This window comes from Aedes albopictus, chromosome 2, assembly GCF_035046485.1.
Source record: "Aedes albopictus strain Foshan chromosome 2, AalbF5, whole genome shotgun sequence".
In the NCBI taxonomy this organism is placed as follows: Eukaryota; Metazoa; Arthropoda; class Insecta; order Diptera; family Culicidae; genus Aedes; species Aedes albopictus.
Window position 1 is genome coordinate 9,818,310 of NC_085137.1, and position 226,656 is coordinate 10,044,965.

At 39.2% G+C, this 226,656-nt stretch overlaps 5 protein-coding genes and 1 pseudogene across 6 annotated transcripts; 3 read left to right on the forward strand and 3 right to left on the reverse strand.

Annotated features, from left to right (window-relative positions):
* Positions 1 to 2,116: 2,116 nt before the first annotated feature.
* On the forward strand, positions 2,117 to 147,527 carry LOC109398302 (protein phosphatase 1 regulatory subunit 14B). 2 transcript variants are annotated; one of them, XM_029864299.2, is made up of 6 exons: positions 2,117 to 2,504; positions 46,329 to 46,987; positions 126,693 to 127,049; positions 127,993 to 128,067; positions 138,667 to 138,708; positions 147,048 to 147,527. In XM_029864299.2, the coding sequence occupies exons 3-6, from the start codon at positions 126,837 to 126,839 to the stop codon at positions 147,087 to 147,089; spliced, it is 372 nt and encodes a 123-aa protein (XP_029720159.1). In that variant the 5' UTR covers positions 2,117 to 2,504; positions 46,329 to 46,987; positions 126,693 to 126,836; the 3' UTR covers positions 147,090 to 147,527. The 2 variants fall into 2 exon arrangements, with proteins under 2 accessions (XP_029720159.1, XP_062705123.1); XM_062849139.1 differs by lacking the exons at positions 2,117 to 2,504; positions 46,329 to 46,987 and adding an exon at positions 94,473 to 94,545.
* A 16,360-nt stretch (positions 147,528 to 163,887) lies between these two features.
* LOC109425133 (uncharacterized) lies at positions 163,888 to 166,687 on the reverse strand. The gene is made up of 2 exons (XM_062847528.1): positions 166,193 to 166,687; positions 163,888 to 165,855 (listed from the first exon to the last, which is right to left on the reverse strand). Exon 2 carries the CDS (start codon positions 165,463 to 165,465, stop codon positions 163,888 to 163,890), a length of 1,578 nt encoding a protein of 525 aa, XP_062703512.1. The 5' UTR covers positions 165,466 to 165,855; positions 166,193 to 166,687.
* A 2,229-nt stretch (positions 166,688 to 168,916) lies between these two features.
* On the reverse strand, positions 168,917 to 170,246 carry LOC109429811 (ER membrane protein complex subunit 3). The gene is made up of 3 exons (XM_019705795.3): positions 169,970 to 170,246; positions 169,495 to 169,904; positions 168,917 to 169,429 (listed from the first exon to the last, which is right to left on the reverse strand). Exons 1-3 carry the CDS (start codon positions 170,116 to 170,118, stop codon positions 169,206 to 169,208), a joined length of 783 nt encoding a protein of 260 aa, XP_019561340.3. The 5' UTR covers positions 170,119 to 170,246; the 3' UTR covers positions 168,917 to 169,205.
* Positions 170,247 to 172,188: 1,942 nt separating this feature from the next.
* LOC109398306 (protein dpy-30 homolog) lies at positions 172,189 to 172,620 on the forward strand. The gene has a single exon (XM_029860357.2). It carries the CDS (start codon positions 172,243 to 172,245, stop codon positions 172,477 to 172,479), a length of 237 nt encoding a protein of 78 aa, XP_029716217.1. The 5' UTR covers positions 172,189 to 172,242; the 3' UTR covers positions 172,480 to 172,620.
* A 2,014-nt stretch (positions 172,621 to 174,634) lies between these two features.
* On the reverse strand, positions 174,635 to 175,707 carry LOC115258603 (small ribosomal subunit protein eS17-like; annotated as a pseudogene).
* Positions 175,708 to 178,608: 2,901 nt separating this feature from the next.
* Positions 178,609 to 214,423, forward strand: LOC109429860 (zinc finger protein 91-like). Its single transcript, XM_062847529.1, has 8 exons — positions 178,609 to 179,093; positions 179,153 to 180,367; positions 197,312 to 197,431; positions 197,504 to 198,022; positions 198,106 to 198,968; positions 212,668 to 212,821; positions 212,894 to 213,412; positions 213,504 to 214,423. Exons 1-8 carry the CDS (start codon positions 178,746 to 178,748, stop codon positions 214,404 to 214,406), a joined length of 4,641 nt encoding a protein of 1,546 aa, XP_062703513.1. The 5' UTR covers positions 178,609 to 178,745; the 3' UTR covers positions 214,407 to 214,423.
* Positions 214,424 to 226,656: the final 12,233 nt, after the last annotated feature.

Consider the following 226,656-nt stretch of genomic DNA (forward strand, 5'->3'; position numbering starts at 1 on the left):
CAGATTTATGTATTTATTTATATTTTCCATAAATTTTTAATATTCATGAACACAAAAAAATGTTGAATGAATACTAAAAAAAATATTGTAAAGAAATTTTTTTCGAACAGCTACCGGTAAAATAAGCCAGAGCATTGCTATTGGTTAATGCTTGTGGAAGTGGCGAAAATTAGGATCTATCTGAATTAGGCAAAATATCCGATAGAAAAACAAAAGCATGTAATTACTCATTTAGGACAAAAAAAAGTTTACCAGGAGTGTGTAATGCGAACAATTACAAAACCTTATATATTTAACATGGGTTAATAAGTTCAAGTATTTTGTTTTTGTTTTCATTCTAGATTTTTTCAATTTCGATAAAAACAACTTCCTTCTATTTATTGGCGTAACGTCCCAGCTGTAACAAAATCTGCTCATCAGCTTCAATTGAAGTTCTTTAAAGACTTCCGTAGTTATTTACTGAAAATTGTCTATGCCAATTTGCCTTTTTTTTTGGCGTTTGACACATTCCATGCGTTACGTTTTGCGCGAACATCAAACTTTTGCTTGTTGATAAATTCATGCCAACCAACTAATCAAAAGATCAGATTTGAATATTAGGGTCATTTCATGCTTTCTAATTAAAATTGGTCCTTTTAACTTCGAGAAAATCAAGAAACAGGGCCCAAAGGGACACCATCGCAATTAAAATTTAAAAAACGAAAATATTCTGGAACGGTCATAAATCGAACACAGACATCATCAACGTATTCTTGCTGAATACCTGCGCGCATAATAGCTATTTATGTCTTGTCTTAAAATACTTTTCACACATAAAAATGTTAACGTTCTACAACAAACATCGGCTCTGTTATGCGCTATGGTTGCTGAGCCGATACAAATGAATAGAAACTTCCTCAATGTAGAATTTGAGAAAGTGTTACAAGTAATTTAGATATAAAGATGTTTTCCCATTGACCTCTCGTCTATGTATGAGTTACTTGCCTGGCTCCGTAAAGCTTCATGACGTCTGAGCCTTGAATATAAAAAGTTGAATGATAAAAGATAAGAAATGGAAGCAATACAATCGTAACAATTTGAAGATATACATGTATCTCCTTTTATTCGCAAAATAAGTAAAGCAATACGCTAACTATAAGCAGAAGGTCAAATGTCATTTAACATAAGGGCTTTCTAGTTGTTTCTTTGCCGAAAACCATATGTTGCGCAAGTTTGCGCAAAATAACTCCTAGGTTTTCTGAAAGCTGACAAAAAATTCTTCAAAATGAATACAGCGTCAAATGTGTACAAATGTGTGCTCATATTTGAAAACTTAGAGGAAGTTTGTTTTTGTTTTTCTATACATTTTATATGGGAGCTTAAATTTCAAATATGATTTACACCAACTTTAAAGCTCTGGAAAAAAATCAACTTTCGGTCAATCAGCATCAAATTTTGAAAATAGACTATTCATATAACGAGAAAAAATGAAAAAATACATTTGAATCAAAATACGTAAGTTGATTTTTCGACTTTTTTCCGCCCTCGCATCACTGTGCGTTGTTGCGTTGTTGTTGGTGCGTTCCTCCCAAGTCGGCTCCAAACTTTTCTCTTTCGATTGAATCGCGAGAGTCCGAAGTAGGCGGCGGAGCAGAGTGAGCTCATCTCATGTTGGTAACCATTCGCCTTGACGGAGGCTCTCTGAGAGAATTGCGCTGTGCGTGAAAACAATTTTTTTTAACATGGGAAAGGATAGGAGCTGCATTTTCAAATGCTTCTAAAATATTTTAGGGACCTCAGATTGAAAAAAGTGTTAATGTTTTGCAATATACTTTCAATTAGCTACACTATAACTGGTTTTAGACAAAAAGTTTTTAAATCACAATGTTATGTCTATAATATAGCGCATCAAAATCTCATTCGATAACATTAAGAACGTTTTGCCTCAAAAAATTTCTATAAAGAATTAGAAGCATTTGAAAATGCAGCTCCTATCCTTTCCCATGTTAAAAAAATTTGTTTTCACGCACAGCGCAATTCTCTCAGAGAGCCTCCGTCAAGGCGAATAACAGCCATCAGCGAGCGATTGGTAGTCTCACTCGCAGCTTTTCCTCATCGCCGCACGGCACGACACACTTCGATTGGGGCTCGCTCGGCGGTCGGCTCAGTAACGTTTTGGTGCTCGCGAGAATCGTTTCGTCTGGTGGTGATTGCTTGCAAGCGTATTTGCCGTGTCGCATTTTTTCGGGGTCTGCGTGCCCTTCCTCTCTATATCTTCCAGTTTTTTGGTGCGTGGAAGCCCTAAATCCGGATTTTTTTTGTTACAAGAGGGCGGTTCGAATTGGACTGTTTTTCAGTGCTTTTTGAGATAACAGGTTGCTCATCGTAGTTGGTTTAGTGCAGTGAAAGATTCTCGATTTTATGCGATCGTTTATACAAGTGGTTCTGGATTTTCGGTGAAAGATTGCAGTGTTAATTGGCTGATTAGAGGTGGTGAAAATCCGGCGAGAACAAGGAAAAACAAGGTGAATGGGAATTCAATGTGCCATTTTTTGCCATAGTTTTCTTGTGGAGTGCAGTGACCCTATTTCTCCGACGACTTCTTCGTCTTTTTGAAACCGTGGCTCTTTCTACTGATACAGCTTCACAAATTCAAGTTTTGCAGTTCAGTCAGAGTGGTGTTGCTGTTGCTGTTGTTGGTGGTATTGTTGCTGTTGCTGCTGATATTGTTGATATCGTGTGTGCAAAGTTGAAAGAATCTCTCTCTCGAGTCGCTTACACGCAGCAGGAGAAAGAGTGGAGAAAGGGGACAAGCATGATGATCATCGTCGTCGCAGCGACTGGGTGGAAGTTGGTCATCGCGGCCATAAAAGGGGAGACAAGAGGGATTTTCTGATTCCGGTTCCTGAGGAGCCAGACCTTGCCGTCTGGTTTTGGGCTCCGGTCTCCGGTTGGTGGTTTGGGTCGGGTTTGGTCGTGTGCTGCTAGAGGTCACATCACGGTGCTCCCCAGACCGTTATTATAAAAGAAAAATCTTCATACTATTAGTGCCTGCCTTTCCTGGGTTTTGATAAATAGTGTGATTGAATTCAAATTGTGGGTTCGTACGCGTGAAAAACTGTGATAGTTCATGACCTCCAACAGTTTCTTCTGGTGCTCTTCCGGAATTTTCTTCTAAGATTAATCAGTTCTGGTATTTCTCCAGAGTTCCTCTAGAATTTTCTTCTGAAATTAATCCAGAGTTCCATCTGGGATTCCTCCAGGAATTCCATCTCAGCTTCCTACTTCTAAGGATTCCATCTGAAGTTCTAAGAATTCCTCTAGAAGTTCCTTTACGGGTTCCTCCTGTAGTTCCTTCAGGGCTTACTCTAGGGTTTTCTTCTAAGATTCTACTTGGAAGGACCCTCTTGGAATTTCAACCAGGATTTTTCCGCAATTCTTTCAGAAGATCCTTCAGGGATTCCTTCAGAACTTTCTTTTGGGATTCACTCAGGTACTCATTCTGAAATTCTTTCTGGGATTCTTTCAGTAATTCCTTCAGGGATTTTTCCAGGAATTACTTCCGATTTATGAAGAAATTTAATCAAAAAATCATTCAGTAGTTAAGTCTGGGATGTCTTCTGGAATTATTTCGAAGATTCGTCCAGGAGATTTCGCAGGATTCCTGTAGGAATGCTATCCGGGATCTCTGAGGAATTCCTACCTGCATTCCTTTGGTAATTCCTTTTGAAATTCCTCCAAAAATTTTATTCGAGACATCTCCATTGTGATTTCTCCAGGAAATCTTCTGGGGCTCCTTCGAAAAAGTATTGCGGTATTCCTCCAAAAAGTTCAGAAGTTTTATGGGAATTCTTCTGGCATCACTCCAGGAATTCCATATGAAATTCTGTCATGAGTGCTTTGCGAAACTCTTACAGTAGTTCCTTGAATCTCGCAAGGAATGCCTGAAGGATCTTCGTAAGGAATCTGTGAGAACTCCTTGAGGATTCCCAGAAAATCCCAGAGAAAACTTCTGAAGGAATCCTAAATATACATTTACAAATCAACTTAAACTATGCTAATCATAGGCCTTCGTTTAAAATAATTAAGTTCGGATTTTTCAGCTTTGAATTTCAATAGCGTTACTCAAAATAGGTTTTCTGTGACTATCTTCACAGAAAACAATTGGTGAGCACTGGTTGAATATAGATTTTTATTTCATAATAACGATCTGGAGAGCACCGTGCACACGAGGAGACATCACCAGGTGACATGAGTGAGAATCAGTGAATGGACGAAGGAGATTCAAAGAAAATCACGAACAAGTCGAGGAAGACGCGTTTTCTTTCTGCTTGATTCGTGATGACGACAACTGCGCTGATGGTGCCTACTTGGATTCGGATGCAAAAAAAAAATCAACTGATCGCAGATAACAAAAAAAAAAAACAACCAGCAGAAGAAAGCTCCATAAGATAGTAGCGAGGTGAAGGAAGAACTCATCAGTGAACGCAGAAAGACACAGCTGGTGAAACTGGTTGGTTGGTTGGTTTGGTGGTGTGGTTTGTGGTAGCGCGGAGAAAAGTGTGGGGAATACCGCTTGAAAATGCCGCTAAGTTGGACCGATTATAAGTCAAGCGCTCAAGTGGTGGTACCTACCTACTAAACGTAGGTATAAGCAAGGGAGGGCGAACAGAAAAAAAAACACAATCTCAAACGCGAATGAAAGCAGTCAGTGCGGTAAGAAACGGATCGGAAAAAAGTAACCATACTGGCTGAGCTAAGCTCTGCACTACTGCAGAAGGGGTGGGAAGCAAGCCTCTTATCGTGATGAAGCGAGAAAAGGGTTTTGCGCTCGATAGCGGAGAAAAGAAATTGTTGCTCTTGATAAGCGCCTGGAGGCATATATGTCTTGAAGCGTAGATATGGAATGCTTTGAGGTTATGTTTAAGTTTATTTTTTACATTCTTAATCGCTTAACCTAGACTGAAGCTGTTTTAATAGATTGTCCTCTGATGCTGCATGATACGTCTTCATTGACGGAAGAAAAATGGAGAGGGACTTATTAATCACGAAGTTGTTTCGTGAATTGACGTTAAGAAGCTTCCATAAAATAGAACTTATATATTCTAAACTTAGTATACTTTAGTAATTTCGGTTACAAATGCAATTTCAATACTCAGGCCCAGATTAAGGATTGTGGGGGCCCGGGGCCAGAGCGAATGTGGAGGCTCCTCGGAGGTACAAATGCCCTGAGCAAATAAGCTTTTCTTTGTTTTTGTTAATGTTTAGCCCCGGCCCCCCCTTAGATCCGGCCCTGTCAATACTGATGGCCACAGATATTTATATGTAATCGAAAGATAACAATAGAAGATTTTAAAACGAGCTCACCTATCAATGATCCAAGGATATCTATCAAATGTTGCATTATCATTGCTTCATCACCACAACCAAAATAATTGTAGGAATTTTTAAGACAAAGTGTCGAACTAGGTTTTAAATTGTGGATGATTATCATTAGTTGATTATGTAAATATGTATAAATCTCTGAGATGAACCAGCCTCGGGCTGAAAATCTCATAAATAAAGCCATAAAAAAAAATGTATATACCAAGGTATAAACCTGATCTTGAGTAATTGAGCGCAGTTTCCAAACTCCAACTGTAACATTTCAGTTGGGATTTCTAAATTATATTTCTGATTCTTATGTTTTCAATTTTAAGATGAATATTTATAAAATTTTCAATTCAAAGTAAAAAGTCAAAATGAAATTTGTAACCTACATTGCTGCCATATAGCGATTGCTGAAATTTGTAACATTTCTTGAAACTGTTTTGAAGTATTGAACTAGTTAGCATCCTTGAAAGCTTCATGGTACATTGATCCTAGTTAACTTTCAAAACTATTGTCAGGTTTCGTAGCCTTAAAATTCTTGAAGTTTTGCATCTGTTTTTTATTTTATAAAATTTTTACATGATGATCTATTTCTCGATACAGGTATATTGCTTGTCAAACTTTTGAAGTCTCTATCGGAAAATTTGGATGGCTTTGTAAATTAGCTTGTAATTGATTTACAATTTACAATATCTGCAAATTACTATACTCGGATGTTACATTTCCTAACATTTTAAATATGATACTGAATGTATGTTATGATATTGTTGAATAGAGATGATCAATTTTTGTTGTTGAAAAAAGGTGCTGTGACATTTTGATTTTTTTTTAAATGGTGCGATAGAAAATAGTTTGGTTACCACTTATTAGAATTCGAAGATTTGAAAGTACATAATTTCGAAATTTCAAGTTTTGTTTCAAAGATTCAAGTTTAGGGGATCAAAAACTTGTTTTGCAAGCCTCTAGGAAACGATGTGTCTGATTAGGATTTTCAATGAAAATTCTTACTGAAGCATTATCGTGAGTTCTGCAAAAAGTTCATTCTAGAGTTCCTCTAGAAATTCATCAAGAAGTTTCTTTAAGAATTCTTTAAGGAATTCCTCTTGGAGTTCTTCGGAGCTTTGCTCCAAAACTTCTTCCCAATGTTTCACCGTGAAAGTTCCTCGAAAAGTTCTTCCAGGAGATTTTAGATAAATTCTTCCAGAAGTGGTTCCCATAATTCTTCCAACAATTCGTCTTGTAATTTTTCAGAATCTTGGTCTGGAATATTTTTATAAAGTTTCTCTGAGGAAAATTTCCAGGTGTTCTTAAAAAAATCTACCGGAAGTTTCTCCAGATTTTTTTAGATGTTAATCCGGAAATTTGTATAGTTATTCCTCTGGATGGTTTACCAGGACTTTTGTAGGTGTTTTCCCAGATGCTTTCTCAGGAGCTCACCAGAAGTTCTTCCAGCAATATAATCAAGAATTTATGCTGTAGTTCCTTTGGATTTTTTCTAACTGTTTTCTAAGAGATTTTTCTAAGAGTTCTCTGAGGACAGCTTCAGGTATTCTTCCTAGAAACCTCTGAGGAAATCCTCCAATTAATCATCTAAAAATTCTTTGAAGGATTCTCCCAGGATATTCTCAAAGGACTTCTTCCAAGTTTTTTTCAGAAATTCTTCTAATCGATTCGATTCGATTGGTTTCAACAATTACTCCAAGGATTTTTCAGGAACTCTAGACATTTCTCCAGTGCCACCTTTATGCATTTTTGCATTTATTCATGATTTTGCCCATATGTCTTCTGACAGTTCTTAAGGTTTTTTTCTTAATGTTCATCTGAGAATTTTTTCCTCTTGAATTCTTCTAGAAGTCTCTCCGGGAATTTTTCGAAAAGTTTTCCCTGAGATTTTTACAAAGGTTCCTCAGTGTATCATTTGATAAGAGCTTCCAAGCATTCTTCTACGTATCATTCTGCAGATTCTTTTGAAATTTTCACTGAGAAATCTTACAGAAGTTCTTTTGTAAGTTTTTCAGAAAGTACATTCTAGAGCTTTTCAAAAAATTCTTCGGAAAATTACTGAAAAAGTTATTCTAGAAATTCCTCTAGCAAATCCTCTGGAAATTCTTGAGGGAGCATTATTCCGAGAATTCTTACAAGAATGGCGCAGGAATATCTTTGAAAAGTGCCTCGTAGGAATGTTTCCAGGTGTTCTTAAAAAAAATCCAGATTTTTTTCCGATTTTTTTTTAATGTTCTTCCGGAAATTCATATAGTAATGGTCTACCAGGACTTCCCCAGGATTTTTGTAGCTGTTTCCTTACAACATTTGTCTGGGGTTGAGTAGAAATTCTTCCAGTAACATGACCAGAAATTTATGCTGCAGTTCCTCTTGAAATTCTCTCAAGAGATTATCAAGCTTTTCTTCTAAAAGTTTATTTTTGAAATTTTTCTAGGAGAACTTTTTAGTAGTTATCTTAGGACTGCTCTCCAAATTTCACCGCAAACCCTTTAGCATTTTCTACAAATCATCTAGGAATTCCTCCAAGCAATCTTTTAAGATATTTTCAAAAGATTATATTCAGAAATACTTTAGATTCGATTCGACCATTTGAATTTTCTTAAGGATAATTTTCATAATTTCCTTGCGGAATTCTTGCAATAATTTCTTCGCACATTTTTTCAGGAGGGCTTTATTATCATTTTTTCACAGGGCTTTGTTATTTTGTTGCCAATAATAAAGCCCTGAAAATAAATAGCACTATTCGCTTCGCTACTTATTTTCTCTGCTTGGTGGAAGACCATATTTGTATAAACAATTATTCGGAAAAGCTGAATGCATATTTCCTCGTCAATCTAAATGCTGGACAACTTTGCAATGTAATACCTTTCTGTAACATTTTTTGCTGTGAATTTTCCATTTGAAATAGTATCAACTACTACAAATGATTCACATAGCTAGTATGAATTAAGTAGCTGTAAAAAATAGGAAATATGCCTCACTTTGCATTCAAACAAAAAAAAAATACAGTAGATTTTCGTTCAGATTGCATTAACTCTCTAATACCCAACCTTTAGACGGGGTATAGTTTCAGCCATAGGTTTCCAAACTTTCAGTTGCGCGACCCCCTTTTGCCAGCAGACTTATTTTTCGCGACCACCCATAGAAAACCCCTCATTTGTTGTCTGTTACAGTAAAATATTCGTCAGTCTCTCGCGACCTCCTGGATGAAGACCGCACACTGGAGCAGGACTGAAAATACACGGAAAAAACCTCTAGCTCGTCGAGAACCTCATTTGGTGTCTTTGGTAAATATTTCTATGAACAAGGTCGATATTCTGAGCGGTAGTCAATTTTTCGGTAGTTATTCGCATAAAAGCCCTATAAGTCAATTTGTTCAGCTATTTATGCTGAAAAAGTTTGCTGAAGACGTCAAATTTCCAAAGCCCACTATTCTTGAGATATCGGCCGGTTTGTAAAATACCTACCTTAAAACAATTTTTTTCAATAAAAAAAGATTTTAAACGAATTTAATGTCCGTTTTAGAGTTATAGTATTATTATTATTTCTTTATTAGTGAGGCTTTCAGCCACAGGCTGGTTCACCTCCTATAAGAGTTATAATAATGAAAATTACTAAAATAAAACAAATATCGAGGAAATAAGTTAAAAAAAAACAAAATATGCATTGATTTTATATAGAAAGTTCCCGAAAATCGAGCAAAATGGATATAGGACGCTCTTGCAGTTGGGCAAGTTTTTCATCGGCAATCTCCTAAAAAATACATTAGTTTTAATGTAATTTTCTTTTTACAGACATGATTGTTGATGATCTTTTTTAAACAGGGTTCAAAGTTTACTGTTTTTGGAAAATTAGTATAAAATTTATGCTGATAAATTACTACGTTGTAAGATGCCAAGTGAACCATGAAAAGTATAGATGCAATGTAAAAAAAAGCTGAGTAAATCATGAAAAGTATAGATGCAATATAGTCACATGTTTAGTTGTTTCAAAGCTCTAAACAAAATGCAAAACGCAAAAATGTCCGAAACGCCAATAAATGCATGTCTTGGTTTTATCATTCATCAATGCGTTATACAGTCACACATCATGAGTATTTTATGATTGTATGAGTATCATCTAATCTATATATGTGTAGAGTTTTAAACATAGATAAATGTATTCAATGATCTAAAAACTCAAAAGCATGTGAGAAAAGAACTTGTAAAAAATCTTCCCAATTATTTTAACCTAGTCGTAGATACTAAATATTTAAATATATTGCGTACTAAGCAAAATTTATAACATTTTATCAAAACTCAGTGAATATCTTTTTTTCGTTATTTGATTCCTCTATTGTCTAGCTGTCTTTAAAATTAGTGTTCATCACAAGAAGGAATCGTTTGTTCTACAATGTCTACAAAATCTGGATGGGTTGTAAGAGATTCGTTAAAGCATCATGTGAATACACCATTAAGTGTGCATAAATCATTAACGAGTGATTGTGAAGAATTAGCAATAAGTTAAAATTCACAAATACAAAGAAATTAAAAAAAAAAAAAAAATTAACGAGTGATAAAACCATGGCTTACTTTTATTGGCGTTTCGGACATTTCTGCGTTTTACAATTTGTTTGAAGCTTTAAAATAACTTAACATGTGTCTAGATTGCTTCTATACTTTTTATGGTTCACTTGGCATCTTACAACGTAGTAATTTATGAGCACAAATTTTGTACTAATTTACCAAAAACAGTAAACCTTGAATCCTATTTAAAAAAAAATCATCTAAAATCATGTCTGTGAAAAAAATTGCATTAAAGCTAATGTATTTTATAGTTGATTGCCGATGAAAGAACTTGTCCGAACTTGCCCGACTGCAAGAACGTCCTATATCCATTTTGCTTGATTTTCGGGAATTTTCTATATAAAATCAATGCATATTTTGATTTTTTCAACTAATTTTCTCGATATATGTTTTATTTTAGTGTTTTGTATTATTATAACTCGAAACGGACATTAAATTTGTTTAAAAACGTTTTTTATTGAAAAAAATTGATTTTAGGTAGGAATTTTACAAACCGGTCAATATCTCAAGAATAGTAGGCTTTGGAAATTTGACGTCTTCAGCAAACTTTTTCAACATAAATAGCTGAACAACTTTGCCGAAGACACCATATCGCTAAAATGTAATTTGGCCAAATTGACTTATAGGACTTTTATGCGAATAACGAAAGAAAAATTGACTACCGCTCAAAATATCTACCTTGTTTATAGAAATATTTTCTGTGAAGACACCCCCTGGGGGGGGTCGTGACCTACAGTTTGGGAAACCATGGTTAAAGCAATTTATGTTTTTTTTTGCATGTGCAATTAAAACTTTTATATTTTTAGCTGATATTTAGGACTGTTTTCTATATCTCAAAATTTTTTTTGGAATCTTTTGAAAAGTATGGACCTTTTTAAAAAATCATTGGTGTTTAACCACCCTTCAGATGTCAGTGTTTCTTTTGTATTTAATCGCAACAATTATTATTGTTTTCTCATTTTATTATAGTAAAGGAGTTTAAGAGATGAATACACTCTAAAATGATTTTCTCAAAAGTTACACGAAAAATAATATTGTTCATGAAAGAAATTTAAAATAAAAATACTGTAACAATAATCATAAAATCTTGAAATGTTTTCGTCAAAAACAGGGTATGCCAAATAGGCTTCCAGAAAAATATAAAAGTGTAGGGATGTTGAAAAATCAAAAACAAAAATTCACAAAAACGAAAAATTACAAAAAAAATATCCTCCGAAACACGTTTAAATCGATTTCAGATGACGAAAAATGATATTTAGATCAAGAGAAAAAAAATAGGTATTAGAGGGTTAAGTATAAAACTTTTTTGAAATTCAGTATGAAACTTATTTTTCGGCTATACAGTTCTCAGTGAGATCAATTGTGTCGGCAAAAAAAACTTGTTGAAGCTAGTCCTGTTCAATGACCTAGGTTGAACTTGCTCGAAGTTTCTGCATCCTGTTCTTACTCATTTGTCATCAAACGTGTTAGAGCAGGATACACCAGCTTCGAGCAAGTTCAACCTTCGTCGTTGAACAGGTCTATTGTTAAACAGCATTAATTGCACCATTGTTGCATCAACGCTGTTTTCTAACCCACTGAACGTGCCAACTCTCGGCGTACAACGCGTTCCATTTCAATGGCTGGAAAACAATTTCCGTCCGGCGTGCTGTGCTGACCTTCCACGCTGTTGTTTGAGTCCGTACGTACGTATGAACATTTCCACAGTTCCACCACATCATCGTCTCTCGGCCGTCCGTCCGTCGGCGGTCGGTTGGAAACTTCTTGGGAAACACCATCCATCGAAGGGTAAAGCGAAAATTTCTACTTTGCATGACTTCCATCAACACCGACTGCTGGGTACCTACCACAGCATCATGGACAGCAGCAGCAGCGGTGCGGACAGAGTCAGCAACGTCGTCGTCGTTCCGAATGGAATGGTAAGCTTCCGATCCGACGACCATGGAGTGATACCCAGTGTGTATGTTGCTGGGGGGATCAGTGCCAAAGGCGCATTTGTGTAAAATGACCTACTTATTATCACCATTATTTGGCTACGATTGAATTGTGAAGTGTGGAATTGCATCAAATCCTGCTCATATTGTAGTTCTTTTTGTAGAGAGGATTATCTTACCCCGATTTCCCCTTAATCGCACGAAAATGTTCCGGCTAGCCCTGTTGTACGCATGTAGAAATCGATTTCGTCCAAGAGATTTTTCCACCTTGGGCCGCCCAGTGAGCAACAGCAGCAGACATTACATGCAAAAGCATACACTACACACATCACATAGTATGTAGAATAAGCCGCCCCATGCTGCACACAAAACAAATTCGGTAGATGGGGTAGGGTATGCAGCACGCACTACTTAGTAGTGAGGAAGCTAGGAGGGGTGGTTTTTTGTTTTATTTTCCTTTGAGCTGCTGCAACTGAGTTGCTGTTGCTGCTGCTGCTTTGAAGGCCGTTCCTGAAGATTAACTCCGTAAAACGGTGCCATTGCCGCAAAATGTGCTTACATCGATCACCGCACATGCAATACGTTGGAACGCTTCGAGTAACAACGGTTTTGAAATTTGTTTCATTTGAACGTTGGAGTTTAGGAAACAAATAGGTCCCACGAAGCACTAAGAACTCAACCTGATATTGGTTTAATAGGGTCCTATTTAGACCCTGGATCTAATGCTGGAAGCACAAGACATGAGAAATGACACCCAAAATTTTCAAATTTCTAACATGAACTACAACTTATTTCGTTATAAGGGTGTTAGGTTCCTGAGTACAAACTTTTTAAAGGGTGATAGAGGACCATGATAGCCGAGGCGGTAAACGCACGGGTATTCAGCATGACCATGCTGAGGGTGACGGATTCGATTCCCGGTCGGTCCAGGATCTTTTCGTAAAGGAAATTTCCTTGACTTCCTTGGGCATAGAGTATCTTCGTGCCTGCCACACGATATACGCATGCAAAATGGTCTTTGGCAGAGGAAGCTCTCAGTTAAAAACTGTGGAAGTGCTCATTGAACACTAAGCTGAGAAGCAGGCTTTGTCCCAGTGAGGACGTTACGCCAAGAAGAGGAGAGGAGAGGACCATGAATGGTGAAAAAAATTGTTCTACGCATATGGTCAAATCTCAACCAAGCAAATTTGTACTTTGACATATACAGAGTACAATCATTTCAATTTTTCTTGCACTTCTTTCACTTGACAGTCTGTTACTTAAGAGGTATTAGAATCCGTCTTCATTTCGTCTTATTTCGATGCTTACCAGTCGAATACCTAGATACAGTACGAGAAATAAGTATAAAGACAGAGCCGTTTTCCATACAAATTAATCATGTTTAGGGATCAAGATCTCTTTTTCTAGCGATTAGATTATAATGAAATTTTGGCTACAACCTTAAAATAACTAGAATATTGGCTAGTAATATAAATCATCATCCATGCAAACGTTTACATCGACTTTTCAGATTCAAATAAATATAAAGACACGATTTCCATACAAAAAATTGTCTACACTTATTTCTCACGCGGTAGTTATTTTGTCGTAACATTTTCTTCCTTAATTTAACCATTGCCAATCATAATAACGTTCCTTTAAAAAAACAAATTTAACCTACATTTGAGTGTTTACAGTGCTTGCTTTCCTTACACAAGTTAACTTTTCATCTCTTCAACTTTTTTATTCTTCAATAATTTAACCTAATTTACAGCTCTTTTGTCCACTAGGGCACTGCGTGAGTGATTCCAATTGGAAGCTGTATTTACAATTTGTACAGCGCCCAATTAGCAACATTTCGTGCCTTCTAATTACAAGTTTTTTCAGTATGTTTCAGACATACCAGCTAACCTGGTAAAATGCCAGTAAAATGGGCAATATGTATCATTGTACCCTTGCTTGCGTCACTTGGCGCAGTTCGGTCGTCCGAGCGTCCGACCGTGCCGAGCTCTCGACGCATACTAATTAGACACCAGCAAAACAAACTGCCTGGTGGCTAGGTATGCGGAGTGCGAGAGTAAGTCTCGGCTTCATAGGGTATCGGGATGCTTCGTTGGTATAGTCCCCTCGTTCGGCCTATCTCAATGTAAACCAAAAACTCAAACAAACACGCATAACTGGATTTCGGAAAAGCTATGCGCCAAACAACTGTAACATTTCGTTTCAATTTTAGCAGTTTGGAACATTAAAATTGAATGAAAATGTCACTTTGTTTAGCTTTTGTAGACGCCACGATTCTTCGGCTTAGTGGGTAGTCTATACACATGATCATAAATGTCATGATTTTGGAACATTTCGAATTGACTTTTCAATAACTGAACATTTGATGCGACGGTCAAAGACGCTATTTTGAACTTGTGTATTTGTTTTCAACGAATAATAACTATTTTACAAATTGAATGTGGGCCGAATATTGAGGACATTTTTTTCACTATGTACCCTAATCTTGGCCCATCAGAAAAGTGACGTCAAAAACAGCGAAAAAAGACGTCAACAGCATTTCTTGCGTAAGAACCAGAAAGAACGAACAGGAAAAAAGATTTTGTGTGCGGTGACTGTAAAAAGATAACACATTAATAGGGTTGCGTTGTTTTCGTTACTAAATTAAGAAAGAACTTTAGTTAAAGTGATTTATTTTAAGCTTTTTGAAAATTTGGCTCCGAAAATGTAGTTCAAAAGTAAGATTGGTGAACAAACAGAGATAATACTTCAGCAGAAATATTGAAAAAAATAGATAATTAGTGGTTCTAGTGCATGGATAGCAATAGGTCAACGTTGTATCCACTAATAGGCCAATTTTTGTACCATAGACGAACGTTGCATACCATCGCATTGCATCTTTTCAACTGATTTAAGTAAATTCTTGAATATTTACGTTAGTTTACTTCCAATTGGTGAAACATGCATTGCCTAGAGTATGTAATAGGGTCGACATATTATTTCTAGTGCTATTAATTCATGAGTTATGGTCAAAATTGTCAAGGCGGCTTGCAAATTAGGCCAAGGAATGGTACATATATCCTATAAATAACTCGCTCGCACTTGTAGGTAGTGGGCACAAACAGGAGTGTGTTGTGGATTGGCATCTAAGCCGAAAAGAGAGATGAGTTTGTGAAATAGGAGTGTTCACGGTGCGGCTTCGGAGTCAGTTTGGCTTTCTATTCCGCAGAACCATTACCTGGTCTGTGGCTTAGTTGGTTAAAGCGCCGGTCTAGCGGATACGGAGTCGTGGGTTCGAATCCCACCAGAACGCGATTTTTTTCACAAATTTCATCTCTCAATTTGCCAATTAGCAATATTTCGTGCCTTCTAATTACAAGTTTTTCCAGTATGGGCATACCAACTTCAAACGAGGACTCTACAGAACTAAACATACGAATCATTGCATAAATGGGTTGGTTGTAGCCATAATTCGATTGATGAAATCGTGATTGCATCAAGTTACGATGCCTTAACATCCTAGTTGGTGTTCGGAAGTCTATCAGCGATAGGATATGAGGCTAGTCAATATCTCCGTTGAGAAGCTGGTCGATGAATTTGGCCTGCTGTATATTGCGCCTTCTGACAAGACTTTAAATTCCGAGCAAGCAAGGTACCTAAATGAGAGCAAGCTGAATAAACCGTTTTTGGACCCGATCGCTTCTCAGATTCCATGTTACATCGTGTGGAGCCTAAGCAAGCGAAGCGTTCTCCAAGATCGGTCGAATGAGGGAACAATATAGTGCTTTTAGGCAGAATGGTTCGGTGAAATCCTTGGCTATTGTAGAGACAAATCCAGATTGTCGATTAGCCGTGTAGATAGATGATCGACGCATCCAATATAACGACCAGATCTGTGACTTGATCCACTATGTCGAGGATAGTATTGTCGATGCGATACTCGAAAATAAGTGGCTCGTTTGAACGATGAAAGTTCATCACATGACATTTGGGTATGCTGATGACAAGTTTTTATTTCTTGCGGCACCAATGAATGAATTAACTACATCGACTGTTTTCCTACTCTCCGCATCGACCAATGTGGCGCTTGCTTCTATGCGCGAAAAATCGCTAAAAGTAAATCGCAAAAATATTGTATGGCGAATAGCATCTAAAGGCAAATTTATCGAAGTGGGATATATTATTCAAAAAAATATTTGATAGTGGTTATGCACAATGATGACTACTATTAAGCCTACCAAATATTTTTTCAGTAAAAGCTTTCTATTTCAAGTAATTCAAGTTTAGATGCTTTTCACCATACAAAATTAAATGGATTTACTCCTGCTGATCAACTGTGGGTGTGCGCCAAGCGGGTAGTCCATTGACGTGTCCAACTTGCAACTGAAGGCAATCCTCAAAGCAACGCACAAAGACGTAGATCATCGTATTGTCAGCGTAAATAAGTTTGCACCTGTAGCCTAATGATGACGCTACATCATTGAAGAAAATGACGAACAGTATCGGCCCCAAATTGCTTCCGTTGTGGTACGTCAGATGTGCTGGTGGAAGACTTGATCCGAGCTTGATGCAATACTGTCCAATTTGTCGATTCGATTTCGATTCGATTTCGATTTGATTTCGATTTCGATTCGATTTCGATTCGATTTCGATTCGATTTGATTTCGATTCGATTTCGATTCGATTTCGATTCGATTTCGATTCGATTTCGATTCGATTTCGATTCGATTTCGATTCGATTTCGATTCGATTTCGATTCGATTTCGATTCGATTTCGATTCGATTTCGATTCGATTTCGATTCGATTTCGATTCGATTTCGATTCGATTTCGATTCGATTTCGATTCGATTCCGATTCGATTTCGATTCGATTTCGATTCGATTTCGATTCGATTTCGATTCGATTTCGATTCGATTTCGATTCGATTTCGATTCGATTTCGATTCGATTTCGATTCGATTTCGATTCGATTTCGATTCGATTTCGATTCGATTTCGATTCGATTTCGATTCGATTTCGATTCGATTTCGATTCGATTTCGATTCGATTTCGATTCGATTTCGATTCGATTTCGATTCGATTTCGATTCGATTTCGATTCGATTTCGATTCGATTTCGATTCGATTTCGATTTCGATTCGATTTCGATTCGATTTCGATTCGATTTCGATTCGATTTCGATTCGATTTCGATTCGATTTCGATTCGATTTCGATTCGATTTCGATTCGATTTCGATTCGATTTCGATTCGATTTCGATTCGATTTCGATTCGATTTCGATTCGATTTCGATTCGATTTCGATTCGATTTCGATTCGATTTCGATTCGATTTCGATTCGATTTCGATTCGATTTCGATTCGATTTCGATTCGATTTCGATTCGATTTCGATTCGATTTCGATTCGATTTCGATTCGATTTCGATTCGATTTCGATTCGATTTCGATTCGATTTCGATTCGATTTCGATTCGATTTCGATTCGATTTCGATTCGATTTCGATTCGATTTCGATTCGATTTCGATTCGATTTCGATTCGATTTCGATTCGATTTCGATTCGATTTCGATTCGATTTCGATTCGATTTCGATTCGATTTCGATTCGATTTCGATTCGATTTCGATTCGATTTCGATTCGATTTCGATTCGATTTCGATTCGATTTCGATTCGATTTCGATTCGATTTCGATTCGATTTCGATTCGATTTCGATTCGATTTCGATTCGATTTCGATTCGATTTCGATTCGATTTCGATTCGATTTCGATTCGATTTCGATTCGATTTCGATTCGATTTCGATTCGATTTCGATTCGATTTCGATTCAATTTCGATTCGATTTCGATTCGATTTCGATTCGAGTTCGATTTCGATTCGATTTCGATTCGATTTCGATTCGATTTCGATTCGATTTCGATTCGATTTCGATTCGATTTCGATTCGATTTCGATTCAATTTCGATTCGATTTCGATTCGATTTCGATTCGAGTTCGATTTCGATTCGATTTCGATTCGATTTCGATTCGATTTCGATTCGATTTCGATTCGATTTCGATTCGATTTCGATTCGATTTCGATTCGATTTCGATTCGATTTCGATTCGATTTCGATTCGATTTCGATTCGATTTCGATTCGATTTCGATTCGATTTCGATTCGATTTCGATTCGATTTCGATTCGATTTCGATTCGATTTCGATTCGATTTCGATTCGATTTCGATTCGATTTCGATTCGATTTCGATTCGATTTCGATTCGATTTCGATTCGATTTCGATTCGATTTCGATTCGATTTCGATTCGATTTCGATTCGATTTCGATTCGATTTCGATTCGATTTCGATTCGATTTCGATTCGATTTCGATTCGATTTCGATTCGATTTCTATTCGATTTCGATTCGATTTCGATTCGATTTCGATTCGATTTCGATTCGATTTCGATTCGATTTCGATTCAATTTCGATTCGATTTCGATTCGATTTCGATTCAAGTTCGATTTCGATTCGATTTCGATTCGATTTCGATTCGATTTCGATTCGATTTCGATTCGATTTCGATTCGATTTCGATTCGATTTCGATTCGATTTCGATTCGATTTCGATTCGATTTCGATTCGATTTCGATTCGATTTCGATTCGATTTCGATTCGATTTCGATTCGATTTCGATTCGATTTCGATTCGATTTCGATTCGATTTCGATTCGATTTCGATTCGATTTCGATTCGATTTCGATTCGATTTCGATTCGATTTCGATTCGATTTCGATTCGATTTCGATTCGATTTCGATTCGATTTCGATTCGATTTCGATTCGATTTCGATTCGATTTCGATTCGATTTCGATTCGATTTCGATTCGATTTCGATTCGATTTCGATTCGATTTCGATTCGATTTCGATTCGATTTCGATTCGATTTCGATTCGATTTCGATTCGATTTCGATTCGATTTCGATTCGATTTCGATTCGATTTCGATTCGATTTCGATTCGATTTCGATTCGATTTCGATTCGATTTCGATTCGATTTCGATTCGATTTCGATTCGATTTCGATTCGATTTCGATTCGATTTCGATTCGATTTCGATTCGATTTCGATTCGATTTCGATTCGATTGCGATTCGATTTCGATTCGATTTCGATTCGATTTCGATTCGATTTCGATTCGATTTCGATTCGATTTCGATTCGATTTCGATTCGATTTCGATTCGATTTCGATTCGATTTCGATTCGATTTCGATTCGATTTCGATTCGATTTCGATTCGATTTCGATTCGATTTCGATTCGATTTCGATTCGATTTCGATTCGATTTCGATTCGATTTCGATTCGATTTCGATTCGATTTCGATTCGATTTCGATTCGATTTCGATTCGATTTCGAATCGATTTCGATTCGATTTCGATTCGATTTCGATTCGATTTCGATTCGATTTCGATTCGATTTCGATTCGATTTCGATTCGATTTCGATTCGATTTCGATTCGATTTCGATTCGATTTCGATTCGATTTCGATTCGATTTCGATTCGATTTCGATTCGATTTCGATTCGATTTCGATTCGATTTCGATTCGATTTCGATTCGATTTCGATTCGATTTCGATTCGAAATCGATTCGATTTCGATTCGATTTCGATTCGATTTCGATTCGATTTCGATTCGATTTCGATTCGATTTCGATTCGATTTCGATTCGATTTCGATTCGATTTCGATTCGATTTCGATTCGATTTCGATTCGATTTCGATTCGATTTCGATTCGATTTCGATTCGATTTCGATTCGATTTCAATTCGATTTCAATTCGATTTCGATTCGATTTCGATTCGATTCCGATTCGATTTCGATTCGATTTCGGTTTGATTTCGATTCGATTTCGAAATCCTACAAAGTAGGATGAAAGGGACGGGCCATGGATTGAACCCATTACCTTCTGCGTACGAATCAGAAGCGGTAGCCACTAGACCACCAAACCCACATACATATGGTCGGCGTTAAGTCAGAGAGGACCATGTGTCTTTTACTTAATTTCTTGAAAAACGACTTTAAAGTTTGCAACTCTATAAGTTTTGAGTTTTTTAACAAATGTTCTTGATTTTTTGCCATAAATCTTTATAACTATTCATCACAGCATCGCTCTGAATTGATCGCGAAAAACCGTGAAATAAAGCTTGAAACCGAGAAATTGCCAAGTAGTTGATTGTACTTAGTCCACTCTGACTGAACGGTTTTCGGAAAATCTTCAACCAACTACAGTTCACACTCAAGTTTTTACATATTTGATGAAAAAATAATGCACAAGTAGGACAACAGTTAAAAGAAGTAGTGTATAATGTGAGCAGGAAGTTTTAAATATCATATTTCTGTTATTACACTGTTTATTACCATTTTTAATTTTTATGTTCAGTCAGAGTGGACCAAGTACAACAGTTCAATATCACATGAAGGGTACTCAATTAATAAACTATTTAAAAACTCTTTACTTGAACGTTTAATAGCTAACAACTTTTGAATGTATTTTCATAGTTCGGCACGTTTTTGAAATATTGTAGTTACACAGTTCATAATAATTCATTCAGAGGACCGGCATTTTTCAAAAATTCGTTCAGACAGAGTGAACCAAGTACACAATTCTTAAATAACGGGGATGAACCAGCCTCGGGCTGAATTTCCCCATAATTAAAAAGTCAATAATAATAATAATAATTCTTAAATAATCGGTAAAATCAATTTCTTCATGAAACGGGTATTGATACATTTCAATATGATGCCCAACAGCTACTACACAAACATATTTTGAGTTGGAAAGGATTACGAAGAATAAGGTTATTTCAACTATTTTTCTTAGAGACACATGGTCCAGTCTGTCTGCACGCGAAATGCCACAATATGCTTCAACACGGTGATCTGTAAAATACAATATTGACCATAATAAAATGGAATTTCACGGGCTTTCTTGATCAATAATCATCAGAAAATGCTTTAGGAAGTCATACGATTTAGAAACGTATCACATTTTGATGATAAACTATTTAATTTATTGGATTTTAACCAATACACATTTTTTCAACTCTCTTGAAATCACGCATATGGTCCACTCTGACTGCACACTATCATCGATTTTTGCAGTTCAATCAAAAGAAAATTGTGCTATAACTTTCATTAATTGTAACATAAATAAAATTGGGTGAATGTTCTAAGTAGCTTAAGTAATTCTTAATCAAATGCCTTAAAAATCTGATTTTCGTCAATTTTGTTACTTGGTCCCCTCTGACTTAACGCCGACCATATGATAATTCTAAATTTTTCTAAGTTATGTTTTTATGTTTTAAATTTTCTGTGAAAGTTTCATGACTGAAAATTTCATTCGCAGAAGATTTCAAGTGATAGCCATTTTTTTTTAAGTTTTACATACAAAACGAATTTGAGAATTTCAGGCCTTCAGGGTCCATTTTCTCAATGCCTACTTTTACAGATGGGAATGACTTGCGAGTCACGGCGGAATTAAATAATAATAACGATTCATCGCGTGGCAATATCGTTAAAGTGCATTTTACTTCCTGTACCCCACAGTGAAACTGATTTATTTTATCATCGCATATAACCCTTAATCCGCTTTAGGCCCATCTATCGTAGCATCATAACACTATAGCTATAGCAGTATGTACCTAATTCTATTACAACCATCCGGGCATCAAGAAAGTTTGCTAAAGATATAGACAACATCTCGTAACCAGTGCTGGAAAACCGCGAGTAAAATCGGTTCAGAAGACACAAAAAAATGCCATCGCATCGCTATCCACTGCGGTGCGAACTGTTCGTGCTGCTGTGGTTCGCGATCGTCCGACAGCAACACGAGCGAGAGGTTCGCATCATTCTGTACTGCGATGCTTTTGTGTTTCAGTGGTTCACGGCAAATATTTCTCTAATGAAATCAAATTTTGGTAAACTTTTTCGTGGATATGATTCATAGGAATGGTAGTTGTCCAGTATAATCATAAAACACTAAATTAATTATCTTTAGCGGCAAAGAAGGGCGACAAACCAAGTGTGAGCGAATTGCGATCCTTCTGGCGAACCAACTGCGATCCGGCTCGTTTGACATTTGTTTTGTGTTGGTTCGTCGCTTCGGCAAACCGTGAACCGCTCTCGCTTTTTGGGTTCGCGAGCACGAGTACAAAGTTTGTGTTCGATGCGAACCAAAAATCACGTCAAGCGCATGATGCTTTCCACCACTGCTCGTAACACACAATTCCTATTTGCCTGAGAAAGGTCACTGTCAGGTCGTTACCTACTACTGCTGGATAGGGGAACCGAGGAGGAAAAAAGTATGTAGCAGCATGTGAGGTGGGCCAAACATAGCATAGGTACAAGACCGCGTAAACATCTTGGGGATTATCTTGGTGGGAAAGTTTCCCGAGAAAGCAAATCCATTAGCGGGGAATCGTTCATCTTTGGAATTGCCTCAAGGCGGCTAGTAGTTATGGTAATCAATACGATTCACACACAAAAGTCAATGGCTGCTGGCTGTCTATACTATATTATGGGATAAAGTTGATGGTTATCGTAACGTTGTTTATTTCACGATGATGTGGTATAAAACTATCTTAGATACCTACCTTGATGGTTACAGCTTAACATTACTTCAGCGCCGAGCGTATGGTAGAGTATCACTTTCGTTGGCCTTGGGTGATGCTCCTTTTCCAGAACATTTAGGGTTCCCAGTGCTCGCACGGGCTTTTTGCAGGAGTACTTCTTGTGATTTCTTCCAGAGATTCGCAGAGGGAAGAGCCTGAAAAAATCTTCCATAGCTCCTCCAGAAATTTATCTGAGTGTGTTTTGGGAAAGCTTTCTAACAGTTTCTCTCGGGGTTTTGGCGAGACTTCTGCAAATGTTCTTCCAGGGATTTCTCCCAAAGAATTTACGTGATTTATCTGTGGATTTGTTCCATAGATCGTATTGAAATTTAAGGCTGTCGGATCCAAACTTGGGAGCAGCCGACGAACACGTCTTCCATCCACGAAAATGGTACAAAATGCTCTGGTTTATTCCATACCCAAATAGTTATCGAAATTGTTTTTGAACATATGAATTCCGCAGCGTACTAAATACTGTAGGGGTTGAGAGAGATAGAGATAAAAAGGTCAATAGGGCATATAGCATCAGTTGCGGTTATGCACCACCGGAAAAACAAAGCAAACGATCAACATGAAATGAAACGTCAGTCTTGTAAAGCATTTTGTGCGATAAGGTCTTGCTCCTCCTCGTGAGCATGCGTTCAGCTGCAGGATTCGGCTGGTGTGCTCGGAAGTGTCCCTCCGGATGGCACAACCGGTAGGTAAGCTCCCGTGTTGTGGTTTTGTGGCCTCGAGGTAGAGAAGTAGCGGCGACTGGAAGCGGGACAAAGTATCCGTTTATATTGTGGACTCCATCCAATGTTTAACTTCCGTAGCTGCAAATATGTGCCGGCGGTGTGTGGAGCAGGTGCAGTCGGTGCAGTACGGGTGATTTTTGTTTTATTTTGAAGTGTTTGATTTTGTTTGTCGATTGACGGAGTTGGTCTGGTTGATGACACACTGACGGGTTGCAGTTCCGTCCTGCTATGGTTGTTTATTTGTCATTTGCTGCTTGATGGGCTGGTGAACGGTCTTCTTTTTTTTCATGCCGAATGCATTATTTCATGGCGTGATTTTGGTACCGGTCAGTCAACGAGACTCGCTGGATGTTTTCCGGATAGGAGATGTTGGCACTTATTTGGCCCACTGTAATTTGCATATGGATGGTGGATGGAGATGACAGGAGTTGCAGCTTCGGTCTCATTTTGGAGCGTTCTTTTAGTTTTCGGTGGTTTGTAGGTGTAAGATCGGATGGCTCGTTGGATGAAATGGGGTTGGTACATTCGATGTATAAGCAACACATTGAAAAGGTCCTCCATTGTTTTTTTTTGAACTTGTATATATGTGTTGTGTATGAAGTTTGATTCAAGGCGTTATTAGTTGTCATTACCGAAGAAGAATGGCAGAAATAAAATAATTGGCTAACAGCAAATTCCCCCGAGAGGGTAAGCTGCAACAGTAAAGCGATTTCCCCCGAGAGGGTAAGCTAACAGCGAATTCCCCCGAGAGGGTAAGCTGCAACAGTATAGCGAATTCCCCCGAGAGGGTAAGCTAACAGCGAATTCCCCCGAGAGGGAAAGCTGCAACAGTAAAGCGAATTCCCCCGAGAGGGTAAGCTAACACCGAATTCCCCCGAAAGGGTATGCTGCAACAGTAAAGCGAATTCCCCCGAGAGGGTAAGCTGCAACAGTAAAACGAATTCTCCCGAGAGGGTATGCTGCAACAGTAAAGCGAATTCCCCCGAGAGGATAAGCTGCAACAGTAAAGCGAATTCCCCCGAGAGGGTAAGCTAACAGTGAATTCCCCCGAGAGGGTAAGCTGCAACAATAAAGCAAATTCCCCCGAGAGGGTAAGCTGCAACAGTAAAGCGAATTCCCCCGAGAGGGTAAGCAAACAGTGCATTCCCCCGAAAAAGTAAGCTGCAACAGTATAGCGAATTCCCCCGAGAGGGTAAGCTGCAACAGTAAAGCGAATTCCCCCGAGAGGGTAAGCAAACAGTGAATTCCCCTGAAAAAGTAAGCTGCAACAGTATAGCGAATTCCCCCGATAGGGTAAGCTGCAACAGTGAAGCGAAGTCCCCCGAGAGGGTAAGCCAACAGCGAAATCCCTCGAGAGGGTAAGCTGCAACAGTCAAGTGAAACACTGAAAGTAATTGCAGAAAGAACTTTATGAGAAAAGTCCTGTAGAAATTTTAAAATCTGGTAAACTTTTGAGAGGAATTTAAGGTGGAATACTCAGAAATATGTCCTGAAAAAAATCGAAAGGTATCTTTTGAGAAATCCTGGAATGCATTTCAAAAAGTATCTTTAAAATATTTTCAAAATTTTTGTGAAATCCAAGATTTATCTACGTCCAGCTAGAAATCATAGCATCGTACATAATTTGAAGAATAGTATCAGAATTTTAGTTTATCTATTTATCAAACGTCTATATACCAGAATACCTTTCGTCTAAATACATAAAGGAAAACGGGAAGAAGAGCCACCCTAATGCGACTCAAATTCCTCGATGACTAATTGAAATCCCGTGCAGATCGCTCTGATACGTTATCATCGTTTTTATTTCTCCAGAGCAGCGATATCGAGCGTCCGGCGGCACTCGCCGCTCGTCGTCGTTGGTGTTAAAGTGGGCTAATTGGGAAAAGATTGCTGAATGACGACGATTTCGAAACCTGGAAACCAAATAAGAAGCAGGCACACTTTATCGATTGATAGCGCATCAGCCAGCGGCAAGTTTCCGTTCACTTGAAAGAATTTCTCACACATTCTTCGGGGTGGTGAATCTAACACAGCAATCTACACACGGCGTGGCGTGGCCATCAAGCACTCCACTTCAAGGTCATTCGCATTCGAGGTCTGCTGGAGATAAGCAGATGCAGCAGCAAGCAACCGTCTCCATGGGAACACCATCAAAGGAGCCTTGGATCCTTGGATTCAACCAGAAAAGAGTCGACAGAGAAAAAAATATCGTGCATGCAAATAAATTTAGCACGCCAACAAGTCGTTGCCATCGTCAGCCACTTCGCCATGCCACAGTCTTCAGCGACCATGGCGGGCGGCTTCGTGGATAGGCCTTATTTCACGGCATAACTGGAAAACATTCTTGCACTGGCCGGTTTCTTTTTTTTGCATGATCCGCGTCCGGATTGTGTGGAAAAGAAAGGCTCTCGTGGCGGGTTCCTCCTCCGAGTGGAGCAAAGTTTCCCGCCTGCTTCGTTCCGTTGATTGGCACGCTTGCTTGCTTGCGCTTGGTCGCGCGGTGAAGTTCATTTCCATAGTTTCGGTGGAATGCCCCTGGCTTACTGCGGGAACCGTGCATGGAAACCATCGTCGACTAACCGGTTCGGTTACGCTTGGGTAATTTTCTGCCGCAATTCTGCAAAGTGACGTAAGCGCCATTCAAAATGTCGATATTTCTTGGTACATTATATTTAATATCTGATGTAAAAATAACACTGTGGTATGCCTGCTATATTAGAATGCAAGATCTAGTCGTATTCCATCATCTATGGAAGGAAACTTAGAGAACGAGCTAGAGTTTTATGCAATATAACCAAAAAATGGGCAAACACTATCAATGTCGCTTACGTCACTTTGCAGAATTTCGGCAGTTTTGCAAGCACTGTTCTTCCACCTTTCCACACTAAATGGCGTAATGGAAGAACTTTATTCTTACCTGGGGTAAATGTAATTGGCACATAAAGGGGCAATAAGTTGAGTTGACTGAGTAAAACCAGGAGGCGAGCAACTGGAAGGGGTCGACACAATTAATTTGCTGTGCAATACTTAGCAGTTCAGGACTTTAATCGTAATTGCGAGACTACAATCAGGGTATCCTGGTATTTTAAATCTACGTTGAAAACTGACACGAGGAGACCGATTTCCCACACTGTTGTCAAACCACCGGGGTAACGTTTTGATTCGACAAACTGGTCACCTTACACTAGCTTGCGCACCTTGGGAACTCTGTTATTTTTTTGTTTTGATTGTCATCGAGCATCACTGAATTTAAAACAAAAGAGAACAATAAAACAAATTTTCCCTCTATATTTATTAAACTTCATTACATAAGAATTGAACTTAAAAAAATACATACAAAAAGTGCCAGCTAGCGGTGAAACCATCAACTACTTGGCAAATCAACAGAATGTTCTTATCCTTTTGAACAACTTTCTAGAAGACAACACTTTTCTATCTGTTTGGATCTCGAGAAAGAGAAGTCTAAAAATTTACTTGGTGATTAGCTTCACCTATCGTCAAAATCACCAACCAATTGATGAATCAACAGGATGTTCTTATCCTTCTAAACAACTTTTCAAAAGACGACACTTTTCCATCTACTTTCAATCTGGAGATAGAGACATATGAAACTTTACTTGACAATTGGCGCCACCTAGCGGCAAAATCACTAACTAATTGGTTAATTAACAGAATGTTCTTATGCTTCTCAGTAACTTTGCCAACACTTTTCCATCTGATTTGAATCCCGAGATATACAAGTCTAGAACTTTACTTGGTGACTTGCGACATCAAGCGTCAAAGTTACCAACTAATTGGCGGATCAACAGAATGCACTTGTTTTTCAGAACCACTTTGCCGAAGACTGCACATTTCTATGTGCTTTCAATTCGGAGATAGAGACGTCTGAAACTTTACTTGATAACTGGCGCCACCTATAGCGGAAAAATAACCAGCTAATTGTCGTATCAACAGAATGCTCTTGTCCATCTGAACAACTTTGCCGAAGACTACAAATTTCTATGTGCTTTCGATTCGGAGATAAAGCCGTCTAAAACTTTACTTGATAATTGGCGCCACCTAGCGGAAAAATCACCAGCTAATAGTCTGATCAACAGAATGCTCTTGTCCTTCTGAACAACTTTGCCGACACGAGCAGAAGACAATATCAAATGCATATTAAAATATGTTATTTTGACTTAATAACTGTATAATAAAACCAGTATTTTTTATGTTATTTGCATAACATATTATGTTATAAACTTGTCTGTCATAAGCCGCAAAATAAGAAATATCATAACAAAAAAATGTTCCTGGAAGACTAACTCAATAACATGTTTTGTTAGACCAATCACAACTTAATAACAGGTAATTATAACTTATTACTGTTGTATTATTGTTCATCACATATTTGTACATTCTCTATAGTAGAATAATAACTAAACTTGTTCTACAATAAAATATATTGTTTAAATGTTATCTTAAAGATATATCCCAATAACTTGAACATAACAAAATAAGATTGCCCAACAAAACATGATATTAAAAAGGAATATTTTGATAAGTTAACAATAACAAATTATGATATAAAAACAGGTTATGTGATTCTTTTGTTATCAATTTGCTATTCTCCTCTGCTCGGGGAAGACTACACATTTCTATCTGCTTTCTATTCGGAGATAGAGACTTCTGAAACTTTACTTAGTAACTGGCGCCACCTATAGCGGAAAAATCACCAGATAATTGTCGGACCAACAGAATGCTCCTGGTGGAATCATTCAAGACAATCTTCCTGGGATCCTTTCGGAAATTCCTCCGGTGATTCTTCCAGGAATTTCTTAGAGGTTTTATTCAGAGATTCTTTCAGAAATTTCTCATGGAATTCCTCCAGGAGCTTATATTGGTCTTCCTCTGGGAGTTGTGGCTAGGATTCCTCAAGCATCTCCTGCTACGATTCTTCCAGTAATTTCTCTTAGAACTCTTCCAAAAGGTCTCACTGTGGTACCTTCAGGAATTGGCTTCTTTAGCGGTGTTATTCTGAATCTGCATGCCAAACTGAGCCGAAATCCAAATTTTCATGAACTTTGGTGTCCGGGAACCTATTTAAAAATCAATTTGTATGGGAGCGATTTCATGAATCACCCCTCGTCGGATTTTGTACTGGGCGCAGCTGTCAAACAGTTGCTCAGCTGTCAAAAGGTGATTTTGGAAATTCTCTTTGAAATTGATTTTAGGTATCAAAATAAAGTTCTAAAAATCTGAAAAAAATCATAGTGGCTCAGAAAAAGGTGCTGTATTGTTTCAAATTATAAAATAATTGAATTTTTCTAAATTTAAAAACCCAATTCTACTACGGCAGTTCTTCCGGAAATATTACAGGAAAATTTCCCTGGGATTAAAAAAATCCATTCGGTAATTCTTCTAGATATTTCTTCAAGGATATATATAGGACTTACTCCAGAAGTTCTTCCAGAAATTCCAAAGGGGATGGAGAGGCTGTTTCGAGACGGATACAAGGAACGCGAGTGAGGTACTTTACTTCAACGGTTTATTTTCCAAACTGAATTCAAATACAATTCTGTGCCGTGTATATACCCGCTACCCTATTCATATTTCAAAATACATTATTGTTCCCCTGTCTACCTATATAAATTGCATACAATAAATCGAGAACAATACAACAATGCATACAATAATATGTATTCGGCTGATCTCTACACAATAGGATTGCTTTGTTGCCCTACATGAAATGCCAAGTCTGGTAAACTTGATTGTTTAAACCAGTGATTCCCAAAGTGGGCGAATTCGCCCCCTTGGGGACGAAAATAAGGCCCAGGGGGGCGAAAATTTGAGAAATCAAAATTGGGGGGCGAATATACCAAAAAGGGGGGCGATTTTTTCAATGATTGGAAAACATCAAAAGTGTTGAATTAAAAGTCGAGAATGTGAACTGAATCCTGAAAACTCCCTGACATTCAGGCTTACAGTTCAAGTTTTGACTAGGATAATAAAAATGCTGTGACTATTAAACATAAGCATTGACTAAATTTCACAGTATTATAGGTATTTATGTGGACTCTTTGACAAAATTGCTAGACAAGACTGCTACACTTTTTAATAAAATAAAAAAATAAAAAATAAATTATTGATTGAATTTCCAAACAAAAACATGAATATCAGACGAATTTCAGAACACTTTTCTGATGAAATTCGTATCACAGTGTTTGAAAATATTTCAGAGAAGCTTCTCGGAGGAATTCCAAACTTTACTGAAGTTTTTTTGAAAACATTTTAAAAATACTGCGTAAAATTCCATTTAGATATTCTATTTAAATCTAGTCATGAACGCTGCATATTTACTTATTTGATAATTTATTTAAAACACAGAAAGCATTCAAATTTATACGAAGCTCGTTGATTTGAATCTGGATGTGGATTTTGAGAAACGTTACTACATGTGAAAATACACCGATATTTATTATTATTATGTTTCTTTATTATCGAGATTTTCTGCCCTCGGCAACACACCGATATTTTTCTGAGTTGCACTTTTTCACATCACATATGTTTGTTATGCTTTTCAAACTCTCCACCAGTATTGTTTGACTACTTGTGACCAAACATTGACTCTCAGTTGTTGAAAAAATCCTTTTAAGAACAATGATAAAACATCTGGTTGGGAATATCGAGTGTTCATATGTGTTTACAGTTCGTTCTATTTCGATTAATAAATGTTGAATGGATCACTAAAATAACTTAAACGGCCGCTATGGATTGAACAGAGAGCGCCACCGTAGCCATAGCCTAACTCCACTGCTGTCGCAATGTTAATGGCCATATATACGGTGGCGCCTCTGTTTACATGCGGTGAACACTAGAAAAGTTAGCTTCATTGATCCATTAACAACGGTTTGAGAAGTAGGCATAAACACGATTTCAATATTTTTGCAAGTACGATTAAAATTCACTATATTTTTTTCAAATGCGGAAAATGAACGCATTTATAAAACAATTTAATGAAAATGAGAGTGACACAGATTTAGATACACTGAATGGCACTGCTAGATTTGCCACAGTAACACTTTTAAAGCCTTAGCTAAGCACAGTTTCAGCCTTCTACTATATAAAAAATAAAAATCTCACCTAGGGGGGGCGAAAATATTTTTTTGAAGCTCTAAGGGGGCGATACCTCCTAAAAGTTTGGGAAACATTGGTTTAAACCTTCAGTGCTTACGCTTAGTGATGGGGGAGATAGTTGTGGCTTGTGGGCAGTTTTTGAGCCCTCAGCTTGAGACATGCTTTTCTGCTGGTGCGGTGTCCTAAAACATCCCGGCTGGCGGCCGGAACAGGGGATTTCTCTAAGAATTTATATTCGGTTCGGTTTTTCCATGAATTGCAGCTAGAATTCTTCAAGAAATTACCATTAGGACTCCTTCAGAAATACTTCTAGGGATTTCTCCTGGCATACTTGTTTGCTGCAATACTTTCGGGAAATCTTCCTGAGATTCCTTCAGAAATTCCTCCTGCGATTCTATCATGGATTCCTCCAGTGTATTTCTACCGATTCTTTCAAGGAGAACTGTAGATATTCCTTCAGGCATTTGTTAGAGGAACTTTTCTTAGGATACCCTCGGCATTCCTGATTTTAGGATTTCTTTAGAAATTACTTCTATGATACGACCAGGATTCTAGGAATTCCTCCAGATATTCCAGCTGGGATTCCTTAAGCAATTACTGTGGTTCTTCCAGCTATTCTTCCTCAAGAAATTCAAACTGTGGTACTTCAGAAATTATGCTACGGATTCTTGTAGAGCTTTCTCCTGATTTTTTGCTGGGATATTTCCATAGACAATCTTCCTGAAATTCCTACAGAAATTCCTTTGGTTGTTCTACCACAGATTTCCCCAAAAACTCATCCAGGAATTCCTCCAGAGATTTTATCCAAAGATTCCTCCAGAAATTCCTTATGGAATTCCTGCAGAAGCTCTCCGGTGATTCCTCCAGGAAATGTTATCCAAGATTTTTTATCCATGGATTCTCTCATAAATTTCTCATGAGAATTCTCCTTCTTGGCATTCCTCCAGGAATTTCAGCTGGATTTCTCAAGCTATTCCTGCTGTGGTTCATCCAGCAATTCCTTCTAGGACTCCTACCGAAACTGTTACTGTAATACCTCCCGGAGTTCTTATAGGGATTCTTTCCTGGGTTTTCTCCAAATATTTATCATTGGATTCCTCTAGGAACTCATCTTGACTTTCATACAGGAACTCCTCCTGGGATTTTATATGCGATTACTGCTGCTTCGAATTTTTCAGGAATTCCTTCTAGGAATTCCTACAGAAATTCTTATTGTGATACCTACAGGAATCCCTCTAGGGATTTCTCCTGGCATTCTTGCTGGGATTCTTTTAGGCAGTTCTCCTACTATACTTCCAGAAATGCCTTTGATTCCTCCAGGGGTTTTTCAAAAGACTCATCCAGGAATTCCTCTAGATTTTTTATTCATGGATTACTGTAGAAATTAATCATGGTATTACTCATGGAACTTCTCTTGGCCTTCTTCAAAGAATTCCAGCTGAACGAATCCCAATAGAAACCTCAAGAGGGATCCCTAAACGAATTTCGAGAATAGTTGAAATTTCCAGAGAAATCCTAGGAGGTATTATTAGAGAAATCTTTAGTGAAATACAATAAGAATGTACGGAAATAACTTGTAATAAATTAGAAGGCGCAGAATGTTGCTAATTGACAAACTGAGAGATGAATTTGTGAAAAAAAAATCGCATTCTGATGGAATTCGAACCAGGGTTGTTAACGTTAATCAACGATTAACGCCGTTACGATTAACGTAACGATCTCGTAACGATCAACATTTTCGAACCCACGACTCCATATTCGCTAGACCGCAGTATGGCCATTTTTTTAATGTTCCTAAACACTAAACTTCCTGACTGACAACTCTCAGGTCATATTGACAAATGTAACATGAGCATGAAAAGGACGGCAACAAAATCGATGAAGTAGAATATATGATCCGTCTTATACGTGCATGTGTGGGGTCTGTTAAAATGACCTGAGAAGTGTCAAACATTTTCATGGCTAACTTTGTTAGTGTAATGAAAAATGACTCGATTTTCTACGAGTTCGCCGAATGCAACGATGGAAGCACCGATTTCAACTCCCAACGTGCGAAGCGGCAGAAGATTAAACTAAGCTGATAAATGTCATTCACCGCTGCCGTAATAGCTTACTATGCTGTTTCCGTAAGTTTTGTGCTCCGTGTTGCGGAGATCCGCTGCCATCGTTTTTGCTTTACTAATTTGTGGGGTACCGATGCGGATGGGGAACAACAGATTAAAATCCGGTAAAATTACGAAAACTGAGGAAGAAATGTAAATTTCGATCAGCCTTCCATGGAAGACTGATCGACATCGAATCGAAATCGAATCGAAATCGAATCGAAATCGAATCGAAATCGAATCGAAATCGAATCGAAATCGAATCGAAATCGAATCGAAATCGAATCGAAATCCAATCGAAATCGAATCGAAATCGAATCGAAATCGAATCGAAATCGAATCGAAATCGAATCGAAATCGAATCGAAATCGAATCGAAATCGAATCGAAATCGAATCGAAATCGAATCGAAATCGAATCGAAATCGAATCGAAATCGAATCGAAATCGAATCGAAATCGAATCGAAATCGAATCGAAATCGAATCGAAATCGAATCGAAATCGAATCGAAATCGAATCGAAATCGAATCGAAATCGAATCGAAATCGAATCGAAATCGAATCGAAATCGAATCGAAATCGAATCGAAATCGAATCGAAATCGAATCGAAATCGAATCGAAATCGAATCGAAATCGAATCGAAATCGAATCGAAATCGAATCGAAATCGAATCGAAATCGAATCGAAATCGAATCGAAATCGAATCGAAATCGAATCGAAATCGAATCGAAATCGAATCGAAATCGAATCGAAATCGAATCGAAATCGAATCGAAATCGAATCGAAATCGAATCGAAATCGAATCGAAATCGAATCGAAATCGAATCGAAATCGAATCGAAATCGAATCGAAATCGAATCGAAATCGAATCGAAATCGAATCGAAATCGAATCGAAATCGAATCGAAATCGAATCGAAATCGAATCGAAATCGAATCGAAATCGAATCGAAATCGAATCGAAATCGAATCGAAATCGAATCGAAATCGAATCGAAATCGAATCGAAATCGAATCGAAATCGAATCGAAATCGAATCGAAATCGAATCGAAATCGAATCGAAATCGAATCGAAATCGAATCGAAATCGAATCGAAATCGAATCGAAATCGAATCGAAATCGAATCGAAATCGAATCGAAATCGAATCGAAATCGAATCGAAATCGAATCGAAATCGAATCGAAATCGAATCGAAATCGAATCGAAATCGAATCGAAATCGAATCGAAATCGAATCGAAATCGAATCGAAATCGAATCGAAATCGAATCGAAATCGAATCGAAATCGAATCGAAATCGAATCGAAATCGAATCGAAATCGAATCGAAATCGAATCGAAATCGAATCGAAATCGAATCGAAATCGAATCGAAATCGAATCGAAATCGAATCGAAATCGAATCGAAATCGAATCGAAATCGAATCGAAATCGAATCGAAATCGAATCGAAATCCAATCGAAATCGAATCGAAATCCAATCGAAATCGAATCGAAATCGAATCGAAATCGAATCGAAATCGAATCGAAATCGAATCGAAATCGAATCGAAATCGAATCGAAATCGAATCGAAATCGAATCGAAATCGAATCGAAATCGAATCGAAATCGAATCGAAATCGAATCGAAATCGAATCGAAATCGAATCGAAATCGAATCGAAATCGAATCGAAATCGAATCGAAATCGAATCGAAATCGAATCGAAATCGAATCGAAATCGAATCGAAATCGAATCGAAATCGAATCGAAATCGAATCGAAATCGAATCGAAATCGAATCGAAATCGAATCGAAATCGAATCGAAATCGAATCGAAATCGAATCGAAATCGAATCGAAATCGAATCGAAATCGAATCGAAATCGAATCGAAATCGAATCGAAATCGAATCGAAATCGAATCGAAATCGAATCGAAATCGAATCGAAATCGAATCGAAATCGAATCGAAATCGAATCGAAATCGAATCGAAATCGAATCGAAATCGAATCGAAATCGAATCGAAATCGAATCGAAATCGAATCGAAATCGAATCGAAATCGAATCGAAATCGAATCGAAATCGAATCGAAATCGAATCGAAATCGAATCGAAATCGAATCGAAATCGAATCGAAATCGAATCGAAATCGAATCGAAATCGAATCGAAATCGAATCGAAATCGAATCGAAATCGAATCGAAATCGAATCGAAATCGAATCGAAATCGAATCGAAATCGAATCGAAATCGAATCGAAATCGAATCGAAATCGAATCGAAATCGAATCGAAATCGAATCGAAATCGAATCGAAATCGAATCGAAATCGAATCGAAATCGAATCGAAATCGAATCGAAATCGAATCGAAATCGAATCGAAATCGAATCGAAATCGAATCGAAATCGAATCGAAATCGAATCGAAATCGAATCGAAATCGAATCGAAATCGAATCGAAATCGAATCGAAATCGAATCGAAATCGAATCGAAATCGAATCGAAATCGAATCGAAATCCAATCGAAATCGAATCGAAATCCAATCGAAATCGAATCGAAATCGAATCGAAATCGAATCGAAATCGAATCGAAATCGAATCGAAATCGAATCGAAATCGAATCGAAATCGAATCGAAATCGAATCGAAATCGAATCGAAATCGAATCGAAATCGAATCGAAATCGAATCGAAATCGAATCGAAATCGAATCGAAATCGAATCGAAATCGAATCGAAATCGAATCGAAATCGAATCGAAATCGAATCGAAATCGAATCGAAATCGAATCGAAATCCAATCGAAATCGAATCGAAATCGAATCGAAATCGAATCGAAATCGAATCGAAATCGAATCGAAATCGAATCGAAATCGAATCGAAATCGAATCGAAATCGAATCGAAATCGAATCGAAATCGAATCGAAATCGAATCGAAATCGAATCGAAATCGAATCGAAATCGAATCGAAATCGAATCGAAATCGAATCGAAATCGAATCGAAATCGAATCGAAATCGAATCGAAATCGAATCGAAATCGAATCGAAATCGAATCGAATCGAAATCGAAATCTAATCGAAATCGAATCGAAATCGAATCGAAATCGAATCGAAATCGAATCGAAATCGAATCGAAATCGAATCGAAATCGAATCGAAATCGAAATCGAATCGAATCGAAATCGAATCGAAATCGAATCGAAATCGAATCGAAATCGAATCGAAATCGAATCGAAATCGAATCGAAATCGAATCGAAATCGAATCGAAATCGAATCGAAATCGAATCGAAATCGAATCGAAATCGAATCGAAATCGAATCGAAATCGAATCGAAATCGAATCGAAATCGAATCGAAATCGAATCGAAATCGAATCGAATCGAAATCGAAATCTAATCGAAATCGAATCGAAATCGAATCGAAATCGAATCGAAATCGAATCGAAATCGAATCGAAATCGAATCGAAATCGAATCGAAATCGAATCGAAATCGAATCGAAATCGAATCGAAATCAAATCGAATCGAAATCGAATCGAAATCAAATCGAAATCGAATCGAAATCGAATCGAAATCGAATCGAAATCGAATCGAAATCGAATCGAAATCGAATCGAAATCGAATCGAAATCGAATCGAAATCGAATCGAAATCGAATCGAAATCGAATCGAAATCGAATCGAAATCGAATCGAAATCGAATCGAAATCGAATCGAAATCGAATCGAAATCGAATCGAAATCGAATCGAAATCGAATCGAAATCGAATCGAAATCGAATCGAAATCGAATCGAAATCGAATCGAAATCGAATCGAAATCGAATCGAAATCGAATCGAAATCGAATCGAAATCGAATCGAAATCGAATCGAAATCGAATCGAAATCGAATCGAAATCGAATCGAAATCGAATCGAAATCGAATCGAAATCGAATCGAAATCGAATCGAAATCGAATCGAAATCGAATCGAAATCGAATCGAAATCGAATCGAAATCGAATCGAAATCGAATCGAAATCGAATCGAAATCGAATCGAAATCGAATCGAAATCGAATCGAAATCGAATCGAAATCGAATCGAAATCGAATCGAAATCGAATCGAAATCGAATCGAAATCGAATTGAAATCGAATCGAAATCGAATCGAAATCGAATCGAAATCGAATCGAAATCGAATCGAAATCGAATCGAAATCGAATCGAAATCGAATCGAAATCGAATCGAAATCGAATCGAAATCGAATCGAAATCGAATCGAAATCGAATCGAAATCGAATCGGAATCGAATCGAAATCGAATCGAAATCGAATCGAAATCGAATCGAAATCGAATCGAAATCGAATCGAAATCGAATCGAAATCGAATCGAAATCGAATCGAAATCGAATCGAAATCGAATCGAAATCGAATCGAAATCGAATCGAAATCGAAATCGAATCGAAATCGAATCGAAATCGAATCGAAATCGAATCGAAATCGAATCGAAATCGAGTCGAAATCGAATCGAAATCGAATCGAAATCGAATCGAAATCGAAATCGAATCGTAATAGAATCGAAATAGAATCGAAATCGAATCGAAATCAAATCGAAATCGAATCGAAATCGAATCGAAATCGAATCGAAATCGAATCGAAATCGAATCGAAATCGAATCGAAATCGAATCGAAATCGAATCGAAATCGAATCGAAATCGAATCGAAATCGAATCGAAATCGAATCGAAATCGAATCGAAATCGAATCGAAATCGAATCGAAATCGAATCGAAATCGAATCGAAATCGAATCGAAATCGAATCGAAATCGAATCGAAATCGAATCGAAATCGAATCGAAATCGAATCGAAATCGAATCGAAATCGAATCGAAATCGAATCGAAATCGAATCGAAATCGAATCGAAATCGAATCGAAATCGAATCGAAATCGAATCGAAATCGAATCGAAATCGAATCGAAATCGAATCGAAATCGAATCGAAATCGAATCGAAATCGAATCGAAATCGAATCGAAATCGAATCGAAATCGAATCGAAATCGAATCGAAATCGAATCGAAATCGAATCGAAATCGAATCGAAATCGAATCGAAATCGAATCGAAATCGAATCGAAATCGAATCGAAATCGAATCGAATCGAAATCGAATCGAATCGAAATCGAATCGAAATCGAATCGAAATCGAATCGAAATCGAATCGAAATCGAATCGAAATCGAATCGAAATCGAATCGAAATCGAATCGAAATCGAATCGAAATCGAATCGAAATCGAATCGAAATCGAATCGAAATCGAATCGAAATCGAATCGAAATCGAATCGAAATCGAATCGAAATCGAATCGAAATCGAATCGAAATCGAATCGAAATCGAATCGAAATCGAATCGAAATCGAATCGAAATCGAATCGAAATCGAATCGAATCGAAATCGAAATCTAATCGAAATCGAATCGAAATCGAATCGAAATCGAATCGAAATCGAATCGAAATCGAATCGAAATCGAATCGAAATCGAATCGAAATCGAATCGAAATCGAATCGAAATCGAATCGAAATCGAATCGAAATCGAATCGAAATCGAATCGAAATCGAATCGAAATCGAATCGAAATCAAATCGAAATCGAATCGAAATCGAATCGAAATAGAATCGAAATCGAATCGAAATCAAATCGAAATCGAATCGAAATCGAATCGAAATCGAATCGAAATCGAATCGAAATCGAATCGAAATCGAATCGAAATCGAATCGAAATCGAATCGAAATCGAATCGAAATCGAATCGAAATCGAATCGAAATCGAATCGAAATCGAATCGAAATCGAATCGAAATCGAATCGAAATCGAATCGAAATCGAATCGAAATCGAATCGAAATCGAATCGAAATCGAATCGAAATCGAATCGAAATCGAATCGAAATCGAATCGAAATCGAATCGAAATCGAATCGAAATCGAATCGAAATCGAATCGAAATCGAATCGAAATCGAATCGAAATCGAATCGAAATCGAATCGAAATCGAATCGAAATCGAATCGAAATCGAATCGAAATCGAATCGAAATCGAATCGAAATCGAATCGAAATCGAATCGAAATCGAATCGAAATCGAATCGAAATCGAAATCTAATCGAATCGAAATCGAATCGAAATCGAATCGAAATCGAATCGAAATCGAATCGAAATCGAATCGAAATCGAATCGAAATCGAATCGAAATCGAATCGAAATCGAATCGAAATCGAATCGAAATCGAATCGAAATCGAATCGAAATCGAATCGAAATCGAAATCTAATCGAATCGAAATCGAATCGAAATCGAATCGAAATCGAATCGAAATCGAATCGAAATCGAATCGAAATCGAATCGAAATCGAATCGAAATCGAATCGAAATCGAATCGAAATCGAATCGAAATCGAATCGAAATCGAATCGAAATCGAATCGAAATCGAATCGAAATCGAATCGAAATCGAATCGAAATCGAATCGAAATCGAATCGAAATCGAATCGAAATCGAATCGAAATCGAATCGAAATCGAATCGAAATCGAATCGAAATCGAATCGAAATCGAATCGAAATCGAATCGAAATCGAATCGAAATCGAATCGAAATCGAAATCGAATCGAAATAGAATCGAAATAGAATCGAAATCGAATCGAAATCGAATCGAAATCAAATCGAAATCGAATCGAAATCGAATCGAAATCGAATCGAAATCGAATCGAAATCGAATCGAAATCGAATCGAAATCGAATCGAAATCGAATCGAAATCGAATCGAAATCGAATCGAAATCGAATCGAAATCGAATCGAAATCGAATCGAAATCGAATCGAAATCGAATCGAAATCGAATCGAAATCGAATCGAAATCGAATCGAAATCGAATCGAAATCGAATCGAAATCGAATCGAAATCGAATCGAAATCGAATCGAAATCGAATCGAAATCGAATCGAAATCGAATCGAAATCGAATCGAAATCGAATCGAAATCGAATCGAAATCGAATCGAAATCGAATCGAAATCGAATCGAAATCGAATCGAAATCGAATCGAAATCGAATCGAAATCGAATCGAAATCGAATCGAAATCGAATCGAAATCGAATCGAAATCGAATCGAAATCGAATCGAAATCGAATCGAAATCGAATCGAAATCGAATCGAAATCGAATCGAAATCGAATCGAAATCGAATCGAAATCGAATCGAAATCGAATCGAAATCGAATCGAAATCGAATCGAAATCGAATCGAAATCGAATCGAAATCGAATCGAAATCGAATCGAAATCGAATCGAAATCGAATCGAAATCGAATCGAAATCGAATCGAAATCGAATCGAAATCGAATCGAAATCGAATCGAAATCGAATCGAAATCGAATCGAAATCGAATCGAAATCGAATCGAAATCGAATCGAAATCGAATCGAAATCGAATCGAAATCGAATCGAAATCGAATCGAAATCGAATCGAAATCGAATCGAAATCGAATCGAAATCGAATCGAAATCGAATCGAAATCGAATCGAAATCGAATCGAAATCGAATCGAAATCGAATCGAAATCGAATCGAAATCGAATCGAAATCGAATCGAAATCGAATCGAAATCGAATCGAAATCGAATCGAAATCGAATCGAAATCGAATCGAAATCGAATCGAAATCGAATCGAAATCGAATCGAAATCGAATCGAAATCGAATCGAAATCGAATCGAAATCGAATCGAAATCGAATCGAAATCGAATCGAAATCGAATCGAAATCGAATCGAAATCGAATCGAAATCGAATCGAAATCGAATCGAAATCGAATCGAAATCGAATCGAAATCGAATCGAAATCGAATCGAAATCGAATCGAAATCGAATCGAAATCGAATCGAAATCGAATCGAAATCGAATCGAAATCGAATCGAAATCGAATCGAAATCGAATCGAAATCGAATCGAAATCGAATCGAAATCGAATCGAAATCGAATCGAAATCGAATCGAAATCGAATCGAAATCGAATCGAAATCGAATCGAAATCGAATCGAAATCGAATCGAAATCGAATCGAAATCGAATCGAAATCGAATCGAAATCGAATCGAAATCGAATCGAAATCGAATCGAAATCGAAATCGAATCGAAATCGAATCGAAATCGAATCGAAATCGAATCGAAATCGAATCGAAATCGAGTCGAAATCGAATCGAAATCGAATCGAAATCGAATCGAAATCGAAATCGAATCGTAATAGAATCGAAATAGAATCGAAATCGAATCGAAATCAAATCGAAATCGAATCGAAATCGAATCGAAATCGAATCGAAATCGAATCGAAATCGAATCGAAATCGAATCGAAATCGAATCGAAATCGAATCGAAATCGAATCGAAATCGAATCGAAATCGAATCGAAATCGAATCGAAATCGAATCGAAATCGAATCGAAATCGAATCGAAATCGAATCGAAATCGAATCGAAATCGAATCGAAATCGAATCGAAATCGAATCGAAATCGAATCGAAATCGAATCGAAATCGAATCGAAATCGAATCGAAATCGAATCGAAATCGAATCGAAATCGAATCGAAATCGAATCGAAATCGAATCGAAATCGAATCGAAATCGAATCGAAATCGAATCGAAATCGAATCGAAATCGAATCGAAATCGAATCGAAATCGAATCGAAATCGAATCGAAATCGAATCGAAATCGAATCGAAATCGAATCGAAATCGAATCGAAATCGAATCGAAATCGAATCGAAATCGAATCGAAATCGAATCGAAATCGAATCGAAATCGAATCGAAATCGAATCGAAATCGAATCGAAATCGAATCGAAATCGAATCGAAATCGAATCGAAATCGAATCGAAATCGAATCGAAATCGAATCGAAATCGAATCGAAATCGAATTGAAATCGAATCGAAATCGAATCGAAATCGAATCGAAATCGAATCGAAATCGAATCGAAATCGAATCGAAATCGAATCGAAATCGAAATCGAATCGAAATAGAATCGAAATAGAATCGAAATCGAATCGAAATCGAATCGAAATCAAATCGAAATCGAATCGAAATCGAATCGAAATCGAATCGAAATCGAATCGGAATCGAATCGAAATCGAATCGAAATCGAATCGAAATCGAATCGAAATCGAATCGAAATCGAATCGAAATCGAATCGAAATCGAATCGAAATCGAATCGAAATCGAATCGAAATCGAATCGAAATCGAATCGAAATCGAATCGAAATCGAATCGAAATCGAATCGAAATCGAATCGAAATCGAATCGAAATCGAATCGAAATCGAATCGAAATCGAATCGAAATCGAATCGAAATCGAATCGAAATCGAATCGAAATCGAATCGAAATCGAATCGAAATCGAATCGAAATCGAATCGAAATCGAATCGAAATCGAATCGAAATCGAATCGAAATCGAATCGAAATCGAATCGAAATCGAATCGAAATCGAATCGAAATCGAATCGAAATCGAATCGAAATCGAATCGAAATCGAATCGAAATCGAATCGAAATCGAATCGAAATCGAATCGAAATCGAATCGAAATCGAATCGAAATCGAATCGAAATCGAATCGAAATCGAATCGAAATCGAATCGAAATCGAATCGAAATCGAATCGAAATCGAATCGAAATCGAATCGAAATCGAATCGAAATCGAATCGAAATCGAATCGAAATCGAATCGAAATCGAATCGAAATCGAATCGAAATCGAATCGAAATCGAATCGAAATCGAATCGAAATCGAATCGAAATCGAATCGAAATCGAATCGAAATCGAATCGAAATCGAATCGAAATCGAATCGGAATCGAATCGAAATCGAATCGAAATCGAATCGAAATCGAATCGAAATCGAATCTAAATCGAATCGAAATCGAATCGAAATCGAATCGAAATCGAATCGAAATCGAAATCGAATCGAAATCGAATCGAAATCGAATCGAAATCGAATCGAAATCGAATCGAAATCGAATCGAAATCGAATCGAAATCGAATCGAAATCGAATCGAAATCGAATCGAAATCGAATCGAAATCGAATCTAAATCGAATCGAAATCGAATCGAAATCGAATCGAAATCGAATCGAAATCGAATCGAAATCGAATCGAAATCGAATCGAAATCGAATCGAAATCGAATCGAAATCGAATCGAAATCGAATCGAAATCGAATCGAAATCGAATCGAAATCGAATCGAAATCGAATCGAAATCGAATCGAAATCGAATCGAAATCGAATCGAAATCGAATCGAAATCGAATCGAAATCGAATCGAAATCGAATCGAAATCGAATCGAAATCGAATCGAAATCGAATCGAAATCGAATCGAAATCGAATCGAAATCGAATCGAAATCGAATCGAAATCGAATCGAAATCGAATCGAAATCGAATCGAAATCGAATCGAAATCGAATCGAAATCGAATCGAAATCGAATCGAAATCGAATCGAAATCGAATCGAAATCGAATCGAAATCGAATCGAAATCGAATCGAAATCGAATCGAAATCGAATCGAAATCGAATCGAAATCGAATCGAAATCGAATCGAAATCGAATCGAAATCGAATCGAAATCGAATCGAAATCGAATCGAAATCGAATCGAAATCGAATCGAAATCGAATCGAAATCGAATCGAAATCGAATCGAAATCGAATCGAAATCGAATCGAAATCGAATCGAAATCGAATCGAAATCGAATCGAAATCGAATCGAAATCGAATCGAAATCGAATCGAAATCGAATCGAAATCGAATCGAAATCGAATCGAAATCGAATCGAAATCGAATCGAAATCGAATCGAAATCGAATCGAAATCGAATCGAAATCGAATCGAAATCGAATCGAAATCGAATCGAAATCGAATCGAAATCGAATCGAAATCGAATCGAAATCGAATCGAAATCGAATCGAAATCGAATCGAAATCGAATCGAAATCGAATCGAAATCGAATCGAAATCGAATCGAAATCGAATCGAAATCGAATCGAAATCGAATCGAAATCGAATCGAAATCGAATCGAAATCGAATCGAAATCGAATCGAAATCGAATCGAAATCGAATCGAAATCGAATCGAAATCGAATCGAAATCGAATCGAAATCGAATCGGAATCGAATCGAAATCGAATCGAAATCGAATCGAAATCGAATCGAAATCGAATCTAAATCGAATCGAAATCGAATCGAAATCGAATCGAAATCGAATCGAAATCGAAATCGAATCGAAATCGAATCGAAATCGAATCGAAATCGAATCGAAATCGAATCGAAATCGAATCGAAATCGAATCGAAATCGAATCGAAATCGAATCGAAATCGAATCGAAATCGAATCGAAATCGAATCGAAATCGAATCGAAATCGAATCGAAATCGAATCGAAATCGAATCGAAATCGAATCGAAATCGAATCGAAATCGAATCGAAATCGAATCGAAATCGAATCGAAATCGAATCGAAATCGAATCGAAATCGAATCGAAATCGAATCGAAATCGAATCGAAATCGAATCGAAATCGAATCGAAATCGAATCGAAATCGAATCGAAATCGAATTGAAATCGAATCGAAATCGAATCGAAATCGAATCGAAATCGAATCGAAATCGAATCGAAATCGAATCGAAATCGAATCGAAATCGAATCGAAATCGAATCGAAATCGAATCGAAATCGAATCGAAATCGAATCGAAATCGAATCGAAATCGAATCGAAATCGAATCGAAATCGAATCGAAATCGAATCGAAATCGAATCGAAATCGAATCGAAATCGAATCGAAATCGAATCGAAATCGAATCGAAATCGAATCGAAATCGAATCGGAATCGAATCGAAATCGAATCGAAATCGAATCGAAATCGAATCGAAATCGAATCGAAATCGAATCGAAATCGAATCGAAATCGAATCGAAATCGAATCGAAATCGAATCGAAATCGAATCGAAATCGAATCGAAATCGAATCGAAATCGAATCGAAATCGAATCGAAATCGAATCGAAATCGAATCGAAATCGAATCGAAATCGAATCGAAATCGAATCGAAATCGAATCGAAATCGAATCGAAATCGAATCGAAATCGAATCGAAATCGAATCGAAATCGAATCGAAATCGAATCGAAATCGAATCGAAATCGAATCGAAATCGAATCGAAATCGAATCGAAATCGAATCGAAATCGAATCGAAATCGAATCGAAATCGAATCGAAATCGAATCGAAATCGAATCGAAATCGAATCGAAATCGAATCGAAATCGAATCGAAATCGAATCGAAATCGAATCGAAATCGAATCGAAATCGAAATCGAATCGAAATCGAATCGAAATCGAATCGAAATCGAATCGAAATCGAATCGAAATCGAATCGAAATCGAATCGAAATCGAATCGAAATCGAATCGAAATCGAATCGAAATCGAATCGAAATCGAATCGAAATCGAATCGAAATCGAATCGAAATCGAATCGAAATCGAATCGAAATCGAATCGAAATCGAATCGAAATCGAATCGAAATCGAATCGAAATCGAATCGAAATCGAATCGAAATCGAATCGAAATCGAATCGAAATCGAATCGAAATCGAATCGAAATCGAATCGAAATCGAATCGAAATCGAATCGAAATCGAATCGAAATCGAATCGAAATCGAATCGAAATCGAATCGAAATCGAATCGAAATCGAATCGAAATCGAATCGAAATCGAATCGAAATCGAATCGAAATCGAATCGAAATCGAATCGAAATCGAATCGAAATCGAATCGAAATCGAATCGAAATCGAATCGAAATCGAATCGAAATCGAATCGAAATCGAATCGAAATCGAATCGAAATCGAATCGAAATCGAATCGAAATCGAATCGAAATCGAATCGAAATCGAATCGAAATCGAATCGAAATCGAATCGAAATCGAATCGAAATCGAATCGAAATCGAATCGAAATCGAATCGAAATCGAATCGAAATCGAATCGAAATCGAATCGAAATCGAATCGAAATCGAATCGAAATCGAATCGAAATCGAATCGAAATCGAATCGAAATCGAATCGAAATCGAATCGAAATCGAATCGAAATCGAATCGAAATCGAATCGAAATCGAATCGAAATCGAATCGAAATCGAATCGAAATCGAATCGAAATCGAATCGAAATCGAATCGAAATCGAATCGAAATCGAATCGAAATCGAATCGAAATCGAATCGAAATCGAATCGAAATCGAATCGAAATCGAATCGAAATCGAATCGAAATCGAATCGAAATCGAATCGAAATCGAATCGAAATCGAATCGAAATCGAATCGAAATCGAATCGAAATCGAATCGAAATCGAATCGAAATCGAATCGAAATCGAATCGAAATCGAATCGAAATCGAATCGAAATCGAATCGAAATCGAATCGAAATCGAATCGAAATCGAAATCGAATCGAAATCGAATCGAAATCGAATCGAAATCGAATCGAAATCGAATCGAAATCGAATCGAAATCGAATCGAAATCGAATCGAAATCGAATCGAAATCGAATCGAAATCGAATCGAAATCGAATCGAAATCGAATCGAAATCGAATCGAAATCGAATCGAAATCGAATCGAAATCGAATCGAAATCGAATCGAAATCGAATCGAAATCGAATCGAAATCGAATCGAAATCGAATCGAAATCGAATCGAAATCGAATCGAAATCGAATCGAAATCGAATCGAAATCGAATCGAAATCGAATCGAAATCGAATCGAAATCGAATCGAAATCGAATCGAAATCGAATCGAAATCGAATCGAAATCGAATCGAAATCGAACCGAAATCGAATCGAAATCGAATTGAAATCGAATCGAAGCTATTTTAAACTCGTCTGAATTTTTTATGGTTGATATAACTGTTAATTCAATTGAAATCTACCAACAACTCACTGTTCTCGAATAAAACTAATAGGTCTTATTTTAATCTCTTTTCAGAACTTTTTAAACACGTGCTGACAGTCTTTGGAAGTCTTCGTTTCTTATTCAGCGAAACCGCTCGGAAAGTAGCGGAAAAGTTTGCCCAACGCTCCGAATACAAATTGCACCTGTCCATAGTGTACCCATTAGTGTGAATGTGTGTAACCTGAGAAAAAGAAGAAAAGTATACTAAAAGTATCAAATTCTCTTGCCTTTGGATAACAAAAAAAAATAGTCACCGCCTAAGTGGTTCCCTCCGGTAGTGAGTGCGGCGTGCCGAATAGAAAAAGAAAATAGTTTCCCCATGTGAGAAGGTGGGAAGGTAGCGGAGGTGAAAGTAACACGACGACGTTCAACCAAAGCAACGTGAGCTAAATTTTTCAGCTTTTAGGTGAAAAGTGTGAACACAGAAAATTGGAAAAGTTTTAATTAAAACCCACGACCTACGTACGGTTTGGGAGCAGGAAAAAGGCGAACCCAGCCAAGCCCAGCAGTGCGGGATAGGTTTTCACTCTATTTGGGAGGTTTTCGTTTTTCTAACACGTGGTTTGTGTTTTTGGCGCTTCGGTGTTTGCTCGAGTGAGTGAAATACGGGCATCGACATCTGGCATTGATTGGACTTACATCATCAGGCAGGAAACGAAGCCGATTGTGTCGGTCTTACGAGGATTGATCAGGTAAGCTATTAGGGAATATAAAATACAATGTATTGATATATAAAAAAAAGTTATAAATAAATAACTTACCTTACCGGTCAGGCTCAGGCCGGGGTGGCCTCTGCTGTACATAGTAGCCGCCTCCATTCCACTCGGTCCATGGCTGTTTGTCTCCAGTTCCGCATTCTGCGTAGGGTCCGCAGATCGTCCTCCACTTGGTTGACCCACCTAGCTCGCTGCACTCCACGTCTTCTTGTACCGGCCGGATGACTCTCGAGAACCATTTTAGTCGGGTTGCTATCCGGCATCCTGATGACGTGACCCGCCCACCGTAGCCTCCCGATTTTCGCGGTATGGACGATGGTTGGTTCTCCCAGCAGCTGATGCAGCTCGTGGTTCATTCGCCTTCTCCAAGTCCCGTCTTCCATCTGCACTCCGCCGTAGATGGTACGCAACACCTTCCGTTCGAAAACTCCAAGGGCGTGTTGGTCCTCTGGACGTAGGGTCCATGTTTCGTGCCCATAGAGGACGACCGGTCTAATCAGCGTTTTGTAGATGGTTAACTTCGTGTTACGTCGAACTTTATTCGATCGTAGAGTTCTGCGGAGTCCAAAGTAAGAACGATTTCCTGCCACTATGCGCCTCTGAATTTCTCTGCTGGTGTCGTTGTCGGCGGTCACCAGTGAGCCCAAGTACACGAATTCTTCAACCGCCTCGATTTCATCACCGTGGATATAAATTCGGGGTGGCGGGCGCGGTGATTCCTCCCTGGAGCCCTTTGCCATCATGTATTTTGTCTTCGACACATTAATGACTAATCCGATTCGCCTGGCTTCACTCTTTAGCTGGATGTACGTTTCCGCCATCGTCTCAAATTTACGAGCAATAATATCAATATCATCGGCGAACCAAGCAGCTGAACGGACTTCGTGAAAATCGTCCCACTCGTGTTTATCCCCGCTCTTCTTATTACACCCTCCAAAGCAATGTTGAACAGTAAGCACGAAAGACCATCACCTTGCCGTAACCCTCTGCGAGATTCGAAGGAACTCGAGTGTCCCTGATACTCGGACTACGCACATCACTCGATCCATCGTCGCCTTGATCAACCGTATCAGTTTATCCGGGAATCCGTATTCGCGCATAATCTGCCATAGCTGTTCTCGATCGATTGTATCATACGTCGATTTGAAATCGATGAACAAGTGATGTGTGGGCACGTTGTATTCGCGGCATTTCTGCAACACCTGGCGGATGGCGAACATCTGGTCCGTTGTAGCGCGTTCACCCATAAATCCAGCCTGATATTGCCCCACGAACTCTCTTGCAATCGGCGATAGACGGCGGCATAAAATTTGAGAGAGTATCTTGTAGGCAGCGCTCAGTAGTGTGATCGCGCGGTAGTTCCCGCAATCCAACTTGTCGCCCTTTTTGTAGATGGGACACACGATACCTTCCATCAATTCCTCCGGTAATACTTCCTCCTCCCAAATCTTGGTAATGACCCAGTGTAGTGCTCTCACCAGTGCTTCTCCACCGTATTTTAGAAGCTCGCTTGGTAGTTGATCTGCTCCAGCGGCTTTGTTGTTTTTCAACCGGCCAACCGCCTCCTCAATCTCGGAAGTCTTTCGTCCTGTGCACATACTCCTAGATCTGTTACCACGCCACCTTCGGTACTTGCAACGTCGCCATTGAGGTGCTCATCGTAATGCTGCCGCCACCTCTCGACCACCTCACGCTCGCTCGTGAGAATATTTCCGTGATTATCTCGGCACATGTCGGCTTGTGGTACAAAGCCTCTGCGCGAGCGGTTCAGCTTCTCGTAGAATTTTTCGTGTGTCCTTAGCGCGGTACAGCTCTTCCATCGCTTCGCGATCTCGTTCTTCCTGCTGGCGCTTCTTCATCCGGAAGATTGAGTTCTGCCTGTTCCGCGCCTGTTTGTAACGTGCCTCATTCGCTCTCGTACAGTGTTGCAGCATTCTCGCCCATGCTGCATTCTTCTTGTTTTTCAACTGTTCACATTCGCCGTCGTACCAGTCGTTTCTGTGATTCGGAGTCGCGAAGCCTAGTGCTGTAACCGAGGTACTACCTATGGCGGATCGGATGTCCCTCCAGCCATCTTCAAGTGTAGCTGCGCCAAGCTGCTCTTCCGTTGGTAGGGCCACTGCTAACTGCTGCGCGTAGTCTTGAGCCACTTCTACGTTACGCAGCTGCTCGATGTTGAGTCGCCGCGTTCGACTTCGACGCGTGGTGATAACTGTCGAAAGTTTTGAGCGCATGCATACAGCGACTAAGTAGTGATCCGAATCTATATTCGCACTGCGGTATGTGCGGACGTTGGTTATATCCGAGAAGAATTTACCGTCGATTAGAACGTGGTCGATTTGGTTTTCTGTTTGATGGTCGGGTGATCTCCAGGTGGCTTTGTGGATATCTTTGCGGGAGAAGAAGGTGCTTCGGACTACCATACCACGGGAGGCTGCAAAGTTTACGCATCGCTGGCCGTTATCATTCGATACGGCGTGCAGGCTGTTTCGCCCGATTACCGGTCTGTACATTTCCTCCCTTCAGGGTGGCCAGTGAATTTCAGATTTTGATTTCCCGGTTTTCTCCCGGTTTTTTCCCGAAATTTTTCTATTTTTTCCCGGTTTTACTTGTTTGTTTACTTGTGTTGAATAAAATAATCCCTAGGGTAATTCATGTATTTTGGACAGGCTGAGGACAACGTTGGAAAAATCGTCCCCTAGCTTCCTTAGAAAGGAATTGATTATTTTGCAAAGTTACTATTACGCTTATAATATGATTGTACTTTACGTTCCTGGTGATAAAAAGCTTAACGAACGCATTTTAAGCTGAGAAAATCGCAATTTCCAATCGCCTGTTAGAATTGCATTTTGAACACCGAATATATGTTTTGGACACCCTCTGGTATATATAATTTGGACAGGGCAATTATCTCCATGTTTAGCCATGAATACTGCTTTATCATGAAAGTAGCATAAATTAACAAATATTTTCTTGTAAACAATCAAATTTCTCCGCTTAACATGCATTTATTTTGATAACCATTACAGTTATTGTTAAAATCGAGGAAATATCGCCAGAACCACATAATACGCCTCCAAGTATGCAATCGCACAGAATCCCCATGTAGTTCGTGAGATGACCAAAATATATTTACTGTAGAAAACTTGTAATGTATTTTGGACACCACCTATTTTAGGCATTCTAGATGAATGTTAAGAGATTGGCTGCTCAATGCTTCTTTATTTAACAGTTTTCATTGCTATAAGGCTTTTAAATTTCTTACAATTATCAATTCAACGATTTTGAGGTGAATATTGTATGTGACTGTGAAGTTTATGTCGTCTTGCATACCTGTGCATTTGAGGGGTTTTAGTGAAACATTTTACATTTTCGATAATTTTGAAGTAAATTCTTAATTGTTAAGCGTAATTTCAACGTAAGTCATCAGAATAGGGTCTGTTTGATCCAATAATCGATATTTAAAAGTATCTCCTTTTATTAGCTCTCCGGAACAAAACATACATCGCAGTGCATGTCCATATTATATACATGTCCAAATTATATTTTTTACCCTATCGGTTCAGGAGCTGTTCCAGGATAAATTTCAGAACTAACATATGTTTAAATTTTCAATTAAACTCCTGGGTGAACTTCTAGAGATTCTTTTGGGTAAAATTCAGAAATAATCTCTTAAGAATTTTAATTCCTGATGACATTTTTTTGCAATGCCAATGAAACATAGGTTTCTGTAAAAACTGTACATGTACATTTTTGCAACTGTAAAGTACTTTCACATTTCTTCTCATTTTTAGTTTGAACGTCAAAACATCATTTCCACTAGAATTGATACAGTATGCCTGATACTTGTGTTAAAATTTTGAAGATGTTTCATATCAACTTAATTTAAACAACATGTTCAGATTCAGCAATTTTTGGCACACAGGCTTCTTTGAAAAATATTTAAACTTTTGATGGATAGCAATTATATTACAGAAATTCTTGCATGAATCGCCCAAGAAACCGTTTTTCTTCGCAGTACGCAGTTGCGAAGGAATGACAGTTCAAATGGCTGTCACTGTGGAATTTTTATTCCAGGAATTGGTCTAAAACTTTCTTGAGCGATTCCTTTTGAACACGAAACTGGCCTTATTGCTGAATTCCTTTGAGCAATCGTTATTTCCTTTTAACAATTTTACATTTTTTTTTTTCAGAAAGCCTATAGGCTTTATTGTTTTGTGTTCGTCTCTCATGTTCCATATAATAACATTATTTGTTTTAGTAACACTTGCCAAAAAAACTGCTCAGAATTACGTTTGGCCAAGTAAAAATACTGATTCTAGGTTTCAGTTTAGTTGTACATAACTGTTGTTAAAATTTAGCCAACGACAACGTCTTATTTACTCCATTTAGTCTGTCTTTCATCAATTCCTTGTTGCTGTTGTTAAAATACATTTCCCAAAATTTCAATTTGATGTAGACAAGTGAAAAGAAACATGTGAGTGCCCTTGTTAGTTTTTGTAGCATTATTGTATTTTGGTGACATCGATACAAGACTAATTCAGAGGAAGATTGCCCTTTACTAAAGTTTACTGAAACTCTTTACATTATTACGCAGGAATTATAAATTATTGTTTCTTCTTGATTTGCTAAAAACTAAGAATAAAAACAGTTATAACTTTTAAAATGACTTAACAGATCGACTTCAGCAACCGATATTATGATTTTAAAATTCTCAACATCTAAATATAACGCAAGTCGTATTTTCAATAAAATATATCGAAATATTGCAACTTCTTTTAAACCAGCAACAAGCTTGGCATTACAGATTATTTTCATGGATGATAAAAAAGTGATTAGTAATTAGAAATAATAGAGCAGTATGTAATAATTCCTGGAAATGCAAAATTTTCCCGGTGGCAATCTGAATTCCCGAATATTTCCCGGTTTTTTCCCGGTGATTCCGAATTCCCGGCTTTTTCCCGGTTCTCCCGGTTTTCCCGGTTCGCTGGCCACCCTGTCCCTTCCTACCTGCGCGTTCATGTCGCCGACAACGATTTTCACGTCACGCGGCGAGCAACCATCGTAAGTTTGCTCTAACTGCGCGTAGAACGCTTCTTTCTCGTCATCGGGTCTCCCTTCGTGTGGGCAGTGGACGTTGATGATGCTGTAGTTGAAGAAACGGCCCTTAACTCTTAACATGCACATCCTTGTGTCGATCGGCTGCCACCCGATCACACGTTGTCGCATCTTGCCCGACACTATTAATCCTGTTCCCAGTTCATTGGTGGTGCCACAGCTTTGGTAGAAGGTAGCCGCTCGATGCCTGCTTTTCCACACTTTCTGTCCAGTCCAACAAAGTTCCTGCAACGCCACGATGTCGAAGTTGCGGGGATGTAGTTCGTCGTAGATTATCCTGTCACATCCTGCGAAACCTAGTGACTTGCAATTCCATGTTCCAAGTTTCCAATCGTAGTCCTTATTTCGTCGCGTGGGTCTTTGCCCATTGTATCGAGTCGTATTTTCTCCTATGTTATTCGCAATGGGGATTTTTACGGGTGGCTTATTGGGCCTACGCCAACACTCCTGTCTCGCCGGAGGGCCATCACAAATACAAATACAACAACAACAACAGACACTCGGATCGTACCTCCTCAATCTAGCTGAAGTCAGAAGGACAACAGTGCCCAGGCTGCACTACCAGCTAAGCACACAACTCTTAGCTGGCGGTCTTTGTCATCGCTTGACCCGTGGAAGCATGAGGTAGGAACTTGTGAGGACCAGAGCTATATTGGACGCTCTCCTTATCGACTCACCGTTTTGCAGCCCGGAAGCACTCACACATCTTCAAAATTCTTACCTCAACTTCGCTACAACGAATAAAGTGTAGCAAATCCATCACTCCAACTTCCAAGTGCAGTTTTTGGCCGTGTTGGATAACGCGCAGGTACTCAAGACTGCATAAAAAAAAGTTGGTCGGTTTCGATTTTTTGACTTTTTTTATTCGTTCTCGCTTCCATCCGCTTGTCGAGTGTCTGAAAATAGATTTCCGAGCTGCCGCAGGAGCTGCCGTCACCAACACAATCATTTCCCGGCTTTGTTAGTGGCAAAAGTGCAGTCGTTTAAAACAATCTGTAATTTTATGTTGAAACAACCAAATCTCTGTTTGTTCTAACAAACTGTCAAAAATTTCGGCAAATGAAAATATTTGTATTATCAAACAATGGAACAGTTCAGTTTAAACTTGAAATCAGTTTGTTGCTATAACAAACTGAAAAAATCGGTTGATTTGAACTAGAATTCAGTAACAAATTTTGAAAACGACGTATAATCAATGCTACACCATTGATTATACGTCGTTTTCAAAATTTGTTACTGAATTTAACTGTGTTTACCAATTATTTTTCTGCGTGGAATTCGACTTATGTATTGTGCATTTAGTTCACCACTGGACTGCGCACTCAGTCGCCATAAGTGCGAAAATCTGCATAAAAGTGCGCGCGATCGCATCTAATCGAGTTGGTGTCTTCGGCGCACTATTTCTTTGGTTTATGTTGAATACACCGAGTTGATTTGATGCAATAGCAAACCAAAGCAAAGATAACCGTAACTCTCAATATGCCCAATTCTGTGGAAGGTACGGGCTACAATAATGGGCTGTAACTTTGGATCTAGTGATCCAATCTTCAAGAAATTTGGAATTTGTATTGTCTAGTTAGGCTGTTGAACCGTTTCGTTTAACTTTTAGTTAAAATTTGACACTTCGATAGTTAATTCGCGTTTGGTTATAAATAACCCTACGCCCGACCAGGGTTAGTTTTGACAGTTCGATAGTTATTTTTTGTTCGCAATGATTTGGCTGCGTACTGTATTTTGTTCCAAATAACTACTCATCTGTCAAATTTTAAATGGGCCGTCCTCGTTATTTTTAACCATCTGATGGAAAATAACAACCGAAGTGTCAAATTTTAACTAAAAGTTAAACGAATATGTGTAATGGTTCACAGCCTTAGGGTGTGAACCATTTCGCTTATTCGTTTAACTTTTAGTTAAAATTTGACACTTCGATAGTTATTTTGAAAATAACCCTACTCCCGAGCAGGGTTAGCCTTGACAGTTCGATAGTTAGTTTTTGTTCACAATGATTTGGCTGCGTACTGTATTTTGTTCCAAATAACTACTCGTCTGTCAAATTTCAAATGGACCGCCGTCGTGGTTATTTTTTAACTTTTCGATGGCAAATAACTGTCCAAGTGTCAAATTTTAACTAAAAGTTAAACGAATAAGCGAAATGGTTCACACCCTTAGTATACCTTCAGATTATGCAATAAAAACGTTCGATTTTTTTTATCCCTTCAAGGTATGTAACCCCTTAAAGTACAGCCCTTCAAACAAAATTTAAAAAAAATGTCGCCAGTCACGATTACTAAAAACGCAATATTTTTTTGTCAATTTTGAGTAGCCTGGTCACCCTCACAAATTGATGAACGAAGTCACAAAATTAAGCTGGATCAGTTGAAAGACATCTGAAAACAGCTATGGTGGGCGCAAAGTATGTAGGTGGTATCTTATTATTGGAGCTCCGACTGTGCCACATTTCAAGCCCTGCTCTTTGAAATTGATTAAAGGGCAGGGGTTTCTCATGTTCTCTCGAAAAAAAGAATATGACGACCGTTTGTTTTCATGTCACGGTCGCCATATTGTTTTCTGAATCGATTTGTTCCGATATAGAGGAACTTCGTTCTTTCGGCAGTTTTGTTCTCTTCGTCATGTTTTTTTAACCTATTGAACTCAAAGGTGGTCTCGATTTTTACGCAAGTTTCAGGAAATGTCGAGAATACCCAAAGTCACCCTATGCCGGATAGCATTCTCTTCTTTTTTATTTCTAAAATTTTACGAAACAAATAATTTTTAATAGGGTAATTTTCCAATTGTTGCACGGCTAAAAGCTCGCCTATTGTTGCACACTCCATGTTATTCTTATGAGGTGTGCAATAATTGGCGTGCAACAATTGCGTTGCGTTGCGTTGCGTTGCGTGGTAACGGAGTAATTCGTAGATTGCATACTGAAAGTTGTCATGTTAAAATTTTAATACTCCTATTCTAATTGCTTATGGAATGCTATTTGGGAAGGAATAGCTATCCAATTAGAGGTTGAAGAAAAAAGACATGAGAACTTCCATTGCCGGCCACGCCCATCTTCTCCGTTACGAGGATAGGAAAGGATGTGATGATATAACACCTACTTTATGAAAGGCCAGCGACTCACCGGCACCCCCATAGGTGTCAAGGAGTTGGATATTTGGAATGGGTTGATTTGGGGTTCACTACAATAATTGGCGTGCAACAATTGGAAAATTACCCTATGTATTTGGTTTTAACCTTCTTCTTCATCATATTGCATACCTTTGTCTAATCTCACCTTTTGTAAAGAGAATTCATCCTATTTCCTTTATGTTCTGGTATCCATATTTACCTACTAAGATACGAGTACACAGGATCAAACATTTGACCAAGCACAGATCTGGGATGACTAGATCAGATTTTCATCAGTGTCAAACAAGTTAATATGGAACTGTGACCCAAGTATAGATGACAATTCTCTTAGGTATGCTAGATCCTCTTTTGCATCAGAAGTGGTAAATAGTTTTGCACTGGGCTCAAATGAGATTTCATAACTATTTTTAAAGTATGGGTGGAAAAAATGGCGATCTAGCATACCTTAGAAGCTGTCATTCATAATTTGGAGCAAGCGGTCACACATAAAAAAATACAGAGCTGAGATGAAGGTGGACGGCATATCAGGCAGAAAAAAGAAGAAGAATATTGAAGAAGTGCAATCCTCGTTTCATGCTTTGCCGCTTGGCTGCCTCGATGACGGAACCTCAGCAACCGAAGAATTTAGTGCTCCACGACCAGAAACGAAAAAAAAAATGCAGATGACACCATGACGACGACGTCGTTGGTTACCAGTCGTCATGGGCAACAACCACGTTGCTTGCATGAATTTTAAACGTTGCGGTGGATAACAATGAACGAAACGCCATCGTGAGTGAAAAGTTGCATAATATTCATTACCTACATGCATACAGAAGATTCCGTATAGGTACGCACTTGCCGAGCTGTCGTCTCTGTCAGCTGAGCTCCGGAATGTGGTTTCTTCTGTTTTGGGATTTAGATATGCGCAATATGTGCTCGGAATTTTGAAACCATGCAATGTGTCAGTTGGTTTGTAGCTTCAATGTCGCTGTCAGGATCCATCACTCAGTCAGTACATAGTCAGGGAGTTTTCTAGTGTCGTCACGTGTTTTGAATGCCGACACTTAGGGTCTGGGATTATATGGGCTAACAACTAACAAGCTAACTCAGTCAATTTTTAACCACTTGAGTTGATTTTTCGGACACAGTGAGATACCTACAGTATCTAGCCATGTAAAAAATTTAAGTCAATTGGTTAAAAATTGACTGATTTATAGCAACAAGAGCCAAAATAAGTCCCCATGCTCAAATGGTCTAAGGCACTAACTGTGTAGTTTACATGTAACAAGGATTGCTTGACGATTTATAGAAGAGAAGTAGGTCAGTATGTCACTGAACTGTGCTATGTAAAACGTTAACTTTAAACGCAAAGCTGCAAAATAAGTGAATGATTGATTAGTTATTGCGTCTTAGAAACAGTTATTTAAATGAGTTCTTCGAAGAATATTGTATTTTTAAGAAATGGATTCGGAAATATCAAAACTCCAATATTCAACTACATTTTTTTCATAACATCGTCCAAGTAGCACTTGCTGTTTTCCAAGAATTCCAAACTGATAATCTTTTAGCATACACTTAGTAGTACTTTGAGGGTCTGATGAAGTCCATCAATTCCGAGAAGTGCGTCACTTCAATTCACGCTCCATACCGACTAATTATGACCGAAAGTAAAATTTGTTATGTCATTCGCAAAACCTTCAGTACATCTGGTTCCATTGTCAAAAGTATATGCCCTATTGTTTGTTACTACCGCTACCATCGTCATACCTTTTTGTTCATTCCACGAAGTTGGCTGAATACAGCCAATGCTTTAGAGGGGCTACTATGGATGGGTACACCTATGTAAATAAGTGACTTACTGCCTTTGCCGGAGTGTGTGAACTCACGACGACGGACGTGGTAATTCGTATCCACTTTCACGGTTGACGACGATGATGACGACGAATGGGTGAAGAAATCACATGCGAGCAAAACAAAGATTTATCTCATTTGCACGCCTTTTTTGGAGCGACGACCTATGGGCACGGGTTGCTGAGCTGAGCTCAGTTGGTATGTATAGGTATGAGTAATGCTGCAGCCTTGCAGGCTTGCTTGGATCACTTTGTTGCGGAATCAATCAAATACATTTTTTCGGGTTGCGTCATTTAGGTTCGTGACTGCAATGACTATTGAAAACAGTTTTTAATTGGGTGTTGCGATCGAATTTAAAAGAGTTATTAGCTTGCAAATTTTGCAAAGGGTTCCATTGATCTATTGGCATTGTGTTATTATCTATTCTATGCGTTTTTGTTGATTTGCATGGTTTTAAGAATTTGGGTAACAAGGGCCAGTACAACTTTATAAGTGTTGGTGTCTGCGAAAATGTTGTTCTTTGTAAATTGTCATTGGAAATTGACAATGACGAAGACTTTTTCAGAAGACTTTTAGATTCTGTTATGAATGCGGATGTAATTTGCCTATTCGTTTAAGAGATTGAATATGCTAACAATTGTACAAATAAATATAGTGAAACACGCAAAACTTCACAAATAATCCATAGAGAAATCAAAAAAGGCAGCAGTATAATCCCAAAATAGCAAACAAAGCTTCAACAACCGAACAGCAACATACCAGTGAAAACAACAACGTATATATCAATAAAATCATAATCTTGTCATAGCGATAAGCTGAACCGAAAAGCGATCCGACGAAATTATAATCAAAGCTTATTGTGGGCCTCCTCCTCCAATTCCAATCATCATCGTTCGCCCACAATCGGCCGTTGAATTTCGCGGAGGCTATTTCGAACCTCTATCGTTTCCCCTGTTCTTTGTCGTTCGTTTCCTCCGTTCGAACTCGATAACGACCGTCCTAACCAGCACAGGCCTCCGCATCACGCTGCTGCTGACGTGGAGCAGTTTACACTCGCCGTCGTCAGTTCCATCGCAAGCACTGGCTGCGCTGGCTGCACTTGCATGGATTCCCGATGACGTTTTGGCATTCTTTTTCGTCGAAAGTGGGATGCAGAAAAATAATTGATTTATTTTTGTGCTATTACGCATTTCAAGAAGACCGACAATACCTACCTACCCACAGACAATCGAAGTGTGCCACGAAACGGTGGATCGAATCCGAAGGTTGTTGGTAGGCTGTTGAAGAATGCTGTAGCCTGCTAGGATCGCTATGTTGCATAGTTAAAGATACAGATTAAGATAATCATATAGGGTATTGTACCATTTGGGCAGGTGTACCTATTTTGGGCACTTGCCGCTATAACTAAGTCAATTTCAAACCGATTGATTTGAATTTTTGTACAGAGATAGATACTGTACGTGCCTAACTTTATACAAAAAATCAATCAATCGGTTTGAAATTGACTTAGTTCTAGCGGCAAGTGTCCAAAATAGGTACACCTGCCCAAATGGTACAAGACCCTAAATGCCTTCGAAAACGAGATAACGGTTCGTGAAGCTACAGAGACAAATGGTAACAATATAAGGACAAAATCTGTGGAAAAGATATGCATTACCTCGCATTTAGAGAGTGAACCCAGCAAAATGTGAGATTATCCGGCTTTCGATGCTACTTCTCATCTTTGTTTTATCCTTGAGATTCAACCACGTTTCCACGTCGAAATTTTTGACATACAGCTACCATTTTCATCCTTATAAAAGCAATGGTTTTGTGTTTTTAGACCCGAGCATGCATGATATTTGAACGAACGGAAAAAAAATCGGTAAATAAATCGCCTGTTTTGAAACTCGATGAAATAGAGCATAGGATTAAGATGAGTGCTCATACCCTACCACACCACATGATACACTATCGATTCCAATTCGTTTGAAGCCTGTTTACCACCATAACGTATCCAAAGCTTCAGGAAAATCCTATTACTCGGCTCAGCTCCATCGGCCCAAACGTGTTGTGTTATGTGTGAGAAAGGATGAGAAAATTTCTTCTCAGTTATGTGTCTCCCACTCCTCCGCATTGTCATGGAGGTGGGGGAAGTCGGGGTAAAATAAGCGTTAGGGAAGGTATAGATTTTTAACAACAGATTATATATCGTAGTTATTGAATGTCTATTTTGATCGTTGATCGTTATTCTATTAGGATCATATTATCAAAGATTTTCAAGATTTTTGTTATATTTGATATTATCCTAGAATGAGTTTACAGTTTCTTTGAGTTTACAGCCTTACTTGTCATGTGTGAACTGCTCAAATACTTTTGAAGCGGAATCATTACTTGACCATTACTTGTCTTATATTTTTGCACAATACTCACGAAGTGGAAACAAGGGCGAGATCAAACCGTGCTGTGCTAGGAACCAACCAAGCCAAAAAAAAAAAATTCACATGTGACCAAATTTTGTTAATGGTTTATTGGGAATAAGAGTTAAAAGAACAAAGATAATATTACTAATTTAGAGAAAACTTTCCGTTTTACGGTAGAACGAAAAGCTACCGCAGCTGTCAGACTACTGATTTTCACTGAGGTATCATCGATCTACCCTAGCGATGCCTTGGATAGCCTTGGATACGACGCCGATGATCATTGTTTGTTGTTGGTTTTCAGTTCAATCCACCTTGCAAGCATGCTTTGATTTGGCCTTCAGTTTCAATGATATTATAAAATCAAACCAAGGACAAAACATTTCTAAACTTAAAATAGAGTTTTACACTTCAAGCCTAACTTTACCAAACACAGTATATAATATATGTAAACGAAAAAGAGATTTTCACATGAGGCGCTGAATTTCATTAAGAACAACTTGTATCACTCACCTTTGGGGATGATTTGTGAAAAAATACCCGGATTTTTCATGTTTCTGAAATGCCCAATGTATGAGTTGCTAAGGGAACAGCGAACTTCCATTTCGATTTTCTCCTTTCGTGGATTTTGTTAGATACGGTGTTTGCTAAAGTTAGGCTTGAGTTGTTTATAGCAATCTAGTTCACACATTTGCTCTTCGCGTCGAACAAAAAACTTCGTCTTGGTATCTTCTGAAAGGCTCTTTTATTTGACAGGTTTTTGTATGCATTTGTTTACATAACTCTTTTTTAATTTTCGCGTCGATTAATGTAATCCCGGTAAGGAAACTGCCAAATCTATCTGTACACACGAACAACAAACTCCCGGTATGGAATCTTCTGAATCTAGCCACTGACACTTACGCTGTTTACTTTTTGTGCCGAAGCACGTCAAGACAACCTCCGAATCAAGCTGCGCACACTCTCATTGTTTACATTTCGTATGTGGAGTGAGTCTTTTCTACTGTGATGACTTTGGCGCATTTCATACCGTGTCCCCATTTTTATCTTCATGTTCTTCTGAGCGTCAAGCCAGGCTATATAGGTAGGGTATCGGGATGCATCGTTGGCATAGCCCCCTCGTTCGGCCTATCTCAATGTAAACCAAAAACTCAAACAAACACGCATAACTGGATATCGGAAAAGCTATGCGCCAAATAACTGTAACATTTCGTTTCAATTTTAGCACTTTGGAGCATTAAAATTGAATGAAAATGTCACTTTGTTTAACTTTTGTAGACGCCATGATTCTTCGGCTTAGTGGGTAGTCTATACACATGATCATAAATGGCATGATTCTGGAACATTTCGAATTGACTTTTCAATAACTGAACATTTGATGCGACGGTTAAAGACGCTATTTTGAACTTATGTATTTGTTTTCAACGAATAAGAACTATTTTACAAATTGGATGTGGGCCGAATATTGAGGACATTTTTTGCACTATGTACCCAAATCTTGGCCCATCAGTAAAGTGACGTCAAAAACAACGATAAAAAGGTGTCAACAACATTTCTTGCGTAAGAACCAGAAAGAACGAACAGGAAGAATGATTTTGTGTACGGTGACTGTAAAAATATAACACAATAATAGGGTTGCGTTGTTTTCATTACTAGATTAAGAAAGAACTTTAGTTAAAGTGATTTATTTATAGTTTTTTGAAAATTTGGCTCCGAAAATGTAATTTAAAAGTAAGATTGGTGAACAAACAGAGAAAATACTTCAGCAGAAATATTGAAAAAATAAGATAATAAGTGGTTCTAGTGCATGGAAAGCAATAGGCCAACGTTGTATCCACTAATAGGCCAATTTTTGTACCATAGACCAACGTTGCATACCATCGTATCGTATCTTTTCAGCTTAATTCAGTAAATTCTTGAATATTTACGTAATTTTACTTCCAATTGGGGAAAAATGCATTGCCTAGAGTGTGTAATAGGGTAAACATAATATTTCTAGTGCTATTAATTCATGAGTTATGGTCAAAATTGTCAAGGCGGCTTGCAAATTAGGCCAAGGAATGGTACACATACCCTATATCAACGAAAATGTGAAACAATTTCGAGGAATTTCTAAACGGCGCCTCTGTTTGGCTAGGTATATCGTCTGCATAGTCTCAGGCAGGTAGACCACGGTCTGGATGCCTGAGTGGTCTACTACGTCGGGAAAATTTATCTTCCTCCCTCGTTCGCAGTGACAGCCTACTACGATTGGTAATGGGAGCGTGGGCTGGTGGGCATGTAGGTTTTGTTTGAGTTCGAATTCCACGTTTCGGTTTTCCACTTGCATGAATTTTGGGAAGTGAGGCGACGGAAGACGACGTTTAATGAAGATGCCAACAACGATGTCACACTCTTTTTCCATTTCAAATATCTCGAGCTGGCGAATTCTGGGAAAAATGAGTAGATTAAATTGTCCTGGATAGAAGAAATGGATGGAAAATTTGCTGCTGGGGTAAATTTCCCAGCAATTAAGCAACAGAGCATAGCATAAACCAGAATTTTTTTTTTACCATCAACATCTTTATTCAAAATAGGAACAACTTCCTGTTCAACTTGATTCAATAGTAGTGGACTACTTTTGGTTACTTTATAAATGACTCAACATTAGCCCGTCAGCAAACCACTAGTTTCTGAGACGAGCAATCATAACATCTGTAATTATTGCTGACGCCCCAGTACTTATCAAAGAAACCTGTTCCAAGATGCTCTGCTCTGAACAGGGTGCGCTCCCGGTTTTGCCTCCTGACCTTATTCTCGTGGAAGCATTGATGTGGTAGTTATTGTGCGCCAAGTTCCTGTCACTTAGCCCATTCATCAGAGAAGTAGGTAATACATCAACAGGAATAGTTACAACAACGGTTTCTGAACATGTTTGACTGGGAACAAGTTGAATCATAAGTTCAATGCGTAGGGTTTCTGCTCCTATTATGGCTTGGTACCGATTGCATTGTTCAACAGCGACTTAACATCTAACATATATGACGATATGAAGTGGTGCAGCATTTTCCCATACACTTCGATTGAAATATTTTGTGCCCAGTTTACACCTTTTTCATTGAGCAACTCTAGACCGTACAAAGATAACGGAAACATTCTTTTCATGAACACGTAATCGTGGCTTTTATAATCGCTACCCGGATCCGAAACTGACCTATCGGCTATCAGTTGCTTATGGACCGTTTCATAACTCAGAAAAAAAGTGTGACTCCATCGTCCACGAAATACAGTGAATAATTAATTTCCACTAGACTTTTATCTTGCTCACTTCCTTTCAACTTGTCTCTATAGCTTAGGTAGCTCCAATGACCACGTGCTACCGCAGTATGTCTTGCAGTGTAACCCGAGCATAAAAAGAATGCAAATTGGTTTATTTTCCTATAAATAACACAGAGCAACATTTTTTTGTCTCAAGAGCAAACTTATGTGTCTCCGAAGGATTTTGGGCCGCTGAATCCGAATCCGGGCTCAGATTTGCTCTAACACGTCACAATTTTGAGCTATACCTCAATTTATGGGGCAAAGTATGCGATTTTGGGCTTTTTTGACTGCAAGCCATTAAGCAAGGCAATACTTTTTTTTAAGTAATCAAAAGGTTAATTGGTCAAATAACATCTAAATTAACGACTCATGCAAAATATTTCGTTTTACCTAATCAAATTTGATAGATTTAAGTATTTTATGTTAGTATGGAAACTTGCATGCAACTTCTGGAGGGTGACTTGTATGGGAAATATCGTACCTAACATAAATCGCTTAAAACTATCAAATTCGATTTGGTAAAACGAAATATTTTGCATGAGTCGTTAATTTAGATGTTAATTGACCAATTAACCTTTTGATTGCTTAAAAAAAATATTTTCTTGATTAATGGCTTGCAGTCAAAAAACCCCAAAATCGCATATTTTGCTCTATAAATTGAGGTATAGTTCAAAATTGTGACGTGTTAGAGCAAATCTGAGCCCGGATTCGGATACAGCGGCCCAAAATCCTTCGGAGACACATAAGTTTGCTCTTGAGACAGACAAAAGGTTATTTTTTGTTACGCTAATTGGAAAGTTACTGTATTTTCAGAAATCTTATATCCAATGCTTTGAACCAGTATAATCATGTGGTTGTGACGAAATGAGTCCTTATTCAAGATAGTTTCGAAAATTTGACAGCGTACCCTTGATGATGTGTTCCTCTTAAGGACAAACATCTCGAAATCCCGCTTCAACAGTGCATCAGAAGTTCAAACGCACAAATCTCAAGTAGCAAGCTTCAAACAACAGTGCATTTTATTATTCTGTTCTTGCTCACTTGTAATAAGCTTAAAATAATTAGATCAGGTACGCTAGTTTTATTTACGAAGAGATTTGTGCGCTCGAAATCGTGAGTAGGTGCCAAAGTTAGCCATTGTGGCGACCATTTTGGGATTCTAACAAGTCTGTCCTTAATACATATAACGTTTTTCCGTTTGAGTGCATCAAACATATGCAGAGACTTATGAAGCTGATCTACGACTTCCGACTCCAGCCTACAACATGTTTAATACCGTCCCAATTACCTTCCTCCCATAAATACAAAGAAATACAAACGAAAAATAAATAGTAGTAGATGTAAAAGGAATAAGCTCACCAATTTTAAAAACAGCTTCGTCGTCTGACTGCCCCTGAAAGTATGGACGCACTCAGTCTTCAGTTGTCTGGGCCTGATCGATGGTTCTTGTTTCGGGCTCCGTTTTGTCTGTTTCTGCTTACTATAGGATCGAAAATTCAAACGTTCTTTGCCACGATGAACATTGAAATTCGAAATGGTAACTTTTTTGGTCATACCCCGCTCTGTGTTAGTTAGAATGTTTTTTGTTGTGCTCAAACACCTTCATTATTTGTTTATCCAAACGAGGGATAGCAGGATCTTTATTTTTACCCAATTTTTGCCTATGCTTTAACGTGTTATTCCCATCGTGGTTGCTAATTGCTGGTTGCACAATTTTCGAACTTACTCCTACCATATTTTGTTCTTTTCCTAAGTAACCTTTCAAACTCTGTATATCATTTGTGCACATATTTTCAATGATGTTCCGTTGAAAGTTCATGTATTTTGAAATACACTGTTGGAACCGCAAAAACCGTCATACAAATGCTGAGAAAATAGGTTGACCAACAGGATGTAGCTTTTAAAAAGAACTAGTCATCAATAGTTATGAAATGCCAGTATTTTCTTACTGCGTCCATACTTTCTGGACCGGTCTTAGTGGAAGACCTGGCATTAGTGACATGGACCATAAATCCATTCTTATTGAAAACTTACTCGTGGTTGTGAAAAACTTCATGGCGTAAAACAAACTTTTGAAATCAACTATAATTTTAAATTAACATAGTTCATGTTCTGTAAATGTTTTTTTTTGTTTTTAAAATATCATCAAAATATACATACAATTACCCTTCTTTTACGATTTTCGAAAATTTTATTTATATAACGTTAAAATACAGCAGGAGCATTGCAAAAATGGTGGATTAATCCAAATGGAAATACCAGGCAGTTCCAGCTGACTATTTCCGGCAGTAATGGAAGGAATTGCATTTCTTCATGCCGCTGTTTTATAGTTTTATGACTCAGCGACATAGTTCTATGACTCAGCTTCATAATGTTTCTTAAGCGGATGTTTGCAGTTCAGAAGAAATTTTTCAGCCTATCCAGGCTTGACAGAAACTCCCTCGCGAGAAAATGAGGAAGTGACTTCGGCGATTTTCTGAGGAGTGAAAATAAAACTCAGAAATCACAACGCAAATCCTCAACAGCAGCGAGCGAGAGATTGTTGCGTAGCGTGTAGTTCGTCAAACATTCATAATTGCTTGTTGTGATTCTCACGTCCACTCACACTCAAAATTCATTCGGGATTTCCAGTTGCTTCTTTTAGGATGCCAATCAAAATATGGGGGTGGACTTGAGAATCAGAAAAAATTTTTGAAAAGGTGGACAGGCCTAATTTTTAACACGAAAGGAGCACAAAACACGCAACTTTTTATCCCATCTGGAAACAGATAATGGCATGATTTCGAAACTTTATGTTGGGAATGAAACGGAAACTGATTTCGTTGCGTACTTTTCAATTCATGAACAATCGATTGTTACAAGCCCAAAATCGAAACTGTTTGATGATAAATCTTCAGCGGCGTTGCAGTGTTTACCGACTCCAAGTTACCGCTCGAAAATCGCACTGCAAGGCTTACAAATCTCTAAACTCGTGTTGTAGGTATGATCTTTATCCTATTCGGTTCAAGTTGGGACAAGCTTATGTCGCATTGGGAGGATTGTCGCAACAAATGCAGGTTGCGACATTGTCATCATTGTTGCACGATGGTTGAATTTTGATTTAGTGCTTCTTTGGCAACCATGACTTTGGAAATTGTAATAGTAGTTTACGCAACAAGGTGCAGAATGAAAATTTTTACAGCACGAGTCGTACATTTATCCAACGAGGCTTGCCGAGTTGGATAATTACGACGAGTGCTGTAAAAATCGAGTTCTGCACCGAGTTGCGTACAACGTTTTTTGCACCTTCATAAATTACCACTTGAGGATAGTTTTTAACTAAACTTTTTCATCAGACTACACACTGATGTTAATAGCCATGATTAAGGAAGTCTGATCATAGCAGGTTATACTGTGCAGTTGTCACAATTTTTCAAACCTGCGTCCAGAAAGCATCAATAAGTTGATCAAAACTGAAAACAGTGCTGTAATGGTTCATTACGCAACGCAAATCAGTGCTGTAATGAACCATTACAGCACTGTTAATTTGGTGTGGGAAAGTAGGCCTTTTCCTGTCAGATTTGCGTGAGGTAAAATGGCCTATTTCGACGAGAAGTTGCAAAAAGAATATTTATGATATTTATCGTTATCGTCATGATTGTAGTCATGATATCATTAAGCGGCATATTTTATGATTTTATGTTTTTTTTTTGGAAATGGTTTTGGTTCAGTCTACGGTAGTACAAAACAAATTCAGCTGTGATTTCCACGCAAAACCTGTGGAAAATCTAGTGGAATTCTAGGGATGAACTCCGGTTTGACTTTAAGGGGAAATTCGGCTGCATTGTCATAGCATTTTTGGTAAGGATTTCGAGGATCTGGAGGAAGTGGGTTTAATAATGAGAAATTTCGTCTAAAATACATTGAAATTATGATAGGAGACATTTCGGTGAGACTAATAAAGAAATAATAGGGGCACTCACTAAACAGATTAAATTGCTGCGGAAGCCATGGTTTTCAGCTTATTTGAAATGTTTCATGATTTTGCGAATGAAATAATCAATGATTGCCTTGGTGATCGCGACGTTTAATCAGTTTACGCTGTTTGGTGAATCCCCCTAATGAGATTCAATAAAAAAAAATGCTGAGATACTCTGGTATGATGCTCGGAATATTCTTGAAAGGATTATTTTCTTCTAAATTACTGCAGAAACCTAATGGAAACCGTTCGGAATATTCTCCCAGAAACTCTCAGGACAGTTGATTATATTTTTGGAATAATTTATGATTTTTCTGGAGGTTTATTTACAATTTCTGCGGTTTCTCTGGTATTCTTTCAGGAGTTTCTTCTGCATTTTTTTTTTGCTCTATTATAGAGATTTCTGCAATTCTTAAAGTGGATTTCATCCATGAGTTTTTACCGGGATTCCTCCAGAGAATTCCTCATAGATTCCTTCCGAAATTCTTCCAGGAATTCCTTCTGAGAGTTCCTGGTGAGATTCCTAGAAGTTCCTGAAAGAATACCTTTTCTTTAAAAATTCCTCTTTTTCGAAAGTCTTCAGACTTTTTTCTAGAATTCCGAATATAGTACTATTGGCACAACTAATGGGTGAAACCCAGAAGGAACTCATACGAGATACCTTTGTCTGCCTTCATGTAGTATACTGGTTTCTTTTTAAGTTCCGTTACAATCCTTGTCTCGTCTGAATTTACCTTACTGCGCTGTCCTGTTTTGATGGCGTCTGCTACGATGTTCCTGGCTGTATTTTGGTCTTTGATGTTAACGTTTTGTGTGATCGCTGTTTCCATGTCCACGATGATCTGTTCCACGTCTGGCTTCGAAGTAACCGCATATCCTAACCCCTTATTGAGGTGTGTCAATTGTTCCTCTGTGAACTGTTGCGTCGAACGGTTTACTACGAATCCTTCAATGGGTTGAACCATCGGAATTGGAGTGTGGGTGTCCTTTGCCGCTCTGGTCTCGTTTCGTAGATTCGTCAGCTTCTTTTTGTGTAGTCGTCTCTTCCTGTCTGCTTCACATTCCTCTGCTCGTTTTACCTTGGTGAGGAACAATGGGAAACCTTCCGGATATTCGTTGGCCAACTTTAAATGCAGTGAATAGCACTTAAGTGTCAGCTTGTCCAACTTGGCGTAGTGGCGTTTGATGGTGTCTGCGATGTACTCTGCTTCGGCCTTCCTGGTGACGCTGGGTGGGATGTGCTTCTTGACCTTAATCCTATGACTAACGGGTGTTAGTTTCTCCTTTTGACACTTCTTCAGAAATGCCACGTCCTTCTGAATGCTGTTTTTATTGTTTGACTAAGGTGAAATACTATTTAATTTTAAGCTTGTAAACATTAGTTTCAAAATAATTTAGTTTCTGTACTTTTTCCTCAAAACAGAGATGTTTCCCAATCCTCGAGTGCTTTTCTTGGCTTACCAATAAACATTTAAATATTTTTTCGGGAAAGGCCGACATGCTCAGCAATCATAATAATTGAATTTATTATAGGATTCGTAATACAGGCATACTTGTACTTGTGAACATGTATACGCAAAACCACGTTCTTGAAATAAATAATTAATACTTATTGAAAAGCTACATAATCGCAGTGTGTGTGTTTTCCTTTCATGTATTTGACTATGTATCTGTTCATCATTCGAAAAACAAGTTTTCACAGTATTGCCATCATAATGACTCAAGGTGCTTAGAATTAAATATTTTTCTTGTATTATTATATAAAAAATATATAGATATTTCGTTGGACTTTTGCTACTAAGCTTAGTATTTTAGAATGCGTTTGATAGTTTTGGTATTATTTGAAAACCATTCAACATATTTCAATGAAATTTTCACACAGTCGTCTACGCATACTACTTCGAAACGCCTGAATTTTTTATGGTTCTATCTTCAAAGACAAAAAAGTTGTGACTATTTATAGGAGATGCAAAAATTTACAATATGCGCTTTTAACAGTTTTTGCATAAAAAACCGTCAAAAAAAATTTTGTTCTAGACCCCCCGATGGATGATTTCCACCGACCCAGCAAATTGAAGGAAATGGCCCAAAGTATCATTGGGCAAAATTTCAGACTTACTTATTTTTTTATTATAAAGTTGTTCTACACAACACACCGTGCGAAAAGTCCGTAAACACGAATGAGCGAGATGGGAAGATTTCCTGGGTGGAGCACAGAAAGAATTTCTTGATGGAATCTCAGAAGAAAATACTGGAAAAAGCTTGGATAAAAAACTCATGAAGAGATTACAGAAAGAAGCTCCTCGAGGAATCTCAGAAGAAGAAAGAGCTCTTAAAGGAATCTCAGAAAGAACTCCTTGAGAAATTCTCAAACTGGGGAATGCCAAAAGAAACTTCTTCAGAAATCCCAGGTTTCCTCCAGAATTTTCAACTGATATTCCAGGAAGAGTTCTTTCTGTGAATCATTACGAGATTCTCCTAGGAATACCGGAATTCAACCATGAGTTGTTTCAGTGAATCCTCCAGGAGCTCCTTCGAAGATTCATCCAGCTTATCAATGATTACGTCATTCCACCAGCAGTTTCTTCTGAGATTTCCCACGGTGATTATTCAGGGATTCATACAAGATCTTTCTTCAGGAATTCCTCCGAGAAATTTTTGCAGGATTCTTCGTACAATTTCTTCTAGGGGTCCTTCAGGAATTGATTCCGGGATTCCTCCATGAGTTTTACCTTGGATTTTTTTTTATTCTTCAATCACTTAACCTAATTTACAGCTCTATTGTCCACTAGGGCACTGCGTGAGCGATTCCAATTGGAAGCTGTACATACACTTTGTGCAGTGCCTAAATGTATTCTATTATAATTGTACTACATCGAACTGGTTGCCGTTGCGCTGCCTTCACTTTCTACCCTATCATAGTAGAATGATGAGCACGAGGATGTTGATGTGTGGCTGTTGGTTGTTCCTGTTTCTAGTCCGAGTGGAGGTCCATTATGGGTTGCCGTTCGCCGGTGTCCAAGTATCCGGGTTCATTTGAGCCATGGGCTCAGAAGAGGGTCACTGTCAGCTGCTCTCAGGGGGAAAGAGCAACTGACTAAAGTGCCGGGGCTGGGATCGAACCCATGACCATCTGCTTATGAAGCAAACGGGTAGCCACTACGCCACGGGCCCCGGCCACCTTGGATTTATCAAGGAATTCCTTCTGGGATTTTCATCCAGCAAATCCTTCCGAGATTCATCTAAAAATGTTATTGGCTACCTCCAAAAAAAAAATAGTTCAAAGTATTCCTCCAGGAACGTGTTCGGGATTCCTCCACGAGTTACTTCTGTAATTTCTTTAGATTCTTCTACAATTCCTATGGAAGTTCGTTCTGGAATTCCTTCAACAGTTTCTTATCGAATTCGTTCAGAAGATATTTTCGAAATTTTTATATGAAATTCTAATCTTATTCCTACAGGGCTTCCTTGAGAAATTTCAGTTCATCACTATTTCATCTTAATCCTCCTAAGATGTAAGATTTTTTTTGCACCACGACGGCGTAGTGCACGTTGAGCGTAACTGTCTTGGTCATATTCACCCCAACATCCTACTATGGTTGAGGAATTTCTGAAGCAGTTTTGGAAGTAATTCCTCTGGGTTCCCTCCAATAGTCATGCCAACAAAATCCTTCTTATAATCCCAGAAAGAAACTCCTCTAGACATTCCAAAACGAGGACCCGCGCCGTTGTAAAAAGTACAACACTATCAAAAAACCTCGCTTGTCGTAAATTGTAGAATATATCGAAATTTTCGATTTTAAGTTGCAACAAATGTTTTGGTAACTGTCAATTTGGCTATCATAATAGGGCACTGCACTGTTTTGATTTTGTATGGGACTTTGACGTTTCGTGGCCTTGTTGTTTACAGAATTTCTGTAAGAGTGAAAGAGAAAGAGAGATTTTCATGCAGTGCCCTATAACAAACTGTTATAGATTTATTACTCTAAAAATATTTTGTTTTCCAGCTTACTGTGATATAAGTGTTGTTGTAGTAGTAATTGTATATGACAAAACTCAAGAAGCCCTTTTTTATAAATTTTCACAGAATTGCCGAATGATCCTTTGAATCTTTCAGACATGTAATGTTGAAAGCTGTACGTATTTTTTTCCTGTATCTTGAAATTTTCATTTATTGATCGTTTCTTAATGACTACATTAGTGACCCGATTTTGTCAGCCCCTTTTCAGAACACACTCTTTGCTCTCCTCAAAAAACCTGAACAGTTTTTCAAACATTTTATCCCTCTATGTTCTGCATTTAAGCTGTAGTTTGTCGATAAACAAGTATTAATTGGTTAAAGTTTGACCGTAAGATAACAAGAGCAAAAAGTTTGTCGGAAAATGGGGCTGACAAAATCGGGTCCTTACTGTACAACATAATCGAAATGCCGGAACACACATTATTTGACAATATTTGGAACGTGCTTCGACATTCACCTCTGCTCGAGATGGTTTCATGCGTAAATGGTATATGCGATAGCATAATTTTCTTCCAATGGTATTCTACAAGCGGCGATGAAACAGCCACTAATGGTCACGTTAGGGTTTTCATGAAAAAGTGCTCGCCACCTTATTGAAACGGAGCGGTCTTTGTTCACGGGTCATCAATTTTTAATCAAAAATCTCGCCACAGTTTTTATATATCCTGCAAAAGGTGACCGTTGCATTTCAAACAAGAAAGGTGACCAAGGTAAAGGTGATGTCGAGCGTGTTGTCGTTGGTATAAATATGAATCCTTTCAGGAACGATGTCTCTCATGTTAGGTATTTAATAAAACCGAGGTCATGAAGGTGCATTGTACATGTATCGATTTCGCCTGTATGATACTAGGAGCATGCAAAAGTTCCTGATCAGAAGTTTATACTTGGATATTTAGAGCTGTCATGAGCTAGGTAGCTATAAGAGGTAAAATAACGAACCTTAACACCAATGAATTGTATCTTCAAAAATTAGCTCCTAACAATTAAAGTTATTAGATTTACGAAAGGAAAACATTATGCTCAGCTCAGCGATGTTTAAGAAATTCCTTACAGAAACCAGATTTTGGACTAGACCGAGTATCGAACCCAGACATCCTCAGTATAGTCACAGACAAACAGACGTAACAATTGTGAAATTTCCATCGACCACGCTTTTAACGATCATTTCAAATTTTCATGGTTGTGGCTTTGACAACCAGAGGCGCGTGCATCGTTTTTCTATGCGTTTGACATTTCACACTAGCGCCTTCTGTTAACGATATTGCACAACACAGAGATTCGTGCAACTTTTCCACCAGGTGATGGTAGTGTGAACTGGGCGATGGATTTCCATGAAAATCGTTCAAGGTGTTACGTCTGTTTGTCTGTGGTATAGTCTTACATAATAGCTACGAGTTTACCGACTACTAATTGATCAAACCATTCTCTATCAATGAATGAATCAATGAAGCAAACTTTTCTGGCATTCGCCGCATGTAAACAGAGGCGCCACCGTATATGGATATAAGCATTGTGACAGCAGTCGAGTTATGTCAAACACACAAGGCTACGGTGGCGCTATCTGTTGATTCCATAGTGGCCGTTTTAATTATTTTAGTGATCCATTGAAGAAAGCCTTCCAAATATTTGGCATCACTTGGTCTACTAAATATCGGACAATACGGCTGTCTGACGTTATCGTGGCAATACTTGACAAGAGCTATCACAATCGTACCGGTTCCGGTTCCCTCACATAATTGATGAATAATTTGCTTTCGAAAGTCCCGTCAATTATACACTTGGCGAACGCCATTAATCATTACCATTACACGCCGCAGAGAGACCGTTAATGGCCGTTAGAACGCCATTATTCACACAATCGGCGGCGCTTCTAATGATAATGCAGGGCAGCTTGCTTACGACGAGGAAACGCGACGTGGCCGTCCACTCAACGAGGAGATAACAACCTAAAAGCAAAGCGTGGGCCGCTTGTTGATTGTGCAAATATTGACCGAGAGGTGGCTTTCTGGACTTGAACACAGATTGACTTCCATCGTAAAACTTTTGACGCAATTGTTGTGTTATTTGTATCAACAATGGACCACTATGTGAAACTTTCTTGGAATGATTTGTCTTTGGAACAAATTCTATGGAACTGGTTCATGAATCATTTAAGAATCCACCTAATTTCCGCTTAGAAATCAATTTACACAACTTTTAATCATTCCAAGCACTTTAAGAAGGTTAAATAAACCTATTGACCGTAGCTAAAGACTTACGTCGAAAGCTATTCCAATCAACGCAGTTGGCCTTAAAGCAAGAGCCCAAAGACAAAGAGACTTAAATGATTTTCTCACAGTAGGCTATGTGTGGCTACCACACGTAGGAGCTTGTGGTTCCCATAACGACGACAAATCGATGAACGGACACGATCGTCGTATTATTCATACTACTACTCTGAGCAGCAGTCGTCGCAGATTACAACTGATGAGGAAAAAGCGGCATTGTATGGGGTAATAATCCACAAATCAAAGTCGGCTGCTGCTACACCATGCTTCGATCAGCGGACGACGGTCGGTCAGTCAGTAGTGGCCTACTGAGATACAGTCTGGACTGGATGCGAAGCGTGAGACACGGCCCTCTGGACGTGATTTCAACGTTATGTAAATCTCATGGGATCGGATACCTACCTAACGGTTTACAGATTTATGTGTGGAAAATTGCCACATGTGTGATCACTTGAAAATGCAATCGACCAGACGCGATGCGGTATAACTACGACGATGGATTGACACTCGAGGTTCTAGTCAATCACTACATGTCGCGTTCTACCAGGCAACTACAATCTGTTTGCTTTTTCGGATGAACTACAGAGTAGGATCATTAGTAAGGTAATGATGCAACATTCTAATTGTTCCATATTATGGAGGCCACTCAATTTCAGAATATATCTCTTATTAAATCGTTTTCACTCAATTTGCTAGTTTTTGGAAGATCCTCGATGTTGTGTTGTGCGTTCCAGTCATCTCATGTCTTAAAATTACTAGAATTGTTAAGTTTCTACATCCTACTAGGGTTAAGAGATCTAAACCTAGTTCGCAAAAATGGGCGAATTTTTACTTGAGTGATGGGATCCCAAGTAACATTTTAAGTTTTGTTCGGCTCTACAAGACATCTTCATGACCAATTTTATAAAACTTGCAATAAAACTGAATCATACATCAAAACCTCTTGATAACCTCTTTAAGAGCATCTTCCGGCTAAGTGGACCACTCTCGGAGAGGTTTTACAAACCGCATTAAGAGTAGCAATAAACCCGTTTTAAAACCTAGTTGAAAAATTCTCAATTGTTGTTGTTTTTTTTTTCAACAAAAACTATGACAGCTCAAGATGCAGAGAAGCTTCTTCGATGGCACGTAAAGTTCAGGAGAATACATCATTCGTAAGTAGAAAGCGATTATTTCAAAGCAATATTTAAGTAGTTATTGTGCTGGTAGGCTGATGCGCATTCGAATTTACCGTGAATATTGGGGTTGCAGAATCATAAAATTAATGCGCTTCGAAAATAATGAATATTATCATCTTGGAATAAAATAAATCAATTTGTGAATTTAGTAAAACTATCTCGAATCACAAGGAAACTCAGCAGAGAGAGTTTATTTATGTGAGCAAGGTATGAACATGGTGGCAAACTATCAATTCATTGCTTATTTAAGCAAAATTAACTATTTTCCATTCACGTAAGCTAATTATTCAATATGGCGACGACCATAATCAGCGAAAATAAAACGAAAGCAAGTTTACTTTTATGATGACCGCAATAAACCTACACACTAAAAAAATCTCAATATTGATGGTGACATAATTGTAGAAATTGGCTTAATTATTTGTGACATAAACAATCATATGATATACTTTTAAGTCTTCCGAGACGCGAACGCAAAGAAAATCGTTTTTGAATTTGTATAAGTCACTTCAAACATGTTTTTGAACGTTTGCCTGTAACATTCACAAATAAGAGCTACTTTTCAGTTAAATGTGCCGAAATTTTACATGACCAATAACGCAATCCAACCACGCAATGTTTGTTGACGTTGAAACGTCAAACGCCGTCGGTGATTTATTAATTCTGTGCGGGCTGTGTTTTTAAGCTGTGATCACAAAATTTATTACTCTCTAATTGTGCAGTGTTACAAATGTATAGTCCTGGTTATAAAAAATGAGGAAGTGACCATGCATAATAATATGGTTCTGACGGATGCACTTGGAAATGGCAGAAAAGAAAACTGCGATGGGTCTACGCGGTGGAGGCTGCCTTCCGGATCATACGATTTGCAAGTGAAAAACAGTAAATTATTTAATCTATTGTATCTGATGCGATCAAAACTGAATAAATCATGCTCAAACAACGTATGTAGTTTCTATAATACTTTAATCGAAAGAATACCTGGGTAAAAGATTTCGGTGTCGGCACCGCTCAAACGTCAAATTTTCTGTGACAGTAAGCAGGCCAGCATCAATTCGTGCAGTGGACCATTGCCGAAGAGATTGAGGTTATGTTACCAACAAGAGACACTTGCTGTAAAATTACAAGCCCGCTACAGCCAGTGCAGAGTCGTGTAAAAATAAGACTATGTAAACTTAATTTTGTGTCATCTTGCTCGCTGTAATATATCGGAGTTAAATGACACAAATTTACACTAGTTTTTCATAGTATGTAGCAGTGTTGTAGTTTTTGCTTTTCCACAAACAGATGTCGTTACTAATCGAACGGATCGCCATCTGTTGAGAGTTTTAACAGTTTTATTGTGGTAATAATGATTGCCAGAAGGTTCACATATCGGAAAGTTTTGTTTACTCTAAGAATCTGTCTTTATTAATATCTTCAAGTGCACTATAAAACATTTTATCAATGGTTTTCATTAAAGCAGTCATAAAACTGTGAGTTTTAATAATTGCTGTAATAAAACCTTAATAAAAATCAAACAAAACTAATCAGCAATGGAATTGTTACTTGGGATGTTTGCAGAATCAACTACTGAATTCTAAAAGTGCTATTGTAATCATTGTATATAATTTATAACAAAGTTTGTATGTCCCGGCAAACTTTGTCTTGCCGTCTTGTGGTGGTTTGACAACTGTTGAGCTCAAAATAGCACCGCACTCTAGATTGGTTTCATTTCAATCGTGTTGATTTTCTTCCCAGCTCACGAAAATCAGTAGTTTATCAATTTTCTTACTTTTCTAGTTGATTTTCGTAACTTTTTGTACAGATAAACACAGCCAACACGAATACGAACCGAACCGTGCAAGAGTCAAGCTGATCGGTTCATCCGTTCTTGAGTTTTGTTGCCTCAAAGGGACTTCAAACTCATTTTTATATATATAGATTCCTTGATGGAGTGATACGTCAGGACACTGAAAACTTACGTCACTCCTTTATTCCACACACATTCCTAAAAGTAAAGGAAAACAGCAAATTGTTAAAGTTTCCTTTGTTTGGATTTGAAGAGATGTTCAAGCCATATCAACTCGTACAAGAGCCATAAAATAACGACAGCAAACAATAACCATATAATAATGTCTGTAGCTGACAATCTCGTGCATAAAATGCACTCCATCATATGATAATTACTTGTACAAGCAGATTGCGTGGCCACGCTCCTCGCTGTAAACGCCCGTATACGATGTGGATGATAGAAAAGGATAAACGCGGAGGGCCCACGGGGCGCCGCTATGTTCGTCCAGAGTCATAAGCCACAAATCACAGATGGCCATGGTCACCAACTACTACCCAGCCACCAACCATCCATCCCGCACTATAGCCTACTGCGTGCGCTGTGGTTTTCATGATAATATAAGCACAGCGATTTGTAACCTCGGATTCGCCGGGTGGTACACTGCTGCAGCCTCCCGTCGCCACTATCCATGACCATTGACCATGCCCGTGTACGTAGTGACGACGACAACCAGTCTGGCTGTGCGACCAGTCAGTGTCAGTAGTGGAGTGGAAGCAAAAAATGTAGGAGAGTCCACTACTCTCCGCCGCGGTCATCAAACCGGTCCCAGTCCCAGCTCAGCTCTCCGTGTGTGATGGGGATTGACCCGGTTTTTATTGTGGGAACGCGAGGAATGGATTTCTCACGCCACGCCGCTCCGCGTCAATCTGGGGGCCGATACGGTTTCGACGTATTTAATGATGGGTTTTTGATCTATCTGTTCGTAAAATATAGGGAAAATATAGCACTGCTTGAATGAGAAGTTAGCATTGGTTTTCTAACAGGCTTATTAATTACAACAGCCATCGGATGTCAAAGACCTGGGCTTCGAAAGGAAACAAATGATTTGATAATTACTTTCTTTTCCCAAAGCACAAGGCCATAATCATACAGAATCGGGAAAGCGCAGTAGGCGTTGCACCATGCAGACGTGTTTTGAACTACACTTGTCACATTTCCTTCGCGTTCGCCAGCTTTTTCGCGATTCCATTGAAGGTTTGGCGGTTTGACCGGTGCTACGCCATCCAGATAGGTTTTCTGTGTAAATTTTTATAGTGAGAAAGTGATTTATTGATTTTAGGAAGAAGTATGAACATCGTTAAATTTGATGCATATACGCATTATAAATACGTTTTTGTATTGTTTATTAAAAATGGGCCCAATCAAGTTTTTGGCTTTACGGAGCCGAAATTCATTATTTTTCAGTTTCGCTTACCAACTGATTTGTATATACTAATGTTAGTTTAGGCGGTCCACTGTAGTCAAAACTGCTCAAAAATAATAATGATGATGATGATTGTGTACCCACCATCAGCGCAAGGATTACCTATGGCTGTAGAGTAAGGTGGCCCACACTTATATGAAAAACAAAAATTTCGAAAAATGCCAAGTCTTACCTCTTAAATCAGTTGCTACCAGAAGCTACGTTCAAAAATTGACCAAAATCAATTAAGACTAAGGGGGCGCTCAAAACGCTTGAAGTTTGTATGGGAAAACTTGGCCAAATGTATGCGAAAATTTTAAGTTTTCAAATTTTGCCGCTAGGTGGCGCTGTAAGCGTTCAATAATCAAATCCTTTAGTATTATTGTAGGTGGCTATATGCCAAAAAACTTTGTCGAAGACCGCAAAGTGATCCAACGTTTGTGAAAAAAGTTATACTCTTGGTAAAGTGAGGATAAACTTTATTGTTGTTTTTCCAATACATGTAAAGGAATAATATCAATACTGAAATCTCAATACATACTTTACCTCACATTGCCTAGGGTATAACTTTTTTCACAGCCGTCGGATCACTTCACGGTTTTAGACAAAGTTATCTGGCATATAGTTCCTGGTTAATTTAAAACCAAACTAAAGCAAATCAAAATTTGTTACGGTAGATCTGACGCCGTAACGCACCATTATAAGGTGATCTACCCACGTTACGAGTTAGTCAAAACTGCTCAAAATAGTGAAATACACATAATGTGATGGATAGATAGGGTAAAAGTTTGGAAAAAGTTTTCCCTGCAATTAGGGATGTCGCAAATTAATCGATTATTCCAACTAATCGATAAATTGTTCCACTAATCGATTAAATTTTAACCGATAACCGCCTTCCTCGATTAATTGAATAATCGATTATTTGGTTCGATTATTTTATCGATTATGTAGTAAAAAAACTCATGGCATTTAAGACTATCCATTCATCTCATTTATCCGAGATCGTTAGGATAGATCGTTTGGTAACTTTTTTCCTTGGAAATAATTCATAATTTATCTAACGCAAGGTCATTTTCAAAGTTTTAAAAAATATTAAAATTCATAAAAGACTTTTAGATGACTCTACGAGAATCGCTCTCCAGCCCATAATCTTACCCAAAGATTTATTATTGAATATTAAATATGCTACACCCCGATTTTTTTTTTCAAATATTTCTCCCCGGAAATTCCGGAGTCTTCCGGAATTCAGACATCTCCCAGAAATATTCTTCTGATATATGGCAATTTTTTTCCAAAAAAAATTCTCTTTTTATAAATCTGGAGCAACATTTGAAAAGGGCCCAAGAGGTCTTGTGTCTTTTTTCGAAAACGCTCCGTAGGGCATAACAGCAGCCCACCCACGCAAATGAACACCGTTATCCGAAAGATCGATGTTCGCTCTATCTGATAACGGTCTTAGTTTGTGTGAATAAGCTCATGGGGGCTCAGGAGCGACGTGTGAAGTCATTGTTTACCAATGCTTGTATGCTCTTTTCAAATGTTGCTCCAGAAATAAGATAAAAATAAAAAAAATAAATCAATAAATAAATTAATAAATTAGTAAATCAATTAATAAATAAAAAAATAAATCAATAAATAAACAAATGAATGAATAAACAAATCATAATAATAGGAATGATTAAATAAATGAAGCAACAAAAAATCAAATGAATAAATAAATAAATTTAAAAAAAATAAGAAAATTCCCAATTTTAGCGTGACGTACTTAATGGATGCTCCCCTAGGGACATCTTCCGGAACTCAGACATCTCACTGAAATCTTCGTCTGATATCTGGCAATTTTTTCCAGAAAATTCAATTTTTACTTTATTGGCTTGGCTTTGTTCCTAAGCTCTCCGAGAGTCTCCACTTGAAAATTTCTTATTGATTCTTCTCGGAACTAGTTCAGGGTCTCCTTCTGAAATTCTCCCCAGAATTGCTCCCGGGACTTTTCCAGGAAAATTTTTCCAAGCATTGCACCTTGTATTTTTAACAATTTCCTTCCGTCTTCCATTAATTGTTCCCAGAATTACTCCGGATGAATATCCGAAAATCTCTCGAAATTCTTCAGGCAACTCCGAACGGAAGTATTACATGGCATTTACGGATTTTTTCTCAGAATTCCTCCCACAACTCAACCGGCAATTGTTCCAGGGAATTTATACAGGAATTCTTGCACGAAATCTTGGTGGAGCTATTTTAGTTCCATCTTCCAATAGGGTAATTCGCCAATTGTTGAACACTACCCAAATGTTGAACAATTTTTGAAAATGTTATTATAAATTTAACTTAAGAAGTTTTCCATCAACGTGCACGTATGATCTAGATGCGTATACATGTGTGTCACGATATTGCTCCAATAAAGTTACGAAATTATACATTAGCGTGGTTCAAAAAATCGTTTTTGCTCCACACCGCTTATTCGATTCCTAACCAGATTATATGCCTTCTCCCAAAATTTGAGCTCATTTGGTTGAAAATTGAGACTGCACAAGCCCGTCAAAGTTTGTATGGGAATTACTATGGAAAACGATGTTTTCCATTCAATCGACCGTAGCATTTCCCCAAGTGCCCTAGTGGGTTAGTCGACCCTTGGTAATCCTAGGCTACTCTATCAGCTACAACTTTGCCGAAGACCGCATTCAAATCGGACGCCTCATTAATTAGTTACCGATTTTTATCCAGAATCGAAATCTTTACTCATGATGGTTAAACTATTCGGTGGGCATCACTGCATTTTGCAGTGAAACATAGTAGCCATGATTTCAGTGTGCTATGTTGCAATGTTGCCTGCTGGGAAGCTGGAGGATCACTGTTAAAGTTTGACCAGTTGGATACAAATCGATAACTAATTAATGAGGCGTCCGATTTGAAAGCGGTCTTCGGCAAAGTTGTAGCTGATAGAGTAGCCTAGGACAGGGGTTCTCAAATTTTTTGAACTTGCGGCCGACTTTCGATTTTTATAGGATTTGGCGACCCACCAGCACGTATTTTCATAAAATACTGAGCTTTTAATTAAATACATTTCATCACTTTCTCTTGCACATGCCAGAAAAAAAGAAAAAAAAATCATACAATTTCTACAAAGTCTTTGAAAATTAGTGGCAATTTTATGCTGCTGCAGAACTTCAAAATTTACTTCAACATGGAAGATTGGGTTTTAATACAATACATATGTAAAGCGAGTGGGTAAACATCAAGTAGACCCAAGTAACCACGGTGCTGAAGCCTTATTGCATGCTGTGTTGATATACGGTGTATTTAGAGTAATCATTTCTTTATATGCAAACTTAAGATTGATTCAAAGTGGAAATGGGCAATTATAGAATCAAATTACGATTATACTGGTACAATCGTGAATCAGTCTCATAATTGCCATTTCCACTTTAAATCAACCTTAACTGTTTATGCAAAGTAATGATTGCTCTAAATACACCGTATATTTGAATCTAATAAGGCTTCAGCACCGTGGTTACTTGAGGAGATTTTAGAAATATAGTAATGCTGGATAGTCAGATGAGTCTTCTTGATATTTTTGATCATAGTCTCCATAATCACTTATTTTATTTCTATTTCTATTGATATCTCTCTTCAGTTGTTCTGTGTTCTGTAAAAGTTCAGATGGTCGGCATTCAGAAGAATTTAAGGTTGACCGAAGTTAAGCTTTACTGAAGTTCGGTAAAAGTAAGTATTCTTGTCGAAGTTTTTCTGATTTTTTTTTTGCTGATTTATGGTATTCAATTTTTATAATTTAACTGTTGCCCCTGATGTGTAAATATAACTCAAAATGCATACTGTTAGCAACAACTTAAACTCATTTTTCGGAAACACAAGGAAAATCCAAAATTTTACCATCATCTTAAACCTTCAGAATGAAAACTCATAGTTTCAGCATCGATTACAAAACGCAGACAGTAGTTGCAATCTATATACATAAAAATGAGTTTTAAATCCCTTTGAGGCAACAAAACTCACAAACGGCTGAACCGATTAGGATGGCTCTTGCACAGTTCGATTCGTTTTCATGGCGGCTGTGTTTATATGTACAAAAAGTTACGAAAATCAACTAGAAAAGTAACAAAATTGAAAAAGAACTTATTTTCTATGAGCTGGGAATGTCCGTGTAGCTGCCGGCTTAGAATAGCACTACGGACCACCTGTTCCGGGGGTAAAAGTCCACCAAACAGGTAACCCCAATCCAAGGTGTCAGGCGACCCGTGCTGAGGGATGAATGGTTGAGGGGGTTTAAAACATGCTCGATCTTTAACGGAGCCCGTAGCGTGGGTAGATCGCCTTTTTGGGTTGCGTTGCGGTGTTAGATCTACCAAACCGAAATCTAGTGTCGTCCTATTTTTCAATTTTGGAATATGTGTTCTGATAATTATAGGCATTATAGTATTTAGTCCTTGCTACTGGTGTTGTGATGACTTCCAGTCTTTGAATAAAACTAAGTTTACCAACTTTACTTTGCATATAGTTAAAAACCTCACCATCTGAGGCTAAACTCAATGCAAAGGAAATCAAATTGGGTTAGGGATCCATGTATGTACTAACTCTTCGAAGACTGGAAAGTGCTAGTACGCAAGGAACATACTAGAATCCTTATTACTGAACACATGTCCCATTATTGGAATGATATTGCTGCTAATGTTAAAACCCGGGTCCTAAACCTGGGAAGAATTTAGCAGTAAAACTAGGGTGATGCTAGGTTTCCGATGCATGGCCAATATCAGTACTCTTGTTTTGTTTTCTAAGAAAACAAAACAAAAACTGTATCAAAATCGATACTTTATTGCCCCTCAATGGCAATTGAGTAATGCGACATGCACTACACTAAGGATACGGGTAATGTCACAATAGATCTAAAAACTGGTCGCAGTGACAAACCCGAACAGGAATAAAAAAAAAAAAAAAAAAAATGAGCTGGGAAGGAAATCAACACGACCGAAATGAAATCAATCTAGAGTACCGTGCTATTTTGAGCTCAACAGTTGTCAAACCACCACAAGACGGCAAGACAAAGTTTGTCGGGACAGCTAGTATTCAATATATTCCAGGCTAAGACTTATAATGCAAAGTTTTGAATAAAATTAAGGAGAAACAGAATTTCTGGAAATAACTCTGCCGATTCTCCAAGGGAATATTTGTAAATTGGAAAATGGCAAGCAGTATCATTTATTGCCCTGGCCTTCGCGACCCACCAAAAATCAACCCGCGACCCACCAGTGGGTCGCGACCCATAGTTTGAGAAACGCTGGCCTAGGATTACCAAGGGTCTACTAACCCACTAGTGCACTTGGGGAAACGCTACGGTCGATTGAATGAAAAACATCGTTTTCCCATAGTAATTCCCATACAAACTTTGACAGGCTTGTGCAGTCTCAATTTTCAACCAAATGAGCTCAAATTTTTGGAGAAGTCATATAATCTGGTTTGGAATCGAATAAGCGGTGTGGAGCAAAAACGATTTTTTGAACCACGCTATTATACATATTTTACGTCAAAAATATCTATTGAAAATATCGTACCGCCGATGACACGAAAACTGCACAATTCTTTTGATTAATTTTAAGAAATTGCTGTTACGAAATAAGCTTTGCTGGCAAATCGACCACAAATATCAAAGTCACACCATAGTTACAATAAGTGGAAGGATGTCCTTAACAGTTTAACATTGTTTAAAATCACATTTTCATTGTAATTTCATTTGAAAAAAAAAATATTTCTCTTATCACACTATCATTATGCAGCTAAGATCCAATTGTTGAACACTAGCATAACCTACGATGTTAGCATGACTGCCAGATTTTTTTTTCACTTCACCTTTTTCAGGAGCGATCCACGGGTTTTCAAAGTATTTCAGGGTCGTTCCAGGGGTATTCTAGGGAGTTGACAGGGCCCCATGGGTTTCCAGGGGTATTTCAAGGGCTTTCGAAGGCGTTCTTCTGTCATTTTCGCTTCTAGTCATTTTTTTTTTAGATTGATATATTTTTTTAGATTGATATACAGATAAAAATAATGAGATTTACACGTCATGTAAACTTCAGTTTAGTCATTTAAACTTAGTGTTATGATGGTTTACATGATATATCATGTAAATTTGTGTTATATGTCATGTAAACACACAGAGTCATGCTGAATTACATGACATATAATGGAAGTTTACATGATATTTTATGACTTTTACATGATATGTCATGTAAACTTCTGTGATATCCCACGCTCCAATTATGTGCATAATATGTCACAGAATTTTACATTATTTTTTCGATCTGTGTATAAAAGGATGTAGAAATTCTGAAGTGTATGAGCGTCTCTATTACCCACCTTACGCATTTTTATTAAGTTATTAGGCGCCACTTTTTTTTGTTTTCTTTTCTTATTAGGGATGAGCACATACATGATCATAGGGACAAAGGATGAGAAAGGGTTCTTATACCCTATTTCTTATTTATTTATTATTTTAACCCAATCAAACAACAATCACTGTTTGACATATCACGTTTGTTACTCCGGATACAGTGTCAAGTTACAGGCAATCGTCAACGCCGCCAACTAGGATTGGATTGGACCACGCTTCCAGGCTGATTTTATTTTAATTAGCGGTGTCGCGTTGCACTTGTTCAGCTGTCCAGAAATAGGAAATGCCGACAGTTTCCATCAATGCTTTCCTGCGTTAGCACCTACCTAAATATATCGACCATATGTACCGACTTGTCGTCGTGTAAATCTGTAGGATATAAACAAGCAATGTGAAAAATAAACAATCGTATTATTAGAAATGGCTCTTGACTTTCGACCATGCGGCCGATTACTATTGGATTAGATTGTTTCTTTGTTTTATAATCTAATCTAATCTAATCTAACACAAACGCAGCCAGTACGAGAAAGCATCCTGGAAAATGTTTGGGTTAGATTACGCCCAAGTATTTTTCTTGTCAGTATTGATGCTTGCAGCATATCAGAAATATGATACAAGTATCAATGCGGCCAGGACTACTACGTTGTGTTTACCGCAAAGATGATGCCTGTCTAGATGTTAGCCAAAACACAACTTTATCATCGAAACAGTTCTAGTATCTACAGGGGGAAGGATGCGTGGACATACCATTAGATTAGATTGTTTCTTTGTTTTATAGAATTTCTGTATTATAAATATTCAGCTTTTCACACAAAATTGCTTAAAAGAAACTTATGATGATAGTTTTCCGTGTACTTTTCTCTAATTTGATCGATTCTACTAATGTATGCTTTCTCGGTATATGTTATGCTGGCAATAAGCAATAGGCACATTCATGGTCATCTTAGGTTTTTCGTAGCAACAACGAGAGCATCATAATACGCCAACATATTCGGTGTCATTATCCTGGGTTCATCTCGTAAAATGTCATTGTACCCACTCCACTGCAATAATGGCTTGAGGTTCACAGCGAAGGAAGACAGTAGGCTTATAGTGCTCTATCTTCACGGATGTGCCTAGCCTACTGAAGATGCTAGAGGCCTTATCATCCTGGGAGCAATAAATTATCGGGAATGAGTCTTATCTAGCGATTAGAAACGTGATTCGGCCTGCTGACTTTTCGTTGATAACCATTGTAAAAATATTGAGGTCGCAATGTATTACAGTTCGTATGTTGTGTGAAATTCTACTCGTAGGCTTGCCCGTAATTTTGATATTTTGTCAAATTTTAGGGTTAATCACTTTATTTTTCATCTCAGTGAAATTCCCTTTCGTCCGAACGGCCAACGACGAAAGCAATTACGTGAAAATTTATTAGGTTTAAATAGAAAAATCATCGCCCAATTATCGCTGATTAAAGCCGTCCGGTCGAATCAGAGCTGCTCCACATATCTGCTAGCGTTGTTGATCGAACTGCTGCGTGAACACGAACGTTACCTATACAGCAAGCAGCAAGTAAAGATCAAGACCAACCAACAACGTAAACAACTCCTCCGTGGAGAAAAAATGGAAATACCGACGACCGACGACGGCGAGAGAAGAAAGCAACGCGCAGGAAAATTGGTAACAACAACAAAACACGAAGAGAGAAGATGGATCAAAAAACTGTACTCTTCGCATGATCCAGCCACGCGATCACAGCAGCAATTAAATAAATTCGACGTGCGATCGACTGTTTGGGTTGTACCCCTACCTACGTCTGGCTTGCTTATTCGATTACGATCGTTTGAAAAATCTGGATGGTTCCGTAAACAATGGTTTCCAGCAGTTGATTCCGCCCAGTGAATTCCAATAAACTTTCTTCCTTTCTTTAAATTTACAGATTTGTGGATGTGCTGGTAGAACGATCGACGCATGCTCTTCGCTGTGAAGCATTGGAAGTTTACGCTTGTTGCTCTTTCTATTACCTATATCTATAGAGACGGTATCGTTACTTAAGTTTTTTATAAGTAGTTTTTGTTTATAGTTATTTTAGTTCAATACCTATTTAGATATCAGAGCTGGGGAATATCGGTCCTGTAAATTAAAAACAGATATTTCATTACCTTTGTTTTATTAGAAGTTAGATAAAGTTCAAGAATGGCGGTTTCTCCACAAGTTTTTTCCAAGTCTTCTTATGGAACTTCTTCTGGGATTCCCGGAGGATTCTTTATGAGTTTCTCTTAGTGATTTATTTTGGATTCTTTCAGGAGTTCTCTCTGGAGTTCCTTCAGAATTTTCTTCTGAAATTCCTAAAGAGGTTCCGTATGGGATTCCTTCAAAAGCTCTTGCCAGGGTTCCAGCAGCCCCGGGTCTCTCCCACAGATTCTATCTGGGATTTTTTTAAATATATTTTCAGGGATTACTTCAGGAGTTCTTGGATTTCTTCAAAACTCCTTTCGAAAAACTCTAGGAATTAGTTTCGAGATTCTTCCACGAATTCATCTCGTTATTTATCCGCATTCTAGGATCACTCTAGGAATCCCTAGGAATTCCTTAGGATGCTCCATCTGAGATTCTCTTTGGGGTTCTTTCAGAAGTTCCATCTGAGATTTAGGAACTCCTACCAGATTTTCTTCTAAGACTTCAAGTGATTTCTTTCGGGTTTTCTCAAGCAGTTCTGGCAATCATCCAGGAATTCCATCCGAGATTCCAGAAGTTTTATTGAACATCCTTGGAAAACATCCGGAAGGAACTGTTGGAGGAAAACAAGACGTAATTTATTGGAGGATTTTCTCAAGGAACTCATGTATGAACTTCACGAGGAATTCCATATAAAAAAAACTTCTGGAGGAATTCCCTAACTCCTGGAGGATGTCCATTGGCAAAAGATGAAAAAATTCCAAGAATGAACATCCGAAAGATTTACAGAAACAAGCTTGAAGATGAAGTCTGGCAAGAGTTCCTGGAGAAATTCCGGAAGCAGTATCTGAAAGAATTTCAGAATAAGTTCAATGAACAATCCCGGAATGAGTTCCCAAAGGAAGAAGTTCCCGGAGAGATCGACGAAGGAGTTCCTGAAATATTCCCAGAAGCAATTTCTGACAGAAGTCCAGAAGAATCCCTGAAGGATCGGCCAGAGTAATCCCTGAAGGTGTTCCTAGAGGAATCCCGGAATTAATTTTAGATGAAATTACTCTAGGAATCCCGGAAGAAATTCTTGAAGCAATCCCAAAAGTAATTCCTGACACAATCCCGGTAAAAGCTCCTGCAGGAATCCCGGAGAAGTTTTTGGAGGAATACTGAAACAAGTTCGTGAAGGATTCCTGGAAAGATCTTGGAAAGTACCCCAAGAAAAACTCCGAGAGGAATCTCGCATAGGAGGAATACCTGACGACATTTTGGAAAGAGTTCCTGAAGGAATTCCTGAAGCCATTTCCGTACTCCCGGAGATATCCGAAAAAAAATCCTTAAGGAACCACAAAAAATAAGTTCCTTCTGTAGTTCTTCCAACAGTTTCTTCCGGGATTATTTATTTTCCAAAATTACCTCCTTGAAGGAAAAAACATTCTAAAGACATTTTAAAAGAAACTATGAGGATTCCCAGATGGAATTCCTGGACTACTCCCGGAACTCCTCGAGAAATCCCCATGAAGTCACAGAAGGAATCTTGGAAGGAGATCTTGAAGGAATCTCGTATGAAACCTTTCAAGAATATCAGAAGAAAGTCCTGAAAAGATCCCAGTGGAAACTTTTGAAAAATGCTAAATGCCCCCGAAATAATCTAGTTAAAAATTCCCTTGAAATCCCAGAAGAAACTGTTGGAGTAGCCCTGAAAAAAACGGAGGAGAAACCGCAAAGGATATCTCGGAAGATTCCCGAACAGAATGCCTGTAGAATTCCAGAAGGACCCTTGTTGAAGTTAGAAAGCTGACGAATTTTCCGAACCGAAAAACATCAATGCCACGAAACGTCAGAGACTTAGACAAATTTACCTTAGCATGCAGTATGAACATAGTACCAGTCTATATCAAATGAGTAACCATGCGTCTCCATGACCCTATTTAAAAATTAGGATTTGTTCTACATATAAGAAATGCTACATCTGCATTGTTACTTACAGTTATTTTAAGATGATGACCAGCCATTGGGTTAGACAAACAAGAGGTTGGACATCCCAAGAAACAATTCAGAGCCATTAATCAGCTTGCCAGTTTAACAGAAGTTCTACGAAAGCGCCAGCAGTTTAACAAGAGTATGTGTGGAACGAAGTTGCGAATAAATTTTTCATACAGTGAAAACAGCACTTTTGTTCAACACATTACTTGACCTTGAACAACTAATCGAACTAAAGTTGAAAGAAAGTTGTTTAAAACCTTCCATCAGTCGCTTTATAGTGTTTTAATAATGGTAGAACCTAAGCTTTTTCAAGCATATTAGATGCCATTATTCCACTTATAATGCACAGTGGTACAAGTAGTTGAAACAAAGTTTAGCAACACTTGCTTAGAAATGTTTTTTTCAGCTGAACCGTACAATGTTGATCAGCAGTTTAATAGTATCACTTAATCGCCACTGTTCAACATGTTTACTTTTGTGAACATGATAGCTGATTAACAATAGCACCCACAGTTGCATAGGCTTGAATATCAAATAAATGCCCTGCAGCAGTTCTTTATAATTATATTTCACTTGTAAAAACATTCAAACTCACCTTCAACAGCAGCAAAATTGCAGACCAGAACACATGAACAGGCCGATAAGGAAGCTGCTCATTCTCACCTCGAATTCTTCCACAGGAAACTTCCCTGATTTTGGACATTTTGGTGGCACCGGTCCAACTAGCTTCAGTATTATCCGAGCTCAGGATCGATCAGGCTGCTCCCGCAGAAGTAGCCAAAAATCTTGCCAAGAGTGTAAGTTGTTTCCTATGTTGTTCATTAAAATGTGATTGAAATGTGTAGTTACAGGTTTAAAAAGTGATTTCAGTTAAAAGTTGAACAAAATAAATTAATTTTGCTAATTTATTGGAACAGTGATGTTTAGGAAACTTTTTTGGCAACCTTTGTTCAATCAAATCTATTATTAAAAATGAAATCCATACAATGTTACGGGAAGTATATTGTTCAACATGTTTTGAATGCAAAAAGGTGGAATAATTGTCGAAGAACGCTTGTTATTATGAGCCTAATTTCTATACCGCAACAATGATTTTAATGACTTTTTTAAGCGATTAGACAACAAAGCATCATAGAACCTTGTTTAAGAAACGTTGAAGAAGAGTTTATAATGTGATGATAAATTGCTGATGGTTTATTTAATTACAGCTGCACATAGGGCAGTTCAGACTTTAAACATGTCAAAAATTCAAAGCTCCCATTTGTTCATTACAATCCTTGGTGCAAAACTAGAGTCCTGCCAAATTTTGAGCCATTTCGGTGGTGATTTAATGGTGGCCCAAAAGCAAAATAGGTTTATATGGGAAATACTATGGAGAATTTTCGAAAAAGGTTCTCCTCATTGTAGAGCATTACCACATGGATGAAGTTGTAGGGTCAAAGCCGAATTGAATTCTTCAGATTTCAATGATGAATGTTGCCGAAGATCGGAACTCATTTCGACAATCGGGTAAAAAGTTATTTAACAAATTCTCACTCGCATGCGCATCTTCATACACGAATCCCTTCAAGGTGTGCAAGAAGGTAACACGCATACTATGATTGCGTGTCAAGCAGGTCGATCGAGCTGTGGCCTTCTGTTCATGCATGCGTGGACGAATATCGATTAGTAACTTATGTCTCGTGAGTCGAAACGAGTTGCGATCTTCGGCAACATTCATCATTGAGGCCTGAAGAATTCAATTCGGCTTCGACCCTATGACTTCATCCATGTCCATCGTTCTACAACGAGGAGAACCTTTTTCAAAAATTCTCCATAGTAATTCCTATATAAACCTATTTTGCTTTTGGGCCACCATTAAATCACCATCGAAATGGCTGAAAATTTGACAGGACTTTAGTTTTGCACTAAGGAATGTAATGAACATATGGGAGCTTTAAATTTTTGACATGTTTAAAGTTTGAACTGCCCTACTGCACAACCTTGGTATGATCGATGAATAAACATGAATGTCATGACCGATTTTAGTTAAACAGATTCTCATTTTTAAGCGAACTAGAGTTAAAGTGCAGTTTTATTCTAACTAAATCAAATATAATTCAACTTATAGCTTAACAACGCTGCTTTGAGAAACATTTCTTAAAGCAATAATTGTTTCTTGGGATGTCAGTTTTCTAGGTTTTGACCAACATATTTTCATATCCAGTAATTTTGGGTTAAGATTTTTCTTATACAAATTCCCCAACTAACAAGTCACAAACAAGCAAGTCACAAACAAGCAAGCTTGCTGAATTGTTGCTTTATAATGGCAATGATAGCTGAACTAAAATTATGCTCTACACATTACTGTTTAAATGATTTTTCAATTGAGAAAGTAGTCAATGTTCGACTTTCCTCATCGGTATCAACAATGATAAATTTAAATACTTTTCAAAAGTTTAACAAGAAATTTATTCGACAAGCATTGATTCCTTAACAAAAGAGTTTAACAAAACATTTGTTTGCATCTTATTAAGCTGATGTATCGATAAGCATATGCTCCTGAACAATACACTTTTCACTTGTCGAAAAAACGCCTTCAGCCCGTCATAGTTTGACTAGGAACTTTGTTCGGATTATGGGATAAATCATGGCTAAAACTCTTTAGACAACCAAGTTATTATTGAACCAATATTTTAAACGAATCACATAAAATAAAACAGAATAGAATTGTGTAGTTTAACATTGAGTGCCAAGAGACGTAATCAACGTAAAAATGAGGCATTTATTTATTATTATTAGTCTGTAACAAGATATCTTGTACCTTGATTATTATATTTTTTATCTTCCGTAGCAATTCGCTTGTACGAGACGCTTGGATCGATGCATATGACATTTCAGTGCTGTCGTGTTTACTGAATATTGTTCCCACAGTCACCTAGATAACCAAACAGCATTTAGAAATCGACACATTTTAAGTATCCCTAAACATACTTATGCACTATTTATTGAACATAATATCAAGATTTCAAGACAAAAGCATAAATAAAAAATTGCTTAACGGATCTTCGACTGAGCATGAGTAGATTACCTGAACAGATGCTGTGAATGCGCCATTTTTAAAGATCAATATTTAATAATAAAAATAAAAACATATTCATATCGCAATTAGTACGTCTGGAAACAAAATCTTCAATAAGGACCAACACTTTTTGGCCGAATTCGATACAAATTTGCTCACCGTGCGATAAAAATACTGACAGCAAAATCAGAATGGAAAACACGTGTTTTGGGCTGAACAGCTGTTGAAGTTGAGCCGTTGTTTAGTTGATTACCGCGTGCTGTGTTAATTCACCACTGCTGAACACAAGTTCAGCAGTGATCATTATTGAGTCATGAGAAGTTTATGTTTTGCTTTGGGTGCTGCATTTTACCATCTCTACGATGGCGCAGACAGGAAGGCATGCGGCTGGCAATCGACAGGTCTCGAGCTCTAATACGGATTTAGGTAATTTTATATGTAATTCTTATTTCATATTAGGTGTTCTCAACATGAGAGCAAATAATTACTCTCGTGAGAGTTCAAAATTTTTGCATTTTATTTATTTTCAGTAATTCTTGCCAAAGCTGAATAACAGCTTTCCTGAACATTTTTTAAACGCTTTAAACAACAAAAATTAAGTTATTGCACAACATGGTGCTTTATAACTTCTCCAAATTGGTGTGAACAAAACCCGAACATAGGTTGTACGTAAAAATAATTCAAATTTTATTCAACATTATGCTGAATTGATTCGTCATAATGGTGCCTGTTAAATGAGTGATTGTTAGTTGGGTCTTTTCAAATACAAATCATTTAACCTAACTTTTAAACTAATATTAACGGGCCACATGATCGAAAGGCAAAAGCCATTTCTAATAATACGATTGTTTATTTTTCACATCGCTTGTTTATATATACAATGATTTACACGACGACAAGTCGATACATATGGCCATGCTTACTCCCTTTCGTTTAATCTGCTGCAGCAGTCACTATAGGCATGTAGGTGATGCCAAGCGCGAATGACGCATGAAGGCATTGATGGAAATGGCGGCATTTCCTATTTCTGGACAGCTGAACAAGTGCAACGCGACAGCGCTAATTAAAATAAAATCAGCCTGCAGGCGTAGGTACTCCACAATCCTAGTTGGCGGCGGCGTTGCCTGTAACATGTCATTGTATCCGTAGTAACGATAACGTGATATGTCAAACAGTGATTGTTGTTTTATTTCGTAATAATTAATCAATCAATGGCCTGAAATAACCAAAAGTTAATTTGCGTAAGCACTTTTTATTCTATTCCGTACTGTATGTCATAACAAGAACCAGTACCCCATTCCATGAATGTTGCCTTCTACCCGTCAATTAAACAGCACGCAAACACACTGCACCAATGTTCCAACTGACTGGTTTGGATTCCTGCCAGTAATTCTAGCAGAAACCTTTCAGCAAAAGTCACGATTTTCCGAAACTTCTGATATAGGACAGAGAGACGGGAAAAACGTGCCTGACCTAACCCGCAGGCAGGTCAGCGAACCGTGCTGAACATTGCAACAGGGCCCATCTGCGATTTCTCGGTTTCCTTGTTTGAGTTTCTTCTTGCTGAAGATAAAATAAGAACTTGAGATTTAGCTTCAGCGTAACAGCAGGCTGAACAGGCTGAAGCCAAAACTCCTTTTGCAGATAGGACCTTTCACAAGATACATCTACAAAAATTGCATTGAGTATGTTGGGGTTCAGCCAGTTCATCCATGGTATCATCCAACCAACGGTCAAATTATTTGCTAGCAGCTGTTTTACCCACTAGAAATAAAAAGGAACGGCTAGAAGGTAGTCACATGTATGTAGGTGATAGGTAAATAAAAGCCCGTGGTTTTGCTATAATCCCGTCAGAAAAGGGCGAGTATCCGATTTCACAGCATAATGGACAGTGTAAATAAATAATAATCAAATCAGTGAGCAATAAAAATGGCACTCATCGGGTACGATGATCGATGTCAACAGTCGTTAGCTACTGTGACACAGTGATTCGCATTGGACTGCATCAAGGTAGGCGTGGAATGCCTCAGGTGGAACAGAATATCCAAGTAAACTATGACTTACGCAAAGAGGTTTATAGTTATTGTTCCTTTTAGATTAAGATAATTGTTGACGAAACAATAGTAGGCCATGCTAAAATGCAATCATCAGCATACTAGAAGGATAAGGCCTACTATTCCCATTCACTTGCTATTATTCCATGTAATAATAAGGGGGGGTCGGCCAATGACCATTTTGTATGGACGAATAAAAAATATTGTAAGGACTAATGACTACGCGGTGGGGGGGGGAGTTGGGGTGGGGTTTGAGAAGTCCAAAAAAAATGACCACGTGGTTTATGGACAGCCCCTAACTGTCAATCTGCTATCTGTTGCTGCATTTTTATTATGTTTTCGCCAGACCAATAATGACATACCCATATGCATATGCTTACTTGACACGTGGAGCGGAGTATCACACCAGATATTGCCATTTTATTTACCTCTTCAGCATGTCGTTTGCCACTTTGCCAGTCAGAATAAACCAGTACGCCAAGGACGGTGGAGTGGATGTATGTAGGCAGCTATAGTGGAAAACAGATCAGATTGCGGAAGCGAATGATGAACTATTATGAAAAACCCATATTCCACTCGGTTAGCTACCCGATCGGGTGTACCGTAATGTGGGCCATATTAACCTACCACCACCATGCATAGATATGGGGCGAACGAGACATGGGACCCGGGATATGACACTCTCTAATGGGTAATTTCCCCCTTCACCTAACATATGGGGATGGGACGACGATAGTTGTTGCTGCCTCATGTTGTTGACTACGGTTGTTGATCGGGTTGCCAAGGAGGGAACCCATCGTGGTAGGCCGGTGTTTGCTCGCAATCCCGGAACATGATTTTTTTATTGTTATTATCATACACGTCTGGTGCATCTCATTTCCGCTTGCAATCATTTAGCCCGAGGCGAGGGGCTTTGCTTGCGGTTAGAGGCTATGAGATGAATATTGTTCTTTCTCTCTGCATGCACATATTTTTCCAATCCATCATCGTCATCATGATGATGGGAAAGTTGTTTGTGTGTGCATATGCAGAACACACAGTTATTATATGCAAAGTAATCTTGTTAGACACTTATCTGGGTCACTTACCGGATGACCTGGCTCGGCTTGGCTGACCTGACTTTTGTATAAGTGAATCGCTGAACCTTTAATGCACTGATGCTATGCTATTGGTATGTGCACATGAGGCTTTCAAATGCTGTGTTTTATCAACCTAGTTAACTGACAGGGACAGAAACGGTTCGCGAGGCAAAGCTAACGGAACCACTTCCATGTCACTTGTCAGTTGCCTGTAAAATTGTGGTAGTTAATTATTTTCTAATCATAATCTTGTATTCTCTTCATTTTTAGGTACAGTATTCACAGCGCTCAACAAACGAATCTCCATCCATTTGCTTTGAACTTGTAGAACCATTTTCGACGTTTTCCGTTCTTGGTAAGTGAAATTCGCAGTAGGTAAAACCTATTTTCGTACACGCTTATTTGCCAAAACAACAAATATGTCTGCTCAATTCTCGTGACATTCGCTTTTGCATCGTTTAGCACGTCGCTTGCGCTACAGTTAATGTGATGAGCGGGGGCGGCTGCAGCCGGTCGGTGGTATGTTGATCGTAGCTGGCCATGTGTATCACCGATCAACAGCGTGCAAAAATATCTTCATCAAATTCGCTCGTCGTCTTGTTTTCTTGCACTTGTCCATTCCTTCCAACTTGAACGTTTCACGCAATATTATAAATAGTAGGGAGTCGGCCACAAATATGCCTTTGATGGAAAATTGACTTGATATTATGTACATTATTTTTAACATTACATTACACGACTATTAGCGGAAATTTACACGAACATAACGTTATTTTACATGATATCTCATGTAAATATGCACTAACTCTAGCATTCCCTTTATGTGCATGATTTTTGCTGAATTTTACATGAATATTTTTTTCTGTGTAGATAAATGCATATTTATTGGATTCTTGTGTATTTTGTGATTGTTAATTCAATTAAAATTAAACCTGGAAGTTCTTTCGGATTCCTACCGGCATCTTTTCAAAATTTGAGCTATACTTTCCAGTATTCCTCCATAAGAATCTACCAGGATTCCTGAATTACGACCTATTTGTCCTGGAGTTTTCACGGCAATTCTGGAAAATATTTGTATAGAATTTCTTACAGAATTTTCCCGGTATTGGTCCCAAGGCCCCTCGCGAGATTTTTTCTGGAGTTCTTGCTGTATATAACTCAACGACATTTTCCTGGGATTTCTTCATGAATCTATACAGGAGCTTCTCTCAGAATGTTTCCTCCATGTTGTCCATTTTTTTTAGAATTTCTCAGGAGTTCTTCCCGGGATTTCTCCAAATTTCCATGAGAGTTATTTCTGGGATCTATACTATACAGTTGATTTGAGGATTTTTTCCAGGAGTTTTTAGTCTGCGAGACTTCCTGATTTGTTCTTGAGGTTTTTTTCTGTATTGCTCCCAACGTCCCTTACGAGATTTCTTCCGATAAACCTCTTGTAATGTAGGATGTTAGAAATTTGAAAAACTAAATCATCAGTTCTAAATTTAGAACAGAATACCTAATTCCAGAATAGATTAGGAATATCTTAATCTGGAATAGAAATCTAAAAGTTACGTTTATTGCGTAGCTTATCAATATACTAACCTCGTACATTGATCCAAATTTCAATAAAAAATATCTTTAAATTTTCGAAGCATTTTAAACATAAGAGGAAACAAACCGTCATCGTTTTCAACTACTATAAAGCAGTTTTATCGTTCAAATCCCAACCAATGTAAAAAAAACGTATCACTGCATTCTGTGTACCATCTGGATAACAGTGAAATCATTTTCATAAACAGATTTGTAAATTTAGGCAAAAACTGTTTTTTAATTGTTCATGATTACTGATGATTGAATGATGGTTTCTTGTTTCCCTATACTCCACCAACAATGCTTCACACCCACAGCAAACTTTTCCTAGATGGCAGATCTGAGCTCTGTCAAAGCGAATTGATGATGTTTCCCATCCGGGCACATTGGTCGGGCTCCATACGAAAGGGCGGCCAAAACTCCCAAAAAACAAATTTGATATTTTTAAACGTTATTACACCTTATTACAAAGTTAATGTAATGTACTTTTATGATCCTTGATTGAAAATATACTAGCTTTTGAATTTCAATAACATCTTCACTGCCAAAGTGACCTAAGTCATAAAATTGAAAAATGAACCATTCGAAAAAAGTAAAATATTAATATTTTGAGAAACGAATATATGATTTGTGTTATCCATCATATGAAAGCTTGGTGTTGGACAGTTTGAATGCAAGTATGGCACAAAATTAATATGTCACAAAACTTTTCAAATTTTCTTATATTGTACCCAAGGAATTTTGGTAATTTTGAAGTTAAAAATGGTTCGTGTCGTCACGTGTCGCCGCAATTACGAATGGCACATCTTAAACATCATGCTGCGTAAAAGCGTTTAAATATTTTGCAGAAATTTGCAGGTTTTCAAATTAGAGCTATTTAAAAAAAAGTCATGTTTTTCATATTTTTATGTTATTTTCCTATTTTTGACTGAATTAAAATTAACCTTCCCACATTTTTTACACGTTTTGAACAAACATGATTCAATTTGATCGATAGTTAATCATTTAATTGCATTCAAATTGAATTTCTAACAAAAAAAAACGCCAAAAATATGGGGTTCACTGACTTTTACAGTTTTTTTTTATTAGGAATTAAGTTACGTAATTTTTAAATACCCCTTTTAAAACACTAAGATTTCTGTATAACATATCTAGAACACCTATAACTTCGATTAAACACATAAAAAGAGTTTTGGCCGAACTTTATTTTTTCCGACCATTGTGCCGGGGTAACGCCTACGCTATCGACTGACAGCTGCTGACGATGACGAGATCATAGCAGGCCGCTTTCTTCGGTCAGCGTTCAACCACGTCGAACGTACTGCAGTGCATCGGGTCACTGCGTTGGGCGATTCTCATCGAGAACCAGCAGCCAAATTCCCACAAAAGTCATCTCGGAAAGCCACCGAGAGAAATTCCTGAAGAAGCTTTGGATAAATTTGGAAACTTTGGAATGATATCCTGTAGAAATTCAACTAGAAACTATGGAAGCATTTAGGGAAAAGTTCTGGAAGAAATCCCGAAAGGCACAACTGCTGAAATCCTGAGAGAAACTCTGGTAGAAATCCAACACCTCTCTGTTGTAGGCATGGTGATCCTAGATGGCGATGAACTTTGGAAGATCATCATAGATGGCTTTGCTTCTTGGTGAATGTCAGAAAATTGGAATGTGAGCTCAGTTCTTCAACGAATTTTGAGCAGTAAAGATGTCCTACGAAGACGAAGAAACTGCATTGCTTCAACAGTAGATGTATGAGAAATTAGATCGCTAATGGCGCTGTAGCCAATAAATTATTTAATTTTATTTCATACCTCAGATGCATTTATCTATTATTTTTAAATACACATGTTGTTGTGGATGATTTGTTTTGGCTATAAAAATTGGTTTGACACTTGTAGGACCGGTACTGACGTTGTAAGGGCGTGGCAAACTAGATGTTGGTCACACGAACGCTCGCGACATTGATATTCTGTGGCTAGTTATTCTACTGCTTCAACATCCGGTCACAACAATGGCACAGTTAAGTCTCTCATAAGTGGGATGTTTTCGTAGTTTCATTTTGGAGAAAATGTTGTCTGTTGAACTCCGTTTTAGAAGACGGAGTGTTTCATGATAAATTATGAAGTGCTCTGATAGAGAAGGCAGAGTTTCCTTTTGGCGGGATTCCGATAGAGAAGGTGGAGTTCCCGATGAATTGGTCTCTGTTAGAGAAGAAAGAGTGTCTATGAACTGGTCTCCAATTGAGAAGGCGGAGTGACCAAGATAATAATGCTGCAGAGCTCTGATAGAGAACCCAAGCAACACACATGTTATAATAGAGTTACGACAGCGCAAGTTTTGGTTGTATAGAAGTTTATTTTACGTAATTCTAACATTGTGTTGAAATAACGTAAAATAAACTTCCATACAACCAAAACTTGCGCTGTCGTAACTTTTATATAACATGTGTGTTACTTGGGAAGGCCGAAATCCCTCAAAATGCATCCCTTTTAGAGCAGCTATCCTTCACTGCAGATGAAGTAGTCGCCAATGATCCAGGTTATCTTTGCAAGCAGCGAGCCCACCCGAGGGTTGACCCAGGCCCTTAATCAGGAATGTGTTGTGACCGGACGTTGAAGCAATGCAGTTTCTTCGTTTTTGTAGGACATCTTTACTGCTCAATATTCATTGAACTCACATTACAATTTTGAAGAGACGAACCAGCCAAGGGCTGAAAGTCTCTTTATTAAAGACAAATCAATCAATCAACATTCCAATTTTCTGAAATTCATCAAGAAGCAAAGCCATCTATGATGATCTTCAAAGTTCATCACCATCTTGGATCACCATGCTGTAGTCTATACAACACTTTCAAACACACCAGAAGAAATCTCGAGCGAAATCCGGCAAAGATTCTGGATGGAATCTGGCTTAAAACTCCTTGAAGAATAAAAAAATATACCATTTCAAGAATGAAAGAACTTTGAGAGAAATCACGAGAACAATTCTGTGAAAAACTGGTAGAAGATCTAAGAAATAATATAACCTTCTTCGTGCATTACCTGACGCTCACCCCGCTGACGTAGTGCACGTTTATTGGTCATAACGACCCCAATGCACGACTACACAGTTAGAAAAAATCACCGACTTCGGTAATGTTTTACCAAAGTCTCGTTAAGTTTGTTTTACAAGAAAAAATCGGTAACGGTGAAAACTTTTACCGAAATTTTTTAGAGTTTGACAGATAAACGATAACAATTTACCGAAATTTAGTAATTTTTTACAGAATTTCGTTAAAAACCCATCACCGAACGCTCAGCGATTGAGATTTCGGTAAAAATTACCGAACGCGATTAGCTGTGTAGGGTTAAGGACCGAAATCTACAAAGAAATTCCGGAAGGAATCTAAAAGGAAGAATCTTCATAGAAAAAGACGAACCAGCCAAGGACTGAAAGTCTCTTAAATAAAGACAAATCAATCAATCAATTAATCAATCTTCATAGAATTGGTGGCAAAATCCTCAAAGAAATTCCGAAAACCAATTCTGGATAGATTTGCAAGCAAATTCCAAAACAAATCTTTGAAGGCATTCCTAGTCCCTGAAAGAATTCATGAGATCACAGGTTATCTACAGAGTCTACTAGGATCCATCAGAATAGCCAGGGTAACCGCGTAAAGCGCTGTTTGCAGTTCAGAAGGAATTTTTCTGCCTATTTTGATGCATGGGAAATTCCTTGCCTAAATCGCCCAAGAAACCGTTTTTCTTCGATCGCAGTACGCAGTTGCGAAGAAATGACAATTCAAATGGCAACCACGGTAGACAATTTCCGCCAGGAATCGATCAAGAAGTTTCTTAAGCGATTTCTTTTGAACTCGAAACTAGGCTTAATTTTCAGTTTTCAGTAGGGAATTTATCGACATCCAAGAATTACTAGATTACCAGTAACAACCTGTGTGGCTAACTACTCTAACTACTTTGAACTTACCGTTGCAGTATCACAACGGCCTACTTTGCGTCACTCATTTTGGCCGATAAAAAATATAAAGTGACAGTCCAAGTGACAAAACGACAAGTTGTCCCGAAGAAAAAATTCTGACCATGCAATACTTTAAAATAGTTCACTTGGTGCCCGTTTTCATTTTAATCAAGAGTGCTAAAATGCCAAGGAATTTCCTGTTTTGTTTATTCCGTATCACTGCGACCATTGTTTTAATCTATTGTGACATATTCTCCATTTTTGTTTGGCTTTGTCTGGATAACGTACCACTCTTCGTCATTGTCAATTGCAAGGGGCTACTTATAGAAGAACCTAATTCTTTGATTAAAATTACCGGACATAACAATTTTCTAGTTTAATTTGTGATGTCTATGCTGAATTTCATGCAGAGTGCATCTCGATTTCTTTCCATCATTCATTTTACCCAAATCTCCCCTACCAGCTCGTGAAAAGAAGACATCAACCCAACCCACTCGCAGCAGAATCCCCGAGGAGATCCGTCTTCATAAACTTAATGCGGCGCATTCCACTCACCCGCCGCCGAGTTCGGGGAAAAAGTTCAGTTCATCCCACTGGAGTTTGCTTCCGCCCGTCCGCCCAACAGACTGTGTTCCCACAGCGTGTTTCCGGATCCGGTTCAGTCTGACATAGCAAAAAAGTTGCTTCCAGTTTGTTTCTCCTCTACGACGGTGGCATCACTTACAGGATACTTTGCAGCACTTGCACATACCGCGTAGGTGTCCTGGACCTTAACACCTCCGAGAAAACTTTTACGACCGATCGCAGCAGTCGTCAGTCATGCACGACAGTCATGAACCTTCGCAGAATCAACAAAAAACAGTAGGCTTTTCCTTTATTGCGTTCATAGCATTGTGGTGGTCGTCGTCATGGCGAGCCCACTCGCTCGCACGCAAGACAAGGTCATCATCTCATCATCAAAATGTATGTACCGAACCGACCGAGTCGAGTAGGCGACGAAGAAGACGTGTGGAATATACACGTGGGAAGCCTTATATGTAATTTTCACCCAACAGAAAATGGATGGGAAATTTGGCAGAATGGGGTAACGATGACGCGCGCGAAAAAGATGCCGCTGCATGGCTTTTGCGTTGTTGCAGTTGTTGTCTACTACTACGTAGTGGCATTAGTGAGTTTGCCATGCCATGCGTGTGATTATTTGGATGATTGGACAATGTTTCTTTCAACATGACACTTCTATTCATTTATACTCAACCTTTTCTTAAATTAACAAAATAATTGGTAACATTGTGATCAGTTTCGGCATAGGTTACTACGATGCGAACTTTCAAGTAAAGGGAAATATGAGCGAGGCCATTAATGGAAGTTTTCATGTCCTTTCTGCTCTGATCTCCGCGTTGGTATCTATTCTAAATGAAATACCTAGGTTACTCTGGATAATAAAACTAAGAATATCAAAGTATATAACTTGACAAATTAAAATTCGAAATCCACGACCTACTCCGTAGCCATGCATTGCAACGCGCGAAACAGAAACCATATGTTGTAAGTCAACACGTTCTGAACAGTATAGTCATTTACACATTTGCGCATTTTCTTTTGCATTTGTCACACAAACCCATTAAGGAAGCTAGTGAACACATGTGGCGTCAAATTTAACACTATGCAGAATTACATTTAACATGCATCCGCTAAATGGCCCAACTCCGTCGACGGAGGGTGACGCCGTGAAGGTACCTTTCTACCTGCAACAGAGTCTGGCGAATGTGAATTAATCGTGTTTATTTATAGACATGACCACTGAAATAAACTGAATTAAGAAGAGGGTGGCCTACCGGAACAGGCGTAGCTCGTACGGAATGTCTTACTACTACTCAAGTCATACTGAGGGAATGAATCACTAAAATAACTAAAACGGTCGCTATGAAATGAACAGATAGCGCCACCGTAGCCTTGTGTGTTTGACGTAACTCGACTGCTGTCACTGTGTTGCAAATTTCTCCGGTGATTTGAATGGGAAGCTTTCAAGAGATTTTTCAGGATTATATTAAGTAATCTTTTCTTCAAAATTTCGCTCCAAATTTTCTAACTAGGAGCCCCTCCAGAATTTCCTCCAAGGTCCCTCGTGAAGTTGCTTCCGGTTTTCTTAAACTACTTCAATAATTACTACGAAATGTACCCAAAATTTAAAATAGGATTTCATTACACTGTTTAAAATGCTTTGAAATCCATGTGCACAACAGAACATGTGCTCGATGAACAAATTGAGATTTGCTTTATGAATCCACGTACTCCGGTGAGACTCGAACTCACAACTCCTCACGACGCAAGACGGGCGCTTCTATTCCTTCAAGCTACGGAGTCACTCGACAATCTCCGTCGCCAGTAGGCCTAAGTAGAACTGAACTCGATTACACAGTTGCACATGGTTTCATTGATTAGTTTTTCAATGATTTGCATATACATATGCAGTAGACGGTCTTCGTACTCTTGGATCGAGGATGCCAAATTGAGAAAGCAGTACATGGAAGAAGACGATAGAAGGATAAACGAATTGTATGCACAAGGTGACCGTTGTAATTAAATCATGTAATCACTTTTATAGAAATTGGCTCCGTTATGCTTTGGAGCGCATGAGCCTTTCAAATAAATAATTATATCAGAGATCATTTAGAGATAAATTTTTTAAGGAAAATCACCAATACACTAAATCCTTTTTTTACGCGATGGTTGCGTCCGCGCAAAAAAAGATCGTGTAAAAAAAGTTCGCGTAACTTCGTGAAATCGCGTAAAAAAATCAAAGGGAAATCTTTTTTTACGCGATTTGCCCTCCGCAAATAACCAAAATCGCGTAAAAAAAGTCGCGTAACTTCGAGAAAATCGCGTAAAAAAAATCGTGCAAAATAAAATCGCGTAAAAAAAGTCGTGTAAAAAAAGGATTTAGTGTAAGTTGCTACAAGAATCTTACGATGTTCTTCGAAGCCGTCTTTCAGGATTGTCACTAAGGAGTTTGAAGAGGAAATTCACCAAGAGTTTCACCTAAAAGTTTTCAAGATCTTCCTAGAGCCCTTCATGGAATTTCTTCATGAGCTTCGTGAAATTTTGTTTTTTCAATTTCTCCAGGAGATTCTGGAAAAATAGCTCGGGGAATTTATGTTGGAATTTTTTCACGAATTCCTCCAGATGTTCAAATTTCGTAGAAATTCTGGACGTTCTTTAGATAGGAATTTTGGAAATCCTTCTTGAGTTTCACATAAATTTTCACCAGAGGTTTCTTTAGAACTTCTTCTAGTAATTTCTAGAATTTCTTCCAATTACGTAGGCAACTTTTTGGTCAGGGGGAGGGGGCGACCACCCCAGCAAATTTATACCTACTAGCTTTTATAACTAAACGCAACCCGATGAAATTGAATATTATTTGAGCATTATTTGACTCTTCAACAGTCACGCTGTTGTATTTCGTAAAATAGGATGAAAAGAGCTCACCTGTTCTACATAAATCAGCTTGGTACTGATTCCCTGATGGAATTCCTGAAGAAATCCTAGGATAAGTCCTAAAGCAATTGTTTGAGGAAATCCTCGAGACATTTTCGGCACTTCTGAAGGAATCCCTTGACAATTTTTTGGAAGAATGCCTGAAAAACTTTCTAAAGGAACACTCTGACAACAACTCTGGATACTCTCATAGAGGAATCTGTGGAGTAGTTCCTGAAGAAATCCATGGGTAATTTCTAGAAGGATTTCTTGGAGAAAAAAGGCTCAAAATATATTCCTAAAAGAATCGCAGAAGCATTTCTGAAGGAATTCCTTGCAAGAGCTGCAGGGGGTATTCTTGAAGAAATTCAAGGATGGATTCCTGACTAAATCCATGCATGAACTTCTGAAATCGTTTGAAGAAAATTGGGAAAATATTTTTCTGGAGGCATCCCTGAAGAAATTCTTGAGTGCATCCCTGCAAAAGGTGATGGCAGTATTTTTGAAATATATGAAGGAACCCCTGAATATTTTTTTCCGAAGATCTCCCGATAGTAATTTCGGAAGGAACCTCAACCAGAATTCCTGGAATTATCGCTAAAAGAATGCCTGGAAGAGTCTCAGGAGTAATTTCTGGAAAAAAAAATCTCTAACTAGAGGCATTCGCGGCGGAGTCACTGCATGAATGCCTGAATTCAAGCCTGGAGGAATCCCTGGAGATATTCCTGAGGAGATTCCAAATGGAAGTCCTTCAAATCTACAAGAATAATTTTATGTATTTTCGCCACAAATAATATCATTTCATAATCTACTGGGATCCGCGAAGCTCTTGACATCTACAATGTCATTTATAAACACTGTAGGGATATTCCAGGTCAGCCAAACTGCCTTGGAGTTCAGAGCTTCAGATCTACAGTAGCCATATCTGTTATACTGAGTAACGATGCATAATCAACCGCAGTTACTGCAGCAATCTGAAGTCTACTAGCTTATTATATACCATTGGGACATTCAGGGTCGTTCAAACTGTTCTATAATGAATAACTTCATGTGTTTTTGCCATAAATAATAGCATTGCATAATCTTCTAGAATCCGCGAAGCTCTTTAAATCTGAAATGTCATTTAAAGACATTACATGGATATTCCAGGTCAGCCAAACTATTTACCTTGGAGTTCAGGACTTCAGGTCTACACTCGTAACTACAGCCATATCTGCTATACTGAGTAACATTGCATATATATTCGTGGTTACTGGACCATCCAGAAGTCTACTTTTTTATTATAAACCTTCGGGACATTCAGGTTCGCCCAAATTGTTCTATAATGAAGTCCTTCAAATTTACTAGAAAAACTATGTATTTCCATCATAAATAATAGCATATCATAATCTGCTGAGATCAGTGAAGCTCTTGAAATCTCAAATGTCATTAGGAAACACTATGGGAATGTTCCAGGTCAGCCAAACTATCTTTGAGTTCAGAACTTCAGGTCTACACTGGTACATCAGCTATATCTGACATACTGAGTAACGTTTCATAATCAATCGTGGTGACAGTACCAACCTGAAGTGTGGACCAACCTGAAGTGAATATATTACAGTTGACTCTCTACATCTCGATATTGAAGGGACCATCAAGATAGGGAGAGATCGAATTGAAGGTTACATTTGTAATGCACACTAGATTGAAAAGCCTCCGTTATTAGGAAAAACCGTCAACAAACAAATGCCACCTTGCGATTACAGAATGTTATGCACCTAGAAAACTTGGTCTAGTAACCTGTGAAAATGGCCATATCGAGATATGGAGAGAAAATTTAGAACAAAAACGAACTAGATCGCATCGAGATAGGGAGATATCGAGCCAAGGAGGTATCGACATACAGAAAGGTGAAATGTATGCAGATTGAAGGGACCAACCAGATTATCGATATAGGGAGAGATATCGAGATGTAGAACATCGACATGTGGAGAGTCGACTGTATTATGATCCTTTAGGACATTAAGGGTCGTCCAAACTATTCTGAAGTTTAGCTCTTGATAGTAACAGTAGTTATTCTCACAATTCACTTTAAACTGTAATCTGTAATCCCCCTGGCATATCATGAGTCATTTCAAGATAATTTTGAGATCTTTTAATAAAAAAAATGTTACCGTCACACCCATATACTTTAGGATCTAAACTCAAGAATCGTTTGGATGACTTAGGATATCCCGACTAATCTGATATTGTCTATGAACCTTTCGGAAGACTTACTGGACATGATAGATTACAAATCGTAGCTTTCTTTAATGAAAGAAGTTACCGTTACACCCGTAGACTTCAGGATCTAAACTCAAGAACAGTTTGGATGACTTAGGATATCCCGACTGATCTGCTATTGAAAAAAGTTACCATTACATCCGTTAACTTTAAGATCTAAACTCCAGAACAGTTTGGTTGACCTAGAATTTCCCAACTGATCTAATATTGTCTATTAAACTTTCAAAAAACTTATTGGACATGATAGATTACGAATCGTAGCTTTGTATTGTGCGTTGCAAGCAAAACACAATTATGGTGACTTCTTTCCAAAGCCTTCAATGATGAACAAAATTCTATCGCAGTGCAAATGCCACGTGCAGTTGCGGCAGTCATACGTCATCACATCATCCGGCCATGTGGCGACCTTTTTTCAAGAATTATCAAAGAGCGCTATGATGGAAAATTTAAAAACAGGTCTGTTTTCTTAAGCGACTGTCTCACGCGTATCTCTGACTGCGGGTAAAAGTAGTCGCGAAAGTAGATTTTATTTTGATTCGTATAATATAATGAAAAAAATTACCGTACACCCGTAGACTTTGGGATCTAAACTCAAGAACAGTTTGGATGGTCTAGGATATCCTGACTGACCTGATATTGTTTATTAACCTTTCAGAAGATTTATTGGACATGATAGATTACAAATCGTAGCTTTGTATAATGAAAGAAATTACCGTTTTACCCGTAGACTTAAGGATCTAAGCTCAAGAATTGTGTGGATGACCTAGAATATCCAGAAAAAACATTCTGCATAATATTTTATCGTTTTTATGCTATTTACCATCAAAACTACAGAAAAACGTAGAAAAAACTTCATAATAACGCTTGGAAAAATTTCGGCTTCAAAAGGTTAAAGGAAACTCTGGTGCAGTTCCAAGAGAATTCTCTGAAGGAATCCATGGAAGTATTCCTGAAGGAATCCCTGAAAAAAATCCTGGAGGAATCCCTGCACGAATGCCTGGAGCAATTTCTGAAGGAAACCTTGAAGGAGTGCCTGAAGGAGTTATTGGAGGAATCTCTGGAAGAATTTCTGAATGACTCTCTGGAGGAATTCCTGGAGAATTTTCTGAAGGAATTCCTGGAGAGTTTTCTGGAGAAATTTTTGGAGGAATTCGTAAAGAGTTTCTTTAGGGAGCTCCTGGAAGCATTCCTGGATGAAATCCTGGAGGAATGCCTGGAGGAGTTCCTGAATAGTAGGAGGTATTCCGGTAGGAATGCGTGGAGGAAACCCTAGAATAATCCCTGGATTCCAGGAGAAATTCCTTTATCAACTCCCGGAGGAATTTTTGAAGGAATTCTTGGATGAATCTTTGGAGTAATATCTGAAAAAAATCCGTGGTAGAATTTCAAGAGGAATCCCTGGATGAATTCTTGGAGGAATTTCAAGAAGAATTTCTAGAGAAATCCCTGGATCCTGTAGAAATCCCTAGATAAATTCTGGGAGAAATCCCTGGAGAAATATCAGAAAAAAATCCCTGAAGAAATTCTTAGAAAAATTCCTGGAGGCATGCCTGGAGGAATGTCTGAATGGAGGAAAACCTGATGGAATTTACGGAGGAGTACATGCAGGAATGCCTGAAGGAATTCCTGAAGGAATTCCTGCAGGAAAACTAGAATTATTTGTAGAATCTCAGGAAGAATTCTCGGACGAATCTCTGGAGGAAATCCGGGAGAAATACCTGGATGAATTCATGGAAAAATTTCTAGAGGAATTCCCGTGGGAATTTTTGGGAGAATTCCTGTAGAAATTCCTTAAGGAGCTTATGGAAGCATTCCTGAATGAATTCCTGAAGGAAGTCTAGGAGAATTTCCTAAAAGAATGCGTGAAGGGATTCTGGAAGGAATGCTTGGAGAAATTCTTAGAGGAATCCTTGGATTCTAGGAGAAATTCCTGGATAAATCCCTAGAGGGTCCCTAGTGGAACTCTTGAATAAATCCCTGAAGAATTTAAAATGAAATCCGTGGTTGAATTCCAAGATGAATACCTTGATAAATTTTTTTAGAAATCTCTGGAAGACTTCCTGGGGAAATCCATGAATGTATTCCTGCAGAAATCCCTAAATAAAATTTGAGAGATCTCCCTGGAAACATTCCTGAAGAAATCCGTGGAGAAATACCTGGTGGAACTCCTACAAGAACTCCTGGAAAAATGCCTAGAGGTGTTCCTGGGAGAATGACTGGATGAATGCCTGGATTATTTCCGGGAAAAATATCTGAAGGTATTTCTACAGGAATCCCTGGAGGATTTCCTAGAGAAATTCCAGGAGGAATTCCTTGAGAAAATTCTAGAGAAATTCTTGAATGAATCCCTGGAGAGATTCGTGAAAGAAGCCGTGGTGTGATTCCAGGAATCCTTAGTGAAAATCCTGGAAGAATTCCTGGATGGAATCCCTGCATAAATTCGTGAATGAATCCGTTGAGGAATTTTTAAAGGGACCCCTGGAGAAATCTCTGAAGAAATACCTTGAGGATCTCCTGGAATAATTCCTAAAAAAAATCTGGAGGAATCCTTGGAGAGCTTCCAGGAAAAATTTTTGGAAGTATTCCCGCAGGAATTCCTTGAGGAACTCTTTGGAGAATTCCTAGAAAATGTCCGAGGGGATTTATGAAAGAATCCCTGGAGAATTTCCTGGAGAAATTTCTGGAGGAATTACTGTAGAAGCTCCTGAGGCAAAACTAGGAGAAAGTCCTAGATGAATTCTTGGCGGAATTCCTGGAGAAATTCTTGGAGAAGTTCCAGTTCCAGAGGAATTCTTGGATGAATTCCTGGAGGAAATCCATTATGGAATTCCAAGAGGAATCCCTGAAATATCTCCGGGATGCATTCCCGGAGGAATGTCTGGAGGAAATCCTAAAGAAATTCCTGGAGAAATTTTTGAAGAAATGCCAGGAAGAATTCCTGGCGGAATCTCTAGAGGACTGCCTGCATAATTTCCTAGAGAAATCACTGGATTCCTGGAGAAATAACTAAGTATTCCTGGAAGAATTTCTGAAGGTATCACTGGAAGATTTCCTAGAGGAATTCCAGCAGTTTTTCTTGGATGAATTCGTGAAGGAATCCGTGGTGGAATTCCAAAAGGAATGTCTGGAAGAATTCCTGGAGAAATCCCTGTATAAATCCATGGAATAATCTCTAGAGGAATTTTGAGAATGGGGATTTGGAATTTCTGAAGAAATTCCTTGACCTCTGGAATACCTAGAAACATTTCTTGTGGAATGCCTGGAGAACTTTGAAGGAAATCCTAAACAAATACCTGGAGGAATGGAAGGAGGAAGTGTTGGAAGAATCCATAGAGGACTCCCTGTAAGAATTACTGTGGGAATTCCTGGAGGAATTGGTTGAAGGATCACTGAATCCCTGGAAGAGTTCTTGGAACAATCCCTGAAACAAACTTGAAAATTAAAAGACACAGAATGTTGATTAATTGACATATTGAGAGATGAAATTGTGAAAAAAAAAAACGAGTTCTAGCGGAATTCGAACCTACGACTCCGTATTTTTTTTAGTAAATAGAACTATTGGTTCTCATTCTGCAATTTCTTCAGAAATATTTTTTCGGAATTTTTAAAGGAACTCTTTCAGAAATCTTTCAACAGACTTTCTAGAAATATTGACAGAGGTGTATCGATTTGCTTTTCTAGATATACCTCCAGGAATTTTTCAGCAAATCTGTAATGATTCCATAAAGAGTTTTCTCAAGAAATTAAAAAAAATCTTTAAGAAATTCTTTAGAGCATTCCATCAGGGGTTTCCAAAGTAGTTCATTCGGATATTTTTCCCGGAATTTCTTCAGATTTTTTCCTCGGATTCCTTCAGATATTTCATTACGGGATTCTTTCCAGAGATTTCTGCAAGAATTGCATTAGAAATTGTTAGAAATTTCTTCAAAATTTTATTTAGAAATTTCTTCAGAAATCTAAAATATATACAGAGACTCTTTCAGGATTTCAAGGGTTTCTTAAGAAATTTCAGCAAGAATTTCTTTATAAAGTTTTGCATGTTTTTTAGGAATTTCTATGGGGATTTCTATCAAAATCTTCTAAGAAATTCCTAAAAGTATTGTTTCAGGTTTCGCTCCATTGATTCCTTTAGACATATTTCCGGGGATTTCTTCAGATATTTTTCCAGGGATGTGTATAGGCACATCTCTGTTGAAGAAATACCACAAAAATACACCATCCTCATTTGATGCGCAATTTGACAAACACTTCAAGCGTTGTACAATTTAATGCTCGTGTGCGACCAGACCTTTCAGAATGTGTCATGCCTAATTTATCTTCGTCGCAAAGAGTTCGTTCACTCTCTGACGTCGCTTCAATCGACGAAATGGTGACGACTTCTATTATATTCCAAATTGTATTCAGGTTGTTTGTTTACATGCGAGTATTATCTCTCGGAACGAAACGATCATTCAGAGGGAAGATGGATGGATCAAGCAAATATGCATGTAATTGACTTTCTTTCCGCCTTGTTGGTTGCCTAGCTCTCAAGTCGAGAACCATAATTCTTTTTGAGAAAAGTCAAATTGAATATCCGGTCCAACGAGCGGTTCGTCGGTCTAACGAAAGTTTTACAAAGCTTGGCTGCTGTTGTTGTTATAAGCCATAACTCTCCATTTCAGATCAAAGTAGGTCAATGGGGGAAATTGATGTCGCTTGGCGACGTTTTCTCGATTCGCTGCTGCGGCATAAATCAACGGCGCCATGGTGTACCTAGCTACTATGATTGATAGGTATGTTTGACTAAATGCTACTTTGAATTTTCCGAATTAGATCGAGGTGGAATGAAATATAATCCTTCTAAATGGAAATTTGAATTCCACGTAAAACATGCAGGGATTATACATTTGCTTGACATTTTTATTTGTTATGTTTACACTTCACATGTATTCTTTCTTGATTCAGTTCCGCCCGCCTCTTTCCGAACTGGGAGTTCTATTTTACCTAAATACACGTGGGGACATTTGTTAGTTGCATGCTCTTCGTTTGTCGAGTCCCATCCAAATGACTGACTGGCCAACGAAAAAACGTGACCAACTAATCAGCATTTCCAAACCTAACAAGTACAACTTGAATGACGTGCTCGAATCTGAATTAAATGGCAGAGAGAAAAGGTTGCCCTTGGTTACCTTGGTCACGATTTGGACAATTGTTAAATAGAAGAATCAAAGCAACCTGGAATATAGCTAGCAGAGCGTGGCTAAGCTGTGTTATCAGCGTTTACGCTGATTCAAATCCGTTGCTCTAGGTAACTGTGAATGTGGACAATTGAAACTGGCAACACGGTTCCGTGAAGCTCCTAGGTGGCCAGCTGCAGCCGTTCACGTTTCACTTTGTTTGATTGCTGACATTCGCGCCAACAACGGCAAAAATGCGATTGTGTACCTACTAACTAAATAGACGGCAGATGGATGAGCTTTTCGTGAAAGGGCGCAGTCGAGAGAATCGAGAGCCCGACTACAAAATTAATGTCTTAATATCGCCGGCACCAAACGGCAAAGACAACAATCGGGAATTGTAACGTTCGTTGAGTCGATCGAAACCAGGGCATGGGGATAACAATTGGAAAAATCAAGCCTTACGTAATAAATCCAAATCGCCATTTAGACCGAGTACTTTTTTGCTGCGAATTTTTAACCAGCTTCAGAACTGCACGTAGAATGTCGTCCAAAGAGAAATTAAATTTGATACTTTTGTTTGCTTTGGTTCTCGCTCTTGTCTTGGACTAGCGCAGGAGTTTTCAGATCGTGCACTGCGGTGCATTTGGTATAAAGCGAAGTCTTTTCAAGTGCAACAAGGCAGAAAATCTAAATGAGATTCGATCACACTCTTGTCTTGGACTACTTGGACTAGCACAGGAGTTTTCAGATCGTGCACGCTGTGCTTATCGCCTCGAGAGTCAAATAGCGCTGACGGGCTACGGCTTTGGCTCCTCGTGTTTTCGCTCGCTCTATCGTGGCTTTGGCGTTCCTTCGCTCCTCTACCTTCTTCAAGGTGTTATCTGTAATCCACTGCTTTCTCTGGGTGCGTTTTATGTAGTTCACCCAAATTATCGTCGTTGGTGGCGATGAAGGCGTTCTTAATGGCGTTCCATTGATCATCCACGTTTTCACCTTCCGAAATATCCGCAGCAAGGTTCTCCAACTCATCGACGAAGAAATTTTTCACCGCAGCGAATTGCTAATAAAAGCTCTTGGAGAGTTCTCTCTCCTGCTTGGAATGTTTTTCTTCTCCGGATGAATTTGAAACTCAAACCTGCATAAATATTTCGAACCGCAACATTAGATTCTTTGGTGACCATTTTTGAACTCTAAGAATCTTCCCCATCCATACATCCATACCCATATTGCATAGTTTTGGAGCTCAAAACTCCACAAAACAGCCACCATATTGAATTTTTGTACGCCATCTTTGATTTTAGACCGCCATCCTGGATTTTCTTGTTACCATTTCTGGACTGTTACATAGTGTTGCAAGCTCAAAACCCCACAAAACAGTCGGCATCTTGAAATTGTGTCCGCCATCTTGGATTTTAGACCGCCATATTGGTTCCTCTAGTCACCATTTTTAAACTCCGAACATCTTCCCATACCAAACGTAATCATGTTGTATAGTGTTAGAGCTAAAAACTTCACAAAATAGCCGCCAACTTGTTTTTTGTCCGCCATCTTGAATTTTAGACCGCCGTCTAGGATTTTCTGCTCATCTGTTTTGAACTCCAAACATCTGCTCCATACCAAATATACTTATATTGCATAGGTTTAGAGCTCAAAACTCAATAAAACTGCCGCCATCTTGAATTTGTGTCCACCATCTTGGATTTTAAACCGCCATCTTTAAATTTATGGTCACCATATTTGGACTATGAACAAAATTCGTCAACTATTGGCAAGATTACCAAATTTGGCATGATTTGATATGTCGCGTCGCATGATAGGGGTTTGTGCAGTTTCCGCCGGTGCTGGTCCAAGTGACCCGGCCATAACTCCGGATTGCCTGCACCGATCCGAACCATTTTCAATAGTAACCAATGTGGCAAAATTCCGGTTCGGTTCGTGCTAAAATACGGAAAATCGGCCATTGGAAAGTGCTTTAAAAGTGAGTGACCTTGTAAATACACACACATACAGATTCGTCGAACTGAGTTGATTGATATACGTGACTTGGCCCTCCGTGCCAAAAAATCGGTTTTTAAGCCTTTCAGTACACTTTGGTTTACGAGCAAGGAAAAATCAGAAGGGCCCCAAGAGGAATACTAGAAGAAAGTCCAGGGGAAACCCCAGAAAGAAATACTTGCAGTATCTCAAAAGAGTGTCATGGAGAATTCCAGAAGAAATTCTTGTAAAAATTACTGAAATTTCAAGGTTGTAAAGAAGTTTGAGTCAGAGGGATTTTAAGGGAGTTTTAGGGTAGGGCGGTCAGAGGCGTTTCCAAGCGTTTCAAGACGCTTCAGGAGGTTGGAACTTCATAGGCGTTCATGTGAAACGTAAAGTTGGTTTTGGGTTTTAGAGATGTTTCAAAACGTTTCAACTTATTTCGAAGCGTTTCAAGATGTTTCAGGAAGTTTCGGAAGCGTTTTAGGGAGCTCTATAGGCTCTCAAGTGAGCTTCACGATTATTTCAGAGCGTTTCTATGTGACTCAGGGCATTTCAGGACGTTTGGGAGGTGTTTAGGCTTCGGAGATTCTCAGTCTAGTTTCACAGAAGTTTCATGTACGTTTCAAAACGTTCCACAAAGCATTTGGTAGGCGTTTCAAGGCGTTCCATGAGGTTTCAGAGGGTTTTAGGGCGATATAAGGGGGCTTTAGAGGCTCTCTGATGAGTTTCACAAACGGGTTTCCAGAGGTATTACAAAGCATTTCAGCGTTTGGGATTTTCTAAGGCGTTTTGGTCGACTTCTGACCCTCTCGAGTGAGTTTCACGGAGTTACTAGGTACTTTCAGAGACGTTTCATAATGTTCGAGGCGTTGAAATACATTTCAGAGCGTTTGAGGAGGTTTCGGAGCTGTTTTAGGGGGCTTCAGATGTTTTCTGTTTAATTTTACGGAAATTACATGGAGGTTTCAAAAGTGTTTCACTGTATTACGCGTCATTACACATAATTAGGTGTTTTAAGTTGTTTCAGGAGGTTTCGGAAGCGTTTTATGGAGCTTTATTGGTTCTCAGGTGTGCTTCTCCCGTCAACCCTTTGGAGACGGAATTTTCACCTTTCTGGATGCCATCTCGCTTGTCTAGAACACGTTTGCGATGGTCGATTTTCTCGGCTGGACACATAAGAGTTCCATCCGTCCCCAAAGGGCTAAAGCATTTCGATGCATTTCAGGGCACTTCAGGACGTTTGGAAGGTGTTTTGCGAGGCTTCGGAGATTCTCCATCTAGTTTCACAGAGGTTTCATATAACGCACATCAGAGGTGTTCCACAAAGCGTTTGAAGGCGTTCCCGGAGGTTTCAGACGGTTTTTAGGGGGTTTTTAGAGGACTTTAGAAGCTCTCTGGAGAGTTTCACATAGATGTCATGTGGGTTTCAGAGGCGTTTCTAAGCGGTCCAAGACGTTTCGATGCGTGTCAGGGCTTTTCTGTGGCGTTTTTGGGGGACTTCTGATCCTCTCGAGTGAGTTTCACGGAGGTTTTTGGGGACTTTCAGAGATGTTTCATAGCGATTCGAAGCGTTTCATTACGTTTCAGGACGTTTGAGGAGGTGTTGGAGTTGTTTTAGGGGGCTTTAGAATCTCTCAGGTTGATTTGATGGAAATTCCATGAGAAGCGCTTCAAAGCATTACAAGGCGTTTTAGAGCATATCAGGAAGTTTCAGAGGTATTTTAGCGGGCTTCAGAGGCTATCCGGTGGATTTCAAGGAAGCTTCATTGAAGTTTCAGGTATTTCAAGGCGTTTCGATGCGTTTTAGGGCGTTTCAGGAGATTTCTTGGGGTTCCTCAAACTGTTAATGAACTCTCCACTTGACAGCACATGCTTGCATGAGGCTATGCTAGCATAAATTTCATGCATAATATATACTCCTATAGATCAATGATTAAGCTTATAGATCAAAAGGCCTAAACTCCAGGGAGTTCTCGGATACTCCTATCACAATCATATAATCTACCACTTGATAGAACATAGATGCTTGAGGCTGTGAGAGTATGCACCTCATTTAAAATGCTATTAGACACAATTAGTAGCTCTCGTAGATTCACTCAAGGAATTCTTGGAGACCCTTAAAGAATCATTGAACTCATCACTCGATAGACCACAGTTACCTGCGACTGTGTGAGTTTGGACCTTAGTCATGAGGCTCTTAGAGACAACCAACTTTTGGTCGATCCGACGACCTATACTCAAGGAAGTTTTTGGAGACCTCAAACTGAAAATAAATATGCTCATCATTTGACAACGCGTTATTACTTGAGGCTGTGTAAGTTCAAACTGACAATGAACTTACCACTTGACAACACATAGTTACATCAGTCTTTGATTATACTTGTAGATCAAATGGCTAAACTTCAGGTGGTTCTCCTATACAATCATAGAACTTAAGACATGATATAACATTGAGTCAGAGACTGCGTATGAACCTTATTCATAATCCTAATAGATACCGCTAGTTGCTCTTGCAGATTCGATGATCTTTTAACACTTAAATATGTCGTAAACTCCCCTTAACGAGCTAAGAGTATGCTTTTTTCGTAGATCAACTTTACCCCTAATCTGTAGTACTCCAACTGCTCTGATCATAATCCATACCTTAAGAACAAACGTCTTGAAACCCCGCTTCAACAGTGCATCACAACTTCAGACGCACAAATCTCAAGAAGCAAGCTCCAAACAACAGTGAGTTTCATTATTCTGTTCTTACGCACTTGTAATAAGCTTAAAATATGAAGATCAGGTGCGCTGGTGTTGTTTAAGAAGTGATTTGTGCCTCGAAATCCTGAGTAGGTCCCAAAGTCGGCCATTTTGGGATGGGATTCTAACAAGTATGACGGTAAAAATATTTTACCTAAATGGAGGTTTGGTGTAAGCCATTGGACTGGCCAACGGCAAGTGTTTGTACCTGGGTATCTTCTCGGATAATACAGCAACTTTTTTGACAAATTTCAAACAGGGGAACTTACGTATTCTCGGGATCGGGAGTTTTGTTCTCTTCGTCACGGGGGGTTTTTTAAACCTGTAGGTCTCAGAGTTGGCCTCAAATCCTTCCCAACAAAGCTGAGTTATATGTCCAAATTTCAGGCAATTCGGCCTACAAAAACCCCCCATGACGAAGAGAACAAACCTGCCGATAATATCCATCGTCACCCTAGTATTCTTCAAAATTCATGAATCGTGAACTGTGCAGCAATTTATTTCTAAAAAGTGCACTGCGAGACCATAGGTCTGAAAACCCCTGAACTAGCCGATTCCGACAACGACGTTGAGAAAAACAGATCGCAGTAGCCCAGCCCATGAATCCAATATTGCGCGAGCACCGAAACATGGCTTGATTGGACAGTAGCTAGAGACTGGGGTGGTTGATTCAAGTTTTTCTTCGACAAAGAATGGAAATGCAAAAAAAGGAACAGCAGCGAATGAACCAAAACCTAATAAAAAAAATGAGCGTTCATAAATCTGCAAGACAAACAGCTGCTCTTTTTAAAGGTGACATTTCGAACATTTTTTTGTGTTTGTATTGATTTCAAATTAGTTTTTCATACAATTACGATGGAATCTTGGAATAAATCTGTACCTTATTTCTCCGAAGGAAAATTTCTGCCATTGGCATTGAATTAATTTGATCATTCTCAGTAAATGTTCACCTAGTTCCAGATTAATTGCTTCGATTAGAACTGACGATAGCTCAAATTTGACTCGATCATATTTTTATAATTCAACATGTCGTCATTTGCGAAAATACCGGACAGAAACGTGCACATTTAGTTAATTGCTCGCAAGAATTTCCTCTCGTCGAGGAATTAAACACACCGTAAGAAATCGGCTCACAAAAACGAACAACTAGGTACAACAGCTGGCAGCACAGCTCGGGATGATGTTTCATTTAACAGATGGCGAGTTGGGGATATTTATCTCGATAAACGCAAGATATTTCTGTTTTCTCTGTCTCTGACCAGTGGTGGTGGCAGTGCCCAACAATTGGGAAGAATGAGGGAATTGTTTCGAGGTAGAACTACGTAAGTCAGATATTCATTGATTTTTTCTGAAGTTATGTAACAACCAAAGATTTTTATTATTAGCTTTATTAGGGAGATTTTCAGCCCGCGGCTGGTTCATCTCCAACTCCAAAGATTTTATGGTATTTGTTATAACTAGCATGTGTGCATAGTTTATTTTTATCGAGCACTCAACACTGAAGAAGTCTGTGAGTCGCAGACGAAAAGTAGGCCAGTCCAAAGATAAGCACAAGTAATGGAATTAAGGTTGAAGAAGTTGTCATTGACATAATCGTCATAATTGAAAATTCCAAACCAGTTTTCTCGTCCAAAACAGAAAGTTTCGAAGTTAAAATGTATTCAATGTATTATGTGTGGAGAATGGAGTACAGTGAATACATTTGCAAAACGAATTTTTTAGTTTTGAACAAGGAAACTGCTTTTGAACTTTCAATGATGACTATTATATCAATCAATTACAAATCTTTCAATCGTAAAAGAGATCTGCTTGTCCTTTTATTATTTAAATGTTATAAAATAACGCCCATTGACGCAACACGCTGTTTGACGGCGCTAGTGTTTTCAACGTATATATTTTGTCTAGAATTCGTGCACAATTACTTGAAGGAAATTTATTCTGTTATGTCTGGTCTCTGTTGTTATGTATGTCCACTGTTTAGTCTCGATGCCAGTACGCCGTACTGATTACGGATAACAAGTCATGGAGAAAAGCCCTACGGCAAGCTTTTTTCCTATTCCTTCCGCTCGTTACTGTGTTCCAATTAGCAAAAACTACTGCCACGGACCGGCGGGCGGCACGATGAAAGCAATGAAGAAAAATCTCCTACTTACAAATTTTATTCTACTCACAATCTGCCTGGCGAGCAACGGGCGGTGGACGTCCGAGCCGGAAACTTCGTCCGTCTTTTCGTCCAAGAATTATGCAAATATGTCGGCGCCTTTTTTTGCGCACACTTCGGCATCTGTCTTTTAACATTTTAGTAGGTACGTGCTCATTTTTTCGACCTGTGTCATCTGTTTCAATTGTTTGCAACGAAGTTTTTTTTTCTGGTTTGAAGAAAAAAGGCATTCGTTATATAATTAATTGAAAACCCTTGGCGCCAAAGTAGGCGCCGACATCGAAGTCTTCCGACTTTCTTCCAACTCACCGCCAGCTTTGATCCTGTTTTCTATGACCTTCGACAACGTGCGCTTCCTTCGATAGGGTTTGGCATTCCAATTTATTAGTTGATATAGCACAATCACAATTTTGCTCCCCCATAGTTCAGTGTCGAGTCAGAAGCAGACAAATTCCAGTTCCTGTTTCTAGAATCACAATCACAACGAACGAGCAACTACCTACGAAATTGAAAGTAGGTACACAGGGAAAACGACAAATCTAGCACCTTGTTGCAAACAAATTCGCTCTTTTCAACGATAGCGTACAAAAACGAGTGGGGGTACCCGTAGGTACTGGAGAAATTTTATATTAAAATGTTATTTGCATCGTTTCCGGTGCGATCGTTCTTGACATCTTGTAAGGGCGTCGATGGAAGTGGAAGTTTGTGTTTGTGGAATTTTCATCAGTTTAAAAAGAGATGCTGGTAAAGAACGTGGGCATTGAGCAATAAACTTGGGAATGCTGCCCTTATTGTGCAATAAGCCGCTTTACGATCCTTGCACGTGTTTAAAAATTTGCTTCTGCAGAAATGGCATTCATTTAGTTAACCCGTTAACGCCCTGGGTTGTCTTACAATTGTAATCTTTATAAAAATTTGTTATTAACAGTCAAGTTCGAATAAAATAAACATGATTTCACCAAAAAAAATTGAAAGTCTGTGGTGTCGTTAAAAAAAGTTCAGCGTGTGTCCTCAACATCTGTTTTTAAGCTCTATTTAAGCCAAATTTTAGCAAAACTTTTATATTATACTTGTATTTTAATCCGTATAGATACAATGCATCTTTAATTAGTGGAAGAGAGGATAACTGCCATTGGCGTAGCTAGCCTTTTCTTTTTTCTCACTCACTCTCCTAAACAAACACGAGAAAGAGAAGGATGAAAGAGGGGGCACAGGCCCCCTCTTGCATCCCGCTCTTTCTCGTGTATGTTTACAAGAGTGAGTAAGAAAAAAGAAAAAGCTAGCTACGCCAATGATAACTGCTCAAGAAGAATCAGATAATTAGGGTAATTGTTCCCATCGTTGTGGTAGTACCTAATGTTGCGGTAATGGCAATTGAGCACTTTTTCGACTGAAATTTTACCAAAAGGTATTTTTAATAGATGTATGGCGCTTAAATTATGAGATTGCACCATTTGTTTGCTTAAGATTTGCCCAAAAACCTATTCTAAAAAAATATTTTCCTTAATGTGTTTGCTGCTGTGTTCCTATTGTTGCGGTAGTGTTCCTAATGTTGCGGTATCCCATATGATTTCAATGGAATACCGCAACATTAGGAATGAATACCGCAACATTAGGAACACAATGTTCTTTCAGATAAAAACGAATAAAATGCTCATAACAACATCAAAGTGGCAATATTTCCTTATTTTCCCGTAGATTAAGGATGGATTTTATCATTTTCAATTCAATCCATGTAAAAAGTTTGCTTGGGGCGATACAATTGTGGTTTAAACATGAACCCAGTGCTTAACTCCTCCATGATCGGATCAATTACCCTACTCTGATACCTAGGTGCATATTTCTTTTTGTGTTTTTTTTTCTATTTTTCTCTTACTTTCCCACTCTCATGAGCTCTTACTCACGCAGAAGAAAATACATTTTGAATTCCTCCAAAGATTCCGTCATAGATTCTGGAGGAATTCCTGCAGAAGTTTATGGGGTAACTTTTGAAGAAATTCCCGGCGGAATCCTTAGAGGAGTTCTTGGAGTAATTTTCGGAGGAATTCCTGTAGGACTTCCTGGACGAGTTACAGGAGGGATTCCTGAAGGGATTGCTAACAGAATTCTTGCAGGAATCTCTGCAGTAACTTTCGGAGGATTTTTTGGAGAGATTCCTGGAGAAATTCTAGGAGAAAACCTAGTGGAAATCATGAACAAATTATTGGAGAATTTGGAGGAATTCTTAAAGACATTTTTGGAAAAAATTCTGGAGGAATTCTTGGAGGAATTACTGGAGGAAATCCTGGAAGATTTCTTGGAGGAATTCATGGAGGAATTCCTGTTGGAATCTGTGGCATTTTTTTAGAAATTTATGGAGAAATTGGAGAAATGCCTGGAGAAATTCTTCAAAAAAATCCTTGATGAATTTCTAGGAAAATCTATGAAAGATTCACTACAGGAATTTCTAGAAGAATTCTTGGTGGAATTCCTGAAAGAGTTCTTGGTTAATTTCTAGTGGAATTTCTGGATGATTTTCTGGAGAAATTTCTTGAGGAATTTCTGAAAGCATATCTGAAGGAATTCTCAGAGCAATCTCTGGAGGCATTCTCTCAGGAATCCCTAGAGTAGTTTTTGAAGGGATTTCGGCAGGGATTCTTGGAGGAATTGTTGAAAGAATTACTGGAGGAACACTTGGAGGAATTCCTTATGGTTCATTTAAAGCAATCCCAGAAGAATTTACTAGAAGAATTCCTGGAAGGATTGCTAAAGGAAGTCCTGGAGTTATTTGCAGAGCATTCTTTAGAAGGATTCTAGGTAATATTTTGTGAAGGAATTCTTTGAGAAACTCCTGGAGGAAGTCTTGGTGAAACTGCCGGAGGGATTCCTGAAAAAAAAAAATAGAAGAAATGCTTTACTGGAAGCTCGGTAGGAATCCTTGAAAGAAATACGGCAGGAATTACTGGAGAAATCCCGGGAGAAATCCTGAATGGAACCCCTGAGAAAATTCCGGGAAGAGTCTAAGGAATACCAGCAGGAGACTCGGCACATATACCTGAAAGAATTCCACTTGAACTCTGAGAATTATCAAGGCAGTAATCTTTGCAAGAATACCAGGAGGAATCTGTGGCGTAATTCCTATTCCTGAAAGAATTCTTTCAGGATATTCTAAAGTAATCCCGGCAGAAATCCATGAAGTTTTTCCTAAAAGAATCGCGTAGAGAATATCTCATGAAATCCTTAGAGGAATCTTGAATTTGGCAGGCTTGAAGCTGAGCAGGAATCCCTGAAAGATCCATAGAAGAAAGGAATTACTAAAAAAATCCCTGAAAAAAACTCGGGTATTTTTTTGAAGGAATACCATCAAACATTTCGGAAGAATACCTTTTAAAATCTAGGATTGCCTGACAAAATTTAGACAGAAATCTATATTCTTTCGTTTTTCTTCTCAGGAGAAATCCCTTAAGGAATCACAACAAGAATACCGGAAGGAAACTTTGAAAGAATTCCAGCACGAATCCCTGAAGGAATGCCAAATAGAATAACTTTGAGAATCCTTTCAGGATTTTCTAAAGCAATCACTGCAGAAATCTCGGAAGAATATCTTGGGAATATTCTCGATTCTGTATCAAAACCCTTTAACCTACGCTCTATCCCAATCTTCAACCCTACCATCTGCCCTACCCTCTACCTTTCATATCTCATACCACCATTCCGTGGGTTAAGAATTATGGCCCGCCATCATTTATTTCAAAATGTCGTCGTATATCGATTTTTGACTTGCCCGAGCAGAGGAGAATATCAAAAAAATAACTAAATCACATAACCTGTTTTTATATCTTGTTTTGTTATTATTGAATTATCAAGGCATAATTTTTCCATAACAAATTCTGTTCGACAATCTTATTTTGCTATAATCAAGCTATTGATATGCATTCACTCAATTACATTTCAATAACATGTTTTGTTGAAGTGCAAGTTTTGATATTGTTGTACTATTGATCAACTTATCAACGATAGCACAACAGTAACAAGTTTTAAAATCAAAGAAACAATTCGACAATAATGACCTGTCCTTTTGTTTTGGTCCATTTTTGTATTCAGTTAGGAAGGAAATTTCTGAACGAACCCTCTGAAAATTCCTTAATTAATATATGGAAAAACACTTGCAAGTTCTGGAGGAAACATTCGATAAATCCCTGGAGAAGTCTTCCTAAGAACTCCTAACGCAATCTTCTTAGAAATTCCAAAAGTAATTCGGAAGTGAAACGTGGGTCCCGAGATGAACTAGCCTATGGCTTAAAATCTCGTAAATACAGATAAAAAAAATCTTCTAAGCAATTATTAAAATTATTGGCAAAATCTTTTTGAAAAATCTAGGAGAATACTTTGGCAAAAATTCCTGGTGAAATTCTCAAAGAATTTTTTAGAGAAACCGTAAGACGAACTTCGTGACAAATGATCACGGGAAATTCTAAAAAAAAACCTTGAAGGGATTCTGTTCATAAATCTGGAGGAATTTTCTAGAGGAGTCCGTGGAAGAACTCTTGGATAATTTTCTGGAAGATTTTTGGGAGTTATTTATGGAAAAGTTTATGACGAAATCTATTGACGAATTACTGGAAGAGTTATAGGACAAATTCCTGAAAAAAATCCTCAGAGAAGTCCTTTGATAAACATAAAAGAAATTTCTGACGGTATTCTTAGAGAAATCGGTAGAGGAATATTAGGAAGAATCTTGCAAATGGTGAATTCTTGTAGGAATCATCAGAGGAAGTTCAGGAAAATTCTAGGAATTTTTTTGGAGGATTTCTTGTTGTTCTGTTGAACATTCCAAAAGTCTTCAGTTTCAGTGCTGAGAAAAAAAAAACAAAACGAATGTCACAAATTGCTATTGACGACCAAACTTTTTCACGCATAATTAAGTGATGATTTCAAAACCGTACTCCGAAAACAATTAAACTTCTTAACAGTTTATAAATCACAGCTGGAAGTCGATGCTCGTATTATATGAAAATATTGAAATAACTAAAGTTAAATTAACTATCGGATCGACTATAAATCTCTTAGAATGAATTAAAAACTGAATATAGTATTTTTTATTATTAAAAATATTGTTACTCATGTTATTGGTGAGTTTGTGAAACAAAGTGAATAAATTTAAGTATCAAAATTTACTTAGTTGCGAGATTAATATCATAACAAATTTTGCTTTCAAATTATTATCAATAACATATTAATATCAAAATATGTTATTGAAACATTTTCCATATTTGATGTTATTAAGTTGATATTGAAACAAACAAAACAAGTTATTAAAATGGTTTTGCAAGAACATTTTTTGTTATGATATTTGTTATTTTGCCGCTTATAACAGACAAGTTTATAACATAATATGTTATGTTAATAACTTAAAAATAATCGATTCTATAATTCAGTTATTTTACCCAAATAACAAAGCTACTTATGTTGTTGTTATTCCCTTCTGCTCGGGTGTGCTCATCAAGCCCAATCGATTGATACCTACCTACGTCAAATATCGATTTTTGCATTCCAGTTATCAACTCCAGAAGAATCCTTGTACAACAAATTTCTAAGAAACTTCATTATCGATTGCCATCAGAAACTGTGACAGAAAAAATTACACGATTTAAGACACTTTATTAAGTCATTTCTATAAATTCGTCATAAATTACCATAAAATTCAACTGAATTTTTCAGTTCTTGTATGCTTTTTGAAGTTGCACAACAGCAAAATACAAAAATTGTTACATCACACATTTCTTCGTTAGGATGTGGAACGATTTTGGGCTGGAAGTTTTTGTGCACTTTTCCATCATAATAGTAGGTACGCAGATCGCAAGTTTCGATCTATGTATCTTGATGAGTGGACAAATCAGACGAGGAATCGTTCGACCCTTTAAAAAGATTAAATTCTTAGGCCGAAACGTCGTGAATGGTAGATAAAGATCGTTTTTGATTTAAAGACTAAGAAAGCCAATTGCCTGTCACTTTTTAGCAAACTTACTTGGAATTAATAGATCTACTGTTGAATTCTTGCGCAGAATCCTACAAGCAAAACTGTTTTAAGTTTTCATTTTCTACGATGGTATGGTTTGCCTTAATTTTCAAGTACTTAAGAAACCACAAAGCTTGGTACTTTCAGAAACTGAGGTCGGAATTTGGTTTAAATTCATGTACATGGGTGAAGAACATAAATTTAAACCAAATTCCGACCTCAGTTTCTGAAAGTACCATGCTTTGTAGCTAAACAATTGGTGTTATACCAGCGTTTCTCAAACTGTGGGTTGAGACTCATTGGTGAATCGCAGACAGACATGCCATATATACAGAATTATCTGTATCTTATAGAACATCCGTTCAGATTGCGGATTTACGAAACACAGATTTTTAAGCTAAAGAAATTATATTATCTTTTTTATGGGAGACACAAATTCTGTATAGAAAACAGATTTTTGAAAGGAAAGATACAGATTTTTCATCTGGCATCCTTGGCGCAGGATAATTTTTAGTGGGTCTAGTAGGGTTAAGCGATATAATAACAAATATTATTAATACTATCTAATGCCAAACATGTGATGCAGTTACACAATTCTATAAAAAAAAATCTTTACAAACAAGTTTTCTAAAAAAAAATGCTAAATATTGGAATCTTAAGTCGGAATCTCAAATTATGTTGATGCTACCGTAGTCTATGTCTGTCATCGTCACGGAATTTATGTAGTTTCCAAAAAAATATCTTGAATGCTGTACAAATTTTATTATTCTCTTTGGCGTTTCTTTTGCAAGAGTTTTTCATTTATTATTAAGTTTGTTTAACCTTTTTTTAGTTTCAACAGTCTATTCATTTTTTTAGTGATTCCAGCAGGATTCCTGTAGGAATTCAAAAAAGAGATTGCTTCTCGAGTTTCTCCTGATACGCCTTCATTTTTGCAGCGAATTTTTTGGAAATTCTTACAAGGGTTTCCCCAGGAATCCCTTGGCAATTTCATCAGGAGTAACTGAAGAAATCTGTACCGTCTTACCCCGTTGGTTCGACACGTTTTAATACACACTTTTTACTTCATACCCCGCTTATTCAGAGGGCTGCTGGAGCTAAACATGGGGATTTCCAACGAAAATCCATTCGGAACCCTTTTAAAATTCTTTGAAACGCCTCGATACACCTCTGAAACATACATGAACCCCCTTGAAAGCTTCCTTGAATTCCCGGATGACTCTCTGAAACCCTAATGCAACTCCCTTGACACTTAAAAATTACCATCTAACATAGAGAGATTTTGGGTATAATCGGCAGGTTTCTTCTCTTCGTCATATTTGTCGGCCTGAAACTAGCGCGTATAGGGTCGTATAATTCATCTTGATTGGGAAGAATTTAAGACCAATTTTGAGTTCAACAGGTATGAAAAAACCATGACGAAAATAAGAAAACGGCCGAAAATACGTGTGTTCCCTATTTGTAATAGAGAAGTTAAAATTTCAACTTCCAGTGTAAACCGTTCAACATTTAATAAACAACGAGGTATCAACAATTTTGATTACCGACTACCGCAAAACATGTTTTAATTTCTCTTAGAAAATGGAATTTTAAGAAAAATCCTATTCAATGGGAAGTGTGAGGAATGACTGAATCTGGACGCTTTTACTGGATAATGTTTTACTGCCGTGGAATTATGCACGAAAAAAAAAGATAACGAAATTCTAGTACTATGAGTTCAAAAATTAGCGAATTACCCTAGTAACCCAAATTTCCATCAGCAATAAATACCTACTTTCATGCCTATAAACAATTTTCTCGCCTCCTGCACACAGCAGGCGATATGCCAAGTTGCTGCGCGCGAAACGTAAGTCGCGTTGTTGCATTGAGTTGTGGTACGGCGATGGGTGTTGTTTATGTTTGCTTGCACTTGAATTAATTGATGTCGCGGCTGCAACCTAGGAACCCCACCCGGTCTAGACCGGGCCTGGCTTGGTTGTTTTGAATGATGCACTTTTTACCATCGCTGTTTTACCAATTCATTAAGCGAAAACACATTTCTGCCTGCGTGATTGGGTGCCATTATAACACAGTTGTTGGTACACAAAAAGCTATATTGCAGGTAATGAATAAAAAGACTGCGGCAAACAACCTGGCAATGTGTACTTTAGAGACTAGAGTCCTAACACAAAGTAACAACTCTAGGTAGAGATGCCCTAATTGAGTAGTCTACTTAAATTCTCTCTTGTTTCTCATACCTAGACTCTATGTTGATGACTTCAACCTTCTTAAAAATGTCTCTGTGTTCTTTTTATTGTCACTTACATGGTCTTCAACAGGGTCTTCAACGCATGGATTTCCAACTTGTACAATGAACAGCAACATAACGACGGAACCATGTCACAAGCAGTTCAATTTATCAACAAAATTTCAGTTCAATGTAGTAAAAATAGAAAAATAAAAATTCAACAAATTTATGACAATTTAGGCGGATAATCAAGTGCGAAATTGTGCACTGCCCTGTTACATGGACCTACTTATGATTCTTGAGAAATTCACATGGTGTGCTTTTCTCTTCAAGCTCCTTATAGATTCACGTCAGTAGGATTGCAACTAGGGCAATAATGAATCGAGGACAGCGTTGAATAAATAAAGTAGGCTACTCTAAGAAGAACGAAAACTGGAACAAATTTGCTAATGGGAATCGACAGGACAAGGGCTGCTTTGATGCAAGCGTGATGCGACATTTTCAAAGCATGGCAAAGTGTGTCTGTTTCACACTCAAAATTTTCAATAGACAGTCTACATAGCATAGGTTCTTTCTCCATAATTGTACTACTAAATCGATAAATAAACGAACAAACCGCTCCTTGGTCAAATGTCAACCGAAGCGTACATTCCGAGTCAACAATAAAATTAAAACCACACTTCCCAGTACCATAAATTGTCCAAATTAGTCTTAATCACATTAGCTCGTGATTAGTTAAGTGTCCAACGAGGGCCGGTGACCGCGCCCGCGGCGTTTTTAGAGGATTTATTTTATACTTCCTCGCTTTTTTTCGTTTCGAAGTCCGTCAACGCTCAACGCAACGCGTTTGATCAATTTAAAGCTTCTTCATCGACGCCGCCCCATCATCTTTATTAATTTAATTTTCCACAAATAAAAACCGCTTCCTTAACCGCTCTCTCTTTCTTCCCTCATGTGTTTTTTTTCCAGATTGTCACATTGATTGAAAGACACACGCGGACGGAGGAGTCCAGCAGACCAGAAAAGGGGAGGGACACACCGCGGTCCTCCGACGAATAGCTGTAAAAACCGGACCTTGACCGACGACGACGGCCGCGAATCGAAGGCGGCGGAATGCAGTGCGGCGTTGAAACCATGAATGACTGCGAACGATCGCCGGGTCGCACCGGCCTGCGGGTCAACTTCACCGAGAAGGGCGAGGTGAAGGAGCGCCGGGAGAAATTCCTCACCGCCAAGTATGGGTCACACCAGATGAGCCTGATCCGGAAGCGGCTGGCCGTGGAGATGTGGCTGTACGACGAACTGCAGAAGCTGTTCGATCCCCCGGTGAGTATTTGGTGGGAAGTATTTTCTTCAAGATTGGCAATACTGGTATCCGACTAATGCTCCCTATATTATTTAAGAAGAGATTTGTTGTATAAAACAATTCTATTTTTGTGAGTTCTGACCAAAATTTTTTTAGTAATATGTAGAATGTACCTATTTACATATAATTAGGGTCATTCATTCCAACGTATGTCAATATATTCTAATATCATTCAATCGGTAAAAAAACATTTGAAAAATAAAATCGACCAACTGATTGAAAAGTTATGATTGATCTTTTTATGGCTTGAAAATAAAAGTAAAAAAACCTTGATTTTTTTAACAAATTCAGACGAAATTAAAAATTCAGGTCTATTTATTTTAGATAAACTAAAAACCTATCAAGTACCACGGCAATCGGTGATTCCCCTTATCTATTTTCAATGGAATCGTTGCACATATTCTATAAATATGCGGAAAAGCAAAGTGTATACTTATTTAAAATTGTTTAAACAATCTATAAAAATTTTAAGCATATCTAGGAGTACACCATTTAGACCATTTCTGCGAATGTTTTAGTCAGTTTAGTTATGAGATGTTGAGTGACTCATGGGATGGGATGGGAAATGTCATAAAAATGTCATTTCCTTATTTGCTAATTTTACTGCACTTAATTGGAAATGTCAATTGGCGCCTTCATTGATTATCCCTAACTAATCAGCGTTATGGACTGGTGATGCGTACGAACAGAAATTTACACCGGAACTGGTTAAAATAGAAAACTGTCATGACATTTTTTTTCATGAAATTCCGTAACATTTTCCATCCCATCGCCGAGTTTTTCTACTAAAACAGTACATGAGATGAAAACGGGAGCATTGGGTCAATGATAGAATCGTAAGCATAGTATTATCAGTTTAATTCTAATTCTGTTTTCTTCTCCGTTTTAAATTCCTATACGTAGACGGAAGCGATAGATGTCGATATCGACGAGATCCTCGACATGGACACCGATGACATCAGAAGATCTCACCTGTTTGTAAGTATCTTTTTTCCTATCGTTTATATGCAAAGCAAAGAGTTTATAGGATACCCAAGTAACATTTTTTTTGCCAAATAAATATACTAAAAGAGGTGCTTAGCACAAGGCTTAGCACCATCATAAAACCATAATAAATGGTATTAGGTCATATTTTGTAAACCTCTAAAAGCCTAATAGGCTATCAAAATGTTACTTTGGTATCTTATAACCCTAACACTTGTATGTTTAGGTAATTGTTTATTTGCGATCATTTTGATTTTTTCTACTCTGTAGCTCATAACTGATTCGATAAACGCTTTGAAACTAATGTTCTACCGTTGACCTTGATCTTGTGGAGATGGTTCTGGACTACAGGCACTTCCTTCAAACGTAGTCTGCCGACGACAGGAAGGCCGTTCTCTGTCGAACCAAGAAGGGAAACTCTCCTTGGTATTTAGGGCTTTTGTCCGAGAGCTACGCCCTCCTTTGCGTTTACGGCCCGAAGCCAGAGGAACAGTGATGGCCTTTAAGGTGAAACTGGAAGCATTTTCTCATTTTTTTGGTTTTTGATTTTTTATTAAATAACGAAGCAATATTTTTAAAATCGGTTTTCGTGCACATGTAGAGTATGGATCAGGGTATCTTCTGAATTTTTTACGCTGTAGAAAATATTTTTCGTTTTTGCAGAAACCATTTTTCAGTGAAATTTTGTTCAAAAATGGTTTCTGCAAAAACGAAAAACATTTTCTCTCGCGTAAAAAAATCAGAAGATACCCTGATCCATACTCTACATGTGTACGAAAACCGATTTTGAAAATATCGCTTCAAAATAAAAAACCAAAAAGTGAGGAAATGGATCCAGTTTCGCCTTAACGGACCGAAGGACAATCCAGGATCAGTCTCGATCTAGTAACTGAATTCGGGATAAACTTGGCACACCTCACTATTGGCCTTTTCACTGGCTATCATCACTCCACTTTAACTTTAGCACGTCTGATCTACAGGCTTGCCTGTTTTAAAGTGAACGATGGCTGCCCAACGAACCCTTCGACCATCTCCTAGTTCCGTGACGTCATCATTCTACCCTCGCCATGTTTAGCTGTAGATCAGTGCTTTTCTAATTGGTATGTGAACCTGCCAAAATCTTCAAATATCATGGCGACTACCATGGTGTAACAACGGTTACAAGGTATTTATTCAGAAGCTTCTCCAGAAGTTTTTCCTAAGTTCCTTCAGGAGTTACACCAGGAATTCCCCCAGGATTTCATCCAGGTATTTCTCCAGGGACTCATCCAGGAGTTTCAAGAAGAATTTCTCCAGTAATTACCTCAGGTATTTCTTCAGAAATTCCTCAAGATTTTTTTCCAGGAATTGTTACTGGTATTCTTTTAGGCATTCGTTAAGGATTTCTTCATGGAGTCCTCCAAGAATTCCTCTAGCCATATAGGAATTCCTTCAGGCATACTTTCAAAAATTCTTCCCAAAAATTTGTCAAGAAGTCCCTCCAGAGATTCCTCTAGGAATTAGTTCAGAAATTTCTCCAGGAATTCCTCCAAGGATATCTCCAAGGATTCCCCCAGGGATTCCTCCAGTAATTCCTCCAGAAATTGCTCCAAGAATCCTGGAATTCCTCCAGAAAATCCTCCAGGGGTTCCTCCAGAAATTCCTCTGGCAATTCCTCTAGAGATTTCTCTAGGAGCCCGAGCAGAAGGGAATAGCAACAGCATAATATAATGTGTTATTCCGGAAAAATAACTGAGTAACGGAAAGAGTTATTTTCATGTTATTTACATAACATATCCTGTTCTAAACTTGTCTGTCATAAGCGGCAAAATAACAAAAATTATAACAAAAAAATGTTCCTGGAAGACCTGTTTAATAACATGTTTTGTTAGTTTCAATAACAACTTAATAGCAGCGATTTTTTTTAAATATTTCAATAACAAATTTTGATACGAATAAGTTATTGATAACAATCTGAAAACAAAATTTACTTTTTTTTTCTGTTGCGGATAGGAACTCCTCCAAAGTCCCATATGAATTCAATGGGATACGCAACAATAGCATCTATTGTTAAATGTTTCATTCATAATTGGGACGCTATTGTTGTCGCAAGCGATTTATTATCGAAAACAAAGAGAAACAATAGTTTTCGTTTATTTTCCAAACAACTTAAGATGAAAAACTACCGACGTTTAGAAGCCCTTTATTAGGTGGTTCATTATTTATAAGATTAATTTACATTACTACCTCATTGATTGACACATTTATCCAAGTGAATCTAAGTGGGATCGATGCAGTGAAATCAATAAAAATAAAATGTCTTAAATAATAATATATAGAGTTCTTCTTCTTGATGACTTATTTTTTTTTCATTTTTGTCGAAAAAGTGTTGTTCGTCCTTGAATTCCACCAGTTGATCCAAAATGATTCATAAAATGGCTAACACTATACTACACTCTCTATATTCATATTCATACTTAACTAAAATTGGGACAAAAAAAAAAAGCAGGTATACTTTTCAAAGTGCTTATAAAACAAAAGACTGATATGTTGGCTCTGTCACAGTTAAAACGTAATGTCAGAAAGAAGAGGAACTGATGACAAAATAATATTTTCTCTTACAGTTCCTCACGGCATGATGTGAACAACGACAATCTCGAATGGTGTAGTTTTGATTGCAAAGCTAGTTATGTTGTAATATTAATGATCAAATGTTTGTACAGTCTCAATGACACAATAATAACTGAACTTGTGCTACAACAAAACATGTAATTGAAATTCAATTTAAAGAAAATATACCAAGAGCACGATCATAACAAAATTAGATTGCCCAACAGAACAAGTTATGGAACGGTGATGACTTAATAAGATAATAATAACAAACCGAGATATAAAAACAGGTTTTGTGATTCCGTTGTTATTATTTTGATATTTTCCTCTGCTCGGGAGTTTCTTCAGAAATTTCTCCACAGATTCCTCCCAGAGTTCCTCTAGAGGTTCCTCCAAGAATTTATTCAGGGATTCTTCCAAGAATTTCTCCAGAAATTTGTGTAATAATTTCTTCAGGAATTCCTCAAGAGGTTTCTTCAAAAATTTCTCCAGGGATTCCTCCCAGAATTCCTCTAGGGAATCCTCTAGGAGTTCATCCAAGAATTCCTTCAGGATTTTTTCCAAGGTTAGTTCCATGAATTCATCCAATAATTTCTGCAGTCAGTCCTCCAGGAGTTTCTCCTGGAATTTCTCCAGCGTTTCCTCTAGGTATTCCTACACGAATTCCTTCAGGAATTCCTCCACGAATTCATCCAGAGGTTTTTCTAGGTATTCATCTAGGGATTGCTCCGGGAATTCTTCCAGAGGTCCCTCCCAGAATTTCTCTAGAGATTCCACCAGGATCTCATCTAGGAGTTCATGCAGGGATTGCTCCTGGCAGTTCTTCAGGGATTCCTCCAAGAATTCCTCTAGCGATGTCTCCAAAAATTCCTTCAGATATACTTTCAGAAATTCTCCCAAGAATTTGTCCAGAAGTCCCTTCAAGATTTACTCCAGGGTTTTCTCTAGAAATTCCTCTAGGAATTTCTTCATGGAATTCCTCCAAGGAGTTCTCCAAGGCTTCTTCTAGGGATTCCTCCAGAGATTCGTCCAGAAATTCTTCCAAGGATTTCTCCAGAAACTTGTCTAGGAATCCCTGCAGGAATTCCTTAAAAGATTTCTTCAGATTTTTTTCAGGGATTCCTACCATAATTGTTCTAAGGATTCCTTCAGGAATTCATCCAGGGGTTCCTACAGAGTTTACTCCAGGCATACCTGCAGGAAGTGCTCTAGGTATTTCTCCAGGGATAGCTCCGGGTGTTCTGTAAAGGATTGCTTTTGGAATTCCTGTAGTGTTTCCTTCAGAAATTGCTCTCGTGATCTTTTCAAAAATTTATTCAAGGGTTTGGGCACAAATTTCAAACATCCGTTCATCATCTTTTCCAGGGATTCACCGCAGATTTTTTTCAAGGATTATCTGAAGGTTTTTTTTAATTACATGAAGGATTTCTAGAGGATTGTGTATTTTGAGAGTTCTCCGGAAAGATCTGCCAGAAAATCTTCAAAAATTTCTCCAGAGATTCCCCAACCGTTACTGTACTTAAAAATTAAATAAACATTCTTCTTTAAAATGATCGATTTCTTAAAAACAGCGCAGGTTTTGGTTTTGCAGAAGTTACCGTGACTTACATCTAGTAATTAAGTATTTATTTGTTAGCACGGTGTGTCTGGTAGAACAAATTTATTACAAAAAAATGGGCATCGCTAATTTTTACGCTACGTGAAAGTTGACGCTACCAGCTTTCATTCAAGCCCAACATCGAAATATTCCATCGGGGGAACTTTTTCATACAAAAATTGGGTATGTTTGTTAAGTAGAAATAGGGATTAATTTGGAACCGTGCATTTTGTATGGGAAAAAACAGTATTCTGAAAAAGTTGTTCGGGATCCCTCGGTGGATTTTTTTGAGGGACCCTGCAAATGAAAGCTGAAAACCTCTATTTTTGAATATAGGGTGTCCCAGAAAGTATGGGCACAACTTTGTAAAGCGAAAATACAATCATTTTCTTAAGAAACAACAATTATATTTTTGTATTTTTATTCAAGGTATTTTGATTGATATCTGTAAAGAATTTATACATTAAAAAGGGTTTTTGTATGCAGAATGTTTAAAATGAAAAAACATCTTTCAAAACTTCTGCACAAACTACTATTTTAAGGTTTTGCCAAATATCCAAATTCAAAACATTTTTTTTTAATTTTTTTTCACATGATATATTCGAAAACATGTTTCCTCAGATGGTTGATTGAAATTTTTCATAAAAATATGTTTTGCCCGTGCGTAATGGTATTTCAGAATTTTGAGAAAACTGGAAATTTCGCCTTTTCTTTTCTGGATAAGACATGTCCACAGACATTCGAGTTTTTAAACATGTTTTAACGAGAAGAAAAATAATTCAATCTACATTTTATAAAGCTGGAGCATTTATTTTACCTATAGTGAAATTAAGATGTAGTTTTCTGCATGTTGAGATATATATTCAGAAGCTTGTTTTCAACTATTAGAAAAACGGGTTTTCAAAAATATCGATTTTGGTGTTTATATTAATTTTTCAGGGTCAAAAGTATATGTTTTCAATTCAAACTATAGGTTGTATAATAGATACGCATATATAAATACACGGATATATTTTTTGAAATTTTTATCGAGCTTAATTTCGTGCGTAGAAAACAATTTGTTAAGCGATGTTTTTGAAAAATATAGCAAATTGTGCAGAAGCTTTAAAAGGTCTTTTAGGGAATGTTCTACCGCATTCAAACGAAGTGTCAAATTCAAATTTTAAATATTGGCATTTGATGTTAATACATTAAGGCAGGACATGTGTGAAAATAAAGTGTGTTTATGCATCCATTCCCAAATGGCAGAGCTGCAAAGTTGTGCCCATACTTTCTGGGACACCCTATAGCGAAAAATTTAACGATGCCCATTTTTTTGTTATAAAATTTTCCCATATACACGCCGTGTTAGAATCATGTCACAGTGACTTCTGCGCAACAAAAACCTGCGCTGCCGTAATTGTTCTGTAACAAGTGTATTACTTAGGTAGGGATAGATTAAGATTGTTTTTAAGAAATCGACCGACCAGTGTAAAGAAGAATGTTTATCTAGTTTTTAGGTAGGGTTACGGATGAAGTGAATACCTGGAGAAATTCTTGACTTTTCTGTGACAATAGTGTTACTTGAGCAATTACTTATGCAGTCATTTTCAAAGAAACTACATCTTGTAATCCGTTGAATTCATACATGAATCATACAGTAGGCTCCCCGGTCAGAAAATCATATCAAGTGTATATCATATTGTGTTATGATGTTATAATATTTTTCTTCAACTTATTAGGTTATAAACTAGATACAAGATGATGTTAAAATAACTAAAATTGTAACAAAAAGTACACTGGTCTAATCAAGATTATAATCTACTTTGTTATAATCATATCAAAGTTATAACAAAATGTGATATGAATTTTGGCCTCAGCATTATTTGTTTTCTATCAAAATATGATACAATTTTGTAACATTATGTCGAAGACTCAAAACTAAATTATAATATAATAAGTTATCAAACAACATTCATAAAATAATATGATATAATTGTGTTATGGTATTTTGAAAACACCAAAGATGTTTATATAACAATGAGTTATAAATATCATGGTTTGTTAGGATTATGTTATATTTCTGTTACAATTTCCTAGTTGGGTCATGCTGCATATAACGGCGACTTCAAAGGGAGATTTTATACGTTTCTTCGGCAAAGCGATACTGGACTGTGGTTGAAACTGAGTCGGTCGTACAGATAGGGACTTCTTATTCTTGCACTCAGAACATTGCAGAAGAACACAATTTCGGCGATCTTATGTCTGCAACTAATGGTATCCAGGTCAACGAGACAGCAAAGATCTCCATATCGAGGCAGTTGTGCCGGGATCCATCCGAGGTTTCTCAGTGCAAACTTTAAAAACTTCCTCTGCACTCCTTCCAGTCTTTGGATGTGTATGTCATAATGAGGTCGCCTCACCACGCTCGTGAAGACGAGTTTAGTATAGGAGTATATAAACCTTTAGGCAAATTCCGACAAGGATGTACTCGAAACAATACATCTGAAGGTTTATTCTTAGTGGAAAAGAGATCCAAGATATTCCAAGATTGCTAATAAGCATATACATATTGGATGATTTATTACTGATAGAACTTCAGGTGATCATGTAAGACATTATGTAGACATTTTCAAAAAATCTTCGGACGGGTTTGCATTATATTCTACTGGAGAAAATTTTGAGGACAATCTTGGTGAAGTCCTAAAAAGAGTTCGCAATTTCCTAAAGAGTTCAGCTATAAATTTTCTAAGGCTGCTAGAAAATTCAGAGGTTCTTTATTATGCCTCTTGAGAAAAATCAGAATAGGGGTATTAGGGGCATAATGGACACCCTAAGCAAATGAGAATGTTAGGCCTGTATAACAGACAAAAACTTAACATATTATCAGTTGGCCTACAACTTTAACTTGTTTCCTACGTATTTCAATCATTTACAGCTGGTAGAATGTCATTATTGTGAAGAAATAATGAATTGAAAACCGTGTGTTTTTTGGGGCTGGCAGGAAAGGTACGGGGTGAAATGAACACCCATCGGGGCATAATGGACACCCCTGCATATTTTATGCTGTACCTTTGAGAATATCGACCAGTTAAGTAATTTGTCAACGGAGATCAATACCACAGATATAATACTCCATCTTAGACGAGTTTACATAACATCAAAGTTAATTAAATGAATTTTAGGGCATAATAATCGGATTGATTTTTTTCAAACTCTCTATAACGCCTAACAGTATGCAACGCGCGTACATCCATTCATAATTGCCAGTGTTCATTTCGCCCCGAACAGACTACAACAATGAAATTGCTATTTTCAGTGTGTTCTGATCAAAAATATAATACTTCATGCATTGCTAAATCTACGTATACATGTACATAAGCTAACAATTCACTTGTTTGTATGGTGGACACACACAATCACTCGTAATACCTTATTTGCTGCTGCTTCGAAATTATAAGAAATCCACCATATGAAAAACATATTTCAATTTCAATGATATTTTGATTATTTTGAAGGAATATAAATGGTACTTTTGATAAATACAACAATGACTTGTTCCTTTACACTTATGCATTGAAAGTTTTACATAAAAGTCAACGGTTTCGGCAAAAACAGGGGTGTCCATTTCGCCCCGGGTGTCCATTATGCCCCTAATCCCCCTACATATGTCGATTAGCTGTGTTCGGCTTCTGATATACGCGCGACAGTTACTAACCATAACAGCGTCACCAGATCTCAATAGAATTCTATCCCATTACATGGGATTTGACAGCAAGCACACTCATCTCAGTGAGCCACTCTTGCCGTTCATCACAAATATAATCAAAAACATCTGTCACTTTGCGAAACCCACGTGCTTTTGTTTTGGGCGGGAACATATTTCCTTTTGTTTTTCCTTGCGAGTGTCACTGCGACGGTAAGCCTTGTGAGCGTACGACCGCCGCCGGACTAATAAAAGATAAGCGCGACAATAAGATACTCATCAAAGAATTCCTTTGAAAACTAACATTTAGATTTCATTTCTATGCGATTTAAAAAAAAAGAAGTTGTGCTTGTTACTTGTATAATTTTGGATGTAAAATATTTTCTAACAAAACTAATCAATTACATAGACCATTTTGGACAATGATCTTGTAAAGTGTGACAATTTGAGAATAGTCTCCAATATAACTATCAATTAAACACATATGTCAAATAAATGTATATTATAGATTAACATAATTAAAACAGTGGTTTTCAGATTTTTTTAAATTTCCGTATATAAAGTCATGAAACATTTGGGGGTGAGGGGTGGTGCTGGCGGATTCTGGCCCCCAATGCCCCTTCTCTAGCTACGCCAATGACTTATTCTGCAGACTTTCCTACGGGAATTCTTCCAAGATTATTTTCTGAAATCTTTCAAAAAACTCTTTCTGATATTCCTCCTGGAGTTCCTTCGGTGGTTCCCCCAGAATTTCTTTCGAGTGCTAATTCAAATGTTTAAAGACCTACTGGGAAATGCTTCTGGAAGTTCCTTCAGAAAATCCTCAAGAAATTCCTTGTGGGAATCCTTCAAAAGTCCTATCTAGAAATCCTGCAGGAGTTCTTTTATGAAATCCACCAAGAGTTCCTTGTGGGAGACCTTTAGGATTTACGAATCCAGGAGTTCCTGGAGAAATCCCTGGATCGAATTTCTGGATTCAAGACTTAACTCCTAAAGCTAAATTCTATCAGACTAAACTATAGAATTTCCTAAAGAAAAATCCTGGAGAAATTCACAGAAGACATACAAGTTGGGATCCCTAGAAGGAGTTACTGAAGGAATCCAAGATCACATTTTTGGTGTAATCGAAAGATGAAATCTCAGATAAAAAAAAAGTGTGTAAGAATCTCCAGAAAGAAGTTCTTGGAGGATTCCCCGGAAGGAACACAATGAAGAAACCCTATCACAATAAGTCGAACTGGAGAAAGATTGAAAATTTTGATCAGTTTTGCTCTGGATGAATCACAAACACACTGAGCTGAGGAGCAGGCTTTACATCATCTGATGTATAAAACTAGCCAGAAATCCACAAGTCGATGACCGGCACTGAATTTGGTCAGGTTATCCCACAAGACCCATACGCAGTCATAATGAATGCATGCCAATTTCCATTCCGCGTGACCAAAACAATCTGCATGGCCACGGTCAACCGGACGAGTCAGGTAAGGGAACGTTCAAAAATTACGTCCAACATTTGGGGGAGGGGGGGTCTAGGATAGTGTGACAGTACGTGTATTGGGTATAGGAAAAGTGCGTGACAGAGGGGGGAGGGGGGGTCTAGAAATCCCGAAAAACGATGGACGTAATATTTGAATCTTCCCTAAACCATCATGACGTAGGCGGTGGTGATTCCAAATTCGATCCAGTTCATCTGAACTGGAACCAGCCAGCAGCGCAGCGGCCCTCCCCTGAAGGCCAGCCAGGTCAAATCTTCAGACGTCAGATGTTTGCTGAGACTGTCCGTCCGTCCATATGCAAATAAACGCCAGAACTCGCTCACAATAATGGAGCTTGCGTTGCGCGGCGAGGAAAACGAAACTGACTCAGCCTTTATAAATAAAGATAAATTCTACCGCCTGTGCGGTTATTGCGTTGGACGGCCGGTCGATTGTCGTATTCGGTTTAATTTTATCGTGGGCAATCGCGGAGAGAAAGATCCGCGAGTGAAAATTATATGAAGCGTCGGTGTGAATTATAAGTGTCTACATATAAGCAAAGACTACCTATTATAAATGCAAAACGTAGACAGCGATCACATTGAACAATGTCCAGACACCACCAGGCGTACAAGGAAAGTTGTATTCAGCGCTATCGTTTTTATTTCCATGCAAATATTGTGCATCCCAACTTAATCACTCAGATGTTGACGATCTCAACCAGCCGTCGTTTATCGCGAAAAGATTGCGCCCCGTTTGATTTGTATGCGGCGGCTGATTATCCATGACAGCTCCCACCCGGCGGCTGCAAAAATAAGGTCCTTTGTTTACAAGCCTACATGTATTTGCAGAAACATCACTATTGAAGAAATGCATCATCAACATCAATACGCGACACTACACGGTTTGCGGTTGCGCGTTCTCCATCTTCGATCACGGCCAATGCCACAATATTTTACCTCCTTCGCTCCTCACTTTCTTGTAATTATCAACCTGATCCGTGACGATCACAAATTTTGCAGGGTTATTGTCCGGCATTGTTGCGACATGCCCTGTTCACCATATCGATCCGGTTTTGGTCACCTTCTTCATCTTGGGATCGCCATAGAGCGAGTTTTGTTTAAAAATTTAGTTCCTTTAATCATCAGAATAACTAGCTTCATATATTTATTCAAAAATCCATCATAATTGTAACCAACTAGATAAAAACACATTTTCTGACGCAAACGTTTGTTAATTCATTCCAGAGCTTACTGTCGACGTGCAAACGACCACCACAGGATATATCGGTAAGTAATTTTTTTATTTAGATGGATAGAATATAAAGCATAGTAAGGTTATACCGTAAAACGTGGTAACTTTGAAGGTTTTTTCATGTAACAGTATTTTCCTTAGTTTTACATTTTTTAAAACAAGTACTGAAGTCTCAATTATCAATTGCAATATCGGACAATTTTAATTTTTTGGGTGACCTTTTTTATATAAACGAGAATTACATTATCATTCTGGGGTAACTTTGATAGTTCCCTGAAAAACCCATTAAATCCTAATAAAAATCCATTCCTGAGTTATGATTTTTCAAAAATAAAAAACCGGGAATATTTACACTAAATCAGGAACGGAGAAAAACTACATCCTAAAAATTTCACAGAATATAGCTTATGTAAATCCCTTCCAAAAATGTATTTTTTTTAGAATTTTCCCGGAGTGCGAAAATAGTTTTTCCGACTTTTTCAACCGATTTTCCTCAACAGTGGACAATTTTGTGGAAAACAATTTTCATTTGGAGTTTTTGTTTTCCATTGCTGAAAAAAATTACTTATGATTTCACAAAAAAAACGTTGTGTCCACGATGCTTCGTTCTTAAGTTATGATTTTTCAAAGTAGGTGGTGTCTGTGGAAAATGTTGGTTTTCCACTGGAGTCTTCCGAAAAATTAGGCGACCCTGATTTTTTTCAGTTTTGTTTTTGTTCATATATATATGAACCCTACCTATGAAAAAAAAATCATTTTATTCTGAGAACCTTGGTACCAATTTGTACGATAATAAAAAAATCCCCAAACGTTTGTTTACGGTTCATCAACATATGATTATATGCTACGCATTGTAAATTCTCTTTATTTAAGTTGTTTTCAAAATTTTTTATCAACAAATTCAGAAAACAACAGTTCACATGAAATAGAAAGGGCATCGCATACTTTTAGACGTTTGAATGGTTATTTCTGTCCCATTTTACAAAATTGATTCCAATTCGTAAAAATACGCTTAGTTAAGAGCTTTACTGTCGGATTTGGAATCTACTATGATCAATCTACCGACAATAAGTGACCATTCGCTAGCTTCGCGAAAGATTAACCAATCGGGCCAAAATTTGTACCAATGGTTCACATATAAAAGGTTGACAAACAGTCAAAATTTGAGCATTTTTGAAGCATTATATGAAAAGTTACAGCTTGTTGAGCTTTTTTTTGTGAGAGAAAAAAAGTTGCATATCCCAAACATTTTGGTCACCCCCTATAATTAAAATACCATTCAAATGGACTTCCATATGTATGGTATTAATCCACGTTTATCTTTTCCTTAACTGGTTAAGGGAGTCATAGTTATAAGATAAAATATACATTGCCTGACACACTCTCAAAGTTACCCCGTTTTACGGTACCCATTTAGCTGGATCAGTATAAACGCATGTATTCAATAGGACCATGGTGTCTGAGTTTCATTCCCAGTGGATGCAGGGTCTTTTCGTGAAAGAAATTTTCTTTACTTCTTTTAGCATAAATTATGATTTACGAATGCAAAAATAGTCAATGGAAAGAAGGCTTTCATCTAATAAATTGTGGAAGTAGGACTCAAAGAACAAAGATCAAATGTTGCACGAATCGGCCTAATCCGTTTCGTCAGAAAGCCGTGTTGTACCTTTATATGCCATAACGCGATTTTTTACTAAATAGATCATCGCTTTAAAAAAAGGTGAGCCTGCAATACGGACCAAAAACTGTTTATTTATATTGAATTTGAAATAATGCACCACGGTGGAGCAGAGGGCCGAATTGAAAGATTTCCATCCTGGGCAATTGCCAGCCATCGCCTTGACCTGTGGCCAGGTATATCCCTTTCGTGACGAACCAGCACAATTGTGCTGTTGAGCAACAGGTTTGCATATTTTTTGCATCTGTTTAGACTTTGTTTAAAAGATATAAACTGTTTCCATAATTCAGCCATTACTTATACTTGTTTGTGTGTAAACCAACTTTTGTTTACGTTGCCTGTGGGATTTACCACACAAAGTAAACAAAAAGTGTACAAAAACCGTGAAACATGAAAAAGTTTTATCTGTCGCATATTTTTTATTCCCGATTTATCTAGGTAGTCAAAGCTAGAATTTGATAGATAAAGAGTAGTTCATTCAAATGAGGAAAAATAACTGTTGTTTTGTTGGCAAATCTAATAGTTATGAAGAGCCAAAGTTGAGCAATTTGTATGGAGATTTCACTGTTTTGTGCTCCGTCCCTAAAGGGATATAATGAAATAATGTCTATTGAACTTAAAAAAATGAAGTTCTTTTCAAATTATTTTAGTTCAGATACATTGAAAATGGTTTGCTCATTTTAAATCCGCGTTTGCAATTCTTCCATACGGCAGCATAGGGAATCTGGAACAGTCGAGAGCCTTTACTGAGCTGCACTACCGTTCTACGCATAGTTGCCTTATGTTAAAAAGAACTTGAAACTGAGACAAACGCCATTAAAGTTTTGAAACGTTTTTACTTTCTTTCGGTAAAATGGTTCAACAAATTGAATTTAAGTTTTTATAATATTGTGAAATGATTTTTAGTTTTGTGTCCATAATATTATTGGCACAAAACTATGGAGCCTCGTAGCCGTGCGGTTAGGGTCACCAGGCTTCTAATCGCTCCATGCTGTGGGGTGAGGGTTCGATTCCCGCTCCGGGCGATGAAACTTTTCGTGAAAACAGTTTCTTCTCCGTATCCACTGGTGCATGCTCCGTGTGTCCCTTGTCTAGTGTTAAGTTTCATTCAGTCTGTGCAGCCTTCGGCTGAAGACGGAGTCCGCGTCTTTTTTTTAAACTAGATAACCCATGCAAAGTAGACCTTGAAGTAGACCCTATCAAATTAGTGCTTTCCGTAATGCTATCACCCTCAAACCAAATTGCTCAACCAATGTTGAAATTTCAATGTTTAACAAATCTGACTAGACGAAAAAACGATACAAATTGAGTCCCTGAAGAAGCTTCCATACGAAGCGAAACGTTGGATGAAAATTCAATCTGAATCTCCAACTTATCATAACCTGAAAGTACATCACAGTTCATTGATGGATTGTTGACGGCTTTCTGACGTTGCAGTTATCGAATTTTGTTGGCTAAGTGAAACGTAAACATTTTGCAATGAATTAAATGCTTTGGCTGTTTTCCTACTCTCCGCATTGACCAATGTGGCGCTAGTTTCTATGCGCGAAAAATCGCTAAAAGAAAATCGCAAAAATATTGTATGGCGAATAGCAACTAAAGGCATATTTCTCGAAGTGGAACACATTATTCGAAAAAATATTTGGTAGCGGTTGTGCACAATGATGACCGGTTTGGTGACTACCAAATATTTTTTCGGTAAAAGCTTTCCATTTCGAGAAATTCGAGTTTAGATGCTTTTCGCTATACAAAATAAAATTATTTTACTCCTGCTGATCAACATTGAACGCACTCCCTGCGGGTAATCCATTGATCCTACGCCTGCTAAAAAAGCTTTACCCTAGGTGTTGCGCACGGTCCCTGTCCGACACCGCACCTACGGATCAACCACTTTGAAGAGATACCTGATGAGATACTACCTTGTCACACTGATGCTAGCGAGGTCCTACGGTGACGGAAAGAACTACATGACGGGTTGCGATGATGAGGCAGAATTGATAAAAACCACAAAAATACGACCAGTACAGTCTATTTCTAAAACCTATTTTCTAAAAACTATTATATCAAACGTTCCTTAATTAGAATACATCTTACTTTGCTACCTTAGAATTCACTTAAACTGGTGGCTTAGTATACGGTAGGTTTGAATTAGGATACAAATAGATGAACTAGCATTTAAAACAAAATTTGTCATATACAGGTTGAATTAAGGTCACACATGCAATTGCACTAGAAGTGCACTCCACGTTGGAATGAAATCGTGGAACTTAAGGTAAAAAATAGTTGAATTTCTTTCATCAATCTTCAAGATTTGAACACGCAATTTAATATAGGGCATAAAACGAAACAAGTACAAACAAACAGTGCCGACGAACAAGTTTGTAAACCGGAAACTTCCACAAAACGTAAGATGATTTATGTACCAAAAATGTTGTTGCTCAATATCATGTATTTTTAGGAAAATTTTAACCGTATCACCCAAATACACGAGTTAAAATTACGGACCAGTGTTTCCTTGCCGTTGCATAAGCAACACTAGGTAAAGTAAGGCGAAACATTATTTTTGTTTTTCCAATGATTTAGGAGGTAAGACTTGTCATTTTTCGAAATTTTAGTTTTTTTCATATATGTGTGAGCCACCTTAACCTTTATGCCTATGGCTGGAATATTTTGTAACAAAACGGAGTCGAAAGACAATATAAGACTAGCTATACACTTTAACTCGTTCTTAGTAATCGGATAAGTAGGAACAAGGCTGGAGTTACTGAGTTTGTGAATGAGTAATTAGGTTAGTAAATTGGTGAGTGAATGAGTGTGAGCTGCCCCAAGATTGAGTGAGTTAACGACACACTAAAAAGTTAGAGCATAGGGCAGGAAGCTGCTTTGTGAATTTGAAAGTTTTAGTTAGATAATTAGTGATTTCGTGGGAAAGTATGTATGACCTACATAGTGAGTCAGTGAATGAGGCAGTGAATAAGTGAGTTGGCGGGTTAATGAGTTTGTTAGAGTTGGAGTTCGTTGTCTCTCTCTCCGTTGGAGTGAGAGATTAAGTGTATTGATTAGCGAATTACATAGTGAGTTAGTTATTGAGAGATCTAATGAACGAATTAGTTAGTTAGTGAGTGTGTGAATTAGTGAATGAGTGAGTTTATAAAAGAGGGAGTTAATGAGTTTGTGAGTAATTAAGTAATCCGTATATGAGTGAGCTTATGATTTACTGAGTGAGTGGGAGGAAAAGCTAGTAATGAGTGATTTTGTGAGCTAGTGAGTTTGAAAGTTAGCGAGTAGGTATGTTTGGGAGTAAAAAAGGAAGCGAGTTATTTTGAGTGGGTGGAGTAGTAAATAAATAAGTAAACGAGTGAGTGATCTAGTGAGTTAGGGAATGAGCTAGTGAGGTAGTAAATGGGCTAGTGATTCAGCGAATTAGTGAGTGAATGAGATCGTTAGTGAGTGCATTTGTGCATGAGTGCATATGAGCGAGTTTTTGTGTAAGTGAGTGAGTTAGAGAAAATGAGTGAGCGAGTGTACAAGTGAGTAAATGATGTAATGAGTGAGTCAGTGAGGGATGTAGAGAGCTAATTCGCGAGTGAGGGAGTTAGTAAATGAGCGAGTAAATGAAGGATATAGTGTATGATGTAGTGAATTAGTGAGCGATTTAACGGATTAGTGAGTGATATAGAGAACTAGTAAGGAAAAAAGGGAGAGAGCGAGTGAATAAGTTAGTAAGTGAGTGGATTTGCCTTTTGATGTGTGAATGTGTGGGTAAATGAGTGAGTGAATATTTTAATAAGTTATTAAATTTATGAATGAATGTTGTAGTGATTTAGCAGTTGGTTGATTTATTAATTAGTGAATGAGAATAGTTATTTATGTAACGAGTTGTAAAAAGTTGATTTTTTCAGCACGAGTCGTATATTTATCCAACGAGGCTTGCCGAGTTGGAGAACATTATGCAACTATGTTTCATTGTGCAACTCATTTCAGTTGCATTATGAACCAGTTCGGAAAAGTTGGGCATTATGATATCAAAATAAATTAAATAAAATAGAAATTATGATACTGAATTGCATAAAATAAGTAAATGAACAGATGAGCAAGTGAACGAGTGAGTGAGTTAGTGAATTATTGAGTGAGTGAGCCTGTTAGTGAGTGTATGTGTGAGTAAATGAGCGGTCACCCCTCCCCACCGTTGACTTTCGATCATACATAATTTTTAAAATTAGCATGAACTGTAGACTTTGGCCAGACCCTCCCCCCCCCCTTCAAGTCTACGTAGTTTATGGACAGGCCGTAGTAGTTTATGAAAGATTTAGTGGGTAATGTAGTGAGTTAACACGTTAATGAGTAAGTGAGTGAGGGAGTTTGTCGAGTGAGTGAGTGGAAGTGTGAGTAAATGAGTGAGTTAGTTAGAAAATTAGTGAGTAAGCGTGTGTGTGCGTGAATGAAACCAACTGATTTACACACCTAATCTCGCACTTATCAAGACAGCCGCACTTACGTACTCACAAAATCTCGCTCGGAAAGCAACTTACTCTTTAATTCACTCACAAAAAAACGTTTTTTTTAAGTTACCTATTTACCAACTCTTACCAACCAATTCACTATCATATAAATTCAGTCACCCACCAATTCACTCCCGAATGCACACATTTTTCAGCTCACAAACTTACCGACTCACTAACTCACTAACTCAAAAACCCATGCCACTATTAGAATAAAAAAATATCATTCACCAACTGGACACGAATGCCAACTTATTTGGTAAAGTGTCTTTAATAAAATATGATAATAATAATTCACCAACTCAACAACTTTTTCATCAACTTGTTCAAACTGGGCTTGTTTTTCGGTGTGTAAGTTTCAGAAATGTAGAAGTTTTTGATACAATCTTTCGTGAGATAAGTGAGTGAATGGATAAGTAAAAATCAGTGAGTGCACTTGTCATTGCAAGGCGCTTTTCTAAACGATGAAAGTGTCCTATTTTATATTCCGAAAATAGACAATTACCAGGTCATTGCTTTAACGACTAACTAACACAATCAATCATCCTAATCACAGAATAAAGTAAAAATATGAAAAAAATCACATGAAAACCCTCTTTCTAACTCTTTTAGCAACTCGCTACACTCCGAGATTTTTTACATGATGACATACACCAGTCATTCCGCATCCTCTACGTCATTATATTGCATCGGCTTCGTCATGCTTTACGACATTTGAGCCACTTGGATAAAACTTTAGTTGAGTTACAGTGTTCATTTTCGGTCCAGCTATCTATGCAAATCTGTTCCAGCTGGAGCATAATGCGAACATAAAAGAAGAGCATTGACTACGGATGGCGTTTTCAAGGGTTTCGGTTAGTCTCAGGTGCGTTACATGGGGTCCGAGGGGATTTTGGGGGGATTTTGTAGGCGTTCCAAGAAGCTTCAGAGCATTTTCAGCGGATTTCTGAGCCATTATGGAGGCTTTACATAGACGTTTTTGGAGGTTTCGGGAGGTGTAATGTGCGTTACATGGAGTTCCAGGAGGTTTAGGGGGAGTTCAGAGGCATTCCAAGAAGCTTCAGAGCATTTTCGGCGGATTTCAGGAACGTTAAGGAGTGACACGCGTATCAAAGTCATGATAGAGCAATGACAACGACTCTCCACGTTGAATATAATTTATACTCACTCCGTGGAGAGTACACGTCATGACTCTCTTGCGAGTTTCAAATTCACGTTGGACCCTTGTTGTATTTGGCAAAGTTTTAGATAAAATGATAAGGTAGAACAGTCCTCCGTAGAGTAGCGAACCACTTGGGCAGCGGCCTGTATTTTGGGCACTCTTCACTGTAACTCAGTCAATTCCAAACCAATTGACTAGAAATTTTGTAAACGGCTGGATACTACACGTATCTCATCGCGTTCCAAAATTGTGTCAATTGGTTCAAAATTGGCTGAGTTACAGCAGAAAAGTGTCCAAAATAGGACCCCTGCCGAGATGGTTCCACTTCCCTATACCATTTTGTTATAGCATGCTTCTGAACTAAGATAGCAGCAAATGAATGTAACTTTTTGCAAGCGAAGTTCCCTTTCATGAAGAACAGTAAGACTGATGAAAAGGACGAACTCCCGTCAGAACTTGTGTATACGCTGAAATACTTACAGCACTACAATACTTACACTGAAATAAATTTTGTTGTGGAAACTATAGTAAAATTACTAACCGTACCTATGATTCTCAACCGACAACAAAATCTGTTAAGGAAAGTTGTCTCAACAACAAAACATTGTTATTTTTTCCTGGACACGCATTTTACAACACAGTATGGTTAAAAATACAATGCTCATTTGTTAAATTAAGATTATTTTTGGTAATGTTAACTGCCCTGCTAGTTAAGTTGACAGTGTTTTAGTGGAATTAACTGGAAATTGTTGTCGGTTGAGAATCATAGATACGGTTAGTAATTTTACTATGGAATTGGTAGTTTCCACAACAAAATTTTTTTCAGTGTACTGATTGATTGGGTTATGGCGGAAAATGCATAAAAAGAAACCACAATCCAAATGGTCCCATTCTGTATGTAACTTTTTTTCATGCAAGTTGAAGGTTGTAAGCGTTTATTTTTTATATTGAAAGCACTGATATTTGACTCAAATTGACCCTGTTATTACATAATGAACCGTTTAATATAGTCTACATTTGTTTTCTTTGCAGAAATTCATCAGCGACCTGCTGGACCGGGCGAAGACCCTTTGAGCTGGACTGGTCATTTCAGTTTAAATTTAATTTTAATTAACAGTAAAAAATACTTCACAAGTAAGGACACACATTACACATGTAAAAGATAAGAACATTAAAGATTATTCTTAATGGAAACGTTTGCTAAGCTCTGCATGACGCATTGAAGATTACTAAAGTTGGAAGCGTAAATAGAAACAGAAACGTGTGCGTGCTTTACACTGAAAAAAAAATAAAGACAAAACGCAAACGATTGTGGTAGATTTAAGCGGCATCTCTCTAATAAAAAAAGAATGGACTTGAAGTATCAATTAGAATGCATACCGAGAAAAAAGAACAAAATACAGACTTGGATTTTTTTGAGCATCATCATCAGAGTCATCACTGTAGGAAAAAAAAGTAACTTTAACACATCTATAATATACTTAAGTGAATGTTTTAGGTTTAGTATTATAAGTTAAGCATTCGATTGACTTCCAACAGGCGAACACTGAGCTGAAAATGGTTTAAGAATCGTTTCTTTCTAGATCACGCCGCCGGATGGCCAAATAAAATAAAAGCACACAAACACAGAAGAAAAAATAAAACAGACAAAGGATGAGAAAGATTTGATTTTTCTCCAAAGAATAATTTTACTCGTAAGCACTTGTAAGATGTAGAAAAGTGAGCGATTTGTGAGCAGTAAATGTGGTAGCGATACAAATTAAGTTGTAAGTAATTTAAAATCTACTCGTTTTTGTTAACTATTTACCTTTAAGTCAATTTGCAAAATCTCCTATATACGATACAACGATGGTTGGTTAGATTCCTTATCCCTCCTCTAGGTCCGTCGGTTCTCTAACATAGGAATTTGGTCAATGTATGATTGCTTCCGTCTGGATGCGTTGGTCCACAAAGACACTGCCAGGAAGTTTGAAGCCGCTGTCATCCACGTGCGATGAGATCCAGGCGTCCGCTCAAGAACAAAGAAACTCACAAACAATAACAAAGTAAACCAAGCTCCTTAATACCGCCTGCTTAGATTCTTCCATTCGTATGAGGATAGCCTCAAACTCAAAGCCTGCTACACGTATGTTCCCTTGTTTTTTTTTTGTGATGCCTATCGCTTTGATCCAAATGTGGCAAATTTGAATGAAGATTTTTTTGGTTTATTTTGTTCGAAACATTTTTTGTAAAACAATTCAAGTGTGCGATAGGTTTCTTAAAATACTAAATGCTCATCGTTGTGGTATTTGTACTATTGCAAGCTGTTCAATTAAATATTGATGTCTCCCAATCAGTTTTTATTCAAATTAAAGTCACTAGAAGCCTTCCCAAAAACAATTGCTTCCGTAATTTTGATTTATTTTTAATGAAATAAAGACTGTCTTCGAAAAAATGAGAATTTAATCTAAGTCATCCGTTATTTTTTCTCAAAACTTGCAGGAAATAAAAACTCCTTTTGATTATCGAATAATCGCACTTTGCCCTGAATACTATTCTTAATGTTATGAGCAATGATAGGGACCACTTTTTTTAAATACTTTTACCGGCTGTTCCTTAAATTCCAACTCGTTGTAAAATTATTTACGTTTTTTTTTCGAAGGTTTGCCTTCATGATGGTCTAGAACTTATTAAATGAAAGAAAAAGTTCCGGTGAGTTCGGTGGGATAACGTGTTTTGGCACAAACACAACGCATGCCAGATTGCGATGAAATCCAGCCGACATTACAGTTCTTGCTAGTTTGAGTCACAATTTCATACATTTTTACCCATGTTCTGGAAAATTACATGCAAATCAATTAATCTCATTTTATTTTGAAGACAATCTTTAAAAATCAGAAGATAACCTTATATTTTCGCTTTGTATTTTTATACTGTTCTTGCTTTCCAAGGCCTGCTGTGCAAATATCTTTGCTCATAAATTGTAATTTTGCATCAAATCATTATCACTATGTCATCATATCATCAAATAATGTGGAAACAAAAAAAAACAAGAAAAAGTTATCTTTAAAACGAAAGAGCACACATGAACACATTTAACTTCCTCTTAAAAAAAAAACAATATCAGTCTAATAGTGGAGCGATGTTGCGTAGTGTTTTCACTGTTCAAGCTATTCAACTTACTATAAAAAAAAAACATCTAGAAAGAGTGCGAATTTGAATTGACAAAAACAACCTATGCATCTTATTCGACTTGTCTCAATGAGAATTACACACATTCACGCTACTACACTAAAACACAACCCTACAACATCCGATCAGAAAAACCTGAAACCCCGTCGTGAGTCCCAGAAAACAAACTCGAAGTAATTAGTGAAAAGTAAATTTAAAAAATTCAGATAAAAAAAACACATACACACGAGAGTGGATCAACAATTACATACAAAAACGGAGACAGGCAGACAGACAGTGAAGCGATAGCTTTAGCTTTTATCGAAAGATCAACAACAAGAACAAATAAACAAAACAAAAAAAAAAGAACATGTAACAATAGGAAACGAAGACAAAACATATTAGGTGCCCTTTCGTGTAATGAAAGCCAAATAAAAATGATAAAAAAAAATAAATCGAGTTGTGAAATTCAATCATCCGAAATACCACGATCATTGAGTTCCCAATTCGATATAATTCGACTATAATTCGACTCTCCACATCTTGATATTGAAGGTATCATCAAGATAGAGAGAATCTCTATCTGATATTGAGATATGCAGGATAACTATTTAAAACAGAAAGGAGATGAAAGTAAAGATCATTTTCAGTATGGAGCGGACCTGTTGTGATGGTTAGAACACTTGACTATCACGCCGAGGACCTGGGATCGAATCCCACTCCCGACAAACTCATTAAATGTGAGTTCTTCCTTGGGAAGGGAAGTAAAACGTGGGTCCCGAGATGAACTAGCCTAGGGCTAAAAATCTCGTCAATACAGATAAAAAAAATCATTTTCAGTCTAAAATTGTATGGCAAGGTGAACCGGAAGCCATTCCTGGTCATAATTTTTATCATTTTTGACAAAAAAAATCAAAAAAGACGAAAGAAATCGGTAAGACCCGCAAAAGTTTTGCGTTTTCCCAAGGAACATGTTCCTTGCAATTCAAAGTCATAAATAAGCATGCATGTCGAATTATTGCTGGTTTATAACATTCTCAGCTGAACAAAATCAAATGCTGAATAATAAGCTGAAATGATGCTATTTACATTAGGGGTACTCACTAAACAGATTAAATTGCTGCGTAAGCCATGATTTTCTGCTTATTTGTAATGTTTCATGATTTTGCGAATGAAATAATCAAAGATTGCCTTGATGATCGCGACGTTTAATCAGTTTAATCAGTTTACGCTGTTAAGTGAATCCCCCTATTGTAAATAAACCAAACCCAACTAACATTTATTGTGAATGCAAACGCCATCAATAAAGCTTCATCAATACGGCTTGATGCTGAGTTACAGTGATATACATATGGACGGAAGCTTCTATGCGCCCTATGCCAATGAATCTGGCAAACTGAATCCACATGTACACTGTGGTGCATAAGGACTGTTCAATTTATAAAACGGACAACTTGCGTGTGCGATATCTTTTTTATTTTTCAATAAAATCATTATCAGTTTTTTGCATAACTTTCTATAGCTATTCTCAAATGTAGGAAAAATATAACATTAAGCAAAATGTTCTAAATTGTGTAACTGAAGCGATTTTCGTAAAACATCAATAAAACCCCATTTCTCAAAATTCGACATAGCTTTCCATATACTTAACATGCACATTTTCATGAAGTTTTTAATGTATTGGAATCTTATACTATTCTACTATAGGTAAAGCTTAATAGTTGATCAGTAATAATGAACCAAGCATTCTCCAGCTTGATATTGCAAGTTGCCTTGTTTTCATAGAAATTATTAAAAAATGTTCATTTAAGTCCTGTGTCGCAATAGCATCACGGATTCGGCTAAAAATTTGTCCAGAGTAGTAGAATATTGCTCTCTGAATGATACAGAAGAGAAATTTACTTTGAATTGCATTTCTCATCAAAAATTTAATCCATAAAGATGGTCATATTAAAAAATGTCATACTTTTTGTTCCATTGATGCAGATTTTCGACTCTAGTGAGTCTTGTTATTATTTATTTTCAACAAAGTTGGTCCTTAGTTATTGTACACCTTATTTAATAATTATCCCGTGCAAAGTTTTTATTTCCAACATCATTGCTATGCAAAATTTGCATTAGGTTGCATGGTTATTTGGAAGAACCTTCAGATAACGAAACTGTTTTGATTACTGTGTCTGTAATGGCGCACAGTAACCAAACCAGCAATGCTATTAAGATGCAGTTTTCTGCATTTAAAGCCACATTATTCCCACTTTCGACTGGATGCTTAAAAAAATTGATTATTTAATATTTTCATGCCCTTTTTGCTTTACAATTGAATTTTATTCAAAACGTCGAATCTCACTTGAAACTGTAATAACTCAACACTTAATTTTCCAATTGAGTTCAAATTTTGCCAGAATGTTTATAACTCATGCTGCTGCAGCATGGCACATACTTTTCTGGTATTAAAAACGATATATCATATGTGAACAGTAATTTTATATATATTTTCAATTTTTAGCAATCGAAAAATTCACCTCATTGAACACCTGGCCGATTTTCTATGAAATAAAACTATTTTTATTCGATTCAAAAATGATTACTATAATGGAAGATAACGTACTGAACAACGAAACAAGGGTGGTTAAATTTGAACTACGCGTCTTCTTTTTATAGCCTTGTAAAGTTGTCCGTTTTATAAATTGAACAGTCCTTAATTGATCGGACAAACGCCGATTTCCATACAAAATGGCCAAGTTTGAGATGCTGTAACTATGATTTGCTTTGGTGGAATGAGCTCAATTTTTGACACGGAACTACGAATATCACTTTTGCAATATTTTCAACCCCTTGCCACGCCCAGACCTGTGAACGAAAACATTGTATACTTTGTATATACAAAATTCAGCATATTCGTAATTCCGTGTCAAAAATTGAGCTCAATCCACCAAAGCAAACTATAGTTACAGCATCTCAAACTTGGCCATTTTGTATTAAAATCGGCGTTTGTCCGATCAATTATGTACCACATGATTCTTAATCAATGAGCCATTTTTAATCATTAATCATAATCAATAATCACAAATAAATCCAATTTTAATCATTAATCATAATCTTTAATCATCCTAAAAATAAAATTAATCATTAATGATAATCAATAATCACCAAAATTAATAACTGAGCAATGACATCAGTTATTTTCATGTTACAGTAGACGTTCGCTCGGTGCAAACGGTTTAACTGCAATGCTTTTTAACTGCAAGTCCGCTAAGTGCAACAATTTTGCAGTTATCGCACCGCTATCTGTCAAAAACAAAACGTCAACAGAGTTGCGATGTTTTTTGGATGCACTACAGCTGCATTGCGATGTTTTTGAGTGCATTCTGGCTGCGTCCAACAGCATTTGACAACTGTTTGACGGCAGTTAGCGAATTTCATTCGGTAACTGAAACGTAAACATGTTGCACTTATCGAACGTCTACTGTACAATGCCTACTTTTGTCGAATGTGACTGTTATGCAGTTATGGGCAGTGTATCTAAAGGCAAATTTATCGATATCGAAGTAGAATACATTATTCGAAAAAATATTTGGTAGTGGTTGTGCACAATGGTATCACGTGACTACTATTAAGGTGAATATAGAACGAAGCCACACATTGAATTTTCGAAAGCACAAATCTGAAGAACCAAGTATCGCACTAAGCTGAAAAGTTGATCGATTGGTCACCACCAGCGGGTGACCAATCGATCAACTTTTCAGCTCGGGGCGATGTTTGGTTCCTCAGATTTGTGCTTTCGAAAATTCAAGGTGTGGCTTCGTTCTATATTCACCTTAAGCCTACCAAATATTTTTTCAGTAAAAGCTTTCTATTTCAAGTAATTCAAGTTTAGATGCTTTTCACCATACAAAATAAAATTGATTTACTCCTGCTGAACAACTGTGGGTGTGCGCCAAGCGGGTAGTTCATTGCTGTTGGACGCAGCCAGAATGCACTCAAAAACATCGCAATGCAGCTGTAGTGCATCCGGAAAACATCGCAACTCTGTTGACGTTTTGTTTTTGACAGATTGCGGTGTGATAACTGCAAAATTGATGCACTTAGCGGACTTGCAGTTAAAAAGCATTGCAGTTAAACCGTTTGCACCGAGCGAACGTCTACTGTAGCAGTGTGGCATCGAGGACACCATCGGGACCAGTGGATACGAAGATCAGGAGTTCTATTCCAAGTAGCGGCAATTACTTTAATTATTCAATTTTAAAAGCGATAATTCCAGTTCCACATGTATTGCGTCACGGTATCCATAACCTAATCTTATTAATTCTATTAAGGACAAACGTCTTGAAATCCCGCTTCAACAGTGCATCAGAACTTCAGACGCACAAATCTTAAGAAGCAATTGCTTAAGCTTCAAACAACAGTGAATTTCAATATTCTGTTCTTGCTCACTTGTAATAAGCTTAAAATTAGAAGATCAGTTAAAGACAATTACACCGTCTTCAACCTTACGGCCACTACAGACTGGTTTTGTTTATGAAGAGATTTGTGCCTTCGAAATCGTGAGTACAGTAGACGTTCGCTCAGTGCAAACGGTTTAACCACAGACAAACAGACATATTACTTAGAAGAAAATTGCTTCAAAAACATCGTTTGGCATCTCACTAGCACCCTCTATAATGCTCAATCCGAAGCATTCATTTGCAGGTGTTGTTTCCCTCGGCTCGATGTAACAATTTTGCAGGTGATGACTCCCCCGTGGTGTCATCCATTCATAAAACATGAATGAAGGTTCATGATTGAGTCATTTTATGTAAACATTGATCGGCGTCGCGTTCATTTATCTGCAAAATTGAGGCACAGCAGCGCCACCATGACACATGCGAGCACAGTCCGAACCACACTATATTTTCAATATGACCGTTAAATCGTGCGATGATTCCGATTTCAGTAGTATGTCTGTTTGTCTGTGGTTTAACTGCAATGCTTTTTAACTGCAAGTCCGCTAAGTGCAGATGTTTAACGCAGATGTTGCTACTGTTCGTAAACAACGGGTCCATCCTTCACTGACGCAACAATTTTTGTCCATGCGAAAACATCTTTTTGTTTCGTGGTGAGTGGAAGCCAACAAGAAGCTAGCGTTTCGTATCAAAAGGACGTATTCACGGGGAGCGCAAAAACTAATGTTCATTAAATTGAAATTATTTTGATGTTTTTTTGTTGTAAGAAATGAAATAAAAGCACATGTTTAAACGGTCTTCCATATTAATTGGTGACTACGCATAAACCGAAGATCAAACTCGAAAAAAAAACATCTGCAAATGATTATTTTTAACTTCCATTTTGGCTTGGCCACCAGATATGTAGCTGTGAAATGTTAGCATAAGTAACTTAATTTATTACTTGCTGGTGCTTAATAACCGCACTAGAAGAAAACAGGAGTTTCTTATTAATTTTATAAAAGCCGACTATTTTGCCTTTACTTGTTTAATAGATATAATTCTCGCTTCTAGTAAACAAATTCATCATGCCGCACTTAATTTGCATTTATCTCCCACAAAAAAGCGGAAACTACAAAAAAAAGGTTTCTGTTTAATGTTTCAATATTTTTTGTTCAGTTTGTTATTGTCGGTTTTCGTCCTTTTCAAATGTAGCGCTTGCCGCTTTGAATCTGACAGTACCACCCGGACCAAATTTTTTAGGTACGCTGTCGTTGTTTGGCAGCTGTCAAGAAGCTCCCGGGTTGGTTAGAGCAAATCTGAGCCCGGATTTGGATTCAGCAGCCCAAAATCTGTCAGAGACACTTAAGTTTGCTCTTGAGACAAAAAAATGTTGCGCTGTGTAATCTAACCTCAACAGGCAGCGTATTTATAGGAAATCAAAGACACAGACAAACACACGTAACACCTAGAACAATTTTCGTGAAAATCCATCGCCCAGTTCACACTACCCCATCACGTGATGGAAATGTTTCACGAAACACTGCGTTGTGCAATATCGTCCACAGAAGGCGCCAGTTTAAAACGTCAAACGCAAAGAAAAACGATACGCGCGCCTCTGGTTGTGAATGACACAACTACATTTATTTGTTCAACATCATTAAGACAAGACATAATCAACAATAGTACGCCACAATAGGGCAGTGCATGAAATTATCTCCTTCTCTTTCACTCTTACAGACATTTTGTAAACAACAAGGCCACGAAACGTCAAAATCCCATACAAAATCAAAACAGTGCAGTGCCCTATAGGGCACTGCACGCGGCGGTTGCTAGGGAAAATTCTTTTAAGTCCTTGACGTTTCGTGGCCTTGTTGTTTACGATTTGGACTTGGAAAAATTTTGCTGGTTTTACTGAGGTGCACCCAGGTGGGTAGGGTGGCTTTGATTGAAATTATCAACGCGTGGTTTGTGGGTGGCGGAATGCGCGCGTTCGGGCTCCTACTTGCAAGATTATGAAACCTGACTTGACTACAGTTATGAAGTTCAGCAATTTGTAAGGCATGATTAGCTGATGTCAAGATGAATCATTGACCACATGGTCACCACTGGCCACTCCGGGAACTTCCGGGATGACCTGAAACAACCTGGAGAACCGGTGATAGGGGTCAATTACGTTTATTTAGCAAAACCTGAAGAAAAACACCACGGCTCTTTTTTATGATTTTTCGTCAATTCACTTGTTACTGCACTTGTTACTGCATGGTTCCAATGTGCCACTTCCGAAACTTCCGGGATGCTCTGAAGAACCGACATTAGAGGATAATTATATTCTAACAGAAAAATGTGTCATTCGACGGATCTTCCTTCATGAATTTTCATAGATATGGTTGAGGTTGTATCGATGCTAGACATGGCCCCAATTGTTGGCCACTTCTGGAACATCCAGGTACCCCGAGGGAAACGACAACAAAAGCTAATTACGATCATACAACAAAACATGTAATGTGACCATCATGATTTTTAATTCCTATGTATGTGGTCGTATCAAAAGTGGCCACACTCTTGGTTGACCATTTCTGAAACTTTCTGGGGCGCCCTGAGGGAACCGATGGCCAGAATCAATTTGGTTCATTCAGTGACGGTTTCATCATGTTTTTCGAGAATATGCTTGTGGTTACTGCTAAAACTTAGAGAATACCCTCAAGAGACTGATGGCATTGAACAAACGCGTTCATATGACAAAATGTGGTATGTAACGCATCTTGGCTAGGGCCAGAGAAATATCTGACAGGATAAAATAATGCCCGATGGAACTTCCGGAGGATTCCCTGGCGTAATTCCTGGAGGAATCCCTGTCAAAATGCTTGAAGCCATCCTCAACGGAATTTCTTGAGAAACGTCTGGCAAAATATTTGAGGAATCTCTGACTTATATATTGAGGAAATCTCTGTTGGAATTGTTGATTAAATGTCTAGCAGAGATAATCCAGATGCAGTGCATTGCCCTTGCGGAACTCCTAGATGAATCTCTTAAAAAAAAACCAGATGGAATTCAAGAGCCGTAATTTGCCTAACTTTTAGAGGAGCCCTTAGCGGAGTTTCTGTATGGCGGAATTTCTAAAGAAATATTCAGAGGAATTGCAGCAGTAATCACCTGCAGTACTCTTTTTTTACCCCCGCTGTTGGGGGAATGAAGCAGTACTCTTAAAGCAACCCCTGATGGATTTGCAGGAAAAATCCCTGATAAACACCACGAAGAATACAATCCGGAACTGTTGGAGAAATTTCTGGAAGAACTTCTAGCTGAACTTCTGGAGCAGTCAGTGGTGGAATTCAAGATAAATTACTAGTGAATCTTCAGAAAAATCCCTTTTGAAACACTACGCACAATCCTTTACGAAACTCATGGAATGATACATGGTGGGGCTTCTGGAAAAATAACTGGCACAGCATCTGTCAGAAATCACTAGCGCCGCAAATTATTTTTAACGACTTTTGATAGGGGTTTCTCCAGGAACAAGATCAGGGAATCTCCCAGAAGTTCCTTAACTTTGGTGTAGCTAGAGAGGCCCCCCAGGATCCGAACAATCAGAGGAACATTTGAAGAAATACTCTTACAAACTCTCGAAGGTATTACAGGAAGGACTACCAAAGGAATTCTAGGAAAAATCGCCATAGGAATTTTGGGAGGAAGTCCCAGGGGAACTTCTACGGAAATTCCAGGTCAAACTCCTGTGGGAATTTCAGGAGAAACTTCCGTTGAACTTCTAGGAGTAATTCCACGAGCAGCTCCCGCAGGAAATCCTCGAGGAAATCCTGGAGGAATGTCAAAAGGATAACCTAAGAAACTCAAGAAAGAACTCCCGAAGAAATTCCAGCATGAACTCTCGCATGAATATCATGAGAAACTTCCTGTGAAATTCTAGGATGAACTCACGAAGTAGTTTCAGGAGGAACTACCGAAAGGATTTCCGCAGGAATTCTAGGAGGAACTCTCTGATGATTTCCCGGAGGATCTGCCAGAAGGAATTCCTAGAGAAATTTAAGAAGGGACTCCTGGTAACATTTCATGAGGAACTCTCGAAGGAATTCCAGGAGGGTATTCAAGAGGAACATCCGAAGATATAATATGACGAACTCATGGAGGAATTCCAGGATCTTCGAGGAACTCTCATAGAGGTACCAGGAGGATACTCGTGGAGAGTATTCAAGTGGAGAATCCGAAGTAATACTATGACTTACTCCCGGAGGATTTCAGGATGAACTCTCGTAGGGGCTCCAGCGTGAACTCTCAGAGGAGGAGGAACTCCAAAAGGAATTTTAATAGGAAGTCCCAGAATTTTAGGAGAAACTCCTAGAGATATTCTAAGGCAAACTCCCGTAAGAAATAAAAGTAGTTTCCCCTGTGAAATTTAATGAGAAATTTCACGAGCAATTTCAGAAGGTGTTCCAGGGTGACCCTTCAGAGAATTTTCGGTAAGAAAGGAAGAATTTTGGGAGGAATTCTCAGATTAACTCCAGAGAAACTCCTAGAAGGACTCCACAAGAAATTCCAGAAAGAATTCCAGAAGCAACTTCAGGAGAAATTGCAGGACGATCTTCCAGAGGAACTTCCGGAAGATTTCCTGAAGGAACTCCCGGACGTTTTGCAAGAGGAACATCCGAGCAATTCTGTGATGAACTCCTGAAGCATTTTTGGGATCCAGGAAGTTCCATGAGGAATTTCAAGAGGAATTCTAGGAGGAAACTCCCGGATGGTACTCTGAAGGAATACTATGACGAACTCACAGATAAATTCTAGGTCGAACTACCGTTGGAGTTTCCGCGTGAACTTCAGAGTGAACTCCCGGAAAAATTCCAGGATGAACTCTCGGAGGAATTCCAGAAGGAACTTCCAGAGAAATTCTAGAATGAACTAAAGAAATTCTACAAGCATCTTCCATAGGAATTCCTGGGGAAATTCCCGGAGGAATTTCATGAGAAACTGCCGGGGGAAATTATGGCAAACTCACAATGAAATGCTACGTGAAACTCCTGGTGTAATTTAAAAGGGACTGCCGGGGTGAATTCCAGAGGAACTCAAGAAGAAATTCCCAGAAGAGTTCCAGGAAGGACTTTGTGCGGAATTACAGAAGAAATTGCCGGAGAAGTTTTGGGAGGAACTCTCAGACTTACTTAAGGAGAATTTTTTTTTTTTGGTTTTTTTAAGAGATTCATCTAGGAGTTCCGCAAGGGCAATGCACTGCATCTGGATTATCTCTGCTAGACATTTAATCAACAATTCCAACAGAGATTTCCTCAATATATAAGTCAGAGATTCCTCAAATATTTTGCCAGACGTTTCTCAAGAAATTCCGTTGAGGATGGCTTCAAGCATTTTGACAGGGATTCCTCCAGGAATTACGCCAGGGAATCCTCCGGAAGTTCCATCGGGCATTATTTTATCCTGTCAGATATTTCTCTGGCCCTAGCCAAGATGCGTTACATACCACATTTTGTCATATGAACGCGTTTGTTCAATGCCATCAGTCTCTTGAGGGTATTCTCTAAGTTTTAGCAGTAACCACAAGCATATTCTCGAAAAACATGATGAAACCGTCACTGAATGAACCAAATTGATTCTGGCCATCGGTTCCCTCAGGGCGCCCCAGAAAGTTTCAGAAATGGTCAACCAAGAGTGTGGCCACTTTTGATACGACCACATACATAGGAATTAAAAATCATGATGGTCACATTACATGTTTTGTTGTTGTACTGTACAGTATTACACTTTAGCGATTCTCGCTAACGATGGGTGTTCGGAGTAAGAGTTCGTTTAGAATAACCTTTTAGTTTGATAGCCAAAATAAGACCGACTGCGCAGCGTTATGTTTATTCAGATGAAACCTTTTCGTGAGATGGCTACATCAGGAGAGACTACTGTTGTCTCTATCTAGCAATGTCATTTGACATACACATCAGTTCTTCCCTTTTCAGAATTCTGTTTAAACAATTCAGAAATTTTGATTTTACAAAATTGTACACCTTTTTAACTAAGACTAAAACAAATTCGAACAGTTAAAATAAACATTCCTAATGAACTATATAAAACTTTGATTTTCTTCATATATATAATTTCGAAAACACTTCATGTGCACTACTTAATCATACAGGAAATCCTTGTCGACCTTAGCCGTTCGTTTCCTTTTCGATCGTCGAATCACCGGCGTAGACTCCAAGCATGCAGCCGAACGGTTCCGCTTGCGAATGCCTTGTGATGCTCGTTGCTGTTCTTCTTGGAACCCCTCAAAGTCCTCTTCATCATCGCTAATAAGTAGCGGGTCTCCATCACGGTTCGCAAGAGTCAACTTCAGGTTCGGTTTCGATGACGTTCTCTCAGTATCCCGTCGCAGCTGATGGTGATGTGGGTTGTTGTTTCTATACCAAACCACATCACCAGCCGTCAGGTCGTCTATAGAATCATGCTTTTGGTTTTTAGGAGTTTTGTCATAGACCAATGTGTCATCACTAGCTGGCAATGGGTTTATGTGATTTTTGTGCTGTCTTCTTGGGTTTATCAAATCTATGATAGTTTTAGGACTAAATGTGAAAATTTTGTCAGATGGAAAAGAACCATCACTTGTCAAACAACTATTCCTATAATTTATTAAAAATAAATTAACTTGGTCTTCCAAATGCAATCCAAGCAAGTCAGGATCTAGTAAGTATTTCTTAAGCACCTCTTTAACTGTACGCACCAATCTCTCCGCTTGCCCATTGCTAGATGGGTTATACGGAGGACTCTTTAGCACATTTATGCCCTGCCTTTTCAAAAAATCTACAAATGAGTAGGAATTAAACGGGGGACCACCATCAGAAACTAAAATATCAGGAAGGCCAAAACGGGCGAAGTAAGCCACCAACTTCTTCAAAACTTTTTCACAATCAGTTCCCTTCTTCATCCAGTCAATTTCGACCCATTTCGAGAAGCTGTCTACAACAAGTAGAAACGTATGATGGTTAAAATGAAAAAAATCGATGTGAATTCTGCTAAACGGTCGATCAGTAGGAATCCAGTGAGAATCAACTTTGGGTTTTTTGACAATCGCCATGCCGTTGCATTCAACACAACTTGAAACAAAGTTTTCAATATCGCCGTTGATACCGAACCAATACACTGTGCGTCTAGCTAATTGCTTCATCTTAACCATGCCTGCGTGGTTTGCATGTAAAAGTCGCAAAATTGAATTCTGTAACGTTCTCGGTATTACTACCCTGTCGAGTCGAGTCAAGTACAAGACACTGAAGACGACCTTACAGTTGAGGTCGAAATACGTATCTGTCAAAGGATGCAAATTCTTAGTGGAATTCAAAGGAACCGTACTTAACCCGATTTTCTTTTATTTACAGATATTCCCCTAACAAGCCCAGGTTAATCATCATTACCCTGTCTTGATATAGCAAGCACTCATCTACAACTTCCAACTCAATTTGATTAGAGAACACATCAGTATAACGTTTTTCGAGCCTTGTTGGCCAACCATTTTTCATAAATGTCAAAATATTTTGCAGAAATTCATCAGTTTTTGTTGCTTTTGCAATCATCTTATAATCAATGGGAAAATCCTTACTAAAATTAATGCTTCTCACATGATCTACATCATACTCATTAGGGACTAATTGTTCCATGGGAAATCTTGAACAGAAGTCCGCATTTCCCATTTTGGCGGATGGTCTGTATTGAATATTGAAGTCGTAAATGGATAATTCTAAAACGTATCTCTGTAGCCTTGTTACATAAATTGAATGTTGCCCGTTCTTTCCAAAAATTCCCACCAGTGGCTTATGGTCCGTAAAAACTGTAAACTCTTGACCATACAGATATTTATGGAATTTTTTCACCGTACATACTAACGCCAGTGCCTCCAAATGCAAAATGGGGTACTTCCGTTGAGCCTGGTTCAACGAAAAAGACGTAAAACAAATAGGTTTTTCTACATTATCTACTACATGTGCAATTACACCACCCAATCCATACCCCGAAGCATCTGACACCACTACGATTGGTTTTTTAGGGTCATAAAACTCCAAAAACTCAGCATTTAGCAATGACCTTTTGCTTTCCTCAAATGCTTTGCTACAATGTGTGTCCCATACAAATTTCACACCACTTTTTAATAAATTGTACAAACAATTAAGCTTTGTTGATAAGTGAGGAATGAATTTATTGTAATAATTTATGAGTCCCAAAAACGATTTCAACTCAACTGCGTTCGCAGGCACTTTCGCATTTTATATTGTTGCCACTTTTGCTTGGCATGGAGATAGACCTTCTTCACTTATAACATGACCCAAAAAATCAAGCTTATTCACAAAAAATTTGCATTTCTCCCAATTTACTTTAATGTTGGCCCCTTGCAGTCGTTCCAATACCATATTCAATTTTGCTCTACACTCCTCAATGTTCTTTCCTGCAATGAGCACATCATCCAAATAACAATGAACATTTTCAATATCCGATAACACTTCATCCATAACACGTTGGAAAATAGAAGCGCTGGATGATGCGCCCTGCGGCAGCCTGTTATACGTGTATAATCCTTTTATTGTGTTGATTGTCATAAAATATTTTGATCTTTCTGAAAGAGCTAACTGAGTGTATGCGCCTTCCAGGTCTAATGCGCAGAAAACTTTGCATCCAGCCAATCTGGCAAAAATGTCTTGAGCCACTGGAAGAGGGTATGAATTGGGGACAATAACTTTGTTTATGGACACTTTACAGTCTATTACCAATCGTATCTCGTTGTTCTTTTTCATTACAATCACTACTGGCGATGCCCACTCACTGGTCCTAATCGGCGTTATCACTTTTGTAACCTGCAAGCTCAGGGATTAAGGGGTAAGGGATCTTCAGGGTCGTAACTGTGGTTTGAGCATTTTCTCGGGAGGGCTGACTGTTGGAAGCACTGATATGAGCAGGAGTAGTAATAGTTAAGATGGCCAATAAAGGGAACACACACACAAAAATGGATAAAGCAAATGACACAAAAATGGTACCGAACAAGATCTTAACAAACTTTCCCTTAATGGGGAGATACTGGGACGTCGAGGCTTGATGGTTACTTTTTAACCCGGAAAACGAACAAATAACAAAAGTAGTGGAAAAACAATTAAATAGACATTTACTCTTCAAAAGAACTTGATTTACGGCAATTTTCTTACAAATATTTACAATTTTATTATTGTGACGTCACATGTTCTTTGGTGGTTCTACTTGCGGTTTTTGGTTGTTGTGGGACGGTTCGGGAACTACTGTCGTTGGATGGTGGTTGACTGGCTTGTCGGGAATAGACGAGCGGGTGATCAGTCCGCCCATCTTTTGGTTGGTGATGATTGGGGTCTCGGCATACGGTAGTCGGATTCATCGGTGCCCTCCGACTCGACTGGTTGGCCAAGATGGCGGCTTGTAGATGTCGACGGCCTATTGTGAGTACTGGTCGTCGCAATGGCGGGTTTTGCTGGCTGGATTTCACAACGGACGCGCACTAGGGAACCAGATGGCTCGTGATTCCGTATTTCTGGCAGAGAAAGGCCACAAAATAAAAAGAAAAGAAAAGGCCCAATGTCTGGACCTTTTCTTGTAGATATTCTTCTTAAATTTGTTGTTCTTTGTACATTAACTGTTTATGTCGTTTGTCTTGCATGAAAACCAACGTATTCGTAGTACTAACACATTTGCTTTTAACAGACTAACAAATATTCTAACCACTAATAATGCTTGGCAAAATTACTAACGGCTAACAAAGAGAAAAAACACTAATTAATAATTCTTCCACTAACACGAGGTTTTAACAAATCACACTAATCTCAATTTCTACTAACAAACTACACACGCGCGCACTACTATTACGTTCCAGCATTTGCCGCAAAAAGAGAACGATTGCTTCGACGCTTGGCGTTTTTATAGACGACGGTACAAACATTTAACATTTTCTTATGTTCAACATTTATGTTTTAGGTTTTTGTGTCACACCCTATTCCTTGAATGAGGTGTGCACCATCTATCGACGAGAACAAAAAGGGCGAGGTAATGTTTTGCCCCGGTCTTCAAACTGCTCGACCTCAGTGACACTCGCAACATGACAGCTGCTTATGAGAGGTGTGGTATACTCATACACTCACCACTTCTAATATGAGTGTTACAGACCCGAAGTTTGATGGGAAATATTTACCAGGGGCGTATTGAGGGGGAATCTAGGAAAGGAAATTGGGAAAATTTATAATTGTGGTGGAGCCACAAGACTACCTTGGAACCAACGGTTACACTTTCTCTTTTTCTAATCTGTCTAAATAACACATAACTTTCTCCCTAAGTCTGTAAGGTACGTCATACGCTTTTTTAAATATAGGAACATCCGATTTCAAAACTAACTCAGCTTCGAACCCCTTAATTGGAGACGAGAAATCCTTAATGAAAACACTTGCATACTTCCGCCTAATTTCCGTAACGTCGTTCGCATTATTATTATTTTCGATCAACTTGTTTACCGTTAGAGAATGTGAAAAAAACTGTCTCCAGTTAGAGAAAAACACATCTAACCATGGTCTACCAAGTAAGGGAACAAATATGTGATCACAATCCAATACCAACAATTTCAGTTGCGCTTCAATTCCATTGAATTTCACGAAAACTGTCGCTTCACCCTCCACTTTCAGTTTTTGGCCATTTACCACAATCAATGGTTTGTTAAATTTGTTAAGAGGGCTTTGAAAGGTATGTAAAAACTGGATTTTCCCCATTACGGACACAGAAGATCCACAGTCTATTTCCATTTTTAACTTTTTACCATCGACCAGCAACTCTACCAAACAAGGGTCACTAATCTTATTTACCGACGAAATCATCATGCAAGATAATTCACCTGTGTCTCCGTCGTCGCTGTCCGAGTCCTCCGTCCTCATCCGGTTTAGTAGACCTGCGATGCTTGCATCCGAGCAGCCCTCCTCTGGTTCGTACGCCTTCACCAGATTCACCTTCTCTCGCTCCATATTTTTTAATTTAAAACATTTCCGTTTTATGTGGCCCTTGGCACCACAAAAGTTGCACGTCATGTCAGCATAGCTCTGTTTTTGCCTCCACTCTCCCGGGCGAAATTTCTCCGTCTCCTTCCAATCCTTGAATCTCCTGCTATCCTCATATTTCCTAACAAATGGCCTATGACCTAGCCTTTCCCTCACAGGAATTCTGGGCGAGCTAACCCCGTTGTATGCCCTCGCCGCACCATAGGTAGCTAATAATTTCCCCATACTTGATCCGATTTTGCCTGTAGGATGTGCCAAAGAGGCTATTTGACCAAAATGGCCGTCGTCTTTATGGGATAGTCTTTCCGAATTTTTTCCCGCTAGCTCCCATGTGGCTATTATTTTCTCTGCTGTCGCAAGGGTGAGCTTTTCTTCATTTAATAATCGTTCACGAAGAGACTTATCGCGAACGCCCGCTAAAATACGGTCTCTTATAGCGACATCTTTAAACCCCTCAAAGGAGCAAAATTCGGCTTGTAATTTAACGGAAAGTACAAAATCTTCGACTGTTTCATCCGGTTGCTGTGTGCGGTTATTGAATTTTAGTCTTTGGATCAGGTCAGACTCGGTTTTGTCTATCCTTGTCCGTAGCTTAGCAACCATGTCTTCATAGGACACCTCCTTCAAGTTATTTGTTGGAAATAATAGCTTTAACTCGTGGTAAATGATCGGGCCACTGAGTGTAATGAAACATGCCCTTTTGTGCTCATTTGATACATTATTATACGAAAAATAAAATTCTAAACGCTCTACCCATTCCCCAAAGGGCGTTCCTTTGCGGTAGGGTTCGATCGTTGTGCTAACATTTACGGCCATGTTTGATAAGAGCCAAACAGTAATGAAGCGAAAGGTGACTGCAAATGTCTGAATATCAGCACAATGATATATAAAATAATGAAAAAAATCGACTCACCGAATCAGTTCAACCTCTCACCAACTAACGGTAACACCACCAACCACGGCCGTAGAACGATGATCGATGATGGCTTCCGCTTGCCTGCGTCAGCACTGGCAGAATTTCAGGACCGTGTTGCAGGATTCTTCGTTAGCTCCGTGATCCGTCCGCCTGCTAAACCCGATTACGTGCTGACCGGGGAAATCGCTGATTGCAACCGCCGCCAAGCAGTAAACACGGCAAAATTCGACGTTTTCCTGTCTCCAAGCACCACTGAACCACTGAGCTGTCGGACCGGATTTAGAATTCACCTTAATTAGAAGAGAAACACTTTTAGTAACTTTATTTATTGCTGTATAACACCTAAGCAGTTGTGTTGTATTTAGTTGTTTCCAATCTCAATCCACAGCTTTGTCTCAAAATGTATTCCTTTGTTGACGTAACGAAAAGAATCGAAAAGGCCTTTTCAATATTGCCCACAATGGTGCCAGTATTATTGTTTAATGAGGACAAAAAAGGCGTCACGAAACAAAATGGCGTAACAAAAGGATAATTCCAACAAAAGAATATCCTTGCAACACCAAAGAAAACTCCTCCAACAATCCGAAATTTAGCACGAAATTCACTGAATGGCTGTTATGTACTTACATTCACTGCGCTATTTTCTTTTACCCAATTGTTGTTAACGTTTTTCTGGTCGAGTAGGGAACACTGGTTGCTGGCAAATTTTCTTCGCGGCTAAACTTCTCGGTGCTTCCGAAGCGTGTTTCAGAATCGCCAGCCGATTAAAGATGGTGTGACTTGCCAGATCCTCCTGCGCTGCAAGATGGTTCGCACTTCCACTCACTCCAATAATTCGCAGAAAACCAAAGAAAACGCTTTTTCCGTAAAACCGGCGTGGAGCACAATGAACTTTTTATCCTTGCGTCGCCAACCTGTACTGTACAGTATTACACTTTAGCGATTCTCGCTAACGATGGGTGTTCGGAGTAAGAGTTCGTTTAGAATAACCTTTTAGTTTGATAGCCAAAATAAGACTGACTGCGCAGCGTTATGTTTATTCAGATGAAACCTTTTCGTGAGATGGCTACATCAGGAGAGACTACTGTTGTCTCTATCTAGCAATGTCATTTGACATACACATCAGTTGTATGATCGTAATTAGCTTTTGTTGTCGTTTCCCTCGGGGTACCTGGATGTTCCAGAAGTGGCCAACAATTGGGGCCATGTCTAGCATCGATACAACCTCAACCATATCTATGAAAATTCATGAAGGAAGATCCGTCGAATGACACATTTTTCTGTTAGAATATAATTATCCTCTAATGTCGGTTCTTCAGAGCATCCCGGAAGTTTCGGAAGTGGCACATTGGAACCATGCAGTAACAAGTGCAGTAACAAGTGAATTGACGAAAAATCATAAAAAAGAGCCGTGGTGTTTTTCTTCAGGTTTTGCTAAATAAACGTAATTGACCCCTATCACCGGTTCTCCAGGTTGTTTCAGGTCATCCCGGAAGTTCCCGGAGTGGCCAGTGGTGACCATGTGGTCAATGATTCATCTTGACATCAGCTAATCATGCCTTACAAATTGCTGAACTTCATAACTGTAGTCAAGTCAGGTTTCATAATCTTGCAAGTAGGAGCCCGAACGCGCGCATTCCGCCACCCACAAACCACGCGTTGATAATTTCAATCAAAGCCACCCTACCCACCTGGGTGCACCTCAGTAAAACCAGCAAAATTTTTCCAAGTCCAAATCGTAAACAACAAGGCCACGAAACGTCAAGGACTTAAAAGAATTTTCCCTAGCAACCGCGGCGTGCAGTTCCCTATACTCGGTTTGTGGCTGCCGCTCTCCATACTCGGTCGCGCCCAATGCTCGCCAAGTCACGCTCCACCTGGTCCGCCCATCGTGCTCTCTGCGCTCCACGCCTTCTTGTGCCAACCGGATCCGTTGCAAACACCAGCTTTGCAGGGTTGTTGTCCGGCATTCTTGCAACATGCCCTGCCCAACGTATCCTTCCGGCTTTGGCCACCTTCTGGATACTGGGTTCGCCGTAAAGTGCAGCGAGCTCGTGGTTCCTCCTTCTCCGCCACACACCGTTCTCCTGCACACCGCCGAATATCGTTCTTAGCACGCGTCGCTCGAAAACTCCCATACTAATTTAATTCACCACTTGAAATGTTTCAATTCACCACTGACTGTGGCAATATGATGTTTGGTGGCGTTAGTGTTGTCATCGTGTATTGGTTTGCAACCTTACTCAAGTAAAGATTCAAATCCTTACACAACTTTCCGAATGAAATTTGTTCTAGCCTTAATGTCTGTTCTCTGTGGTGAAAGTACTCAATGACTGAGTGTTTTTTTCTGAATGTATTACAAATATTGCTTTTTTCACTGAAAATTTTCCTTGCTTCGCTGAACAACATGACGATTTCTTCCAGCGAAGGCTTACGCGATACAGAAAATCGCTGAATTTCACACTAACACTGCAGCAAATCTGTCAACAATAATTCAATACACATGCATTTTCAGCGAAAAGATCTATTTGCGTGACAACAATCCACTCCCATGACTACCGGGCGGCCGCCGTCAAATATCAGGATTGCCAACTGTCCGGCGACTGCTGTCAGTTTTCTTTGTCGCCGAATCTGGCGCTGGGTCTTCGGCGCGGAAACCCAAAGGTGGGAATAAAATTTTGGGGTTTGCGCGCAATATATACTATTATACATTTTACCAGTGTACTGCATTATTGCATAACAAAAAACGTTTATGGACGAGCACAGTACTTTAGTATAATGGTTATTAAAATGAAAGCGCCTGCAAGTATGCAGATCTGTATGCTGTGGCGTTACTTAATTACTGCGAAGTGTGGTACATTTTGCGTGCCATCAGGCGTATTTATCGAACACAGTAAATAACGCATATTTTACAGGACTGCATACTAGCAGGCGATATCATAAGCAGGTTTAATGCAGACATTGAGGCGTTATTCGGCGTTATGGAAAATATTGCACTTTTCGTCTCAGATTGGACAATCACACTATCGAACCAAGCCGCACTTGCTTATCCTGGCTTTGCTCACTTGCAAAAAAGGCAGCTTTTCCAAATCGAGAGCATTGTTTACGAATTTTCAAGATTGGTGCTCTTGAAAACGCGAGTCGGCCATTGTGGCAGCCATATTTGTACTCTCTGATGCTCCTCCTTAAATGTTGAGAGAAATAAGGTGATAAGGTGTGGAATATTTATCTGAATTATCAAAAAAAAAAATCAGCAACCCTTGCCATCAACAATGTAGTTTAGTGTAGAATTAGCTTAAAATTTAAATAAACTTCAGCAACACAAGAAAAAACAACGTAGTCATTTCAAAGTATTGTTTCTGTTCAGTTTTTCCATGAAAGTTATTTATTACACTCATGCATTTAGTCTTCGCATGCAATAGTTAAGTCTTACGGACTATTTCCCCATTCGACTAACTAAATATTCTCGTTCACAATCGCTGCTTTCCTAAAAAGAAATTGCTCTGTTGATATACAAACGCAATGTGCAAAATAAATATCCACGATATTTACGATACAGTATGTGATTCTCGAACATTGAATGATATTCAAAACTTTTTCTAATAGATAAAACAACAATTTTCCCGTTTCTGGATTTAAACTAATTTTTCAGGGCACCATCCTCCCGACTGTGGTAGACGGCTTCCGACGGTCCACCGCTGCTGGCCGACATCAGCATTTCCGTCTCGATGTTCGCCAGTGCATTTTGGTACTCGGTGATCTCCAGCGCTTCCCACTCGGCCTTGAAAGCGGCTTTGGGATCTTGGGGCATGGCCACGGCCGCTCCCGACATCTGATCCTGCATGGTTTGCGTTTGATCCGCGGCTAAGCGAGGAAATTTGAAGAAATTATTTATGTCAGTATTGGCCAAAATGGGTTTCCACACTTACCGTTATTCTCCCCCAGGACCAGCGTGTAGATGCTCCTCAGGCCGAACACGTTCAAAAAGTACCACGAAGCGGACGACACCCAGGCGGCGTCCAGGGAGGCCAGTTCAATGCCCCGTTGCAACATCGGCTTGAAGCGCAAGGTCAGCGGGAACGGGACCTTTGTCGTGACGAAACCGGAGAACATCCAATTGATCCAGCCACCGATGACAATCATCGGCAGCACGTTGATGAAGTTACCCTTGACCATGTCGGACAGCATCGCCGTCGAGTTGGGACTGGGAGGGGCCCGCTTCTGGGTCTTGAAGTATCCGGTCTCCTCGTTGTTGAAATAGTGTCGTCTCATGGCGAATGACTGCGGAGTGAGATATTTTCCATTCTCGCGGAGGAGCCTTGCACGGATCATTGCTTGACTGTTGGATAAGAACTTAATTTGAAACCCGAAAGCAAAAACAAGATTTTTTTCCAGAAAACTTACCTGTCCTGGATCTGTGTGAGTTCGACCTTCTTCTGGGAGGAAATCAATATCGAAAAGTAGTGACGAATGATACCGACCAGAAAGGTGATCACCACAATCGGTAGGAACACCCATCCGCGGATGTTCGGATCGATGAGCAGCTCGGCCATGTCAAGTCCTCTCGATTTAGTCCAGAAAATATGCAGATTTCAGTAGAAAAACTTGAAATTATTACGAATCTCGACGATTGAGATTCCCGACGAGGTGGTCCGATGAAAAATTACTTTTTGACAGCTGCTCGTCCGTCGTCAGTCAGCCGAGCTGATTAGTGGCCGGTCTAGTGGCTTGCAGGTCATTGATACAATCCCGAACGAGAATCGATGAACAAAATGTCACAGTTCGCGTTGGCCGACTTGCGAAATGCGAACGTTTGTAAATATTAAGTACGCAGCCGCTTGTAAGACAGGAACCAAAAAATCGCTTCTAGTAAGTTTAGCCGTAAAAACTGTTTAAAATAGTTTAATTTTTAGATTTCTAGTGATAAAAGTGAGTGTTGTTATGGCTAGTTCAAGTGGAGATAAAATCCAGAAGAAAATATGCTATTTCAAGTGTTTTTCTTTGAATACAAATTTCTATCAGATGTTGAGTGCCCTATCAGCAGTTCTGCTTGCAAACTATGAACTGCAGTGATGCCATTTTTCAAGCCATTTTCTTTATGTCGGCTAAGTTGCGGTTATGATCATATCTGTCCTATGTGAACTTTCCTTGAGACGGTATCGGTGGTGGAAGAATATTAAATACAGTAGACGTTCGATAAGTGCAACATGTTTACGTTTCAGTTACCGAATGTAATTCGCTAACTGCAACGACTGACAGCCGTCAAACAGTTGTCAAATGCTGTTGGACGCAGCCAGAATGCACTCAAAAACATCGCAATGCAGCTGTAGTGCATCCGAAAAACATCGCAACTCAGTTGACGTTTCGTTTTTGACAGATAGCGGTGCGATAACTGCAAAATTGTTGCACTTAGCGGACTTGCAGTTAAAAAGCATTGCAGTTAAACCGTTTGCACCGAGCGAACGTCTACTGTATTATGAAAAGGTCATCGACCAAATGGAAGCTAAGGGTCTATAATAATGAATAAAGTTCTAGAACTAAAAAGCACTGTTTTGCAACTCTGCACTATAAAATTAGTTTTACACTTGCCGTTTCAGTATCACTACGGCCTACTTTTCTTTACTAGATCCAGCATTTGCATTATAATTCATAATGCAACTCATTTGGGTTGCATTATGAATCATAATGCAATTGTCTGATTGACAACCTCGGTCTCCGCGTCAAGTGCTTGGAAAACTGTGACGGTTATAGCACGGCTTGCTTGATCTAAATTTCATGTCTAGCTCGATGGAACACGTGGGTACTCCCATTGAACCAAATGGGAAGAACGATGATACTGATGGTAATCATCATATTCCAGTGAATAGTTTAGGTCATTGCAAATAATATTGTATGCAACTCGTTGCAAAACTCGATTTTTACAGCACTCGTCTTAATTATCCAACTCGGCAAGCCTCGTTGGATAAATGTACGACTCGTGCTGTAAAAATAATCATTTTGCAACTCGTTACTATTTCCCAAAATGATTTACAAATCGAAGCAAATAAGAACGTCCTATTGTTTATTTAGTCAATTTTCTTCCATCTAGTATTTCTTCGAATGAGTGTAATCAGTTTCGTACCTTTTAATTCCGCCCTATTTTGCTTATCCTTTGACAGATACGCGTATTTCGACTACCACTTGTAATCTTCCTCAGTGTCAGTCACACTGACACTGACACTGAGGAAGATTATAAGTGGTAGTCGAAATACGCGTACAGTAGACGTTCGCTCGGTGCAAACGGTTTAACTGCAATGCTTTTTAACTGCAAGTCCGCTACAACAATTTTGCAGTTATCGCACCGCTATCTGTCAAAAACGAAACGTCAACAGAGTTGCAATGCGATGTTTTTGAGTGCATTTTGGCTGCGTCCAACAGCATTTGACATCTGTTTGACCGCTGTCAGTCGTTGCAGTTAGCGAATTTCTTTCGGTAACTGAAACGTAAACATGTTGCACTTATCGAACGTCTATTGTATCTGTCAAAGGATAAGCAAAATAGGGCGGAATTAAAAGGTACGAAAATGATTACACTCATTCGAAGTGGGTATTCTGGTTAGATAATATTTCTTATTTTCTTGGTTCTTCTATGTTATCTTCCCAGGGCTGCCGCTTCCCTCCTCTGTCTAGTCACCAATAATGATGGAAAAAGAGAACAAATCCACCAACGATAGCGGACGTAAACCGTCCGGTAGGGACCTCCAGTCGCTCCCGACGCGTCAATACCTGGACCAGACCGTTAATCCCATCCTGCTGCAAGGCCTGAAAGCACTGGCCAAAGAACGACCCCAGGATCCGGTGCAGTATTTGGCCAATTTCCTAATGAAGAACAAAAGCCGCGTCGACGAGAGCAATGGAGGCACAGAAGAGGGCTGAGATTCGCACAGTATGTCTGAAAATTCCCTATCAACGTTTGGAGCATTCTTTGTAAGTGTTGTTTTAAACATAGAATTTACCTTTTGAAATTATAATGAGTGTATCACACATTTGATGAAAAATATAAATAATTTTGACGAACTAAGGGTTGTAGATACATTTGTACAGAATTCCTTGTAATGCTTGCAAGCAAGAATAGTGTGGTTACTTTCAATACACTGTTGAAGATGCAGTGTACTCTATTATTAAGTATTTCACTCTCATTCGAAATGTTTTTATTATTTAAAATGAATTTTAGTTTTCAAGGTTCAAATAGGATGACTTTGGGTATTATCGGCAGGTTTGTTATGTTTCGTAATGAGGGGTTTTAGCTGGCCAAATTGCACGAAACTCGGTCGTATAATAAATTCAGCTTGGTTGGGAAAGACTGGAAAGACTTGATGCCATCTTTGAGCTGGACAGGTTTAAAAAAAACCATGACGAAGAGACCAAAACTATTGGAAACAACATTAACCGTTATGTGTCCGACAAACTTTTTGCTTTTTTCTACACCGTGCTTTTTAAATGGGCGCTGGGTACCCGGGTATCCTGTCGGCCACATAAGGGTTAAATTTTCTAGAATTGCTTCCTTGCTTTGTTACAGAGTGTAAACTAACAGGTAGGATAATAATAATAGATTGAGTTTAAATAAGGGCGAAAGTGACATGAGAGAGTTCTCTTCATCGACTCTCTCCTGCAAATTAAAGTGACAAGATGCAAATTCAGTCGAACTTTTTTACACTTAGAAGCTAGATTGCATCGCAACCTAGCGATTTATGACCAAAAAGTGCAACCTTACTTGCATCTTGTCACTTTAATTTGAAGAAGAGAGAGTCGATGAAGAGAACTCTCTCATGTTACTTTTGCCCTTATTTAAACTCAACCTAGATTTCTAGATTGAGTTTAAATAAGGGCGAAAGTAAAATGAGAGAGTTCTCTTCATCGACTCTCTCTTCTGCAAATCTAGATTGAGTTTAAATAAGGGCGAAAGTAACACGAGAGATTTCTCTTCATCGACTCTCTCTTCTGCAAATTAAAGTGACAAGACGCAAATTCAATCGAACTTTTTTAGACTTAGAAGCTAGATTGCATCGCAATCTAGCGATTTATGACCAAAAAGTTCAACCATACTGTTGAGAAGGATAGAGCAATCAGATCTGGTCAGATACATTGTGGAAAATAATTAACATAGTAGTCCTTGCTTTTAGAGCAATTGTCATTCTTTTAAAGAAGCATTTCAGTCTTTGAACGAACCTTATGAAGAGAAGACGCAAACATTATGGCTTTGGAGAAAACGTTGTACACGTCCGGTCACAACATTGGCGTAGTCGAGTCTTCCACAAGCGGGAGTAAATCTTTTGACGGACTAATGAAGCAAATTAGAAGAAACACGAATTTTCAAGCTTTGAGTGGAAATGGTATGAAATTTCAAAATTTTGTGTAGAGTGCGGCAATTCACCGGTTAGAAGTGCTGCGGTATGATAGAGAGACAGATGTTAGTCTGGGCTCCGATAGAGAAGGCAGAGTACCAGACGAATAAGATTGGACCCTGATAGAGAAGGCAGTGGTCCCGTGGACTCCGACAGAGAAGGCGGAGTACCACAGAAATCCTTCAGGACTCTGATAGAGAAGGCAGAGATCCCTTGAGACTGGACTCCGATAGAGAAGGCGGAGTACCAGAAGGATAGATTGGACCCTGATAGAGAAGGCAGAGGTTCCGTGGACTCCGATAGAGAAGGCGGAGTACCACAGAAATCTTACTCTGATAGAGAAAGCAGACATAGGACTACACTCCGATAGTGAAAGAATGATCACTGATGGAGTTGTCAAAATAATCAAGTGACTGAGTTTTTGAGAAAAACGTAACAAACTAAAATACATCTTGTATAGAGTGTAGATTACTTTCATTAAAGTCAATATGCTAAATTCAGAATATGATGGATCTTTTAGTTTATTGAAATTTGCTCCATTGAAACAAACAAATAGACGAGAGTTGATTGGTCCATGCAAGTATTTCTCAAATTAGGAAACGAAAAAAATGAGTAACTGTTCTTTATTCTCTCACGCGAATGTGGGAAATTCTAGAGCATCCCAACGATCTTGACTTGCAGCAGACTTAGTTGCGACGGCTGTAGCCCTGCGCCGACGGGTTGGACAACGATGTTGTTGAAGTCCAGCTGCTTCAACATCTCCTTGGTCTTCAGATCCACTTCGATGATGTTCTGCTCCAGAGCGGACACCTCCGGTACGTAGTTATCTCTGCGCTCACATTCCTCCTCCTGCAGGTTGATGGAGATACCACGGACCTGCGAGTGGCGCAGACGCTTCATCAGGTGTGTCACGAAACCAGCGGTCTTGTTGCGCAGGGGATTAGTAAGAATGATCGCCACTTCCTCGACGATGCGCTTGTTTGTGTGGAAATCCATCGTCAGCTGGGTGTAGTACTTTTCAAAGATGACCTTAGAGGCCTTCTTGATGGTCTTTGTACGAACGCTACCCATTTTGATTCAAGTTTCGCTGCTGTCGTTCACTACGAAAACGTGAGGAAAAAGGGTTGATGAGAAAGCTATGAATGAGTATAGCTCGTGAAACTTTGTGCCTACCATACATTCATATTAAGATAACACCTAAAGAGATTTCATTGAACAGTAAATATAAAAAAAATGAAAAGTACAATACGAGTAGAGGCTTTCATGGTATTTGTTTTTATTTTCCGGCATTATTTGATTTCTTTTTCACTATACTATGGCTGAATGATTACGATTCAATAGTTACGTGTTGAAGTCAAACTAGGAATGCCTCCGTGATATTGAACTTCTGGAAGTTGAAAAGCAGGATCCTTGGTTGTTATTTTCTCTTAAGCCAGATTTGAAGGGAGGCATTCAATGAACAAATTGGAGAAATATTTTGACATTTGAGAATAGCAAAAGTCATAGCTTACCTTGATGAGATTTTTTTTCTCGTGCGTATTGATGATTTTTGAATTTTGATAATGTCAAAGATAAGATGCAAGGAGAACAGTTATAGGTTCATGATTGAACGTTTGAAATATAGTCTTGAAATAATCAACAGTTGTTAAAATAAGCATTTGAAGCTAAATCAATTGTACTGTAGTGTACTAACCAAGATGCTGGCAGTATATGCATGCATAGGCAGCTTTTGAGAGCGTTTGATGTGCATTAAAGTAGAGGAAACAGTGAGACAGATAGGAGATTTCCAAAGAGTAAAATTTTCATCATCAGTTGGAACAATCAACACCAATTTTAAAAAGTCCTTTACGAAAGAATCGGCATTGAGAATTGAATGATCAACGAAAGATTTTCTGCTGGTGTTAATTCTCACATCGTATGTTCGAATTTTCAACATTCTGGATGTAGATCCGTATATTATTATTAAACAAAACTTATTGGTTCTCTGCGTGAATACAAAGTTTCACTAATGTTTAGTTGATTTTATTAGTTATTAGAAAAAATTGTTAGATAAATATGTGCCATGTCATTTCATAAAGTATTAATTTAGTTTTATTCTGTAATTGGCGGTGTTTCAAAAGTCATATTATCAAATGTAGAGCATGGTATTTAAAAAATAGGCACTGCAAAAAAAAAAATGCATTGATTTGAACTAAGTTGAGCAATGAGATTTTTATTCAATCTGAAAATTTGTACAATTGGAAAGATAAAAAAATAACGATCAATCGTATACCTAGTTAATCAATAGGATGCATGATTGTTGTGTAAATATCAGAAGAAAAAATCTAAAAATGTTTAAAAGGAATATGAAGCGTAAATTAAACATTTGTACAATGCAAATTATTTACCGTAATAAATCAAGCTACGACAAAAATAATTCATTTGTAACATATACAACTCAATGAGAGTAGGAGAGGGAAGTAATGTTGAGAAGGATAGAGCAATCAGATCTGGTCAGATACATTGTGGAAAATAATTAACATAGTAGTCCTTGCTTTTAGAGCAATTGTCATTCTTTTAAAGTAGCATTTCAGTCTTTGAACGAACCTTATGAAGAGAAGACGCAAACATTATGGCTTTGGAGAAAACGTTGTACACGTCCGGTCACAACACATACTTGCATCTTGTCACTTTAATTTGAAGAAGAGAGAGTCGATGAAGAGAACTCTCTCATGTTACTTTCGCCCTTATTTAAACTCAATCTAGATTTAATTTTATCAAATGTCGTTTTCGTTTTTGCGCCGGTGCTACACCGCTTCGTGCTACACTTTTCGCTGAATAAACGAACATTTTCGGTGCAGTTGCATTGGTGTGCGTGTATAAACACCAAAATATTGACAACTTCGCAAACGCTGATTGGTGGACACGGTGTGCACCTGCTACACTCCCGATTTTTTGAGTGCTACACTATCATGCGCGGTGCAGAAAAAGTGCTGCACCGGTGTAGCACGAAAATCAAAAACGAACAATTTCGGTGCAAAAGTGCTACACCGGTGTAGCACCACCGCAAAAACGAAAACGACAAAACACTGCACTCAAAATAATCCAAACGTCAATGCTACGTGAAAAATCACGTAAGCTGCCGTTTTCGTCACTCAACTGAGATTTACCGGACCCATATGGCACTCACGTTGCGCCTTAGTAAACGGCACTGATGTTTGTAGTACAAGCTACGTGATTTTTCACGTAGCGTATTTCCGCCTACTTTTCACGTCAATGCTACGTGGTTGTTGGGCGAAAATGAGTGCTCCACTGCCACTCAAAAGTGTAAACAATAATTTCTAACCTAAAATTTTAGTTAGCAAGCAGCAGCAACAATCATCATTTCATCTTCTCGAGCATGTACAGGTTTTTATAAAACTATTTAATTGTTTTAGGGCTCATTGAAAAGATTATGTGGAATTTCAGGTACGGATAGCACAGACTAGAAGCACCGAGACATGGAGACCAGAGCATGCGGAGATCAAGTCTATTAAAAGTCATACGTCCTTTCTTTGTTACCAAGTGCAAAAAAATGTGTTATTTAACAAATTCAATTCAAATTTTCATGTAGACATAATTGAAATATATGGACACATTATATAAAAAGTTTAGCATTCTGCTTTTATCTACCGTAGCATCACCTAATTCCAATCACTTTTTTTCGATTCTTAATTCCATTTACACCATGCAATACAAATAGAGTGAATGGAATTAGGAACCGAGAAAAGTGATTGGAATTAGGTTATGTCCCGATACATCTTTTGAAATGAAAAGTTAATTAAAAGGATGCCAGGCAATAACCATTAAAAGCCTTCAGTAAAACTTATCTTATGTCGTTTTCGTTTTTGCGGTGGTGCTACACCGGTGTAGCACTTTTGCACCGAAAGTGTTCGTTTTTGATTTTCGTGCTACACCGGTGCAGCACTTTTTCTGCACCGCACATGATAGTGTAGCACTCAAAAAATCGGGAGTGTAGCAGGTGTACACCGTGTCCACCAATCAGCGTTTGCAAAGTTGTCAATATTTTGGTGTTTATACACGCACACCAATGCAACTGCACCGAAAATGTTCGTTTATTCAGCGAAAAGTGTAGCACGAAGCGGTGTAGCACCGCCGCAAAAACGAAAACGACATTAATTTCCACGTAGCTGCTACGTGAAATCTAATGTCGTTTTCGTTTTTGCGGCGGTGCTACACCGCTTCGTGCTACACTTTTCGCTGAATAAACGAACATTTTCGGTGCAGTTGCATTGGTGTGCGTGTATAAACACCAAAATATTGACAACTTTGCAAACGCTGATTGGTGGACACGGTGTACACCTGCTACACTCCCGATTTTTTGAGTGCTACACTATCATGTGCGGTGCAGAAAAAGTGCTGCACCGGTGTAGCACGAAAATCAAAAACGAACACTTTCGGTGCAAAAGTGCTACACCGGTGTAGCACCACCGCAAAAACGAAAACGACATAAGTGACCTTGAGATACGAGGAATTGAGTTCCGTCACTCACAATCCACGTAGCTGTTACGTGGAAAGTGCGATGGAAAAAATTTACGTATGTTTTCACGTACGAACGACGTGAAGAATTTTCAGAGTGTGTTCGGATTCCAAAAAAGGCAGCACTGTTTTTTCTCGATCAACAAGAATGCAGCCAGTTTTTAGTTTCGTAAAAGTAAACAAAACAACCCAAAGCATCAATGTTTTTCACTTTTCCTTATGAAATTATGGAATTTTTAAGTTAATACTCTTGAAATACGGTTTAATTTATAATACGTAATGTCCAAAAGTGATCTAGTGAAAGTAGAAGTGAGTACTGTTAGCCATACAAACGATGAAGCACCAGAAAAGCTTCCCCACAATGAGCAAGAGTATCGAACGCTGGAGGATGGCATCCGTAATAAAAGACCGGTTCGATCGCGGAAAGAGCACCAGTCGAAACACTGCGATGCAGATTCGGATGATGCCAGAGAGTTTGGCTTCACATCCGGTGACGATGAAGATTTTGATCCGTCAAAGGATGGTGGCTCTGACGATGGTCGAAAGCAGAGAGTTTCGCTCGGACGTAAAAGGAGGGGTCGTCCCCGGAAAGAATCGAAGGAATCTCCTCCCGATGGGGAACCGAAGGTGAGTGAGAGGTTGAATATTGTTTTTTTTTGGAGAACTTAACACAAATTCTATTTTAGAAAAGAGGACGTCCCAGAGATAAATCCAAGCACAATGTGTCCTGTGAAATTTGCGGTAAGGTCTTCAAATATCTCTACCAGCTGAAACCGCACGAAAAGCTTCATTTCGGGATCAAAGACTACGAGTGCGAGCACTGCCATATGCGGTTCGTGCAGAAAGGTGCCATGATGGTGCACCTGCGGAAGCACACCGGCGAAAAGCCATTCAAGTGTTCGTACTGTCCGGAAGCTTTCAAGGAGAAGATATCGCTGGACTATCACACTTACAAGCACACTCAGCAGGGAGCCAAATGTCCCCTGTGCTCGTCTGTGTTTCCGACGTCCTACTCGGTGAAGCAGCACATGAAACAGGTGCACACACAGGAGAAGCCCCACGTGTGTCAGATTTGCGGGAAAGGGTATAAGAACCGAAGGGACATGGTGCGCCACATTGAAGGTCACGATAGGCGTATCTGTTCGGTTTGTGACAAAGTGTTCGACACGATGTACGCGTTGAAGACCCACATGCACGTCCACGACGACGGACCAAGGTGTTCTTTGTGCAACCGGGTGTTCAAATCGGACGAGGAACTACAAGCTCACAGTAAGTTGCGAGGAAGGGCCTTTCAGTGTGAGTTGTGCTGCTATAGTTTTAATAAGGCTGAATTCTTGAGTAATCATCACCGAAGAAACCACTGGAAAGTACTGGGGCTGGAGCAACTGGTGTGGAATTTTCCACCGCGATCGAAGAAACCCAAGCCACCGAAGAAGGCGAAGGCTCCCTTGCCAATCGTTCAGGTGGAGGACATGCCGAAGGATGAAAGCATTCTCGTAAGTCCGTCAGTTCAGGAATCCAATACTCAAATGCAGTTGGATCAAGCAGTCCCATCAGAACCTCCGCTAGAAACAGACCCTACTCCAATGACTTCAAATGAGGATATCATTTCCTGCCAAGATCAATCGGATGTCGACGAAATTCCTTTCGTCGATGATGTGTCCGATTCAGAAACGGCGGACAATACTCTGAGCGCAGTAATTGAAACGACTGAACTCGAACACACGAATACCGACCTTGAGGTCAAAATCGAACCGGAAGAAGTCTTTGTTAAAGTGGAGGATGACGAGGGACACGATACGTCTGATCAACCGCAGGCCCTGTTGAACGAGTTCAACGAGGTGGATGTGAAGAGCGAGGCCTTGTCGCACAGTGAAGACGACGATGATGTGCCATTGGCGGTAAGTGCACATTTTTAGGGATGAGCTTATATACTCATATGAAAGCTTTTTAGGTTTCATTTTGGTATTTAGGAAAATTGTAACATTTAAGCGCGATCAGTAGTGTCTACGCGTTGCGCATTGTAATTGAAATTTATATGAGATTTGGCATGAGAAGACATTGTTGAGTTCGGAGGTATCCAGTGCTTCCATCCGTTTCGAATCAATTGATCAGCTTCGACTCGACCGTTTCTCCTTTCTCCTGAACATATCGTTGCTGCTTCAGAATCGTTGAAAGACTAATCATTTTTGCAAGTTTCAAAATATCCTTAGTTTAATTAAGAATTTCGAGGGTTTCTTTGTCATATTAATTTACCCTAAATGTTTATGATGTTTTCCTTACCACATTCTTATCATTTATTGATACCTACTCGTACATCACAACATACATCTCCCAATTTCAGGAGTCCCGAAAAACATATCTAAGGAACTTCGGGATGAATTCCTGGGGGAATCACTAGGGGAATCTGTATAATAACTTCTAGAAGATTCGTTTTAGTAATCCTGCCCTGCCCTTCAGTTCAGAGAGGGTTTGGGCAGCGTCCTGCCAACTCGGTCGAGGCAGGATTCTTGGGAGAACAAGTAAGAGGTTGTTAAAATATAATCTTTCCTAAGCATGTTAATAGTTGAACAGCGTAATAATAATTCACGCTGATATTCTAAAGGGCTAGAATGATGCATTGAGCTTGTAGTGATCCCTTGAAGATGGGATGTAAATCATTATCTCGCGATCGCGTGTTTTCGTACTTTATGGAAAGGGTACATAACATAAACGAACCATTTTAAAAACACATCCGATATGTTACAATATTTAATGATTTGCTATCCATGTCCGTGGAACCATTCTGAATAGCCATTGAGTGAATACACTGGATTGTTATATATTTTCATCTTGCGAATCGACCAGCCATATAGAAACTGAATCCAGTGTATCACCACAGCCTCTCAAACTGCTGTACTGAATAACAACTACTAATCATATCCTTTCCTTTCCTTCTTTTCTTTTCCTTTCCTTTTACATGAGCAAAATAACTACTCCGAGTATTTCTATCACCACACCCGAAGGCAAAACACCATGCATCATAAACAGCGGAATTGAATAAAGAGGAATCGTGAGTAAAAATCATAAAAACACCTAAGGTAAGAACATAACGATTCTGTTTCCAACGTGTGATTAACCATCAAATTTTTGACGCCGGAACGTCGCGACTTGACTGAATTCGACAGAAATGGTTCACTACTTGACTAGGTTGACATCGTGACAGGTTCTATTCGTTGACGTTTTCAATGTAGTTGGCATTATAAAAATAAGACAAGTTTGCTTACAGTTGAAGCTTTTATGTTAACATTCAAATTAACTGCTATTAGAAGATTATGAAGAAAATCATTATTTTAAAATGAGTTAGTTTCTCATTTTTATAGATTCCGTTAGGGATGAGTACACCATAGTTGATGAATGATCTGTATTAGTTTTAATTGCTAATACAATAACCAACTAACCGACCTTGCCTTACGGCCTTACTTAGACGATATTATGACAATAAAAGCAAAAGAGCAGGAGTTATGTTGCTTTAAACAATAGTGTGATCAGAATTAAAATTTAATCTTGTTCTTTTGTCAGGATCTAGAAACATGGAAAACTGTAGTAATTTGAATGTAATATAAACTATGTTATGATACGGTGGACATAAGGATAATTCAGACTTCATAGGGATACAAGAGATGAACACAGAGAAGCAAAAGACGACTAGCGACGACATAAGATACATTAACTGTGTATTAACATAAGGCGTTCGACTGATAAGTTTTCTGTCCACAACATCGAATGGAAGCTCAAAAAGAGAGTTATTTGAAGATGATTCCAGTGCTGTAGATGATCAACATCGGTTCATCATAACAAAATTGGTATTTAACTTGAAATAACTTTCAAAATGCACAATGTAACTTGCGATATTTTTTGATTATTGTTTTGAGATGATGTCAGAAAAACTAGTCGCCCATATATGGGCATAACAATAACAATCCTTCAAAGATATGGATCAAAAATATTTGGGATTCATCACGACAGAATAATAAATATGATCATAGAATAAAAGCAGTTCTGCCAGATGTAGAATGCGAAGAAGATGTAAGTCAAAAGGAGTTTAATGATGTCGGAAAATGGTACTGCAACGGTTTTAAAATTTGCACTAAATCAATTTGTGAAAAATTTGCATATGATGATTCGTTTGTAAATGTCAACGAGAACTTTTTTCACGTCAAAAGAATTTTAATCGACAATGATAATATCGCGTATATTTTGGGAACCCTATTGATAACAAAGAAGTTATACAGTAATATGTTCATTTATAGACATTCTAAGAGAGACATACTGTTTAAAATTAACAAAACACTAAAACAATGCGTAAGTGTTACTGTTGAACCAAAGAACGATCTTTCTCGTAACATAAACTTCATTTCAACATGTAAATCTAAAACACAAATAGACTGATGACTTGGTGTAAATAAAAATAATTTGTTTTGTAACATTCTTCTGACAAGTAAAATCGGGTTAAGTACTATTCCTTTTAAATCCACTTTTGTACCCTTTGACATTTACGTATTTCAACCTCAACTGTAAGGTCGTCTTCAGTGTCTCGTATTTGACAAGATCCGATTTGTTTTACTTACAGGTATTCCACTAAAACGCCAAGGTTCATCATCATCATTTAAAATGGTTGTTCAATCTATAGAAATAACCAATTAAAATCCATGAGGAATCGCGTGTACGGTCGTCTTATTTTTATATGATCTGAAATGCTTTTGCTTCCATATAGGTTTCACGATAGTATTTTTTTCTCGATTGGTCAATGACGGTCGTGAAAACGAATAAACCCGCTTATTCTGCAGGTCGAATGAGGTGACGATAGCTTACTCACTTTCTTCAGCATAGTGCTCGTTCAAAATCTTAAAAATTAAAATACATAATAATGTTCTCAGAACTATAACGCTCGTAAAAATCAAGTAAAATGCTTATTTTCCATGTAATGTTGTTCATGCCAACTAAAATTAACAAAAATAGTATACACTCTTGATTAAGGTGGCCCACACTTATATGAAAAACAAAAATTTCGAAAAATGCCAAGTCTTACCTCCTCAATCAGTTGTTTTGGACTCCCAGAAGCTACGTTCAAAATTTGAGCAACATCGGTTGAGCCTAAGGGGGCGCTCAAAACGCTTGAAGTTTGTATGGAAAAACTTGGCCAAATGTATGCAGAAATTTTAAGTTTTCGAATTTTGCCGCTAGGTGGCGCTGTAAGCGTTCAATAATCAAACCCTTTGGTATTATTGTAGGTGACTATATGCCAAACAACTTTGTCGAAGACCGCAAGTTGATCCAACGTCTGTGAAAAAAGTTATACCCTAGGAAAAGTGAGGATAAACTTTATTTTTATTTTTCCAATACATGTAAAGGAATAATATCAATAATGAAATCTCAATACTTTGCCTCACTTTGCCTAGGGTATAACTTTTTTCACAGCCGTCGGATCACTTCGCGGTCTTCGACAAAGTTCTCTGGCATATAGTCACCTACAATAATACCAAAGGGTTTGATGATTGAACGCTTACAGCGCCACCTAGCGGCAAAATTCGAAAACTTAAAATTTCTGCATACATTTGGCCAAGTTTTCCCATACAAACTTCAAGCGTTTTGAGCGCCCCCTTAGGCTCAACCGATTTTGCTCAAATTTTGAACGTAGCTTCTGGGAGTCCAACACATCTGATTTAGGAGGTAAGACTTGGTATTTTTCGAAATTTTTGTTTTTCATATAAGTGTGGGCCACCCTACTCTTGATTCATATTCAAAATTATACCTCATTTTGTTATAATTGTGATATAAAGATAATCTACTTACATTTATGTTTATTAAAACTGACCTTGTTATATTTCTGGTATAATGAAAACATGAATTCAGATTGGTTTACTCAAATATATCTAAATATAACAAACGTTGATACAGCTATCAACCGTTGATATAATTGTGTTAGATTTTTGTTATGTCTTTCTGATCGGGTACCGGCTAAAACGCTAGTTCTGATAATTGTCACTGAGTAATCTTCAAAAGTATCAAAACATTACATTTTTAGAGCTTCCACAATATACGGGTGGGACTGGAACAGTAAGCGACACTGTATTTTGTGATACCTACTACCGTGGGGTGCCCTAATTTCGTGCGGGCCCAAACTTCGTTAACTTCTGACATCTAGGAGAATTATTATTTAATTAACAGCGGAATCATCCAAAATTTTCTATAATCACAAAACTGCATTTGAACTCAACACAATTCACAAAAAAGTAAATGAAAAAGTTGATACCGTCGTGCGGGGCTTCTTTATACACTTTTTCATGGTTTTTCAACTTTATGACATTATAACTCCCAGAGTAGTGAATGGATTTCCAAAATTTTTAGACATAATAATTGTGAGTATGTATGTAGGATGTATGCAAAATTTGAACTAAATCCATCAATAAACAAAAAGTTGTTCATACACCAATCGGACACATGTCATATAGAACCGGATGGGGGCTACTTTGGACATTGTTATCTATAATAATACTGCATTTCAAATTCCAGGGTTATTTAGAAAACTACTTTGTACCAATACTGTAGTATACTGTATCAAACATAATTTCAATAAAAATATGCGTTTTAACCTTAGTAAGGTCTTGGGGTCTTTTTTGACCTTTTCCGATTTTCAATTCGCTGTAGGTTTTGTTTCGAAAGGCCTAGGAATCTGAAATTTTCAGACAATTATTTTTTTGTGGAAAACTATCATTTCCATTCATCCAAAACATTGGACGACCCCTAGGGGAGCTCCCATAAAAAAAGTTACAAATAAGACCCTGGGGTCATTTTTGACCCCAAACTTTGAACGGCTCTCAAAAATCAGTGGCTGGGCCGATTTTGATTTTCTTTGGCCCAAATGAAAGCCACACATGTCTAGTTTTCAAAACCCCCGGAGAGTTCCGGATTTGGTCACTGTGGCCACCGGGAACCTGCTTCAACTGAAAAATGCCGCTTTAGAGACCCTAACTTTGGCAAGCTATAACTTTGCAACCAAACAAGTAATCAGGATCGTTCAAGAATCGTTGGAATGGTATTCACGTGGACTTTGATTAAAGACATTAATATTGACTAATTCTTAAGAACCGGTTCCGGAAATCCGGAACATCCGGAAAGTAATGTTTTTCACGATAATGTGCTAGAAAGCACATTCATATTATTTGCAGGATAGAAGTTTTTGCATCAAACTTCTTTAGGCCATAATACAATCTGCCGAGAACTATTTCTGTATGTTTCTGGTTATATCCCGTCCTTCTGGAACCGGTTCCAGGGATCCCACAAGATGGCCAACGAGTTGACTGTAACGAAATTGAATGGTTTTCCACGCTAAACACATCTGCGTTGGTTAAGTCATGATGAAATCTCAATAATTTTACATGCTCCATATTGTTGTGATATGTAAAAATATTGTTGGACATTGTGGTCTTATGTGGCCACCGGAGTGACCACCGGAGAAACCCGTATTGAGGGACTTCAATGTTTTTGCAACAAAGATAGGCATTCGACGGTTCTAACTTCATGATTTTTCATGACCATGTGGGTTCTGGCATTGAAAAGAAGAATTAACCATTCTGGTCTGTTTTGGCCACCGGAGTGACCACCGGAGAAACCCGTATTGAGGGAGTTTCATGTTTTTGCAACAAAGGTAGGCATTCGACGGCTCTAACTTCATGATTTTTCATGGCCATGTGGGTTCTGGCATTGAAAAGAAGAATTAACCATTCTGGTCTGTTTTGGCCACCGGAGAAGCCCGTATTGAGGGACTTCCATGTTTTTGCAACAAAGATGGGTATTCGACGGCTCTAACTTCATGTTTTTTCATGGCCATGTGGCTTCTGGCATTAAATAGAAGAATTGACCATTCTGGTCTGTTTTGGCTACCGGAGTGACCACCGGAGAAATCCGCATTGAGGGAGTTTCATGTTTTTGCAACAAAGATAGGTATTCGACGGCTCTAACTTCATGTTTTTTCATGGCCATGTGGCTTCTGGCATTGAAAAGAAGAATTGACCACAATGGTCTGTTTTGGCTACCGGAGTGACCACCGGAGAAACTCGTATTGAGGGAGTTTCATGTTTTTGCAACAAATATAGGCATTGGACGGCTCTAACTTCATGATTTTTCATGGCCATGTGGCTTCTGGCATTAAAAAGAAGAATTGACCATTCTGGTCCGATTTGGCCACCGGAGTGACCACCGGAAAAAATCGCATTGAGGGACTTCCATGTTTTTGCAACAAAGATGGACATTCGACGGCTATAACTTCATGATTGTGTACTATTTTGACTATTCTGGTCTGCTTTGGCCATCGGAGTGACCACCTGGAGAAACACATACTAGGGAACTCCTATGTTTATTTTTAAACGATCATATTATCTAGATTTATCACCAGAAGCAGTCTTTCGACGGCTCAATTTTCATGCTTCCACACGCGACATACCGTGAGGTCGCCATTCACCGCTCATGCCCCATTCACCGCTCATTTTGGGTCAATCATACAAAAATGATCAAATGTTAGTAAAGTATCGTAACAAAAGTGAATGTAACATGCTGCCACAATCAAAAACTTTCATTTCACCAAGTTTTTATATGGGTGTACCTGAAATCACGTTATGGAAAAAATATTTCTCACACTGCGCTGCAGGACAACAAGGGAACTGTTCAGGGCAAACAGCGGAAAAAATATCCAACAGGTAAAACCCGTTAAAGATTCCATTTTGACAAAACAGGATGAACTGAACGTCATGAATCATCAATACATTGGTAAATAAAAGTTATTTAGTTTTTATAAATGAACAGTTTCTGTGATTTCATGAAAAAATAATCCAGTGAGCGGTGAATGGATCCATTATGAGCGGTGAATGGATGCATGAGCGGTAATAGGAGCCAAGAGATCACACATTTGATTTTTCATTTTTTCCGTTGTAAACATATTTTACAATCGTTTTATATTTTTTCTATAATAACAACATAATTGTTGAGTTGATAACGTAAATTAAAGTGCAATATTCGCAAACGTCGATTTTTAATGTCATATACTTTACGAAAATGCCGTTAAATGAGCGGTGAATGGCGACCTCACGGTATTATCTTTATGCTCAGTTGTTATTCTTATTGTTCAACAAGGTTATTCTGTAGTAGAGGCAATTCATGTTAAAATATACTGCGATTCTTGTAGTCTGATACTGCACTGTCAATGGTAATATGGTTAGTTCGAGAATTGAGGATAGTTTTACTTCGGTTCACAAACAAACCTTTCATCGTATATTTTGGTTAACACCACTTAACGTTTTGGTCGTCTATGTTCACTGTTCTTGGAAATCACATCGTTTCTTATCATTATCTTTTTAGATATGTCCACATTATTTGTTAGTACTTGATATGCTTTCTCCTTTCTTGCTGGCTCTATTTTCTTATACTTACATGAAGTCAGCTTTTTCAGAATGAAAAGTTGTCTTAGTTGGTAGGAGAAGGGCTTTCTTGAGGAAGACAAACAATGTTTCACTTGAATTAGGGAATTATCAAGTTCTGCAATCGAGGAATTCGGTCACAAATATTATCCATTTAGTGAGTTTTATGAACACTTCGCAATTCTTTAATTTTTTTTAATAAAATTAATTCGTCTAGTAGTTTCAACTGGCATACTCTTAAAAGTTCCACGGAGGATTCCTTTCGAGTCCGACTGACATCAAGGTATACAATTAATAAAATGTGCATGCTGCCCAGGGGCAGAATTTCAAACCAAGTATCTCATCAATGAAGAATACAGTCTCTCCAAGATTGCAGAATTCTGAGCTATGAGATTTTTAAAATTTGCGTGTTTACTGGTGCCACCTAGAGGCAGAATTCTGCCACAAGTGTCCCATTTTGTGCAAGTCTATGTCATACTGATCAACTTTGCCGAAGAAACCATCTTCCTAAGTTATTAGGATTCTGAGCTATAAAATTTGCAAGTTCACTAGCGCCACCTAATGGCAGAATTGCGAAACAAGGTTTCCGTTTTATGTAAGTCTATGTCATACTGGTCAATTTTGCTGAAGACACCAACTTTCTTAGTTATCGGGGGGAGCGACACTAGTTTTGCTGAGCCGAAAAACTTCAAAAAAAGTCGAAAAAACCGGTAAACGCCGCCTGGTTGCAGAATTTTGAAACAAATGTTTATTTTTATGTAAGTTTATGTCATACTGATCAACTTTGCCGAAGACACCATCTTTCTAAGTTATCAGGATTCTGAGCTATGAGTTTTCTAAAATTTACATGTTCACTAGCGCCGCCTAGTGGTAGAATTGCGTAACAAGTGTTTATTTTTATGTAAGTTTATATCATACTGATCAACTTTGTCGAAGACACCAACTTTCTAAGTTATCAGGATTCTGAGCTATGAGATTTCTAAAATTTGCATGGTCACTAGCTCCGCCTAGTGGCAGAATTGCGAAACAAGTGTTTATTGTTATGAAAGTTTATGTCATTCTGATTAACTTTTCCAAAGACACCAACTTAATAAGTTATCGGGGGGAGCGACACTAGTTTTGCCAAGCCGAAAAACTACAAAAAAGTCGGAAAAAGACAAAAAAACGGTAAACGCCACCTAGTGGCAGGCAGAATTTTGAAACATGTGTTTATTTGTAAGTAAGTTTATGTTATACTGCTCAACTTTGCCGAAGACATCAACTTTCTAAGTTATCAGGATTCTGAGCTATAAGTTTTCTAAATTTTGCATGTTCACTAGCGCCACCTAGTGGCAGAATTGCGAAACAAGTGTTAATTTTTATGTAAGTTTATGTCATACTGATCAACTTTGCCGAAGACACCAACTTCGTAAGTTATCAGGATTCTGAGCTATGAAATTTCTAAAATTTGCATATTCACTAGCGCCACCCAGTGGAGGAATTTTGAACTTCGCAACTCATCGTCAGTAAGTTATTGGCGTACCCAACAACTTTTCCGAAGATACTATCCTTCCAAATTATCAGGGTCTTGAGCTGTCGCATATCGTAACGTTTGCTTGACAACCTGATATGGTTTCTGTAGTGCGATTTGGCATCAAACTGTTGCTGGTCCCTCTAGCGGCCAAGTTGCCAACTAATCCTATGAACCAAAGTTCTAAATGGTAGATCTTATCAAGCCCTAAAACATTGCCGAAGAAAGTATTGCGCTAACTCTTAACACACCCGAGATACCCCCAAAAGGCCGAAAGCCCATAAGCTATTAGTCTCCTATTAAGCGGATTCCTATTGCGCCCCCCGACCAGTGATCTTATAAGAGTCTCGACTGTATATACAAAGTTATAAAATAGGTTGAAAGAGACTGGCCAGGGCCAGGCATAAAACCCAGTACCCAGGAGTAATCAGGAACATCAAACATCAAACGACAAAGTCCGTCAAATGAATCAGAGCCTTAATTCAATAAAGCTTTCAACAACAGTATAGTAAAATTTCCACAACTGTCGTATACACAATATTTGCGCCGATAAATAAATAACGTATGATGAACATCCAGCTACGCCTCTGACAACATCACGATTGGTAATCCCTAAAAAATTTCTTGCGCCCCGTTGTTGATCCTCATCATCATATGCTCGATCATTATCCTCGTTTCGTTCCAACTACTTTGCGTGGTCTCCCAAAAACCAAACTGTCGTTAATTTATTCTTCATCATCACTTCGTCGTCGTCGTCGTCGCCGTCGCCGTGGATCGAGCCAGTGCCAAAACGAACCAGAATGGTCAATTCTTCTTTTTAATGCCAGAAGCCACATGGCCATGAAAAATCATGAAGTTAGAGCCGTCGAATGCCTATATTTGTTGCAAAAACATGAAACTCCCTCAATACGGATTTCTCCGGTGGTCACTCCGGTAGCCAAAACAGACCAGAATGGTCAATTCTTCTATTTAATGCCAGAAGCCACATGGCCATGAAAAAACATGAAGTTAGAGCCGTCGAATGCCTATCTTTGTTGCAAAAACATGAAACTCCCTCAATACGGGTTTCTCCGGTGGTCACTCCGGTGGCCAAAACAGACCAGAATGGTTAATTCTTCTTTTCAATGCCAGAACCCACATGGTCATGAAAAATCATGAAGTTAGAACCGTCGAATGCCTATCTTTGTTGCAAAAACATTGAAGTCCCTCAATACGGGTTTCTCCGGTGGTCACTCCGGTGGCCACATAAGACCACAATGTCCAACAATATTTTTACATATCACAACAATATGGAGCATGTAAAATTATTGAGATTTCATCATGACTTAACCAACGCAGATGTGTTTAGCGTGGAAAACCATTCAATTTCGTTACAGTCAACTCGTTGGCCATCTTGTGGGATCCCTGGAACCGGTTCCAGAAGGACGGGACATAACCAGAAACATACAGAAATAGTTCTCGGCAGATTGTATTATGGCCTAAAGAAGTTTGATGCAAAAACTTCTATCCTGCAATTAATATGAATGTGCTTTCTAGCACATTATCGTGAAAAACATTACTTTCCGGATGTTCCGGATTTCCGGAACCGGTTCTTAAGAATTAGTCAATATTAATGTCTTTAATCAAAGTCCACGTGAATACCTTTCCAACGATTCTTGAACGGTCCTGATTACTTGTTTGGTTGCAAAGTTATAGCTTGCCAAAGTTAGGGTCTCTAAAGCGGCATTTTTCAGTTGAAGCAGGTTCCCGGTGGCCACAGTGACCAAATCCGGAACTCTCCGGGGGTTTTGAAAACTAGACATGTGTGGCTTTCATTTGGGCCAAAGAAAATCAAAATCGGCCCAGCCACTGATTTTTGAGAGCCGTTCAAAGTTTGGGGTCAAAAATGACCCCAGGGTCTTATTTGTAACTTTTTTTTAGGGACTAAGGAAGGTTAAGAAGGTTCTGTGCTACCTTTGGTATTATGAGCAGCGTGATATTGCTGTATAGATAGCCTGAAAAAAGGGACCATCAATCCTTTATTTAGGTGAAACGGTCATTTACAATGTATAACGATACAAATATTCGATTGTATATGCTACGTTGATACATTTTGAATGAATTGATCAACCCTTTGAAATTTATGAACTGTAGAAACAATGCTTACAGACCAAATGTTCTGATACGTTATGTACATTTTATTGGTTTATTCGATGTTTTTTTTGCGTCCTGACAAGCAATAAACGGTCTGTTTGAAAAATAATTTCAACCAAATGAAGCGAAAACTATTGCTTAACAATAGTCCCAAAGACATCAAACAGATTTGAACCATATTTTGAATTCAAAAAATCCATATTCAAAAGTGTCCAAAGTAGCCCCGCATTTCAAAAGTAGCCCCGCACGACGGTATATGTCAAAGATTGAAAAATAAATTGCAAATATATGCAAAAAGCAGATGCCATATTCAGAGATACGAGAAAAGCAACACTCACAGAAGTGAGCAAGTATTTCGATCTCTACCACCACCACCACCGGTCAGGCTAAGGCCGGGGTGGCCTCTGCTGTACATAGTAGCCGCCTCCATTCCACTCGGTCCATGGCTGTTTGTCTCCAGTTCCGCACTCTGCCACCTAGCTCGCTGCGCTCCACGTCTTCTTGTACCGGTCGGATGACTCTCGAGAACCATTTTAGTCGGGTTGCTATCCGACATCCTGATGACGTGACCCGCCCACCGTAGCCTCCCGATTTTCGCGGTATGGACGATGGTTGGTTCTCTTAGCAGCTGATGCAGCTCGTGGTTCATTCGCCTTCTCCAAGTCCCGTCTTCCATCTGCACTCCGCCGTAGATGGTACGCAACACCTTCCGTTCGAAAACTCCAAGGGCGCGTTGGTCCTCTGCACGTAGGGTCCATGTTTCGTGCCCATAGAGGACGACCGGTCTAATCAGCGTTTTGTAGATGGTTAACTTCGTGTTACGGCGAACTTTGTTCGATCGTAGAGTTCTGCGGAGTCCAAAGTAAGCACGATTTCCTGCCACAATGCGCCTCTGAATTTCTCTGCTGGTGTCGTTGTCGTCGGTCACCAGTGAGCCCAAGTACACGAATTCTTCAACCGCCTCGATTTCATCACCGTCGATATGAATTCGGGGTGGCGGGCGCGGTGATTCCTACCAGGAGACCTTTGCCATCATGTACTTTGTCTTCGACACATTAATGACTAATCCGATTCGCCTGGCTTCCCTCTTTAGTCGGATGTACGTTTCCGCCATCGTCTCAAATTTACGAGCAATAATATCAATATCATCGGCGAAACCAAGCAGCTGAACGGACTTCGTGAAAATCGTCCCACTCGTGTTTATTCCCGCTCTTCTTATTACACCCTCCAAAGCAATGTTGAACAGCAAGCACGAAAGACCATCACCTTGCCGTAACCCTCTGCGAGATTCGAAGGGACTCGAGAGTGTCCCTGATACTCGAACTACGCACATCACTCGATCCATCGTCGCCTTGATCAACCGTATCAGTTTATCCGGGAATCCGTATTCGTGCATAATCTGCCATAGCTGTTCTCGATCGATTGTATCATACGCCGATTTGAAATCGATGAACAAGTGATGTGTGGGCACGTTGTATTCGCGGCATTTCTGCAACACCTGGCGGATGGCGAACATCTGGTCCGTTGTAGCGCGTTCACCCATGAATCCAGCCTGATATTGCCCCACGAACTCTCTTGCAATCGGTGATAGACGGCGGCATAAAATTTGGGAGAGTATCTTGTAGGCAGCGCTCAGTAGTGTGATCGCGCGGTAGTTTCCGCAATCCAACTTGTCGCCCTTTTTGTAGATGGGACACACGATACCTTCCATCCATTCCTCCGGTAATACTTCCTCCTCCCAAATCTTGGTAATGACCCAGTGTAGTGCTCTCACCAGTGCTTCTCCACCGTATTTTAGAAGCTCGCTTGGTAGTTGATCTGCTCCAGCGGCTTTGTTGTTTTTCAACCGGCCAACCTCCTCCTCAATCTCTTGAAGGTCAGGGGCCGGAAGTCTTTCGTCCTGTGCACATACTCCTAGATCTGTTACCACGCCACCTTCGGTACTTGCAACGTCGCCATTGAGGTGCTCATCGTAATGCTGCCGCCACCTCTCGACCACCTCACGCTCGCTCGTGAGAATATTCCCGTGATTATCTCGGCACATGTCGGCTTGTGGCACAAAGCCTCTGCGCGAGCGGTTCAGCTTCTCGTAGAACTTTCGTGTGTCCTTAGCGCGGTACAGCTCTTCCATCGCTTCGCGATCTCGTTCTTCCTGCTGGCGCTTCTTCATCCGGAAGACTGAGTTCTGCCTGTTCCGCGCCTGTTTGTAACGTGCCTCATTCGCTCTCGTACGGTGTTGCAGCATTCTCGCCCATGCTGCATTCTTCTCGTTTTTCAACTGTTCACATTCGCCATCGTACCAGTCGTTTCTGTGATTCGGAGTCGCGAAGCCTAGTGCTGTAGCCGAGGTACTACCTATGGCGGATCGGATGTCCCTCCAGCCATCTTCAAGTGTAGCTGCGCCAAGCTGCTCTTCCGTTGGTAGGGCCACTGCTAACTGCTGCGCGTAGTCTTGAGCTACTTCTACGTTACGAAGTTGCTCGATGTTGAGCCGCGGCGTTCGACTTCGACGCGTGGTGATAACTGTCGAAAGTTTTGAGCGCATGCATACAGCGACTAAGTAGTGATCCGAATCTATATTCGCACTGCGGTATGTGCGGACGTTGGTTATATCCGAGAAGAATTTACCGTCGATTAGAACGTGGTCGATTTGGTTTTCTGTTTGGTGGTCGGGTGATCTCCAGGTGGCTTTGTGGATATCTTTGCGGGGAAAGAAGGTGCTTCGGACTACCATACCACGGGAGGCTGCAAAGTTTACGCATCGCTGGCCGTTATCATTCGATACGGCGTGCAGGCTGTTTCGCCCGATTACCGGTCTGTACATTTCCTCCCTTCCTACCTGCGCGTTCATGTCGCCGATAACGATTTTCACGTCACGCGGCGAGCAACCATCGTATGTTTGCTCTAACTGCGCGTAGAACGCTTCTTTCTCGTCATCGGGTCTCCCTTCGTGTGGGCAGTGGACGTTGATGATGCTGTAGTTGAAGAAACGGCCCTTAACTCTCAACATGCACATCCTTGCGTTGATCGGCTGCCACCCGATCACACGTTGTCGCATCTTGCCCAACACTATACATCCTGTTCCCAGTTCATTGGTGGTGCCACAGCTTTGGTAGAAGGTAGCCGCTCGATGCCCGCTTTTCCACACTTTCTGTCCAGTCCAACAAAGTTCCTGCAACGCCACGATGTCGAAGTTGCGGGGATGTAGTTCGTCGTAGATTATCCTGTCACATCCTGCGAAACCTAGTGACTTGCAATTCCATGTTCCAAGTTTCCAATCGTAGTCCTTATTTCGTCGCGTGGGTCTTTGCCGATTGTATCGAGTCGTATTTTCTCCTATGTTATTCGCAATGGGGATTTTTACGGGTGGCTTATTGGGCCTACGCCAACACTCCTGTCTCGCCGGAGGGCCATCGTGCCAGTTCTGTTTAACGTCCCAACCAACACTAGGACGACCACGCTGATGGGGCTACCACCTTGGATCTACACTGCAAATTTTGTTTGCTGGTTTTCAGCAAACTTTGCTGATTTTTTTTGTGCTGATTTCATTCAGCAATACAAATTTACTGAAAATCAGCAATTATTTTTCAGCTTGCTGAATCTTCCAGCAATTTTGACAGTTGATCAGCAATGTTGTGCTGAAAATCAGCAAAAATTTTGCTGAAATTCAGTAATTTATTTTGCTGATTTTTTTTGTGCTGGAAGCGTTTCAAAAAATTTGGTGTGTAGCTGGGCGTGGTGCAGCGTTTCTTACTCAGCCGCTGGATACCAGAACAGACGCTGTTTGAGCCGCACCTCCTTGGTGAACAGACACTCGGATCGTACCTCCTCAATCTAGCTGAAGTCAGAAGGACAACAGTGCCCAGGCTGCGCTACCAGCTAAGCACACAACTCTTAGCTGGCGGTCATTGTCATCGTTTGACCCGTGGAAGCATGAGGTAGGAACTTGTGAGGACCAGAGCTATATTGGACGCTCTCCTTATCGACTCACCGTTTTGCAGCCGATCTCTACCGAAAGTAAATATTCCAATTTATGTTTGATTATTTCAATTCAATATGTTTTATTATAATACGCAAACAAAATTACCTAAAAATGTTGTTTTCTTATTTTGTTTCAACATTTATGTTGTTGGCGAAATAAGGAACCCACAATTTGTATGGGTCCCTAATTTCGTGCACTCTTTTTTATAACTTTGTTTTAGAGTTTCATGTGTATTTGTAGCCATCGCTTGATTCGGGTATTAATAATAGTTCTAATAACTATTTTAATTGGTTTACGTTAAACTACGTAGAAAGTGAATAAATAAACAAATTTATAAATGTGGGAATACTAAGTAAGTTCGAGATGATTTTATTTACCCAAACATTGGGAGTAGTAGCTTACAGCCGCTAGCAAGTTATTGCCGTAAGCCTTATTGCCAGAACACAAATTTGGAAGACGACACTTTACTAGAACTATCCTCCCGAGGAATGTGCCTATTAATTGCACATAAATTATGTGACATAAATTATGTGACATAAATTATGTGACATAATAAAAAGGTAAAAAGCTACAATTAGGTAGAAAAATGAATTGATTCACATTACTGACTATTAGTAAAGTTAGTGAACATTTGATTCAAATAACAAACAATATATTGTTTGATTAAGATGACAATTAAAAAGCAAAACAAACGTCAAAAATAATAACCCTTAAAACTACAGAAAGATTTTTGGAAATCTTAATGTAAACATCCGGGACGAACGTGGGAAACAGCAAATATTCACACATATTTTGTCACAGACATCGATTTTATCTTCATGTTATGGGTTCATGAGTATTATACGAGTATGCTGCGTTTTGGAAATTAACACATTTAGGCGAATTCTACGTCTTTTAGAGTGAGCGAAATTTGGACCCATTTTGAACGAAATTTGGAACCCGTGCACGAAATTTGGCACTTTGAAACAAAACGAAACTAATGCTGTAACTATCTTGTATAATGTGAAGTTGCCTAATTATATTTTTCTTGGGAGCTACAGTGCCAGCACTAAATATTATTGAAGAAAATAATCTGATATACTTTATGGTAAAATTTCAGGAGCTTATCAAACTTAGAGAATTCTTAAGTGCACGAAATATGGGCACCTCACGGTACGACCCAATACTAAATACTGCACACTTTGCTCAAGTTGACGACATCGTCTAGTCCATCGTGAGTATTGGTCATAGTAGGGGGAAAGTAGGGAAAGGGTCCAGGCTTTGCTTTCAGCTCTCCTGCAGCTCCACCTGGCCACTCTTTTAAAACAAAAAAAATAAATAACTTCTAGAAGGTTCGTTTTAGTAATCACCTGTAATCCCCAGTTGAAACTCTGAAAGAAATTCTTGCGCAATCTCTGGAGGAATTCATGGAACAGTCTCTAGAAAAATTCTTGGAGATAACTTTGCAGGAACTTCCAGATAAATTATTTATGGGATCTCTAATAACATTTCTGGAGAAATTGCAGATGGAATTTACAAAATCATTTCTAGAAGCAATCTCTAGAGAAATCTCTTGTTAAATTACTGGATCCTTGGTCAGATTTTCTAAAAATATAAAGTTCAATTTTTGGTGAAAATTCTGTAGATATTTTTAGAAGAATGAATTGATTTATTGAGGAATTCCTAGAAGAATCTCAGAAGGAATATGAAACATGAAAAACCTTGATATGTTTGAATGCGATTGAATTTGCCTGTATAAATATACAATAACATGCAACTGTTACAGATTCTGCGACAGAAATTGTGTCCTAAGCGAGAGCTGAAATTGGATGTAGAGGAAGCAAAGCAGGTCAAGATGAAAGAGAAGAAACTGAAGAGTGTAGCAATGAGTCAACAAACTAGGAAGGTAAGTTGTGGGATTTGAAAATTCGAAGATGTTTCAACAAAATTCTAATGAACAATACTGTTCAAATTCCAGAGAGCAAACCACAACCTGAGGTGCTCTGTTTGCCTGAAATTCTTCAAATCTCGATCCAGCCTTAAACATCACCAGAAGATTCACATCGGAGTCAAGAATTTTAAGTGTAAAATCTGCAAAAAGACTTTTATGACAAAAGGTGGTCTAGGAGCTCACCAGATTACCCACACCGGAGAGAAACGTTTCGAGTGTACCTTCTGCTCGGCACGCTTTCGAACGCAGTATTCGCTGGACTATCACGCGTTCACGCACACCCAACAGGCAATCAAGTGTGACTTGTGTCCGAAGCTGCTCCCATCGCTTCATGTCGTAAAGCTCCACGTCAAAAGCGCTCACATCAAGAAGGAACCATTTCGATGTCAGATTTGCAGAAAGAGCTTCAAAAAGAAGGAAAGTTTAAGGCACCATCTGAAGAGACACGACAGTCTGCCGTGTAAGGTTTGTGGAGAGATCTGCAAGGGGCGGGAAGCTCTCGTTCAACATAGGAAAACTGTGCATCGAGTCGTGAAGAAAGCTGCGGTAAGTAAAGTTATACCTAGTTGAGCGATGACAAGTTTTATGATTAACTCCTATTCACTATTTTTTTTTTGAATCTCTTTTAGCCGTTAATCTGCGAATTGTGTGGCAAATCGTACGCCACGGTATCGTCCCTGTGCACACACCGCGCCACCCACAAGGAGTATCAACGCTTCAAATGTGACCAATGCTCTAAAGCGTTCTTTTTCAAGGGACTGCTGGAAAGCCACATTCGGGTAGAACATCAAGGAGAGCGTCAAATCTGTCCCATCTGTGGCAAGTTGTTCAAGTATGGGACGGATCTGCGACGCCACCAGAGGCAACACAGCGAAGAAAAACCCTTCAAATGCGACCAGTGCCCGGCGGCATTCCGGCATATGAGCAATTTGCGTAGCCACAAAGCGACGCACAGCAAGACGGTGTATCCGTGCGATGTCTGCCGGAAGGAGTACCGATCTGCGGACGGATTACGAAAACACAAACGAACTCACACGGAAGGATCCCGCTTCCAGTGCGAGATTTGTAATCGAAAGTTCAGTCAAAAGGCCCCTCTGGTGAAACACATGACAATTCACACCCTAGATCGACAGCTCAAGTGCGTGGTTTGCGAGCAGATCTACTACAAGAAGGTCGAGTTGATCATCCATCAAGCAAAAGAACATCCCAACCATCCGTTGATCGGTAAAACGATCAAGGTTCACACTTGTAACATTTGTGGCGTGGAGTTCACCAAGAAAAATCTCCTGGCGCAGCACGTGGACATCCACGGAACCGAGTACAAATTCAAGTGCGAAATGTGCGATGATCAGAAGTTCAAACAGAAGGCTGGACTGAGGCACCATTGGAAACATTTTCACCGGATAGAACCTCCAAAGCGAAATTTGGCTAAGAAGATGAAGGCAGTTGATACGGAAATGAAGGTATCGCTTTCGGGAGAGGTTGATAATCGGTTTGAGACCGTAGTTCAACCGACGGATATTTCCAATTGATTTGAGCGGTTTATTAAACACTTGTGGAAGCAAAGCCATTGACACGATTCTATAGATAGTAGGTAGAAGAAAGAAAGCCAGTTAATGAACTACAATTAAACAGTTGACCTTCCAGTTCGAAAAGATTTTCGACCTTATGTGGAGCTCAGCTACACACGGTGCTGCAAGGTAATTTGAATTTATTTCATGCTGGTCTATATATGATGACATGTTATTTTTTTTTATTTAGGTACAGAAGTTCAGTTTCCAACCGCAGTATAAATTGGATAAATGTGAAGCTGATCAAGCCGGTCAAAAAGTCTCGCATTTGAACGCTTGGGAATCAATGTTCATTAGCAATGTTTATCAAACTACCAAAAGCAACAATTTTATCACATCGTATCTCTTCAATCTGCTGTATACGACTGTCAAGTAGTTTCTATTCTCCGAACGAGCTCTTACAGCGTACGGAAATCCAGTGTTATCAGCCGGGCCCGTCTTCGTAAAAGGGAAAACATCACATCCGCCGGAATCGATTAACAGGTATTTTTTATGAGTTTTGACGATTGCAAGTATGAAGTTGAAATTTGTGTTGCAATTTATGTCGCTCGTCCAAGACAAACATTGTCGTTCCGGTATCATCCGGGTACTCTGCAAACGGTTCTGGTGAATGAACACTTTCTGAATTTGTGCATACATTCATTCCTCAAGTTTGTCTTGCCAGATCTACTAGTGACTCGCATACAAAGAGATGTCCCTGAAACTGTCACCAGTCTGAAGTCCATCACCACTCACCATCAGTTGGACAGACATCTTCAACCTCGGCTGGTCTTTCTCGTAACACTCTGCCTAACCCCTCTAGAAGATCACTGGCTATCCAGTGGAACGTAAATGGTTATTATAACAATCTAGCAGACCTTGAAATTCTTGTGAGAGAGCATGAACCTATTATCCTGGCAATTCAAGAACTCAGCTGCGATCGGTGTTCAAGCAGAGATACCTCACCATGTTCTTCAGCTGACAACCGATCTACCTATAGTAAGAGTCAAAGGCATAGCTTTCCCTCTAACGGTTATATCGGGCTATCTTCCCAATGGAAGTATTCCGGATTTAAAATCAAAACTCATGGACGTAATCCGAAACCTAGATACACCAATCCTGATCATGTGGGATGCCAACGGCCAGCATTCTGAATGGGGAAGTAATACCTCCAACAGCAGTGATTTACTACTGGAGATTGCAGAAGCCTTCGAATTAGTCATTCTAAACGACGGATCTCACACATTCACCAGAGGTCAGATAAGTTCAGATATTGACGTCAGTTTAGCCAACCCATGTATATGTAGTTAATCGACTTTTCAAGGCAACATCTGAGGATCCAATGGGAAGTGATTATTACCCGATCACTATCCTAACCGATCACGTCGTCCACGTTGGAAATATGAACAAGCAGATTAGCATCAATTCCAGGAATCAATAAATTCGATAATTCTCAACTCAGCCGTGGACAACATGGATGACTGTCTAAAGGTTGTCAGAAATCTGCAGATGTGTTAATGCTTCGAACGGCAATATTTTAGAGCGTATGGTGAACCGCCGATTAAGTCGCTTCTTAGAGGATAATTAACTTCTCGACCACCGACAACATGCCTTTCGTCCTGGGCATGTTCTTCAGGACGCAATAAACGAAAGCCTTCATGCTGATATTGCCTCACTAGATCAGGGGAAGGCATATAACCGTACCTGGACACCCCGAGCCATTCGTCAGTTGATTGAGGCCTGAGAGGCCACATTCTCTTCATTTTGAAAAACCTTTTGTGCGGCAGGACTTTTGAAGTCATAAGTGGTAATAACTACTCCTCCATCCGAGCCGAGGAAACAGGCGTCCCGCAGGGCTCCGTGATTGCGGTTATCATCTTCCTGGTCCTCATGAATAGGGTCTTCGAAACGCTACCCAAAGAAATTTATGTCTTCGTTTATGCAGACGATATTGTGTTGGTTGTTATCGGCCGTACATTGAAGTTCATTAGACGAAAACTCCAAGCAGCAGTGGTCTCCAAATGGGCCACCCAAATCGGATTTAGACTGTCTGCAGAGAAAAGTGTCGTCTCCCATGTCTGTCGATCACGTCACCAAGTGTTGCCGTCACCGATAAAGGCAAGCGGATGCCGGATACCGCACAAAAAGTCTGTTGCAGTTCTTGGAGTCCGGTTGGATCGCAAGTGTGGAATTTAAGATGGCCTGCTTGGTCGGAGGAGAAAGGTGAACTGGCGTGGACCCACAGAGGGATGGAGTTGCTGGCTGAGGCGCCAGCAGCTCGGTGATGGGTGAGAGTGTATGTGTGTCACATGGTGGATGAGCGAGGGATAAGAATATAGTACGATGTCGGTTAAGGTGCACTCCACATCCCCCTCCTTGCCCAAAAAAAAAATACCCAGGTCTTCTAAACAAACTCCCAAAGTACCCTAATGTATAGTAGAAGTGGTCAATTTCGGAGAAAAGTTAGCGTGATCGATAACAGATTGGAATACTCTTTGAAATAGATGAGGTGTTCTGTATTTAATGAGTCAAACGATGAGCTATTCTTGATTTCAATTAACATTTTTTTCTACTGTTGAGATAGGGCTTGTCTAGGACTTTGATAACATAGATGTTTGTCAAGAAAGCATTTTGAAAGTAAACTAGGTTCGTAGCAAGTTCGGCGAGTTGGCGGAGCGTACGTGGTCCTTCGAGGAATACTGTAACCATAAGAGAACAAATTTATATACGTGTATATTAGAGCAATTAAAATGGAATGAAACATCTCAGAATCCCGTTATGACTAAACTGTTTTCTTCTATTTGTACATTATGCTTCACAGGTTTACCTACGAATCAAACCATCTAGGGTTGCCATTAAAAACTTTTAGAAAGCAGAAGCTAAAATACAGTATTACACAAAGATACCTTTTTTGTCGAACTTTGAAATTTTGTTTTAGAAGTTACGACGAGTTTAAATTCTGAGAAGTTTCACCTGGGATAATAACGATATTAGTTTACCTGATTTACATGATTATCGTGCAGATTCTTCGGCATGCACTAAACGTATATAATCCTTCAAATACACGGGCGCGTTTCTTTCCCTTGCTTGGCGTTTCACTGCTAGTTCCTGATCTTTGTGGGTGGGATCCGGAGCACGCCATTCATGAACCCGTTTAGTTTGTGTGACATGTCTTTTCAGCTGTTGGCCATCAGGTCCCGTAAGCACCAGGTTCCCTTTGTTCTGTTCCGTGACGGTGTATTTTCTGGGGTCAAATCGACTTTCCCCTTTCGTACGTGAGTGCCGTTCAATGATAACAGTATCCCCCGGAGTGATTTGGGAACGTTTCGCGCCTCGACGTCGGTCCTCGTATTGCTTTCCGGTTAGTTTGGCCTTCATGTCCCTTGAGTTAATCTTTTCGTCATCGTGGTTCACCTTACCAGGATTCAGAAGGGGAAGCCATCGCCGTATCTTACGCCCGAACATTAGTTCTTCCGGAGGAACTTTTGTTATTGAATGAGCCGCCGAGTTGTGGGCTTTGATTGCTGACTGGAGTTCATCGTTGTAGTCAGTTCCGACAGATACTGCGGTAGCCATTGCCTTGTTGATAAGTTTCATGCAGTTTTCTGCCAGGCCGTTTTGCTGCGGGAACAACGGGGTGGAAAACACGTTCGTTATGCCACGTTCTGCGCAGTACTTGCTGAAATCCTCTCCGGGGGCACAGTTGACGCCGAACATCAATCTTGTGAAGCGGTACATACCACTTTCAGCAAGAAATGTTGTTAAATCTCGTGATTCTTTTGCCAGTTCAAGGTGGTAAAAGGCGCTCGTCAAATCCAGCTTAGTAAAAAATTTTGCTCCATGGAGTTGGGCTTTCATCTCCTGGATCAATGGAAGCCTAAAATAATCCCTCTTTATCGCTTTGTTCGGTGCCCGCATGTTCACAACAAGGCGAAAGTCATCCTTTCCCTTGGGAACGGCCGACATGCCGCTTATCCACTCTGGAGCGGATCTAACCCTTTCTATTATTCCTCTCTGTTCCATTTCTTGAAGTCTGCGTTTTGCTCCTTCCCTGTAGGCAGCAGGGACGTTGTAATAAGCGTTTCTTTCGGGGGGGACTGACCTGTCTACGCTAAATCTTACTTTGACACCAGGCATTTTGGGAAATATGCCCGGTTCTCCCACATCGCATTTGTTTACAAATGGTCCAACCTTCAGGAGCCCTAAGTCACTTGCAGTTGCACGTCCAAGGAGCGAGCGACGACCGTTTGGGACAACTATGAATTCTGCGCGAATTGGTGGCTTAGTGGTTTCCACAACCACGATTTCTGCGCAGAATATGCATTCGATTTCCATGGGTACGTCTGTAGCGTAACCTCTTAAAGCTTGCGTATTAGGCTTGTTGGTCACGTCGATTGTAATTGAGCCTGCCTTATACTCCCGTTGAAGTTGATCCCAGTCTTGCCCTCCAATTATGTTCGCGTCCGCACCCGAGTCGATGAGGAATTCTATAGGGCTGGACGTACCCAGCCTGCAGTGTATGAGTACATCTGCCATGGAAAGTGTGTTAACGCACTGTGGATGGAATCAAGTCAGAGCGTTATTTATTTTGATTACTTGACAGTAACCGTGCATATTTAGTGATTAGTAGATTACGCCGACGCAAGAGTAGTTGTCAAGGGTTCATCGAAGGGTATATAACGATGTTGAAACAATTCCAACTTTGAAGAAAGCGTTTTGGATGAAGTTCGCATGTCTTAACGATATTATCTAACTGGCATGATGTGATTGGCTGGTTACGTCATACTTATGCCAGGGGTGCCTTGTAAATGGGATACTTGTCAGAACGTCTATGGGGTAGAGTGGGTGTCGTGGTAGTCACCGTACCATACTTTTCCGTAGGTACAATACAAGTGGTGGCATATCAAGTAACGATTAAGTAGTCATAGACTAATTTTGTGATCACGAAGTCCCAGAAATATCGGTTTAATGTTTAAGTCGCAGTTAGGCGCCGTGGCTCGTTTATAATCTGCGAATTTATCTTAAAAACCATTCGCTACCATCGCCCGGCTGGTAGTACTAATGAAACCATAAAAAGGTATGATAAAAATTTGCCTAATCCTTTTTTCCACAATATCGATGGATTTTCTGATGTCAGAAAGTGTTTCTATAAAATGTGCATAAGCCAAGTTTATTTAAATCAATCAAAACCAGTTTTAGAGTAGGGCAACAGTAAAGTTATCTTGTTAATTGTACTTTGAAACGCTTAATTTAAGAATGTGTCATATTCGCTGAGGATCGAAGAATTACCTGTGCTTTCATTGGAAAGAGGGAGATATATCTGCTTATAAGCAGCAGATTATATGCGTTTAAGCTCAACCAAATTGGTAACTTAGATAAAACCTAAGAATACCAGCTCCTAAAATTCAATACATATGCATTTGAAACTACTTAAGCAATGATTAATAAAAACAGGTTTTTTGTAACATACATGTTATTTATTCAATCAGTATGAATGGACTGAAAATGTTTCAATAAATGTCGCTGTGTCAAGAGAAATAAAGTTTATCTTCGGTCACTTATTTTGGAATTCAGTTCACGTGACCTTAAAATGCATATGTGTGTCGACACACGTTGTCAAAAACAATATACGTTAAAATAAAGGCTCATACCTGAGTATCCTCGTCCTCTGTCTTCAAATGTTCCTGTTTGGTCACGTTGGCCTCCCGTAGCCGACACGTTGCGGCGAAGTGACCACGACGCCCGCATTTGTGGCAGTCTTGGTTCAATGCCGGGCACGCTTGTCCTCTATGGGCTGGTCGATCACATCGTGAACATCTTCCACGTTTGCCCAAACGGAAAGTCCCTTGAGGGGAGTTACGATGCTGCTGTTGGTTGCTGTAACGGTAGGTTTGTCCATTACCATATCGGCGGGGTTGTTGGTTTCCCTGGCGACGAAATGGGGCTGCTCGCTGCTGGTTGTCGGCGTGGGTGAGTTGATTGTTGTTTCCATCGAAATTTCTTGCGCGAAAGTTTGAGGGATACGAACGTTGGTTTCCATGATGGGGGGTTTCTGTACGTCCTACGGCCTGTATGGCGCCTTCCGGTAGGCTGGTAGTTCCTTTTCCAAAAGCCTCTTTCCTTGCTGCCGCCTGAACGATATACGCTGCGTCGTATCCAAATGTTCTCCCTTGGTTGGCCAGTTCTTGATCAATCATGCCGTTGAATAACTGGGTTCGTACGAAACGAACTTGATCCGCAGGGCTGTACCGGCACAATTGAACTTTCGCCATCAAACGCGCATGAAAGGCCATGGTTGATTCACCGCTCTCCTGCTTCATCTTGGTGAAAGCTTCGTGCTCCGCGGCCGTATCCGTCATGCCGTGGAAATATTCCGAAATGTTGTTGACCATCTTCCGATAACAGTCCGGTACGTCAAGGCTCGGCCGGAGTCCTGCGGCGCGCACTATCGTCTGTAAATCATCTCCGATGGCAAGGTACAGGAGTTTGGCTTGGCGTGTTGGATCAGTAATACTGTTTAATGTAATGGCAATCTCGAACTTTTCAATAAAGTGGTCGAATGCTTCCCACATTCCACCCGCAGGGATTTCCTTCGGGAATGAAGGGATATTGTCCAGCCGAATCGCGGACGCTGGTTCCGCTGGCGTAGAGCTGCCGTCAAGTCCTCCCCATGTTGCGGCTGATTCTTCGGTCGGCGGTTTTGTGGCTTCTTTTTTCTCCCAAGGCTTTTCCAGGAGCAGTTGAGCCAAGTCGACAATGGCTTTCTCCACCACTGCTATCCTGTCCGTACTACTGGGTGGCGGTGGCAAGGGCGGAGAGTCAGTCGTTTCCTCAAGCATTTGTGGATCAACCGCTTCTTCAGCTTCCGAGTCGTGCTCTGAGTAGCTATCGCTTTCGCTCGGGAGCTGTTCAATTTCAGTGTTGTCCTCCTCGTCGCTTGCGTGCATGATTCGCACGTATTTGCCGGGTTCCGGTTCCATTCCGTACTTGCCGGGCTCCGGTTCCATTCTTCCCCTAGGACAGGAAGTTAAAACAGGGCTGTTAGTGTTCTTCGAAACGGTTGTTCTGATTAAAAATGTGCAATTCACTAAATTTCTAATGAAAACTTTTATTCCAAGAGAAAAAACAATAAGGTACTATTGGATATTATTCAAAGTCTTACGTGGATCACGATAACAACAACGGGGGTGATAGCATCCAACTTTTCCTTTTTTTTTACGCTCTACTTCACGAAATGGAATGTTGTCAAAACAGTGCGTTGGGTAAGGAAAACTTACCATATCCAAACAAAAACTACCCATTCAGATTTATCGCACTACTTAACCTAAAAAGAAGCTATATCCAACTCTGGCTCTGTGTATCTACACTGCTTTTTATTGCAAATTAAGAGCCAAACACAAACGAAACAGAACATTCCTGCAAGGTATTCACTTTTTTTTTTACAATGCGTTCGTCTCGCAACGCTTGGAGGGAATGCAAAATGGCCGTTTTGTTTCTCGAGGTTCTTTAATCATTTCCAGCGTATGACCCACCACGCCTTGCTTGTTTTCACGTTCGTCTCGTAACGCTTGAAAGAAGTTGCCGTTTATTCCTTTTTTTTTTTTTTTTTAATTGTGAAAAAAAAGTAGCATTCCAGTTTTTTTCCCATCCACCTTTCACCTTCTTTTTTTCCTCTGACGCATTCGTCTCACGGTTCGTCTCGTAACGCTGGGGAAAAATTCAAAATGGCCGTATTGGAACTTTCCTAATTAATTTCTAATTCGTGACCCACCACGCCATGCTTCTTTTTTTCCCGCGTTCGTCTCGCAACGCCACTAACTTTCGGAAGACGGAGTGTCCGTCCTGGATCACCCCCACTTTGAGCACTACCGGAACTAAAAGACCGCTCTGATTCTTTTTTATGAACCAGAGGAACAAAAAAACGCACGATGGCTTACCTCGAATAAATCCGGACGACGGGACGAGGGAAGAACTGCTACCACTTTCACTTTATCGATTTTATTACTCACGGACAAAGTCTATCACTTTCCACTGGCTTCAATTAAATTTCAACAATTGTGAACGGATGAAGAAAATCATGGCGAGGATCGCCACTGTGGAATTTAAGATGGCCTGCTTGGTCGGAGGAGAAAGGTGAACTGGCGTGGACCCACAGAGGGATGGAGTTGCTGGCTGAGGCGCCAGCAGCTCGGTGATGGGTGAGAGTGTATGTGTGTCACATGGTGGATGAGCGAGGGATAAGAATATAGTACGATGTCGGTTAAGGTGCACTCCACAGCAAGCTAAACTTCGGAGAGTATTTTAGCGACATTAGAAGAAACTGCGAAACACGATTGAACCTTCTTTGCACTCTCTCCAAACCACACAGGAGTAGTAATAGAGGCGTTCTCCTCAGAATACTTAAGGCTATCGTCAATAGTAGCTTTTTCTACGGAGTTGAAATATTTGGACTAGCTAGAAACTCTCTCATCGATCGTTTAGCCCCCACATACAATCAAGCTATTCGGACAATAGCCGGACTACTCCTATCCACCCCAGCAGATGCGGCCTGTATAGAACTTGGAGTGCTTCCTTTCCGCTATCAAGTCACGGAGACTCTATGCTGCAGAACCATTGGATACCTCGAAAAAAAAAAACGACCGTTAATCAAGAGGTCTTTCTCCTCAGGGAGGCGAACAGAGCCCTCACCCATCTGGCCCATCTAGAACTCCCTCCGGTTGACCAGGCCCACTGGGTTGGAGCCAGAAGGTGGGATGCTACTGATCTCCATTTCGACTTGTCCATCCTGAAACGGTTTCGCGCAGGAGATAACCCTACTGCCATGCGCTCACATGTCACCAAATTGTTAGCCGGAAAATACCGTTATCACCAACTCGTCTAAACAGATGTTTCGAAGGCTTCGAACAGAACCGGCTTTGGTGTCGCTGGTTACAACGCCAGCTACTTCTTCCGACTGCCTTAGGCTGTGACCATAGTGGGTAAGGTGAGATGCGATCGGATGCGATAAGTTATGAGATGAGAAGAGGGAAGTTTGATAGGCCATAGTGCATGAGGTTTTCAATGAGGGTGCGCATGTTGTTTTCACATCCTTTTTCGCCTATTTCGTGCGCATCAACGACTCGCGTGATTTGATCGATGAAGTCGTTTGTATGTTGAAGCGCTTCTTTGGATGTGGGTAGTGAAATGATCGTTTCATCTGTAAGAGCGGAAAGATAAAATGCACCTGCTTTTTGTTTTGCGTGGGCCGTTTTTTTTTCTATAACTTAGTCAGTTTTGATCCTGTTGCAATAGCAAAAACCGACCAGTTCAAAAAACAAATTTGGTGTAACTGTACAAGATTGAGATTATTGAATTAATTATTTGATAGAAGAATGTATAAAATGTAATTATATCCGCGTGAGGGATGTCTTTATGTATACACATATTTTTACTTTCCGGACTGAACTATCTGAGTGTTGATTTCAATTTAAATCAATATGAGACTGTTATACTGATTTTCGGCATTAAAACATTACTTTATTGTGCTGATCTCGGCAAAAAGAAACAAAAATTCGGCAAGTATGTATTATTTAAGAGTATAGATTTTTTTTATAATAAAATTTTCGGCGACATCTACGAGAAAAGATGTCTCTAATGTCTACTACCTGGAAAAACCTGGAAAACCGGGAATCCTCAGGGAATTTTATTTAACAGGGAAAAACCTGGAATACTCAGGGAATTTCTTGAGTACTCAGGGAAATTTTACTCCGAAAAAAAAATCATTGGGTCGTATGAACCTGGTAGTAAAAATCCATATAAAAATTTCGCTACAAGGATTTTTTTTCCAGAAATTCTGTCAGAATTTCTTTCTGGAACTTCTTTAACAATATCTTCTGGAATGTCTCCCAGAATTTCTTATAAAATTCCATTCCGCATTTTTGACGCTATTTTTCTTGGTATTCCTTTTTGATTTTTTTCCGGAAAGGTGTACTTCCGGATTCCTTCCAGGATTCCTGAATTCCAACCGATTTCTCCTGGAATTTTTCACGGGGATGCTATTTCTTCTCAGAGCTCCTCCAGTGTTTTGCTCAAAGAAATTTTCGTAGGATTTCTACCAGAATTTATTCCGAATACTCTATAAGAATGTCTGTCGGGATAAATCGTGGAATTTCTTTCGGCACTCCTCACGAAAATTTTACCCGATTCCTTCCGGTGTCCCTCTTGGGACTTCCCCAGAAGATCTTCACAGAACGTTTTTCAGAGTTGCTAAAGAAGTTATTCCTGGGGTTCCTACTAAAGTTTCTCCAAGGATTTCTGAAGGAGTTTTCACAAATTTACTGCAAGAGTTCCTCAAGAGATTTCTTTTATTTTTTCCTGTGATATCTTCAAACCATTGCTTTGGGCTTTCTTCGAGATGTTCTTCCTGGTCTCCTACAGGAATTTGTTAAAAGTTTTCGCGAGGTTTATTTTTAAGTTTTACCTGAGATTTTTCTCGGAGTATCTCCTGGAACTTCTCTCAGAAGTTGGCCATGAGATGTCTCTTAGAGTTTTTCTTAATTTACCCTGGATTGTCTCCCAAGATTGTTTTTGCAGAGTGCCTTGTGGGATTTCCACAGGAGTTATTGCTGATATTTCTCATTGAATTCTTCTCTTGCATTCTTTCAGAGACAGGCTGTTTCTTGTAGTTGTACTGGATTTCTTGCAGTGATCCACCTGAGAGTTTTTACAGGTACTCTATGCATTATTCAAAATTCTTCCCGGAATCTTTACCAGAAAATGTCCCGAGATTCTGGATACTCCTTTAGGGATTTCTCCCAAAGTAATTGCAGGGATTCTTCTACGGGGTTTCCTCAGAATGTCTCCTGAGATAACTTACGAAATACCTTATAGGAAATTCATGGAGAAATATTCGAGGGAATTCAAATAAAATCTTGCGAAAAACTCCGCAAAGTGTTATTGAAAAAATCTCGACATGAACTTCAGGAAAAACCTGAGAAAAAAATGAGAAATCTCGAAAAAAGTTCCAGGTAATAGTAATCCCGAGAACAAATATTAAGGACATCCAAGGAGGAATTCTGAAAACCTCATGGATACCTGAAAGCAGCTGCGGACGAAGTTCCGCGAGGAAAACAAGAGGAATATCGGAGAACAACCGGGAAAGTTCAATAGTTTATGGATAGCTGTCCCGGAAAACCACTAAAACAGACATGGACACTGGCTTCAGTCGGCGGCTGTATCGATTGAACGAAACTTTACACGGAGTGGCTACGGATAAGACGTGAAAAATTTCATCGCTCGGAGCGGGAATTGAACCCTCATCCACCCGGATTCTAACCGCATGGCTACGAGGTTCAACCAATGACATTCTTGAAGAAACTTTGAATAGTTTTGGATGGATCTTCAGGAGGAATCCAGCGAGAATCTCTAGAAGTATATCGGAAAACCTTTGCAAGAAATATCGGGACGTACTCAAACAGATATCTCGTGTGAAAGAATCCTGCGGAGAGCCAGGAAGAAACTTTGAAAGAAATTTCAGGAATTATGCTCAGAAATCTTGAAAGAATTTTTGAAGAGTAGGGGAATTTACGTATTTTCGGCAGTTTTGTTCTCTTCATGGGTTTTTTTTTTAAACCTGTTGAACTCAGAGTTGGCATCAAATCCTTCCCAACCAAGCTGAATATGATCAAGATTCAGGCAATTTGGCCGGAATAAATCCCTTATGACGCAGAGAACAAACCTGCCGATGATACCCTAAGTCACCCTTTATAATTTTTAGAAAATTTGGGTTGTTATATAATTTATTTAAGTTTATAATTCAAAACTTTCAAAATTTCATCTGGAAAAACCTGGAAAACTCAGGGAATTTTATTTTGAGTTATGAGTAGACACCCTGATTTAGGAAAATTGTAACAATTAAGCGCGATCAGTAGTGTCTACGCGTTGCGCATTGTAATTGAAATTTATATGAGATTTGGCATGAGAAGACATTGTTGAGTTCGGGGGTATCCAGTGCTTCCATCCGTTTCGAATCACTTGATCAGCTTCGACTCGACCGTTTCTCCTTTCTCCTGAACACATCGTTGCTGCTTCAGAATCGTTGAAAGAAGACTAATCATTTTTGCAAGTTTCAAAACATCCTTAGTTTAATTAAGAATTTCGAGTGTTTCTTAATTTCATATTAATTTACCCAAAATGTTTATGATGTTTTCCTTACCGCATTCTTATCATTTATTGATACTCATACATCACAACATACATCTCCCAATTTCAGGAGTCCCGAAAAACATATCTAAGGAACTTCGGGATGAATACCTGGGGGAATCACTAGGAGAATCTGTATAATAACTTCTAGAAGATTCGTTTTAGTAATGATCCGTAATTTCAGTGGAAACTCTAAAAGTAATTCTTGCGGAATCTCTGGAGGAGTTCATGGAACAGTCTCTAGAAAAATTTTTGGAGATAACTTTGCAGGAACTTCCAGATAAATTATTTATGGGATCTCTAATAAAATTTCTGGAGAAATTGTAGACGGAATTTACAAAATCATTGCTTTAGAAAATCTCTAGAGAAATCTCTGGTTAAATTATTGGATTCATTGTCAGATTTTCTAAAAATTTAAAAGATCAATTCTTGAAGATAATTCTGTAGATATTTTTTGATGAATGATCCAAGTAACAATTTCGATTTTATCGAAGTTTTTTAACTATTCAAAAACCACAACCATAAAAGTCCTTTGAAAGTCCTCTCGAGCTCTTATATGCCTCCTATGGCCCACGTTCTCGCTAGTTAGCGCAATCTTATTATGACCTACAGGACTTCGTATGCAAACCGGCTTAGGATTTCGGGTTGTATCAAAGTTTTATCGTATCCCCGATACAACCTTCCAAGTAAAACCATCTTCTGACTTTCCAAACATTTGTTTTGTTTATTTTTCACTATCAATGTTCCATCGTCAGAATAATTTATGATTGGTTGTTTATCCAGCCATCAATTGGAAAGATGCCGATCGGGAATTCAAAATTGTTTGCCTATTTAATACGTGTTAGGAGACAAAATTTGTAGTGAATGTGACTGTGATAATGACAAAACATAAGTGCGCCACACCACCCGACTAGGCGACATATTTTTCTGATAAAACTGTGTGTTCCTGATGATTTCTCCAATAGGGCTAACCCTCCTGAGGTGGACATAACTGAGCCCATGATAGGACTAACGGTTTTATCACAGCATTTCTTGGTCTCTATACGGCCACGAAATCTTTTGTTGGTTTTAAGCATTGTCTCACAGTTTTATATATTTGTTTACAAAAAGATCTCTCCGACAACCTCAAATGCAAGTTTTATTGAAATGATATATAATAAGTGATAAAACCAATTCATGACTACATACTTGCAAGTCTTTAACTGAAGATGTTTATGGCAGTAGTTATATGATAGTTTTATGACATGCCAAGGGTGCAAAGTAAAAACTATCACACAAAACTAATATAGAATAATTAGCTTTTTCACATGCTCGTATAAAACCAGGATAAAACATGAATAAACCTTCAAGGCATTCTGATTTTTACTTGGGGGATCTATTGAGGCATTCCTAGACGAATTTACGAAAGAATATGGAACCTGAAAAACTTTGTATTGTTTGAATGCGATTGAATTTGCCTGTAGTACAAATATACAATAACATTCAATTATTACAGATTCTGCGACAGAAATTGTGTCCTAAGCGAGAGCTGAAATTGGATGTAGAGGAAGCAAAGCAGGTCAAGGCGAAAGAGAAGAAACTGAAGAGTGTAGCAATGAGTCAACAAACTAGGAAGGTAAGCTGTGGGATTTGAAAATTCGAAAAGGTTTCAACAAAATTCTAATGAACAATACTGTTCAAATTCCAGAGAGCAAACCCCAACCTGAGGTGCTCTGTTTGCCTGAAATTCTTCAAATCTCGATCCAGCCTTAAACATCACCAGAAGATTCACATCGGAGTCAAGAATTTTAAGTGTAAAATCTGCAAAAAGACTTTTATGACAAAAGGTGGTCTAGGAGCTCACCAGATTACCCACACCGGAGAGAAACGTTTCGAGTGTACCTTCTGCTCGGCACGCTTTCGAACGCAGTATTCGCTGGACTATCACGCGTTCACGCACACCCAACAGGCAATCAAGTGTGACTTGTGTCCGAAGCTGCTCCCATCGCTTCATGTCGTAAAGCTCCACGTCAAAAGCGCTCACATCAAGAAGGAACCATTTCGATGTCAGATTTGCAGAAAGAGCTTCAAAAAGAAGGAAAGTTTAAGGCACCATCTGAAGAGACACGACAGTCTGCCGTGTAAGGTTTGTGGAGAGATCTGCAAGGGCCGGGAAGCTCTCATTCAACATAGGAAAACTGTGCATCGAGTCGTGAAGAAAGCTGCGGTAAGTAAAGTTATACCTAGTTGAGCGATGACAAGTTTTATGATTAACTAGGTACTTGAATATTCTCTATTTCATTTCGAATCTCTTTCAGCCGTTAATCTGCGAACTGTGTGGCAAATCGTACGCCACGGTATCGTCCCTGTGCACACACCGCGCCACCCACAAGGAGTATCAACGCTTCAAATGTGACCAGTGCTCGAAAGCGTTCTTTTTCAAGGGACTGCTGGAATCCCACATTCGGGTAGAACATCAAGGAGAGCGTCAAATCTGCGCCATCTGCGGCAAACTGTTCAAGTATGGGACGGATCTGCGACGCCACCAGAGGCAACACAGCGAAGAAAAGCCCTTCAAATGCGAGCAGTGTCCGGCGGCATTCCGGCATATGAGCAATTTGCGTAGCCACAAAGCGACGCACAGCAAGACGGTGTATCCGTGCGATGTCTGCCGGAAGGAGTACCGATCTGCGGACGGATTACGGAAACACAAACGAACTCACACGGAAGGATCCCGCTTCCAGTGCGAGATTTGTAATCGAAAGTTCAGTCAAAAGGCCCCTCTGATGAAACACATGACAATTCACACCCTAGATCGACAGCTCAAGTGCGTCGTTTGCGAGCAGATCTACTACAAGAAGGTCGAGTTGATCATCCATCAAGCAAAAGAACATCCCAACCATCCATTGATCGGTAAAACGATCAAGGTTCACACTTGTAACATTTGTGGCATGGAGTTCACCAAGAAGAATTTCCTGACGCAGCACGTGGACATCCACGGGACCGAGTACAAATTCAAGTGCGAAATGTGCGATGATCAGAAGTTCAAACAGAAGGCTGGACTGAGGCACCATTGGAAACATTTTCACCGGATAGAACCTCCAAAGCGAAATTTGGCAAAGAAGGCGAAGGCAGTTGATACGGAAATGAAGGTACCGCTTTCGGGAGAGGTTGATAATCGGTTCGAGACCGTAGCTCGACCGACGGATACTTCCAATTGATTTGAGCGGTTTATTAAATACTTATAAATGTAAGGTTACTGGAACGTTTCTATATACAGTAGAAGAAAGAAAGCCAATGGACAACAAAGAAAACAGTCGACAGCCTGGAAAGATCTTTGATCTCATAAAGAGCTCAGCTACGAGGAAGGACAACTTTGAAGAAAACAACTATAAACGATGATAAAAAAAATGTAAGGTAATCGCAATTAGTTTCATGCTGGTCTATATATGATGACATTGATATTTTTCATTTAGGTACAAAAGTTCAGTTCCCAATCGCAGTATAAATTGGATAAATATGAAGCTGATCAAGCCGGTTAGAAAGTCTTCGCATTTGAACGCTTGGGAATCAATGTTCATCAGCAATGTTTATATCAAACTACCTAAAGCAACAATTTTATCACATCGTATCTCTTCAATTTGTTGTATATGACTGTGTAGTAGTTTATATTCTCCGAACGAGCTCTTACAGCGTACGGAAATCCAGTATAATCAACCGGGGGCCCGTCTTCGTAAAAGGGAAAACATCACATCCGCCGGAATCGATTAACAGGTAATTTTTATGAGTTTTGACGATTGCAAGTATGAAGTTGAAATTTGTGTCGCTCGTCCTTCGACTGTCCAAGACAAATATTGTCGTTCCGGTAACATCCGGGTACTCTGCAAACGGTTCTGGTGAATGAACACTTTCTAAATTTCTGCATTCATTCATTCCTCAAGTTTGTCTTGCCAGATCTACTAGTGACTGGCATACCGTCAAACGGGGTGACTTGCAACACTTGATGTCTTCTGTCTATGCTTATCATAAAAATCGGACGTTTACATACCAAAACTCATTTGAACTATAAAGTACACATACTATCTGAGTAGTAGCCACGATTTTTACTTTTATGAAAATAGTTCCAACAAAATATTCATAAATTTAACATTAGTCTCAAAAAGTAACAATAACGTAAGCCTCAAATCGTAGCCTGCAAAACACTGAAAACAATATTTCCCAAAAATAATATTCTGTATGCGGATTCTATACATAATGAGCTATATGAATTTCCATTTTACTTTAAAGAAGAGAAAGAGAGCACAAACCTATTATCCTGACAATTCAAGAACCACACAGGATAAGTATCAGTAGTCTGAACAATTCTTTAAGAGGTCAGTATAAGTGGATTCTAAAATGTAACCGAAACATCTACCACTCAGCTGCGATCGGTGTTCAAGCCGGGATACCTCACCATGTTCTTCAACTGACCACCGATGGGAGTCAAACTTGGCTATCACTTCTCTTAAACGGTTTTATCGGACTATCTTCCCAATGGAAGTATTCCGGATTTAAAAACAAAACTCATGGACGTAATCTGAAACCTAGATACACCAATCCTGATCATGTGGGATGTCAACGGCCAGCATTCTGAATGGGGAAGTAATACCTCCAACAGCAGGGGTTTACTAATACAGGAGATTGTAGAAGCCTTCGGATTAGTCATTGTCAACGACGGATCTCACACATTCATCAGAGGTCAGACAAGTTCAGCTATTGACGTCAGCTTAGCTAGCCCATGTATAGTTAATCGACTTTTCTGGGCAACATCTGAGGATCCAATGGGAAGTGATCATTACCCGATCACTATCCTAACCGATCAACAACCCCAAGCGATATCACGCCGTCCACGTTGGAAATATGAACATGCAGATTGGTATCAATTCCAGGAATCAATAATTTCGAAAATTCTCGACTCAGCCGTGGACAACATGGATGATTTTCTAAAAACTGTCAAGGAAGCTGCCACAGCTTTCATTCCACGATCTTTGGGGAATCCTGGTGGTAGATACCTCCCTTGGTGGTCTTCTGCCATAAAAAAATGGATCAAGGAGCGACGAAAAGCGTTACGTGCCGCAAAACGTCTCAAAATGAACATCCTGCTAAATAACAGTCCATGGAGACCTACCACTCCAAAATGAATCAATGCCGCCAACAAATACGCGACGCAAAGCTGAAAAGTTGGATGGATTGTTTGGAGGGGATCAATGCAAATCAAACCGCATCCGAAATCTGGAGCCGTGTTAATGCTTCGAACGGCAATATTTTAGAGCGTATGGTGAACCGCCGATTAAGTCGCTTCTTAGAGGATAATTAACTTCTCGACCACCGACAACATGCCTTTCGTCCTGGGCATGGCACATGAACCTTTTTTGGGGGTTTGAGCGATGTTCTTCAGGACGCAATAAACGAAAGCCTTCATGCTGATATTGCCTCACTAGATCAGAGGAAGGCATATAACCGTGCCTGGACACCCCGAGCCATTCGTCAGTTGATTGAGGCCTGAGAGGCCACATTCTTTTCTGTTTGAAAAAAAAACCTTTTGTGCGGCAGGACTTTTGAAGTCATAATTGATAATCTACTCCTCCATCCGAGCCGAGGAAACAGGCGTCCCGCAGGGCTCCGTGATTGCGGTTACCATCTTCCTGGTCCTCATGAATAGGGTCTTCGAAACGCTACCCAAAGAAATTTATGTCTTCGTTTATGCAGACGATATTGTGTTGGTTGTTATCGGCCGTACATTGAAGTTCATTAGACGAAAACTCCAAGCAGCAGTGTTCTCGGTCTCCAAATGGGCCACCCAAACCGGATTTAGACAGTCTGCAGAGAAAAGTGTTGTCTCCCATGTCTGTCGATCCCGTCACCAAGTGTTGCCGTCACCGATAAAGGTAGACGGATGCCGGATACCGCGCAAAAAGTCTGTTGCAGTTATTGGAGTCCGGTTGGATCGCAAGCTAAACTTCGGAGAGTATTTTAGCGACATCAAAAGAAACTGCGAAACACGATTAAACCTTCTTTGCACTCTCTCCAAACCACACAGGAGTAGGAAAAGAGACGTTCTCCTCAGAATATTTAAGGCTATCGTCAATAGTCGCTTTTTCTACGGAACTGAAATATTTGGACTAGCTAGAAACTCTCTCGTCGATCGTTTAGCCCCCACATACAATCAAGCTACACTTCAAGCTGTACTTCCATCCACCCCAAATTGTTAGCCGGAAAATACCGTTATCACCAACTCGTCTAAGCAGATGTTTCGAAGGCTTCGAACAGAACCGGCTTTGGTGTCGCTGGTTACAACACCTGATCAGTGTTCCGTTTTTCGGTCGAGGCAGCCGCAATACCCTTTGCCATCACAACCATAACTGGGTGCCCAACCTGCATAATCTCCGACTCCGCCAGCGTGCTTACGATACCACTATCAACTCCTCATCTTCACGTCACCCTTGGATTCAAGCCATCCAGGCAAATTATCCTCCAGAGATAGCCTTTCTCTGGGTGCCGGGCCACTGCGGTATACGAGGAAACGAGGCTGACCGGCTCACCGCAACTGGCCGATCCGGCCGCACTTTCACCGACCTGACCCCAGGAGCAGACTTGAAGACCTGGTGCAAATCCATCATCCTGGGCCAATAGACTCCTATTTATCAGGAAAATCAACAACGATACTACAAAATGGACAGATACGACCGACCGACGCGACCAACAAATTCTTTCTCGCCTACGAGTGGGACATAGTCATCTCACTCATAACATGGCGCAAACTATGTCTAACATGTAACACAACTATGACTGTTGAACACATAGTAGTCAACTGTCCCTGCTACCAATCGGCACGTGATCATCGCGCTATTCCCTACTCAATCAGAGATGCTCTAGCGAACGAGTCGACCAACGAAGCAGCATTAATATCGTTCCTGAAGAATACTGGACTATACCAAAATATGTATTTGACCGCTCTAATCTCAACATACATCCCTGAAGACTCTGCTACTCTCCCGAACGGATTAGAACTAACGTATAGAAACACTATTTGTATTGTATTGCAGTAATATAGTGTCCAATATTACTTTGTAATATCCATCGCCAGGTGGGCCTCTCACTGAGAAGCCCTCTCCAAACCCTCCAGGAAATAAAACAGCCTTGGGTTAAAATTTTAATAATAGATATATTAATTGAAACAAAATCCTCAAGCTTTGACCCTCCATTCGTAGTGTACCTATATGTATTGGTCTTCTGATTAATTTTAGGGGAAATCTATAACCTAATACCTTGATAACTAGAAAGTAGATTTACGTATAGTAGAGCTTCATTTTCGTCAATCTTATGGGATGTTTCTTCTGTTTTCACGATCGTTTAGCAATCCCAGGTCTTGTTACACAGCTTTCGCGGTCCGTAATGTATCCACGCCACACCGTACTTGAGAAGTTTCACGATATTTGCTTCTTTGTAAACCTGATCCAACTCGTGACTCATGCGTCTGCCTGCACATAATTTTCTAGTTTTCCATTTAAAATTGTCCGCAACAGTTTTCGCCAAAGAACTCCGAAAAGCTTCTCGCTTGGACTGTCTCTTTTAGCGTCCACGCTTGGGAACCAGGTGTAGTATGACAGAGATCCCTCCTCAGCAAGCTGATCCGCAATTCAATTGCCTGCAGTCTTCATTTTGTAATACTAATTGATTTACAGTAACATTTCAGTAAGATTTCCAAAAATGTCCTATTGGATCGCCTTCCAAGATTTATATCTGTTTTAACTTTGAGTCACCACTTTTATCAAGACAGCTCAAGGGATAGCTTATCTTGGAAAAGGATGGTTATTGCCTGTCCTCGAGTACACTTATATCTTAGTGTTGTAAGACACAGCATCCTATGAGGAACTTACGGTTCATGTACTAACGTCAGGTCGAGGTCTTGTTCGGCAAACCTTTGCAAATGTACGACTGTTGCTCTTCATGCATGCATGCAGGTTTGCCTGAATAATTGTAATGTGGATCCATGTGTGGATCATTGTGTTGACGTTCCGTTGACGATAGTTCTTTGGTATTATACCTATACGTATTTAACTCACAATCTCCGTGTAATGACGGATCATGAGTAGTTGCGGGCTTAGTTTTTCTATCTGCGACTTTCAGACTACCGGATGAGTTTCTCGCAGCTTCTGCTACTGTCATTTTAGCAGGGACCTTCTTCATATTCCCGGATAGCGTATAGGTAGTTTTGGCTGTTGTCCTCGGGCCTGGGGCTTTCGGTTTCCCGGATTGACTGCACCCAGTTACTGCCTTTTTCCTACCCATAACCTTCGCGTTCCCGACTTCACTTAACCCTGTTCGCTTGGAGTTGTAAGTTTCTCGGGTTTAGTGCGTTCAGCATCTATGCCTGTGCTTTTGTAAGAAATGCAAGAAATAGCTTAAATATCGGGATGCGTCTACTATCTGCCTCTGCTTGGATGTTTCTACCGTTGTAGTCAGATAATCACCGATGATGTGGCTAGGTATTTACTGGAATGGTCCTTGTATGGTTTTTCGAGGTATGGTCTTTTTGAGTTGTGTTTCTTCACAACTCTATTGATCCAGGCCTTTCCGATGTTTTCGATTCGTCTTTGTCATAGCCCTGATCTAGCAGTTCTTTTTAATCATCCATGTTATTTCCATTTCGTGTTGTATGATGTAATTGGGATGGTTCCGTCTCGTGGGTCCACAATCAATGATTGTTATTACCGTAACCAAACGAATAACATAACTTATGATCCTAATATGAAGATCTATTAGCTCTAAGCAGGCAACTAGTTTTCTCATCATCATCATCGATCAGGCTAAGGCCGGAGTGGCCTCTGCTGTACATAGTAGCTGCCTCCATTCCACTCGGTCCATAGCTGTTTGTCTCCAGTTCCGCACTCTGCGTAGGGTCCGCAGATCGTCCTCCACTTGGTCGACCCACCTAGCTCGCTGCGCTGCATGTCTTCTTGTACCGGTCGGATGACTCTCGAGAACCATTTTAATCGGGTTGCTATCCGACATCCTGATGACGTGACCTGCCCACCGTAGCCTCCCGATTTTCGCGGTATGGACGATGGTTGGTTCTCTTAGCAGTTGATGCAGCTCGTGGTTCATTCGCCTTCTCCAAGTCCCGTCTTCCATCTGCACTCCGCCGTAGATGGTACGCAACACCTTCCGTTCGAAAACTCCAAGGGCGCGTTGGTCCTCTGCACGTAGGGTCCATGTTTCGTGCCCATAGAGGACGACCGGTCTAATCAGCGTTTTGTAGATAATTAACTTCGTGTTACGACGAACTTTATTCGATCGTAGAGTTTTGCGGAGTCCAAAGTAAGAACGATTTCCTGCCACAATGCGCCTCTGAATTTCTCTGCTGGTGTCGTTGTCGGCGGTCACCAGTGATCCCAAGTACACGAATTCTTTAACCGCCTCGATTTCATCACCGTCGATATAAATTCGGGGTGGCGGGCGCGGCGATTCCTCCCTGGAGCCCTTTGCCATCATGTACTTTGTCTTCGCAACATTAATGACTAATCCGATTCGCCTGGCTTCACTCTTTAGTCGGATGTACGTTTCCGCCATCGTCTCAAATTTACGAGCAATAATATCAATATCATCGGCGAAACCAAGCAGCTGAACGGACTTCGTGAAAATCGTCCCACTCGTGTTTATCCCCGCTCTCCTTATTACACCCTCCAAAGCAATGTTGAACAGCAAGCACGAAAGACCATCACCTTGCCATAACCCTCTGCGAGATTCGAAGGGACTCGAGAGTGTCCCTGATACTCGAACTACGCACATCACTCGATCCATCGTCGCCTTGATCAACCGTATCAGTTTATCCGGGAATCCGTATTCGTGCATAATCTGCCATAGCTGTTCTCGATTGATTGTATCATACGCCGATTTGAAATCGATGAACACGTGATGTGTGGGCACGTTATATTCGCGGCATTTCTGCAACACCTGGCGGATGGCGAACATCTGGTCCGTTGTAGCGCGTTCACCCATAAATCCAGCCTGATATTGCCCCACGAACTCTCTTGCAATCGGTGATAGTCGGCGGCATAAAATTTGAGAGAGTATCTTGTAGGCAGCGCTCAGTAGTGTGATCGCGCGGTAGTTCCCGCAATCCAACTTGTCGCCCTTTTTGTAGATGGGACACACGATACCTTCCATCCATTCCTCCCTCCGGTAATACTTCCTCCTCCCAAATCTTGGTAATGAACCAGTGTAGTGCTCTCACCAGTGTTTCTCCACCGTATTTTAGTAACTCGCTTGGTAGTTGATCTGCTGCAGCGGCTTCGTTGTTTTTCAACCGGCCAACCTCCTCCTCAATCTCTTGGTGCTCAGGTGCCGGAAGTCTTTCGTCCTGTGCACATACTCCAAGATCTGTTACCACGCCACCTTCGGTACTTGCAACGTCGCCATTGAAGTGCTCATCGTAATGCTGCCGCCACCTCTCTGTTAGAAATAAGAATTAGTAATAGACCCATAAATAGTAGTAGGCTATGAGAATTTGAATCCCATTATATATACCACCCCTGTACCTGAACTCTTTCTCTTTCTCCAATAAACCGTGAACTAGTTAACATCGTGTTTCTTATCAGGTTATGGGCACTCCACGTTACCATAGCAACCGCGAGTAAGTACGCGACCGACGGGCGAAGAAAATTTTTTTTCTCACGCGAGTCACGTGGCGTCAGTAGCGTGGTTTCGGTTCGGAACGGAAAATTTGTCGTAAAAACGCGGAAATGGAGGACGATCGGACGCAGCGCGTGTACCTATTCGACGGGACGAATTTCTCGAACTGGAGTTTCCGCATGGAGTCGTACCTGGAAGAGTTGGGTTTGCTCCATTGCATCGAGAAAACTCTGGAGGAAGAAGATTTTTTCCCGGTGGTTCCTGAGGACACGGCAGCGGTAAAGAAGGAAAAGGAGGACAAGCGGGCCAGGCGGAAGCAAGAAGACGCCAAATGCAAGTCGATCCTGATCCACAAGATTGCGGATTCCCAGCTGGAATATATCCGCGGAAAGACGTCCCCGAGAGCGATTTGGACCACGTTGCAGCACACGTTTGAGCGGAAAGGAGTTTCGGGCGTGTTCTACCTACTCAAACAGCTCGCCGGAATGAAGTACGACGAACGACGACCGATGGAGGAGCACATTCTGGCCTTCGAAAAGACGATCCGAGAACTGGAATCGGCGGAAATCAAATTCGACAAGCCGGTGGTGGTGTTCTTCCTGCTCCAGTCAATGCCAAAATCGTACGACCAGTTGATCACGGTACTGGAGACGCTACCGGTCGAGCAGTGCTCGATGGAATTCGTCAAGTCGAGGCTGCTCAGCGAGGACGCGAAGCGACAGCACAACGGGGACAGGCCGGAAACGAGCACAGCGTTTGCTGGAAGAAGTGGTAAGTTCGTCTTCAAGTGCCACTCCTGCGGAAAGCCCGGACACAAAAGAGCAAACTGTCCGGATAATGCAAAGAACGAATGTCCTGTAGCAAAACCGGAAAAGCAGAAGAAGAAGAGCAAAGCGCACGTGGCGGAAACTGGTAGCGATGTGGCCTTCATGACGGGGGACGGCGAACCAGCCGGAGGCGAATTCCGTTGGATTTTGGATAGCGGCGCGTCGGAACACATGGTAAGCGACAAAAATTATTTGCAAAATGTACGCACGTTGGATTCCCCCATCGTCATCAACGTTGCCAAGTCGGGAGTATCGCTGACCAGCCGTGTGGCCGGCGAAATAAAAATGACATCCAACGTAGAAGGTGGGCAGCTGACATGCACGGTGTACAACGTGCTGTACGTACCAGGATTGTACGCCAATTTGTTCTCCGTGAAGCGAGTCACAGAGCGGGGAATGGAGGTAACGTTCGGCAAGGATGGTGCACGAATCACACGTGGCTCTGAAGTAGTGTGCACTGCGAGTCGGAAGGGCCGGCTGTACGAATTGGATGTGGATGTACCGAAGATTGAATCCGCCATGGCAGCTGATCAAGGAAGCAAGCTGACGTTGTGGCACCGCAGGTACGGCCACATTGGAAACGCTGGATTGGTGAAGCTCATCCGAACTGGCATGGTCGAAGGCATCGATGTTGGCAGTGGAAGTTTGAAACCGGATGGAGGTGTATGTGAGCCATGCATGATGGGGAAGCAAACGAGGCAACCGTTCGACGAAGCAGTTCAGCCCCGTTCATCTCGCCCATTGGAATTGATCCACACGGATGTCTGCGGTCCGTTCACACCAGCCTCTTGGGACAGTCAGAAGGTGTTCGTCAGTTTCATCGACGACTTCACGCACTTCACGGCGGTGTATGTGCTGAAATCCAAGGGGGATGTACCCGACGCTTTCCGGAAATATGCAGCGATGGCCACCGTACATTTTGGAACTCCAATCGCCAGGTTGAGGAGCGACAACGGTGGTGAGTACATTAAATAATGCCAATTTTGTACAATTTTGTGAGGAAGCAGGAATCGTCATGGAGCCAACTGTGCCATATACGCCGCAACAGAACGGCGTCGCAGAACGGATGAACATGACCATTATGGAACGAGCGCGGTCGATGCTAGACGATGCGGGCTTCAAGCGGTCGATGTGGAACGAGGCGGTTCTGACCGCGGTACATTTGATCAACCGGAGCCCTACTACTGCCTTGGCCGAAAATAGAACCCCGTACGAGATGTGGTTTGGGCACAAGCCAAATGTGTCCAGACTGCGAGTCTTCGGAAGCAAGGCATTCTGTCACGTTCCCAAGGAGAAGCGGACGAAGCTCGATGCGAAGAGTCAAGTTTGCTACCTCGTCGGATACGGTGTCAACGGATATCGTGTATGGGATCCTGTACGGCGGAAGATCACCATCGCTCGGGACGTAGTCGTTGAAGAGTCGGAATCGAAGCGTCGGGTGGAAGTGCACACTAACGACCACCTGGTGTCCGACCGTCTAGAACCGTTGGAAGAACGGCCAAATCTGCGACGTGAAGCGAATCCTGAACCAAATTCCGAACCGGCGATCGAAGAAACGGAAGATGGAGCTGCTGGTGGTTGCGATTCATCAGCTGACGAGTTCGGAAGCGCCGAGGATGACGAAGTTCCAGTTCGGCGAAGCGATCGGCTTCGCAGGCCACCTGCTCGTTTTTCCGACTTCGACGTGTGCATGGCGTTTGCGTTGAATGCGGAGAACTACGTGGAAGCATTGCCGGACGACATCAATGAACTCCGGAAGCGTGACGATTGGCCGGAATGGAAGCGTGCGATCGACGACGAGATGCATGCGCTCGAGAAGAATCGGACCTGGGATCTCGTGGACCTACCAACTGGTGTTCGACCGGTTCCCTGCAAGTGGGTATTTAAAATTAAATACGGTGATGACGGTTCCATCGACAGGTACAAAGCTCGGCTCGTGGCCAAAGGGTGCTCCCAACGACAAGGCTACGACTACCAGGAAACGTATGCTCCCGTGGTCCGGATGACAACCGTCAGGACCCTACTGGCGGTGGCGGTGCAGAAGAACCTCCATTTGCACCAGATGGATGTGCGGACGGCGTTCCTCAACGGAAACTTGACGGAAACCGTCTACATGCGGCAGCCACCAGGATTTGAGAGGGGGAACAAGGTGTGCAGGCTGAACAAATCCTTGTACGGCCTGAAGCAGGCACCTCGTAGTTGGAATGAGCGTTTCAACAGTTTCATCCTGAAGCTCGGGTTCCAACGCTCACAGTACGACAGCTGCCTGTACACGAGGAAGGCAAACGGCGTGTGGACGTACCTAGTCCTATACGTCGATGACATCGTTTTGGCATCGAGTTCCCTGGAAGAGATTGAACGGATTAAACGAAAGATGAAGAGCGAGTTTGAGATGGACGACATGCAGGAGCTGAAAAACTTCCTGGGCATGCGGATTCAGTACAACATGAAGGAAGGTACGTTGCGATTGAATCAAGCTAAATACATTTCTGCTCTGTTAAAGCGTTTCGGGATGGACAATTGCAAGCCGGCGATGACTCCATTGGACGCCAACCAAAAACTGACGAGGAAGAAGGATAACGAGGAAGCGACCCAGCATCCCTACCGAGAGTTAATAGGTTGTCTGACCTATCTGATGTTATCGACTCGTCCGGACATTAGCATCGCGGTGAACTTCCTGAGCCGCTTCCAGAGTGGCGCGACCGATGAGCACTGGAGCCACCTCAAACGCGTGTTGCGATACCTTCAAGGGACCAAGCATCTGTGCCTGGAATATCGACGCAACACTGATGCCGATCCACTCGTTGGATTTGCGGATGCGGACTGGGGCAGTGACATGGACGACCGTCGCTCCACCAGTGGTTACGTGTTCCAAGTCTATGGTAGCACAGTATCGTGGACTACACGGAAGCAAGCGACGATCTCATTGTCGTCTACAGAAGCGGAGTACGTGTCCCTCAGCCAAGCATCGTGCGAAGCAATCTGGTTGCGGAATCTCCTCACCGAGTTTGGAGTGAATCTGGACGTTCCTTTGGTGATTCACGAGGACAACCAGTCCTGTATTCATATTGCCGAAGAACCCCGGGACCAGAAGCGGATGAAGCATTTGGACATTCGTTACAACTTCATCAGAGAGTGCATCCAGAATGACGTCATCAAGCTTCAGTACATCCCGACTGGAGATCAATTGGCGGACGTCTTCACGAAGGGCCTACCTGGTCCAGCTTTCCTGAAGCATCGATCCACACTGGGTCTAAGAGGGGGTGTTAGAAATAAGAATTAGTAATAGACCCATAAATAGTAGTAGGCTATGAGAATTTGAATCCCATTATATATACCACCCCTGTACCTGAACTCTTTCTCTTTCTCCGATAAACCGTGAACTAGTTAACATCGTGTTTCTTATCACTCTCGACCACCTCACGCTCGCTCGTGAGAATATTCCCGTGATTATCTCGGCACAAAGCCTCTGCGCGAGCTGTTCAGCTTCTCGTAGAACTTTCGTGTGTCCTTAGCGCGGTACAGCTCTTCCATCGCTTCGCGATCTCGTTCTTCCTGCTGGCGCTTCTTCATCCGGAAGACTGAGTTCTGTCTGTTCCGCGCCTGTTTGTAACGTGCCTCATTCGCTCTCGTACGGTGTTGCAGCATTCTCGCCCATGCTGCATTCTTCTCGTTTTTCAACTGTTCATATTCGCCGTCGTACCAGTCGTTTCTGTGATTCGGAGTCGCGAAGCCTAGTGCTGTAGCCGAGGTACTATCTATGGCGGATCAGTTGTCCCTCCAGCCATCTTCAAGTGTAGCTGCGCCAAGCTGCTCTTCCGTTGGTAGGGCCACTGCTAACTGCTACGCGTAGTCTTGAGCCACTTCTACGTTACGCAGCTGCTCGATGTTGAGCCGCGGCGTTCGACTTCGACGCGTGGTGATAACTGTCGAAAGTTTTGAGCGCATGCATACAGCGACTAAGTAGTGA

What these genes read in the sequence shown, in the direction of transcription:
- LOC109398302 (XM_029864299.2), top strand. Translation starts at nt 126,837, where the DNA reads ATGCAGTGCGGCGTTGAAACCATGAATGACTGCGAACGATCGCCGGGT. An exon ending in AGAAGCTGTTCGATCCCCCG is followed by an intron (nt 127,050 to 127,992) that starts GTGAGTATTTGG and finishes TCCTATACGTAG; the next exon opens with ACGGAAGCGATAGATGTCGA. An exon ending in GACCACCACAGGATATATCG is followed by an intron (nt 138,709 to 147,047) that starts GTAAGTAATTTT and finishes TTTTCTTTGCAG; the next exon opens with AAATTCATCAGCGACCTGCT.
- LOC109425133 (XM_062847528.1), bottom strand. Translation starts at nt 165,465, where the DNA reads ATGGCCGTAAATGTTAGCACAACGATCGAACCCTACCGCAAAGGAACG.
- LOC109429811 (XM_019705795.3), bottom strand. Translation starts at nt 170,118, where the DNA reads ATGGCCGAGCTGCTCATCGATCCGAACATCCGCGGATGGGTGTTCCTA. An exon ending in CTCACACAGATCCAGGACAG is followed by an intron (nt 169,905 to 169,969) that starts GTAAGTTTTCTG and finishes CTTATCCAACAG; the next exon opens with TCAAGCAATGATCCGTGCAA. An exon ending in GGTCCTGGGGGAGAATAACG is followed by an intron (nt 169,430 to 169,494) that starts GTAAGTGTGGAA and finishes TTCCTCGCTTAG; the next exon opens with CCGCGGATCAAACGCAAACC.
- LOC109398306 (XM_029860357.2), top strand. Translation starts at nt 172,243, where the DNA reads ATGATGGAAAAAGAGAACAAATCCACCAACGATAGCGGACGTAAACCG.
- LOC109429860 (XM_062847529.1), top strand. Translation starts at nt 178,746, where the DNA reads ATGTCCAAAAGTGATCTAGTGAAAGTAGAAGTGAGTACTGTTAGCCAT. An exon ending in TGAGTCAACAAACTAGGAAG is followed by an intron (nt 197,432 to 197,503) that starts GTAAGTTGTGGG and finishes TTCAAATTCCAG; the next exon opens with AGAGCAAACCACAACCTGAG. An exon ending in TGAGTCAACAAACTAGGAAG is followed by an intron (nt 212,822 to 212,893) that starts GTAAGCTGTGGG and finishes TTCAAATTCCAG; the next exon opens with AGAGCAAACCCCAACCTGAG.